This window comes from Hyperoodon ampullatus (assembly GCF_949752795.1).
Source record: "Hyperoodon ampullatus genome assembly, chromosome: 3".
In the NCBI taxonomy this organism is placed as follows: Eukaryota; Metazoa; Chordata; class Mammalia; order Artiodactyla; family Ziphiidae; genus Hyperoodon; species Hyperoodon ampullatus.
In genome coordinates, this window is record NC_136916.1 from 136,904,264 (window position 1) to 137,159,835 (window position 255,572).

At 41.1% G+C, this 255,572-nt stretch overlaps 1 protein-coding gene across 1 annotated transcript; it reads right to left on the reverse strand.

Annotated features, from left to right (window-relative positions):
* Positions 1-88,060: 88,060 nt before the first annotated feature.
* ARMH4 (armadillo like helical domain containing 4) lies at positions 88,061-209,237 on the reverse strand (the record flags this gene model as incomplete). Its single annotated transcript, XM_079701239.1, has 7 exons — positions 207,845-209,237; positions 198,958-199,212; positions 196,683-196,895; positions 171,935-172,165; positions 95,545-95,576; positions 88,373-88,507; positions 88,061-88,129 (listed from the first exon to the last, which is right to left on the reverse strand). The coding sequence occupies exons 1-7, from the start codon at positions 209,178-209,180 to the stop codon at positions 88,061-88,063; spliced, it is 2,271 nt and encodes a 756-aa protein (XP_079557365.1). The 5' UTR covers positions 209,181-209,237.
* Between the last annotated feature and the right edge of the window lie 46,335 nt (positions 209,238-255,572).

Sequence of the window (255,572 nt, forward strand, 5' to 3'; positions counted from 1 at the left end):
CACACCTCAAGTCTAACAGTGCCTGTCAAGACCATAAAGAAAGGAAGAGTAGCAGAACCGGAAGGATGCCTCCTCCAGGGAAACTCTGAAATGGTAATTAAGAGAAAAAAATTAGAATAAAAAATTGAATGTGAAGTCAAGAAAAATGTTTTTGTGATTTTTCACTTTGTAAGAAAATGAAGGATCAAAATCATAATGTTAGACCTGAAGGAAACCCTAGAAATTGTGGAGGAAGAATGTTGCCTGCCACATCAGTAAACAAAGGATGTTGTGGTCATCAAGCCATCAGCCATCGCACCTTCCCCTGATTGTGCACCCTGAGGGGATTCAGGATGGAAAAAAAGATCTAGGATATTGCCCCTAGATAGTTAAGATGCATATCAAGGAAATGATTTCAATGAGCTCTGACTCATGCATCTTCCCATACATAGAAAAGTGCTAAATTCACTAACTTGAGATGTCTGGTTTTTCTTTAAATCACAGTAATCTTTTGATTACTTGGTTTTTGTTGCAAAAACTCCTGTATATCCTTGCTTCTCCCTTACCTCTTCTGAACAGTCCATCAGAGCTATCGGAGAGGCTGTCTCCCAGGCTTACGTCCTCAGTATGTCCACTAAATAAAACATAATTCTCACCTTTTAGATGGTGCATTTTTTTCAGTTGACAAAATCAACTGTTTCTACCCCTCTGTACAGAGAAGGAAACTGAATCCAGAGGCTTGCTCAAGATTACACCATGAATCAGTGTCAGAATCAAAATCAGAATCAGAATTTAGACTTGACTGCAAGTCCAGTGCTTCTTTTAGTACACCTCATTAGCGGTGTCGAGTTTCACAGACTAGATACCCAGAGATGAGAAAAATAACTTTCTGATGCTTTTCTCCATACTTCTTACATCATCATACTTGAATTTTGAATTTGTCACATTTCAATTCAACCCTTTCTATTTATAGAGTTAAAAGAGGACCTCTAATCAATGTCCACAAAATTATTGCCTGACAAAGATCAAACTAAAAGGAAAGACACAGGACTAGGCAGATTCTCTACAAGGCATGTGCAGATGTGCCAGCCAGCTGGCTTGGTAATGTGAATTTGGAAAATAGTCTGTTAGAAATGAGAAACTATAAGTTCAAGTCACATAAAAAATGAAATTAGTCCTTTCCATGTAGCTGGGGGGAAAATAACAATCTGCTGCATCAAACAGAGATTGGTGATACCCCGTCCTCCCCTTTGAACATTACGTCGCTTTGTCCTGACTGTGAAAGCTCCAATTGCTGGAGGTCTGTGGCTCCTCCACCCTCTGGTAACCAATTATCTCACAGCTGCTTCTCTACCAAACAAAACACCCCAAGTCCCAAACTGACTTTACATCAAATGAAGCACAAAGCACAACAGAAAACCAAAAATGCCCTAAAGAAATTGCTTGAGTTTGGGATAACAAAGCCAGTATTAATCTTCCCAAACTCCACCCCAACCCCAATGTGTACAAAGTTCGGTACGTGAAGGGCAAGGAGTAAACTATCATCTGCAGGGTAGACTTAAAGTTACATAGGAGTAGAATCAGGAAAAGCCCTACATCTACACATTTTCTCTTGTCAGTCCCCTGTGTCCTTGAAGGAGATCTTCATTCATTCTCTGGTGCATCTCACTGCCTTGCTGACACTGTTAAAATATTCGTATCTTTTATGGGGTATGTGTCCTCCTTTAACATTTTCCCCCAGTTTTCCATTCATATAACTCAAAGACAAGAATTGTAGTGTCAGCCCCTTGCCTTCAGGGAAGGCAAGATTTGAGATTCGTTCTACTGCTCCTCGCTGGACTGCCTTGCGAGTAAACCCTCTATTCGCTGCAAACCTCAGTATCTCAGGACTTTGACTGGACAGCCGTGTGTCTGACAGGGTCTTGGTGTTCCAGGTGGGTGTCAGGCCTGAGCATCTGGGGTGGGAGAGCCGAGTTCAGGACATTGGACCACCAGAGACCTCCCAGCCCCACATAACATCAATCAGTTAGAGCTCTCCCAGAGATCTCCATCTCAATGCTAAGACCCAGCTCCACTCAACAACCAGCAAGCTCCAGTGCTGGACACCCCCATGCCAAACAACTAGCAAGACAGGAACACAACGCCACCCATTAGCAGAGAGGCTGCTTAAAATCATAGTAAGTTTACAGACACCCCAAAACACACCACCAGAATCAGTCCTGCCCACCAGAAAGACAATATCCAGCCTCATCCACCAGAACACAGGCACCAGTCCCCTCCACCAGGAAGCCTACACAACCCACTGAATCAACCTTACCCACTGGGGACAAACACCAAAAACAACGGGAACTATGAACCTGCAACCTGTGAAAAGGAGACCCAAAACACAGTAAGTTAAGCAAAATGAGAAGACAGAGAAATAAGCAGGAGATAAAGGAGCAAACTAAAAACCCACCAGACCTAACAAATGAAGAGGAAATAGGCAGTCTACCTGAAAAAGAATTCAGAGTAATGATAGTAAAGATGATCCAAAATCTTGGAAATAGAACAGAGAAAATATAAGAAACGTTTAACAAGGACCTAGAAGAACTAAAGAGCAAACAAACAATGATGAACAACACAATAAATGAAATTAAAAATTCTCCAGATGGATTCAATAGCAGAATAATTGAGGCAGAAGAACAGAAGTGACCTGGAATATAAAATAGTGGCAATAACTACTGCAGACTAGAATAAAGAATGAAAAGAATTGAGGACAGTCTCAGAGACATCTGGGACAACATTAAACTCACCAACATTCGAATTATAGGGGTCCCAGAAGAAGAAGAGAAAAAGATAGGGACTGAGAAAATATTTGAAGAGATTATAGTTGAAAACTTCCCTAATATAGGAAAGGAAATAGTCAGTCGAGTACAGAAAGCACAGAGAGTCCCATACAGGACAAATCCAAGGATAAACATCCCAAGACACATATTAATCAAACTATCAAAAATTAAATACAAAGAAAAAATATTAAAAGCAGCAAGGGAAAAGCAACAAATAACATACAAGGGAATCCCCATAAGCTTAACAGCTGATGTTTCAGCAGAAACTCTGCAAGCCAGAAGGGAGTGGCAGGACATATTTACAGTGATGAAAGGGAAAAATTTATGACCAAGATTACTCTACCCAGCAAGGACCCCATTAATATTCAACAGAGAAAATAAAACATTTACAGACAAGCAAAAGCTAAGAGAATTCAGCACCACCAAACCAGCTTTACAACAAATGTGGTTTTTTTTTTGTTTTTTTTTTAATTTATTTTTTTTATTAGTTTCTGCTTTATAACAAAGTGAATCAGTCATACATACACATCTGTTCCCACATCCCTTCCCTATTGCGTCTCCCTCCCTCCCACCCTCCCTATCCCACCCCTCCAGGCGGTCACAAAGCACCGAGCTGATCTCCCTGTGCTCTGCGGCTGCTTCCCACTATCTATCTACCTTACGTTTGGTAGTGTATATATGTCCATGCCTCTCTTTCGCTTTGTCACAGCTTACCCTTCCCCCTCCCCATATCCTCAAGTCCGTTCTCAAGTAGGTCTGTGTCTTTATTCCCGTTTTACCCCTAGGTTCTTCATGACATTTTTTTTTTTTAAATTCCATATATATGTGTTAGCATACGGTATTTGTCTTTCTCTTTCTGACTTACTTCACTCTGTATGACAGACTCTAGGTCTATCCACCTCATTACAAATAGCTCAGTTTCGTTCCTTTTTATGGCTGAGTAATATTCCATTGTATATATGTGCCACATCTTCTTTATCCATTCATCCGATGATGGACACTTAGGTTGTTTCCAGCTCCGGGCTATTGTGAATAGAGCTGCAATGAACATTTTGGTACATGTCTCTTTTTGAATTATGGTTTTCTCAGGGTATATGCCTAGTAGTGGGATTGCTGGGTCATATGGTAGTTCTATTTTTAGTTTTTTAAGGAACCTCCACACTGTTCTCCATAGTGGCTGTACCAATTCACATTCCCACCAGCAGTGCAAGAGTGTTCCCTTTTCTCCACACCCTCTCCAGCATTTATTGTTTCTAGATTTCTTGATGATGGCCATTCTGACTGGTGTGAGATGATATCTCATTGTTGTTTTGATTTGCATTTCTCTAATGATTAATGATGTTGAGCATTCTTTCATGTGTTTGTTGGCAGTCTGTATATCTTCTTTGGAGAAATGCCTATTTAAGTCTTCTGCCCATTTTTGGATTGGGTTGTTTGTTTTTTTGCTATTGAGCTGCATGAGCTGTTTATAAATTTTGGAGATTAATCCTTTGTCAGTTGCTTCATTTGCAAATATTTTCTCCCATTCTGAGGGTTGTCTTTTGGTCTTGTTTATGGTTTCCTTTGCTGTGCAAAAGCTTTGAAGTTTCATTAGGTCCCATTTGTTTATCTTTGTTTTTAGTTCCATTTCTCTAGGAGGTGGGTCCAAAAGGATCTTGCTGTGATTTATGTCATAGAGTGTTCTACCTATGTTTTCCTCTAAGAGTTTGATAGTTTCTGGCCTTACATTTAGGTCTTTAATCCATTTTGAGCTTATTTTTGTGTATGGTGTTAGGGAATGATCTAATCTCATACTTTTACATGTCCCTGTCCAGTTTTCCCAGCACCACTTATTGAAGAGGCTGTCCTTTCTCCACTGTACATTCCTGCCTCCTTTATCAAAGATAAGTTGGCCATATGTGCGTGGGTTTATCTCTGGGCTTTCTATCCTGATCCACTGATCTATCTTTCTGTTTTTATGCCAGTACCACACTGTCTTAATTACTGTAGCTTTGTAGTATAGTCTGAAGTCAGGGAGCCTGATTCCTCCAGCTCCGTTTTTCGTTCTCAAGATTGCTTTGGCTATTCGGGGTCTTTTGTTTTTCCAAACAAATTTTGAAATTTTTTGTTCTACTTCTGTGAAAAATGCCAGTGGTAGTTTGATAGGGATTGCATTGAATCTGTAGTTTGCTTTGGGTAGTAGAGTCATTTTCACAATATTGATTCTTCCAATCCAGGAGCATGGTATATCTCTCCATCTATTTGTATCCTCTTTAATTTCTTTCATCAGTGTCTTATAATTTTCTGCATACAGGTCTTTTGTCTCCTTAGGTAGGTTTATTCCTAGATATTTTATTCTTTTTGTTGCAATGGTAAATGGGAGTGTTTTCTTGATTTCATTTTCAGATTTTTCATCATTAGTGTACAGGAATGCCAGAGATTTCTGTGCATTAATTTTGTATCCTGCTACTTTACCAAATTCATTGATTAGCTCTAGTAGTTTTTCGGTAGCATCTTTAGGATTCTCTATGTATAGTATCATGTCATCTGCAAACAGTGACAGCTTTACTTCTTCTTTTCCAATTTGGATTCCTTTTATTTCCTTTTCTTCTCTGATTGCTGTGGCTAAAACTTCCAAAACTAGGTTGAATAAGAGTGGTGAGAGTGGGCAGCCTTGTCTTGTTCCTGATCTTAGTGGAAATGGTTTCAGTTTTTCACCATTGAGGACAATGTTGGCTGTGGGTTTGTCATATATGGCCTTTATTATGTTGAGGAAAGTTCCCTCTATGCCTACTTTCTGCAGGGTTTTTATCATGAATGGGTGTTGAATTTTGTCGAAAGCTTTCTCTGCATCTATTGAGATGATCATATGGTTTTTCTCCTTCAACTTGTTAATATGGTGTATCACATTGATTGATTTGCGTATATTGAAGAATCCTTGCATTCCTGGAATAAACCCCACTTGATCATGGTGTATGATCCTTTTAATGTGCTGTTGGATTCTGTTTGCTAGTATTTTGTTGAGGATTTTTGCATCTATGTTCATCAGTGATATTGGCCTGTAGTTTTCTTTCTTTGTGACATCCTTGCCTGGTTTTGGTATCAAGGTGTTGGTGGCCTCGTAGAATGAGTTTGGGAGTGTTCCTTCCTCTGATATTGTTTGGAAGAGTTTGAGAAGGATGGGTGTTAGCTCTTCTCTAAATGTTTGATAGAATTCGCCTGTGAAGCCATCTGGTCCTGGGCTTTTGTTTGATGGAAGATTTTTAATCACAGTTTCAATTTCAGTGCTTGTGATTGGTCTATTCATATTTTCTATTTCTTCCTGAGTCAGTCTTGGTAGGTTGTGCATTTCTAAGAATTTGTCCATTTCTTCCAGGTTGTCCATTTTATTGGCATAGAGTTGCTTATAGTAATCTCTCATGATCTTTTGTATTTCTGCAGTGTCAGTTGTTACTTCTCCTTTTTCATTTCTAATTCTATTGATTTGAGTCTTCTCCCTTCTTTTCTTGATGAGTCTGGCTAATGGTTTGTCAATTTTGTTTATCTTCTCAAAGAACCAGCTTTTAGTTTGGTTGATCTTTGCTATTGTTTCCTTCATTTCTTTTTCATTTATTTCTGATCTGATCTTTATGATTTCTTTCCTTCTGCTAACTTTGGGGGTTTTTTATTCTTCTTTCTCTAATTGCTTTAGGTGCAGGGTCAGGTTGTTTACTCGAAATGTTTCCTGTTTCTTAAGGTGGGATTGTATTGCTATAAACTTCCCCCTTAGAACTGCTTTTGCTGCGTCCCATAGGTTTTGGGTCGTCGTGTCTCCATTGTCATTTGTTTCTAGGTATTTTTAAATTTCCTCTTTGATTTCTTCAGTGATCACTTCGTTATTGAGTAGTGTATTGTTTAGCCTCCATGTGTTTGTATTTTTTACAGATCTTTTCCTGTAATTGATGTCTAGTCTCATAGCATTGTGGTCGGAAAAGATACTTGATACAATTTCAATTTTCTTAAATTTACCAAGGCTTGATTTGTGACCCAAGATATGATCTATCCTGGAGAATGTTCCATGAGCACTTGAGAAAAATGTGTATTCTGTTGTTTTTGGATGGAATGTCCTATAAATATCAACTAAGTCCATCTTGTTTAATGTATCATTTAAAGCTTGTGTTTCCTTATTTATTTTCATTTTGGATGATCTGTCCATTGGTGAAAGTGGGGTGTTAAAGTCCCCTACTATGATTGTGTTACTGTCGATTTCCCCTTTTATGGCTGTTAGTATTTGCCTTATGTATTGAGGTGCTCCTATGTTGGGTGCATAAATATTTACAATTGTTATATCTTCTTCTTGGATCGATCCCTTTATCGTTATGTAGTGTCCTTCTTTGTCTCTTCTAATAGTCTTTATTTTAAAGTCTATTTTGTCTGATATAAGAATTGCTACTCCAGCTTTCTTTTGATTTCCATTTGCATGGAATATCTTTTTCCATCCCCTTACTTTCAATCTGTATGTGTCTCTAGGTCTGAAGTGGGTCTCTTGTAGACAGCATATATATGGGTCTTGTTTTTGTATCCATTCAGCCACTCTGTGTCTTTTGGTGGGAGCATTTAGTCCATTTACATTTAAGGTAATTATTGATATGTATGTTTCTATTCCCATTTCCTTAATTGCTTTGGGTTCGTTATTGTAGGTATAATCCTTCTGTTGTGTGTCTTGCCTAGAGAAGTTCCTTTAGCATTTGTTGTAAAGCTGGTTTGGTGGTGCTGAACTCTCTCAGCTTTTGCTTGTCTGTAAGGGTTTTAATTTCTCCATCAAATCTGAATGAGATCCTTGCTCGGTAGAGTAATCTTGGTTGCAGGTTTCTCTCCTTCATCAATTTAATTATGTCCTGCCACTCCCTTCTGGCTTGTAGAGTTTCTGCTGAGAGATCAGCTGTTAACCTGATGGGGATTCCCTTGTGTGTTATTTGTTGTTTTTCCCTTGCTGCTTTTAATATGATTTCTTTGTGTTTAATTTTTGACAGTTTGATTAATATGTGTCTTGGAGTATTTCTCCTTGGATTTATTCTGTATGGGACTCTCTGTGCCTCCTGGACTTGATTAACTATTTCCTTTCCCATATTAGGGAAGTTTTCAACTATAATCTCTTCAAATATTTTCTCAGTCCCTTTCTTTTTCTCTTCTTCTTCTGGAACCCCTATAATTCAAATGTTGGTGCGTTTAATGTTGTCCCAGAGGTCTCTGAGACTGTCCTCTGTTCTTTTCATTCTTTTTTCTTTATTTTTCTCTGCATCAGTTATTTCCACTATTTTATCTTCCACCTCACTTATCCGTTCTTCTGCCTCAGTTATTCTGCTATTGATCCCATCTAGAGTATTTTTCATTTCATTTATTGTGTTTTTAATCGATGCTTGATTCATCTTTAGTTCTTCTAGGTCCTTGTTAACTGTTTCTTGCATTTTGTCTATCCTATTTCCAAGATTTTGGATCATCTTTACTATCATTATTCTGAATTCTTTTTCAGGTAGACTGCCTATTACCTCTTCATTTGTTAGGTCTGGCAGGTTTTTATTTTGCTCCTTCACCTGCTGTGTGTTTTTCTGCTTTCTCATTTTGCTTATGTTACTGTGTTTGGGGTCTCCTTTTTGCAGGCTGCAGATTCGTAGTTCCCGTTGTTTTTGGTATCTGTCCCCCGTGGCTAAGGTTGTTTCAGTAGGTTGTGTAGGCTTCCTGGTGGGGGGGACTAATGCCTGTGTTCTGGTGGTTGAGGCTCGATCTTGTCTTTCTGGTGGACAGGTCCACGTCTGGTGGTGTGTTTTGGGGTGCCTGTGGCCTTATTATGTTTTTAGGTAGCCTCTCTGCTAATGGGTGGGGTTGTGTTCCTGCCTTGCTAGTTGCTTGGCATAGGGTGACCAGCACTGTAGCTTGCTGGTCGTTGACTGAAGCTGGGTGCTGGTGTTGAGATGGAGATCCCTGGGAGATTTTTGCTGCTTGATATTATGTGGAGCTGGGAGGTCTCTTGTGGACCCGTGTCCTGAGGTTGGCTCTCCCACTTCAGAGGCACAGCACTGACTCCTGGCTGCAGCACCAAGAGCCTTTCATCCACCCGGCTTAGAATAACAGTGAGAAAAAGTAGAAAGAAAGAATTAGTAGAAGAAAGAAAGAGAGAGGGAAAGAAAGGAAGAAGGGAAGAAAGGAAGGAAGGAAGAAAGAAAGAAAGGAGGGAGGGAGGGAGGAAGGATGGAAAGAAAGAAGGAAAGAAAGGAGGGAGGGAGGGAGGAATGAAAGCAAAAGGAAGAGTGAATGGAAGAAGGGAGGGAGGGAGGAAGGAAAGAAAGAAAGAAAGAAAGACAGGAGGGAGGGAGGGAGGAAGGAAAGAAAAAGGAAGAAGGAAAGGAGGAGCAGAGGGAGGGAGGGAGGAAGGGAAGGTAGGAAAAAAAGAAAGAGCAGGTAAAGTAAAATAGAATAAAGTATGAAATATAGTAGCGTTATTAAAATTAAAAAGTAATTATTGAAAAAAAAAAACACGGACCGATAGAACCCTGGGACATATGGTGGAAGCAAAGCTATACAGAGAGAATCTTACACAGAAGATTACACATACACATTCACAAAAAGAGAGCAGGGGGAAAAATCAAAAATCTTGCTCTCCAAGTCCACCTCCTCGATTTGGGATAATTCGTTGTAAAAAGAGGAAAAGGGCGAGAAGTCTGAAATCTTACTAAGTCCACCTCCTTAATTTGGGATAATTCGTTGTAAAAAGAGGGGAAAGTCTTAAATCTTGTCCTCAAAGTCCACTTCCTCAATTTGGGATGATTCGCTGTCCATTCATACACTCCACAGACGCAGGGCACATCAAATGGACCGTGGAGCTTTAATCCACTGCCTCCGAGGCTACACAGAGAGATTTCCCTGTCTCTGCTCTCACAACTCCCGGGTCTCAGCCTTGGACCTGGCCCCGCCTCTGCGCGTAGGTCGCCGGAGGGCGTCCGTTCTTCGCTCAGACAGGACGGGTTTAAAGGAGCCGCTGATTCGGGGGCTCTGGCTCACTCAGGCAGAGGGGAGGGAGGGGAATGCCCTCTCCTCGCGCACCAGGCAACAAAAGGGAAAAAAGTCTCTTGCCTCTCCGGTAGCTCCAGACCCTTTCCCCGGACTCCCTCCAGGCTAGCACTAACCCCTTCAGGCTCTCTTCCTGCCGCCAGCCCCAGTCCTCTCCCTGCGCTCCGACCGAAAGCCGACACTCGAGCCCCAGCTCCCAGCCCCGCCCGCCCCGGCGGCGAGCAGACAAGCCTCTCGGGCTGGTGCGTGCCCGAGGGCACCGATCCTCTGTGCCAAAATCTCTCCGCCTTGCCCTCTGCACCCCCGTCGCTGCGCTCTCCTCCACCACTCCGAAGCCTTCCCCCTCCGCCACCCGCAGTCTCCACCCGCGAAGGGGCTTGCAGTGTGTAGAAACCTTCCCTCCTTCACGGCTCCCCCCCACCGGCGCAGGTCCCGTCCATATCCTATTGTCTCTGTTTATTCCCTTCTTCTTTTGACCCACCCAGGTATGTGGGGAGTCTCCCGCCTTCTGGGGGGTCCGAGGTCCTCTGTCAGCGCTCAGCAGGTGTTCTGCTGGAGCTGCTCCACGCGTAGATGAATCCCCGATGTATCTGTGGGGAGGAAGGCGATCTCCGCGTCCCACTCTTCCGCCATCTTCCTCCCCAGAGATCTACAACAAATGTTAAAGGAACTTCTCTAGGCAGGAAACACAAGAGAAGGAAAAGACCTACAATAACAAACTCAAAACAATTAAGAAAATGGTAATATGAACGTACATATCGATAATTACCTTAAATGTAAATGGATTAAATGCTCCAACCAAAAGACATGGACTGGCCAAATGAATACAAAAACAAAACCCATATATATGCTATCTGCAAGAGACCCACTTCAGACCTCAGAATGCATACAGGCTGAAAGTGAGGGGATGGAAAAATATATTCCATACAAATGGAAATAAAAAGAAAGTTGGAGTAGCAATTCTCATATCAGACAAAATAGACTTTAAAATAAAGACTATTACAAGAGACAAAGAAGGACACTCTATAATGATCAAGGGATCAATCCAAGAAGATATAAAAATTGTAAATATTTATGCACCCAATATAGGAGCACCTCAATACATAAGCAAATGCTAACAGCCATAAAAGGGGAAAGCGATAGTAACACAATCATAGTAGGGGACGTTAACACCTGACTTTCACCAATTGACAGATCATCCAATATGAAAATAAATAAGGAAACACAAGCTTTAAATGACACATTAAACAAGATGGACTTAATTGACATTTATAGGACATTCCATCCAAAAACAACAGAATACACTTTCCTCTCAAGTGCTCATGGAACATTCTCCAGGATAGATCATATCTTGGGTCACAAATCAAGCCTTGGTAGATTTAAGAAGACTGAAATCATATCAAGTATCTTTTCCTACCACAACACGATGAGACTACATATCAATTACAGGAAAAATCTGTAAAAAATACAAACACATGGAGGCTAAACAATACACTACTAAATAACCAAGAGATCACTGAAGAAATCAAAGAGGAAATCAAAAAGTACCATGAAAAAAATGACAATGAAAACACGACAACCCAAAACCTATGGGATGCAGCAAAGGCAGTTCTAAGAAGGAAGTTTCTAGCAATACAATCCTACCTCAAGAAACAAGAAATATCTCAAATAAACAACCTAACCTTACACCTAAAGCAAATAGAGAAAGAAGAACAGAAAAATCCAAAGTTTTCAGAAGGAAAGAAATCATAAAGATCAGATCAGAAATAAATGAAAAAGGAATGAAGGAAACAGTAGCAAAGATCAATAAAACTAAAAGCTGGTTCTTTGAGAAGATAAACAAAATTGATAAACCGTTAGCCAGACTCATCAAGAAAAAAAAGGCAGAAGACTCAAATCAACAGAATTAGAAATGAAAAAGGAGAAGTAACTGACACTGCAGAAATACAAAGGATCATGAACGATTACTACAAGCAACTGTATGCCAATAAAATGGACAACCTGGAACAAACGGACAAATTCTTAGAAAAACAAACCTTCCGAGACTAAACCAGGAAGAAATAGAAAATATGAACAGACCAATCACAAGCACTGAAATTGAAACTATGATTAAAAATCTTCCAACAAACAGAAGCCCAGGACCAGATGGCTTCACAGGCAAATTCTATCAAACATTTAGAGAAGAGCTAACACCTATCCTTCTCAAACTCTTCCAAAATATAGCAGAGGGAGGAACACTCCCAAACTCATTCTACGAGGCCACCATCACCCTGACACCAAAACAAGACAAAAATGTCACAAAAAAATAAAACTACAGACCAATATCACTGATGAACATAGATGCAAAAATCCTCAACAAAATACTAGCAAACAGAATCCAACAGCACATTAAAAGGATCATACACCATGATCAAGTGGGGTTTATCACAGGATTGCAAGAATTCTTCAGTATAGGCAAAGCAGTCAATGTGATACACCATATTAACAAATTGAAGGAGAAAACCATATGATCTTCTCAATAGGTGCAGAAAAATCTTTCAACAAAATTCAGTACCCATTTATGGTAAAAACTCTCCAGAAAGTAGGCATAGAGGAAACTTACCTCAACATAATAAAGGCTATATATGACAAACACATAGCCAACATCATTCTCAACAGTGAAAAACTGAAACCATTTCCACTAAGATTAGGAAAAAGACAAGGTTGCCCACTCTCACCACTCTTATTCAACTTAGTTTTGGAAGTTTTAGCCACAGCAATCAGAGAAGAAAAAGAAATAAAAGGAATCAAAATCAGAAAAGAAATAAAACTCTCACTGTTTGCAGATGACATGATACTATACATAGAGAATCCTAAAGATACTACCAGAAAATAACTAGAGATAATCAATGAATTTGATAAAGTAGCAGGATACAAAATTAAGGCACAGAAATTTCTTGCATTCCTATAAACTAATGATGAAAAATCTGAAAGAGAAGTCAAGGAAACACTCCCATTTACCATTTCAACAAAAAGAATAAAATACCTAGGAATAAACTTACCTAAGGAGACAAAAGACCTGTATGCAGAAAACTATATGACACTGATGAAAGAAATTAAAGATCATACAAATAGGTGGAGAGATACACCATGTTCTTAGATTGGAAGAATCAACATTGTGAAAATGACCCTACTACCCAAAGCAATCTACAGATTCAATGCAATCCCTATCAAACTACCACTGGCATTTTTCACAGAACTAGAACAAAAAAATTTCACAATTTATATGGAAACACAAAAGACCCCGAATAGCCAAAGCAATCTTGGGAAAGAAAAACAGAGCTGGAGGAATCAGGCTCCCTGACTTCAGACAATAATACAAAGCTACAGTAATCAAGACAGTATGGTACTGGCACAAAAACAGAAATACAGATTAATGGAACAGGATAGAAGCCCAGAGATAAACCCATGCACATGTGGTCAACTTATCTTTGATAAAGGAGACAAGAATATACAATGGAGAAAAGACAGCCTCTTCAATAAGTAGTGCTGGGAAAACTGGACAGCTACATGTAAAAGAATGAAATTAGAACACTCCCTAACACTATACACAAAAATAAACTCAAAATGGATTAAAGACCTAAATGTAAGGCCAAACACTATAAAACTCTTAGAGGAAAACACAGGCAGAACACTCTATGACATAAATCACAGCAAGCTCCTTTTTGACCAACCTCCTAGAGAAATGGAAATAAAAACAAAAATAAACAAATGGGACCTAATGAAACTTAAAAGCTTTTGCACAGCCAAGGAAACCATAAACAAGACAAAAAGACAACCCTCAGAATGGGAGAAAATATTTGAAAATGAAGCAACTGACAAAGGATTAATCTCCAAAATATACAAGCAGCTCATGCAGCTCAATATCAAAAAAAAACAACCCAATCCAAAAACGGGCAGAAGACCGAAACAGACATTTCTCCAGAGAAGATATACGGTTTGCCAACAAGCACATGAAAGAATGCTCAATGTCATTAATCATTGGAGAAATGCAAATCAAAACTACAATGAGATATCATCTCACACCAGTCAGAATGGCCATCATCAAAAAATCTACAAACAGTAAATGCTGGAGAGGGTGTGGAGAAAAGGGAACCATCTTGCACTGTTGGTGGGAATGTAAATTGATACAGCCACTATGGAGAACAGTATGGAAGTTCCTTAAAAATCTACAAATAGAACTACCACAGGACCCAGCAATCCCACTACTGGGCATGTACCCCAAGAAAACCATAATTCAAAAGTGTCATGTACCAAAATATTCACTGAAGCTCTATTTACAATAGCCAGGACATGGAAGCAACCTAAGTGTCCATCAACAGATGAATGGATAAAGAAGATGTTGCACATATATACAATGGAATATTACTCAGCCATAAAAAGAAATGAAACTGAGTTATTTGTAGTGAGGTGGATGGATCTAGAGTCTGTCATACAGAGTGAAGTAAGTCACAAAGAGAAAAACAAATACTGTATGCTAACACATATATATGGAATCTAAAAAAAGAAAAGAAAAGAAAAAAACAATGGTCATGAAGAACCTAGGGGCAAGATGGGGATAGAGACACAGACCTACTAGAGAATGGACTTGAGGGCATGGGGAGGGGGAAGGGTAAGCTGGGACAAAGTGAGAGAGTGGCATGGACATATACACACTACCAAATGTAAAATAGATAGCTAGTGGGAAGCACCAGCATAGCAGAGGGAGACTAGCTCGGTGCTTTGTGACCACCTAGAGGAGTAGGATAGGGAATGTGGGAGGGAGGGAGATGCAAGAGGGAAGAGATATGGGGATATATGTATATGTATAACTGATTCACTTTGTTATAAAGCAGAAACTAACACACCATTGTAAAGCAATTATACTCCAATAAAGATGTTAAAAAAAAAAGTGTCATGTACCACAATGTTCATTGCAGCTCTATTTACAATAGCCAGGACATGGAAGCAACCTACGTGTCCATCAACAGATGAATGGATAAAGAAGATGTAGCACATATACACGATGGAATATTACTCAGCCATAAAAAGAAACGAAATTGAGTCATTTGTAGTGAGGTGGATGGACCTAGAGTCTGTCATACAGAGTGAAGTAAGTCAGAAAGAGAAAAACAGATACCATATGCTAACACATATGTATGGAATCTTAAAAAAAAAAAAGGTTCTGAAGAACCTAGGGGTAGGACAGGAATAAAGATGCAGACATAGAGAATGGACTTGAGGACGTGGGGAGTGGGAAGGGTAAGCTGTGACAAAGTGAGAGAGTGGCATGGACATATATACACTACCAAATGTAAATAGATAGCTAGCAGGGAGCAGCCGCATAGCACAGGGAGATCAGCTCGGTGCTTTGTGACCACCTAGAGGGGTGGGATAGGGAGGGTGAGAGGGAGATGCAGGAGGGAGGGGATATGAGGATATATGTATACATATAGCTGATTCACTTTGTTATACGGCAGAAACTAACACAACATTGTAAAGCAATTATACTCCAATAAAGATGTTAAAAAAATGATTAGAAAGTAAAATAATAATAATAGTAAAAATAAAATACACAATAGAAGTAAAAAAAAATTGTAATGTCCACTTGCTAGAGTTTGGCAGTGTTAGTTGTTTGTTTAGCCAAAGCTTTATACGGTTTTTATGATAAGAATATCTCTGGTTCTTGTTCTCTGATGAACTCCTCCACCTCTTTATTCCTTCTCAAAACATTGCATTTTTCAGACAAACTAAGAGATTGACTTCAAACCATGATCTGTAGATAGTGGGACCAAACACCCTGAACATGTTCAGTTCATACCTGTTGTCCCATCGGATTAATAATAGCACTCCCAGTCACTCAACAAGTGTCTCTGGATAAGGCATACAGTCATCCTGCATATATATTTATATACGTGAATACGGAAAGATGTCAAAACTATGATTGGGGAAAAAATCAAGTCACCTGATAGTGTGTAAAGTATAATCCCATTTGTGTAAAAAAATACAAATATGTGTGCTTAAAAATATGTATGTAGACCAACGCTCTGTGGTGATCTAAATGGGAAGGAAATCCAAAAAAGAGGGGATATATGTATACGTAGAGCTGATTCACTTTCCTGTACAGCAGAAAGAAGCTAACAAAACATTGTAAAGCAACTATACTCCAATAAAAATTAATTTTTTAAAAAAGTTGAAGGTGTTCATTGCCGATGTATGTAGAAAATTGATGAAAGAAACTTTGCAATGAATACTTTGAAGAAATGAGAATTTACGGTGGGAGATGGTGAAGGGTTTTTTTTTTAATGTCGGTCTGTCTATTTGGTCTCTTACAATTAGCATGAATTTATTTTATAATAATAAAAAAGAATGATCAAGGGACTGAGGTTTAGAATTCCTGTGATGCAAAGGGGTGCTAAGGTTTCTTACCAAGGTTAGAATTTCATCAACTTATTTACCTGCCCCAAATGGTGATGACCGAAGAGTATGTAGCAGCAGTCAGTACCATGAAATATATGATTGAGAACTACCTCTGCTGACCCCAGCCCCCATATTCTGTCCTTTTTCTCTCCTCTTTCATGGGTAAGAGAGAAAAAAAATAAGGTACATAAAGGAAGAAGAATAAAATTCACTGGTAAATCTAAAGAATGGTGACATGATGGGCTTGAACCCATCTGGGGTAGGTCTTCTGCCGTGCAGTTCACATGACTAGCCTTCATTTCTCTCTCCCTTCCTGCCTACTTCTCCCCTCAAGACACACATGCAGTTTGACTTTTCTCTGGCTACAATTATGGACAGCATATAATAAAATGTGTCGCACTCACAGCTGAATAGAAATCATGGATGTAGATTAAACAGAAGCTCTGCATTTCTGATGCAATACGGATATCATCCTCTCTACCATGGGAAAATGACATTCCCCCATTTCCCTGCTGGTATCAACCTCAGAAGGTCAATGAAGCAAAGTTCTTTCCTATTACGTTTGGAGTTTAGTAAAGCAAGTTTGGCATCTCATTCAAAGACCCCACAAATTGTTAGGTTCCCTACAGCACAGAGCCCCTAAGCTGTGGGGTGAATAAAGCTAGTTACTTGGTCTCCTTTTTTAATCAATGAGATACCTTTCCCTCTTGTATGCTGCTTCTTCTCTTACTGAAAATAAGAGAACAACTCTGATGCCAGTCGGTTGAGTGGCTAAGTCAGCCAAGAATGGTTTGACAGAAGATTCCTTTCTGCTCTGGCATGTTGCCATTTATTTGAAAAGGTAGCTGGATAGCATCTCTTCATTGAAATCAATGCAGATTGCTTAACACAGATATTGACAAAATGAAATAAAACCTAATGGGAAAAAAAACTTAGGGGATTTTAGACCTAGATAATCAATCTACATACATATTTTTAAGCACACACATTTGAATTTTTTTACACAAATGCTAAAACCTTCCTTTTAAAATTGCATTAAGGACAAAGCACAACATGAATCAGGAAGAAATTGCAGCTATTATCTCTCATTCAGTGCACCTGAAGCAAGAAATAAAGTCTTGGCATGAAAATATAATTAAAACACCTTAACAATTTGAGCAGAATAGGTTTGTTTAAAGAACATGATATTTTGCCCCACTCACTAGGGGTTTACCCTCACTCTTCATCTATATTATTTTTTTATTTCTATAAATTTAAATCAAAGTCCACTTGCATGAATTATGAGGGTCACTGATTCATTCTGACAAAAAAATCAACAAAGAAGATGAATTTAATGGGTGGGAGCCTTCATGGTCAAGTCCCAAGTGAGCCAGGCTCCATGCTTTGAGGCTTTAGGGTGCCCTTATTAACCAATTTTCAGTGAGGCTCAAGCCTACAAAAAAAACCTTACTCCCTTCCTGCTTTTCCCTTAGGAAGGCCTTTTCTTTTTCCCACCCAAGACACACAGTAGTCTTGACCCCCAACTTCACAGGCCGGTCCATCTGCCAGAATGCAAACATTCACCTGAGCAAGATTTTCCTAACAGGGACATCCATCCTCCATCTGCTTTCACTGCCCCGCCAGGGTTACACTCATACACTTCATGAAGAATCTTGGCACACAATGACACTTGAAATGAGAAGATTCCCGAGACATGGAAATTATTATCATATCATCTCTTACCAGACACTGCAGTGACGCTTTTCTTTGCTTAAATCACCACGTCTGCACAGAAACTGAGCTGGATCCTCCCAGGATCTCTGTTGCCCCCTAGTTAGTTGTTAGGTGTATTTGATCACTGCAAGCAACTCTTAAGCAATGAAAATGCGGTTCAAGCACCGCAGCAGGAAAACACAAGCTGGTCTCAATTTTCTCTTGGGTTCAATATCTTTCAGGTGGGCTTTTCCCAGTTTCAGCCCTCCTTCCATAGATTGTTGTGGAGTTCTGGGGAAGAAAAGGTCGCTACAACTCCCCTAACTCCTGCCTCTGCCACAGGGGTGTGAGGAAGATTGTATCAGTGGCAGGCTGGCCTCTAGATCCTGAGGCAACAGGTGGGGATATTTCCCCTGCCTTTCTCTCCCTCACTCACTCTGAAGTCACACTGGCCTCCTTTCTGTTCCTCAGACACCCAAAGCTCATTCCCACCCCATGGCCTTTGGAAAGCTCTGTCCCCAGCTGGTCTCATGATTGGCTTCTTCTGGTTACTTGGATCTCGGCTCAGATGGCATCTCCTCAGGGAGGCCTTCCTTGCTCACCCATCTAAACAAGCAATCCCCACTTCTTGGGTTAAGTATCCCAGAAGCAAACCCTGAGACGCGAGTTCACATACAGGTGATTTGTTAGGGATGCACCACCTGGGGAAACCAGTGAGGGAAGGGCAGGGACACAGGATGAGACTTCACATACAGGTGATTTGTTAGGGATGCACCACCTGGGGAAACCAGTGAGGGAAGGGCAGGGATGAGACGTCAGAACAAGCCAGCCGAGGGTGTGAATTGAGGCAGAGTCCCAGCCTCAGCCTGATCCCACAGGAGCTCTGGTGTCAATTAGGCCTGAGAGTTTGCCTGGACTCATTGCAAGGGAGCTGGGCTTGCACACCCCTGCACCAGTCAGTCACTGGGTAAAGCTGGCTGGAGAAGAGTCATGTGAACAGAAACGCCCAGCACTCCTAGCTCTTGCGCCTGCCTATGAAGTGGCTCCAGAAACACAAAGGCAGACCTTTGAAGAGAGTCCCGGGTGCAGACTGTGTGAGGGCAAATGCTCAGAAGCAGGGCAAGGGCACACAGACCCAGCAAATGTACCGACGGCATGCACTCTCCTTCCAACCCCACCATTCTCAAATACACAGCCTTGCTTTATTTTCTTAAGTGCCCTTAGCGCTATCTGAGATTCTCTTGTTTATAAACATGTTTACTTACTGTCTGTCTTCCCAGCTAGAAAACAGTCTCCATGAGAACAAAGATCCATCTGTCTTGTTCACTGCCCACCCCCAGGGGTAGAACCAGTGCCTGGAACACAGAGGATGCTCAACAAATATTTGTTGAATAAATGAATGAACCAGGCTGACACACTCTGACATGCTACACAACAGCCTGGGACCCAGAGGAGGCACTAACCCTTGGACTCTGTCCTGGAAGTCAGAGGGAAACTGTGATAGAGTGAAATAAGCACAGGATCTGGAGTCCATAAACTTGGCTTTAATAGCCATGTGAACTCAGGCAAGTGAGGTCACTATGCCTCCTTGGCCCCAGTTTTCTCAGGTGTATAGTAAAGGCGAGTGTCTACAGACTTAACTACAAGGATGTTTGTCACACTGTTGTTTATTACAGCTAATCACTGGAAAGAGCCTGAACATTCAACGCTGGGAGATTAATCATACCCACACAATAAAATACAAAAGGAACCACAGAAATGATGCCATGAAAATACTATTTAACGACATGCAAAGATTTCCAAAATATATTATTAGGTGACAAAACAGTGGCCTCCAAAACAGTATATACAGTACAACTCTATCTTAATGTATTTTATGTGTTTGTTTCAATATACATTAAAAAACTAGAAGAATATACATTCAAATATTTATAGCGGAGTGAGTGGAGAGATTATGGGTTATTTTTACTTCCTCCTTTTATCTTGTCTATGTTTTCTAAACTTTTCAAAGTGAAGTATATTACTTTTGTAAGTGGAGAAAGTTATGTTTTAATTGCTTTTTTACAATACCGAAATAATCTCCAAGCACCGTTCCAACATTGTTTATTCTTAGGAGAACAGTTTGTGATGCTGTGGAAAGAACATGAGACAGGTTCTAGTTCACCCTCTGATCCCTGTTAACCAAGTTGCAGGGGGAAGGGTGATGGGGAGGGTGGACAGTGGTTAGGAAACTTTGAAACATTCATCTCTCTGGGTTCAGCTTCCTCATCTGTAAAATCAGCAAGCCTAGTAGATGTTGCCTTCAGAACACGAAGATGTGCATTGCATAAAAGAGCAAGCAGTACACATGTTACGTCCCACAGTTCATTCTCCCGACATAGAGGGATTACTGGCTCTTTGGATTTGAACTTAGTCATTCTGGCTGACTCTGTTACACTAAGTACATAGTAAGAACTCCTGGCCAGAAGGACCCCATGGGATGAGGCATTCTAAGCACCTGTCACCTGCTTGAACACAGCAGTAAAATGTTTGTTGTCCCCTAATGGGGCCAGGTCCTCCCTAAAAGCTCCCTCATGGGTAACCAATAGCAGAGCTGTTGCTCTTACTTGATAAATTTGTGACTGAGAGTTGAGTGCAGAAAGTCTGAACCTGATAATTAATCACCTCTTTTTCTTCTCTGACTTCTGAACCAACTAAGAAAGAGACAGAAAAATAATGGAGGATCAACATGTCAGTCTGATTACTCACCAGCTTGATTACTGATATGGAGAAGAGAACATGGGTCTGGAGTCACAAATGGGCTTTGAATCCTTTTCCCTGAGCATTGAATTACCAACCCCTAACTATAGAGACACAGTGTCCAAAGGGGAGCAGTTTACAGGAAGGAGCAGCAAGATGTGCTTCCGAAAGAGAAAAGGGAGACTTGGCCCATGATTCACACCCACTTCCCAGTCTCAACAACCAGATAGGATTGGGGAGGAGTGAGTGAGGGTGATAGAGAGAAGGTTAGAACTTACCTTTCCATTATTTTCCTTCTTGGAGTCAGATGTTCCTTCTTGAAATAGAATGTAATCTCCCCAAGGATGTCTCTATTTTGTTCACTGCTGAGTCCCAAGTCTATAGATCTCAGTAAATACCCACTGAAGAATGAATGAATAGAAACATGAGAACTAGGGAATAGGGTTTTCCCTAACAGTAAGTTCTTTGAAATTATTTCTACAGCTCAACGAGCTATCCATTTGTTCAATTGAAAGTACTAGATATAAAAGAGCAGCATTGTCTGTCCTTGTTGAAGGGGGGCTTGGTGGCTTAAAAGAGTGGTCAAAGCACACAGTACACACACTGAGGGGTCTTAGAGAGACTGTAGGAAGAAGCTCATTTCACCCCATCCCATTAAACTGGGTTCTACTTCAGGATTAGGCAAAAGATAACAAGTTATCAAATCTTCCGGACCCCACTTTTCTCATTCACAAAATGGCCCCTACTAGTCTTACCTTTCTTAGAGTCTAGATAACAAAGACTAAGAATGGGTATTCGTAGAGTGGTGTACCTATCCAATCAGTTCTAGGGTTCATATCCTTACAGTTCAGGCAATGTCCTATTTATTGTTATTACTAATACTTTACCATGTCCATATATACTGTTTCTTCCAGGGATTTAAACCAACTGAATTTCTGTACAATCATAATAATTACTAATTCATTCCTGTATTCCAAATGCTTTGTGCTAGTTTCATGAAGAAAAAAAATCCAATCTAAAATTAGGATTTTGATTTTGAAAGTAATGATATTAAAGCCAATTCTTTTTTTTACTTTTTTTTTTTTCTTTTTTTTTTGCAGTATGCGGACCTCTCACTGTTGTGGCCTCTCCCATTGTGGAGCACAGGCTCTGGACGCACAGGCTCAGCAGCCATGGCTCACGGGCCCAGCCTCTCCACGGCATGTGGGATCTTCAAGGACCGGGGCATGAACCCGTGTCCCCTGCATCGGCAGGCGGACTCTCAACCACTGCACCACCAGGGAAGCCCTAAAGCCAATTATTAATATCAAAAACTGATTTAGAAATAAGTTTGAATTAAATCAGCAGTATGTGTACTTGGAAAAAATGTGGAGAACTATGAAAGCATCTCTGCAAAGATCTGTATATTAAGTTTCAATTTTGTTCTTTACTGTATCTCTGAATTACAGACATGCTGAATGCAGACCTCAATTTCAAAGGACCATTTTTAAGCTTAAAGAACATGACAGTTGGGGCTTCCCTGGTGGCACAGTGGTTGAGAGTCTGCCTGCCGATGCAGGGGACACGGGTTCGTGCCCCGGTCCGGGAAGATCCCACATGCCGCGGAGCGGCTGGGCCCGTGAGCCATGGCCGCTGAGCCTGCGTGTCCGGAGCCTGTGCTCCGCAATGCGAGAGGCCACAGCAGTGAGAGGCCCGCGTACCGCAAAAAAAAAAAAAAAAAAGAACATGACGATGAAACTACCAGCTAGAAGTAGGCATGGATCAGATGTATTTTTCTTTATAAAGGCTGCTACAGCCAGACAACAGGGATGAGCCTACAGAGGCAGAGTTTAAAGCTCTTAGAGAATATAGCCATATTTATAATGGTGTCCTCCAAGTCAATATTCTAAATCAGTTGGAAAACATCCTGCAATGTGACTTTTATGTCCCAGAAAATAACTCCCATCTCTAACCCTTCTGCAAATACTGACAGCTCCACTGGTTCAGATCTTCTTTCATTACATTAGACCAGTGTCTCTCAGTTAGGGGGGGATTTTGAGTCTCCCCTTCCCCAGGGGACATTTGGCAATGTCTAGGATATTTTTTGGTTTTTAGAAATAGGGGAGGGTGTGCTCCTGGCATCTGGAATAGAGGCCAGGGATGCTGCTAAGCATCCTACAATGCACAGGACAGTCCCCTACAACAAAGAATTATCTTTCCCAACATGTCAATAATGCCATGATTGGGAAACTCTGCACTAGACTCTTTTTTTTTCTTTTTTTAAATAATTTTTTTAAATTAATTAGATTATTTATTTATTTATTTTTGGCTGCATTGGGTCTCCGTTGCTGTGCGTGGGCTTTCTCTAGTTGAGGCAAGCTGGAGCTACTCTTCTTTGCAGTGCATGGGCTTTTCACTGAGGTGGCTTCTCTGTTGTGGAGCACGGGCTCTAGGTGCATGGGCTTCAGTAGTTGTGGCACTCAGGCTCAGTAGTTGTGGCTCACGGGCTTAGTTTCTCCATGGCATGTGGTATCTTCCTGGACCAGGGCTCAAACCCATGTTCCCTGAATTGGCAGGTGGATTCTTAACCACTGCGCCACCAGGGAAGCCCTGCACTAGACTCTTAATATTGAGCAATCTTCTGGATCTCTGCTATGGAATGACTATGGGGAGATCCATGGAAGAAATACGTCTTCTGTTGAGCCTTAAAAAGATGGGCGTGATTTGGGTAAGTGGAGGGCCATTCCAGGAGGAAATTTCAATGGAGAAAAGGGGTTCCATAAGCAGGCACATACTCGAAATGTTGAAGGAGCACTGTTCAAGCCAGCCTATCTTAAACGGAGAGCCCATATTGAGATAGGATAAGACATGACACAGTGATGCTGGATTTGGGAAGACCTTAAGTGTATAACATTAAAGAATTGAGCTCTACCCTTATATTTAGTAGTGCAAAATTGACAACTCTAAAGCAGGAAATGAATATATATTTTACCCACTTTTGAAATGCAGCTGCCCTGAACCAGGTCCAGGAATTTCAGAAAGTATAGTCCAGTTTAGATTTGAAAAGACAGAAGACAGAAAGATCACTTACTAGTTTATCATAAATAACCAAATATATGAGCCCAAATGATAGTAGTGATGGCAGAATTGAAAGAAAGGGACAAGAAAAAAAGGAGATATCACAAAGAATGAAAGATTTGGCTCTTCCTCTGGGAGTTTGGTGATGATAGTAAATGAAGGAATTCGGAGGTGGGAAGCTGGGACTCTGAGAACCAGGAATATACTGAAGCTGAAGGTCTGGGCAGGAGAGGGATCAACAACCAGACATGTGATAAAGGGTAAAGAAGTGCATCTGAGTCAGAAATCAGAGAAATGCATCATCACGTCAGATCCTAGCTAGGCAGACAGCAATAAATTATCGTCTCCCCAACATCACATGAACATTCTTTCTTCGGAACCTTTTCCCATTAAATTCTCATCTGTAACGCTCTCTCCCCTCTCTCTCCACTTCCCAATAAGACCCACCTTGGAGGCCAGCTAAAGAAAGACGCATCTTGGGGTTTCCCTGGTGGCGCAGTGGTTGAGAGTCCGCCTGCCGATGCAGGGGACACGGGTTTGTGCCCCGGTCCGGGAAGATCCCACGTGCCGTGGAGCGGCTGGGCCCGTGAGCCATGGCCGCTGAGCCTGCGCGTCTGGAGCCTGTGCTCCGCAACGGGAGAGGCCACAACAGTGAGAGACCCGTGTACCGCAAAAAAAAAAAAAAAAAAAAAAAGAGAGAAAGACACATCTTTTGTATTGATACTCTCCTTGTCACCGCAGAGCAAGAATACAGAAGATGGTCCAATATTCAATCTTGCATGGTACAAAAAGACATGAGCCTAAGGAGACATGAATATTTACAGATGAGAGATACAGCCTAGAACACTGTAGAGCAGGCAGGGGCAGAAATCCAGCAGCCAAACAGTTCAATACTAAGAAAACCCAGATGCCAAAGACAAGCAGCCAGGGAACTCTCAAGCTGGCAGAGGGGAAAACAAAAGGGTACAATAGGAGGTCATGTTTAGTGACAAAGAGGGGAAAAAATGTTAAGAAGAGTGTGGTGAACAGTCCAGTGGGATGCTGTGGCCTGCTTGAGAACATGAGCTGCAGAGTCAGACAGACGAGGCTCAGAGTCGGCTCCCTGGTCCACTTACTGTGAGATCACCAGCACTTAACTTTCCAGAGCCTGTTTGATGCACTGTAAAATGCAGAAAAATATGTCCGCCTCACGGGACTGTTGTGGTTACATAAGATGACTGATGAGATGAGATGTGACTAAATGAAATCAAATGATACATATGTAGCTGGAAAAATGTTTCAAACTTATTAAGGTGATTTTCTCTTTTGCCTTTGATGACACAGCCTTTGTCCTAGTCCACTGCTTCTCAAATTTTGATGTTCACACTTACCACCTGAAGATTTTGTTAAAGTGCAGATTCTGGTTCAGTGGAACTGGGTAGAGTCTACGTCACACACTCCTGACAAACTCCACTAGAGATGCTGCTGCTGCATAGATCACACTTTAGCAGCAAGACTGCAGGGTGCCCAAGGCATTCGACTGATGGGGATTTGTTGCAGGTGAAGGTTTGTGACAGAAGGGATGTAAAAGTCTGAGATAATATTCAACTTCTGTTCTTCAAAACTAGGATTCTGCAATAAGACCGTAGATGTGTAAGCAGGTTCAGGACTAGACCCTAGTTTTATGTAAATGGTGTCCAGATTAGAAGAGGAAGGGGAGACAGCCAACTTCATTCCAGGCCCAGAGGATTGTGGGAAGAGGAAGCTGGAGGGGAGTAGCAGAGCCAAGTGGGGAGATGCATGCTTCAGGACTCCTCTCTCTGGGCTTTACCCCAGAGAGGGAGAGGTGCATCCAATGAATGAGGGTAGTACTGAGGGAAAGATTTAGCTTTCCCAAGCTGCTCTGGAATTCCATGTTGCTTTGGTAGGTTTCTACGACAGCTGAGATTCTGCCTTGGAAGCTACCCAGGGAGGATCTCCATGACAGTGGTGAAAGACTCCAAAGCAGACCTCCCGAGCTGGGACCAAATGGGGGTTACAGCAGATCTCAAAGGAGTTTCTCGATCAGCTAGACTGGAGGGAGACTAAGCCAGCCAGGGAAAAGGGCCACAGGCTGCCCAGGGCAAGAGAGAACAGCCACAGACTTTAGCCACCTATGTCACCAGATCAAGCAGCACCCAGGTGGACAAGGGACATTGGCCAGGAGATCAGAAGAGAAAAGGACATCCCCCATAAGGAACCTGGTTCTTCCATGTTGCCCTGGGGTTATGGAAAGCTGCCCCTCCTTGCATATCCCTAGAAAAGGAGCAGCAGAGGGAGAGAGGTTCTCTGAGAAGCTGAGCATTTTAATCCAACAAGGACTCCATGCTACCTAAGGGAACTATTTAATTGGACTAAGTCTGAGATTGATTTGGACAGTTAAATCATTTGAGTTGGGGCTTGAAAAGAAGGCCAAGCTTCTTAGAGATAAAATAAAGATATTACATTTTTCTCTAAACAACCAAGTTATACAGTGAGTTAAGTTTACAACCACACTACAAATATATAAAGTACTTAGCAACGTGTCTGCTATATAGAAAGCGATCGATAAATGGTAACTCGTTTAAACAGGTTAAGTAAGAACTAAGAAAAGGCCACTGGATCTGGCAGTTAAGAAGCTTATCATTCCCTTTTGAGAGAGCAGTTTCAGCAAATGATGGGGATGAAAAGTAGCCACAGAGGATGTTCATTCTGACCATGAAAGCCATATGGCCAACATTCTACAACACTCAGCACAGCTTTCATTTTATGTAGAGACCAGAAGGGGTGTGAATTGAGTAAAGATGAAGTCTGACCTTCCCAGGTCAAGGCTCAGGATTATCATCCACTGAGTGGAAGTAACCCTTAAGGGAGTTTAAATCCTATTTCCGGAAATTGGCTCCAAAGCAATTTTCTTGATGAAATGGGTTTTTTGCTAAGTGTGAGATGGCAGATAAATATGAAAAAATGTTACATATTCCAAAGTGATAGCCAAGAATTCTACCTTTAAAAACAATCCTTAAAAGATTAGCTCATTCTACTTACCCCAAAATTGTGGTTTTAAAGATGAGGCTTGAACCACCCCCCAGTCTTGATTTTCTCAAAGGTCTCTCATCTTTCTTATCTCAGATAAAGGCTGCTTTCGCTCATGCTCCCAGGCATAGAGGTTTTCTGATGACCAGTCCATAGTTCTGCTACCTCTCCCTGAGCAGTGCAGGTCATTTATTCATCAGCAGAGTAGTCACTCCTAGAGAAATTGTGAAATAGGGAGGCTGGTCCTACCACCACACTTATCTCTCTGGGATCATGCAAGCTCATTTTGCCATCTTTCCAGCCTCACCAATACACAAAGCCCTCAGAGTCCATCCCATGATTGCCTGGGTGTCTCCTCTCCCAAATTCTCTTACACAACTGCTCCCCGTCCCCAAACTCAAACCGTGCCCAAGCCTGCCCTTAGCTTTCTTTTCTTTCTCCTCCTCTCAAAATTGACGAGTCCTTTGTTCTGTGATCTCAGGTCCCACTCCCTTCCAGGGACAAGCTGATAATGTCTTTCAGATGACCTGGCATCATTATTCATTAGTAGCTTTGGTTACCTTGTAAAAATACATAATATCACATGAAAAGATGCTGAGTATGATTATTCATTAGGAAAATGCAAATCAAAACCACATTGAGATACCACCTCATACCTACTAAGATGATTATAATCAAAAATGTGGAAAATAACAAGGATAACAAGTGGTGGTGAAGATGTAGGGACTGGAACCCTTGTACGTTGCTGCTGGAATCTAAAATGATGCAGCTGCTGTGCAAAAGTTTGGCGGCTCTTCAAAAATTTAAACATAGAATTACAATATGACTCAGCAATTCCACTCCTAAATATATAACCAAAAGAACTGAAAATAGGTACTCAAACTAGTACTTGTACACAAATATTCAAAGAAACAATATTTACAATAGCTGAAAGGTGGAAACTCCCAAATGTCCACCAACAAATGAATGGATAAACAAATTGTGTTATATCCATACACTAGAATACTGTTCAGCTGTTAAAAAAAAACAAACAAAAAAAAAACGTGAAGTACTGATACAGGCTACAACAATGTGGATGAACCTTGGAAATATTACACTAATTCAAAGAAGCCAGACACAAAACTCACATATTGTATGATTTCATTGGTATGAAATATTCAGAATAGGTAAATAGAGTCAGACAGCAGAGGGGGGTCTGGGGGAAAAGCAGGGTAAGGAGTAACTGCTTAATGAGACGAGGTTTTACTTTGGAGTGACAAAAGTGTTTTGGAACTTGATAGAGGTAATGGTTACACATTACCTGAAGACTTCGGCAAAGAGCAGTGGGATTCTCACTCTATTCCTGATGTGATTTTTAATTTCCCGCTATTCTCCAATCTCCTTTCATTAAGTCCATTCCTCCCATGCACCAGTTTGTACCCTTTCCAAAAGGAGAGACCTGACGTCATGTGCTGTGATATCTATGATTTTTCTTGCTCCTGGATTTCTTTCTTTCTCTTTTGTAGTTAATAGCTTCACCACATGGTGCTTCAGCCTGGCAAACAGCAGTGCCCATTCCAGCGAGCTTCCTCTCTGCCCCACTCACGCTGCCCTGGGTTACTGCAGTTTGCCATGACGCAGCAGGATTCTTGCCCATCCCGCCACTTCCCCGGCTCCTCATCTTTCCCCACTGCCTCTGCACATCCCAGAGTTGGGTGTCCCAGCCCCAGTGTCTGTATGGACCATAGACAGACCCAGATGAGCTTCTTCCCTAACATTAACTACCAATGCTGGTTTTGATTCTTAAATCTTGGGAAAGTGCCAGATTTGCTGAAGGATATTGGGGACATGAATATCCCCAGTGGTTCTTCCTGTCATGGAGTCCTTGGTAGCAGCTCCCTTCTTCCTTCCCTCTGGGCCTTCCTTCCCTTCTGGGAGGGAACTGACGATAGGTTCATAAACACTTGGTTTCTTTCTACTCTCCTGGACACACCGATGGGCAAGTCAACAGGCAGCTACCACACTCACGATGGCTCCAGCACACGACTCAGCACATTTCCTCTAATCCACAGCTCACCCCCTCCCCAGATGAGCTCAAGGTACATTGTCCTCCGCACAGACATCCCCCAAGCTCCTCACCAGTTTCTGTCTCACTCTAGTGGTGGCTGCAAAGTCAACCCTGTTCTTGTTCCTCCAGAGTCATCCCTGTGTCGCCAAGTACCAGGCTACCAACACCCGTTCTTCTACCTCTACTGATCCAAGTATTCTATTTCTACCAAGAAAACATGAACACAAATATTCCCAGATATCCATAACCACAAACAGAGCCTCTTATCAGTGACCTTTCACAGGCATACATATGAGTTAACCCAGTAATTTCTCCCACGTTGAAAATATAACTTTTCTTCCTGAATAGTCCTATCAAGCTCTCCCATTCCTGACAAACTTTTACGTATTTCTTGTTTCCTAATAAAAAGTATCCAAACTTTTCCCCACCCCCACTGCTTGCATTTCCCTCACTCCTCTCTTCTTGATCAGGGCTGCCTACCTTCTCATCTCACATTCATTATTTACTCTCCAAAACTGTGCTTTTTGAGGCTTTTACAACACACCACCCAGCTAAGGTGGCCACTTGCTGAAAGCCATGCATCTACAAATAGGTCATGAGTTCATGAATTTCCAGAGAGAACAGAGTCCAGAGCCCATAAAACTACTATTTCTGCCTTGAGCGAAGCAGAAAAAGAAGCTGCTGCCCTAGTGGAAATGAATTCCCACTGTGACACAAAAGGATGATTAAGAGGCAGCTGTTGTCATCAAGGTCCCTTTAGTAGGTGAGAAAACTGGGGTTCAGAAAAATGAAGTGCATTGTCCAGATGTTCAGAGCTGATAAATGGCAGACTGGACCGCAACCCCCAGGCTGTGGACATAACCATGATGCCAACCTGCCATTATAGCCAAGTTTTCCTGCCCCAATTGCAGCCTCACCAACAAGGCTGTCGCTAGTAATTTGGCTTCCTTTCTGGCTTTCCTCAAGGTTTAGAATCTACTAAGAAGCCAAAAAGAATATTGGACTACATTTGACCACTACATTTCTCTCTCTGAATTAACAAACTGGCATCTTCTAAATTAAAGGAACAGAAAGTCGATTTATCCTAATCTTTAAAACTTTTCCAAAGTATTTCTGCCCATTGACATCCAAGACAAATGAGTTTTGCTTCAAAGTCTCTTTTTAAAAATTTTATTTAATTAATTTTTTTATATAGCAGGTTCTTATTAGTTATCCAGTTTATACATTAGTGTATATATGTCAAAGTCTCACCATATTCCAAAGCTCTTTTTATATGTGTTCTAGTAATTCCTTGTTGCAGTATGGTATTTAGTCATTCCGCGTTACACTGCTGTATCCATTGGAGTAATGAACGCTGGGTACCACCGCAGCTCTGAATTACAAAGGCTTATTTCTCTCACATAGGATGGTATGATGCAGAGCCCACCTGCTCTCCATTCTGTAGCTCTACATCTGGAATTTGTGACCTTCGAGCTCACCACATGCATATATTTAAGGACCAGTCCTCAGAGTAGATTGAATCATTTCCAACAATATCCCATTGGCCAGAACCTAATCACCTGACCCCCAAACATACAAGCAAGGCAGGAAAATATACAGAAGCACATAGATATTTGAGTACAGACTCTGCTATAACACTTCATTTATGTTGAGCACAGAAAATTGAAAGATACAAGGAAAGAATAAAAAAGAAAAAATCTCTAATCTTAAATCTCATTCACTGAGATTGTTAAATTTTCCAGGCATTTGTATATTTATATATAGATGCATATATATAAAGGATAGAGAGAGAGAAAGAGAGATGGTATCACATCAAACACAAGTTCTTTTTTTTTAAACATCTTTATTGGAATATAATTGCTTTACAGTGGTGTGTTAGTTTCTGCTTTATAACAAAGTGAATCAGCTATACACATACATATATACCCATATCTCCTCCCTCTTGCGTCTCCCTCCCACCCTCCCAATCCCACCCCTCTAGGTGGTCACCAAGCACCGAGCTGATCTCCCTGTGCTATGCGGCTGCTTCCCACTAGCTATCTATTTTACATTTGGTAGTATATATTAATTAGCCCATACCACTCTCTCACTTCATCCCAGCTTACCCTTCCCCCTCCCCGTGTCCTCAAGTCCATTCTCTACATCTGCATCTTTATTCCTGTCCTGCCCCTAGGTTCTTCAGAACCTTTTTTTTTTTTTTTTAGATTCCTTGTATATGTGTTAGCATATGGTATTTGTTTCTCTCTTTCTGACTTACTTCACTCTGTATGACAGACTCTAGGTCCATCCACCTCACTACAAATAACTCAATTTCGTTTCTTTTTATGGCTGAGTATATTCCATTGTATATATGTACCACATCTTCTTTATGCATTCATCTGTCAATGGACACTTAGGTTGCATCCATGTCCTGGCTATTGTAAATAGAGCTACAATGAATATTGTGGCACATGACTCTTTCTGAATTATGGCTTTCTCAGGGTATATGCCCAGTAGTGGGATTGCTGGGTTGTATGGTAATTCTATTTTTAGTTTTTTAAGGAAACTCCATACTGTTCTCCATAGTGGCTGTATCAATTTACATTCCCACCAGCAGTGCAAGAGTGTTCCCTTTTCTCCACACCCTCTCCAGCATTTATTATTTCTAGATTTTTTGATGATGGCCATTCTGGCTGGTGTGAGATGATATCTCATTGTAGCTTTGATTTGCATTTCTCTAATGATTAATGATGTTGAGCATTCTTTCATGTGTTTGTTGGCAATCTGTGTATCTTCTTTGGAGAAATGTCTATTTAGGTCTTCTGCCCATTTTTGGATTGGGTTGTTTGTTTTTTTGATATTGAGCTGCATGAGCTGCTTGTAAATTTTGGAGATTAATCCTTTGTCAGTTGCTTCATTTGCAAATATTTTCTCCCATTCTGAGGGTTGTCTTTTTGTCTTGTTTATGGTTTCCTTTGCTGTGCAAAAACTTTGAAGTTTCATTAGGTCCCATTTGTTTATTTTTGTTTTTATCTCCATTTCTCTAGGAGGTGGGTCAAAAAGGATCTTGCTATGATTTATGTCATAGAGAAACACACGCTTTTGGACAGTTTGATATTATCCCACAGGTCTGTGAGGCTTTGTTCAATGGAGCAATGTATATACTGGTATGAGAGATGTTTTGTTAAAAAAAACAGGCTATGTTTATATATATATATATATATATATGTATATATCCATATGGGATATTGATAAAATAGGCTGTTTTTTACCAAAACATCTCCCATATCAACGTATACATCAACATCACTCCGTCAAAATTCTTTTTTTAATAAATAAATTTATTTATTTATTTATTTTTGGCTGCATTGGGTCTTCGTTGCTGCACACGGGCTTTCTCCAGTTGTGGTGAGCGGGGGCTACTCTTTGTTGTGGTGCGTGGGCTTCTCATTGCAGTGGCTTCTCTTTTGGCAGATCACAGGCTCTAGGTACACAGGCTTCAGTAGTTGTGGCACACTGGCTTAGTTGCTCCACGGCATGTGGGATCTTCCCAGACCAGGGCTTGAACCCATGTCCCCTGCATTAGGCAGGCAGATTCTTAACCACTGTGCCACCAGGGAAACCCTAAAATTCTTAATTACCATATAAGCTTCCATTTTATAGTTATCCCATAATTTGTGTAAGCATTTCCCTGTTATTTCCCATTTAAATTTTTGCCAATTTTTTTTTACTGTTATGGATGATACTGTATAAGCATCCTTATAAATACACACACCTTTGGGAACTTGTTACATTAGGTTAAACCCCTAGAAATAGAATTGCTTGGCCAAAATATATTTAGGTTTAGATGCTTATTATACATATTGCTGAACAACCCCAAACAAAAGTTATACTGATTTACACTCCTTTATAACTTTTAAATCATTTCAACCTGTTATGGTCCTATGCTCTATGAATGTTTTGTGACTTTGTGACAATGGCTTCTGTTTTGTTATTATTCAACACCGTAATGTTAAAATGTTACTGACAGCATCCTTCAGTCAAACACTCATGGATGGCTGCAATGGAATAGCCCTGCTACAGCCTACCTCTCTCACTGATTACAACTCAACACTGGATGATTACAGGAAACTATTACCTGGGAACTCTGGAAAGCAAACCAGAGCAGGCATATTGGGGAGGGAAGTCAAAATTTAAAGAATGATCAGTATAGTGGTGAGTTTCCTAGTTTTGGGGTTTTTTTTTTCTCCTTTATCTCCTGGTTTTGACCTGAAGTCAGGCTGAATTGGGGAATCGAGGAGTAGGCACAGACAGCAAAAATCCTGAGAGGAACCCATTTTCCTGGTCAGAGGATCGAGAAATGGGTCCTGTGAGAGGTACAGAATGTGAGGGAATCCCTATCTCTTGAACTTGTTTTTTCTCTTCCAACCCTGACAAGACCAGCCTACTGCAGGGATGGTGGTGGCCTCAGTGCAGCACCTAAAATCTCTAAGGAAAACCTGACTCTGTGGAGAGTAAAATCAGCAAACAGGGCATCTGCGTGCAAGGAGTGTGAGTGGGATCCTCCTTGCTATTTTTTCTCTCTTTTACTTCTGCACATCACCTGCAAAGGTGGGCCATGTCATACAGAAGTGCATAACAGCATGGGAGACTCAGACTCTGAGAGAACCCCTCCTCTGGCCATAGGAATTGGGAAAAGAGATGTCAGAAGCCAGAGAGGAGAGAGCTGAAGAACGGGATGCCCTGCTTCTGTTTATAGACCAGCACAAAGCACTGGCTCACCACCATGCAACACGTGTGAGGGACACTCATAAAGAAGCAGAGTACAGACTCTAAGAACTAAACTACGATATAAACCACCACCCAAGTCCCAGACTAACCCCTGAGTGGCCCAAGCAAGAGGCAGACTCAAACAGCATAGTTAAGATTTTGAAAACTAAACTGACATTACTCCAAATATAAAGAGCAAAGGAAATATGAACAATTATCTAAGGAAAAGATAATCAGCAGATGTCATCCTGAGCAACTATTATAACTCTTTTCCATGAGGTAGAGGTAAACACTATTGAACTGAATGTGAAGATAGATTTCTCAGCAGAGATATGGAAATGATTTCTTAATGGAAAATTTCAAACCAAAAATACGCTATCAGAAGAAAAAAACGCAGAGTGGATTTTTAAGTGACAGAGGAAATGACAGAGGGAAAAGTCAGTAAACTTAAAGATGGATCGATTGAAATTATCTTATTGGGAGAAGAGAGAAGAAAAAATTGAGGAAAAAAAAAAAAGAAAACATTAACAAAGCCTCATGGACCTGTGGAATGATATCAAATGGTCCAGTATGCCTATCGTACTCCCTGAAGGAGAGAAGAAAGACACTGATGCAGAAAAATGTTTGAAGTAGTAATGTCTAAAAATTCCCCAATTTTGGCAAAAGCATATATTAAAACCACAGTGATATACAATTGATTTTCATTACTCATAGATTCTGTATGTGCAAATTTACCTACTCACTAAAATTTATTTGTAACCCCAAAACCAAAATTCACGACGCTTTCATGGTCATTCGTGGACGTGCGCAGAAGAGCGAAAATTCTGAGCCTCCTGCAGTGCTCATCGCCAGCTGAGATCAAACTCTTAGAGGAAAACATAGGCAGAACACTCTATGACATAAATCACAGCAAGATCCTTTTTGACCCACCTCCTAGAGAAATAGAAATAAAAACAAAAATAAACAAATGGGACCTAATGAAACTTCAAAGCTTTTGCACAGCAAAGGAAACCATAAACAAGACAAAAAGACAACCCTCAGAATGGGAGAAAATATTTGCAAATGAAGCAACTGACAAAGGATTAATCTCCAAAATTTACAAGCAGCTCATGCAGCTCAATAACAAAAAAACAAACAACCCAATCCAAAAATGGGCAGAAGACCTAAATAGACATTTCTCCAAAGAAGATATACAGATCACCAACAAACACATGAAAGAATGCTCAACATCATTAATCATTAGAGAAATGCAAATCAAAACTACAATGAGATATCATCTCACACTGGTCAGAATGGCCATCTTCAAAAAATCTAGAAACAATGAATGCTGGAGAGGGTGTGGAGAAAAGGGAACACTCTTGCACTGCTGGTGGGAATGTGAATTGGTACAGCCACTATGGAGAACAGTATGGAGGTTCCTTAAAAAACTACAAATAGAACTACCATACGACCCAGCAATCCCACTACTGGGCATATACCCTGAGAAAACTATAATTCATAAAGATTCATGTACCAAAATGTTCATTGCAGCTCTATTTACAATAGCCAGGACAGGGAAGCAACCTAAGTGTCCATCAACAGATGAATGGATAAAGAAGATGTTGCACATATATACAATGGAATATTACTCAGCCATAAAAAGAAATGAAATTGAGATATTTGTAGTGAGGTGGATGGACCTAGAGTCTGTCATACAGAGTGAAGTAAGTCAGAAAGAGAAAAACAAATACCGTATGCTAATGCATATATATGGAATCTAAGAAAAAAAAAAGGTCATGAAGAACCTAGGGGTAAGACAGGAATAAAGACACAGATCTACTAGAGAATGGACTTGAGGATATGGGGAGGGTAAAGGGTAAGCTGTGACAAAGTGAGAGAGTGGCATGGATATATATACACTATGAAACATAAAATAGATAGCTAGTGGGAAGCAGCCCCATAGCACAGGGAGATCAGCTCGGTGGTTTGTGACCACCTAGAGGGGTGGGATAGGGAGGGTGGGAGGGAGGGAGACATAAGAGTGAAAAGATACGGGAACATATGTATATGTATAACTGATTCACTTTGTTATAAAGCAGAAAATAACACACACACCAATTGCTTTTGTAAAGCAATTATACTACAATAAAGATGTTTAAAAAAAAGGAATAATATTCATAAATAAGTAAATAAATAAAAGAAAATGTGACTCTGTATATGCTCATTTCAAGCCTCATGCAGAAGTGGCCAGAGGACTAGCCAGTTGCGGGCAGCGCAATATACAGCAGGAAGTTCTGGCTCTGGGGCCAGCTGGACGGGGTTTGTATCCCAACCTAGCCTGTACCTGTTACTGAGGTAGCCTCAAGGAAGTTACTTAACACCCCTGAATCTCCCATTCCCTTTTGTAAAAAAGGGAGAGAGGGAGAATCTACCAGGATGAGTTATTTTTCAGATTTAAGATTAAAACCGGGGCTTCCCTGGTGGCGCAGTGGTTGAGAGTCCGACTGCTGATGCAGGGGACACGGGTTCATGTCCCGGTCCAGGAAGATCCCACATGCCACGGAGCGGCTGGGCCTGTGGGCCATGGCCACTGAGCCTGCGTGTCCGGAGCCTGTGCTCTGCAACGGGAGAGGCCACAACAGTGAGAGGTCCGCGTACCGCAAAAAAAAAAAAAAAAAAAAAAAAAAAAAAGATTAAAACCTATGTAATATATATGTACATATTTCTCCTAGGACCAACGGTTCAATATCTGCTAATTCATTATTTGCAGTGACTTCATAGAATTTAACTACTGTGAATAAGGAGAATCAACTGTATTAGTCAGAAAAAGGAATGAAGCATATGTTACAATGTGGATGAAACTTGAAAACATTATGCTCAGTGAAAAGAGCCAGTCAAAATGTATATATGATTCTATTTATATGAAATGTCTAAAATAGGCAGACTCACGAAGACAGCAAGTAGATTAGTGGTTTCCAGGGCCTGTAGGTAGAGGGGAGTAGGAAGTGACTAATAGGTATGGGGTTTCTTTCTGGGGTGATGAAAATGTTCTAGAACTAGATAAAGGTGATGGTTTCTTACTTTTGAATAAAAACCACTGAATTCTACACTTTAAAATGATGTTTTGTGGTATGTGAATTATATCTAAATTTTTAAAAACACAATGGTATTCCTCTACACAGCTATTAGAATACCTAAAATTTAAAAATTAAAAAAAAGGAAATGCCAAGTGTTGACAAGGATGTGGAGGAATTGGAACTCTCATATACTACTGGTGGGAATGTAAAATGGTGCGACCAATTTGGAAAATAGCTTGGTAGTTTTCTGTAAAGTTAAACATACACCTAACATACAACTAAGCAGTCCCACTCCTAGGTTCTTCAAAGTGAAACTAAAAGCTATGTTCACACAAAAACCTATATGTGAATGTTTATGGCAGCTTTATTTGTAATCACAATAATCTGGAAACATTTCAAGTGGCCCTCAACTGGGAAATGGATAAAAAAAAATTGTGGTATACAGAGCTAGAACAAATAATCTTAAATTTTATATGGAACCACAGAAGACCCAGAATTGCCAAAGCAATCCTGAGGAAAAAGAACAAAGCTGGAGGCATAACCCTCCCAAACTTCAGACAATACTGCAAAGCTATAGTAATCAAAACAGGGTGGTATTGGCACAAAAACAGATACGTAGATCAATGGGATGGAGTAGAAATCCCAGAAACAAACCCACACACCTACAGTCACCTAATCTTTGACAAAGGAGGCAAGAATATACAATGGAGAAAAGACAGTCCCTTCAGCAAGTGGTGCTGGGATAGCTGAACAGCCACATGTAAATCAATGAAGTTAGAACACTCCCTCACACCATACACAAAAATAAACTCAAAATGACTTAAAGACTTAAATATATGACATAACACCATAAAACTTCTCAAAAAGAACATATGCAAAACATTCTCTGATGTAAATAGCAATATTTTCTTAGATCAGTCTCCCAAGGTGAAAGAAATAAAAGCAAAACTAAACAAATGAGACCTAATCAAATTTATAAGCTTTTGCACAGCAAAGGAAGCCATAAACAAAGCAAAGAGACAACTTACGGAATGGGAGAAAATATTTGCAAACAATGCAACTGACAAGGATTAATATCCAAAATATACAAACAGCTCATACAATTCAAAAGAAAAAAAACCAACCCAATCCAGGGCTTCCCTGGTGGCGCAGTGGTTGAGAGTCCGCCTGCCGATGCAGGGGACGCGGGTTCGTGCCCCGGTCCGGGAAGATCCCACATGCCGCGGAGCGGCTGGGCCCGTGAGCCATGGCCGATGAGCCTGCGCGTCCGGAGCCTGCGCATCCGGAGCCTGTGCTCCGCAACGGGAGAGGCCACAACAGTGAGAGGCCCGTGTACCGCAAAAAAAAAAAAAACCAACCCAATCCAAAAAAAGGATGAGAAGAAAGGAGATGGGCAGGAGGAGAATAGCTACCGTTTAATGACCACCTACTCTGTGCTGAGCTCTGACCTATGCACTTTATAAACAATATTTTAGTATTTTCTATGGCATATGTACTGCTGGTTGTAACCCTGGGTCATTTTAAAGATACAGAAAAAAACTGTTTTACTTTAAGAATTATGAATTTTTAGTTAGAGTATACTTATGGCTTTTCATTCATGGTGGTAATATAGTTTCCTTTTAAAAATATTTATTTTTCTTTAAGTCAACCTATGGCAAATCTTAACTAGTAAAAATCATAAAGGCATGAAATTTAGGAAATCCAGTATTATCTCTTTTGATCTCAAAATCACCCAGCGTGAGGAAGGTAGAATTAGACCCAGGTTACAGAAGAGGAAACTGAGGTTCCAAGAGGTCAAGTAACACTCTCAAATCACGGAACTACCGAGAGAGTCAGAATTTAATACGAGCTCTGTCTGACTACAAAATATATGGCCCTGTCAGGTGACCTCATCACCCAAGGCCTCCCCCAGCCATGACAGATGTGATCACTTTTGTGGTAGAAAGCCATGGGCTACACTGTGTGAAGATTTAAACCACTGACTTGAGTCAGTCTTTACCACCCACCAGTCCCATGACCTTGGACAGGTAACATACCTTCCCTAAGCTTCATTTTCCTTACCTGAAAGTGGGGTTGCTAATACCTGCCTCGTACATCTGTGATGAGGATTTGTTATTAAGAGCTTATAAAGTGCCTGGTACATACAAAGTGCTCCATAAATGTTACTTACGACTGCTATTGTTACTAACATTAATAAGACTATTCCAGGCTATTAGATGGAGGCTATGGACATTCCTGGTCAGGCCAGGCTTAGAAAATGAGCTGGGCTGAGGCTCCATCTTGGAAGAGGACCTCAGGGACTCCTGCTGAGAGCAGCTGGGAAAAGCCGGATCTGACCAGGAGTCCTTCAAGCACTACCCAGAGACAGGAGAGTATGGACAGGGCTCTGGAGCCAGTCTGCCTGGGATGAGTTATTTAACTTTTTTGTGCCTCAGTTTCCTCATCTGTGAAATGGGAGTAATAACGACACAGTTGACCCTTAAACAACATGGTTCCAACTGCACAGCTCCACTTATGCTCGGATTTTTTTCACTAAATACGTACTATGGTATGGCACAATCCACAGGTGGATGAACCTGCAGGTGCAGAACCACAGATATGGAGGAACCCCGAACACAAAGAGCTGTAAATTACCCTCAGACTCTAAGTTATACACAGACTTGCAGCTGTGGCAGGTGGGAGGATCAGCACCTCTAACTCCCGCATTGTTCAAAGGTCAACTGTAGTTACCTCATGAGATTATATATATTAACTGTGCTGACCCAAATAAAGAGGTAAACTGAAGCAAGCTCAAAAAGATAAGTTTATTCAGGAATAGCAGAGGAATTGCAACTTGGGACAAGCAAACTGTGGCAAGCTGCAAGCAAGTCCATTGAGGGTTTGGGGCAAGTTGTATTGATGGGCAGGGGATGTGAAGAGGGAAGAGTTCAGTTAGAGTCAGTTAAAATCAAAAACAAAGCAGACCAGCCTTGAAAACTTCCCACACAGACAAAATCGATGCAGTCACACAAAACTCAGTTCAGCCCACATTGTGAGACCAGCCCAACCTGGGTTACTTCCTGTTCAGGCGTCTGGTAAAACTCCCCAAGGTGGATATGAGACAACTTCTGATCAACCCCTCCCCCATCATCCAAGAAAATTCTGACACTATCAGTTTTCTGTAAATCAGGCATTTATGGGAAATCAGTCACTTAGTCCTTAAGTGTTATATTCCCAAGGGCACATGCGTGAGATTCTCCACTTAATATCCCCGGTTCTATTTTAGACTGAAATTCTTTCACAACTGCAAGTTAATAGGCGGCACATGGTAAGAGTTATGTGTTAGCTATTTTTACCAGGTCCTCTTTTCTCTCTGCGGAAGCTGGCGGTTTGCGCAGTGGTGTCTGCTCAGAGGACCCTGGTGCTGGACCAAGACCTCAGTGCCCAAAGATCCCCTTGATATCCATTGCAGACATAGCTGATCCTGGTCAGCTGTAATAACACTGCCACAAGAAGCACCAACAGCCTTAGGGCTCAGTGAGATGCCACCAGACAAAGGGCTCTGCATCCGGCCATCATGTCCAGAAAGACATTTCTTCCGTCTCCTTTGGTTCCCTCCCCTTTTCAGGAGACCCACCTTCTGAAAAACGTTTGACCCCAAACATTCCTTAATTACTCCAAGTCTCTTTTTTTTCCCCCTATCATTCTGACGATATCTATCCAGGAATACTTAAGAATGTTCAAATATGAGAAACAATGAACACAAACAGAATCAAAAAACCTTGAGTAGTCCTACCAGCCACCCGAAACAGGAAGTAAGAAAAGGATCAAAGACCCTGGCAGGAGAAGTAACTTTATTTAGGGTGGCCTGATTCCTAGAGGGAACTGGGAGATTTACCCTCTTTTAATTCTAGCAGTTCTCCCGGTTGGTAAGCCGATGATCTACAATAGAAGAAATCAAGGAACACCTGGGTTGGAGATAGGGCATGGTGGGAAGAATTAGGTCGACCATCAAGGAGATGGTCCAGGGTCGCCCACAGCTCCTGACGTGAGCTCAGTCTCACCTCCGCCCTCCTGGTCCTCTGCCGTGAACAAGTATATAAATGAACTGGGGTCCCTGGAGATATACTGCAGGCCTTTCTGTAGGACCCTGGGCAAACGTGAAGAGTGGGTCTTCCTTCCAGCTGGCAACTAGTGGGGGTGGAGGCGACGTGGGGCTGCAGTCCCGACACAGACTCGGCCGTGAGACGCCTTGAGCAGATGAGTCAGCTGCATCTGTCTCCCATTTGGAAACAGACACTCGATTTTCTGGCTGCTGGCACTTGGGCTGGGCCCTGGGCCCCATACTTAGTGAGTTGTGGATACCAGTCTGGTTTCTCTGTAACTCATAAAAATCTGCATCAAGACTAAATACCATCTCTAGGAAAGCAAATTATGTTTAATAATTCATTGGCTTACTGGTGGGGCACTGAGTCCCAGAAGAACACCGAGGACATCCAGAGGAGAAAGAGGAAATTCCTGGCAGGCTGCGTTGTAGAGAACAGAGCAGAGCCACAGAGTAAACAAGTCCCAAGGAGAGAGTCCTGAAATTAACTGGCTGTTCCGTGACACCTCGGGGCAACTGACACTCCTTGGGACTTTTCCTCTCTCCATCAATTCTTCTCCCCACTATAGTCTGGCCTCCTCATGTCAGCCAGAGACATGGTTTAAACACTAAAACTAGATTTGATCATGGCCCTTAGCTACTTAAACCTCTCAGGGCTCTTGGATAAGAGTACAAGGTTCTTACCATGTCTATCAGCCCCAATCTCAAGCCTCGGCTTCCAGTGTGCTCCTCTTGCCTGTCACTCTTTGTCTAACCACACTGGCCTTCTCCCACAGAAGGTGCTGCCCCAGGATCTTTGCGTGTACATGCTGCTCTCTCCAGTTGGAATGCTTCCGCATGTTTGTCAGGTTAATTCCTTTGCCTTCTTCCTATCTCAGTTCTCCCTGCCTCACATTCTCCTGTTATAATACCCTCATCGCTCCCTGTGGGTTTCTTTCTCAGCTCTTACCGGTGTTGTACATAATTATCAGTGTATCTGTTTAACATCCGCCTTCCTCCAGGGCCCTGTAAGTTCCATTAGAGCAGAGACTTGAACACAGATGCCTGAACAGCAGATGCCCAGCACAGGTAGATGCTCAAGAAATATTTCTGAGGAAGTAACTAATAAAGGAATGAATGGATTGACCGATCCATCAAAAGAGATTGCAGGACTTGTTTCTGGTTGTACAGCTGGAATCCAAACTCAGTCCTGTTTAAGCCAAAGCTCATGCCCTGAACAACTATATTTTTTACTAGCAGTTTAAAAATTCTTTGAATTTATGACTTTGTCCTCACATCCAAGGTTCTCCAATAAGAAGAAAAATTATATCATAGAGTTAGTAGAAAAGCATCAAGTGGGCCAAGAGTCCAGGGTTACAAGAGGCTGGAGGTCTGGGTGGCCTGTTGGGATGACAAGGAAAGGAGGAGAACCAAATGGAGACCACTTCCTGAGGATGTGGCCTGACTTAGGGCTCTGGGGGTGGCTCTAAGACCAGGTCAGTCCATGTGGAAGGCCCTGTGGGGCTCTGGTCAGCACAGGAGTGGCTGGGGCCCAGACTCCCAGCCCTGCCCCGTCTATAGGAAAGGGAGCCCATTCCTGCCACCTGACAAAACTGTCTAACCCTCTCTGACTCCTGGATGCCTGTGATGTACTGGGCATTCCCTGGAGGAAAGCAAAATGTACACAGTCCTAGGCAGCAGCCCCAAGGGACTAGAGAGTCATTAGATCAGTTGTTGATTAAAAGCAAAAGGAAACTTGGGAATCACCTAGCAGTGCTTCTCTGTAAAAAGAAAACTTCTGTGCTGGTCTGTCTCCCAGGAGAAATTTTAGAAAAAGCTCCACCCATCCCTTCTAGATACACACCTCCCTACCCTCCCTCTGCTGCTGCAACCTGTGTAAAATCTCAGTTTCGACTGCTCTTCTGTTCTTGTTTATATGTGTCAATCCTGCAGCAGGCTACATGCCGGAGGCTGAGGGAGCAGAAACACACGGGGCCATCTTTTTTGCCTGCTAAGTAGGAAGGAAAAGCGAAAGAAGGCATATACTTCCCAGTGCTGTGTGGGCTGCTGGATGCTGCCGGGTGATCCAAGCTGCACGCATCCCAAAGGAGAGCAGGAGGGAGTTGCTCTGAGTCCACTCCTTGCTCTGGACCTTCTCACTTGGGTGACTGATGTTTTGCAGAAGCCCTGCCATCTTTCCAAGTTAAAACTCAGGATTAACTCCTAGCCTTGTTTGCTTTGGGCGTTATGGATTCTTCCAGCCCCTCCATGGGGATGGTGGCTGCTGGACAAGGGAGCCAGTCCAGCCTACAGCTGGTCAGCTGTTCAACTCTTCTCTTGCTCCCCGACACGTGGCTTGCTGGCCTCTGACACTAGTTTACCCGGGGCAAGATTGGCCAACGCGGATGGAGCACGGATGGAGCCTTGAGCGCCAGTACAGGGCAGGGGGCGTGCCCTCCTCTGGAGCCTTTTGCTCACAGCTCCTCCGCTCAGTGGTCCAGCAGCATCTTCTTGAGAGCAGCCCCTGAGGCTGGAGACTCACTGGACAAAGGGAATGAAGGGACACAGGCTCAGCAGCGGGTCCCTCAGTGCTGCTTCCTCGAAGGCAGAAAAGAGCAAGCTGTCACCAAACAGAAATGAGCCATCTGACTTCTACCAAGAGAGTCAGGCTGTCAGTAGTCAGCGTTCACAGAGGGCTCACAGCAGACACACAACCCCTGGGCACTTGGTAATAGATAGGCGGCCCATGGTCCACCTTGAGGGTAGTGGGCTGCCCACACGCCCAACCCCCAGAATTTTCATTCTAGCTCCTCCTTAATAAACAGCATTGTTGTGCAGGAGCCGTTGTACTTAAGCATTTACTAGGACAGGCAGATTTGGGGGGAGATCTGTTCTCCTCACTTGGAAGAGTTGAATCACTTACTTGGTATATGTAAATCTCGGAGACAGAGCCTTGGGAGGAGAGAGGAAGTGAAAGGGTCCCGGTGGGTGGATGGGTCCCACTTTTAACAATCTACTAACCTCCCACAGCCATCAGTGTATCCAGCTTCTCTGCAAGAGTAACGAAGAGGAGAAGAGCAGAGGGGCACAGAGGCGAGCAAAAGATGCACCTTGATTGTGGCTTGAATCTCTCCCCCAGGAAGAGAGATTCTAGAACTTTGGGAAAATCAAAGAAAAATGAAGTAGAAAACAAACTAGAAGAGCAAAACTTTGTACAAACATATTCATCAAAAATGGCAATGAAGGGCTTCCCTGGTGGCACAGTGGTTAAGAATCTGTCTGCCAGTGCAGGGAACACGGGTTCGAGCCCTCGTCCGGGAAGATCCCACATGCCACGGAGCAACTAAGCCCGTGCACCACAACTACTGAGCCTGTGCTCCAGAGCCCGCAAGCCACAACTACTGAGCCCGCTTGCCACAACTACTGAAACTTGCGAGCCTATAGCCTGTGCTCCACTACAAGAGAAGCCACCGCAATGAGAAGCCCGCGCACCGCAACGAAGAGTAGCCCCCACTCTCTGCAACTAGAGGAAGCCCGCCCGCAGCAACAAAGACCCAACACAGCCAAAAATAAATAAAATATTTTTTTTTTTTAAATGGCAATGAAAATGCAAGACCCCAGTTTAGGAAAAATGAGTTACTGCTATAAGCACAGTGAAGGATTTGAATATGTTTCTCATACTGTGACTATCTCTCATTCCATCTGAACAAATATATTCTTTATATTTGACAGATGATGTTTTCCTATAATTAGTTTTTTCACTGACCATCAACAAGTCAAACAAATTTAGACTGTTTCAAAGGTATCATGTTGGTCAGATGTAGATCGTGATAGAGTTTGAATATTAGATATTTGATCACAATGCTATTAACTGTTTTTCTTAAAATAAGTGAATAAATCCATTAACAATTTATTAATAAAAAATCAAAGCTCTTGCAGAAAAACTAGAACCTATACTTTTAATGGATCTTTATTGGAATATAATTGCTTCACAATACTGTGTTAGTTTCTGTTGTACAACAAAGTGAATCAGCCATATGTATACATATGTCGCCATATCCCCTCCCTCTTGAGTCTCCCTCCCACCTTCCCTATCCCACCCCTCTAGGCCATGGCAAAGCACCGAGCTGATCCCCCTGTACTATGCTGCTGCTTCCCATTAGCTAGCTATTTTACATTTGGTGGAGGACCTATACTTCTACACATGTGAAAACAACTTTTCTAGGTAGCCTAATCATTAAGCAAACACCAAACTTGGAAGTTTGTCATGGAGTCAAGAAGGTTAAAATGGTGATTTTCAAGTTCTTTTCTTCCTATATCTGACCTCACTATACCTAGCCTACCATTTTCCTAGGGGAAAGGAGCCTTCTCTATTCTCGCTGTAGGAAGCACTTGTACAGAATTCCACATGTTGGTGCAGAAACACAGCACTGGATGCGTGTGAAATGTTGCTGGGTTGGGAAGGCTGAGGGGCCTAGAATCACAGGCAACCACAGAAATGAAATTACAGGCCAGGGAGCAGGTCAGGGTTACTGCCGTTGGAGAGGGGTCTTTGTATAGACATTCTCAGCAGGTATGTTGGGATATGAGGGAGACACCAGGCTTCCATGTGCCTCCAGGAATCTCTTAAACTTGTCTTCCATAATGAATAATGTTTCCTGGGAAAAAAATCACTATTTTAGATTAAGGTGCTATGGCCCCAAGAGGCCTCATCTAGTGCATTAGTTTCCTTTTGCTGCTGTAACAAATTATCACAAACCCAGTGGCTTATACCAATATAAACTTATTATTTTACAGTTCTATGTGTCAGGAATTTGACAAGGATCTCACTGGATTAAAATCAAGATGTCAGCAGAGTTGCATTCCCATCTGGAGGCGCCAGGAGAGAATCCATTTCCTTGCTTTTTCCAGCTTCTAGAAGCTGCCCACGCTCCTTGGTTAGTGGTCCCCTCCCTCCATCTTCAAAGCCAGCAATGGCAGTTTGAGTCCTTCTTACATTGCATCACTCTGATCTCCTCTTCCACCTCACTTTTCTACTTTTAAGGACCCTTGTGATTACACTGGGGCCACATGGAAATCCAGGATAATCTCCCTGTCTTGAGGTTGGTTGATTAGCAACCTTAATTCCCCCCACAACCTTAATTCCCACTTGCCATGAAACATAACAGGTTTTAGAGATTGAGACATGGGTGTCTTTGGCAGGAAGGAGGGCATTATTCTGGCGACCACACCTAGCATACAGATTTGTTACCTAGGATAGATAATAATAAATTAAATTACAAAATAAGTTAGCTGTCACCCAGAAGAATGCATGAACTTGAGCTCCTGAAGATGAAGCCAGGTACATTTTAATGAAAAAGTTCATCTTATTGAGTACATAAAGGGCTGCAAGTTCTAATGGGGACCTTATGCTTAGTGTGAGGATGTGAGAAATAAAACAGAGTCAGTCTATAGACCTACTTGCCCTGTTCCTTATTTCATTTTTTAAGGATGCACAAAGATTCTTAACCTGGAGACACTTGAACCACCCACTCCAAAGGCTCTCAGTACCTTGGCAGACTGGTTTCCTTCCCCCCAGCATGGTATCCTTTTACTTCCTAATCTCTGGGCAGATGAAGAAGAAAAATGATATAGGACCAGGGCAGGCCCTGAAACTAACATTTGGCAACAGCAAATGTTGTTTGCTGTATGAGCAAACAACATTTGATACAGCAAATGTATCTATGGGGCTCCAGCAATGCTTCTCAATGTATAGCCCATAATCTACCTGCATCAGAATCCTCTGACCCTCGGTCTGGGAATGGGATCCAGGAATCTGCAGTTTATTTATTTTTTTCATGGCAAGGCATTTTATTTTAGATATAGCAGCGTGTATATGTCAATCCAAAACTCCTAATCTATCCCTCCCCCCCCACCCTTCCCCTATGGTAACCTTAAATTCATTTTCTAAGTCTGTGAGTCTGTTTCTGTTTTGTAAATAAGTTCATTTGTATCATAGGAATCTACATTTTAAAGAGACCTTTGGAGGTTCTGATGCAAACTAAAGCTTGACAGCCACTATTTTAAAAGTTCCCAGATCTATGTGTAACCTCTCCCAAACTCTTAGCAGCATCCATAAATTATTTGCCTAATCAATGTTCTATCCCTACTGTGATTCTCAGACATATATTTTCATCAGTTTGTTCTCCTGCCTGGAGAGAAAAGCAGAGAGAGCATAATATTTCAGCGCGGGTCTATGGTCTATAACTGAGAACTTGCCAATATATCTTAAATATTAACCAAGAGGAAAACTGATTGATGCATAATTCATTAGTGGAACTAGCAGACCAAAATGCTTTTCATAATTTAACAAATGACATATACTATTAAAAATTGTAAAAGAGACAGTGTTGATTTATGCAGATTGATCCTGGCTGTGAATAAATACAGTACAAAAGGAAAATAATATTATATCTCTCTGCCAAACTACTAATAACAAGCAACTTATCTGGGGAATGGAAAACACACTTCCTCAAAATTGAAAAAATTTTAAACAGTTCTAAAGGGGAAAACAAAGCAGAAGTCTGAGAGCAAACTTCAGATTGGTGTTTTTCATTAACAATTAAAATAAATAAATGTTAACAGCAGTCTGAATTATTACCCTAAATTAAAAAGAAGAAAATTTCAGTTTTATTAAGATAATACTTTCATATGTAACAATCCTTTCCTTTCTTCACTTTGAATTTAAAATGTGAATTATTTTTGTAATCCATAATCAACCCACTAGGTAACTTTCTCTGGAAGAAGACAAATAGGTTGTCTTAGTAATTTTTAACTATGTAAGTATTACCAAGTAAATCTATCATGTAAAAATTAAAATAACATTACTACCCACCTCCTAGAGTAATGGAAATAAAAACAAAAATAAACAAATGGGACCTAACGAAACTTAAAAGCTTTTGCATAGCAAAGGAAACCATAAACAAGACGAAAAGACAACCCTCAGAATGGGAGAAAATATTTGCAAATGAATCAATGGATAAAGGACTAATCTCCAAAATATATAAACAGCTCATGCAGCTCAATATTAAAAAGACAAAAAACCTAATCAAAAAATGGGCAGAAGAACTAAATAGACATTTCTCCAAAGAAGACATACAGATGGCCAAGAGGCACATGAAAAGCTGCTCAACATCACTAATTATTAGAGAAATGCAAATCAGAACTACAATGAAGTAACACCTCACACTAGTTAGAATGGGCATCATCAGAAAATCTACAAACAACAAATGCTGGAGAGGGTGTGGGGAAAAGGGAACCCTCTTGCACTGTTGGTAGGAATGTAAATTGATACAGCCACTATGGAGAACAGTATGGAGGTTCCTTAAAAAACTACAAATAGAACTACCATATGACCCAGCAATCCCACTACTGGGCATATACCCAGAGAAAACCATAATTCAAAAAGATATATGCACCCCAATGTTCATTGCAGCACTATTTACAATAGCCAGGTCATGGAAGCAACCTATATGTCCATCAACAGACGAATGGATAAAGAGGATGTGGTAAGTATATACAATGGAATATATCTCAGCCATAAAAAGGAATGAAATTGGGTCATTTGTAGAGATGTGGATGGACCTAGAGACTGTCATACAGAGTGAAGTAAGTCAGAAAGAGAAAAATAAATATCGTATATTAACGCATGTATGTGGAATCTAGAAAAATGGTACAGATGAACCGGTTTGCAAGGCAGACACAGAGACACAGATGTAGAGAACAAACGTATGGACACCAAGGGGGGAAAGGGGGGGAGGGTGGCAGGGGGGGAGGGTAGGATGAACTGGGAGATTGGGATGGACATGTATACACTGATGTGTATAAAATAGATAACTAATAAGAACCTGCTGTATAAAAAAATAGATAAAATTAAAAAAAATAATATTAGTGAAAAAGCTAAAGTCCCCTTTGACCACATCCCCAGGTAATCCAGTTCCTCCCTCCTCTCTCCAGAGATGAGCACTGATATCAGTTTGCAATATATTCTTCCAGATCTTGTTCTTTGTGTTTACATGCATGTACATGGACCCATGAAAAGCATTCAGAATAGTTTGAGCATTTTTATATAAATAGTATCATACTGGATACATTCTTCTACATGTTGATTTTTTTCACCAGCTGTGCCTTAGAGCACTCTTCCCATGTTTAATAGTAGCAGCTTTGTGCCAATTGTTGTTCCAAATACTGATACATATTCTCTAATTTAATCCTCACAGCAATCCCTTGAAGTGGGTACTATTATCATCATCTCACAAACTGAAGCACAGAGGTGAAGAAACAAGCTTCCACAGTCACACAGCTTGTAGTTGATGTAGAGTTAAAAAGTATAGCCCTAAATATTTTACATTACTCTTGACCAAAATTAAGTTGAGACAAGAAGACACCAGCTTCTCAACATTACTAATTATTAGAGAAATGCAAATCAAAACTACAATGAGGTATCACCACACACAAGTCAGAATGGCCGTCATCAAAAAGTCTACAAATAATAAATGCTGGAGAGGGTGTGGAGAAAAGGGAACCCTCTTGCACTGTTGGTGGGAATGTTATCTGATACAGCCACTATGAAGAACAGTATGGAGGTTCCTTAAGAAACTAAAAATAGAACTACCAGATGACCCAGCAATCCCCCTACTGGGCATACATCTGTAGAAAACCACACTTCGAAAAGATACTTGTACCCCAATGTTCATTGCAGTATTATTTACGATAGCCAAGACATAGAAGCAACCTAAATGTCCATCCACAGATGAGTGGATAAAGAAGATGTGGTACATATATACAATGGAATATTACTCAGCCATAGAAAAGAATGAAATAATGCCATTTGCATCAACATGGGCGGACTTAGAGATTATCATACTAACTAAAGTAAGCCAGACAAAGACAAATATTATATGATATCACTTATATGTGGAATCTAAAAAAATGATGCAAATGAACTTATTTACAAAACAGAAGCAGAGTCACAGACTTAGAAAACAAACCTGTGGTTACCAAAGGGAAAAGTTGGGGGAGGCGGATAAATTAGGATGTTGGGATTAACATATACACACTCTATATATAAAACAGATAATCAACAAGGACCTACTGTATAGCACAGGGAACTATACTCAATACTCTGTAATAACCTATATGGGAAAAGAATCTGAAAAAGAATAGAAATATGAATATGTATAACTATATCACTTTGCTGTACACGAGAAACTAACACAATATTGTAAATCAACTATACTCCAGTATAAAATAAAAAAATTTTAAAAAAAGACGACATCAGCTTCAATAGCAGGAGCCTTCAGATGAAAGTGCTTTCTGAATATAATGCAATGAATTAACAATTAGCCTTTTTTTTTTGATAGGTAGGAAGGAAGGTTAGTAAATATTTAAATTCCAGTAATCATAAAGGTGAAATAAATCTATAATTATTTTCAATATTGACAGCATGCATTTTAAATTGTTAGTCTGCTTGTTATAAAAGGCAAAGAGCTTTAATAAAGCCAAGGACTTTGACTTATAACCTTGAGATCATGAATGCTTATTAAATATAAAAATACACATTTGTCAGAACATTTATTATAGAAACTGTCACCCTGACCTCATGATGATTTTCCCACTGACCCTGACGTCATTGATCTGGTTCTAATGAACTCAACAAGTGCAGACCCACTTTAAATTAGGAGTATAGCTACAGGCATCCTTCCATTTAAAAATTGATTTTATGAGTAAAATAAAATGATTCCAACATATTAAATTAACATCATAATGCAGAGTCTTCATTGCCTTCAACGTTGAAGAGCTGTTTCCAAACACAGACAATCTGACTCCAGAGCTAAAACTCTTTGGTTTTTTTAACATCTTTATTGGAGTATAATTGCTTTACAATGGTGTGTTATTTTCTGCTTTATAACAAAGTGAATCAGTTATACATATACATATGTTCCCATATCTCTTCCCTCTTGCATCTCCCTCCCTCCCACCCTCCCTATCCCACTCCTCTAGGTGTTCACAAAGCACCGAGCTAAAATTCTTAACCACTGCACAATGACACAATGATATCTACCTCACTCTTTTTACTTGCTATGTAATATACCACGGAATGAATTACCAGTTTATTTGACCACTCACCTACTAGTAGTCAGTGAAGTGGTTTCTAATACTTTGTAATTCATAATAGTGCTGGAAGTACAGTGTGCCCTTTTTTTTTCTTTTTTTTCTTTTTTTGTGGTACGTGGACTTCTCACTGCTGCGGCCTCTCCTGCTGCAGAGCACAGGCTCCGGACGCGCAGGCCCAGCGGCCATGGCTCACGGACACAGCCACTGAGCGGCATGTGGGATCTTCCCGGACCGGGGCACGAACCCGTGTCCCCTGCATTGGCAGGCAGACTCTCAACCACTGCGCCACCAGAGAAGCCCCAGTGTGCTCATTTTTCTACATGCCTCCTTGTGCTGCTATGCACGTATTTCTCCAGAGCAGTGGTCCTCCAAATGTGGTCCCCAGACCAGTGTAATTGCCATCAGCAGGAATTTATTAGAACTGCAGTCTCAGGTCTGACCCCATGCAATCTGAATCAGAAACTCTGGGGCTGAAGCCTGGCAATATGTGTTTTACACTTAAAATTGAGAATCATCTCACTAGAGATACAGATAGTACAACTGCTGGAACAGGAAACCCCTTATTTGAATGTCAAAAATTAAACCTCCCCAAAGAAGCAAATGTAAAGATGAAATGTCAAAAACATTAGGATTTTAATCTGACTTTTTGGGAATCTCTTCCCAGAGTTAAGACTCCATTAAACTCATCTTATAAAAAAAATCAAGACTGAGGCTTCCCTGGTGGAGCAGTGGTTGGGAGTCTGCCTGCCAATGCAGGGGACACGGGTTCAAGCCCTGGTTCAGGAAGATCCCACATGCCATGGAGCAACTAAGCCCGTACACCACAACTACTGAGCCTGCATGCTACAACTACTGAAGCCCGCGCCCCTAGAGCCCGTGCTTCGCAGCAAGAGAGGCCACCACAATGAGAAGCCCACACACCACAGCAAAGAGTAGCCCCCAGTCACCACAACTGGAGAAAGCCCAAGCACAGCAACGAAGACCCAAAACAGCCCAAAATTAATTAATTAATTAATTTTACAAAAATAAATAAATGTAGCATGGTATCCTGGATGGAATCCTGGAACAGAAAAAGGACATTAGGTAAAAACTAAGGAAACCTGAATGAACGAGTGGAGTTTAGTTAATAGTACAGTACCTGTGTTGGTTCCTTAGTTGTGAAAAGCATATTGTGGAAATGTCAGACGTGAAAAATAGGAGAAACTGGGTCAGGGGCACATGGCAACTCTGTACTACCTTCACAGCTTCTCTGTAAATTTAAAACTATTCTAAAATAAAAGATTATATTTAAAAATAAAAATTTTTAAAAATCAAGACTAATTTCAGAACTCAAATATGTTATCTAACAAAGCATGGAATTAGAAAAGTACATTTGAAATTAAAATTTATATTCAAAAATTCATATAATGATAAGAAGATCTAGAAAGATCATATTCTGAGAAGGTCTGACACATGAAGAGACCTAGCCCACAAAAGTTAAACATCTTTTTCAAGTTCACTGAACTGGTTAGAAGCACAGTGATGGTGAGAGCTTTGAACCTTAGCCCTAGACCAGCAAGCCAGACATTGTGTCACTCAGTACTATGCTTTAATCAAAGAGACTCCTTAAGAAAGATTTTACCACAAACTTAGAAAAATTTAATATGTAGATTATCCTGAAAATAATTTAGAAAGGAATAAAAACTGGTGCTTATTCTAGAAGAATGACACCAAAACCAAATGATTCCCATATAAGGAAGATATTACCCAAAAAGTACCCAAGTAAAGCTAATCATGAACCTCCTCAATGAGATTCTCGCTGTCTTATAATTTTGACAGTTTTTATTGCAAAATTAAATGTTTATTGATGTGTAATATTATAAATGAAAGGAAAATTCTAAAATGTACCTACATCTCTAATACACTTTCTTTGCATTTCTGTGCAATCTATCTATTCCCTATACATATACATTTATTTTTATCAAGTTGCGATTCAGGGCACACAAGTGTTCTACATTTTTTTATCTTAAAATATTTGGTAAGCATTCTTCCATATGTCAATGTTACTACATAATATTCATAGTTGATTTATAGCTGTCCAATAGCCTATGAGATATGCCATAATTTACTTGGACATGTTTTTGGACCTGTAAATGGTCTCATATTTGTTTTATATTGTAAACAATGCTACAATAAAGTTCTTACATATATTTTCCTTTCCACTTTTGAATTACTTCCTTTGGCTAAATTCCAAAGAGCAGACTATAGAGCTCTGAGCATGGATATATTTATGGTTCTTGGACTGAAATACCAAACCAACTCTTCAACGTTCCAGCAGAATTTTCACTGGAACCCCAACAAAACTTTCACACCAAGTACTCATTCCAGGGGTTGGGGGGGAATTAAATCAGGTTAGTGTTATGGGTCTAATTTAAATGGGCTAATATTCATAATTTTCCTTATTTGAAGCCTGGTTTCTTTTAAACTAAAAGAAACTTTTAGACTAAAATGCCAGGTAATATTATAATTTTAGACTAAAAGAAACCAGACTTCAAATAAGGAAAATTACAACTATTAGCCCATTTAAACTAAGCCCCAAACACTAACTTAGATTCACACTCTTAATTATTTACATTTCACTGGAGCTCAATACCAAGACTCCTTCTTAGCAATGTAAGAAAATATAAATATAAAATGGATACACAATCCCTGACTTCAAGAGCTTACAAACTAGTATAAAATTTGATTAATTTACTTAGAAAACCTTCATTTCTCAATTTTTCCACCTGCTAAATGGAAGGAAACATATTTACCTATCTTGGAGAGGGAATGTAACTACAAATGAGATGAGATTGGTGAGTAAATACTCTTACTTTATTAAAATGCAGATATTACTTTTAAGAAGTTCAAGTCTAATTTCTATATAGAAGACATACAGATGGCCAATAGGCACATGAAAAGATGCTCAACATCAAATTATTAGAGAAATGCATATCAAAACTACAATGAGATATCACCTCACTCTGGTCAGAATGGCCATCATTAAAAAGTCTACAAATAATAAATGCTGGAGAGGATGTGGAGAAAAGGGAACCCTCCTACACTGTTGGTGGGAATGTAAATTGGTACAACCACTATGGAGAATAGTATGGAGGTTCCTCAAAGAACTAAAAATAAAACTACCATATGACCCAGCAATCCCACTCCCAGGCATATATCCTGAGAAAACTCTAGTTCGAAAAGATACACACACCCCAATATTCATAGCAGCACTATTTACAATAGTCAAGACCTAGAAGCAACCTAATGTCCACTAACAGATGAATTGATAAAGATGTGGTATATATATATATATATATATATATATATATATATATATATATATATACACACACACACACAATGGAATACTACTCAGCCATAAAAAAGAATGAAATAATGCAATTTGCAGCAACATGGATGGACCTAGAGATTATCATACTGAGTGAAGTAAGTCAGACGGAGAAAGACAAATATCATATGATATCACTTAAATGCAGAATCTAAAATATGATACAAATGAACTTATTTACAAAACAGAAACAGACTCACAGACATAGAAAACAAATTTATGGTTACCAAACGGGAAAGGCAGGGACAGATAAATTAGGAGTTTGGGATTGACAGATACACACCACTATATATAAAATAGATAAACAACAAGGGACTATTGTATAGCGCAGGGAACTCTATTCAATATCTTGTAATAACCTATAATGGAAAAGAATATATATATATATAACTGAATCACTTTGCTATACACCAGAAACTAACACAACATAGTAAATCAACTATACTTCAATAGGGACTTCCTTGGTTGTCCAGTGGTAAAGAATCCACCTTACAATGCAGGGAATATGGGTTCGATCCCTGGTCAGGGAACTAAGATCCCACATGCCACGGGGCAACTTAAGCCCACGAGTAGCAACTACTGAGCTCACACACCTCAACTAGAGCCCGCGTGCTGCAAACTACAGAGCCCATGTGCTCTGGAGCCCATGCACCACAACTTGAAAGAGAAAACCCGCATGCCACAACTAGGGAGAAGCCCACGACCCACAAAAGAACATCCCACATGCTGCAATTAAGACCCGACGCAGCCTAAAATTAAAAAACGAAGATCAAGTATAACCGGAAGCCATGGAATTGCCATCAGTGACAGGATGGTGATCATGTTCTGAGGTCAGGTTGCTTTTTTTTTTTTTTCCCACAGGAAAAGCCCATTTTTATTACAGAATAACATAAATTTAATGCATATCCAATTTTATAGGGGCTCCTGGTCAGTCAAAATCTTTCATCTGAGAAGAAAGATATGTTTTATACTATGACTCTTGCTTTCTCTTCAAGGATCCCCCAAAATATGTTGTTCAGCTTGCGCAAATACTGAAATAAGTCCTGAACTGACTTAAGGAACCATTGCATAAAATATATTCTGTATCTTACATCATTGCCTCCATGTTCAAAGCTTAAAAGATGGACTCTTACAACGGACTCACAGACATAGAGAACAGACTTGTGGTTCCCAAGGGAGGCCTATATGGGAGGAATGGAGTGGGAGGTCGGGGCCAGCAGATGCAAACTAGTGTATAAAGAATGGATAAACAGCAAGGTCCTACTGTATTGCACAGGGAACTGTATTCAATATACTAGGATAAATCATATGGAAAAGAATATTTTTTAAAAACGAATGTATATACATATATGTATAACTGCATCACTTTGCTGTACACGTGAAACTAACACAACATTGTAAAATCAACTACACTTCAATAAGAATTAGAAAATGTAAAATTAAAGAAGAGGGAATCCTAGGGAAGCTAAGGCTTACGCCCCTGGGAGTTAAGACACCCCGTTTTGCTCTCTTGCTGCAGCTCCTGTCCCCACTGTCCTGAGCAGCCAGTTTGGACAGCGTCTGGTAGTGATGGCAGGGGTGCTGATGGTCAGCGCGGGCATGGTGATAACCTTCTTCTCACAGAAGGTCTACCACGTGTACGTCGCCATCAGTATCATCTCTGGTAAGTGTTTCTCCTGGGCTCACACGTTCTCCAGAGACTTAGTTTCTAGAACAACGGAGGGGAAGGAGGGAATCAACTCCAAAGTGTATTTCTTTCTCCCTTTCTCTTTTTTCTTTAAAATTAATAATGTCCCAGATCAGCGGTTAGGTCGTTTCTTTTTAAAATAGCTGAAGCTGGTTCATATTATTTGCAATCTAAAGAGTCCTAAGTTAGAAAAGGTCTAAATGTAGAAGACTATCATTAGGGATCATAAAACTATTCTGGCAGTTCTCACAGGCTGCAAGGCCAGGAAATGAGAATGGTCCAGCTGGCTGTCAAAAGCTGGGACTTCAAATAGCCAACAGGTGTTACAAATTGAAATGCTGACCTAGACCAAGTTCAGGCCTCCCTCAGAAACAATCTTCCAGAAACAGAAAGGGCCTGGGTTCAGGCTGACAGTCATATATTCTGAAGGGATTTATCTGCAGAGTGAAGTTCATCATTTATTTATTCAACAAATCTTTTTTTATGTACCCTGTATGAATCAGACCCTGTGTTAGGTGCTGGTAGTAAAATGGTGAACAAGAGAGAAAAACAGCCTCTGTGTTCATGGAGCCTGTATTCTAGTGAAGGAAACAAAAAAAAATAAGTAGTTGGGTGGGATAAATTGGGAGATTGGGATTGACATATACACACTATATATATAAAATAGATAACTAATATATATAAAATACTATACATAAAATAGATAACTATTTTATATACTACTATATATAAAATATAACTACTATATATAAAATAGATAACTAATAAGGACCTACTGTATAGCACAGGGAACTCTACTCAATACTCGGTAGTGGCCTATATGGGAAAGAAGAGTAGATATATGTACATGTAAAACTGAATCACTTCACTGTACACCTGAGACTAACACAACATTGTAAATCAACTACACTCCAATAAAAATTTTTAAAAATAAGGAAACAAATAAAGGAAGTAAAATTGTGGTTAAGTGCTAAGAAAAAATAAACAAGAAGCTAAGATGGAAAAACAATGGGAGAATCTGTTTTAACTATGATGGTTAGGGAGGCCCTGGCTGAGAAGGTGGAAGTTAAACTGAGAACTGAAGGTTATGAAGGGACAATTCTGTGGAGGTCAGCAAGGAACCTTTCAGGCAAAGGGAAGAGCATGAGGTAGAAAAGAGCTCGATGTGTTCCAGAAACTGGTGCAAGGCCCTGGTTGGATTATAATGCAAGAGGGGGTCAAGGTGCATCAGACATAACGAAATAGGCAGAAGCCAGATCATGTAGCAGTTTGTAGATCATGGAAGGAATTTATATTTTATTCTAAATATAAAGAAAGGATATTGAGGGTGTTTAGCTAGAGTGTGACCTTTTTAAGCAGATTGGTGTTACATGGAAAGAGATTGGAAGGAAATAGAAACAGGGAGTTCCGTTAGGAGGCTATAGCAGTGGTCCAGATAGGAGATAATGGTTTGGACAAAGAATGTGGCAGCAGAGATGGAAAGACGTGGAGAGATTCAAGTCAAATTTTGGAGACAAACTATAAGAATATTCTGTAATTAAACAGTAAGTAGCTCTAAAAGCGTGGAGAAGAGAGGACGACCTCAAAGCACTGTGTTGAAGTAGAAAGGAGGCTTAACACCTTCTCATTTTACAGAAAAGGAACAGAGGCCCAAAGGGTTGCAATGATTGGTTCCCAGGTACTTGGCTGATCAACAGCAGAGCCAGGATCCAATCACAGTGTCGTGGCCTCCAGACTAGTGGTCTCATTTCCCTCCCTTCTCCCAGAGCAGCCAAAGCACCCTCAGGGCCCCAAGCAGGGGAGTCAGAGTAGGGTGCTTGCAGAATGCCACATTCACGGCATGTATCATCCTCTCCATCCTCATACCTCTGGATGCCCTGGTTGTGGGGAGGCCTAATGGGTCCCTGCCCACCACTGTAGACAAAATCAGATCACTCAGTTTTTGACATGGACATGGAATACAATGATGATGGTGATGACCAACTTTAGTTCCTTTAACTTAACGCTTTGCACATACCAGGTCATTTAAATGCTTACAACCACAATTTGAGATAGATACTATGATTACACTTACTCCCACATCAGTAAAACACGACACAAAGAAGCTAAATGAGCTGTTCCCTAAGCCACAAGCAGATCACGCATTGTCCCTCGGGCTGTCCAGCTCCCACACCCAGCCCTGAGCTGGGGAGGGTTCAGGTTCCTTGTTGCTCTCACAGCATCTGTTCTGTTTTACTCATATTACCTGCTGTGTAGTGGTGATATTTTCCTTTTTAGCTACATGCCAGGAAGTTTTCAGTGGGTGATTATATGGGAATAATTAGTCTTTATGTAAGCACTGTCTTGCAGGATATGAAAGACATAACTTTCAGGTAGCCAGAGAACCCAGGAGGATGCTTGTAATCACCAGGTTTCATTCTCTCCAGGAGTCATTATGGATTTCAACCACAAATCACTACTTCAATAGGGTTTACACACCTTAGCTTCTTCCCAAAATTATACTAGCGATTTTCCAGAGAAAGATTATGGACGAAGGGGCAGACATCCTGTGGTTCTTTTTCCGTGCTGGAGGCTTCTCATCAGGAGTGGAAGGCAGATGCCATTTCCTGGGAAATCAATGTCGTGGTCTAGCCAGAGCCCTCAGAGCCACAGGACACTGGGGCTGGGAGGGACCTTACAGAGTCTTAATTTCTTAATTCGGGCTCTTTTGTTTATGTATAACAGGAGCTGACTTCAAACCACCTAAAGCAGAAAAGGAGATTGCGGTATTTCATGGCCCCAAGAAAGGAAGTGCAAGCAGGCCTCAAGTAGGACTAATGCCTAGAAATGAAAGTTATCATCATTCTCTCCTCTTGTTCACCAGAAGCTCAGTGGTGAACGTAATTACAAAGGTAACAGCAAATCTTCAACATATGTGTGCACAAACTTCCCTAAAACCCACACTACCTCACCATCCCCCACTATCACCTCTGCCACTCTTCAAGACTGGAGAGTGCTCTGGTTGCCTACCACTGTGTAACAACTACTCCCAAAAGTTAGTGGCTTAAAACATCAATCATCTTATTAAATTTCATGACTTCATGGGTTGGGAGTCCAGGCAGGACTCAGATGAGTAATTCTTCCTTTCCATGTGGTTTCAGTGGAGGTCACTTGGTGGTAGCCAGCCAGCAGGTGGGCTTGTGTAGGGGCCCGAGTCAGCTCCACTCAAAGGTCTGGCATCTTGGTGGGGTTGGCTGGAAGGCTGACCTCAGCTGAGACTCTCAGCTGAGCACCTACCCATGGCCTCTCCAGCATGGTAAGCTTGGAGTAGTCAAATTTCTTACATGGCAGCTCAGGGCTCCCCAGAAACCCAGGTGAAAGCTGCAAGGCTTCTTTTGATCCAGTCTCAGAAGTCTCAGAACAACACTGCTACCACATTGTATAGTGAAACAAGCCAGCTCGAATTCAAGAAGAAGCGAATTAGACTCCACCTCTCGATAGGATTATTAATTAATTTGTGGCCTTCTTTAATCTCCCACAGGTTGCTAGACAAGCATCCACAATACTTAAGTAGTTACTGCTTGCTTAGATCCAAGGGGTAAGATGAATGAGAAATGGAAACAAACATCTGATCAGTGGTTTAGGGGTACTCAGCAGATGTGCTGTGATGTGTCTTCTCCTCTAGGTGGCTCAGGTGAGAGACCTGGCGCCCATCAATCCTGCTCATTTCACCAGTGGGAAGCAGGTTTGAAGAAATGATGAGGAGGGGCTTCCCTGGTGGCGCAGTGATTAAGAATCCTCCTGCCAATGCAGGGGACACATGTTCAAACCCTGGTCCAGGAAGATCCCACATGCCACAGAGCAACTAAGCCCGTGCGCCACAACTACTGAGCCTGTGCTCTAGAGCCCATGAGCCACAACTACTGAGCCCACATGCTACAACTACTGAAGCCTGCGTGCCTAGAGCCCGTGCTCTGCAACAAGAGAAGCCACCACAATGAGAAGCCCACACACCGCAACGAAGAGTAGCCCCCGCTTGCCACAGCTAGAGAAAGCCTGTGCACAGCAACGAAGACCCCATGCAGCCAAAAATAAATAAATAAAATAAATTGTAAAAACAGAAGTGATGGGGCTTCCCTGGTGGTGCAGTGGTTGAGAGTCCGCCTGCCGATGCAGGGGACACAGGTTCGTGCCCCGGTCCGGGAAGATCCCACATGCCGCAGAGCGGCTGGGCCCGTGGGCCATGACCGCTGAGCCTGTGTGTCCGGAGCCTGTGCTCCGCAATGGGAGAGGCCACAACAGTGAGAGGCCCATGTACCGCAAAAAAAAAAAAAAAAAAAAGACCACTGGTGTGAAAAAGCTTGTATAGTACTTTTATGTAACTCAGGGTACACTGATCTGGCAGGACACCTGGAGCTGAGTCTAGTGTGCTACTAGGATGGTTCCTTGAAGCTTGGACAGAATAATGACCTCCAGAAAATGAGGAAATGCCTTGGCACAGTGCTGATAGGATCAGAAGGCTCAGGAAAGTGGGGAACAATATATTACATGAGACCTGAAAACCCACCAATTGACTATAACCCAGGACAGCCCAGAGACACTCCCTTCATTAAGACAACAAAGAATGCATTGCTGAGAGGGACACTGAAATATTTGAAAAGCTTGGTTTAGCTGTCCTCTGAAGGTCACTATTAAAAATGGGAGAATCTGCCATTGAGCTGGACTCCATAGAGTAAGTAAAACTATGAGGATTATGGAATGGCAAATGGCGGTGCTTAATTATCAGAGGCAAGACGGGTGTAATTATAATACTGGTCAGCAAGACTTGGAGTGGCAATCGGGATGCCTTGAACACCAGGTATCTGTAGCAATCATAGTGTTACAAGGAGTGCTGATAAATGGAGAGCAGATCAGAGACTACTTAACTTCCATAACCAATAAAATGAAAGAACCAGAGAGCAGAAACCTGTGTAAGTTGCAATAAGGCAAAACCATAGTCCCTCACCTATTTTCTAAATCTAAATCAGTATAGAAGCCCAGGACCCATGAATTTAAGAGAAGTCTAGGTCCAGCTGAGGAAGGTATCAACAGCAACACTGTGAGTATAGAAAATATTTCCCCAAACCTACCCTCAAAGGTGCATGTGTCCATTTGCTAGGGTAACTATATACTGGGTAAAGAGGAATATCTAGGTCTGTGCTACCTGAAATGCAATCACATTCCTATAGATAGAGCAGGGATAGAGGGTATATGGAGGCCAGAAGATAGATAGAATTTTATTTGTAATGTATAATTGGGATTGATATTCTTAATAGCTGGCAGAACTTCACATTGATTCCCTGACCTGTGGAATAAGAGCCAGAATGATAGGAAGAGTTATATGGGTGCTTATTCCTACACCTAGCCAAGATAATAAACCAGAAGCAATGTCACATCTCAGGTGGAACTGCAGAACTTAGAACCATCGCCAAAGACTTAAAGCATGTAGGCGTGTCAATCCCCATCAAGTCACCTGACTGTCCCCAGCAAAAACCAGGTAGGTCATGACAGAGGACAGCATACTACCACAAACTTAATGGGGTGATGACCCAAAGTTCATCTGCTGTGTCAGATATAGTATCTTCACTAGAACAGATCAACACAGCCTCTGGCATTTGGTATATGGCCATTGATCTGGCAAGTACATTCTTCTCAATCGTTATCAGGAAGGAAGATCAAAAGAGGTTCACTTTTTTTTTTTTTTACATCTTTTTTGGAGTATAATTGCTTTACAATGGTGTGTTAGTTTCTGCTTTATAACAAAGTGAATCAGCTATACGTATACATATATCCCCATATCTCCTCCCTTTTGCGTCTCCCTCCCACTCTCCCTATCCCACCCCTCTAGGTGGTCACAAAGCACGGAGCTGATCGCCCTGTGCTATGCGGCTGCTTCCCACTAGCTATCTATTTTGCATTTGATAGCGTACATATGTCCATCCCACTCTCTCACTTTGTCACAGCTTACCCTAACATGAGAAGGAAGAGCAGTACACATTCACTCTTTCTTACCCCTAAGGGCTCTCTTCTGCAGACTCTTCAATGGTCCTGATATTCTGCAGACACCACATTTGCCCACCATATTGATAATATCAATCCAATTTTACCTGGGGAGCAAGAAATCAACTAGATGCCCTAGTAAGAAACATGTTTGCCAGGAGGTAGGAGAAAACTTCCACAAAGATTAAGGAGCCTGCCACACCAATGAAATTTTTAAAGGTGCAATAATCTAGGATATGCTGGCAAATCCTCCTTAAGGTAAGGAAAAACTGTAGTGCCTTGTAATCTCTACCACTAAGAAAAAGATTTTTTTGGATTTTAGGGGCAACGGATATGGCTCTTGGAAATAATGTTCCAATTCATATATCAAGTGATTAAGAAGCTGCAAATTTTGAGTGGCGCCCTGAGTAAAAGAAGACTCTGCCCAAATCAAGAGTGTGGTGTAGGCTGCCCTGCCACATGGGCCATTTGACCCAATGGGTACAATGGACTGGGGATATCCTTAGAAGATAAGGATGGTGTCTGGAGTCTGACAAGACCCAGTAGGAGAATCTAGGGTTCTGGAGCAATGCTATTCCTTCTGTGACACAGAAATATTTATCTTTTGAGAAAAAAACAACAATGACAACAACTCCTGGAGAGCTACTGGGCACTGGTAGAAAGTGAGTCAGAATGTGACCAGAGTTGCCCCTAATGAACTGGGTGTGATTAGATCCACCAAATCATAAGGTCAGCAACACAGCAACAATCCACTGCTATAGAAACTATACATTCAGGATTGTAGACTCTGAAGGCAAAAATAAATTACATTACAGTTGACCCAGACTCTCATGGCACCTAACCTTTGTTTTACTGACATCTCTCCCTAATCCACACCAATAGAAGAGGAAGATTCTCAGGCCCTGCTCAGTATATGCGGACAAGCTGTAAATGGGCTTCTTCTGCCCTAAACCAACCCCTTGAGGAGCGGCCCTGCAAGACAGTGGTGAAAGGAAATCCTCTTGACTGGCAGAATTAGGAATCCAACTTTTGGTGGGTCCCTGTGTGTGGAGGAAGAAGTGGTCTGATGTAGGCATGTTATCTGATATACTTGTGCTTTTGAACAGTGGCAAATAACTTGGCCAGTTGTTCAGAAACTAGGAAGGGGTAAGAATGAGAGATTAGAGACAAGCAAGTCCAGAGAAAAGGCATGTGGATAAACCTATGGAAGTGTACAGATCTTTGTATTTCTCACTAATGCCCATTGGAGAGCACCATTTCTGGAGATACATGCTCCATGCTGGCAGGCATGAGTTCTCTGTGGGGTCAAAAAGACAGCTTCCCTCACCAAGGCTGGTCTGCTATTCACCATTAGAAGCTGACCTGCTAGAAAAATGCCTGACATTGAGCCCTCTATAAAGCACCATCCACTTAGGAGACTTGAGAGCCCCTTGGTTGCATGGGACCACTTCTACCGTAAAAGTAGCTGTGATTTTCCCATAGTAGAATTGACACATACTCTGGATAGGGGTTTGCCCTGCTACCCACAGTGCCTTTGCTAACCCTACCAACCAAATACTTAACAGTATGTCTGATCTATCTGCATGGTATCCTGCACAACATTGCCTCAGATCAAGAGCCCCAAACTTATGATAAAGAAGTCAGGCTGGGACTTCCCTGGTGGTGCAGTGGTTAAGAATCCACCTGCCAATGCAGGGGACACATGTTCGGTCCCTGGCCTGGTAAGATCCCACATGCCGCAGAGCAACTAAGCCCGTGTACCATAACTACTGAGCCTGTGCTCTAGAGCCCGCGAGCCACAACTACTGAAGCCCGTGCACCTAGAGCCCGTGCTCCACAGCAAGAGAAGCCACAAAAATTAGAAGCCCGCGCACCGCAACGAAGAATAGCCCCCGCTCACCGCAACTAGAGAAAGCCCATGCACAACAATGAACACCCAATGCAGCCATAAATAAATAAATAAGTAAATAAGTAAATAAGTAAAATTAAAAAAAAAAAGGAAGTCAGGCTAATATGTACACGGCCATGGGATCTTCTGGTCTTACCACCACCTATTACAATGATATAATGGCTTGTTTGAGCTGAGCTAAGGAATCAGCTCAGGGGCACTCTCCTGTGGGGTTGGAGCAATGTCTTCCAAAATGCTGCTTATGTGTCAAACCAATGGTTGACATAATAGCTAGAATACACAGGTAGAGGAATTAGGAAATAGAAATCGTGTGGCCTCTTTTACCACATTTGTAACCGAGCAGGACCCTATGAGGCCTTCCCAGAATAGACCCTCACCCATGTCCTCCGCTAGCCTTTTGTCAGTGGAAAAACTTTAGCCAAAGAATAAATTTTATCAGAGAAGTGAAAAATGCAGGAAGAAAGGAAAACAGTCAAGCAAGACAAAAGAATAATACTTTAGCCATTAAACAAAGTCAAGGACCTTTAGTTCTTCCTCAGGGACTATAGATAATATTCTGAGCCATGTTCTTTGAGCTGATTTGCAGATACTGAAATCCCCACCACGTGGAAGAAGTTAACTGTATGCTGCCCACAAGCACCCAGACCCCAGATGGGTTGAAACAGAGGTTGATGAAGCTGATTCCCACTAACCTCACCCCCAGCCCACCAGAAGAATGTCCTTGAGCTGATCACACCCTGCTCCTTGAACACTGTAAGACCCCTCACTACCCCCTCCAGGCTGGGACACACAGTTTTGAGGGCATTAGCCCGCTGTGGCCCCCTTTGCCTGGCAAAGCAATAACATTCTTCTTTTCTACTTCACCCAAAACTCTCTCTCTCCATGATTCTATTGGCACTGGTGAACAGAGGCTGAGTTTCGTCAACATATTCACAGTGACCCATTTATAGAATTTGTATTTCCTCACCCTGTAAACCTAGGCTCTTCTAAAATGCACATCCTGATTCCCTGGGTTGGAAATGAGGAGACACAGTCAAGTTCCTCTGACTTTGAACCTGAGACTACCTCTTGGTCATTTTAGGCTCCTCCTGCCTGTGGATTAACAGGCGAAGAAAGGAGATACTGCACTGGTGGAGATAATTAACCCTGATTACTGTGAAGAGCAAGGATTTCTACCATACTATGGGAGCATGTAGGAGTATGTCTGGAATCTAGAAGATTCACCAGAGAATCTCCTGTAGCGTTAATCAACTATGATATTGTGAATGGACAATTACAAAAACCATGGCTGGACAAGGGTAAATCAGATAAGAGCTCAGTTCCTCAGGGATGAATGTCTGGGTTATCCCACCAGGTAAGTAACCTATACCAAAAAAAAAAATGATACAAATGAACTTATATACAAAACAGAAATAGACACACAGACATAGAAAACAAAGTTATGGTTACCAAAGAGGAAAGCAGGGTAAGGGATAAATTAGGAGTTTGGGATTAACATATATACACTACAATATATAAAGTAGATAACCAACAAGGGCCTACTGTATAGCACAGGGACTATACTCAATATTTTATAATAATCTATCAGAGAAAAGAATCTGAAAAAAATAGGTATATATGTATGTATAACCGAATCAATTTGCTATACACCTGAAACTAACACAACATTGGAAATCAACTATACTTCAATTAAAAAATAAAATAAAATAGAAAAAAAAAGAAAATAGTAAATGTCACAAGTCAGGGTTGTAGTTGTTTTTCCAGAGAGCTGGCTGATAAATGTTTATCAACACACTAATGCTTTCTTTCTGTCCTTCTTCACTCCCTCTGTGCCTTACATCTGCTTCCTCCAATTCCATTACCAAATAATCTACTTGCACATGAGCCTTTGTATCAGGCTCTGCTTTCACAAGCGTCTCGGCTAAGACAAATATCTACCTCATAGTGTTGTTAGGAGGTTTAAATAGGATCGTATTATAATAATATGACGGTGGCCAAGACTGAACAGTCTAGACCTAGAAAAATGTGCCCACCTTAGATGGTTTTACTTTTCTTATTGTCTCTTAAGGACCATGAGACAAAAATACTTGGAAATTCAACTGCCAGGCAGACTGAGGCAGGACAGGTGGGTGTTAGGATAGAAGCAAGAAGGGCTTTCTCCAGTCTGGTGCCTGGACAGGGTGACTTGGAGAGTTTGAGAGACAAATGTTCTGGCAGTGTCCTACAGAGGAAGGCTGGGCTTGCAGCATCGCTGGGCTGTTAGACTGTTCTATCGTTCTGGCTCCTCTGTTAAGTACTATGAAGCTTGAACTCCACCCCAACCAAGGAGTGGCACAAAGAACCTGAGCCGATTCTTTGGTCCTGATAGAGGGCTAATTTTCAGGCATAGCATGTGATTGACTTTGAAACCCCTTCTGACATTCTCCCCCTATTATGTAGGCATATGCCTCGAGAAAATGGCTAGATGCGTATGTGTATATGTATGTGTTCTTAGGCTGAGTAAGCTGTATCCCTAAAGTTGCATTGTCCAAAATGGTAGCCACTAGCCACATGTGACTATTTAAATTTAAATTAATTAAAATGAAATAAAACGTTAAATTCAGTTCCATAGTCAACTAGCCACATTTTAAGGGCTCAATAGGAAGTAATTACAGGAGAATGACATCGAATCATCAAAATGGTGAAGATGATGTGAGTTGCTGGATACTTTAACAATCCTTATTAAACCTAGCAGTAATCATTTTTGATATATATGTGTATCAAATCATAACATTGCACACCTTAAATTCACAAAATGTTGTACATCAATTATCTCTCAAAGCCGGGGAGAAAAAGAAAAAGAAGTAATCAAGTGCTCAATAACCACACAGAGAGAGAATACTTCCATTATCACAAAATTATCTTGTACGGTGCTGTGAAAGAGCTGTAGCACTTGGAACCCAGGTGTAGGGCATCAGGGAACAAACAACGCTGAATGTATCAATGGGGAAGCGATCTCTCCTCTATTCCCTGCACTTGGAACGCTGTTAACCAACCTCTGAACTCCCTTCTCCCACTGGAGCCAGGGAGAACTGCCCTGGCCCTTGGGACCACCAGCGACACCTTGTGGCAGCAAAAGCAACAACCGTTAAAAGATACCCTCTCCCTGGGGACCTGAATTGAGTTTCTGGTTTTCTGTCCTCTGAGCACATGTAACCAGAACCAGCCTATTGTGCCTGAGAGAGATTATACATGTATTATCACTTCCCATGAGTAGTGACTATGCTAAATTTTTCACATGTATCTTCCCGTCTAATCAGAACAAGAACCTTATGAGGTGAATGTTTTTGGTATTATTCCCATTTTAGAGATGAGGTAGCTGAGGCTCAGGGAGACTGATTAATCTGAAGTCATTAGTGGTGGGACTGGGAAGAAGGCTGCTCTTGTGCTAGTCGATTGGGTTTTCTAGTCATGTAATTTGAGTACTAAAAGGAATTTGAAGGAACAAAAAATGTGACCATTTTTATCCCCAAAATGGTGCCATTGGATGTAGCGTGTACAAATACAGGGCACAGGAGGGATATTGCACGTGTTAATTTTCTTTCTCCAAGCCTTTGTCTTCTGGGGGGTTTGCTTTGTCATTAAACTTTTATTATCCTCAGTGGTAAATCAGTCTTCCCTGTTCACAGATTCCTATCCCCAAATGAATACATTCAAAGACTATATTTCAGCAAGACTGTACATTATAGAAAATAAATTCCATTAAATTTGAAATCATAAATTTGCTACCAAGTTATATTACACCCTATTTATGAGAGTCAAAGCATATCAGTGCTAGGTTCATATGGCAGCCATTTCAGAGACTTTTTTTTTTTTTTTTTTTTTTTTTTAACGGTACGCAGGCCTCTCACTGTTGTGGCCTCTCCTGTTGCGGAGCACAGGCTCCAGATGCACAGGCTCAGCGGCCATGGCTCATGGGCCCAGCCGCTCCGCGGCATGTGGGATCTTCCTGGCCCGGGGCACGAACTCGTGTCCTCTGCATCGGCAGGCAGACTCTCAACCACTGCGCCACCAGGGAAGCCCAGGGAAGCCCTCAGAGCCTTTTTATAAATGTATAACAAAGGAACAAAATTATAGTATTACCTGCAAAGGTTTTTCAAGGTCTCCAACTGCCAATTTTTTTTTTTTTTTTTTTTTGCAACTCAGACATTGACTTCTGTTGCATGTCAAGTGTGCTTTTTGTGAGCTTCCACCACCTGTCAATCACTGAGTCTTTAATTAGGGCTCTTCCAAGGAGACTCTGACATCCCAGAGAGTGATGCTTCCACATGGCTCCTTGCCCTCTTTCCCAAATCAAACACCGTGTCAGCAGACACGGTCAAAAGAGAAGCTTGCTACTTCTTGGGAGATATTTTAAAGGGCAGATTTTTTAAGTGAGGGCGGGGGAAGTGGAGTGTGTGCTGGGAATGTTGAGTCGTCGGAAGCAGGGCAGGAGAAGCACGCTGCGCCTGAGAAAATGGCTTCCAGAGCCCCACTCCAGCCAGCAGCCACTAAATGTTGTTCTGATGATTTTGTGAGGGTAAAAAAATGATAGGTGTTGCCTCCTGGGAAGTTGATACTCAGCAAAAACAGAGCCGGACACTGCTGAAAGGGCTTCCAGGCACCAGCTGGGTCTACAGCTGCTCAGCTTCCCAACTTCCCTGACGAACCAGCATTTTTGTTTTGGGCAAGGACTGTTCCAAGTAGCCTCTGACTCAGAAAAGCCAATGAGGGCCAAGGGGAGGGATGTGAACAGAAGCAGAGGGCAGGTGGAGCTAGCCAGATCGTGAGAGAGAATTGTCTGTAGCGGGAAGGACGTGGTGCTAGGACTCAGAAGATGCAGCCTGCTTTCTTATTTGAATGATTCCCTTGTTTCTGGAGGACACAATGGTTACTGAAAAGTCAAAGCAGTGGGTACCACCCCAGAGATGGGTGATCCTCACCCCAACAAGTCTTGTTAGAACGTTAACTCAACCAGCCCCTTCTCCCTCTCTCCATTTGTGGGAAATAGATGAGTGCCAACCTTCATCCCAGCGCTGTTCAACAACTCCATTTCCTGCATTGCTGTGGCCCTGCTGCTCCCAGGATTGGGAGGGGAGGGACAGGAGTCTTCCTGTCTCGGCATCACTGTGGCTACCACCTCTTTGCCACTGCCTCTGATCTTCAGGCTCACAGATATTTCTCCCCTTGACAGGCTTTTCCCCACCAAATGTGACAATTCTCTCAGTCAATTTTAGATGTCCTAGAATCTTATTGGGGTCCTCAAAAACTAGGGTGACCATATCATTTGTACCAAATTATTTATGCTTTTGAGGGTGAAGGGGCACTATTAATTAGTATGCCAGGGCAACAGGCATAAACTGGGAATGTCTCAGACAAACCGACATACATTCATCCTTGACTAAAAAAGTCACTTTGAAGTGTGAGGTTTATAACCACCTCTGTGGGGACGCTAGGAGAGACAATGGTATGGGACACCACTTTGGGGTGCACAATTTGTCTGCTTTGGTGAGCTTCATTCTGAGCCCAGAAGCTTAGCCTGGTTCATCCGGCTGGCAGCGTGATTCCCTACCTTCCTGGAACTGTCTCCCTCTCCTTCGAGGAAATAGGAGGCCTTCGCCTTCCTGCCTTTGTCCAAGAGCCTATCCCTATCTGGGACCTTTCACCCCAGGGTCCCCTCTCCTTTCTCAGGGGGCCCAGCATCCCCCAGGCAGGTAGCTCTCTGGTGGGCACAATTTCTACTACTAGAACCACTGCCCCAGCTGCAGGGTGGCCCTAATTTCCAGATCCAGAAGGGGGCTACAAGATTTGTCACTTCTTGGTGGGAGAGTCAGGCTGGGAGACACAGTATGAGAGAGTGGATTTCCAGGAGAGCTTGATGTTTTACAGAGATGACAGGATCTGAATTTTTAAAACTTATTTTACTGAAGTATAGTTATTTGCAATTTAATTAAATTTCCTAATTTCTGCTCTACAGCAAAGTGATTCAGTTATACATATATATTCTTTTTCATATTCTTTTCCATTATGGTTTATCACAGGATATTGAATGTAGTTCCCTGTGTTATACCATAGGACCTTGTTGTTTATCCAAGGATCTGATATTTAGATCAGAAGCTTCTGGGTCCTATTTCTGGGAAAGGCAAAGAGCAAGAAGACTGAGTAGAAGAGAGTAAAATTAAAGTTTATATATAAAACAAAACAGCCATTTCTAAAATGAGGGAAATGCCAATCAGTGAAGCATCTGTCCCTAGAAATATACAGGTTTCTTTTCAACTTTTCTGATAATGGAGATGGGTGAGTGTGGTGGTGGAGAGAGGGTGGGGGTCTAGCAGAGGACTTACCAATTTTTCTTGACATGGGGAATTAAAAGTCTACAAGCGTTATTTCTAAAACCTAATGAAGCAAGAATTCAAAATGGAATTTCTTGCCATGGTTTCAGCTATATAAAAACCATCTAGTCATAGGAGCAAGAACCAGAAGGGAACAAGAAAACTGAACTATTCAGATTATAGGAGTGAGGGGAAGGTGAAGGTGGCTTTCTCTATTTCCTTTCTTCCTATTATAGCAGCTATAACATTAAGAATAATTCAACTGAATGCAGCGGTCACAGACCTTACAGCAGACAATCCTGGCTCCTCCTGGGTAGGAGCTCAGCTGCAGGAGCATATTTCCCATCCAAGTGAGAGCCAGAGGGTAGGGCTGGGTCTTGGGGAGACACCCTGGCAGTGTGATAGGAACACAACCAGAGCATCCCCAGTATGTGACCAGACACAGACCCACCCACTCCTGCCCACCAAAGCCGAACCAGCTTCCTGTCTCTCTCGGGCCATCACACCAGCCGGGAAGGACTGAACCCTCAATGAACTATTTCCTTCCAGGACCCAGGCAGAACCAGAGTGACTTCATCTTACATTGGGAGACAAGGTTGATCAGTCAAAGCCTTCTCTGGCTGAATCTTACTGACGTTGACAAATCTATTTCTTGATTCATGCTACATCTTGAGTCAAACTCTAGTCACTATCCAAACGCTGGCCTTGATTCTATTTTGAGGGTGAAGACATTAGCTGAAATTTCGGTGACCTTTTCCATGTAAACCCAAGTAGAATTTGTGGGCTCGGAAAGGTTTTGTGCACTTCATAGACATCTATGTACTTTAGGTTCTTCAAAAATAGAGATAATAAGTAATAGCTAACATTTTTAAGTACTTACTATGTACCAGGGACCATGCTAAGCAATTCCTTACATGGTCTTATTTACTGGCTCCCTAGGATGTCATGCCCTCCCTGCTTCATCTGCTCCAGCTCCTACACAACTACCAACTGATGAGCTCTGGGGAGAAGGGACAATAATTATCCTCACTTTGCAGATGAGGAAAGAGAAGCTTAGATTAAGAAATCTGCCCAGGGTCACATTCAATACTGGGAACCTGGCCTTTGGACTCCAAAACCTGCACTCATAACCAACATACTTATATGCCTTGAGGGAAATAAATGACCTGCGGTCAATCACCGACATGTTTAAAGTTTTATTTTTTAGTTGTTTATTCTAAATCTGAAAGGAACCAAGAGATGATTGTTGTACATCTCCTTTCTTTAAAGAGAAAACTGTTAGAACTTCTCTGGTGGTCTAGTGGGTAAGAATCCATGCTCCCAATGCAGGGGGCCTGGGTTCGATCCCTGGTTGGGGAGCTAGATCCCACATGCATGCCACAACTAAGAGCCCGCATGCTGCAACTAAGACCCAGTGCAGCCTAAATAAATAAATATTAAAAAAAAAAAAACTTGGAAACTGTCATCTCTGGGTCCCTGAATCAGTTCAGGACCAAAAGAATAAGGCATTGTGAGTGGACGGGCGAGGTTCTGGGTCTGCTGGTGGCGGGGGTGGAGGAAGATTCCACAGACCCGCAGTTTGTCTTATGTTTGTCCATAAGACAAACGTGCTGGGCAGCCCCAAGCCACAGTCACCTGAACCTGCAGTTTTGGCCAGTCCCAGACTCTCCATGGACACACCACTTCATCCTTCCTTGGGGAAGGAAAGTGATTGTCTATCCCCACCCCTGGGACTGCTCACCCCAGAGAGCTTGAGTCTATAAATAAAGCTGGTCAACTCCACCAGACAGGCTAAGCCTTCATCTAGCTTGACATACTGAATGTCAGCAAGGCTGAAAGAAGGGTGAGGAAGAAGAGAGGGCTGCTGCCACTCCTCTGACTCAGCACATTACTCACCAACAGTGACTGAGCGGCTACCTGTGCTCTGACAGAAGCCTACCTAGATTATTCTGCAACCAGGAGCCTTCTTGACCTAGAGGGTGGAGCCTCTTGGAATGAGGATTACAGTCCCCAAAAGCAGTGTCCCTTCCTTGCAGCCTAAGTGGTTACCTTTTTTTTTTTTTTTTTTTTTTTTTTGCAGTACGCGAGCCTCTCACTGTTGTGGCCTCTCCCATTGTGGAGCACAGGCTCCGGACACGCAGGCTCAGCGGCCATGGCTCACGGGCCCAGCTGCTCTGCGGCAGGTGGGATCTTCCCGGACCGGGGCACGAACCCGTGTCCCCTGCATCGGCAGGCGGACTCTCAACCACTGAGTCACCAGGGAAGCCCTAAGTGGTTACCTTTAATGGAATAATAACAATAGCTAACAACAATGGAGCGTGTGCTGTGGGCCAGACACCATGCTCCGAGTTTAACCAAGCAGGACCTTATGGGACCTTCCTGGGACAGATCCCACCCCCGTATCCTCTGCTGTAGCTCCTCTCTGAAGTACATAGATAAGAGTATCTCATGCATATTTCCTGAGTTTTTCAGATGCTAAAAAAACACCACCAAATGGAAGAAATTAACTACTTGATGATCATGAGCATGTAGCCCCTGGACCTTCTGGGGCCTAAGGATGGATAACATGAACCACCCTGTTACCTCAACACCAGCCAATCAGAGAATTGTGCACATGCTGATCACATACCCTGCGACCTCCTTCCCTCACCTCGTCTTTAAAAATGCTTTGCTGAAACCCTTCGAAGAGTTTGGGGTTTTGGGGGGGCATGAGCCACCCGTTCTCCTTGCATGGCCCTGTAATAAACCTTTCTCTGCTCCAAACTCCAATGTTTCAGTATTTTTTGGCCTCATGTGCACCAGGCACATGAATTTGTGTTCAGTAACACAAGCCCTACATGTACCATCTCATGTAATATTTACAATGACCCTGTGAGGTAAGTGCCCTTACTATTAGCATCCCCATTCTACAGATGAGAACATTAAGGCTTACTGAAGCTGAACCAGTAATACTGTTTGACTCTCCATGCCTGTTCTGCTCCCTGCTCTGCACTGATTTGTCTGGCCTCTGTGACTGCATCAACAGGGCCTTTTTCCCCTGTGGTTCCAGTTGAGTTGGACCAATGGCAGGCACTGAATTGAGACAGGAAACCAGCAGAAGGGAGGTATGGGCATTTATCCCCCCTCCTCATTCCTGCTGGACTAGCTTTGGCAGTGGCCCCTGGACCACAGCTCTGGTCCGGTACTGTGGGCCCCACCCTACTATGGCCCCCACCCCCCGGTTCAGGTAACTCTGTTCCTTCCTCTTCTCCCTTCTGGCAGGAAGTTGACCATGGCTCCCCCTGCTGTTAGCCCCTGGGGGCTTCACCATCCATCCCTGGTTACCTGAACCTTCCTCAACCTGGGGTTGGTGGAGGGGCAGAGGGGAGGGTGACTCTCTTCGTTAAACTCTCTTCAGTTCAGTTCTTTGAGTGTACCAGCTCCTTCCTGCCAGGACCCTAGCTGAGGCAGACACTGAATTTCTTGCTCAAGTTAGCACAGCTCAATATGGTAAAGCTGGGATTAGGAATCCTGGCAGTCTGACTCCAGAATCCACATGGTAAATCACTATCTACATTGGTTAAAGCACCAAATAAGGTTACCAATGACAGGAGAAAGAGAGTCCAGATCCTGATTTCAAATCCTTTGTCCTTTGCCAGATGCTGCCATTTAGACAAATATGGTTCATAGTCAGAGCTATGTACTGGGCCTTGCTTTTTCTCCAGACTATCAAGGTCACCCCAATTTCTCAGAATGGTCAGGGCCACTGAGAATGACCTGTCCAGAGGCCTAAGAACAGGGGAAGCCTTTCTCTCACCCAGACCAGGCCCATCCTCCCACGTGTCACCCAACCACTAGCCAAACTCGATCACCCCTGTGGGATCCGGATGAGTTACAGCATACCACCTGCCCCTCTGCAGTCCTCCCCCTATTGCACACCCTGTGGAAGTCAAGTCCAAATCACCTCCAAGGCTCTGGTGAGTCCCATTGTCTCCCTTGCTCTGAACTCTGCCTGCAGCTGAAATAACTCACTTTATGCCTCCACGCTCCATCATAGAGCCCAGTTGGTGTTCTGGGTCACGCTAACCTAAACATGAAACTTGTTAGAGCTAAAACTGGCCAGACCAGCTAGGTCTCCAGCCCCTTGTGCTTCACTTGCACGTCTTCTTTCCATGTGTTTTTCTTTTCTTTCATTAATGATTCCTTTGCACCTTATTGCTTAAAGTAAATCACTTGTTAGTTAAAGCTATGTCAGGCACCTGGTGTTTTTCCCCTTTGAATCACTCCCTAACACTCCTTTTCTTTGTAAGCACTGTTCATTCCACAGAGAAGATCACAGTACGATAACCCCGGAGACCACCAGAGCCCATCTCTGGAACTCCTGACACCAGCCTTGATGGTTTTGAAATGTTCCAGGAGCACAGAAGAATGTAGACCCCACCCCTGCCCCGATCCTCATCAAGAACCCTGTTTTGAGCTTGTAACACTATAAGTTTTACTCACTGAACCCTTTCAGGAAGGACACAGTCTTGAGGGCACTAGCCTGCTGTGGCCTCCTTTGCTTGTCAAAGAGATAAAGCCACTCTTGTCTCCATGATTTTGGTTTGGTGCCATTGTACAGGGTCCGAGATATCGGTAGCAAACTTAGTCGTGGGTTTGATTTTCACAAACACTTCAAAAGGCATGTGTATATTTAATAGACTTCCCACTGAAGTAACAAACAACTGCAACTAAGCGTTAAACATCCTTGTCTTTAAAAGAGCTTTGGACACTCTCCCGCCATGGATTTGTCACTGGCTGCTTCTCCCCACACGAAACCCAACTGTCTACTGTCTTGCCCTCTTCTCACTGCTTTTTCCTCGTCTTTTCAAGAATAAAAAGCAGGGCAGTTTGATTTTCTTCTTTGCTGCTTTGGCTCCTGCACCCGCTTCAACAGAGAGTAGATTTTCAACGCATTTCCTTTAACAAAGCTCTCTCTCCCTGCATAAGAAAAATTCTGGGAACAGCTGCTAACTCAATAGTCACTGTGTCACACATCAAGGTAGATGGTCACCTCCATAATGCAGCTAGAAGCTGCCTCACCTGCACTGTGCAGACAAGAAGTCTGGGGGAAAGATACATATGGTTTCACTTCCAGCAAAGAGAGTCAATTGTGAAACATCTAAAGGCACAAAGCACCGTAGGAGGTAAAGAGCTCAGAATTCAGCCTAAAGACTTTTTGGGAGCCTCTCTTTTCCACTAACTGAGTGTAATCAGGCCAGTGATGTCATGTTTCTGAGCTTTCATTCCTACTAAATTTGAGAACCATCTACTAAAGCAGTGGTCCTCAGAGTGAGGTTCCTAGACCAGCAGCATCACCTGGAAACCTGTTAGACATGCAAATACTCAGACCCCACCCAGACCTACTGAATGAGAAACTCTGGGGGTGGCGCCCCCTGTGCTTTAAGAAGTCCCCCAGTGATTCTGATACAGGCTCAAGTTTGAGAACTCTTGTGTTAAATCAACTTTCTACCATCTGATGTAAAAGCAGATGTAAAAGCATTTTTCTGGACCATAGATTCCTAGCCCTGGATGCACTGTAGAATCTTCAAGAAAGTATTAAAGATACTGGTGGACAGCACCTAACCCAGACCAATTAAAGCAGAACCTCCGAGGATAGGGCTGGGGCGGGTTAGCTCTAAAAGCTCCAACGTCCAGCCAAGTTTAGAAGCACAATGCTAGACTCCAGGTAGCTATTCAAATATGAAGTGTTGTTATTGTGATGTTTTTCTCCCAAGCCTGTGGCCTTTACAGTTAATGGCCTTGTCTTCTAGTCAGGAAGAGGGTCGGGGGGGAGGGGAACAGTCATGTTTGAAAGTGATGGAATACTTTACAGTATCTGAAACTGATCCATGACCACTTCTAAGGCATGTGCCTTAGGCATGAAATAGCGGTTGGCATTTTCTATACAATAATTTTAAAGAAACATGGAGAGGTCTAAAATCAGCTGAGTCAAGCATCTACTTACCTCAGCATTGTGTTCTTGATTAATAAATCTGGAGGAAAAGAAGTTCCTTTGAAATGCACCATATTGAAAGAAATATCCTTATAAAGTGCGCCAAGGTGAGCTCCGGCTTGCCTGTCGTCAGAACCATGTCAACATTGCTGAGTGCAACTTCTGTCTGTCCCCTCCCACTGCAAGCAAACAAGACGTGTGTTTGAGAACTATCTCAAAGTTTCCACTCTCTCGCCCTCTTCTCTCTTCTCTCCGCTGCCTTTTCTCTCTGGTCACCCACTGGCTGGGGGACTCAGGCTAGCCACGCCATCTTTCTGAGCTTTCACGTCTTCATCTACTAAATCAGTGAGTCTCAGACTGCAGGCCCCAGGCCAACAGAATCAGCATCACCTGGGAACTTGTTAGAAGGGCAAAGGCTCAGGCCCCAGCAGACCTACTGAATCTGAAACTCAGGGGGTGGGACTCAGCTGTCTGTGATTTAAGAAGCCCTCAGGTGATTCTCAAGCATAGATTAAGAACTATTTTTACCTAACTTCCAGTTATAAGTCCTGCCGATAGCTTGTACTGACTAGACTTAACAATACTACATTGTGTACTTGAAAGTTGCTAAGAGAGTAGATCTGAAAAGTTCTTATCACAAGAAAAAATTGTAACTATGTGTGGTGATGGTTATTAACCAAACTTACTGTGGTGATCATTTTACAATATGTACATATTGCAAACCATTACGTTGTACAGCTAAAACTAACACAATGTTATCTGTCAATTATATAAAAAAAAGAACTATTGTTCTCGACTGGTGGTTGCCAAGGGGGAGGGCGTTGGTGGAGGGGTGGAGTGGTAGGTTGGAGTTAGCAGATGTAAGCTTTTATATATGGAATAGATAAACAACAAGGTCCTACTGTAGAGCACAGAGAACTATATTCAGTATCCTATGATAAACCATAATGAAAAAGAATATTTAAAAAAGAATGTGTATATATATATATATAACTGAATCACTTTGCTGTACAGCAGTAATTAACATTGTAAATCAACTATAGTTCAATTTAAAATTTTTTAACTTTTTAAAAAATAAAAAAATAAACTATTGCTCTTAAATATTGTTATGACACTCTTCTCTCACAAACACCCTTGTGTGATATCATTTGATGGCCAGTTTTCTTGCCAGACATCCAAAGCCCTCACACTCTCTTTACTCCCCTTCCCTGAAATAGGCGAAGTTCTTAAGATGTTTGCACCTCTTCCCTCTGCCTTGATTGCTCTTCCCAGTGGCTTCTTCACATCTCTCAGGTGACAGCACTCTACAAAATAAGGGCATTATTACCATATATTATTATTTTATTTGACTATTTTAATCTCTCTCTTCCCTAAAGTGGGAGCTCATGAAGTAGGGGACCATATCTATTCAATTTGCTGTATCCCCAGAACTTATATTACTGTGCCCAGCATGGCCAGAACTGTCCAATAGAACATTCTGTGATGATGGAAATGATCTACATCCACTCTGGCCAATACGGTAGCCACTAGATACATGTGGCTACTTGGGCACTTGAATAAGGCTAGTATGCCTGAAAAACTGAATTTTAATATTTAATTTAATTTTTATTAATTTAAATTTAAATAGCCATGTGTGGCTCCTCCTGAGCATAGTAAACAGCACAGTTCTAGGCACTCAAAAAAGTGAAAATGTATTTCTTTTTTTTCTTTTTCTTTTTTTTTTTTTTTGCGGTATGCGGGCCTCTCGCTGTTGTGGCCTCTCCCATTGCGGAGCACAGGCTCCGGACGCACAGGCTCAGCGGCCATGGCTCATGGGCCCAGCCACTCCGCGGCACGTGGGATCTTCCTGGACCGGGGCACGAACCTGTGTCCCCTGCATCGGCAGGCAGACTCTTAACCACTGTGCCACCAGGGAAGCCCATGTATTTCATTTTTGAATGAATGAATGAAAATGTATTTCATTCATTCATGGATGAATGAATCCCATAACAAAAGCACTAAGAATGCTATTTTTTTTTAATTTGCCACTATTGGTAAAAATATATTCATTGACTTTGACTCATACAACTACCTTGCCTGCCAAAAACTTGCATTTTACTCTAGGTAGGAACTATCCTTTCCATTCCAATGAAATTATTCTCAAGTTATCACCAGCGATCTAGTAAAAAGTTTTAGCTGGGAATGGGAAGAAAAAGGTAGAAACTAGGCATGTTAAATTGGCCTTGAATGTAAAATTGAATTATTCCTTTCATAGGCGCTTTGGGGTGTAGAGACCAAAAGAAATAATCAGTGGTCTCTTCCTACCTCTGATGGACTCTGCTTAGAGCCCTCACAAGGCTGCCTATAAACTCTAGAACAGCTGAGGACAGAGGAAACTGGGTCTGTGCTCTGTCAGAGGAGATATGAATGAAAAGAATACAAGCAAAAGTATTTGTATTACAACTCATCTTACAAAGTCACTTAACCTCTCTGAGCCTCAGCTTCCTGCTCTATAAAATGGAGATAATAATGCCCAACTCACATGACTATGTCAAACACTTGGCATGCAGAATGCATTAGTTCCCTTCTTTCATGGCCAAAACTTTAACAAGTCCAAGAGAGCTCTCTCTACTGGAAAGGTTTGTTCTCTCTCAAATATCCCCGCCTTCTGTACTTTTTGAACATGGCCTTCAATGAAGCTTATCCTGACCCTGTTTTTACTGTTCCTTTGTCTTCAAGACTCTTAGGTACATAATTTTACACTTTGGGGAATATTCATCATTATTTTGGTTAGTACTGGATGGTTTGACATACTGTAAAATCCCCTTTATCAGATGTACTGGAATATACCCACAGCCTAAACTTCCTTTTCTTTAAAATAAAGGAGTTAAGCTAAAAATGAGATTCAAGGACTCTTCCAGCTCTAAAATCACTATATCCTCTGGTTACAGTTTCTGACAAGGATGCATGTGGCCTAAATATGTCATCTTCATTATTAGAGATATCATAATACTAAATTGGGTTCTGATGTCCTGAAATACTCCTGCAGTTTAATACCAGGTCACAGTGTGTTTTCTTGCTTTGTACCCCCAACTCGTCTACTCTCTCTCTCACTGTCTTTTTTTTAAATAAATTTAATTAATTAATTAATTAATTAATTTTGGCTGCTTTAGGTCTTTGTTGCTGCAGGCAGGCTTTCTCTAGTTGTGGTGAGCGGGGGCTACTCTTCATTGTGGTCGCGGACTTCTCATTGTGGTGGCTTCTCTTGTTGTGGAGCACGGGCTCTAGGGCGCATGGGCTTCAGTAGTTGTGGCATGCAGGCTCAGTAGTTGTGGCACACGGTCTTAGTTGCTTAGTTGCTCCGCGGCATGTGGGATCTTCCTGGACCAGGGCTCGAACCCGTGTCTCCTGCATTGGCAGGCAGATTCTTAACTACTGGGCCATCAGGGAAGTCCCTCTCTCTCACTGTCTTAGTCTGGGTTTTCCCCAAAACAGAAAATGAGACAAAGGCCTCGATGAAGTAGTTAGTTTGAAAATGTGATCTCAGGGAACAGGAGTATAGGTGGAGGATAGAAGAGGGAAGGAGGGAAAGGATTAGCCAGGATGCATCATCAGGTTGGCCACTGTTATGGATGACTAGCTCCCACTCTCACCAGATTTCTGAGGATCCTTATAAATTGCAACTCCAAACTGTCTGCCTGTGAGAGGAAAAGGAAAGCATTTTTCCATCCATCCCCATTCGACTGGCCAAGGGTGGCCTCACACATGTCAACTCCCTCCTACCTGTGAGTTGCACATGCCTGAGCACTGATCTGGTTCCCATGGTGTGGTGTCAGGACACTCTGGTATGAGATAAATGAGAGGCTCACAGCACGAGGCTGGTCTCTGTCAGGCTGCACCCACACAAAGCTGCCTGAAGCCTGCACAGAACTGGTGACCACAGTAGTGGCATGAGCAAAAGGATTTGGAGCGTTGCCCAGGAGGTGTCTGATGCCATCCATTTCTTGCACTTTGTTGTGCCCCCCTCCTTTTATATTCCCTGTGTCATAGATAGTCCCCTTCAAGCTGGCTGCCAGCCACAATCTCTGCAAAAACATTGCCGCTGTTGCATCTGATCCCAAGAGCATAATAATCTTCTTCATCTTCCCCCTCCATCACCCATTCAGACTTCTCTCACCCTTGGCTAGCATCTTGGTGGGTCTAGGTTGCTTGCTTGGAGGGTGACCTTGAGTATCAGAATTTCAGCACAATACACAGGTGAGACTCCTGAAACACTCCCATAGAGGCATCTCTTAATCTTTCACAACATTCCCTGTGTTGATAATGGACTGACCTGAGCCTGTCATTTTCTTCATTTTCTTTTTCTAAAGCTTCCAAAGTAGTCTAAAATCCCAGCCACCTCAATTCTTAAAGTTACCAGAGCTCCCATACTGCTTAAGGACCACAACTACCACACAACCCAATACTTTGCCTCTGCCTTCACCCCATCCCAATCCACCATGGGTCTTAATAATTGAGATGCTGCTGGCCAGGTATCACCACTCCACCTCCCACCAACAATGGGGTCCTTATTACCTCCGACCAGTGAGCCCGCTTCAAAATTCCTGTCCCAACTATGGCAGCCTGGGTTCCCCGAAAGAGCCTGAGACAAAGTATTGTGTGCAGATCAAGTGAAACAGGGAAGGAAGAAAACCAATACAAGGATGAGTTTTCAAGGTGCACTGCAATGGACAACGGGGGATCCCTCCTAAGGAACATTCTGAGGAGTTTCATGAAATGAACCTGAGAACCTGCCACATGAACAACAAATGGTGAGAGCATTATCCATTGGCTTCCATCCCCATTGGTTAAGACCTACCAGGTTAGCCCTCCTGCATTTCCAGGCTATACATGTGTGAATGCCAAGCAAGGCCCCAGAGTAATCCATTCCATGACATCAGAGCAAACCTGAGGTGCTGGCAGGTTGTACCTGCTCACACTGGTGGACATCTCTGCAGAACTGATGCTGCTGCAGTGGCTGGAATAAGAGCTGGGATTTGGAGTGGTACCACAGGTGTCTGATACACTCTCTCCAGGATGTCCTTAGGTCCCAGTTTGCCCAGGACCAGCCCAGTTCATGTCTGTTGTCCCATCATAACTATTAATAGTTTCCCCTTTCAGTCTCATGTGTCCCAGTTTAGACATAATGATATGCTCACTTAGAGCTCCCTCCCTCCTCTCTCTCCCTCCCTCTTTCTCTCTCTCTCTCTCTCTCTCTCTCTCTCACACACACACACACACACACACACACACACTTTGAGAAACCCAAGGAAACAATTTCCACTATAATAATAATTGACATAAAAATACTAATTAAATTCAAAAGACTTGACCTGAATGAGCCTTTAATCAATAAGTGTGATTCACTTAAATCAATGAACTTGATTGAATCAACTTGATTCAACTTGATTGAATCAATCAAATCAAACTTAAATCAGTAAGTTTAATCAATATTTTTCCCAATATTTCTCACAGTACTACGTATTATCTACACTCACAGTCTTACTGTCTAATTATAAAAGCTTACAATTCTGCTTCAGTGGCAAAGGCAAAGAGAGAAAAGCCTTCTCTAATCCCTCTGGGCACAAGAATATGACATTTGCCCACCAGCATTTGTTTATGGAGATTTTTCTTCTTTCAACGATGTTTTCATTTATATCATATGGAAGTGTCTTGAGGTAACTGGGCAGTCATTGACAATGACATTCCAAATAAATGTTAATGAGAAAAAGAAACAGCTTGTTCCTTCAAATACAGCTGGAGGATTTTCACGAGCTCTTTTCTTTGTCTTTAGTCCTTTTAGAACAACCGTGAGAAATTGTAGCTATAGGGAGGCAACAAGATAGCATGTAAATTATAAAAATAAAAGCATGTCTATATAACATATCATAACTACATATAAAAAATATTGGAAAAATATAGACTAAAATGTTAACAATGGTTATCTCTGGTGGTGAGACTGAAGTGATAATTATTTTCTTCTTATGCTTTTCTGCATTTCCTCAATTCTACATTGTTGCCTTGAGCCCTCCAGAACCGAGCCTTGTGTTAATATTGCAACCGTGAAAAACTTGCTTTATTTTTCCTATGCTAAAGAAGATATACTACTTGATGATCATCCATGACAACTGTCAAAAGTCACAGAAACACTCAGCAAGGGACATGGAACCTGCATTGTTCATGAGATTCTTCAGGCTGCGTATCCAAATCTGAACATCATCTTCACATGGTCCAGCCTTGAGAGAAGCTTCTTGGTTTTGTTTTCAAGAAAAACAAGATCCTAGGGGAGCAGGGCAGGGGCGGGTGGGGAATTGGATAAAGGTGGTGGAAAGGTACAAACTTCAGTTATAAGATAAATACTGGAGATGTATTGTATAATATAACTATAGTTAACCCTGCTGTGTGGTATATGTGAAAGTTGCTGAGAGTAGATCCCAAAATTTCTCATCCCAAGGAAAAAAAAATTTTGTAACTATATGAGGAAATGGACGTTAACCAAAATTTTGCAGTATATGTATGTCAAGTCATTATACTGTACACCTTAAACATATACAGAGCTGTATGTCAACTATATGTCAATAAAACTGGAAAAAAAGATTAGAAAGCAGTTCCATAAGTGTATAAAATTAGTTCTTATGAATAATAAATGATTTCATTTCCTAAAAAAAAGAGAGGGGCTTCCCTGGTGGCGCAGTGGTTGAGAGTCCTCCTGCCGATGCAGGGGACGCGGGTTCGTGCCTGGGAGGATCCCACATGCCACGGAGCGGCTGGGCCCGTGAGCCATGGCCGCTGAGCCTGCGTGTCCGGAGCCTGTGCTCCGCAACGGGAGAGGCCACAACAGTGAGAGGCCCGCATACCGCAAAAAAAAAAAAAGAGAGAGAGAGACAAACAAGATCCTGAGTTTTGGTCTTCATATCAAAGAATAAGAAACTCTCGTTAGTCTTTACAAGGCAAGGGAGTCAGTCAGATCCTAGATAATAACCATATCTGGGGCACACCCAAAGTAACGTAATCACCTAAAGGGATTTGGAGCGTTTTCCCAAATGTTTAATTTAAGTTTTATTAAATTCGAAGTTCTTTCCTTGGAACCTACTATTAAAAGTTACAAAGAATGACCACATATGTACACACATTTTGTAGAAAGTTAAAGCTGCCTACACATTTTTTGCAGACTTGTAGGTTATTTTTCTCAGGCTGCATCTGCTGGGATAACACAGGGTCCGTCTCTCTGGAAGGTGGGACACTGGACTCCAGGATATCTACAGGGCCTCAGAAATGCCAGGAGTATGAGTTGTTTCTTTGTTCTTTTGCTGCTGTTGACTGGGGAAATTTCTTTCTTCCTTCCTTTCTTCTTTCTTCCTTCCTCCCTTCCTCTCTTATCCTACACACACATAATAGAAAGTTGAGCTAATTAATATAGGGAGTTAGATACCCAAAATAGGATAATGCCAATGCATTTATACAGCTAACAGTGGCTTACACAATAAATGCCGATGATTCTTTCCGCATGTAGAATTTAAGCCACAGAATTATGTCTCCAGCTATGCTGACTGCCAAAGTTGATAATTATCAAAGCAAATAATTAGATGTCTCTCCTCGGTCCATCCCCAGCTTATCAGTCTAATGGCTGCCTCCCCAAAAGAGGTATGTATATTATGGGAGGTGCTAAGTGTACAAATAAGGGGCTTTTAGTAAAAGTCAACACTATTATTTTGTTTTCAAATTATTTCCTATTCCTAGAAATTCATAGTCAGCCATTCAAACTTTGCATAATTAAGAAAGATACTTAACTGAGCTTAAGCTTATTTAAAGTAACCAAGCTCCTTTCATCTCTCTGATCTTGGATTTCAATTCCCTCCCATCCATGTCCGCTCAACCTAGGGCATGTAGAGGATGGAGACCTATAGATTCATGTAGATTTAGGGCCCTTTCCCCTGCTAATGGTCTACCTCATTTGCATTCTTCTCCTCACTTGTCTTTATCATTTTTCCAAGCAACGGTGCATTCAGAACTTCAGCCTCCTCTAGCACTTTCTAATGTTTTGTGCCATTTTTATATCTGCTTTGTATTATGATTTTTCTTCCATCTTCTTCTTCCCATAGTTATTCACTTGTTACTGTACCTTCACATACCCTAAAAAGCAGAGTGGTTTGGTTTCTTTTTTTTGGCCGTGCCGCACAGCTTATGGGATCTTAGGTCCCCATCTAGGGATAAAACTCATGCCCCCAGCAGTGGAAGAGCAGAGTCCTAACCACTGGACCCCCGGGGAACTCCTGAGATTTTTTTCCTTCAGTTTTAAACCTATATTTTCAGATTTCCTTGCAGTCAGGACAAAGCCTATCTTGCCAAAAGGCCACAGAGCTGAAACCTTGTGCCAAATAATATATCTTGTTCCCAAAAGCTGCTTTTTGGCATCTGGTAGAAACATTATTATTTATAGCCACAGACATCACGATGCCTGTGGATGATTTGAGGCTTCTCCCCCAACTCGTGGATGTGACCTCACTAAGGGGTTTCTTTTGGGCTCCACGTGAAGAAGATATCTTCATGGAGAGAAGCACCCGGCATCTCTCTATGACATTTTGACTTTGAAGCCTTAGCCTTTTTAAAAAAAAATAAATAATGAAATAACCAGAGTTTCAGTTTAGGAAGGTGAAAAATTCAGGAGATAGATGATGGTGAGAGTTGCACAACAATGTGAATGTACTTAGTGCCACTGAACTGTACAGTTAAATAGGGTTAAAATAGCATGTTTTATATTATGTGACTTTTACCACAACAAAATAATTTTTTTAAAAAAAGAAACAGCTTTGATTGACCGTGCTAAAACTACTTTCAATATGTTCTAAAACTGTGCTTTAAAAAATTTCCCCATATTTTTGACCCGTGTAAGAGATACAGGTACTTTAAGAAAATGTTTCTGCAAGACTGCATCTGAGGCAGTTTATGAGCTGAAGCCAAGGCTAAAGCACTGCTAAGGGAATCTGTTTCCCTGGGATACTAATTAACTCCAAATACTGCATATAAATTAAGCTAGCAGCTACTGAAAGAAGCAACTTACAGGAGAGGAAAAACTGAAGAGGCTTAAAAGAAAGGTACTGTCTTCTGATTAGAGAAAGACATCAGGGGCACAAGAGGAACCCTTCTCTAGCTGTCCCAGCATTCCACCCTTTCTCTAGAAGCTTCTGCCATTTTCTCTTTCATCTTGTTTTCCTTTCTCCACTATGGCAGCTGTGATTGATTGGATAGCTGACTAGGAAAAGGGTCTCTCCCCAGGGGCCTGCTCTCCCTGTCTCCCTAAATAAGGAAAAGCTGTTCTCTGCATAGAGCTCTCCTAGCTGTGTTCTCAAACTTGCCTGGACAGGAGAATCCCAAGCTCCTGCCCTGGAGATTCTGATTCTGTGGGTCTGAGAAGGGGCCTTGGAATATGTATGCTAACAAGTATCCCAGGCAATGCTTTGGGGCCACAGAGTTTGGGAACTACTGCCTACCCCCCTGAGAATAAGACACAGACCCTGCCCCTGCAGTGGAACACCTGCCGTTCTGATGGGATCCATTCAGTTCAGAGAGGAAGGTGTTAGCAATTGAAGCTGCAGCTATCAGCACCGCCAGCTTAAATATTTAAGGTTAGTTGTTAGAATAGAGTTGACTATGTCTGTCATCGGTGACTTTATTATACTATAGTTTGAAGGTTCAACCTATTAACCATGGTCTAGTTAAAACTACAGACTAAGAGTAGCCCGAGGTGTTAGTGGCCATCAGTATCATCCACATGATGCAGCATGAAGCGGCCTATTGTGTTTTCCCTACAAACAGCTTGTCAAGAACACAAAGGCAGTAATGCTACATTGTGCTCACCTCCTCCTAACCTTAGAAACACTTACAGCAAGGGGCTGCTCTTGGAAAGGGCAAACGTACCCTATGCAGTATCAGGATGTCTCTACTCATGAAATTACACATTTCTGGAGAGTCATGATTCTGAGTTCTATTTTTAAAACCTGACTCTGAGCTTGTGTGTCGATTGCTAATGTCTATTTGACTGTACAGAGCTTTTCATTTCTCTTGATCAATTTCACCCATTTGCTCATATCTCTTGGCAAAAAGAATTAAAATTATTTGATGAAAACATTCCTGTAAGCCAGCTATCCTTCAAGAATGAATTCAAGAAAGAGTTCTCTATTAGTTCCCTAGAGGTGATACTTAAATTTATGTGATTATAAGGAAACAGCTGATGTGGGAAAGGAAAACGATTTGTGTGCATAAGAGAGAAATTAGTAAGACATCGTTCATTTACCAAAGACAGAAACTTGTATGACATGTTCCTGGACCAAGAGGCTATTTCCTTAGAACCCTGGTTTTAAAGAAAGACTCTGAAATGTTACTGGTTCCTCCAAAGTATGTGGAAAGGGCATTGAGCTGAAGATAGGGGTGCGTGGTTTTGAGTCCATGGGTTCTAGTCCTCATTCTTCCTGGGTATAATTTTGGATAATCATTTCACTTCTCTGCTTCAGCTCTGTCTTCAGTCAAATGGGAGAACAAAAACATACCTCCTACGTCACACAGTGGCTATTAGAAATAACTGTGCAGCTTGCCTTGAACACAGCAGAGCAGGTTCCAATAAATGGGAACAAGTTCTCCATAGTGTAAAGCACCATGGACAGTATTATTACTAACTTTTATTCTTCCACGAGCCAAGTCTTTACCCAAAAACTCTACTTCCTGAAAGTCCCAAATACCTAGATGCAAAAGACAGGGCAAGAAATTACATTCCAAGGGAAATGAGAAATGATCTAACACAGTCCAGCATCACCCAAAGTGAGATGCCCTGAGACAGGCTGGTTTTTCATAAGTTCCGTCATGTGCCAGGACTCTAGCCCCCAAGTCTACTCCTTCCACAGAAAGTGTTTTTCTAATAAAGCCAAACGAGGACCAGTGGCAGCCCAATCATTGCATGGCCAAGACCACAGATGCAGAAAAGCAACATTTTGAATAATTCAGAATGGTAGCCACACAAGCACAGAGCCAAATGGCAGAGATAAATGCTCTGGGAGATTATCTATCCTCCTTTTCCTCTTGATTTCTTCCTCATTTCTTCTGGACAAAGTGAATGATACACAAAAAGGACATCTCTTAATGATAAACATGTAAGAATCTATTGATAGGTCTTTTGGACTCAATTACACTATTTAAGAAAGCAAGCTACATTAAGACCGAGAGTCAATTTAATGCATTATTTCTAGTGCATTTTTTCTTTGCCAAGAATAAGAATAAAGGGAAGGGGAAAAATAATAAAAACCAGGAGACAAGTACATAATGTAAGGTACAGACAAATCTATATATATCCTAATGTGCTGAGAGATCTTCTTGATGAAAAAGATTTCACTCTGAGTTGCTGCTAGTTTTGATGCAAATGTAGTATGTGCCATGGCCCACAAGCCTAGGGATTCAAGTAGGTAGAGCAGTCATCACAAGTTCTTCTTTGTTAAGATTTCTATTTCAGAGTCAAGTGTGCCTTGGCAGCAATACTTGTTATACTTCAGCACACGTAATCCAAACCAAGGACAAGACAATGTCGAAAAATACAAAATATTTACCTAACCTAGCAACTCCTACTGAACAACATGTATGCTGCATATTTACGAGTTGTAGCCCATGGTTGTGGAAAATTCACTACAGGATAAAAACAAATACTGCATATTAAGGTTCATATACAGCATGCCTTTTCTGCTCAGTACACGAAAAATCTACTACCCAGCAGATAATGAAACTGATGGCCTGACAGCCCCAGCATGGCAGAATGTTGTTCTCTTTTTTTTGCCCCCAAATAAAAAATAAAATAATAAGATCGTTGACTCTTCCAATTAAATTCCAGTCCAATTCAAAATTCATCTTCAGAGCTGTCAGCTAAGAGCATTACTCGATCTTGCATGCTGTTGAATTCTCTCTGCTGGGGAAAGAAAACGGAAAAGCATTAAACTCCTTCTGCCGCAGAGCAAAGCTGAGGAACAGGCCCCCTTTAAAAGACACGTGAACAAACCAAGCCGAGGCAGCAGCTGCAGCAGCTAATCAGAACCACTGGGCACATCAGTACCATTCATGCATCATTAAGCCCCGTGTGCTTTATTAAGCAAATTAGAAAAGCGAAGAATGTTCGGAAACTGATTAGGTTTTGCTGTTGTTGATTCCATACCTTTCTTTTATGCCTTTTGAAGCCATTTCTCCTTCGGCGATTCATAACCTTAATGCTGTAGAGTGCTCCCAAGATGAACAAGGCTCCAGCTATCCCAACCCCTACGGGCACCAGCATCCCAGACATATAGCCAGCCTGCACAGGAAAAGAAACACACATTAGGATGCTAAACAGACTGCTGCCCTGGGTTTCTCAGTTCTGCTGGAGGGCAGCAGGTTTTAGACACCTTGAAATCTCCTGTCTGCTTTGTTATAAAATAGCACCTGGAATAAAGTTACTTTTTAGACAGAAGGCAACAGAGAGAGAGATGTGACTGTTTTTGGATATTTCAAATATGTAGAAGAAGTACTGAATCAATCAGCCAGACCTAGTGGCACCTCCAGCCACTTGCTTATGCACATTTGTCAACACCAGGTTTTGGTGACAGAAATATAATTTGTATTAAAGATGGATGAAGTAAGCCTCTGAGAATGCCAGGACTATTAAAATGTTATAATTTGGAAATAGCAGCCTGAGTCAAGCTCCAGGGGGAGTTGAAGTGCCCAATGGAATATTGTGCTTCTTAGAGGGCAGAAGGAGGGCCTTGACTTTGGTAGGTCCTCTCTCACGATCTTAGCTGCGTCACAGTAAGAAAGGAAGAGGAATGTGCTTGTATGCGAGTGAGAAGTGAGAGTTTCTGGAGACAGCAGGGAAGAGAAGGACCTGCAAAGGAAAGGGTGTTGTCAGGTGTTGGAGTCCAGGCCAAAAAGACAAGGATGAGGAGACAGTTGCACATAATGTGGATGGATTCATTTATATGAAAGAAAATATCTGCCCAGTGGACAAGGCCAAAGTTGAAGGTTGGGAGGGAATTCTGAGTGTCCCCAGCCCCAAAGAAAGAAAGTGGCAGAGAGGGGCACAAAGATCACTGCTAACAACACTGGTACTTCCAAAAGAGCCTGGAGGTTTCAAACGCATGTGGGTCTCCAACATCCCCAAGGTGTTACTATGGATACTTCAGTCCTAAGAGAGCAGCGTGATCTCCACACATCCCTGGGCTTGAGTAAGTAGCTCAGGACCAACCCAAGTTCAAGGTAAGGCCATCACCCTAAGGGTGCTCCCTGCATCTTGGCCAATACGACACCTAAGGGATAGAGGTGGATGAATAACCAGAGCCTTTCATAGAGGAACATGACACTGGTTTACCTTCCACGATGGCCCCTTCTAGAAGCCTACCCAGAAAAAACCATAAACAATTAACAATTTTAAAAGTGCTGTAATAAGTACTTTTGATAGACATTATTTTATGGGGGAAAAACCATGAGTCTGTTCACTTATTTGACTATTTCTAAAAATTTTAATATAGCAAAAACTATTTCCAGTATCTTTCAGAATGAGCCCCAAACAGAGAAGGACAAAAAATAAAAGTTTTCTAACAAGTGCTGAAGTAAGCAGGCTATGATGCTTTCCCAACATTTCTAGAATTAATCAAAGGGACAAGCCCTTACAAAACTGCAGCATCCTCTTGTACACAGCCAGCTCATTCACTGGTTTTGTTTTCCAGAATCTTGAGTTAGAGCAGAATGTGGAATTTTTTCCATTAATTTGAGAACATAGCATTGTTCCTCAGCATACTAAGTGTTTTTCCCCAAGAAACAAAGCTCAGTTATTTTCCAACAAATTAATATGCTTTACAGAAACCCAAACTTTCTTCTAGATCTACGAAAGGCTTATAAAAGTCTATAATTTTCCATTGCTCTCACCAGAACTATGAATTTCTTTTTACATCACAATTCCCAGTGCATGGAAATATACATATATGTTGATGTATGATAATTTTAAGCACAGTAGATTAGATTTTACAGAGCTATACATTCAAAGGATGATATTTGAACTTTTGGAAGCTCAACTTGATCAACCTCTGAGTGGGTCTCCTCACACTACGTAACTCAACCCCACACCAAAAATATGAATACTACAAAATGTGTCACTCTTTGCATGTTTCTTATTTACACATTGAGGCTTCTCGTTTCTAGAGCTTTAAATCATGTAGACTTCACAAAAATGCAATTAATCTCTCTCCTCTTTTTATTCCCTCGTGTGTGTGTGTGTGTGTGTGTGTGTGTGTGATCTGCCTGTGCTTTGAAATTACAAGTAAATTACAAGATGGGAATAAAGCAACCTACCCTCTTCAAATATAATTTAACCATCCCTTATACATAACTGACTAATTGAAAATAAACTCTGTTTTTAGAATTGCCCATGACTTGTTTCCTGTAGAAATGAAAACAAGTAAGACACGTGCATATGAAGTTATAAATTCTGCCTAGCACCTTTTCTCTGTTCAGAATTATTAGATGTGCACATTCCTCCACACGTAACTTGCCTAGAAGAACACAACTGCATCTGTGCATATTCCAACCGAGAATGCATAACCTGAATCTAATCATGAGGAAATGTCCAATAAACCTAAACTGAATATTCTATTTTTTTAAAGCACTGTATTCTTAAAAAAATATCAGAGTCATGAAAGACAAAAGATGGTTATGCAAGTGGTCCACATTAAAGAAAACTAAAGAATCCTGACAACTAAATGTGTTACATGACCCTAGACTAGATCCTGTAATGGAGGAGAAAAATGAATTTATAAAGGAGATTTTGGGTCTGTTAACCAAAAGACTGAAATCCAGGTGCCAGAACAGATAAAAGTATGATATCAATGTTAAATGTACTCAAGCTGATAACTGTATTATGGTTTGCTAACAGAATATTCCTATTCATAGGAAATACACACTGAAGTATTTGGTGTAAAAGGACCATGATGTATGCGGCTTTCCCTCAAATGGCTCAGAAAAAAGGAGCAGAGATAGAAATGGGGTAACGTAGGAAGAATAAGTGCATCTGAAGAAAAGGAACAGGGGTATTCTTTGTACTATCCTTATTCTTGTATCTTTTCTGTAAATTTGAAATTATTTCCAAATAAACAGTTCGAAAATTTAAAAATTTATTGTTAAGATAAAATTTACTAGATATAGCTGGGTTTTTTTTTTTGGTTGGTTGGTTTTGGTTTGTTTGTTTTGTTTTATATTTATGAGAAAGGTATCCTTCCTTCTCAGGATACTGTATTTGTTCAGAAACACTGGTTTTCAAGAAAACAATAAGAAAACCATATGATACACTGTACTGCCTAAAGTCTGCTGAATTCAGTACCCTTATGATGTCTATTCAACAGTGGTTCTCAAACTTGAACATGCATCAGAATCACCTTCAAGACTTGTCAAAACACAGATTGTTCGATTCCTTTCCCCGAGTTTCTGATTCAGTAGGTCTAGTGAGGGACCTGAGATTTTGTATTTCTAACAAGCTCCCAGGTGATGCAATGCTACTGGTGCAGACTATACATGAGAATCGCTGTTATGGAGTATAGGCTGGATCATCCATTTTCTGGATTATTTCCTAAAGCTAGAAGAAATAGAACGATCTTGGTGATATAACAACAGGGCTGGCCTGTATTATACAACTAAAATTTTGATGCATCTTCAATTTTGAGAAAAAATACAGATGTTGAAAAAATACATCAATAGGTAGCCAGGTAAGGATTTGTCAAACAAGCATCACTAACTTGGACATTTAAACAGGAAGAAGGTTAATGATGGAATGAGTATAGGGACTGTCCCTCGATAGCCATTCGCCCCCTTCTTCTAGAGCAATAGAACCTTCCATCTGGGCTGGGCACAGAATAACGATTACTTCTCCCTGCCTTCTATGCAGCTGGATGTGACCATGTGATAAGCCTCACTAAGGAGACGATACATTAGTGACACGTGCAACTTCCAGAGCATGCTCTTCAAGAGGGGAGCAGAGCCTTTACTCACCCCCCCTTTAAGAATGGTAGAGTGGGGCTTCCCTGGTGGCACAGTGGTTGAGAGTCCGCCTGCCGATGCAGGGGACACAGGTTCGTGCCCCGGTCCGGGAAGATCCCACATACCGCGGAGCGGCTGGGCCCATGAGCCATGGCCGCTGAGCCTGTGCGTCCGGAGCCTGTGCTCCGCAAGGGGAGAGGCCACAACAGTGAGAGGCCCACATAACGCAAAAAAAAAAAAAAAAAAAAGAATGGCAGAGTGCCTTTATCTTCCCTTTTAAAGGGGGAGGGATATCTTAGCCTCCCTTTTTCTTCCTTCCTTCTGGCTAGAGTATAGACTTAATTGTCATCCAGGACCACGAGATGACCTTGAGAATAAAGGTCACAAATCATGGAGCATCAAACAGAAGGAGCCTGAGCCTTCAATGTCGCTCCTCACTAACCCCTGATTGCTACCTCCAGACTCACAAACGAGAGGCAAACAAAGTTCTCTCCTGGTTAAGCCATTGTCATTGGGGGTTGTCTGTCACTCGTAGCTGATCTTAATCCTAACTAATATAGGAAGACTAAACAATAACAACAAAGAGAATAATTCAGAACTTTTTAGAACACCTACCACCCTTTCTAGAGTCCAGCTAACTAACAGGGAAACCAATACCAGGACCAAATAAATGAATCTAAACTGAGAAGATGTTCTGGGTTGACTGAAGAGCCAGTTAAATATGTAGTTTAGCTTTCAGTTCTAAGGGACTCTGTGACTGTCAACAAAACGACAATAGTTTCACTCTCAAAGAGTTTCTGAAGATAATGACTCACGAGACTTTTATAGATGATTGCTAGCTAGCTAGACATATGAAGAGAAGGAGGGAGAGGGGGAAGAGAGGAAGAGAAAGGAAGGAGGGAGAGAGAGAGGAAGATATGTACACATATATTTTATATATATATACATATATGTGTGTACACATATGATTGTATGTATCAAGTAAGTGTATAATATTTCACTCCCAGAGGGAGGGGACTGATTAGACTGAGTCCCTCCAAGAAAAAATCAAAATATGAAGGCAAGTACAGCAACATGGATGGACCTAGAGATTATCATATTAAGTGAAGTAAGTCAGAGAAAGACGAATAACATATGATATCACTTATATGTGGAATCTAAAAAAAATGATACAAATGAACTTATGTACAAAACAGAAATAGACTCACAGACATAGAAAACAAATTTATAGTTACCAAAGGAGGTAGCGGGGGGAGGGGGAAGGATAAATGAGGAGTTTGGGATTAACATATACACACTACTATATATAAAATAGATAATCAACAAGAACCTACTGTATAGCACAAGGAACTCTACTCAGCATTCTGTAATAACCTATATGGGAAAAGAATCTGAAAAAGAATAGAAATCTATATATATGTATAACTGAATCACTTTGCTGTATACCTGAAACTAATACAATATTGGAAATTAACTACAATTTAAAAAATGGTTAAATTAAAAAAAAAATGAAGACAAGGCATAAAGCAAGTCAACCCGGTGGGAGTTTGAACTATTTTTCTTCCAATTTTTTAAAACTAAGACATAACTGAAAAAATACTACAGAATAAAATGAAAAGAGGGCTGGAAAAACTTTAAAATAGTCCAGAAAACTGAGGCCATAAATAAAATTATTTCTCTTGGTGAAATGGAGCAGGGAGAGCGTACCAGACCTTTGAGACAAGAAGGAATGGTCCACAAGAAGAGAAAATACAGCCTTTCTCCAAAGCTACACAGATTTCTAAATGGAGTAGTGAAGCTATATATACATACAGGTAAGAAACTTTGCAACAGCCAACTTCTAAACAGTCTACATGCCAACATTTGTTTTCTTAAGTCTATTTTTTGTCCATTTTTGTAATTCAGAAGGATATTTTCTATAGAAACAATGATATACGGACTCCTAGATTAAACGACCAGAGCCTGTTTACTTTTCATTGCATTATATTTTCCCCTGAAAAATAACAAGAAGCACTATCAATATAAATATATTCAGTTCTAAACTTTTGCACTTCTCTTACCCCAAATCTTGCTCAGTCCTCTGATTACACTTCCCTTAGACAACTGGACCCAGTACAGATACCAAAATGGCCTCCACTGATGTCAACAGGCTTAAAATTCTTCAATGTCACTTTTAATATATATGAACATAAAATAATCTCATTCTCAAAAACTATATATGCTAAATTTTACTGAGAAGCAGAAAAATAATAGTGAGAAGAATTAATATAATTATACAATTTTAATTGCAGTTGAATGTTTTCTTTTATCCTTTAACATTAAACTGTAGCAAAATAAATATTAATCATTCAAATATGGGGGAAATTGACCTCAAATAATAAAAAAAGATATGAGATACCATCAACAGATGTATATTCTAAGACAAGCGAATTGGAAGTTAACTCCTATCTGGCAGTTGAAACGATTTCCATTTAACTAAACCCCCAGTGAAATCTGAGCTGGTTTATAGTAATTGGATCTGACACAGACTACAGCAAGGAGTTCAGAATTCCACCAATATTTTTATGAGTAATTCCAGTTTGAAATTACAAGGTACCAAAAATGAAACCTTAGAGAGTATTGAAAATTAAAAGAAAATGAAAAATATAAACCTGAAAGGAAGTTAATATTGTCAGTCACAAATGTTGATGGCAGAATTAATGTAAGAGAGGAAAATATTTCTCTATAGTTGGCCATTCCAGATAGGTCAGCTCATCACTCAGCAGTGGCACTATGATAGACCACATAAAAGTGGGCCTAAGGAGAGTGCTTAGGTGTTCAGGTGTTTTTAATCCCACCTCCCACTATGGTTTAAGGATGCCCTTTCCATCACAAAGTTTTATTCTTAAATCAAGTCCATCAATTTATGTCCTTGGGTCACAAAAATCAATGCCTTCCAAAATCCAAGGTATTTCTTCCTCATATAGGAAGATCAGGTTTAAAAGATCCTTGCACTGGGACATGAAATGCGCACTAGAATGGGATTACACTCCTGCAATTCCCTAAAAGGAACTCCACCTTGATATGTAAAGGGTGTTACTCAGTTGTACATACCAGGAATTACATTCCATAAGTATGAATGGCACTCCAAAGAATAAGGCATCCCTTGTATTATACAGACCTTAAAGGGAAGACCTCCTTTCTTGCTGGGCACCTGGAAGTGGCCCTGTATCTTTGCATAGATTACCATAATCAGAATAATGAAATAAAGCTCCATGGCTCTCAAGATCTTTTACTTGACAAAGCCATGCCCTCTAAGATAAATCCAAAGGAAGAAAATACTTCTCTTACCTTGTCTTTTAGTTTTTCCATCCAGCTTCTCACTACAGAAAATAAGAAAAGAAAATGTAAATAGCCATCTTTTTACTTATAGTTCATTGTGTTAAATTCATTTGGTAACTTACTTATATTTCATATATTAAGTTAATTTGATACAATGAAGGTATTATTGTATGAAATACAGTGAATGTGTCAACAGTATTAACATAATGACAGCAATAGTCTTATTTTTATTCTCATTCATTTAAAAATACAAAAAAAAAAAAAAAGAGCACAAACATATCCCTCACATATCATTAAAGGAATAGAGAATATTTTTGTTTGCTAAATGTATTTTCTATTATTTGGGGGGAGGTCTGGGAGAAGAGAGAGGAAAACACCTTCAGAGTATCAAGTTTACTTCTAACCTGACATTTTCTCCTTTTTTAAAAAAAAAATTTTTTTTTTGACCCCCTGGGCCCTTGGCAGTGAAAGCGCAGAGTCCTAACCAGTGGACCGCCAGGGAATTCACATTTTTCTCCTTACCTTTATTTCTCATCTTTCTCAGTTTTTAAGCTCAGTGGGAATTCTGCACTTAAATCAGTGTCAGAGAGCAAAGGTAGGAATGTGCACTGGGCAGGCCAGGGCTACTCAGCTCTTACTAAAAGTAGTCAATATTTTAGGCTCTGAAGGCTGTACAATCTCTGTCACAACTACTCAACTCTGCTGTTGCACTGAGAAAGCAGCCATAAACAGTAGCACATAAGTAAGTGGGTTTGGCTCTGTTCCAATACACTTTATGTATGGACACCAACATTTGAACTTCATGTGACTTTTTATGTCACAAATATTTTTCTTTTGATTTTTTTCAGCCAAACAAAAAATTGGAAAACTTTCCAATGGGCCGTATAAGAACAGGCAGCAGGCCAGATTTGGTCACAGCCTGTTGACCCCAGGCATAGACATATTTTACTCAAGAAGCTGGTGTCTCCATTTACTATCTGACTTTAGTAATAACATACCTGACAACAGTGATGACAGCTAACGTGTGTACAGCTTTACCCCTTACAAAGCATGTTCGTATGTACTGCATCATTTGATAGGCAAACCAATGACAAACACGGGAGTCAGGTAAGATGATGCTCAGGGCAAAGAAGAGGAAACTGAGACTCAGAAAAACTAATAGCATTGCCATGGTTAACCAGGGAGGAAAGAGCCACTGGAACTCCAACCACCATCCGATTAACAACCTACAGGAATAAGACTTCCCAATTACCCATTTCTTTTGGTGATACCACTGCTGTTCTGCTCTCTCAGGTTGAAGATGTGGAGATACCTTTGGCTCTTCTATCTCCTTCAGTCCCCAGCCTCAATCTCTCATGTCAAGACCTTGGCAAGACCTCTCAGATTTGTCCTCCCCTCATCGCTCCTTCTGTCTCAACTGGGATTCAGGCAAAGACGGTGGTGCTCAATCAGAATAAAATAAGAGTCAAGGGAAGGGCAAAGTAAGAAAGTGCAGGCACCTCAAGAACTAAGCCATGGATCAGTGATTCTGGGAGTGGTTCCATGGAGAAGTGAGGTCAACCACTGATTCACTGAGTGACTTTGGAGAAATTAGCAAACCTCTTGGATGCTCAGTTTCCTCATATATGAAATGAAGATGGTAATACTTGTCTTACGAGATGGCTGTGAAGATTAGAAATAACATGTGCAAAGTGTCTACTACAGAACTTAGTGTAGAAAGCCAAAATAAGAAATCTGGGATATGAAGGGGAAAAGAAAGACACGTGAAATATGAGTATTGTCTTAACATGGCTCAACTAAGCCCAAGATATAAAGTTAAAGTCAAGCAAGAGAATGCTTCCAATTCATTCATTCGTTCAACAATATTTACAATGTACAGTGTGTTGGCCAGTCATTGTGCTCAACACTGTATCAGTAGAAGATATGGGGACCTAATTCCAGTGAGAAAAGGTTAGGACATCAGGTCTATGAGACACGGATGACAAGCAGCAACATGGGGACTGAGAAAGTGAGGGACAGAGCAGGAGAGCCAGTTACTGGGGCACACAGCAGAATGCCAACCTCGGAAGCAAGATGTCTGGAATCAGGGAATCAGCTGGATGTTACGTAAAGAGCAAAGCAAAAGAGAGGTGGGAGCAGGAATGCTGGTGTGAGGACATCGTGGAGGAGGTGAGCAGGGGCCAGCTGACTACCTGTCGATGGCAGCCCAGGGGTAGCTTGGAGAAGAGGGAAAGGAGGCACAGATGGCACCAAGGTCTGAGGCACTGATAGGCCTTCCAACTGTAGAAAATTCATTGCCAAGAGAAACGTTTTAACTTGAGCTTTATCGAGCCAGATCTCATTGACAATCTGTCCAGATCTTAGGTGCTTAAAGTAAATTTCCAAGTCCTGCTTTGGGTGATTCTTAAGGCAGTCATTCTTCACTGGGGGAGGGAAGGCATATTAGCATGGGATGTGCATATGTGCACAGGTAATCTGAAAGAGCACATTCAATGGATCTAGTTCTGTAGTTTATAATAGGAACTACAGAAAGAAAGCTGGGTAAACTCTACTTGGCTAGTGAGAGGAGTGATACACTAGACATAGTGAGACAGTGTTTGGGGGGACATGGGTCTAAACAAGGTTGAGAAAAAACTGCTCTTCAGAGTATGTGAACTTGGCTGTGTTTCTCCAATTAAGAACATGTGACCCCTAAGGATCACACCTTGTGCTTCTCAGGCATCCACCAGGGTTCTTGACATGGTATTAGGCAATAAATATTTTTTCCTTCTTTCAGCAAATATATATTGCTTTTAAATGAGTTCACAACTTTTGAGTAAACACAATTTTCTTTCATGAAGATTCTATAAACTGTTTTCAGCAAAATGTTCAAGGCGGTGTAAAAATAAATCTAACACAATGATGGTTTTGAAACTTAATAGAAATCAATAAGGGAATACAAAAGCTAGAAGAGAGAATATTGAAAAGATATTTAATAAAAAGAAAAGATGATTCTTTATGAAGAGGAGAACCAAAAACTGCAGTTTTTTTTTTAATAGAGAGACATCACACTGATGAAAGGGGTATGAATTGACACAACTTTTTGGAACTGCATGGAGAATTTGCAATTGATATTAAAGCTTTTTAAAAAGTTCAAATTTTTTATCAAAAGTTCCAGTTGTAGAAGCAATGTACCTTAAACAATTAATCATGGATATGCATAAAAATTTTTATTTAAATGCTGTTCACTGAATGGAACAGCAGGAATGGTTTAAACACTTTCAAAAGGAAACAAAACCTTAGGCTATGCCTACAGAGTGAAATATTATACAAAAATTTAAATTATTTAAAGAAAAATAATGACATGGTGTTCGCATTACATATTACAAATGAAAAAAACATAAAGTATGTATAATGTGAATCCATTTGTGGATAAAAATGTTATATGTGTAATTGAAATGATGTACTTCAAAATGTTAACTGAAGTCATCAATGGGTTGTAGAATTATGGATGACTTTTATTCCCTATACAGTACTTTTAGGATTTTCCAAATTATTTCTAATTTTTAGTACTTTTAAAATTTAAAAAACATATCTTACCCCCCAAAACTCCTACAAAATTCTGTAAACATTTGCAACTGGAGGTTAATGGTAGATTGCAATAGTGGGGAACATGAGAAGGTAAGGCCCTTCCACTTGGTTAATTCCTCAGCCCACAGATACAGATTTATTCTAATCCTACTGGCTCTGGTTTGTTTTCTTTCTTGAAATTTTACTGATGCAAGTCTGAAAGTGTAGCAATATAATTATGCCTGTGGTCTCCTTCTGTACAGAGAGAGGTAGATGTGGGCAAAAAAGTAGACAGGGATTATTAAAAGCAAAAAACAGTAGAGAAGGATCATTAAAAACAAGTTCTCCATTATGCTCACCAGTGTCCTCTTGTGTACAGGAGTTCCAGGAGCAGCAATTTGCCCTCTCCTAGCTTATCTACTAGAAAACAGGGAGGAGGGGGAGAGTAAAAAAGAAATTGCAGATAAAAGAACATTTCCATGTATCTTGTCAATTATAAGTATGGTTGGTTTTCAAATAGATTATGGCTGAAAAGTCTCCTAAACTGCTAATTTAGAAGGGTATTCTTAATTTTCCTTTATTTCCAATAATAAAGTTTTATTAGCTATATTTATCCCAGACACATATAAATTCCCTTTCACGAAAGGGGGAAGGTGTTCACCAGACACGGTCCTGCCCACCAGAAAGACAAGATCAACCCTCACCCACCAGAACACAGGCACCAGTCCCCTCCACCAGGAAGCCTACACAACCCACTGAACCAACCTTAGCCACTGGCGGCAGACACCAAAACCAACAGGAACCTGCAGCCTGTTAGTATTTTGTTGAGGATTTTTGCATCTATGTTCATACTCATTCTATGAGGCCACCATCACCCTGATACCAAAACCAGACAAAGATGTCACAAAGAAAGAAAACTACAGGCCGATATCACTAATACTAGCAAAATACTAGCAAACAGAATCCAACAGCACATTAAAAGGATCATAGGGCTTCCCTGGTGGCGCAGTGGTTGAGAGTCCGTCTGCCGATGCAGGGGACACGGGTTTGTGCCCCAGTCCGGAAAGATCCCACATGCCACAGAGCGGCTGGGCCCATGAGCCATGGCCGCTGAGCCGGCACATCTGGAGCCTGTGCTCCGCAACGAGAGAGGCCACAACAGTGAGAGGCCCGCGTACAGCAAAAGAAAAAAAAAAAAGGATCATACACCATGATCAAGTGGGGTTTATCCCAGGAATACAAGGTTCTTCAATATACGCAAATCAATCAATGTGATACACCATATTAACTAATTGAAAGAGAAAAACCATATGATCATCTCAATAGGTGCAAAAAAGCTTTCGACAAAATTCAGCACTGATTTATGATAAAAACCCTCCAGAAAGTAGGCATAGAGGGAACTTACCTCAACATAATAAAGGTCATATATGACAAACTCACAGCCAACATCGTTCTCAATGGTGAAAAACTGAAACCATTTTCACTAAGATCAGGAACAAGACAAGGTTGTCCACTCTCACCACTATTATTCAACATAGTTTTGGAAGTTTTCACCATAGCAATCAGAGAAGAAAAAGAAATAAAAGGAATTCAAATCAGAAAAGAAGAAGTAAAGCTGTCACTGTTTGCAGATGACATGATACTATACATGGAGAATCCCAAAGATGTTACCAGAAAACTACTAGAGCTAATCGATGAATTTGGTAAAGTAGCAGGATACAAAATTAATGCACAGAAATCTCTTGCATTCCTATACACTAATGATGAAAAATCTGAAAGAGAAATTAAGGCAACACTCCCATTTACCATTGCAACAAAAAGAATAAACCTACCTAAGGAGACAAAAGACCTGTATGCAGAAAACTATAAGACACTGATGAAAGAAATTAAAAATGATACAAACAGATGGAGAGATATGCCATGTTCTTGGATTGGAAGAATCAACATTGTGAAAATGACTATACTACCCAAAGCAATCTACAGATTCAATGCAATCCTTATCAAACTACCAATGGCATTTTTCACAGAACTAGCATGAAAAATTTCACAATTTGTATGGAAACACAAAAGATCCCGAATAGCCAAAGCACTCTTGAGAAAGAAAAACAGAGCTGGAGGAATCAGGCTCCTGCCATCAAACTATACTACAAAGCTACAGTAATCAAGACAGTATGGTACTGGCAAAAAACAGAAATACAGATCAATGGAACAGGATAGAAAGCCCAGAAATAAACCCATGCACATATGATCACCTTATCTTTGATAAAGGAGGCAAGAATATACAATGGAGAAAAGACAGCCTCTTTGTGACCATCTAGAGGGGTGGGACAGGGAGGATGGGAGGGAGACTCAAGAGGGAGGAGATATGGAGATGTATGTATATGTATAGCTGATTCACTTTATTGTACAGCAGAAACTAACACAACATTGTAAAGCAATATTACTCCAATAAAGATGTTAAAAAAGAAAAAAAACGTTTAAAAAAAATGGGGGGGGAGGTGTATAAAAAAATAAAATTCAGAAAAAAAGGGGGGAATGGATGGGAGCCAGAAGATATCAGGATTTGGCAGAGCTAATAATTATTGAGCATCTGACAAAAAAGCTTGCAAGGTAGGTATTATTATCCCCATTTTACAGATGAAGAAAATGAAGCTTAAGTAAAGTGCTGAAAGCCATGTAGCTAAAAAGTGGCTGAGCTGGAATTTGAACCCAGGCCCTATGGCTCTAAAGCATATACCTGTTCAGCAGGCCAGTGGGTCACTTTGGGGAGGGGTGTGGGCATGTGGGCCAGGGTGACCATAACAGCACAGAGTAGGGCTTTTTCAAGTTCTGGGGCACAGTGTGTATCTGCTCACCTCTGTTAGTCCGGCTCCTTCTTTCTCTACATTCTCCTCCCTGTCTGACAAATGTTCTCTCTCTGCCTCTACATGGGTCTCCCACTACCTCTCACTCTATGCCTCTTTATATCACATTGTAGTTTGTATCTCTCTTTGTTTTCCTCCCTTTTTTCCCCTCTTTGTCAGACTCTGTCTGTCTGCCTATCTGTATGGCTCTGTTGCTTTCTGTATGTATCTGTCTTTTTCTCTCCCTCAACCTGCCCAGTGTGTTTGTGTTTGTCTGTGTGTCTTTGTATGAGGATAAACTAGATCTCCTAGTTCCTTCTTAGCCGTAGGATTTTTCCAACTCAGTCCTGTGTGCCAGGGTTGCTCTCCATTGGGGAACAACAGAGCTAAATGGCAGAAATCCTGAAAGTTTAAAACTCAGAATGAGCAATGCTGATGATACTGACTATGGGATCAGAGTACATGGTGACGTAATGGAAAAAGACAGAATAGAGAAAGCAGGAGCAGATTCCTAGGGGGATGATAATGAGTTTCACTCTGAATATGTGGAGTTTAAAGTATCTATACAATATCCATGGGGATGTTTCTGTTGGCAGTTTAAAATTGGGATATGGAGAAACCCAGGGCTGAAAACCAAGGTTTGGGATTGACCAGCCTATTGATAGAAGCTGAAGTCAAGAGCAGAGAAAATCCCCCTGGAGTATGGAGTGTATATTAGGGTTCTCCAGAAAAACAAAACCAATACAAGATATATATATATATATATATATATATATATATATATATATATATATATATATATATATATATATATATATATAAGGGATTTATCATAAGGAATTGGCTCATGCAATTATGGAAGCTGACAAGTCCAAGATCTGCAGGGTGAGTTGGCACCTAGAGACTCAAGAAAGCTGATGTTTCAGTTCAAGTCCAAATGCAGGGAAAAATCCAGTGGCCCAGCTCGAAGGCAGTCAGGCAGGAGGAATTCTCCCTTGCTCAGGGGAGGGTCAACCTTTTTATGCTAGTCAGGTCTTCACCCGACTGGATGAGGGCCGTTCACATTAGGGAAGGCAATACGCTCTACTCTGTCTACCAAGTCAAGTGTTCATCTCATCCAAAAACACTCTTACAAGCACACCCAGAAAAATGACCAAGTGTCTGGACAGCACATGGCCCAGTCAAGTTGACACATAAAATTAACCATCACAGAGGAAGACTGGACAAGACCAAGGGCATAATGCCTAGGAACCCCAACATTTAATGGTCACGCAGAAGAGCATGGGCCAGGAGAAGAGACAGCAAAGGAATGGTCAGAGGGGCTCAGAAACCTGGGCTGTTCGTATGAAACAACCCAACAGACCTAGTTCCAAGTGGTTATGAGGTCGTTTACACATTCCGTTGATCAAATCCTTTGTCCAGGTACAGCCAAGGCCACTGGTGCCCCGGCCCACTGCAGAGGTGCCCTGCAGACCACTCCCATCCTGTGCAGGCTGAGGGTGTCTCTGCCTGAGGGCGTCCATCCGTCATAGGAGCCTGCATGGGGGTGGCTAGAAGCACCAAGGAGGGACTTCCCTGGTGGTGCAGTGGTTAAGAATACGCCTGCCGCAGTGGTTAAGAATCCACCTGCCAATGCAGGGGACTCGGGTTCGAGCCCTGCTCTGGGAAGATCCCACATGCCGTGGAGCAACTAAGCCCATGCGCCACAACGACTGAGCCTGTGCTCTAGAGCCCTCGAGTCACAACTACTGAGCCCGCGTGGCACAACTACTGAAGCCCGCACACCTAGAGCCCGTGCTCCACAATAAGAGAAGCCACCGCAATGAGAAGCCCACGCACCGCATCGAAGAGCAGCCCCCGCTCGCCGCAACTAGAGAAAGCCCGCTCAGCAATGAAGACATGACACAGCCAAAAATAAATAAATAAAATAAATAAATTTAGAAGCACCAAGGAAATATTGTCCTAGAGGCCATCCTCAATCAATGAGGCCTGTGAGTTGGTGGATATATTAGTTTCCTATTGCTGCTATCCCAAATTTAATGGCTTAAAACAACACAGATTTCTGATCTCATATTTCTGGAGGTGAGAAGTCCAAAATCAGTCTCATGGGCTAAAGTCAAGATGTCTGCAGGGCCGGTTCCTTCTGGAAGTTCTAGAGGAGAATATGTTTCCTTGCCTCTTCCAGCTCCTGGAGACTGTGGCCCCTTGGCTCATGGCTCCTTCATCTATCTTCAAAGCCAACAGCATAGCCCCTCAAATCTCTCTCTGAGTTCTGCTTCCTTTGTCGTATTTTCGTCTCTGGCTCTGACCCTGCTACTTCTCTCTTATAAGGAAAAGTATCCCTTATAAGAAGATTATTATGATAATCTCCCTCTTTCTAGGTCCTTAACTCATTCACATTGGCAAAGGTCTCTTTGTACAGTAACATATTCAAGGGTTCCACGGATTAGGATGTGGACCTCTTTGGAAGAACCATTACTCTGCCTACCACATCAGGTAAATCCCTTCGCTTTCCTCACCCCCGAGGTGTGTTCCACACAGCTTCTCAGAGAATCCCCAGCAGCAAGGAGACCCTGCAACAATCCACTCATGAGCACCACCCCCTTCACTGGCCCCCCACCCTCCCTGTCTCACTTCCTACTCCCTCGCCGCGCTTCCTGAAGTCACCGTCTTACTCTTAGGGAGAATGCAAACTAAGACACTAGTCTAATTCTGCCAACCATATAGGCAGGCCTGCACTTTGGCATATCAATTTTACTCGTTTTGTACATTAAAACAAACTCTTGGAATAAACAGAAGTAAAAAAGCAAGGAAGACAGGCGAGCTGGCCAAGTTCAAGGAAGAAGCCATCTCCATTCATGTAAATTCATTCTAATCGAAGGACTTCAGGCTACCTGAATTTTAAAAATGTACCCCTTCCATATAGCATTGTGCAAGGTGTAGTTTATGGCTAGTTCCACTTACATTCAATTTTGAAAGGCTTATAAACACAGTCTCTGTAATAATCAAATTTTCAGCATCATTTACATCTTTCAGTAAAGTGGGAAACCTGATTTTTATCTTAATCAATGAAAAGAGAGAGGTATGTTCCACCTATAAAAAATGAAACATCAGTACATAGTCCTTTGTTCAAAGCATATGTGACTAAATTTCAATTATGGTGTTTCTACAGTGTCAAGAAATAAATGGAGGGGACTTCCCTGGTGGTCCAGTGGTGAAGGATCCACCTTCCAATACAGGGGACACGGGTTCGATCCCTGGTCAGGGAACTAAGATCCCACATGCCGTGGGGCAACCAGGCCCGCGCACACAACGAAAGATCCCGCATGCCGCAAATAAGACCTGATGCAGCCAAATAAATAAATAAATAAATATTTTTAAAAAGGAAGAAAGAAATGGAGACCAGTTCTTTTTCTTCCTTGATATTTAATCATAAGTGCCTCTTGCGGCCCAACAAACAAAGATTTTTTCCAACTTACATAACACATTTGAGAATAATAAAACTTACCAAGGTTTAAATGTTGTTTGCATGTTTTTTAAAGAAACTTGAGTTTTTCCAGCTATAGATTATGCTCTAATGATGCTATATTTACCTGCTTTAAAATTACACAGAAACCATATCTATAATTATTTGCTCCTCATATAATTACAGAACAGCAAGATTCTGATGAATAGAATGACCTACTTCTTTGCATAGGGCTAAGTGAGCAGTAATGGTGCATCTAAGAAGCAATTAATTCTGAAGGCTCTGCCCGATACTTACAGAGAAGGGTGCAAAGAGCCCAGATACCGTAATCTCTACTTTCAAGTAATATTAAGGATGTCTTTAGTTGACAGCAAACTTAAGAATGACACTAGATACCTACTGGAGAGCTGCAAAGAAAACATCTTGTAATCAACTGTACATCTTCTTGGGGTCATTTATTAATGATAACCATACTGACAAACCATAAACTGCATGTATCAACTGTATGATGAGAAGGCTGTCATGAACTTCAACCACATGAAGTACATGGTGCATTAATGAAGAAGAAACAATCCCTCCATGTGTGCTTCTTTCTCTTCCCAAAAAAGGCAAGCATGATATACAACATTGCTCACAAAGGGAAAATACAACTTGTCTAGGCCCCTCCTCTACACCCAACTGCGAGGGATAAAAAACAAAAACACTGCACTTTGCCTAAGACACCCTTGAAAATTCTCCTGAGCACTGAGGTTTCTGATCTATGGTTTAACTACTTGGCAGCAAGAAGGCCACACTCAGGGGACCTCAAATTCTCCCCAGCTCACTCTTACAGCTCTCTCTTCACATCTGCACTATCCAATGCTCAATCCCTTGGTGAAAAAGAAGAGTTTGGTCTTCATACTTTTTTTTTTTTTTGTCCGCGTCTCACGGCACGTGGGATCTTAGCTCCCCGACCAGACATCGAACTCTTGCCCCCTGCACTGGAAGCACAGAGTCTTAACCACTAAACTGCCAGGGAAGTCCCCATACTTTATTTTTAATAAAAACTTTACTGCTTCCCAAAGTACAGCATCATCCGGCTTCCAGCGCAAAGTCAAGTCTGTGTGTGTTGCTGGCCAGATGCACTGAAACTAACATTTGCCATCTCAAGGTGTAGGTGAGGCTGTCACAACCATGAAGTCCATCAGGCCTGCATCTGCAGTCCTATCTATTCTCAATGTGATGTAAAGTGACAGACTGCTTCTGCTTCAAGACAAGATCCCCAGGCACTCCTCCTCTTTATATAATTTTTGGGACTTCCACTGATAAAAGCCATGGCTTGATCATAGGATGAGGCAAAGGGAAGGTTGGCTTAGTGACCAGGTAACTCTGAAGTCTCACGTTTGCTGATGACCCTTATGTAAACTTTCTGACATGATTCTACTTAATCACCAAGAAGCTCACTGATTTCCTAGTGTCGTGGCTCAGCCAACAGATCAAATCAATTAGAAGTGGAGCGCTGAATGAGTACTAAAGTGGTTTTCAAGGTAGCTTTGGGGTTTGTTTCCAAAAGTTCCATTTACCAGTTCATAATGCAACACACCTCACAGTGATGGGCAAATACGAAGGTGCACTCTCAAGAAGAATGAAGGCAAATCTTTGGCTAAGAGCACCTGAGTATCGCAGTTAATATAAAAGTTTCCCTGAGCTCTTGATCCTCAGGAAAAAACCTAAAGGCCTCGCCAGACCACTATAAGACGGCAGGAGAACGACCTCCGTCCCCACCTTTCCCCTTTTAAATCCCTTATGCAAACTTTGCACACACTCCCTGGGAGCAGCTGTTCAACCTTTTATTAAATGGGGAAACATTTTATTAAAACAGTGGAGTCAATCTCAGTGTCCTTATTCTTTAATCATTTCAAACATACTTCTATTTTGCCAAGTTCTTGAGATGCTAACCGTCCTGTCTGTTATGTCTACTTACTTTCCTTCATGCTGGGATGTTTCCTTGTGTGATCTGTAGTTTCTCACGGGGATGGATTTTTCAGTGGACACTGTTTTCCCCTAGGAGTCTTGGGCAACCCACATTGCAGAAGTGTCACTACAGATGAGAAGTTCCTGTTTGCTTGTGCTGAACACCCGGAGGCTCACCCACCTGGAACAGTGCTGTGCGTTCATTTCTGAGTTGTGGGTTCTTGCATGATGAAGGTAGGCCTGGGGCTCTCATGTTTCTCTCCCACCAGAGCCCCTTTCGGTTTCCCTGACTTGAGGCGGGTATTCTTCTATACCCCTTTTCACCAAGGAGGCAGCTTTCCCAGAATGTCTTCTTACCCAGGGGTTTTAGTTCCTGCCCCCTGCCCTACCCCAGCCCAAGGTCATGTCTCTTGGCCCAACATTGGTGTTAAACTCCACCCCTCAACCCAGCATCTATATAGGTGGTCTAGTCCCCCCTTAGACGCCACAGCCTCAGCTCAGGAGGCTACTGCTCCAGCCTTAAGCTGCCGCCCCTGACAACAACAGCTTTCCCTTCAAGCCCAGTTGCACATTTTACATTTTTGTTTTGCTTTAGGCAGAATTTCTCAGTTTGCAACAGGAGGTGGAAATCTACACTCAGTCCACCATGCTGCTGGAACTGGAAGTCGAGACTCAACTTCTAACCAGGCATTTTTGCTTTTCTATTTATTGAGGTGGAACTCACAAAACCTACAAATGACCATTTTAAAGTGTACAATTCAGTGACATTTAGCACATTCCCAATGCTTCATAACCATCACCTCTATCTCATCCCAAAATGTGTTTTATCAACCCAAAAGGAAACCCCATGCCCATTAAGCAGTCACTCTCCATTCTCCCCTCCCCCAGCCTCTGGCAACTACTAATCTACTTCCTGTGTTTATGGATTTACCTATTTTAGATATGTCATGTAAATGAAATCATACCATATGTGACCTCTTGTGTCTGGCTTCTTTCACTTAGCATAATGTTTTCAAGGTTGTAGCATGTATACTAATGGCCAAGAAGCAACATGAAAAGATGCGGAACGTCATTAGTCATTAGGGAAATGCAAATCGAAGTCACAGTGAGACGCCACTTCACACCACTAGGAAGGCATACTGAAAACAAAACAAAAATTAAAAGAGAGAATAACAGTGTTGGCAAGAATGTGGAGAAATTGAAACCTCACACACTGCTGGTGGAAGTGGAGAGTACGCAGCCACTGGGTAAAACAATTCATCAGTTCCTCAAAAAATTAACCATAAAATTACCATATGACTCAGTAGTTGCACTCATATATAAATTTCCAAAAGAATTGAAAACAGGCCCTCAAACAAATATTTGTCCACTAATGTTCATAACAGCACTATTCACAATAGCCGAAAGTCGGAAACCATCCAAATGTCCATCAGCTGATAAATGCATAAACAAAGTGTGGTATATACATGCAGTGGAATATTACTCAGCCATAAACATAAATGAAATACTGATACTTGCTACAACACAGATGAACTCTGAAAACATTGTGCTGAGTGAAAGAAGATGGACACACTAAGTGATGGAAGATGAGGTAAAGAAGCTATGTGGGTCCTCTTGGAAGCCGGATAGATGTCACAGAGAAAGGAAAAGGTAGAACTTATATTCCATCCACACATACTCAACTCATCATGCCTCAGACCCCACATGATAACCACCGGCTACACTCCCTACTGGAGCAAACGCCCAACATTACGCTCAAGCCAGCCTACCTAAATGACTAGAAAACAGCAGTCTCCTCTCAAAACAACTTCCCACTTAAATTATTTACTTCTCTGGAGTAATCACAAAATGTACCAAGTCAACTGCTAGGCAAGAAACACAGGAATCAGAAGCAAAGTCTTGGGTAGATTTTTTATTTGATATGTTTTCTTTCAATTAGAAGAAGAAGCCAACATTTACTGAGTATCTAATAGGTACCAGGTACTTTGTCAGAAAACATCTATAAAGCCTTGTATATTTATGAATTACTGCAGTTATGTTTAAAAGGGAGGAAGAGAAATTGCACTGTATTTTTTCAACAGACGTAATTAAATCCCAAAGCTCTGAGCATCAGTTAGACACTAGAAATAAAATCTGATTATCTCGGAGACTTGTTTCCATACAAACACTTTTATGAGTTGCCTAAATACACATGGCCCTGAATTAGCCATCAACCAAAATGGATTTGTTTTTACCTAGTAACAAACAAACCTGGAACCCATTTACAAGTTTCTTATGAAGAAGCAGCCAGAAACCTTTCGTTTAATAGGCAATATAAGCATCTACATTATTAATGATGTTTATTTTCTTCTTACTGTAGAAGTCTAAAGGCCATCAACGCTGCAGCAAGTAACAAATGTGCAGTAAGAGAACCTAACCAAACAACCCACTTTCTCCATGGTCCAACATTATAGGGAAATAGTTTTCCAAGATTTGTGTGAGGTTTTATGTTCACACAAAGGCATCTGCAATAGACTTTGGAGAGAACTGTAGCTACTATGAACATCTTAACTCTAAGAAAAATGTTTCCACAATTGTAATGCAGTCTGTGATAGATTAACAAATAGAGATTCAAGACCCACTCATTCACACAGAGCCAAAAAGAAATCAAACAAGAATAACTTGATTGTCTTACTTGACGTTGTTTTCTCCCACCATGTACTTCCTAGGAGGCTGCCATCTTTTTTCATCTTAGTGCCACAAGAGCCCCCCTTGTTTCTTTCCAAGTAACATTCTTGAAAGGAAACTGATCACATCACTCCCTGTTTAAAACCCCCTCAAAGCTTCCTCTTGCCTTTGGGGAAAAGTCTAAACGTCTTCACATGGCTTACAAGGTCTGTGTGATTTCAGCTCTTACGAGTTAAGTGTGTCTCACTGTCAAATCTTCACACTTTAACCTCTGTCTCCACCTCCTCTTTTCCCAACTCACTCCTCTCATTCCTCAGGCTCAGCTTAAAGGGCACTTTTCAGGGAGATCTGTTCTGACTCCTACACAGGTCCCTCTCCTGGGGCAGCCAGAGCATCCTGTGGCTCCCATACTGTTACCATCACATGGCACACGGTAATATAACCATAACTGTTCTTGCTTAATGGCTGTCCTTCCTGTTAGTCGATTAAACTCTCTGAGGGAGGGGGTGCCTGTGTTGCTCACTGCTGGAGCTTCAGCACCACACAGCACCTGGCACGTGAGGGACAGTGTTGAATTAATAAATCATCTTCCACAGTAACATATTCTCATGAGGACTGGGGCTACTGATCTCATACACTTGGAGCGAGGTAAAAGATAATTGGGATAATACAATTAAAATGGTTCTACTGGTACTTCCCTGGTGGTCCAGTGGATAAGACTCCGTGCTCCCAATGCAGGGGGCCTGGGTTCAATCCCTGGTCGGGGAACTAGATCCCACACGCTGCAACTAAGAAGTCCACACGCCACAACTAAGACCCGGTGCAGCCAAAATAAATAAATAGATAAGTAAACAAATGTTTTAAAAAATAAAATAAAAGGGTTCTACTGAATACTATCTGCAGGAGGGGTTCTTAACCATTTCTGTGCAATGGACTCCTTTGTCTGTCAGAGAAGACTATAGACCCCTTCTTGGAATCATGTTTGTAAATGCATAAAATAAGATGTATAAAACTCGCAAGAAACAATTATATTTAAATCCCATTATCAAATTAGTTTTTAAATTCGTGACACAACAGTAAATATGACTTTTTACTCTCTCATTCAATAAGAAGATCAAGGGATGGGTCTAATAACCACCATACTTTCAAAGTAATGATGAGCATAAATGACATATTAAGATATCTGTGAGAACCATAATGTTGATATAAAACTATCTGTAATATTTATTGGTGAGAAAGACACAGTTACTGCTAATACTACTATGGCTACTGGCTCCACTCATGATTAGACAAAATACTAAAATTCAGTTAGTGAAAATAAGGGTGTAATTTTTACCGTCCAAGTTCATGGACCCCTAGAGATCCTCGTGAAAGCCATGGAATTGCATGCTTAGCTCTCCTGCTGCAGGGAAGTATGGGTCACCCGCCCCCCCACTTCTGGATCCACCACCACAGTGTGCAGTGTGCATGTGTCCCCTGGGCTGCTCTCCGACATTGGCTGGGCATGAGGTGGGTATTGGTGCAGGCCCAGGCCTGTGGGGCAGAGGGGTCCTCTAATGGGCAACTTGGGCTCAAGAACTCACAATCAGCCTGGCCAAAACATTCTCAGAACTGAGCTGTCATCTGCATCCTTTCCTACCAGTCCTCCTTCCTTCCACCTCTCCCTTCACAGAAGTTAGATCTGCACTGCAATCTGAAAGCTCTCCCAGCCCACCCCTGCTCCCTTCCCTTTATCCTTCCCAGGTGGACTCCCAGTAAATCTCTTGTACACATAACCCCATCTTGACTCTGCTTCTCAGAGGACCTGAACTAACCATCCCTTTTAATCTAAGAGAAAAAGAAAAGCCCATTTAACTGATTTTATTCAGATCTGATTATTCTGAAGATATTTGGACACATTGCTTTTATAACACTTCACCAATATCTACTACCTGATTTCAGAAAAGGACTTTATAGAAAAATTTTAAACTATTTCCCATAAACTCTTCAGCCTCTAAAGGAAGGGCCATATCAGGTTAAGGCCAAGGACTAGCCTCCCTGAACAGATGACAACAAATCATTAAGAAGCCTGGAACAGGAGGAAGAGGGCTGAGACCTGCAGCCAGCACAAAGACTTTTTTAAACAATATAATTTGAAGTAAACACAATGTCAACCCATCAGAATATGCTACTTCTCACTTTTGAGAGTCCCTCTGACTCAATACAATGGAACGCACCAGAACTCCACATACACAATAGAGAAGTTCATGTACTGCACGGCTAGGTATAGTTAGAATTGCAGAGAAGATGCTGAGAAAACAGGATTGTGAAAAGCAAATTTTAATGCAGAAGTGAGAAAAAGACTTTATAGCACAGAGCATTTCTCTTCCCCATGCTCCACTCCTTCCACAAAGGATTTCAGGTATGATAATGACGTTAAAGGTAATATCAGAACCAAAATAGAGAATAACACACCAAAAAAAGAGAAATGTAAATAAGCACAGAAAAATCAAGATGAGAGAAATAAACCTAAAAATGAAGTTTCTAAGAGCTTATGGGGAGAAATAGGTTCTTAGCACCCAACGTTGAAACCTGGAACACATTTTCTCACTGAAACCTTTTCTGGTGCATTGGTTAGATTCTGTAGGACCCTTAGAAGAAATTCTGCTTCCAGTACGTTGTGAGCTAAATCTGCAGTTATGGTTGCCCCAAGGACCTCACCACGACATATAACATGGTTTCTAAGGGGTAATGCCCTCTGCGTTTCAAATCAATTTGGGGAAAAGAATTCACTGAGAAATATCTCGTGTTAGCCTATGTAAACAGAAAAATGATGCTATGGGTTAAATTGTGTCCCCTGCAAAAAATATGTTGATGTCCTTACTTCCAGTATCTCAGAATGTGACTTAATTGTAAATAGGATGCTTGCAGATATAATTAGTTAAATTAAAATAAGTCATACTAGAGCAGGATGGGCCCTTAATCCAATATGACTGGTGTCCCTATAAGAAGAAGAGAGAGACACAGAGAGAGGAGAATGCCATGGGAAAACACAGAGACCCACAGGGAAAAGTTAGCCATGTAATGATGAAGGCAGTGACTGGAGTGAGCATCTCCAAGTCAAGGAACACCAAGGATCCCCCAGAACACCAGAAGCTAGGAGAGAAGCATGGAACAGACTCTTCCTTACAGTCTCAAGAAGGAACCAACCCTGCTGACACTGATTTCAACTTCTAGTCCCCAGAACTGTGTGCATTTCTCTTGTTTTATGCCACCCAGTGTATGGTTCTTTGTTATGGCAGCCCAAGGAAATTAGACCTCCCTGTCCAGCCTGCCTGCCTCTGTCACCACCAACTTCCTGATCTGTATATCTCACAGTAATGTACCAGGTTCCATAGGGCTTGATTCCATGCCAAAGGTGGACCAACGCTTTTGGAAACTGGAACCCTGGTGGCAAACTCAGCCTGTTGATGCTCTCTATAGACCCGAGTCGCCTCTTTGTTCCTAGGGAACGATTTGCATGTTGAGATGATCTAGTTCAATTCTGGCCTCAATACATACACTTAAATTGTACTTTTCTTCCAGAATACTTATGAAAATTGCCTCATGACTTCTCCCTACTCCCTTGTGCAGTAAGAAAGGAACAAGGAGCATTATCTCAATTTTGAAGATGAAGACACTGAATCCACTGAATCCTAAGAGCAATCCTTATGAATGCTCTTCATAAGACTATGAAGAGTATTGAGAGGTCATCGGTTCCAAAGAGGCCCAAACCTGTTGCTTAGCAGAATCACCTGAGCAACTCAGCAAAGATAGATCCACACGCCCAGCTCAGCAGCTCCAGGACACAGCCCAAGAGTAGTCTGTACTTTTCTTTCTTTTGGCCATACCACGCGGCTTGTGGAGTCTTAGTTCCCTGACCAGGGATTGAGCCCATGCCCTCGGCAGTGAGAGCTCAGAGTCCTAACTACTGGACCACCAGAGAATTCCCCAAGAGTCTGTATTTCTAACAAGTTCCCCAAGGAATTTTTTTTTTAATAACCTGACTAGCACGATTTGTGAACTGGCATTTGGGACTCACAGACTGGTCTTGTCTTTCTCAGGTTTGAGGAATATATGGCAGCTCTAACAAATTATTTTTATTCTAATGTTACTTAAATAACCTCAACCCCAAGACTAGATATAAACCTCTAATCCTGATAGCTCTTTTATATGACTGTAAGACCAAAACAAATTCATAAAGTAAACAGAATCCCAATAAAAATCCAAATCGACACCACCAGTCGCTCTATGGCTACTGCACTGACTGCTGCAGGACTGGTCCCTGACAGCATAGCAGGCTCAGGCCACACATGCTGTAGGAGACTCCATCCCCTTCCCTCTTCTCTCCAAGAACCGTGGCCAGGTTTGCCTGCCTGCCTCAATGTCGTGGACTTCACTGCATGAGAATGTCATCATAAACACAATGTAATCACACGGCACACTCAGCTCTAAGGAATCATCCAAATAATCCAAAATATGCTTATCTTAATGGATTCACATTCTCATCCAAATGCAAGCACAAGATATAAAGTTTCTCGTAGTAAACTTGTGGACTTCCCTTTGATAAACACTGATCTAATCCATCTGCCCTCCTTCCGGCAGAGTCAGAAGTCAGTGGATGTGGGTTTCAATTTCTTATTTATTTATTTATTAGTTTCTGCTTTATAACAAAGTGAATCAGTCATACATATACATCTGTTCCCACATCCCTTCCCTCCTGCGTCTCCCTCCCTCCCACCCGCCCCGTCCCACCCCTCCAGGCGGTCACAAAGCACCGAGCTGATCTCCCTGTGCTCTGCGGCTGCTTCCCACTATCTATCTACCTTACGTTTGGTAGTGTATATATGTCCATGCCTCTCTTTCGCTTTGTCACAGCTTACCCTTCCCCCTCCCCATATCCTCAAGTCCATTCTCAAGTAGGTCTGTGTCTTTATTCCTGTTTGGGTTTCAATTTCTTAGTAACAGTTAACACTATATTGTGCTCACTCTATAGCAGGCACACTGTTCTAAGCCATTTACATGAACTAACTTGTTTACTCCTCATATCAACCATGTAAGGCGGGTACAACCATTACCACCACTGCGCAGATGAGAGAACTGGGCAAGAAAGAGTAAGTAATTTGCTCAAGATCACCCAGCTCGTAAGGGCCAGACCTGGGATTTAAACCCAGGAGGTCTGGCTCCAGAGCCTGTGCTCTCTACCACTACTTATATATACTTTCAAGTAAGGTATTCATATTCCAAGATTAATAGTAGAGTCTGACTTCTCTCTACTCCCAGCAAGTAGGAACCTGAGGCATTGGTTCCAGGTTGGCATGAGTTGCACTGACTAGGAACTTGGGCGAGAGGTGGGAGGTTGCACTGCATAGAGATAGAAACAAAGGGGCCTCAGGGATTCACTAGGTCAAAAAGCCAAGCAAATCCCCCCAGACAGGCGTCCATCCAGAAAAGCTGGCTAAAGTAGGAAAATCTGGGTGAATAACAATAGGACGGAAACCAAGGAAACCAGATGAGTGAGCAGGTCTGAAGCAGAAGGAAATGGAACTTAGAAATATTCTCTAAGCAGAAAAGGGAAACGCCTGCAGCCTTGAGTGGGACAGGAAGATGTTAAAGTTGCCAATTTAGCTGCAGTAGACTCCTGCAAAAAAGAACCCCAGTCAGCTGAGTATGAACTTATACATGTTGCCCAGGAGGACCCCTCACAAGAGAGGTAAAGGTGACACTGGGATCTCTGGAGAGTTGTCATGAAAGCTCACAGCAGGAAAAGCCCAAGGCTCCCTCCTCAGAGCAATTGCATCTTTTATCTTGTCATCTGCCAGGTGTTTAAATGAGCTTTGCTAACTAATACTTATTTCTCACATTCTAAAAATATAAAGACATCAGGCTATATCAAGTTGCTACCGACTCAATGACAGATGAAGCAAGAAAATTAAATAGCATGCTTTTCAAAAAACTTATTTGGACATAATTAATAGGAGGCTGCCTTAAAGGAAAACTGGGTTTGTGTGGTGATGACAAAAGATATCCTTGTCATACTGACCAATATGGCTTTTTCCTGCCCTTCAAATTATCTGAAAGTTCACCTTGGCAGTCAGCATTTTATGCCTGTCTGCTCCTGGAGAGATCTTGGCGCTTCTTCTAATAGAAGGGCACAACAACAAAAAGAATCACAAGGAAAATGTTGGAAATGAGAAGAACTGAAAGAAAGTAAAAAGAATGTGAAAGCCTAATAAGCAAGAGGAGAAACAGTAGAGAGACATATGACGTATGAATGCTAGAGAAGGGAGAGCAAAGTAGCCTTTTTAAGTGACTGATTGACATTGAGTAAGAAGAAAGAAAGTCATTCAAATGCAATTTGGAAATGCTTTGTGCCCATAATTAAACCTTTTACTTCATAAATAAGAAAATCAACCCACTGGACTTTAGAATAGCATTAATAAGCCTCACTGATGAGAGAGAAAGAAACTTAAGGAAAATCAAAGAAAAACTGTGCCACAGAGAATAGATGATCTTTTACTGCTGCAACATATACGTACTTGTTTCTGAACTACAAAAAATGTCATAATCATAGATACTCACATTTCACATTTTTTTCAAAGAGCCTCTCTCCCCGTCTGTGTCAGCAGTAAGTTTTAGGTATGATGGTTTCACATCCAAAGTAACATTTATTTTATGGTACAAAGTAGAAGCAAAGGTGTAGACCCAGAAGAACCAAATGTTTTTAATCTGATAAGCCTACATAGATTCTCTGTTTTGACTCCATTTAACAATTTATTAAGATTTTTCTGTGACCAGGCACTTACTGGAGGATGAATAAAAAGATAAGTAAGACACAGTCCCTGCCTTCAGAGAGCTTATATCTCACAGGGACGACCTCGTGAGGATGAATAACACAAGTGGTTAAGCCCCCATGGTGGCAAAAATGGCTGTCACAAATATGAGTGAAGGCATTAATTAAGGAGTGTTTTTATTACTGCAGAAGCTCAGGGAGAGAGCTCAGTTCCCGCTGAGGATTTTCAAGGATGATGACTTAGTAACATGAGGTGCCACAGAGTAAGCTCACCCTTCCAACAGCATAAGCACCTTCACTGTAGCTCTAAAGTAGAAGAACGACACTTATTTTAAGTCTCAACCCTGATCCTGAATCTGAACCTGATCCCCTTATGATTCAAAGTTCCCATGGCTTAGAGAGTGAATGATTCTACCCAGAGGTATTTCTGGTAAAGGCTTTTGTATCCATCTAGGTTCTCACATAGAGCATCAAAACAACCAATTCGAACCTGGATTTCGCAGTAATTTGTCTACATCTCAGGTCCCACAGCATGACATTCACCTTCTAACTGCTGGCTTCAAGTGCAGCATTTTCCAGATGGTTTTCCTCTCTGTTTTGATTTTTCAAGTGGTAAAGTAACTGCCATTAGTATAACACTGTCCAACCCTGCAGATGAAGTAACATGGGGAGGAGGGAGACAAAACAGACCCTTCTCCGAAGTCTGTGGAGGCTGAAATACAGCTCTTGGCTGCTTTACTTGCATTCAGTTCAGTCTAAGCAAGTCCAAGAAGGGCCATATTCCTCAAAGCCCTGTCTTATAGTACTCAAACCTGTGCCTTCCTCTCTCTCTCTCTCTCTCTCTCTCTCCCCGCATTGGATCTGGGTTGAGCCAGTGGCAAACAAATCAACCATGTGAGTGCACTCTCCCACAGTGAGCAACTGATCAAGGGAATAACATAAGGAGACCAGGCACAGACACTGAGACCTGCGGTTACTCCTGGGCAACAGTCCTGGGGGCGAGGGAACAAGCTGCCCAGCTGAGTAACCAGAGAAAGAAGAGCCCAGCTGTTTCCCTGGTCTTGCTTTGTGTTGAGTTTGCTTCTTTCTTTTGTTTTTGTTTCTCTGTTGCTTTTTTAAAATTGTGATTAAAAACACACACACACACACAAAACATAAAACTTACCACCTTAACCTTTTTTAAAATTACAGTTCAATCGTGTTACACATATCCAGATTGTTGTGCAATGGATCTCCAGAACTTTTTCATCTTCCAAAACTGAAATCTATATCCATTAAACAACTCCCCATTTTCCTCTCCCTCAGCTCCTGGCATCCACCTGCTCTTGTTTTTTAATTAGAAGGTAAGTTTACTTAGAAGGAGGGACCAGAGCTGGGTAGAGTGGCATTAAGCTCCTCCACTTCATAATAATATCAACATTATGTGACATCATGTCACGAACAGCAATGAAATAGGAATAAAGGACATAATTAAGGATAATTTTACAAAAAAAGAAAAGATTCCTGATTTGTTGTTCTGTGTATACCATGAAGTCAGGCAGCATCTCTTTCAGGAATGCAGCTTTGGCTAATCAGACACCCATAAAGGATCCAAGGTTCTTGAATCTAATAATATTTATTCCTATGCTCCTGCCAATGATCTACAGCAATGCAAAATCTGTGACAGCTCAGCAAATAAATAATGCAGTTTGAAGATCAGCACTAAAAGATGATGCTAAAACTAACCAAATCCATGTCTAGAGCCAATCGATAACTTCAGAAAACATCAAATTAATCAAACAGCCCCTCCACGGTAAAAAAAAAAAAAAAAGAGAGAGAGAGAGAGAGAGAGAAAGAAAAAAAGAAAGTCATATATTCTGAGCAGCTTCAGGCTCCCTGGGATAGGCCTGGCCAGGAAGGTGACAGATGCCACAAAACTTTGACATAGAACCACCCTTACAAGAGGGCTGCATTCATTCTACTGTCCACACATCCTAGCATGCCACTGGTCCAGGCCAAGACTACTGAGTGTTCAATTGATGCCAACATCCAGCTCAGCTAAGATTATAAAGTTAACAGTTCTGCCAAAGAAAACAAATAACTAGACTTTCATTGCCAAAGTATTCATATAGATAACATTTATGGAATAGAGAAAACTCTTTAGCCTCTCCACAACTTTTGATAAAATGGGTCATCATTTGTTACAGCAAATAATCCATGTCCTTTTCAGTCCAGGGCATCACCACTCTGGATTTAAATGCTCTTTCTCTGAATTCAAAAGGTCTATATGCAACTGATGGGAACATACTGTATAGCACAGGGAACTCTACCTAATGCACTGTGGTAACCTAAATGGGAAGGAAATCCAAAAGGGAGGGGATATCTGTATGTGTATGGCTGATTCATTTTGTTGTGTAGTGGAGGCTAACACAACATTGTAAAGCAACCATACTCCAATGAAAATCAATTAAAAAAAAGAAAAGAAAAAAAAAAGGTCTATATGAACTTCCTCCTTTGGCCTCTGGAGGTCCTTCTGGGCTCCACCATTGGCCTTCAGCCTTCCTTCACTCTACATCAGGAGACAAGGTGACACTGGCCAATTGCGTCCACCTGAGTTTCATAGAGCATTCTTTAAAAGACATCCTAGGCTTGACTACATAGTTAACAACTCAAAATTAAACACACTGGGGCTTCCCTGGTGGCACAGTGGTTGAGAATCTGCCTGCTAATGCAGGGGACACGGGTTCGAGCCCTGGTCTGGGAGGATCCCACATGCCGCGGAGTGGCTGGGCCCGTGAGCCACAACTACTGAGCCTGCACGTCTGGAGCCTGTGCTCCACAACAAGAGAGGCCACCATAGTGAGAGGCCCGTGCACTGTGATGAAGAGTGGCCCCCGCTTGCCACAACTAGAGAAAGCCCTCACACAGAAACGAAGACGCAACACAGCAAAAATAAACGAATTAATTAATAAACTCCTACCCCCAACATTTAAAAAAAAAAATTAAACACACTAAAAGAAAGAGAAAATTCTAGCATATTCGAAGCCTGAATGTTCAAAACTATTTTCAACTTCTCTATTTTAGTCCAGCCCACTATCAAAGTTCTGATACACTATCTAAAAGTTGTCTGCTCCCACAGCTGCCCTGACCTTATCCCAGGCCTTGGTCATCTCCCACTCAGATTATTCCCAGCATCCAAGGCTCTCCTTCATTTGGACCCACCTGCACTTTTCCATCCTCCCAGATACAAACCAAGCTCCAGCCAGACCAGGCCCTATATCATCTACAACCCTGTCCCCAGCTTCTCTAACTCTCATTTCCTCCATAACACTTTTGGTCATTCTTATACCAACTAACACCTACTGTATGCTTACTGGTTTCCAGCCCTGTGCTAAATATTTTGCACATATGCCATGCAATTCTCAAAACAACTCTACTGCCATGCCCATTTCACAAAGGAGGGAGCTAAGGAAGTGCTAGGTTCCTGGGGGCATTCTACAAATACTTAATGTGAACTGTCTCTTGATTTCAGAGCTCTGCATCCAAGCATTTTCAGACCTGTTGTTGGTTGGTTCACCTGCCTCTCAGCTGCATTTTCGCAGCCAACCACTCCTCTATCTTGAAACAGTCCTTTCCTTTGGCTTCTATGACACCAAGCTTCCCCTCGCCTTTCAGTTTACTCCTCCTTAGCCTCCTTTGGGGGTTTGACCTACTCTATCTCATCTCTGAATTACTAAAGCTTTGCCAGGTCCCATTCCAGGTCACCATCCTTCTCCCTCTAAACTTGCTCCCTAGGCAATATCATCTACTCCCATGGCATCAGTTACCATCCAATACTACAAAATGGACAGCTCCAGCTCAGCTTCTCCTCTAAGCTCCAGACATATCTCTCCTTCAAGTGCTTTTCATGTACCTGAAATTTAACCAGTAATCTCTCCCTCTCCCCACACTTACTCTGCCCCTAACTCGGGTCATACCCTGGTCTTCCCCATCTCAGTAATGACACCACTATCCACCCAACTGCATCAGCCAGAAACATATGGGTCACCCTTACACTTTCCATCCTCCCTCCCAAGATCCAATCACCATGAAGACCTTTTGATTCTACCTCTTAACTCACTCTGAATCCATCCATTTTCCTCCATGTCCCAGCAAAAGCCAGCTTTCCTCTTGCCCAGTCGACTGCAACAAGCTACTCATTGGCTTCCCTCATCTGTTCTTCCTCCCTCTCTATTACATTGTCATTCTCTACATAGCATCCCCTAGCCATCCTGCAGCCAGAGCGACACCTTTAGAATTCAAATAGCACATTAGAACCCTTCCACAGCATCCCACTGCTCACAGGATAAAATCCCACATCCTTACCCTGGGAAGCAAGGTCTTGCAGTTTGGTCCCTATTAGGTTCACTAGCCTCCCTGTACTTCCTCTTAACTCCAGGCACACCTGCTTTCTTTCAGGTCCTCAAATACTTCTTCCTGCCTCCAGCCATTACAATTCAGTTCCCTTTGCCTGAAATGCTCCTTTCTCAGCCCCTGCTCCCCCTTTCCTATGCACCTGAATTCACAAATACATTGCCCCAGGAAGCCTTCTCTGATCCCCCTCAGGTCAGGACCCCTGCTATAAGATCTCTGGCTACCTAATCTCCTTTATGGTATTAATCATAATAGTAATTTAAAGACTGGTGATTGCTTGATTAATGTCTGTTCCCTTCCCCGCACTGAAATGTAGGTGTCATGAGGGCAGTCACTGTGTCTGGGAGCATGCTATGTTGTCTCTATAGCACTGCAGGATTCTTACCTAAGTTTCCATAACTTTGGTTAGTTAAGAATGTTGACATGTTTCACAGGTCACATCAGTCACCATCCTGATGTGACAACCATGCATCTTCATGTAATGGTTTTCATTTTTCTATGCGTACACTGTTATAAATATGTTATCATATCCTAGACTGTAAGCTCTAGAGAGTCATAAAGGTTTAGCTTCTTAGAGCTGGGATGCTGAGAAATTAATACCGAGAATTAATGCTCTCGGTACTTCTCAAAGAATGTTGATCCTACTATCCCCATTTTACAGGTAAGGAAACCGAGACATTAAAAAGCAAAATACCTCAGACGAGGACACTCAGTAACTTTTGTTGCGTTGCGTGGGCTATTCGCTGTGGTGCATGGCCTTCTCTCTAGTTGTAGCGTGCGGGTTTTCTCTTTCTAGTTGTGATGCTTGGGCTCTAGAGCAGGTAGACTCTGTACTTTGAGGCACACGGGCTCTCTAGTTGAGGCTAGTGGGCTTAGTTGCCCCGTGGCATGTGGGATGTTAGTTCCCCAGCCAGGGATCAAACCCACGTCCCCTGCATTGGAAGGCGGATTCTTTACCACTGGACCACCAGGGATTCTACTATCCCCATTTTACAGTTAAGGAAACCAAGACATAAAAAAGCAAAATACCTCAGATGAGGACACTCAGTAAGTGGTGGAGCCAGGAATCAAACCCTGATCTGTCGGCCCAGAGCTCATGGTCTGGCAGAGCACATGAGTGATGGCAAAGCTAGGCTGTGACTCTACCTGTAAAGTGGAGGATGGAGCCAAGCAGGTTTGGTGTGAATGATTACATAACCCACTTCACTTCTCACATGGAGACTGGCGGCACATAGATTCTACAGCATTATCAAGGCCAGTTTCCCCTCCTCTCAGTGTCTATGTTGGCCAACTGAGTGATGAAAAAGGCTTTGAAACCATACTGAAATATGCAATGAGGAGTCAGCTACCTACCAGGTTAATATCTATATGGCTTCCCGACGACATACCATCCAAAGACATTCTTTTTCTTAAAAAAAAAGAATTTGGGAATGTCACTTGCCAGTCAAGCTACCAAGGCCTGCAGTATTACATACGGTGTGTTTGTGATGGCTTGAACACAAAAGTACCACACTGAAAATTTAGATAAAAATATAATTATTCATGCCTCACCACTTACGTCCTTTGATTTCATTTGGGTTTTGTTCAGGACAACCAAACACACTCATTACTTCCCATCTGTCCTGGGTCAGTCCATGGAGGCACCCTCTCCCTTGGACCTGGATTTCAAGAAATGCACAGACCACGCTGCCACTGCTAAATGGAAAAAGTGATGGAGGCCTGCGTGACTTCAATCAAAATGGTGGCTGTGTCTTCCTGGAGCCCTGAGGATGCTCAGGCCATGTGCTAATGCATACATCAATGGAAAAGAAAATAAATAAAGCACTATGAAAAACTATTTCCAGTGTGATCCTCCATGGGGCCATGTTTCCTCTCATATATTAATTCTGATAGAGAAAGCAACAAAATATGTCCCAGGTCAAAGAGATATACTTACTACTTGGAACAAAACAAGCATCCAGTTAAACCTGTCAATCACTCATTTAAAAAATAGTTTAAGGACTTATGAAATACATGATAGTGTGCTAAATTCATAGGAGAAAGTGAGGTGAAATAAATAGGGCTCTTCCCAGGGTTTCAGGATCTTATCATCTTAAAGGGATCATATATGCAAATAACTTGACTATGAGGCAACATAATTACCTTATATTTAATTAACTAGTAGCAGAGCATCTTTAAAGTTCCATGATAATAGGAAATATTCCTTACATCCTTGCTCAAAGCTTGAGCCACGGACCAGCATCACAGCATCCTGTGGGAGCTTGTCAAAAATGCAGAACCTTAGGAGCCACCGCACAACTACTGCATCAGAATCTGCACTTTTTTTTTAACATCTTTATTGGAATATAAGAATCTGCACTTTAATCAGATCCCCGATGATTCAAATGCTCCATAAAGTTTGGAGAAGCACTGCTTTACATTATTTGGCATTCAGTCACTGTCCACTGGTAACAACTTGATGGTAGCCGACTTCAAAACAGGGACTCAGATTTTTATAGAATAAATGCTTAACTCACTATTTTTAAAGTGAATCTCTGAGGGCTTTGTTCTAGAATTTAAATGTACAAAATGTGATTCAAAAGCTTAGCAAACTGTATGGCCCTGCATTTTAATATCCTGTGAGTACTCAGACCCTTGCCTGAAACACTAAAGGATTTTAAAATATAGCTCTATTCAGAGAGGTGAGAATATTTTCTTTTAAAGCTTCATATGTATGACGTTGACCTTGCAGAAGCCACTGGAGGAGATGGAAACTTTTGTCCAGATATTCAACCTGATGATAAAAAAACTTTTAGAGGGAATGTCACTGGAGGGAACTGAGATGGGATTCCTCCCAACATCAGAGCTGCTGAGTCACAGAATCATAAACTGTGAGCACAGAAAAAAAAAAACAAACAACCTTAGAGGTTATTCTCTCAGCTCTGCTTCATTCCCAGAGAAAATCAGTCTGCAGTACTTCATATCTACAGTTTCTTTTTCCAATGAGCTCCCAGTGATTTACATTTGTCAACCAACCAAACAGCCAACCCATAAATATTTTTTGATCTTCTGATACCTGTAAAGTGCTGTAGGGATAGAAAGATATACTTGTTCCCTTACAAAGCTCATAGCTTCATGAGATGGAATAAAAGCTCCTAACAAAGTTGCAGGAGTTGTGTGCCATGAGATGCACAGTGAAGAGATGCTTAGAGGAGAAAGAGATCCCTTAAGATAGGGGTCAGGGAGGGCTTCACAGCACTGGAAGGAACCCCATCAATCCCAGGTCTTTCTTCCTACTAAGGAAACTGAAGTGCAAGGGGTTAGGTGCTTTAGCCAAAGTCATGATGCAAGTCTCTAGAAGAAGTAGAGTGAGAAGCCCAGGCTCCTGACCAACAACTCCTTCCACTGTGCCACACAGCCCCTCGGCACTGTTGGCTCCCTAGAATCAAGCTCAAAGGCAAAGTCTGCTGGCTGTCCACCAAAATCCATCCTCCCCTTCTTCTATAGCCACAGAACCGTATCTGGCATGTGCTGGCCAGCTGCCCTAATTTTCCATTCTTTTGCAGTTAGAGCTGGCCCTGTGACTAAGTTGTTGCCAGTGAAATGTCAGTGAAAGTGACATGTGTGACTTTGGGGCCCTGAAGTGCCTCCTTCACACTCTCCTTCTCCTTCCCACCAACTGCATCCCCAACACTGACAGCACCCTAGTGGATATCAGTAGCAACTTAAAAAGGAACCTGCATCCCTGAATCATCCATGGAGGAGAACAGCCTGCCAACCTGGAATGCTCACTTTGGACTCCATGTGAAAAAGAAATAAACTTCTCTCTTTTTTAAGCCACTGAATTATTTGGGGATGTTTTTGCTATAACATTCAGACTTACCCTAAGCAATATAGCCTATAACTGATATAATATAACCTATAACTGATATAATATAACCAAAGCAGGGTTCAATGAAATGGTATAAAAGCTGTAATAAGAAGTCTGATACTTTCCTACTTTAATAAGAAGTTTCTTATGGTTACCAAGGGGGAATGGGGTTGAGGGGGGGATAAATTGGGAGCTTGGGATTAGCAGATACAAACTACTGTATATTAAATAGATGAACAACTAGGACCTGCTGCATAGCACAGGGAATTATATTCAATGTCCTGCAATAAACCATAATGGAAAAGAATATATACATATGTGTATGTGTGTGTGTGTGTGTGTGTGTGTGTGTGTGTGTGTGTATATATATATATATATATATATATGAATCGCTTTGCTATACACCAGAAACTAACACAACACTGTAAATCAGCTATACTTCAATAAAAAATTTTAAAAACAAAAAAGAAGTATTGCTTTGCATTAGCTCAGTTCCTGGTATACATGGATGGAGATACAGAAAGAGATTTTATTGGGCAGACAGACATGTTATTGGGCACTTACCAGGTACCAGACAATTTGTTAAACAACTTACATCCACAATAGATTAATCTTCACTACAACCCTCTGAGCTTGGTACTCTTATTATCTTCAAGTTACACATGAGAAAAAAATGTGGCTTCAACTTTTTCCTGAGCTATATCACATTCACTCTTTTACTCGTCTGCCTACACTGAAAAGACTGAGTAATTCATCTCTAGAGCCTCCTAAACAGGGTAGTAAAAGCAGCATTGATGAGTCAGCTTTGCAGTTATTTCCTCATAACTCTTTGTCACTAATAGGGAATAGCTTGTTCTTGGCTTTGTACCCCACCCCTGCACAAATTTGCCCCTTTATTTTAACTCCATCAAACTCGTGGAAGGCAATTGGGTCCTAATTCTAACAGAAAAATTGACTGCCATCAGCAAAGACTGGTGAAGGTCTGGTAGAGGTATAAAGCTTTTGAAAATATCTTTTCCTTTTAATAACTAATAGTCCTCCAAAACTGTGGTTTTATCACTAGAAACTGCAGCATTTGTGAGCCTTAGATCCAGATATTGCCAACAAGGAATAACTGGACAACCATGACATTGATCTTGTAGATTATCCCTATAGAACTGTGTCTGGTAAATCTGTATTAAGAGATGTGAAATAAGGCAACCACACGGAGCATTTCTGAGTCAGAATATCACTTTCAAAATACCTTTGTGGGGCTTCCCTGGTGGCGCAGTGGTTGAGAGTCCGCCTGCTGATGCAGGGGACACGGGTTCGTGTCCCGGTCCGGGAAGATCCCACATGCCGCAGAGCGGCTAGGCCCGTGGGCCATGGCCGCTGAGCCTGCGTGTCCAGAGCCTGTACTCCGCAACGGGAGAGGCCACAACAGTGAGAGGCCCGTGTACCGCAAAAAAAACCAACAACAAAACCTTTCTGGCAGAAAAAGGTGACTGCTCTTCAGCGCAGTGAAGACCAGGGAGAAAGGTATCTCTAGGGCACTTGGGGCTGTCAAGGGACTTTTCACAGAGCACATACAGCAAATGTACAAAGGGAAGATGTTTTCAGAGTTCCCAGATTGCCGGACTTCCTCCGTGTGTTTTTCTAATGGTCACAAGCAATAATGGACATGCATCTGTTAGATTTATTTTCCCTGGCTCTCCCTCTCCAGGTCTTCCCAGCTGGGACCACTGTTGCAGCCTTGGCCTACCTCAGTTCCCAAGGTAATTGTGGCAGAGACAGCCTGCACCAAGAGCCCATGCTTGAGCCCCTCCGCCCTATTTGATGAGGCTTAGAATTAATTTACATTCCAAATTCCAGGCTGTACTCCCACCCGGAGAGGTTCCTCCATGACTAGCCTGGCCCAGGGCAGGCTTAGAGAAGAATCTAGCTCATCCCTCTCAGCCCTCACTCCCTAGCCCTGTGCTGGCTCAGTCCAGAGGATCCAAATTCTCAATTCTGATTGATTGACCAATCTAGGACCAGAGACCTTCCCCAAGCCCCAGCTCACCGGCCAGGCCCTAAAATCCTGCCTGGTTTATGTCAGTTCCTCCTCCAAGGCTCGTTCCTGACATCCTACCTCCCAGAATCCAATTCTCATACCTGTAGCCCACCTTTCTATGTAACACCACACATGAACCACTTCTGGATTCCCCATACTGGCTGCCTTAGAATCAATCATTTCTGAAATCAGGCTGAAACTGTTGATTTCCATCAGACATCATGTCTGGTTCCCCTGCTATCCCCTCCAGAGCCAGAGTCTGGTTTCTTCAAAAGGAGAATGCTTCTAAGAGATGTAGAAGAAAGCAAAGCCACGGTACCTGGTAACCACTGAATGTAGAGGCTAGTGAGATTAAAACGGCAAATATGACCAGTTTCAATATGGTAGGACTTTTCCCACCCTCTTAAGAATATTCCACAGATCTATCTCTACATCAAAAGTTGGAGGGTGGATGGGGGCAGGGCTGCTGCATTCCATTTTTACTTCAAGTACGTGACTCCCCTTGGGGCTGTGGAGGGCCCCAACTGCAGGGCCTTACATGGCAGCTTTAAACTAGGGGGGTCAGAGGATGACCCAGAGGTGGAGGTCCAAGTCAGAAGAATCCAGCTTACACTGGGCCCTCTGCTTATATTATCTCAGTTACTCCTCACAAATGCCCAGTGAGGTCAGACTAGCCACATTTTATTTAAAAAAAAAACAAAACATTAGGGCTCAGAAAGGTTAATCTGTCCAAAGTCACTCACTTTAATAAGTACAAAGCTGAGCATTGAGCCCAGATCTGTTAGATTCTAACCCTTGGGCTCTACCCACCAGCTACAGTGTCTTCCTAGAAGAAGCTCAGCCAGAGGCAGGGAGGATGACCAGAAGGCAATGGAAGACAGAGTCAAGAGGAGAAAGAGGCCAGTAGAGCCCAGTGTTTCAGAAAGGCAGTGTAAGATCTGAAAAGGGACGACATACGTGGCAAATGGTATCAATGGAAATAAATGCACATTAAGTGATAGTTATGTGCTAGGAACTATGCTAAATGCTTTGGCTGTATTAACTCTTTTAAGCCTTACAACAGCCCCCAGGATAGGCTCATTTTATTGATAAACACAAACTAAGACACAGAAAGTTTAAATAATTTGCCCAAGTTCATACAGCTAGAAGGGAGTGGAGTTTGGACTTGAACCCAGTCAAGTGGGCTCCAGGGTCTGTAGGCTTACCCCTCCTGGGAGGTTCCTGAAGACATCAGCAAGAACAATTGTGGGAGGGGTTGCAATCCAGCCAATATGCAACTTGGCTATTAAGGGAAGGAGGCAAAGAAAGTAGGAGCTCAAGGGGGAATGTGTTCATTTCCTAGGGCTGCCACAACAAAGTACCGCAAACCAAGTGGCTTAAAACAACAGAGATTTATCTCCCCATTCTGGAGGCTACAAATCCAAAATCATGGTGTTGATAGGACCATATTCCCTCCAGAGCCTCAAGGGGAGGATCTTTCCTTGCCTCTGCCAGTTTCTGGTAGACCTAGCTGTTCCTCGGCTTGTGGTAGCATCACTCCAATCTCTGCCTCAGTCTTCGCATGGCTCCTCCCCCGTATATCTGTGGCTCTGTGTCTCCACATGGCATCCTTGTGTGGCTGTAGCTGTGCCCAAATTTCCCTCTTCTTACAGAGACATCAGTCACATTGGATTAAGATCCCTCCCAATGACCTCATCTTAACTTGATTAAACCTGTGAAGACCCTATTTCCAAATAAGGTCATGTTCACAGGTGCTGGGGGTTAGGACTTCAACATATCTCTTTTTTTAGGGGGGAGGATGCAATTCAACCCATAACAAGAGCCATGGGTCCAAGGGGAGGATTTTTAAAGATAAAGATGGGAAAGATGATGTATGTGCTCTTTCAAAATAACATTTTATTAAAGATCAGTAGGTAGGTCATGGCTCTTTCCAAACGAGCAGAAAATCTGATTATCTGCATCCCAAGAAAGGCTTGCCATGCCTGGCATATCATTTTTAGTATTCTGCTTTAATTTAATGAGTTGGAGAAGGACACAGCCTCATAGCTTTTGCCAGGAACATTCTGGTACAAGCCATCTATCACAACCTCCCCAGCTCACGTCTCCCCTGATCAATATGAAAGCAGAATTGATGTCCATGTCAAGCTGCACGGTTAACTCTCAGTCACACAGACTGACAGAGGCAAGCAGTTGTATAAACACTAAACTAACGAACAGAAACCTTCCACCTGGCTGGAATTTGGTCGGTTTTTTAATTGACATTTTTCTTAGGCAATTTAAAAAATTAGTTCATAATCCCTCAGTGTATATCAAATGGAAGTAGAAGTCCAAGGAAGTAGCCTGGAAATAGCTAGATTAGCAAAAGGAGCTCAATCTGGGAGCAAATGGTCCGTGTAGATAATCCATACACTTTTAACCAGAGATTAGCTATACTTACAATGGCAATCGTAGGTTGGTCCAATCATCACAATATTGGCATCAAAATTTTGCTTTAAACAATTCCAGAACAGGATTAGTAATCTATAAAGAAATTGCCACTCATAACATTTATGCATTCATTAACTTTTCCCAAAACGTTTGTTTAATTATTACTCACTCCTCCCTGACTAGTTTAGCATAATATCCTAAGCATGAAAATTTAGCTAAACTCTAATTAAAAACACCTACAAAGAATAAGCAGGTAGTAGCTGTCAAAGGGTTTATAATACCAAAAGACACCTCTGATTCTCACTATCTTTGCCCTTTAAATTCACAACCACTGTATTCACTACAGTACTGGAAGCAAAGAACGATGAATCCGGGCTTCCCTCGTGGCACAGTGGTTAAGAATCCACCTGCCAATGCAGGGTACACGGGTTCAAGACCTGGTCCGGGAAGATCCCACATGCCATGGAGCTACTGAGCCTGCGCTCTGGAGCCCGCGAACCACAACTACTGAGCCCGTGCGCTACAACTACTGAAGCCCACGCACCTACAGCCCTGTGCTCCGCAACAAGAGAAGCCACTGCAATGAGAAGCCCCCACCACAACGAAGAGTAGCCCCCGCTCGCTGCAACTAGAGAAAGCCTGCTCACAGCAACAAAGACCCAACACAGCCATAAATGAATAAATAAAATAAATTAATTTAAAAAAAAAAGAATGATGACTCCCAACTGAGGAAGCAGACATCAACATTATCAAAGGGCAAGAGCGCTCTTAAAACAGACACATGACTATTAATACACATGGATACTGCTCTATTCAAATAAGCAACTCAAAGGCTACCATTTCTTCCAATAATACCAATTATTACTCAAAATTACTTTTTGAGAGAATCCTTTCCTATGATTACCACCAGAGTATGTAAAATATTCTTTTGACTTCATTTATTAATTTTGAAAATTCTTACACAGTGCCTGCCATGTATGTGATACTGTGCTAGGCATCATAGATTTTGAAAGACTCAGGAGCAATTCAGAGAAAAATCAGACAAACGATACTGTTGATCAATCAGGGTCATGTCATTTGGGATCCAAATATGTTTCACAAAAAGTATGTTGCTAGCCAGAGTATAGTCCACTCTTTATGCATCCAGTAGAACCCCTCAATGGTTCAGGAATTTCTTCAGACTAAGTCTGGCTGACACTGGACCTTGGAGGATGAATTTTTAACAAACAATGCCACTGATTTAAGAGAATCTATCTGCATTGCCTTATTTGTGATTGCAGCCATTCTGTTCCCTCAAGGCTCCAGGAGACACCTGCAATCAAGCATTTAGGTTGAGCCCATCAGGCAGCATCACCATTTAGTATCTTCCTCAAAGACTGTCATTTTTCCCAGTTTCCCTTGAGAGATCAAACCAAATGGCAAGTTGCTGTGGTTTCTAGGCAGCACTGCAAGTATTCAGCATACTCTGCACAGAAGTTGTCCTCATACCCCCTCTGTCCTTCAGAATGAGCCTGTTTCTTTACCTAATTTACTCTTCAATGAAGGATGGAAATGAACTAGCTCTAGAGAAATGCAAATCAAAACTACAATGAGGTATCACCTCACATGGGTCAGAAGGGCCATCATCAAAAAATCTACAAACAATAAATGCTGGAGAGGGTGTGAAGAAAAGGAAACCCTCCTACACTGTTGGTGGGAATGTAAATTGGCACAGCCACTATGGAGAACAGTACAGAGGTTCCTTAAAAAACGAAAAATACAGCTACCATATGATCCAGCAATCCCACTCCTGGGCATATATCCGGAGAAAACCACAACTCGAAAGGATACATGCACCCCAATGTTCATTGCAGCACTATTTACAGTAGCCAGGACATGAAAGCTACCTAAATATCCATCAACAGAGGAATGGATAAGGAAGATGAGGTACATATATACAATGGAATATTACTCAGCCATAAAAAAGAACAAAATAATGCCATTTGCAGCTATATGGATGGACCTAGAGATTGTTATACTGAATGAAGTAAGTCAGACACAGAAAGACAAATATCATATACCACTTATATGTGGAATCTTAAAAAATGATACAAATGAACTTATTTACAAAACAGAAACAGACTCATAGACTTAGGAAACAAACTTATGGTTACCAGGGGATAAGGGGGGTGGGGGGAGGGATAAATTGGGAGACTGGATTGACATATACACACTACTACGTATAAAACAGAGAACTAGTAAGAACCTACTGTATAGCACAGGGAACTGGACTCAATACTCTGTAATGGCCTATATGGGAAAAGAGTCTAAAAAAACAGTAGATACATGTATATGTATAACTGATTCACTTTGCTGTACACCTGAAACTAACACAACATTGTAAATCAACTATACTCCAATAAAAATATATATAAAAAAAGAAATGAATCACTCTGCCAGATCTGAGTGACTGGATGACCCATTTATATAGCAATATGGTTCCATGTTACCCCCACCTCCTAACACTCGTGTCCTTGAGTGTCCTGATACTCCTCTTGAGCACGGGCAGAACCTGTGATTTGCTTCTAACCAAGAATATGGTAACGGTGATGGATGTCACATCTGTGACTATGTTACATAAAACTGTCATGTATGTCTTGCCCAAAGACCTTCTCCCTTGTTGGCTTCAATGAAGCAAGCTGCTAGGCTGTGAGCTATGGCGAGACCCATGTGGCAAGGAACTGAGGGCATTCCCCAAGCCAATAGCCAACAAAAACCTGAAGCCCTCAATCATACCACCCACAAGAAATTGAAATCTGCCAACAACCATGTGACCTTGGAGGCAGACCTTCTCCAGCTGAGCCTTGAGATGAGACCACAGCCTCAGCTGCTACCTTAAAGCTAAGATCCTGAAGCAGAAGACTTGAGCCATGCCTTGCTCTTAACATTACTTCATCTCCACAAGCTTTCTCACCATGTTAGTAGTCTTGCTTGTTCACTGACTTCACATAAAATGACCAGTAATTTGTAAACATTCCCAGGACAGTTCTACAACTGCCAACAGCATATATGTTTAGTGGCCAATCCTGATACTGGTGTCTTAGCACATATAAACATGTTATAATATGCCACAGCCAGGCCTGTGCATTCTCTGCCTTCACAGGTCAGGTGAGAAGGCCTGTCCTTCAGAGTTACCTTCAGGAATAAACAGAGAATCCAAAAAAGGTAAATCCATAGAGACAGAAAACTATCTAGTGGTTTCCAGGGCTAGGGGAAAAGAGGAATGGGGAGTGACTGCTTAATGGGTCTTCTTCTGGGGTGATTAAAATGTCTTGGAACTAAATAGAGGTAATGGTTGCACAACATTGTGAATGTATTAAATGCCACTGAATTGGATGCTTTAAAGTGGTTAATGGTTATTTTATGTTATGTGAACTTTACCACAATAAAAATATGTTTATGTAAAAAACAAAAGTAAACAGGGAGAAGTAGGGACCAAGAAGGCTATGAAAGGTTCAGAGAAATATTTTTTGAAGTGTAAAGGCAGGTCAGTCCAGGGACTTTGCTGGTGGCACAGTGGATAAGAATCCTTGCTCCCAATGCAGGGGACCTGGGTTCGATCCCCGGTCAGAGAACTATACCCCACATGCATGCAGCAACTAAGAGTTTGCATGCCACCACTAAGGAGCCCACGTGCTGCAACTCAGGAGCTGGCGAGCCACAACTAAGGACGCCGCCTGCCACAACTAAGATCTGGTGCAACCAAATAAGTAAGCAAGTAAATAAATAAATAATAAAAATGAAAACAAAGGCAGGTCAGTCCGGTCACTTTTCCATGAGGAAAAAAATCAAAAGCAACTGTATACTATTTCCAAATACTATACTCATGGACTCTAAGAGGTAATTGATGATAAGATTTACCACCGACATTAAAAATACACAATCAGGGCTTCCCTGGTGGTTCAGTGGTTAAGAATCCATCTGCCAATGCAGGGGACACGGGTTCGAGCCCTGGTCTGGGAAGATCCCACGTGCCGCGGAGCAACTAAGTCCGTGCACCACAACTACTGAGCCTGTGCTCTAGAGCCCTAGAGCCACAACTACTGAGCCCACATGCCACAATTACTGAAGCCTGCACGCCTAGAGCCTGTGCTCCGCAACAAGAGAAGCCACCACAATAAGAAGGCTGTGCCCCGCAAAAAAGAGTGGCCCCCGCTCACCTCAACTAGAGAAAGCCCACATGCAGTAACAAAGACCCAACGCAGCCAAAAATAAATAAATAAATTTATTTTTTTAAAAAATACACATTGACTGCAAGACTTATCCATGATTTTAGAAGCATTAAAATGCAAAAATCATTGCTATTAGAATCAAAGGAAAATACTATCACAAATAAATTAAACATGGTTGCTACTAATCTAAGCAGATACATTTTACTGGACCAATTTGCAATGTAATTTAGAATACACTGATAAAAAATTTTTTTAACTATAATATCAACTATGGAAAAAAAATGCATAGAAAAAAAGACTGGAAGATAATAGGTCATTTGTTTCCTCTGAGTAGAGGGATTGTAGATGAGTTTTCCCATCTTCTTCAAACACTTCTGAAATGCGGCAAGATAGGGTTTCTTTTCCTTTCATCGTCTTTGTGCCTTCCCATCTTCCCCTGGTAGGAAGAGGGCCTTCTAGTCTCAGGGACCAACGTTATGCACTGAGCAGGGAAAGTGATGGCAATAGAGAGGGTGGTTTATCTAGGTCAATATTTTCCTCTGAAAACTTCATTTAGTCAACAAAAATATATCGAGGGTCTATTACATGGTAGGCATTATTCTAGACACCAGGGAGATAACTGTGAATACAAAAAGCCGCTTGACTATGGAACTTCCAACCACGACAATAGGGTACAGCTGGAGCCCCAGCAGGAGAGTGATAAAGAGGAAGGGGTAGGAGACCAAAAAAGAGGGACTTCTGACCACTCATGTGAGGAGTGTCAGCACTGCCTGAATGGCAACCCAAAGGAAATGGTAGCAAAATGTTTGCACCGTTCTCTGGCCTCCAATTATTTTGTGGTCTGCTCTAAATAAAGGTTCTTTGGTGTACAGAGCCAGAAGCCTGCCCAGCTGTTCCTGGGCATAATGCCAGGATTGTATATTTTATCCAAAATTTTTGCTTTGAGCATATACTGCTTCACAATCACGGTGAACAAACAAAAATGAATGAAATGGACTACCATTAACCCCTACGTTACTCCTTTTAACCAACCAAGCAGGTGGTTTTAGAAGGGGTCAGGTCATTATCTGCAAAAATCACCACCTTATGAAAATTTCTTACTTTCTTATAAAATAAAATATCCCAAGAGAAGCTGAAATTTAACCTCAAGTAAAGAAACGAGAGAGAAAGAATAAGTGAAAGAGAGTGTCACATTTCTCTTTGGAAAGTGCTGGCTTTTTCTGAATGCTAATGGATAGTGTGTCATTGAAACATCATTTAAGTGGTCTGAATTATTTTTGTTTTCAGGATGATAATGGATGTGGCATAGGGGCTAGAGGACTAAAAGGAAGCAAGACTGTAAGACAAGCAGATACTGAAAAAAGATCTTGTGAAAGCTTTTAGTTCTTTTTATTATTCACATATCTGAAAATGGATATGTCTGCAAGTTCATTATAAAAATCAACTTTCCACATTTGGAAACGACGTGGTGGATTATCAGTTTACTCCTTCCCCTCCAAGAAAACCTTCAGCTGCTGGTGTTTTTGCATTCAAGGATGGATTAATGTTTCTACCTTAAGCTTTGCATATTGATCACTACTCACTGACTGTAGTAATTGCCTACACGGAGGTAGGCAGTAGTCTTGAAAGATGTTCACTTCTCGGAACATCACATCACCATGCCTGTCATGATTAGATAGCATCATATTTGCCTTGCTCAGCTGAAACTAAGACATTTCACCAGTTTTAATGATGCCTACCTGACAACCAATTCATTTGGGAATGAGCCTAATGATCTGTCATTGACGACACAGAAGTAGATTTCAGAGAACCAAGGTAAGAGGCAATGACAAGTTGTGTTGAGCAAACTACCTTTGCTTCTCAGCCAGCTGGTAAAAGTGTTACAAGGCAAGTGTTCCAACTCTTGGATTTGAAGTCATACAGCCCAAATAAAGTTATCAACTCTTACAGCTTAAGGAGACTCTAAAGAACTAGTCCAAAGATTCCCCGGCCATCAGGTCAGGATCTACCTGCAGATGTCAAAGCCTTCCCCAGAAGATCAAGCCAGTTGTAACTTCCAAGTTTCTTTTTTCCACAGTTACTGACATTTCCACTGAGATGAGAAATACTGTAGTTACCACTTCTATCCATGCATGTATGCACGTACATTCATCCATTTATTTCAGTCAATCAAGAACCACTTACTGAGCTGCTAAAATGTGCTATATACTATGATAGGTCTAAGGAATTCAAAGATGAATGAGGCAAGATTCCTTGCCTTCAACGAGTTCACAATCCTATAAGGAAGACAGACATTAACAAATACAATATAACACTATCAGCAAAGAGAAGTACAAGTATAAACAAGGAAGTAATCAACTCATGATAATTCTCCCAAATAAGATGATATCTGCATCAGGTATTGCAGAATGAGTAAGCATTCCACAGACCAAAAGAGGAGAAGGGGAGAAAGGAATTCCAGACAGAGAGGCCTGGATATGCAAAATCTTAGACACATGACAGGCCACAGCACGCTAAGGTTAAGAAGCGTTCAGTGTGGCAGGGATGTGAAGTACACAAGGCAGGAGCAGAGGTAGCAGAAGGTAAGGTTATAGGATGGCAGGTTTGAGGCCAAAATGTGCACAGCCTTAAAGGCCATGCAAAAGAGACTCATATTATCTCATAAGTAAATAAGGTAGCCAACACAAGGCTTTAATTTCAATGGGACTATGCTGTCTTATTCAAGTTGACTGTCTCTCAGAACCTGGCCTAACACCCTCTCAGGATATAAGTATCTGTTCAGTGGGGTTGCTGCTGCTACAGCAGACATAATCGGTCTTGTGTTTTAGAAGGATTTCACTGAAAACAGTGTAGAGGTGGACTAGAAGTGGAAGAGACTGCAAGGAAGGAGATCAGTAAAGAGGCTCCTGCAATGGTCTGGGCGAGAGAGGATGGCAGCCTAACAAAGGCTGGATGGCAAGAAAGGATGTGTCCAATAGCCACTTAGGAGAAAGAATTAATGGGACTTTGCTACCAACTGATGTGGGAATTGAGTGAACAGAGAGGAATCAGAGATGACACCCTGATTTCCAACTTATACAATGAGTGTTCCCAAATGGCTTGTTACCCCTATCAGCTCAAAGAGGAGGAGGAAGTCAACAGGATCCAGATCACAGGTGGAAGGGTTAGACTTGAACAGGGGGTGAGTCACCTCTTCCTTTGAGTCAAAAAGGAAGGCAGACCCGCTACACTGGAAGTGAGGACAGAGGAAAATTAAAGGGGCTGGCCTTCCCTGGTGGTCCAGTGGTTAAGACTCCACTCTCCCAGTGCAGGGGGCCTGGGTTCGATCCCTGCTCAGGGTACTAGATCCTGTATGCTGCAACTAAGACACAGCACAGCCAAATAAATATTAAAATATATATATATATTAAAGGGGCTTCTAGGTAGTGACCTCAGATCCATTCAAAGCCCCTTTAGGTAGATGAAAAAACTGAAGCTCAGAGCAATTAAAAGACACCCAAGACCACACCATACTTTAGAAGCAAAGCCAGAGCAATATAAGAAGTTTCCCCAGGGCTCCTCCCATGATATTACAATGTTTCCTTTCACAAATTAACATAATATCAAACACTTTAACTTCCTGAGTATGGAAATGGCAGAGGGCACATGTAAGTAAATTAAGAGAACTTGTGTACAGCTATGCCTTTCACTGTTCTGCTCAGCTCTTGGCAATCTGTTTTATGAACTGTACACTGGAACATTTGTTTTCTTTATTCCAAGGAAAATAGTTGGAAGGATCAATAGATATAGTCATACTAGCCTTGAGGCCATGGTTTTTCTAATATGACAAATAAATGTTTTTTGAATGAATTAAATACAGATGAGTGCAGACCACAGAGTTAAGTTTAAAAAAAAAAAAAAAGCTTAGTTTTGCAATTTCTTAACTGAAAACAAGGCAAGAAAAGTTATTACTGATTCACCAGAACACATTTCTGCTGTCTTTGCAATACAAATTTTTGAGTCTCTTTAAAAGGAGGCATTCAGATTTACTCACTTGTTTTTATTCATTACCTGGGATTCTTAATAAATTGAATTTAGAGTTTCAAAATGTAATTCATGAGTCACTGGAGACACAGCAAATATTGAACGGAGTAACTTCATGTTCCTTGTCAATATTTCTTTCTTTATTATCTGCTTAAAATGTTCAAGATCGAATGCATGCTCAGTGCTTCCCTCCAGCCAGGCCACGTAACTGTTACCAAAGTAGCTCCCAGTTGTGCTTTAGGCTGACTTCAAACCCTAATGCAATGTGAAGCTTTTCATTTAATCCATACACCCCAGTGTGGAGTGAATGTAGAAACAAGGGAAAGACCCACTTCAACATTCAGTTTTACCTGCCAAGTATCACACACCAATAAAATAATCAAGAGTATCTGTCAAAGTATCTGACATATAAAAGGTACAAAGTCGGGCTTCCCTGGTGGCACAGTGGTTGAGAGTCCTCCTGCCGATGCAGGGGACACGGGTTCGTGCCCCGGTCCGGGAGGATCCCACATGCCGCGGAGCGGCTGGGCCCGTGAGCCATGGCCGCTGAGCCTGCGCGTCCCGAGACTGTGCTCCGCAACGGGAGAGACCACAGCAGTGAAAGGCCCGCGTACCGCAAAAAAAAAAAAAAAAGGCACAAAGTTTTCAATATCTCAAGGGAGAGGTAATGACATTAATTAATTAATTTAAAAAAATTAATTAATTATAAAAATTTAATTTTTAGATCTGTCAAATTATCTAAGTACCATAAAATCAGGAAGGAAGACATTTTTCTATGTATTTCAGATGGTACTGATAACAAAGGAGATAAAATAAACCACAAGAACCCGTGAGAATCTTAGAGTGAAGGAATCCAGGTGCTGGCTTTCTAATTTGTACCTTGATGTATAATATGGGCACCTTCTGAAACACCATTTTATCTCAGAGACCATCCCTGACCCCTCCACTCAGTCAGGTCCCCTTGTCGTCTACTTCTTTTCATCTAGTAGTTGCCCTGTGATTACACTAATCTCTCTATACTTCTTTTTTTTTTTTTTTTGGTATTGCCTTTTTAATTGCCTGTCTTTCCCACCCGACAGGAAGCCAGACTGTCTGTACTGTTCATCATGGTAAGTCCAGAGCCTTGCAAGTACCTCAAACACCATAGGCACCTAGTATTTCTTGAATGAATGAATTGGTAAACAAAAGAAAAATGGAATGGAATGGTTTGCTGAATCAACTTTTTTTCTGAAAAGATTTGCCCATAGCTGGACACATGTTATTAAAAATAATAAACAGTAATATACTGTAAAGGATTTGAGTTTCAGGTGGAGAAGAAAGCTACATGCTCAGTTATTTTAAAAGCTACTAGTACTCCTTTCCTTTTTCCGCTAATAGAATCCTTTTGGCCAGCACTTTCCTGGAGCTTTAGTTGACTGCAGTGACATCTACTGACAAGTCAGAGGAAGAACCATCTTTTCACCTGCTGGTCGCAGGTGGTGCCTGAGACTAGACCCCAGGGCATTCACTCAGGTGTCACCCTGTCGTCCTGCATAATGATTCTTACAGAATGTTATCTCCATTTTACAGATAGAAGACTTGAGTGCATATTTCATTCACATATCCCACAGCAAGCCAGGGACAGAGCCCTCAATAACGACTCCTGGCTACAACGCCCCTCAATGCAGCCTTGCTGAATGAGGAGGGGGACGACTGTCACACAAATGCCTCCCTAGAGGAAATGAACCGCTAGCGTACCTCCTCTGTATCTGAAAACTACCTCTCTGTCTATATTTGTCTTCAAGAAATTCCCACCCTTTTGAGAATTTGCCCCATAAATTTTTGGCAAGTCCAAACTAAATGAATGGTGAGGAAAAAAATCAGGAAACCTAGAATAGTAAAAGGAAACATCTTTATGCCATTTTGCAAAACTAATATAACCCTGTTATTATTCTAGTGCCTCTTGTTCACTTAAGAAGTCACTCTGGGGACTTCCCTGGTGGTCCAGTGGGTAAGATTCCACATTCCCAATGCAGGGGGCCTGGGTTTGATCCCTGGTCGGGGAACTAGATCTCGCATGCATGCCACAACTAAGAGTCCTCATGCTGCAACTAAGAGTCTGCATGCCACAACTAAGATCCCACTGCCACAACTAAGACCCAGAGCAGTCTAAACAAATAAATAAATATTTTTTAAAAAAGGAAGTCACTCTGTGTTAGCTCATCACTAAAGCCAATCTGCTGCTTATGCTATATAAAGAAGAAAAAAAATACTAGAGACAGCATTGCTTGTGATTACAGCCAAACATATCCCAAGTTATACACTCATATGCTTACAAAATTCCAAATCTTACACGGGACTATGTTGTCTAAAATAAAGTAAAAAGTCAAACACCACCCACCCCGAGCTGCTGTCTCCTCATCAGGTCATTCTGTCCTCTGATGCTCACTCTGGTATGTGCACATTCATGCTCAATGCCTTTGAGCTCTAAAGCAAGTATTATCCTAGCAAGCAATCCACTGTTGCTTCCTCTTAGCCTCCTTGCTTGATCTCAGAAAGGATGAACTTATTGACTTAACCAGAAAAAAAATCATCTTTCTAAAGCTGCAATCTACCTTTAAACAGACTTTTTTCTTCAACCTGTGCTTAGAAGATGTAAGATAATGTGACGAATACTATGTGGGATTTTCTGTTTCAGCAGATCAAAGGTAAAGGACATTGGAGATAGAGAAAGTGACCTGGAAACCCCAGATCTAGCTTCTATGCCAACTAGCTCTGCACTTGGAACAAGTTATGAACTACACTGAGCAACAGTTTTCTCAGCAGTAAAGTGGGGATATTAATGACTCTCTGTTTATATCATTGTTAGGACGAAGTGTGTTAAAACGTTTAGTAGGCGCTTCCCTGGTGGCGCAGTGGTTGAGAGTCCGCCTGCCGATGCAGGGGACACGGGTTTGTGCCCCGGTCTGGGAAGATCCCACATGCCACGGAGCAGCTGGGCCCGTGCGTGAGCCATGGCCACTGAGCCTGCGCGTCCGGAGCCTGTGCGCCACAACGGGAGAGGCCACGGCAGTGAGAGGCCCACGTACCGCAAAAAAAAAAAAAAAAAAAAAAAGTTTAGTAAACTCTAAGAGGGCCATACAAATTTAAGGAAGTGTTATCTCTTAAACGTCCAAATTGAATGATTGAGGAGGTTCTATTATACTTTCATATACCTTGATAAACAAGAGGACTGAAGAATTTAAGATTGCAGAGGACTCTGAAATTGACCTTAATTCAAACTTTTGCTTAAGATGAAATAACTGAGGGGATAACTCATAAGGACAACCTCCTGCAGGGCAGTAACCCAGGCCTCCTAACCGCCAGCTCATTCTCCTTCCAGGCACCGTCCTCGGCGGTCCCCAGCGAGGCAGGTCTCCCATCCCACCCAGCATGGATTGTCTCCTCTCTAGAATATTGTCATGTGTCCTGTTCTGCACCCCTCACGTAAAGAAAGGTTCCTACCTGATTCCAGACCACTCAGAGGAAACTTGGAAAATAAAATCTATAGGGAAAGATCAATAAATCACACATTATTCCACCTAGAGAAGAGAAAGCTGTGGAAGAATTCCATAAGTAGCATGGTTGCAAATGCTCTTCATTTCCACTGAGGACCAAACGAATGGGGATGGCAGTGATATACTGGTAAATGCTTAACTACCAATTCTCCTGAGAAAAGGGGAGTGTGTGTGTGTGTGTGTGTGTGTGTGTGTGTGTGTGTGTTTATAAACTTTACTGATATAAAGCATGTGTAGCACACAATGTACAAATAGCCATAAGAGACATAATATTCTTTTTGTAAATCTTATACAGCCAATTGATCCTTACAGAATGCTTTCATTAGTTTTTTTTAACATCTTTATTGGAGTATAATTGCTTTACAATGGTGTGTTAGTTTCTGCTTTATATAACAAGTGAATCAGCTATACATATACATATATCCCCATATCTCTTCCCTCTTGCGTCTCCCTCCCACCCTCCCTATCCCATCCCTCTAGGGGGTCACAAAGCACCAAGCTGATCTCCCTGTGCTATGCGGCTGCTTCCCACTAGTCATCTATTTTACAATGGTAGTATATATATGTCCATGCCACTCTCTCACTTCGTCCCAGCTTACCCTTCCCCCTCCCCATGTCCTCAAGTCCATTCTCTATGTTTAAGTCTTTATGCCTGCCCTGTCCCTAGGTTCTTCAGAACCATTATTTTTTTAGATTCCATATATATGTGTTAGAATACGGTATTTGTTTTTCTCTTTCTGACTTACTTCATTCTGTATGACAGCCTCTAGGTCCATCCACCTCACTACAAATAACTCAATTTCGTTTATTTTTATGGCTGAGTAATATTCCATTGTATATATGTGCCACATCTACTTTATCCATTCATCTGTCGATGGACACTTAGGTTGCTTCCATGTCCTGGCTATTGTAAATACAGCTGCAATGAACATTTGTGGTACATGACTCGTTTTGAATTATGGTTTTCTCAGGGTATATGCCCACTAGTGGGATTGCTGGGTCGTATGGTAGTTCTATTTTTAGTTTTTTAAGGAACCTCCATACTGTTCTCCATAGTGGCTGTATCAATTAACATTCCCACCAACAGTGCAAGAGGGTTCCCCTTTCTCCACACCCTCTCCAGCATTTATTGTTTGTAGATTTTTTGATGATGGCCATTCTGACCGGTGTGAAGTGATACCTCATTGTAGTTTTGATTTGCCTTTCTCTAATGATTAGTGATGTTGCACATCCTTTCATGTGTTTGTTGGCAATCTGTATATCTTCTTTGGAGAAATGTCTGTTTAGGTCTTCCACCCATTTTTGGATTGGGTCGGGTTTTTTCTGATATTGAGCTGCATGAGCTGCTTGTATATTTTGGAGATTAATCCTTTGTCAGTTGCTTCATTTGTAAATATTTTATCCCATTCTGAGGTTGTCTTTTTGTCTTGTTTATGTTTTCCTTTGCTATGAAAAAGCTTTTAAATTTCATTAGGTCCCATTTGTTTATTTTTCTTTTTATTTCCATTTCTCTAGCAGGTGGGTCAAAAAGGATCTTGTGATTTATCTCATAGAGTGTTCTGCCTATGTTTTCCTCTAAGAATTTTATAGTGTCTGGCCTTACATTTAGGTCATTAATCCATTTTGAATTTATTTTTGTGTATGGTGTTAGGGAGTGTTCTCATTTCATTCTTTTACATGTAGCTGTCCAGTTTTCCCAGCACCACTTATTGAAGAGACTGTCTTTTCTCCATTGTATATCCTTGCCTCCTTTATCAAAGATAAGGTGACCATATGTGCGTGGGTTTACCTCTGGGCTTTCTATCCTGTTCCATTGATCTGTATTTCTGTATTTGTGCCAGTACCATACTGTCTCGATTACTGTAGCTTTGTAGTTTAGCTTGAAATCTGGGAGCCTGATTCCTCCAACTCTGCTTTTCCTTCTCAAGATTGCTTTGGCTATTCAGGGTCTTTCGTGTTTCCATATAAATTGTGAAATTTTTTTGTTCTAGTTCTCTGAAAAATGCCATTGGTAGTTTGATAGGGATTGCATTGAATTTGTAGATTGCTTTGGGTAGTATAGTCATTTTCACAATATTGATTCTTCCAATCTTAGAACATGGTATATCTCTCCATCTGTTTGTATCATCTTTAATTTCTTTCATCAGTGTCTTATAGTTTTCTGCATACAGGTCTTTTGTCTCCTTAGGTAGGTTTATTCCTAGGTATTTTATTCTTTCTGTTGCAATGGTAAATGGGAGTGTTTCCTTGACTTCTCTTTCAGATTTTTCATCATTAGTGTATAGGAATGCAAGAGATTTCTGTGCATTAATTTTGTATCCTGCTACTTTGCCAAATTCATTGATTAGCTCTAGTAGTTTTCTGGTAGCTTCTTTAGGATTCTCTATATATATATCATGTCATCTGCAAAGAGTGACAGCTTTACTTCTTCTTTTCCGATTTGGATTCCTTTTATTTCCTTTTCTTCTCTGATTGCTGTGGCTAAAACTTCCAAAACTATGTTGAATAATAGTGGTGAGAGTGGACAACCTTGTCTTGTTCCTGATCTTAGTGAAAATGGTTTCAATTTTTCACCATTGAGAATGATGTTGGCTGTGGGTTTGTCATATATGGCCTTTATTATGTTGAGGTAAGTTCCCTCTATGCCTACTGTCTGGAAGGTTTTTATCATAAGTGGGTGTTGAATTTTGTTGAAAGCTTTTTCTGCATCTATTGAGATGATCATATGGTTTTTCCCCTTCAGTTTGTTAATATGGTTTATCACATTGATTAATTTGCCTATATTGAAGAATTCTTGCATTCCTGGGATAAACCCCACTTGATCATGGTGTATGATCCTTTTAATGTGCTGCTGGATTCTGTTAGCTAGTATTTTGTTGAGGATTTTTGCATCTATGTTCATCAGTGATATTAGCCTGTAGTTTTCTTTCTTTGTGACATCTTTGTCTGGTTTTGGTATCAGGGTGATGGTGGCCTCGTAGAATGAGTTTGGGAGTGTTCCTCCCTCTGCTATATTTTGGAAGAGTTTGAGAAGGATAGGTGTTAGCTCTTCTCTAAATGTTTGATAGAATTCTCCTGTGAAGCCATCTGGTCCTTGGCTTTTGTTTGTTGGAAGATTTTTTTTTTTTAAAGATTTTTCTTTTTAATTAATTTATTTATTTTTGGCTGTGTTGGGGCTTCGTTTCTGTGCGAGGGCTTTCTCTAGTTGCGGCAAGCGGGGACCACTCTTCATTGCGGTGCGCGGGCCTCTCACTGTGGCGGCCTCTCTTGTTGCGGAGCACAGGCTCCAGACGCGCAGGCTCAGTAGCTATGGTGCACGGGCTTAGCTGCTCCGCAGCATGTGGGATCTTCCCAGACCAGGGCTCGAACCCGTGTCCCCTGCATTGGCAGGCAGATTCTCAACCACTGCGCCACCAGGGAAGCCCCTGGAAGATTTTTAATCACAGTCTCAATTTCAGTGCTTGTGATTGGTCTGTTTATATTTTCTATTTCTTCCTGGTTCAGTCTCGGAAGGTTGTGTTTTTCTAAGAATTTGTCCATTTCTTCCAGGTTGTCCACTTTATTGGCATATAGTTGCTTGTAGTAATCTCTCATGATCCTTTATATTTCTGCAGTGTCAGCTGTTACTTCTCCTTTTTCATTTCTAATTCTATTTATCTGAGTCTTCTCCCTTTTTATCCTGAGGAGTCTGGCCAATGGTTTATCAATTTTGTTTATCTTCTCAAAGAACCGGCTTTTAGTTTTGTTGATCTTTGCTACAGTTTCCTTCATTTCTTTTTCGTTTATTTCTGATCTGATCTTTACAATTTCTTTCCTTCTGCTAGCTTTGGGGTTTTTTTGTTCTTTATTCTCTAATTGCCATAGGTGTAAGGTTAGGTTGTTTGAGATGCTTCTTGTTTCTTGAGGTAGGAATGTATTGTTATAAACTTTCCTCTTAGAACTGCTTTTGCTGCATCCCATAGGTTTTGGGTCATTGTGTTTTCATTGTCATTTGTTTCTAGGTATTTTTTGATTTCCTCTTTGATTTCTTCAGTGATCACTTCGTTATTAAGTAGTGTATTGTTTAGCCTCCATGTGTTTGTATTTTTTACAGATCTTTTCCTGTAATTGATATCTAGTCTCATAGCATTGTGGTCAGAAAAGATACTTGATATGATTTCAATTTTCTCAAAATTACCAAGGCTTGATCCGTGACCCAAGATATGATGTATCCTGGAAAATGTTCCATGAGCACTTGAGAAGAAAGTGTATTCTGTTGTTTTTGGATGGAATGTCCTATAAATATCAATTAAGTCCATCTTGTTTAATGGATCATTTAAAGCTTGTGTTTCCTTATTTATTTTCATTTTGGGTGATCTGTCCATTGGTGAAAATGGGGTGTTAACGTCCCCTACTATGATTGTGTTACTGTTGATGTCCTCTTTTATGGCTGTTAGCATTTGCCTTATTATTGAGCTGCTCCCATGTTGGGTGCATAAAGATTTACAATTGTTATTACTTCTTCTTGGATTGATCACTTAATCATTTTGTAGTGTCCTTCTTTGTCTCTTGTAATAGTCTTTATTTTAAAGTCTATTTTGTATGATACGAGAATTGTTACTCCAACTTTCCTTTGATTTCCCTTTGCATGGAATATCATTTTCCATCCCCTCACTTTCAGTCTGTATGTGTCCCTAGGTCTGAAGTGGGTCTCTTGTAGACAGCATATATACGGGTCTTGTTTTTGTATCCATTCAGCAAGCCTGTGTCTTTTGGTTGGAGCATTTAATCTATTTACATTTAAGATAATTATCAATATGTATGTTCCTATTACCATTTTCTTAATTGTTTTGGGTTTGTTATTGTAGGTCTTTTCATTCTCTAGTGTTTCGTGCCTAGAGAAGTTCCTTTAGAATTTGTTGTAAAGCTGGTTTGGTGGTGCTGAATTCTCTTAACTTTTGCTTGTCTGTAAAGGTTTTAATTTCTCCATCAAATCTGAATGAGATCCTTGCTGGGTAGAGTAATCTTGGTTGTAGGTTTTTCCCTTTCATCACTTTAAATATGTCCTGCCACTCCATTCTGGCTTGCAAAGTTTCTGCTGAAAGATCAGCTGTTAAGCTTATGGGGATTCCCTTGTAGGTTATTTGTTGTTTTCCCTTGCTGCTTTTAATATTTTTTCTTTGTATTTAATTTTTGATAGTTTGATTAATATGTGTCTTGGCGTGTTTCTCCTTGGATATATGCTGTATGGGATTCTCTGTGCTTCCTGGACTTGATTGACTATTTCCTTTCCCATATTAGGGAAGTTTTCAACTATAATCTCTTCAAATATCTTCTCAGTCCCTTTCTTTTTCTCTTCTTCTCCTGGGACCCGTATAATTTGAATGTTGGTACGTTTAATGTTGTCCCAGGGGTCTCTAAGACTGTCTTCAATTCTTTTCATTCTTTTTTCTTTTTTGTTTTAAATTTATTTATTTATTTATTTATTTATTTATTTATTTATTTATTTATTTATTTTTGGCTGCATTGGGTCTTCATTGCTGTGCTCGGGCTTTCTCTAGTTGAGGCGAGTGGGGGCTACTCTTTGCTGTGGTGAGCAGGCTTCTCATTGCAGCTGCCTCTCCCATTGCAGAGCACAGGCTGTAGACACACAGGCTCAGTAGTTGTAGCGCACAGGCTCAGCCACTCCAAGGCATGTGGGATCCTCCCAGCCCAGGGATCAAACCCATGTCCCCTGCATTGGCAGGCAGATTCTTTAACCACTGCACCACCAGGGAAGTCCCCATTCTTTTTTCTTTATTCTGCTCTGCAGTAGTTATTTCCACTATTTTATCTTCCATGTCACTTATCTGTTCTTCTGCCTCAGTCATTCTGCTATTGATTCCTTCTGGAGAATTTTTAATTTCATTTATCGTGTTGTTCCTCATTTTTTGTTTGCTCTTTAGTTCTTCTAGGTCCTTGTTAAATGTCTCTTGTATTTTCTCCATTTTAGTTCCAAGATTTTGGATCATCTTCATTATCATTACTCTGAATTCCTTTTCAGGTAGACTGCCTATTTCCTCTTCATTTGTTTGGTCTGGTGGGTTTTTACCTTGCTCCTTCATCTGCTGTGTGTTTCTCTGTCTTCTCTTCTTGCTTAATGTACTGTGTTTGGGGTCTCCTTTTCACAGGCTGCAGGTTTGTAGCTCCCGTTGTTTTTCGTGTCTGCCCCCAGTGGCTAAGGTTGGTTCTGTGGGCTGTGTAGGCTTCCTGGTGGAGGGGACTGGTGCCTGTGCTCTGGTGAATGAGGCTGGATCTTGTCTTTCTGGTGGGCAGGACTGAGTCCGGTGGTATGTTTTGGGGTGTGTAATCTTATTATGATTTTAGGCAGCCTCTCTGCTAATGGGTGGGGTTGTGTTCCTGTCTTGCTAGTTGTTTAGCATGGGGGTGTCCAGCACTGTAGCTTGCTGGTTGTTGAGTGGAGCTGGGTCTTAGCATTGAGATGGAGATCTCTGGGAGAGCTTTTGCCATTTGATATTACATGGAGCCGGGAGGTCTCTGGTGGACCAGTGTCCTGAACTCGGCTCTCCCACCTCAGAGGCACAGGCCTGACACCCAGCTGGAGCACCAAAACCCTGTCAGCCACACAGCTCAACTTGGTACGAGGGATGCTTGCCAGTGAATTAAGGTGCAAAAAAGACACAAGGCATAAATACCAAAGGTGTTGTGTGCAGTGCCAACTCTCTGGTTCCACCCTTTCATTAGTTTCTGCCAAACTTTTTTAGCTGTAAGTAGCCTATGGTTGCAATTCATCTATGATTTGACAAGTGGAGTTGCACCCCATCCCACTAACTGTTTTCTCAATACATTTACTGTCATTAACTGTGATGTGTAATCTACTGTTCAGCTATTCCTCATCCTGATACAAATTATATTCATTAAACTGAAGCCACTCTCAGCTTTGGCAGTAGACACAACACACTTTTTATCTGCATTATTAAGGGTTTTCTCCATCACTTAATTCTAGACAATCAACAGAACAGTAAATCAAGCCCTGATTTGTAGCATTTGCCCATTTCTGTGGTATAATTATTCCCACCATAGCCAGTTCTAAGCTATCAATATGACATCACTGAATGCAGAGTTGGGAAAAGAGACACAACAGCCCACCATTATATAGCACTTCCAGCATACAGACACAATAGATGTAAATAACCTCAAGAGCACAGGGAGAACTAAAATGTAGTAGAATAATTAGGAAATGAAAAGTTTTGAGTATGTTTACTTCTATTTTTAATATAATTTATTTAAGTTTAATTTTACCTTATTAACTAAATTAAATTTATTTAAATGTAAGTTTAATTTATAAAATAATAATTTGATTTTTAATAATGGCTGGATTTAACAATTGGCTTACAAAATTCCTGAAACTTTAACAATTGGCTCTTGCAATTCAGTAAGTGCTAGCTCCAGCATGGGGCTCCCAAAACTGTGAGAGGGATTTGGGTTCATACATTAAGAGCAGCATTTTCATAGAGCAACCATATGATCCAGCAATCCCACTCCTGGGCATATATCCAAAAAAGACAAAAACTCTATTTCAAAAAGATACATGTACCCCAATGTTCATAGCTGCACTATTTATAATAGCCAAGACATGGAAGCAACCCAAATGCCCATCAACAGATGACTGGTTTAAGAAGGTGGGATATATATATATACAATGGAATACTATTCAGCCATAAAAAAGAATGAAATATTGCCATTTGCAGCAACATGGATGGATCCAGAGAATATCATACTAAGTAAAGCCAGTCAGACAAAGACAAATATTATATGATATCACTTATATGTGGAATCTAAAAAATTATACAAATGGATCTATGTACAAAACAGAAACAGACTCACAGACACAGAAGACAAGCTCATGGTTACCAAGAAGGGGAGTGGGGGTGGGCGGGGGGGTTGGATAAGCTAGCAGTATAGGACTAACAGCTACAAACTACTATATATGAAATAAACAAAAAGGATTTACTGTAAAACACAGGGAACTATATTCAGTACCTTATAAAAACCTATAATGGAAAATAATCTGAAAAATACATATATATCTGAATCACTTTGCTGTATACCTGAAACTAACACAATATTGTAAATCAACTATAATTCAATTTTTAAAAAGAGCAGCATTTTCACAACCAAATACAGATGTGGGTTTAATTCTTGGCTCTGCCACTTGTTGAATGTATGAACTTGATCTTAAATTTCTTCATAGTTAAAATGGAGAAAACATTACTATCTCTTAGGGTTACTAGGAGGATTAAATCAGGTTCTCTGTAAAACAATGAAATTAGAGCATTTTCTCAGGCCATATACAAAAATAAATTCAAAATGGATTAAAGACCTAAATGTAAGATTGCATACCATAAAACTCCTAGAAGGAAATACAGGCAGAACACTCTTTGACAGAAATTGTAGCAAAATATTTTTGGATTTGTCTCCTAACACAAAGGAAACAAAAGTAAAAATAAACAAATGGTACCTAATTAAACTTAAAAGCTTTGCACAGCAAAGGAAACCACTGACAAAACAAAAAAAACAACCTACTGAATGGGAGAAAATATTTGCAAATTATATGACCAATAAGGAGACAATGTCCAAAATATATAAACAGCTCATACAACATTCAAAAAAATAAACAACCCAGTTAAAAAATGGGCAGGAGACCTGAATAGACATTTTTCCAAGGAAGCCGTACAGATGGCCAATAAACACATGAAAAGATGCTCAACATCACTAATCATCAGAGATATGCAAATCAAAACCATGAGATATCACCTCACACCTGTCAGAATGGCTATCATCAAAAAGTCTACAACTAACAAACGTTGGTGAGGATAAGGAGAAAAAGGAACTCTTGTACATTATTGGTGGGAATGTAAATTGGTTCAGCCACTGTAGAAAACAGTATGGAGAGTCCTCAGAAAACTAAAAATAGAGCTACCATGTGATCCAGCAATTCCACTCCTGAGTATATACAAAGAAAATGAAAACACGCACCCCAGTGTTCATAGCAGCATTATTTACAATAGCCAAGATATGGAAGCAACCTAAATGCCCATCAACAGATGAATGGATAAAGAAGAAGTGGTATATATTGATATATAATAATGGGATATTATTCAGTCATAAAAAAGAATGAAAGTCTGTTTGCAACAACATGCTTAGACCTAGAGGGTAGTAGGCTTAGCGAAATAAGTCAGACACAGAAAGACAAATACCATATGTTATTACTTATAAGTGATATCTAAAAAATAAAACAAATGAATGAATATAACAAAACAGAAACATACAGATAGAGAACAAACTAGTGGTTACTACTGAGGAGAGGGAAGGGAGAGGGGCAAGATAGGGGTAGGGGATTAAGAGGTACAAACTAGTATGTGTAAAATAAATAAGCTACAGGGATATATTGTAGAGCACAGGGAAACATAGCCATTATTTTATAATAACGTTAAATGGAGTATAATCTATAAAAATACTAAATCACTATGTTGTACACCTGAAATATAATATTGTAAATCAACTATACGTCAATTAAAAATAATAAATGAATAAAATCAATTTTTCTATGTTAGCATCATAGCCAATACCTGGTACGTATGAAACATGCAAGAGTGTATGTTATTTTTGTTGTTGAAGAATTTTCTCATCATTAAGCAATGTAATCAGTTTCCAGGGAAGAAGATCAAATCCTCTTCTCTGAAAGTTTATGGAAATGGAAGAGATATCCATACGGAAATCACTGTGGGAATGAGGCCAGGGATGAGTGACCCCCTAAGTCTTCAAATCATTATAATTTCTTTTCCTAAGAACCACTGCTATCTAGTGTTATTGAAAGAAAAGAGAAAGAGAAAGAAAGAAAGAAAGAAAGAAAGAGAGAAAGAGAAAGAAAGAAAGAAAGAAAGGGAAGGAAGGAAGGAAGAAAGAAAGAAAGAAGGAAAGAGGAGGGAGGGAGGAGGAAGAGAGGAAATAAGGAAGGAAGAGAAAGAGAGAGAGAGAAAGAAAGAAACAAAGAAAGAAAAGAAGTCCAATCTTTTCTTCCCTATGCAAGTAGCTCAGTGGTATTAAAGGACTAAGGTTATTTTCACTTCAACCCAGATATTTATTTCTTTGGAAAGAAAGAGAGAACAAAGCTTTGGAAAATGGAAGAGGGATAAAAATGGGTATAGGAGCTAATAAAGCAAGAGAAGCTGGAAAGGAGGAGAGTTAACAAGTGAGACCTGGAACACTCATACACTGTTGGCGGGAATGGAAATTGGTGCAACTGCTATGGAACACAGTATGGATATTCCTCAAAAAATTAAGAATAGAACTACCATATGATCCAGGTATCCCACTTCTGCATATTTATCCAAAGAATACAAAAACACTAATTTGAAAGCTATATTGCATTATTTATAATAGCCAAGATAGGGAAACAACCTAAGTGTCCACCAACACATGAATGGATAAAAAAGATGTGATGTATAGATATACAATGGAATATTAGACATAAAAAAGATGAAATCTTGCCATTTGTGACAACATGGTTGGACCTTGAGGGTATTATCCTAAGTGAAATAAGTCAGATGGAGAAAGACAAATACTGTTTGATTTCACTCATATGAGGAATATAAAAAGCAAACAAACAGGGCTTCCCTGGTGGCGTAGTGGCTAAGAATCCGCCTGCCAATGCAGGGGACACGGGTTTGAGCCCTGGTCCAAGAAGATCCCACATGCCGCGAAGCAGCTAAGTTCATGCTCCACAGCTACTGAGCCTGTGCTCTAGAGCCCACAAGCCACAACTACTGAAGCCCACATACCTAAAACCCGTGCTCCTCAACAAGAGAAGCCACTGCAATGAGAAGCCTGTACACCTCAATGAAGAGTAGCCCCCACTTGCCGTAACTAGAGAAAGCCCGCACACAGCAACAAAGACCCAACACAGCCAAAATTAAATAAATTAATTTAAAAAAAATTCTCTTTAAAAGCAAAAACAAACAAAATAAATGAACAAATCAAATAAAAACAGACAAGTAGATATAGAGAACAGAGTAGTGGTTACCAGAGGGGAAAGAGTTGGGGGGAAGGCAAAGTGGGTAAAGAGGATGAACTGTATAGTGATGCATGGAAACTAAATTTCTGATTGTGAGCATGCTGTAGGATGTACAGAAGTATAAATACAATGTTGTACACATGCAACTTATGTAATCTTATAAACCAATGTTACTTGGATTAAAAACGAAAAGAAAAAATATGCTACCCAGGAGGATTGAAAGTTGGTCCTAGGGAAGCTGACCAAGAGGGCAAGAGAGCCACCACCTGATAAGAGGAGACTTGGGAAAGGGGAACTTGAAAGAGCATCACCTGAGTGCCCAGGAGTCACGTGAGAGCGACTGCCGCCTGCCTGCAGACCAGCTGCCCTGCCAAGAACACACTGCTGAACCCAGGCTTGAGCTGCTTGATCCTCCTGTCAGGGCCACCTACCAGGACTTTGTTTTGTCTGCACCAAGGCCTCAGCCTGACTGGCCAGCAGCAGTGATGTCTGTCCATGCCTTAACCTTGCTTAGTCTCCTCTGAATGCCCTGTGAGCTCTCCACACCATGGCCAATGCCCCAGACCATTCTTAAGCCCCATGAGGGGCCCACAGAGCACGTGGTAGTGTGTATTTGGTAGGCACACAGAGCAGGGGGTGGGGAGGCTGAAGGAAACAACCTAATGGCCCCTGAGCTAACCCACTCTTAGCCATTAATGACACACTAGTTATAAAAGGTTTTGTTCCCTATAAGGATAAGTAAGATCCAAAGATTTTCAAGAGTGACAACTGATGCAACAATGTCTCAAAGTGAAAAAAATGAGGTCAAGAGCAAGACTGGATACACTGGCCTCCAAGAATACTCTGTAAGGGTAAAAATTATATCCTAACTTACAAATGGAGAAACTGAGGCTGAGAGAGGTCAAATAATGCTCTCAAGTTCGGGGAGTTAGTAAGTGATACAACCAGGATTTGAATCCACATTTTTTTAACACCTTTATTGGAGTATAATTGTTTTACAATGGTGTGTTAGTTTCTGCTGTATAACAAAGTGAATCAGCTATACATATACATATCTCCATATCTCCTCTTTATGACTCCACTGCTCACATACACACATCTTCTGAAATCCAAATTCCTCTTGAAACCACGTTGGCCTTTAAAATTCCACCCTTTTCTTCTTCATCAGGTTCATTTTTAGTTGTACTATCATTTTAGTTAACAGAAATTTTTAGGAACTACTACCAATCATACCAATCTTGAGTTGTGTACCATTTAGAGTTAATGAACAGAGACAAGACTACTTTCTTAGCTTCCTGACACTTGCTTTGCTGAAGTCCAGAGTCCAGTTAAATAAGCCCAGCAATCCCTCCTACCGTAAGATGAAATGGACATTGCCTCTTACATTTCAGCTATCAGTTCTGCCTTGCTTGGATTTGCAGTTCCTCTCGTCTCCCTCATCTTCACATTAAAACCATCACCAGGGCAAGACAAAAGCTTAGGAGCTGCTCTGTTCCCTGTCACAACTTCATGTGACCACTGGGAACTACATGGGACCTGGCACTTGTTTAGTGGTCTGAATTTTTTTTTTTTTTTTTTTGGCCACACTGCTGGCTTGTGGGATCTTAGTTCCCTGACCAGGGATCAAACCCAGGCCCATAGCAGTGAGAGCACTGAGTCCTAATCACTGGACCACCAGGGAATTCCCAGTGGTCTGAATTTTGAAAGGATTGTTCACATCTTCCACACGCCAAGACCTAGGAGACATCACTTCTGCTTCTTTCTATTTTTATTCCCATTTAATACTCTATACCTAGCCTCAACCTAGGACCCTGTACTGTCACTGAGGTTACAGCTACCTTCCTACACAAATGTCCTTCAAAGCACATCTGCTTCATTGGAAGAAAGATGCCCTTCTGTAGCAGTCATTGCTGGTGGCCTATCCAACAGCCACTCACTCCTTCTTTGTTGATAGAACCCCAATTCTATCCAAATATCCCCTCCTTGGTGCAGGATGTGGATTCTGACTCATCTAAGCCAATAATAAGCAAACCTTTTCTGTAAAGCGCCAGACAATAAATATTTTTGGCTTTGCAGGCCATAAGGTCTCTGTTGCAACTACTCAACTCAGATGTTGTAGGGCAGCAGTCCCCAACCTTTTTGGCACCAGGGATCGGTTTCGTGGAAGATGATTTTTCCATGGATGGGGGTGGGGAGAGCAGGGGATGGTTCAGGCAGTAATGTCAGCAATGGGGAACGGCAAATGAAGCTTCACTCGCTCGCCCGCCACTCACCTCCTGCTGTGTGGCCCAGTTCCTAACAGGCCGGACTGGTACCGGTCTGCAGCCCAGGGGTTGGGGACCCCTGTTGTAGGGTGAAAGCAACCATAGGCCATAGGTTAAAAAAAATGGGTGGGGCTGTGTTCTAATAAAACTTTATTTAAAGAACAGGCATCAGGATGAATTTGAGGTGTACTCCCTTGACCCCTAGACTAATGCAATGGGACCACTGTAGTTCTATTTCTTTTGCTAGTGATTGGTTTAGACATGAGCATATGATATAACTACAGACAATGAGAGATGAAGGAAGATCTTTGAGCAGCTTTTAGGAGTCTTCCTTCTTTTAAAAGATAGTAAGGAAGAGATGATCCCTCTTTTCTGCTGGCCATTATCACATCAGGATGTGATACCTGGAAATGTCACAGCCATTTTGAGACCATGGAAATTTGGGAGCCACTCTGACCTGTGGGACACACAGATGTTCCCCTAAGTGTGAACAGGGAACAGTGATATCTACCTATGAAAGCTAAATGATGCAAAGTAAATCAAGTGCTTTGCAATATGAGTACAGAGCAAGCACCCAGCAACAACTGGTAATTTTACTCTACATTTATGTGCCCATAAAAATGCTATGTAAAAGGTAGGTGTTCAATAAAAACTTTGAAGAAGTGTGTACTTTGAAGTTTTTTCTCCCAAGAGAAAGGCTGGATTTGCCCTGTTCTAATCTGCTCTGACTGGGACTCTACCGTGATAAATGGCACATTCACGTGGCTCTTTTTTAGGATTCAGCCTGTGATCCTTACCTGAAGGGAGCTGGGGGGTGGCTTCCTTGGCACTTTGCTCTTACGAGCCACAGGGAAGTCATAAAATTCCAAACTTCTTATAAGCACAAATAATAACCACGGAAATGATCTGAGCAGCTGGATTCACGGTAAGAAGATCTGTCAGTAAGATTACACACACTAGCCAAGAGAGGCAGGGGCCATCCTCATTCCTCCTCTGCAGTAGGTAACAGCCAGGTGGTTTTACTTTTGAGGATACTAAGGCACAGAGAGATGAAATGCCCTTGTCGCTATCATTAAGAGTAAAAAAATAATAATAATAAATTAAATAAGTAAAAACTTTAAAGCAGAGCCAAAACTAACTAGTCTAAGGATCTAGAGAATTCTGTCTTTAATGGAGGACAGAGAGGACCAACCAACTGCAGCTTTAATAAAAGCAGATAATAGAAAATTCTAACTCCTTTTTTTTTTTTGCGGTACGCGGGCCTCTCACTGTTGTGGCCTCTCCCGTTGCGGAGCACAGGCTCCGGACGCGCAGGCTCAGCGGCCATGGCTCACGGGCCCAGCCGCTCGTGGCATGTGGGATCTTCCCGGACCGGGGCACGAACCCATGTCCCCTGCATCGGCAGGCGGACTCTCAACCACTGCGCCACCAGGGAAGCCCTTAACTCCTTTTTAAAAAGACCTCTAGACCTCTTAATCTCCCAAGTAAGGCTTCCTCAACTTCCCATATAAAAGGTATGCCCAGGGCTTCCCTGGTGGCACAGTGGTTGAGAGTCCATCTGCCAATGCAGGGGACATGGGTTCGTGCCCCGGTCCGGGAAGATCCCACATGCCGCGGAGCAGCTGGGCCCGTGAGCCATGGCCGCTGAGCCTGCGCGTCCGGAGTCTGTGCTCCACAACGGGAGAGGCCACAACAGTGAGAGGCCCGCGTACCGCAAAAAAAAAAACAAAAAAAAAACTGAATGGTTAATGGACTGTTGGGTGGACCACTGGGTCATGCTGGAAAAAAAAAAAAAGAATGAATCAGCAAAAGCCACTAGAAATCCTTGTCAGATTTTTAAATAATTCAACTATTGCACTCTCAAGAGCATCTAGGTCTTCAAATTTGTGCTGGGCAGTGGATTCCCTCTTCTTACATATAGTCTTACTGGGAACTCCCAATGTATACAACCTCCTTGAGAAAATACGGAGGAAAGGACAGAACCCAGGAGTCTTCCTTACCAGGTCCCTTGCCTTCTCTGCCTGTTGAAGTCGACCTAACCTTCAAAATCTCATATAAATGAGCTTCTGCTTCACTTTGCATGTATATACCTACACATGTAAAGTTACAACAACCCTATGAGCTAACAGTTATGATGTCCTTTTTTAGAGTTAGGAAAACCAAGGCTCAGAGAAGTAAAAGATTTGTCCAGGGTCAATGGCGGCAAAGAGAAGACTTGAATTCAGGATGTCCTGACTCCAAATTCTAGGCTTTCAACTGCCTCCCTGCATGTTGTCTCTAATGCTTTCCATGGTTCCCCTTGGTTGAAACTATTTCAGGGCTTCCCTGGTGGCGCAGTGGTTAAGAATCCGCCTGCCAATGCAGGGGACATGGGTTTGAGCCCTGGTCCGGGAAGATCCCAGATGCCCCGGAGCAACAAAGTCCATGTGTCACAACTACTGAGCCTGCGCTCTAGACCCCCGCAAGCCACAACTACTTAGCCTGTGAGCCACAACTACTGAAGCCCACGTGCCTAGAGCCCGTGCTCCGCAACAATAGAAGCCACCGCAATGAGAAGCCCACGCACCACAACAAAGGGTAGCCCCCGCTCGTCACAACTAGAGAAAGTCCACATCCAGCAATGAAAACCCAATGAAGCCTAAATAAATAAATAAATAAATAAATAAATAAATAAATTTACTATTTCACCCTTCTGTACTTTCAGAGCATTTTTTTCCACAGCATATGTCACTTCCTGCCTCACATTATAGAGTTTTCGTCCCCATGACTCATATGCTCCTGGAGAGCAGACACTGTGTTCTGCTCATCACTAAGGATCTAGTAATAATTTATAAATAGAAAACTGGGTTTTCCTCAGTTCTCTGGGGTTTGCCTTCCTAGAGGAAGTGTCCCTGGAAGCATACCCCTGAAAATGCAAGTGGTCACCAAGCTGGTTTTGCTTCAGCTAAGCTGCAATAACCACCATGACCACCACCACCACCATCTGCCCCACCTTCATCCGGGTGGGGTCACATGACTAGTTTTCACCAATAGAATCTGAGTGGAAGGAAAATGAGTCCATTCCAGGCTGAGGAATTACAAGCAGGCTTCCCTAAGTTCTCTCTTTTTCCTGCCTCCTGGCTGGATGCAGAGGATTCACTGAGGTCGCATAGGCCTAAGAAGATAGTGGAGACACTTGTTAGAAGTGTAACTAGTGACAGTGGAACTGTGAAGAGGGGAAGTAATAAATCTACTGTGTTAAGCCACTGAGACTGGAATTGTTTGTTACAGCAACTGACCTTCCCTGACAGATACATCCCCATTTATCCAAAGTCTACCATTCAGTTCTTTTAGTTAACATGTATTCTTTTACAATACAAATGCTTCCAAACAAATTAGGGCTACAAGGTATTCTTTGAGATAAGGAAGACATTACTGAATATTCTTTTAATGGAGTGTTGGAGCCCCTGAGAATTATCTGATTCCCTTTAGGGCTCTGAATCGCCTTTGGACTCTTTCACAACTCCTTAAATTGCAGATAACTGATAGCCATACAAATAATTCTTCTCTAGACGAGAAAATTAATTGTCCAGTGGAGAAACAGTCCTCATCCCTCGGAAAAAGTCTGTCATGTATCCACTTGTAAATTCACTTTAACAGTCTGTTTTTTGTTGTTGTTGTTGTTTAAAAGTTAGAGTTTATTTGACAATACACAAGTGATTTGAAAATTTTATGGTTTAGTTGGAGCCAAATTTGAAACAGTCCTTGACTCCATGTAAATTTGTGATTCTTTGATCTTTCCTTTGAACAAGTTGTGGCATCCACCTGGTTCCTTTATTAATTAATGAGCTTTTAAAAATCTTTGACACATTCAATTTATATCAAGAATCATAATTATATCTTCTTTAAAAATATTTTTGGGGGGCTTCCCTGGTGGCGCAGTGGTTAAGAATCCGCCTGCCAATGCAGGGGACATGGATTTGATCCCTGGTCTGGGAAGATCCCATATGCCGCGGAGCAGCTAAGCTCACGCACCACAACTACTGAGCCTGCGCTCTAGAGCCCGCAAGCCACAGCTACTGAGTCCGTGCACCTACAGCCTGTGCTCCGCAACAAGAGAAGCCACCGCAATGAGAAGCCTGCGCACCGCAACAAAGAGTAGCCCCCGCTTGCTCCAACTAAAGAAAGCCCACGCAAAGCAACAAAGACCCAACGCAGCCAAAAATAAAATAAATAAATAATAAATTTATTTTTAAATAAATAAATAAATAAAAATAAATCTTTTAACAACTATGAATTATTGACGGTCCCTCAAAGTCTTTAAACCATGTTCTTAAAGAAAGAGTGTTCTGATATAGTGAAAGGGATTAAGAGAAGACTGAAGCCTCTTTGGATCCCAGGGAAGTCCTGGGTGGCCACTACCAGTGCTGAAAGGAAGGGTGGAAAGCGAGGATGATAAGGATGATGACCAGGGAGAAGGAGGAAGAAAATAGAACACAACAAACTTCCCCCTCATCATGATTTTTCCCATGGTTTTCCCCTACCTCCTTTTCATTAGTGGATTAAGTAAATGAGTTGTTTTTAGAACTATCTGTGGTTTCTGTGGCTCAGCCCTGAATAGTAAGGCCTACCTAGCAACAGCTCTTCACTTTAGCTCTGTGTACATGGCCTCCATCACCCACCTGCTTCCCACATGGCAGGGCTCAGAAGCCCAAGGCCGTGGTCTTGCAGGATGTGCAATACTTTATCAAGCTTGTGATAAACAAACCTAGGTGGTAGTTCCCCTGGTGCCTGTGGCCGATTTCATATCAAACCTTATGCTGCTGGAAGCTGCTGACATTACTTGGAGCATTCATCCCCAAGGATTCATCAAAGCCATCCTGTTCCAAACAGTTGCTGTCCTCTTTCAAGAGGAGCAGCTTGAAATTCAAATCCCATTATTTCAGAAAGATTTCAGCCCTGAAGGAAGACTTAGAGGTGGAAAGCGTAAATCACAATTCCCTCAGCTGTAAACATTCCTCTGTTTCAAATTCCTTTCCTGGGTCTTGATAATCTGGATGTTTGTAAAGTTTATTTTAAAGATTCTTCACATGAATTGAAACTAGGCATTCCTTGTTGGACACATATCTATATTTTGTGCCAGATTCTGTGGAAATATCTTTCTGTCCAACAGAAAATCAGAAAAGTTCTTAGTTGGAAAATCAGAACCCCGTGGTTATTAATTCTCAAATGCTGAAATGAAATGAACTGGCTGACTTCAACCTCACCTGATCACTAAGCTAAGCTTTGAGGATTTAGCATCTTCTTTTTATGATCTCAGTAGAGAGAGGGGGAAATTACTGAAATGCTCTTTTTTCTGAAATGCAAAAGTTAAGTGCATTCTTTCTCTGATCCAAATTAAGGAAGACAAATAAAACTGGGGAGACTACAAATATTCCAGATTCTTAACACAGCAGACCTATAACATTTGATTAATTCACCTTAATTTAGCATCATGTAACTTCAAATCAAGAGATAAGGACACTGTTTTCACTACTTTCTCAATTTTGTTTTAACATAATTGGAAGCTTTTTAACATCATCTTTGTTTCCTCTGTATTTTTCAAAGAGGACAATTTATACTCAGTTTCTTCATTTCCGAAATTTTTTTCAGTCCTCTCTGTATTTCTTGTTTAATTCCCAGAAGAGCCTACTAGATGTTTTCATATGTTAATAATTCCCCAACTGAGCCTATGAGTGTATTGTGATTACAAAGAAATTAGTTCAAAGTACTCTCCTCAGATATAATGTGCCCTATTAATGTTTTTATTAACTGTAACTGATGAAGAGATTATTTTCTGGCTTAGTTCCAAGAATCCTTTTTTAGCTCTCCAAAGGAAAAGTGACTGCTGAATTTTCACATAAGAAATTCATTCCTAATGAATGAAATGTGATTTTTTTTCCAATTCTCTAATTCAATATAGTTTAATCATGAAAATACAGATAAGGGCTTCAACTTCTGGAAAGCATTAAGTCTATTATCTCACACAGATCATTAACAGAAATAAAGATGAATAATGTGAAGCTGAGATATTTGGCTTTAGTTCCAGAAGGCTCTTCTAAATCAACAAGTCCAAATTTACTTTTTTTAAACCTTTGATACAAGAACCTATTATCCAGGGCCTTTTAAAGGGCCTTAAAGACATGAAAAGAGAAAAATTTTGTTCAAACCAGAACCCTAAAACATTTAAAATACTATATTATAATTATAAGTTTGTTCTAGTCAGAAGTGAGATACAAAAAGACAACTCAATTCTCTGACTTGGAGAAGCAATGATCCAGTGGCAAAGCAAATCAGGTTTAATAAATTTCTCACTTCCATGTAGGTGATGCTATGGCTCTTTTTATTCTTTGGTAGAAGCTATCAAAGGCCTTATCGCTATTAAGCCACCTAATTAGCTATTTGGAAATTTTTTAAATGATTGATCACTATGAGAATGCAATCATTTGATTCTCATCTGATTCAGATTCTAAGGTAATGAAGGTAGCTGGCCCAGCATTTTCAAGGTCTGATCATTAAACGGTGTAGAATCACTCCAAGCTCATTCTAAAAAACCATTCTAAAATGTTAGATTGCTGCCCACAAAAAAGAAAAGGTAGTTACTCAACACAGTGCAGGTGTTAGCTAATGCTATGATGGTAATCATTTTGCACTATATAAGTGTATCAAATAAACACGTTGCACACAATGTTATGTTAATCATATCTCAATACAGCTGGAAAAAATAAAACATTAGATTATGTTCCGGAAAAAAATCTGGCCTCAAAATGTTATCTATGGTTGATGACCTGAAGGCATGCTATAATTAGTTCATTACTAAGGGCTTTGTAAATGTAAAAACTATTTTGAAGTAAGTAGAGAGAACCAGAGAAAGTTAAGATCACATGAAGTCCTACCTGTCATGTGATATTTAAGCTTCACCTCAGTTATAAGCATTATGGAGAGCCCTCAGTACCTGATCAGTTACCATTTTTTCCCACAAATCCAACTAACTCCGTTTAACATGCCCCCTCCTGTCCCCTACACTGCTATCCAGGATAGTTAAATAAGGGACTACTGTTTAGTTGTCAGAGCGCAATAAAACATCCCCATCCCTCCTCCCAACTGTGCTGGACAGTTTCAGGTCCAGCATGGCTACCAGCTGGAAGAGAACCCCCTTTTAATCAATCAACAGTACTCAATGCTGAGTACTAGATATTGTGCACTTCCAAAAAACTCCTAAGCAAAATGAGATAGTGGGGTGGAAATGAGCCCTACTGCCAAGAACGGCTGGGGGAGTTTCACAGGGGAGGACTGAGTGGGAGTTAGGGTTGCCTGGAAAGGCTTCAGCGAGAGCCGGGGTGTGGGGCAGACAGACAGAAAATGGAGAAGACCATCCCAGGAAAAAAGAATAATGGTGGAAAAAAAATGCCGGGTCCGGAAATGTCTGATGCATGTTCTGGTGACAGTGATTACAGCCCGATGAAGGCAGAGGTCTTGGACAAAGCAGTTGAGAGAAACAAGGAGGGAAGATAGACCCCAGACAGATCCTGGAGGTCCTTGAATATATCAGGGGTGTATAAAAGAGACAAATACACTTATAAGAAATGCTTCCTACCCATGAACTGTTGAATCCCTGAGTTACCTTATGGAAATCTCTGATTCCTTGATTTTATATTCAATCTCTCCTTCATTTCTGCTGTGGTGTATTTTTAATTCGCACCACCAATCCTCTGAATTTCAAAAATAGCTCTGGCTTCCTGAGGCCAGTTTGAGAGGTTGGTAGTTCTTTGAGATCACACAGAACCTACTACTACAGTACTGGAGAGACCCAGCTGCACAAAGATCAATGTTTTAACAACCAAGACTGATTTCCCTTCCTCCACACAGGAACATCCCCAGGGAAGCTTTATGCATAGGGGAGTTGGCTGCAGACGGGGCTGTGGCTGCCACTGTGCTCTCCACTAACTCTATTCTACGAGTTTCCCTCATTAGCGTTTGAGACTTAGAGTTGACTCCTCACTAGTTTTTTCAAAAGAAATCTTTGGAGGAGAATAAGGGAATTTGCAGTGTCCCACAGCTGACTTGGGCAAAGGGAACTCTGTGTGTGTGTGTGTGTGTGTGTGTGTGTGTGTGTGTGTGTGTGTGAATGATCTGAGTTCTACCACTCTTGGAATTAATGAATTTCAAAGCCTCAATTCCAGTCTGCCTGAAATTCTTGGTGCAAAAGTCCTACATATAGCTGAGAAAAATCATTAACTGTCAGTCCTAAAAAGAAAATTTAACACAACCCACAAAATCATCCATGCCATCAATCCTTTCCTCCTTCCAAATGACTTAACATTTCCTATGTTGAAGGAACATAAAAGTTTGACTGTAGCCATTATACATAACTGCTCATCAGAAGTGTCACGAACACCAAAATGAAAGAAAAAAGCCCAGAATACATTACATTCTTTTTAGGCCAGAACCTGGTTTCGTTTAGCCTTGGCCAGCTATCTTTTTGATTTTTGGTTCAAGACGGGTGTCCTCAGAACATACCTGCGAGCACGGTTGGAAGTGGGCAGCAGGAAGGAAGTCTATTCACTTTTATGTATTTAACCTACTTATAACCTACCCCAGGCTAAAAAGAGGATTTATGGCTTCTAACAAAAATACCTACAATATAACAAGTTAAAAATAAATAAATGGAAAACTCAGGAAATAAATGCATTTAAAACCTAAAATCCTGAGTTTGTCAGATTTTTCACCACAGGCATGGGGATTTTCTCCCCTAGAAATTTCTCCCCTAGAAATCCCCAACTAATGCTAATCTGCAAGTAACCAACAGCTCAAATAGAAAGATCTATGAAGAAATGATTTATTGGACTTGGAAGGCATCCTGCTCTGCAGACCTAACATCCCTTAAGCACTCATTCTCCTGAGGTGGGGAGAGGCAGGGATCACAATCTCTAATTTAAACTTTGGCACCAGTGTGTCCTGCCTAATGTGGAAAAAGGAGGTCTACACCCAAGTTCTGCTCCTCTTGTCTCAGAAAAATAATTCAGTTCTTTCCAAAGAAAGAGTGAATGGCATTACTCTTAAATCCAGAAACCCTGGGTACCATCTGAGGACAGGAAGGAACTCCAAGTAACTGGCAGGTGCCTACTCAAGGAAACTCACATCTGGAGATGCTCACTCATTCCAGATGCAGAAGTCAGGGTACAGACCTCCATGGTACAGATTTAGAAGTCTGTCATGTTGAGGCAGGAGGCAGACGGGCCCCAGGTAAGACATTTACAGCTGGCCTCCTGTTTATAGTTCATGAAGCAGGAAAAAGTGGGCTTCAGTCCAGACACTCACAACTAGCCTCCTGTTTACATTTCCTGAGATAGGAGATAGGTGGGCTCCAGGTTAGGCATTTACAGTCAGCCTCCTGTTTGCACTCCAAAATGGAAGTAACAACTGAAACAGGGTAAAAAGCCAGGCTTTGTCTCCTGTGGACACCTTAAGATAACAGTTGTGGCAGGAGCAGAGAGGAGCTAGACCTTGTTTGACTAAAGGATCAAGAGGCCATATACTTCCCATCCTTGGGGCAAGGGAGACACTACACATGTGCAGAAAGGCTCCCTGCAGGTCAAAAGTCAGGGGACAATGCCAGGCCACAGTGAGCCTTGCTTCTCCCAGACGCCTTCACATCAAGATCCAACTTGGCTGAAAGGTGCATGCGCACCTAAGGGGAGGGTCCTGAGACAAATTAGCCAGGGGGGACAAAACAAGATGATTGGCCAGAAGGAAGACAAAGACCTGGAAAACTGCCCTTTTATAAAGAATTTAAGTATTTCCCAAAGGCGGGACTCTCTCTGAGTTCGCCCGTGCATCTTTCCACATGTACTTTGCTTTTCCAATAAACTTTTTACTTTTCTCTTTACCTTTTGCCTCCTCACCTGAATTCATTCTTGACAAGGCAGGCAAGAACTAGGGATCCAGGCCCTAGCCACTGCCCCCTGTGGTCTAGTGGTTAGGACTCCTGGTCCGGGAACTAAGATCTTGCTTCCAGCTACCGCTCGTGCTGCATGCTGCAAGCTGCCACTTACTGCTACGTGCATCCGAAATCAATGTGACCATGGACTTTCTGGGAAAACTAAACCATGGATATTGACTTTAATCTCAATGTGACTGTAAAAAGCTGGGTTTTTTTTTAAGGCACACTAATCCAAGACACAAAAGATCATTACAAGCAATGTAAATCTTTACTAATGGAGTTTCAATTCATAGAGCACAGAATACTTCTGACAATCCTATTTCTCCAGCCCCTTCACAAACAGAAGCTGCCTCACCCCAAGGGAACAACCAGCAGACCCAGTCTAGGACAGCTGTGATCCGTGGGTGGGACCCAGGTATCAGTATCTTGTGTCGCTCTCCAGGGAGTTCCAGCCAAGAGTGAGAACCACTGGTGCGGGGGATTTAGCCAATCTGCCACTCACATCGCGCTGGTTACGTTGGATTAAGGTTTCTTTCCTTCTCCTTCCTTACACATATTTAACCACGTTAGCCCAGCAACTTCCTGAGCAACCTCATAATACACAGCTTAACACGTTATATGCCAAAATACACTGACATTTGTTGCAGTGAAGAGTTGTTTGAAATCTCACACTTCCCACTGTCTTTTACGGAGAATCTTTTTCTTGCTGTCACAGCCCGTGTTGCACTATATTTAAGTGTTCAGTCTTAGCTACATGTTAAGTGTTCTAAAAGAACAAGAAGGATGATGGGGAGAAGAAAGAGAAGAGTTGACACGTTTGAGGACGAAGGCTCTGACTTTCTCACAGACCAATGCTCAGTTTCTCTAAGGCCGAACCCCCTCACCTTTGCCTGCAGTTCATTCTACCTTTCTATCAATTCAAAATACATTCTCTTTCTTTCATATTAAAATCATCCTAAATCACCAGGTAATGAACCTGATAAATAATAATAAATCCATGATAACATCTTATGGGTTATCCTATCCAGACAGCAGATGTGCATTTTTGTAAGGCCTTCTCAAGATATATTATTGCAATCCAAAGGAAGGCTCTTAATATTGAAGAGTAAGAACCATGTTAAAATGGGGAGGGGGATATAAATTAGAGATCACACAAGCACTCCCGAAGTCACACCCCACAGATGGCTGCCCACTCAAAGAAACCCCCGGTTGTAAATGATGATTCAATTCCCCACTGTGTGCTCAGCCACTGGCCTCACATCTATAGAACCATTCTCTGCCCCATGGTAATTTATCTCTTTACAGGTCAACCCCTCACTCTTTCCACAACATATAGCACACACTTAGTAGGTGCTCTATGAATGTCTGGTGAAAAACTAGAAACATGAATGCTCTTCATTCTTCTGCTCTCCACAAACATCTCTATACTGTTAATTGAATATTTATCATGTTTTTTAAAGACCTCCAGAGAAAAATATTCCACTTCCTAAATCAGGAGCCCATCCCAATGTCAGATGCAGCCTTTTCAAAAAAATGTGAAGACAGCTATAGTAATTCTGCACTTAACTAATTGATGGCTTTTGGAAGCCTTATCTATTCAGAACATCAATCAAACCATAAAGTGGCCAAAACATGGTCTCTTCTTGGAACAATACCACCACCCTTAGGCCCTCATCCAGAACTCATGAATTCAAAACATATTTAAGATAAATATATTAGTTTAACAAGATTAGTCACAGGATTCTTGGAAGATAAAAGAAACATGGATGGGCTTCCCTGGTGGCGCAGTGGTTGAGAGTCCGCCTGCCGATGCAGGGGACACGGGTTCGTGCCCCGGTCTGGGAAGATCCCACATGCCGCAGAGCGGCTGGGCCCGTGAGCCATGGCCACTGAGCCTGTGCTCCGGAGCTTGTGCTCCGCAAGGGGAGAGGCCACAACAGTGAGAGGCCCGCCTACCGCAAAAAAAAAAAAAAAAAAAAAAAAAAGAAACATGGATAAGAACCACCCACAAGAGAAATAAACAGAAAAACACAGAAATCATAGATAGGTATAGTGATTGACACACGCCCCCATCCGTTCCACCAGTCATGTGATCACATTCCCCTTGCCAATGATTGTTTAGAAATGAGCATGTGACCTAATCCCAGCCAATCAGTGGTGAGAATTCTACTGGGGGATTCTTGGAAAGTCTTCCTCTCTCCTGAGGAAGAAACACAATAAAAAGGCAGTCCTCTTCTTTGAACAATGTCTTGTCTAGGTGTGACATCTGAAACTGCTTCAGCCACTGCAACTGGACAGAGGCCAGCCTGGGCCCAAAGTGAACATCCCAAGGAGGACAGTGCAGCAAGGTGGAAAAACATGAGTCACCGATGACAGCTGAGCTACTGAGTCAACTGACCCAGGAGCTCCATCTCTGGACTTCTTGTTTTCAGAGAAAATATATTTCTTTACTCTTTAAGTCAATTTAAGGTTTCTGCTACGTGTAGCTAAAGGCATCCTAGCAGATACAGAATGCACAGAGGAAAGAATCACCAGACATTAATTACATTGCAAATGTTTAAACATTAAAATGGATATGTTGGGCTTCCCTGGTGTTGCAGTGGTTGAGAGTCCGCCTGCCGATGCAGGGGACACGGGTTCGTGCCCCGGTCCAGGAAGATCCCACATGCCACAGAGCGGCTGGGCCCGTGGGCCATGGCCGCTGAGCCTGCGCGTCGGAGCCTGTGCTCTGCAATGGGAGAGGCCACAACAGTGAGAGGCCCACATACTGCAACAACAACAAAGAAAGGATATGTTGACTCAACTCTGTCCATATTGATTTTATACTTTTAAAAGAATAATCGTGTGATTTATTATAGTGAAAGGATAAGAAGTAGTGTGGGGGGTCACAGTATCTGCTCTCTGTACAGGTTCTTGCTAATAAATTTGAAAATAAACTTGTTAGATCAGAAAAGAAATTGATTCTGCATACGTAAATAAAGAGCTTCCTATATGCTACTAGCATTTTACCAATCAACGCACCTCAGTCATAACATGGAACTTTCACTCCTGATTCTCTGTCCTCTATAGTTCAGTCCACAATCACACCTCCCAACAGCAAGATCAAGAAATTGGGCTCTCTCTCTCCAAAGCTTTACAGGCAATGTGTATGTGACAATACAGAAAACAGAAGTGCACAAAATTAAGCCATGGATCTACTGCTTTGCCTCAGAAAGTCATCTGAGTTTTCTGCTCTTGTTACTTCACAGAAAATGAAACGATAATCTATTCAAAGAGTATGTATTATTTTTAGCCAATCCCAGCTACCCACTTCAATCTGTTCATTTTTAAAGGTTTCTATGGGTTTTAGCATTTGCTTTGGAATACCATTCATATTGTAAAATAGGATGTGATAGTATATAAATAAAAATAACCCACTTAAAAATAGGAATGAATAAGATGGCCAATTAAAGTATAATTATATTAAATTGGATTACTTTTTTTTTTTTTTTTTTTTTTTTTTTTTTTTTTTTTTTTTTTTTTTTGGCATTACGTGGGCTTCTCACTGCTGTGGCCTCTCCCGTTGTGGAGCACAGGCTCTGGACGCGCAGGCCCAGCAGCCATGGCTCACGGGCCTAGCCGCTCCGCGGCATGTGGGATCTTCCCGGACCGGGGCACGAACCCGTGTCCCCTGCATCGGCAGGCGGACTCTCAACCACTGCGCCACCAGGGAAGCCCTGGATTACTTTTTAAAGGTCTCAATCTTTGCATTTTTAGTGATTCATTAAGAAAAAACTATAGTTAAGTTTACAACACTCACACTCAGACTACAGCTGCCACGCAAGCTCTACTTCTAAAATGAAGCTGCTCATGAAATACTTATTGAAATCTGTATTAGTTTCCTATTTCTGCTGTAACAAATTAGCACAAACTTAGGGGCTCAAAACAACACAAATTTATTACCTTACATTTCTGGACGTTAAAAGTCTAAAATGGGTCTTAAGGGACTAAAAATCAAGGTGTCAGCTGGGTTGTGTTCCTTCTAGAGGCTCAAGAGGAGAATCCATCTCCTTGCCTTTTCCAGCTTCTGGAAGCTGCCAGAATTCCTTGCTCATGGCCACATCACTCTGACCTCTGCTTCTGTCATCACATCTCCTTCTCTGACTCTGACTTGATACTTCTCGCTTATAAGGACACTCGTGATCACACTGAGCCTTTGCAGAAAATCCAGGATAACCTCTCCCTCTCAAGATCCTGAACCTAGGGCTTCCCTGGTGGCGCAGTGGTTGAGAATCTGCCTGCTAATGCAGGGGACACGGGTTCGAGCCCTGGTCTGGGAGGATCCCACATGCCGCGGAGCAACTAGGCCCATGAGTCACAACTACTGAGCCTGCGCGTCTGCAGCCTGTGCTCCGCAACAAGAGAGGCCGCGATAGTGAGAGGCCTGCGCACCGCGATGAAGAGTGGCCCCTGCTTGCCACAACTAGAGATAGCCCTCGCACAGAAACGTAGACCCAACACAGCAAAAATAAATTAATAAACTCCTACCCCCAACATCTTCTTAAAAAAAAAAAAAGATCCTGAACCTAATCACATCAGCAAAGTCCTTTTGCCATGTAAGATAACATAGTCACAGGTTCCAAAGATTAGGATGTCAGCATCTTTGGGGAGCTGTTATTCTTGGTACCACAAAATCCATCACAAATAGGGGAGGTTTCCCTCTATTTCACGTGACCTGAGAACATTTAGGAAACTGTATCAATTAACATTGATCCAGAAGTTGTCACTCATTTTGAGTTATTAGGAAATACTCCTGTCCCTCCAAGAAAAAGTTGGTGAGCTAATAAAATCCTAGACCCAGACACTACTACTCCAACCCAGTCTTCCCACAGTGGAAAAAAAGGAAGGGCTTGAAAGATTTGTTCCTTATTTTGGTTCCCATGAAAACTACAATGCTAAAAATATGTTGGCAAACTGAAGATATCAGGAAAAGAAGTGGCAGTAAAAGGTAGGAGACAACCAGGAAAATGGTAAATTTTATTAAAAGGAAAAACCTGATATGAAATAAAAATTCAGGACTTGGGGAAATCACTTTTAAAAGCATAGCAAATCACTAAATTGGTATCACTAATTTAAGAAACCTTAGCCATGCATGGAGGCTGGAATCAGGAGGCAGGACAGGGGGACAATAGGGCTATTTGTCCTGTGCCTCATACCCTACACACCTTAAAATGTAACTGCTATTAGCCAAAAACTGGGGAAAACCCAAATGTTCATCAACAGGTGACTAGATAAACAAAATGTGGTATATCCATACTATTGAATACTACCCAGCATAAAAAGGGAATAAATTACTGATACAGACCACAACATGGTTGAATCTCAAAATCATTATGCTAAGTGAGAGAAGCCAGGTACATAAAGGTATGTATTATATGATTCTGCTTATATAAAATTCTAGAAAATGCACTCTAATCTGTAGTAATATAAGTAGAGCGGTAGTTACTGGGATTGGGGACGGAGAGAGAGACAGACTGCAAAGGGCATGAGGAATCATTGGGGGGACAACAGGGAAGTGATGGAAATACTCTGCATTTTCAGTGAGATGGAGCCCACATGAGTGTAGCCTCCATCTTGACAACTGTCAAGACTCGTTGAATTGCATACACTGAGTGCAGTTTATCGTATATAATTTATACCTCAATAAAGTCAATTTTTTAAAAATTTGACTCTTCTTCAATGGTAAATTTGTGTTGAAAAAGGCTAGAGCCCAAATGATCATGTTACCCTTGAATTGTAACTGATACAGATTTTTCTAAGATTTATAGCCTCTCCAATTGCTTATAATTATCATAAACGGTAAGTCAACTTCCTAAGTGGGGAAAATTGGCTTCCTGGACCACAATCCAGGAATAGATGCCATATGGCCTCCATAGAGTACCTCTGTACAAAATCAACCCTCTCTCTCAGGCTTCCCTGGTGGCGCAGTGGTTGAGAGTCTGCCGGCCGATGCAGGGGACACGGGTTCGTGCCCCGGTCTGGGAAGATCCCACATGCCGCGGAGCGGCTGGGCCCGTGAGCCATGGCCACTGAGCCTGCGCGTCCGGAGCCTGTGCTCCGCAATGGGAGAGACCACAACAGTGAGAGGCCCGCGTACCGCAAAAAAAAAAGATCCTTATGCATGTTTCCCTAGTTTTAGAGATTATGAAAAGGATTCCCCCTTTGACTGCAAACCTTTACAGGTTTACCAACTTCAGTCTGAGCTTTGAAAAACGCGAGAGAGCTTGTTTTAAACTACACAATCGTGTGATAAACAGATGATGCAACTTTCCCACTCCATACTCATTTTAATGCACTTACCCTTCCTCATCATTGATCTGAAAGAGTTTTCATGGGAGGAGAGGAGAACAATCTTTAAGAAATCATATGTAATAAGATTCTGAATTGGAAGTTTCAACCGAGGCACCAGGATACAGTAGTATGATATTCCAGAGCGAAGTCCAAGACCAACATCCAAATTTTCAATGAAATACTCCAAACGCTGGTTATATGACTCTTAAATCTAACCTCTGCTGTACTTAAGGTATAAAAGGGCCTTTTAAAGACTAAAAGAGTTTCAGGGAGGAGATTTCTTTGGAGAAGAGGTCACTTCCCCTCAGGTCAAGAGAGTGAGGCCTCAAAGAATCACCCAGAGCTTAATAGCATCTCTCCAGAAAAAGGTAAGAGGAGACAGACAGAGGAACGTCCCTGCTGACAGGAAGAGAGTGTCAGAGTTGGGGTCAGCCTGCATCCGCGGAGACTCTCACCGAAAATCCAGGCCAGGCACAAGAGAGAGTAAGCTTGGAGTTGTCTGGACACTAACTGCTGAAACAAGATTGTATTTGATGATGAAATGCAACCACGAGAATGAGCAGAAAAGTCATGGGACGGCTGCAAGCTCACCCAGAAGTGAAGGAAGAATTTCCCCAGGGAGGAAATTCTAAAAGAACAGAGGACGACAAAATACATTTGTTTTCCGACTCCAGTCCATTCACGCTGCTTGTGCAGCTGACTGGTTACACACAATTCCTCTCCATTTGGAAGTCCTCCCAAAGCCGACAGCTGTCCTCCAGCTGGGAAGGAAAGATGGAATTCCTTCCAAAAATTAGGTAATTTTCGTGGTGCTCTTCGTGGGCAGATGGAGACTGTTTGGAGCCTGACTATTGAAGAGCATAAATATAAACATAGTGAAGAAAGAACTGAGAACTTTTTCCCAGCTGAAACACCCGTAAACAGAAGATCCATTTTGTTCCATCATCTATGCCAGTGAAGGAAAGCTGTCACCTAAGAAAACTAAAATGAGGGGAGAGAGGAGGGAAGGAAACACACATGACTCTTACCCAGGCCCTGACTCTGCTGTTCCCACTCGATGGTGTCCGGCCCCTGGTAGGTGGCTCCCTCCAAAGAGACCATGTTTCCCTGCTCTAAGCCAGGTTCCTGAGACGTGATGCCAGGGAGAGTAAACCCAGGCAGCTCGGTGTCATCACCCAAGGTTTCATCCAGGGAGTCTGCATCTTTCTCCTCCTCATCTTCCTCCTCCTCATCTTCTTCATCCTCATCCTCTTCTCCCTCTAGGCAAGAAGAAAGCAAAGGGGACATGAAGAAATGCAGTGAGTGCATACAAATGAATCTTCTGAAATGACCCAAATGCTACAAAACAATCATGATTGGCCTTTTAAAACAAATTTTATAGCTAAAGTTGAGCAATATGAGCTTTGCGGGATTACATGCCCACCGTATACTCACATTTTAAACTTTCAAAACCACAGCTATGTCAGATGATTATCACGCATGTTTATTGGGAGTCAAAGTTCAGGTAATACGGATTTTTGTTAAAGCCATATTTATACTTACAAGGGTAGGAAACATCCTCTTCCTGTTTTCTGGAGCTCATTAAAGATTTATCTGTTAGAAAGCACACTGAAATACTAACAGAATTTAAAAGGAGTGTTCCAATCTCTTTCTATCTCATAATACTAAACAAGAGAATTCATTATGTTGGCACAGTTTTCTTTCTGTTCTTCTTCCACATTAGTGAGTAGAACTCACAACAGTGTTAAGTGAGAGGTCCATAAATCCACTCCTGTATCTGTGTTCCTTACAGAGGAGTGACCCAAGAGACGGGAAACCATTACATCAACGTTCTCCATACAATTCTAAAGGGGATTGGGAAGTGAAATATTGATCAAGGACAGTCAGAAAAGCAACACATGAAAAAAACCATTATCATTACCATCATCGTAAGAGTTAAATTCACAGCGTGTCATCTGTGATGCTTCAAAAAGTGTTGGATTAGGAAACATAAGGCCCCCAATTTCATTTTACTGCATTAATTTTCATTTTCGAGGAATATTTTGAGCCCCCACCCACATCCTGAAGGCACCTCTGAAGCCCCGGACAAGGGCCCACAAAATCCACTGAGGGCCTTTTCCTTGGTCTTCCCCTTGGCTCTGAACACAGTGGTGACTGCAACAGGGAACGCTCTTTAGATGGTAAAGAGGAGAGGGAGGTGTAAAGCCACCCAAGAATTCTAAGACTTTCCTTTTCCTCTTCCAGACAATTTTCTCCACATATATCCCTTTTCATCTATCATTTACAGGTTTTCTTAACTTAAAAAAATATTACCTCTAATCTTTCTCATTCTTATATATCCTTTAACTTTGTGGGCCTTAATACCTGTCACTGTTCCCAAAATTCAACAAATATTTATCAAACACCTAGTTCCAGGCACTAGGGATAGAGCAATGATGTCTCTGCCTTCATGGAGCTGATATGTCCCTCAGGAGATGTACAGCAAACAAAGAGACATACAAATAGATATACAATACATTACACTCTGATTAAAACCAGCAAGAAGATAGAAAATGCCTGGTACTACTATTATAGATGGAGAGATCAAGGAAAGTTTTTCTGATAAGGTAAAGTTTGAACAGAGATCATACCAAAATAATGAATTCTCTTGTTTCATTTAGGTCATTAAAGATTCCAAGCAGAGGAGAACAGAGGGAACAGCAAGACCAAAACCTTGAGGCAGATGTCTGCTTGCTGTGTTCTAAGAATGGCAAAGAAGACTGGGCTGGGGGGGCAGGAGGGACAGAGAGAATACAGCAAATGAGGGGGAAGGGGTAGGCAGGGGCCACATCTAACATATATTTACAAAGAATGACTCTGCTGCAGGGCAGAGTATAGGCTATATCAGAGCAAGAGACAAAGCAGGGAGACCCAATAGGAGGCTATTTCAAAACCCAGGGGAAAGGGAGAGCAGTGGTCAAATCTGGGATGTAATTTGAAGGTAGAGCCTTGCTGATAATTACAACGTGCGATGTGGGAGGAAGACCCCACTTTACTGAAAATGGGAACTAAAGAATAAAGAGCAAAATCAAGAATTTTATTTGAGATATATTAATTGTGTGGTGGCTTGTGCCTATGACATACAAATGGAAATGTTGGAAGTCTAAGGAAGGTCAAAGCTAGAAATAAAAACCTAGGAATCATCGACTTATAAATTATATTTAAAGCCTTGAGACTGGCTGAGATCACCAAGAGAATGAGAGTGGATGAAAGCGAAGTGGTCCAGCCCAAGCCCTGGACAATCGAACATTTAGAGGTTGGCCAGCAGAGGGAGATCCAGCAAAGGAGACAGAAAAAGGACCACAGGTGGGAGAAAAACTAAGACTGAAGGACTGAGTAGCAAACTGAGACTCTGGCTTTGACATCTGGGAAGTCATTAGTGACCTTGACAAAACTTGTTTCCCTGGAATGGTAGGGACAAAAGTCAGACTGAAGTGCTTCCAAAGAAAATTAGGAAAATGGAAGTAGACACAGCAAATAGAGAAAACACGAGAAATTTGAAAAAGAGAACAGGGACATTAGGGGGTAGCTGGAAGGAGATATGGGGTCAAGGGTAGGTTCTTCAAATAGGAGCTACTAGAATTTGCTTGTAATTGATGAGTAAGATCTGGTAGAGAGGGGGAAACTGATGACGCAGGAGAGAGGGGAGAGTGGCTGGAGGAATGTCCCAAGAGATGAGGTATAATGGAGAGGTTACACACATGGACCCTGGAGCCAAACAAACTTATTATGGCTGCGTGATTTTGGACAAGTTACTGAATTCTGGTGCGCCTCAGCTTTCTCACTGTAAGACTGGTATGAGTCCTACCTCACAGGGCTGTTGTAAGGATTACATTAGTTAATATATCAGGTACTTAGAACTAAGCCTGGCACGTAGTGGCCACCATATAAGGTTGGCTTCTTTGCTATTACAGAGAGGGGAGGGGGCCCGGTGCATGGCCTGCTCAACTACATCCTCTGCCGTAGCAGGCACGTGCCGGCAGGCGGGTAGATTTGGTGGTGGGAATACGTGAAAGTTATATTTCTTTTCTTAGTCAAATAAAAAACTGGAAAGGAGAAGAGAAATGGTGGTGGTTTGAGGCAACAGGAAAAAGTGTGAAATAGTCATCTTGAAGGATGTGTGAGTGAATTCTTGAGGAAAATGAGGTAGCGCTGCCAGGCAACCCTATGAGTCCACATGAGATGTGATGTCATAAATTTAAAGTAAGGCGTGTTAAGATGATTGTGGTTTTTCTTCAGCCACATTCAGCTGCTTGGATGCAGGAATGGGTGGAGGGGTAGAGTAGGCAGAGACATTTAACCAGGGCCAAGTTTTGCTAGGAGAGCTCAACCGGGGAGGGGGGGAGGAAAAAGCAGTTGATTGTGTCTGGGCATCTAATGTACAGCATGGTGACTATGATTAACAACACAGTATCATATACTTGAAAGTTATTAAGACAGGAGATCTTAAATGTTATCACCATACCAAAAAAAAATGGTAATTATGTGAGGGGATGGAACTGTTAACTAACCTTACCGTGGTAAACATTTTGCAATATATATATATATATATATATATATATATATAGCAAAGTGCAGTGTATATATATATATATATATATATATATCAAAATGATTATCGTGTGTATGTGTATGTATCAAATCATCACCTTAAACTTACATATGTTATATGTCAATAAAATCTCCATAAAGCTGGGGGGCGGGTAAAAAAGATGGACCAGGGACTCTAGCTAAAGAGAAGTTGAGAAGGATGCTGGATAGAGAAAAAGTAACAGGGTCAGATTATGGAGAAAACTATCAGGGATCATCAAGACTATTTGACAATTTTGCTGACCTTCCTCCTACAGACAGAAATGTGCCATAGGCTAAAAAGAACACTATTATTTTTAAAATGTTATAAAATCACTTTTAGTTATGCTTCCTCTCCACAAACCTAAGAGGGTTGTACTAGATGGAATAATTGTGACAATATGATACTGATCCCCTAAGAACCTCAAAGGCGAAGCCAGAGCTCTGAGCCATGGATTTCCAGCTCTCATCATTGAACCATTGTCCTCTGACCCAGTGGTCCCCAACCTTTTTGGCACCAGGGACCGCTTTCGTGGAAGACAATATTTCCACAGACCGCAGGGGTTGAGGGGGGATGGTTCAGGCAGTAATGCGAGCGATGGGGAGCGATGGGGAGCAATGGGGAGTGGCAGATGAAGTTTGGCTTGCTTGCCCGCTGCTCACCTCCTGCTCTGCAGCCCGGTTCCTAACAGGCCACGGACCTGGGGTTGGGGACCCTTGCTCTGACCACCACCAACCACCAAGGACAACTTCTATTTGGTCCTCAATGTGTTCAGTTAGTTCCTCCTCTTTAAAATATAGAGCTAACTACATGATCCAGCAATCCCACTTCTGAGTATATATCTAAAGGAAATGAAATCATTGCCCTGAAGGAACATCTGCAGCCCCACATTCACAGCAGCAGCATTCACAATAGCCAAGGTATGGAAACAACCTAAGTGGCCATCAATGGATGAATGGATAAAGGTGTGGTATATACTTATAAATATTTATATGTATTATTCATATTATATAATTTATATTTTACCCATAAATAGGTGTAATATAAGTATATTATAACATAAATGGAATATTATTCAGCCTTTAAAAAAAAAGAAATCCTGTCATTTGCAACATGGATGAACCTGGAGGGCATTATGCTAAGTGAAATAAATCAGACAGAGAAAGACAAATACTACATGGTATCACTTATATGTGGAATCAAAAAAAAAAGTCTAACTCACAGAAACAAAGAATAGAAAAGTGATTGCCAGGGTCTGCCGTTACAGGTGGAAATAGGGAGAAGTTGGCAAAAGGATACAAACTTTCAGTTATAAGATGAATAAAGTTTGAGGATCTAATGTATAACATGGTGACTACAGCTGAAAACACCATATTGTACAATTGAAATTTGCTGTGAGAATAGAACTTAAATGTTCTCACCAAAAATAAAAAAGGTAAATATGTGAGATGATGAATGTGTTAATCTGATGGTGGAAATCCTTTCACAATGTATGTGTATATCAACTCACCAGCGTACACGTTAAATATCTTACAATTTAATTTGTCAGTTATACCTCAGTAAAGCTGAGGGGAGGAATACAGAGCTATAAAAATAATGAAAGGGACCTCAAAATTCATCTTCCTCCATCCTTTTGCATCCTGAGGAGAAGGCAGCATCTATGCAAGTCTACGCAAACAAAATGTTTGCTGCCTTCACAATGGGATTTGGAGGACCTTGCTCAGGTCAACGTGTCTCATGTCTCACAGTTTCTCCCACACTCATCCCCCATGGTAAAGCCTTCCTTCTCCTCCCTGCCCTGAAATGCCCGATATGAGATGTCTAACTCCAAGTCAGACAATAAAACTGAGGAATACTCTCTCCAGAAACACATGATTGAGTAATATACAATTATTCAATTGTATATTGAGAAAGGGAAAGGAAGGACCCTGTCTGACGTGTGGGGTGAAAGACGAAAGTCTTCTCCTTGTCCCAGCAACACTGACCTTCAACACAAAGAACTGTATAAGGTTTACTAGTTGTCACTTTTAATACCTGAGCAAGCCTGGGGAGACAGCTATAGAAAAAGGAAGTTTCAGAAACTGTGCAGAGAAAATAGGAGGGAGACAAGCCTTACAGGAGTGAGAGTTCTCCTTTAGTCTAGCTTTATTCCCTCATTATCTTTTTCTGCCAGGGAATTTTCTTATTTTTTTAGGAGGCTACAACCATTTTGTAGCTGTTAAACATCTTTAGTAGAATGGCACCTGTACCCTGCTGCAATTTCCAGTGGAATGTTGACTACTATTACAGATCAGTAACAAAAACAGGTATGATAACCTTTCTAATATTAGCAAAACAACGTATTTTACAGCAGCTTGGCCCAGAAAGGTGAAAAACTATTGGATAAAGGAAGGACAATCTTGTCCTCTGCTGTATCACCAGTGACTAACCCAGTGCCTGGCAGTCTGCAGCACTCAGTATTTGTTGAATGAATGGATTGATGGAGGAATGCACAGTCAGTGAGCTAGATCCAGGTTTTTAACAACTGGATCTAAGGAAACACAGAATAGCATTTAATAAGCAATTAGTAACACATTCCGCTGAGTAATCTTGTGACAAGCACAAAGGCAACATATCAAATGGACAGGTACAAAACAACCTAGAGTTGTATGCATGCTTCTTCCACTAATAAAAACTAAAGAGAAAGCCATCTGTATTTAGCCAGTCTTTCCACAGTTGCATCTAAGAGAAATAATAATGTTATGAACACCTCTGAACAATCACATGAAATAATCATTCAGCAAATAAAACTGTGCCAAAAACAATAACAGGATCCCCGACTCAAAGACCTGAAACTAAACGAAGAACTCATTCAAATAACACTACCAGGTTATATGTTAAAGGCTATAGGGTAATGCTTTCTGAATTTTGTAATTTGGGGTTAAGATAAACCCAAATTTTATTTTCATTTATCTGAATCCCAAATAAGCATGTGGATCAACATAAAACACACACGCACAATTATTCCATACAAAGATAGCACGGAAAAAGAAAAAATGAACCTTTAAAAATGCTCTTGGTTTACCATTTATAACAGATACACCTCATATATCAACATCTGGTGACAGTGATCAGAGACTGAAGTTATATTTGTCCTGAGAATCCCTAAAGAACACTGCAACCCAGGAAGGGAAGGTTCAGAGTTCAGCCTAAGAAGTTTCTTATAGTCATGTCCCCTGGCATGGAAGGTGCATCCTCGTAACTGATGCTTCTTTTTCCCAGGTTGACTGGACACCGATTACTTCATAAAACCAAACAACAACGCTGATGCTAACAGCAATCAAAGGGGCAGTCATGATGGTTTCCGAGTAACCATCTCCCGTGAGAGGCAAAATCCTCCAACCACTTCGCACTGCTCTCACTCCCAAACACCTGACACGGGTTACATAAAATTCCCTGGTCACTCGTGCTGAACCAGCATCTGCTCAAGGCATCCCACTGAATTCAGGATGCACAGTCAGGCAATGACTAAAGCTACTTGCCGTGGAGCTAATGGATTTTTCCATAGTACTCTTACCAAGATCAAGTCACTGGCTAGCATGTCCAATGTCAAGAATTCTGACACCTAACAATAGTGAGAAAACCGACTTAGGTGTCAGCCAAAGCGCCTACACAGGTGTTTGGACATTAGGCAGCTCAGCCTGCAACAGGGTCTGGAACATGGTTTGATTTCTGATAGATGGGCTTGAGGTGAACTGAAAGTTAAAATTAAAACTGTAAAACATTAAATAGAGATGCCAGGTTACGTGCCACATGGCCAAGAGATGCTTGATCATATTAAGTAGTGTGGCAACAGCTCAAACAGAGAAATGGCCTGTTGCAAGCGGCAGGAAGAAAATAAAAATATGTCTAGACAGTACCATCTCTAAGCCAATTTCATGTGTCTGGCCACTCTCTGACAGAATCTCTTCGCAGCTGTTTCATAACCCATAACAGTACCTTGTACTTATATGGGGCTTTTCTTCTGAGGAAGTCAAATGCTTTGCAGGCCTATTCTCCAAATGTACACAGTTGGCTAAGGAGAGCAAGTTTTATAAGCTCTGTATTACTTACAGCCTACTTCGCTGGTGATATAACTGCCTCGGGTGCTCAAATATCACAGCAGAGCCTCAAATGGGTTTGTTAAACCCCAAATTTTGACTCTCTAGGTCAGGCCTGTTTTCTTTATTTACTGCAAACATTTCTGCCTAAGGTTACCAAAACCAAGAGTTTTCATTTTGTTCGGGACCAGGGCCATGATCTTCCCAACAAAATCAATAGACGATATGGGAGAAAGTTTGCCCTGTGGTCTGGGCCCGAGTAACCTGGTTCTGCTACAAAGTCCAGTTACCATTTAATAGGCAGTTCCCACCAAAGATGCTCAGTTTCTCTCAATCCATTTTTATCAGTTTAGACATTTTAAGATTTCCAGAAGATAGAGACATAGCTAGCATTCCCAGAGTATTGCTAATGAGTCCAAGGGGAACCCTTGGTTGAGAATATGTCATCCCAACAATAGGAGTAGGAAGGACCCCACCTGTAACACTTGTTCCCCAACATGACCTCTCTATCCTTGACTTATAGGAAGAATAGGCTCCTGCCTTTACTTTCTGTCTCTTTAGAATAGCAATGATTAATTTGAATCCTTGTCTTTTGCCTATTTATTCATTAGGTTTCAGGGTCAAACCTCTCTTTTTCTTTCCTTTACAAAGTTTAAAATTAAATCTAAGGTACACAAATTAGGACACGTGAAGAAGAGGAAGGATACCATGAAAAGAAACAGGGTGAATTCTCTGGGAAGAGGCTAAGCATGAGTCTTTCTCCCATTTCCCCTGTAAATGGAATGGCTGTGACACATCCAAGTGGCAGACTTTTAAAAGAAGAAACACTTGTTGGCAAGTGTTTTCCTGGGAACCCCTATACAATATAATCAAGAGCCACTGTAGCAAAATGCTTTCCACACATAAAGAGCAACTGAAGTACTAGGGATGGTACTGCCTTAATTTTCAAGATTTATTTTTAACTTTGACTTCAAATGGGATGCAAAACTTAAAGGCCAGAGAAAAAAAAATTAAACTTGTTTTGAGGAGATGAAGCAATTCTCCAGCAGATGGCTCCCTGAGATTGAAAGGGATTGAGAAACCCCAGAAACTACTGAAATAATGAACACAAAATTCAGCAGCTCACAATGTTAAATTTCATTACATTTCTTAAATCTTAAATATTTCTGCCAACTAAGTGCTTCTACATTTATATCATGTAATATTAGATATATACAAGAGAATATGTATATAATATTTCTGTTATTAAGCATAATAATGAAATCACCTCCAGAGAACTCACCATTCAGCTAAAGAACTGGAATATTACTACTGTGGCATCTATTTGCATATTCCTCTATCATCTTAACCACCTACTTCCCCTGAACGCCATAAAAAATTACTGAATGATGAACCACTTTGCTGTACAGCTGAAACACTGTAAATCAACTATACTTCAATTAGAAGCGTGTAATGGGGAAAGAATTACTGAATGTTATATTCTGGGACTTTTTTTCCACTCAAAATTATGACTTTATGTTTCACACATCTAACAAAACACTGGTTTGTTAATTTCACCAATTTATGGTATTCCATTTTGCAAGCATGTCACAATTCATTTATTTAGCTTCATGTGAATAAACTTTTGGGTTATTTAGTTGTCGTCAATTTTTTTGCTGTTATGCATAGTACTGTTATGAACATTCATATATGATCTCTAGTGGATCTATTCACTGGTTTCTCTAAGGCATATTCCTAAAAGTGGACTCGCTTGGTCAAAAGGAATAGAGGTGTTTAACATGCTAAATGATGTCTAGATATATTTCCTAGCTCTACATCCTCACCAACCTTTGCTATTGTCAAACTTTTTCTTTTCAATCTAGTGTGTATAAAATGATGGGTCACTGTAGAGGTAATTTGCATTTCCCTAATTATTTATGGGGTTGTATATCTTATCATAAGTTTGTGTATCTCTGTGAAATGCCTATTCACATGTTTGCTCCTTTTTCTTTTAAGTTGTCTGTTATTTCCTATTGATTTTTTGGAGTTCTTTCTATTCTGGACACAATCCTTCATCAGTGATATGTATTACAAATACCTTCCCTAATTTTAGAAGTTGTACATTCACTGCCTTTCTAGTATATTTTTAGAAAAGTTTTCAGTTTTAATATAGCTGAATTTATCAATATTTTCCTTTGTGGTAAGCAATTTTTGTGTCAGGATTTTAAAAATCCTTCTGTATCCTTAGTTCAGAAAGATATTCTATAATTTTTCTCAGATTTTTGTTTCATCTTTTACATCTGTTTTTAAACCATATGGAATTGGGTTTTGTGTATCAGGGTACATTCAATCTGATTTAATTTTTTTCCAAACGGACAACCAATTGTCCCAAACTTTTATTGGGAAAAAAAAAAAATGCTTTCCCCACAACTCTGTAGTGCCACCTCTATCCTACATCAAGAACACCTACAGGAGTGTGTCTGTTTCAATGCTCTCTATTCTGTTCCACTAGTTATTTTAATTATCCCTGGCCATGACCACATTGTCTGAATATATAAAGATATAATAAGAGCTTTATAAGTCTTAATATCTGGTAGGGCAAGTGCCCCCCTCCTCCAATTTATTCCTCTTCTTCAGCAGTGCACTGGCAATTACTCCTTGGGCTTTTGTTCTTCCATACAAATTTTACAAAAAGTTAGTCAAACTGTCAAGGATTAACGAAACGGAAAATTGGAATAATGAAATCTTGTCTTTATTCCTTCATTCTTTCTATTTTCTTTGGGGTTCTTCTGTTTTTACAGCTTAAGGTGGAGGCTGCTTGGGTCATTAATTTTCAAACTTTCTTCTTTTCTAATAGAAGCTTTAAAGGCTAAATATTTCCTTTTAAATATTCATTTAACCTTCATCTTACAAGTTTTGATATAATATTTCACTATGATTCTGTTTTAATTATTCTTATTTTATACTATAATTTTTCTTTGATGCATAAGTTATTTAGAAGTGTGTTTTTTTAATTTTCAAAGGTACAGGACAATTTATCTTTTTATTTTAAATGTCTAACTAAATTGAACAAACATCAGGGAACTGGCCTGCATGGTACCAGTTCTCTGAAATCTGTCAAGATTGCTTTGTGGACTAGCATATGGTCAGTCTTTGTAAATATTTCATGTGTGCTTTAAGATAACGTGTATTCTCTAATAGTTTGGTACACTATTTTTATATGTCCATTAGTGCATTTTGTATTAAATTTTATTTTGTTTGAAAATTTTAGCAAACTGAAACCAACACATAAAAAAGATGATACAGTTGGGCTTATCCCCAAACTACAAAGTTGTCTTAGCATTCAAAAATCAATCAGTATAGTATAAAGCAACTATATGCCAACAATAAAAAAAAATCAATTAGTATAATTCACCATATTAACAGAAAAACCGTATCATCATCTCAATTCCGAAACACAGATTCGGAAAAACCATTTGACAAAATCCAATATCCATTAATGGCCAAAAAACAAAACAAAATGAAAAAGTTTCAGCGAACTAGAAAAAGGCAGAAACTTTCTCAACCTGAAAGATGACATCTATAAAAATCCCACAGCTAACACCATATTTGGTTCCCTTGTATTTACTGTCATTATTGATATATATGAATTTGTTCCTTTATTCGTTCCCACTTTTTCTATTCTTTTCCTTCTTGTTGTCTCACTTGCTGTCTCTTGGTGCTACACTCTCTATAATGTCTTCAAACTGATCTTCCTGTTCACTAACTCTCTCTTATTGCATATTTAACCATTTAATTATCAAAGGTTTTTCCCCAACAATTCTATCTTTATTTCTAAATGCTTTATTTGGTCCCTTTTTTTTTTTTTTCATTTTTGGCTGCATTGGGTCTTCGTTGCTGCCCACAGGCTTTCTCTAGTTGTGGTGAGAGGGGGCTACTCTTCGTTGCGGTGCGCGGGCTTCTCGTTGCTGTGGCTTCTCTCGTTGCGGAGCACGGGCTCTAGATGCGCGGGCTTCAGTAGTTGTGGCGCATGGGCTTAGTTGTTCCGCGGCATGTGGGATCTTCCCGGACCAGGGCTCAAACCCATGTGCCCTGCATTGGCAGGCAGATTCTTAACCACTGCGACCCCAGGGAAGCCCTATTTGGTTCTTTTAAAAAATCTGCTGGGTCATTTTTGTTAGTTTCTTATTACTTGCTCATTTTTGTGATTTCATCTTTTCTTTCCTTCAACCTTTTATGCCATGGTTATTTTATATTCTACTCTGATCATTTTAGTATCTAAGGTCCTGGATAAGGAGTATGCCAATCAACCGTTTGACTTTTCTGCTGACTCTCAATCACGGCTGTTTGTTTCCTTGTTAGTTTATTGACCTTTTATTATGAGACCATATTTGCCTGATTTTAATCTGTGGGTAAACTATGCATCTCAATTGGGCATGCTCTTTTCCAGAGAGCATTTACATCTGCTTTTGTAGGGAGTCAGGTTGTGATATAAACCTGGAACTACTTTATTCCCCTTTTAAAGATACAGACTTAATGTGGAAATTTCAATCTGGGTCCCTCTTCTTGCTACAAGTCCAAATGTAGACTCCTAATATTACTACTGTCCTAGAGTGCTTTTACCTTTCCAATTTGCTTTCTCCTTACAGCTCACTTGTTGGGTTTCAGCTCACTTTGGAATGGATTGAGCTAAAAAGTACAGTCTTTGGAGATTTTTTCTGACTGCTTGCAATTTCATTAATGTACTAAAGCATGTGTTTCACCCAAGATCTAGGCATTTCGCTATGGTTGGGTCTGTCAGAGTCTTCATCAGAAGCTGAAATCCAAACAATGAGCCTTCCAAAAGCATCCATATCATCTACATTTGTCCAATAGGTTGAGTGAGAGCGCTTATTGGCTTTTCAAACACCATTTTCAAATTCCAAATTTCAAACACTCATAAGAGCATCTGTAATCTGGGGTGCATTTTTAAATTAGATAAAATCTCAAATGTTATTGTTTATTAAATATTCTGCTTTAAACATTTGTTTCTTTAATTCTCTCTTTTCAAAATCTCCTCACAGTGATATTTTTAAAACCTCCTATATTAATCTATACAAATTTCTTGAAAACATTTTACTGAAGTTCAAACTTCCCAATAACTCTATAATAGTAAATATAATCATTAGAAACTTCCTCCATTCTATCCTTAACGATATTCAAAAGGTACATACGTGAGAAAATTTAAAAGCTTGAGACAAGATAATCTGCACACTTCGAACACCCCTTGAAAGATATTTTGGATTCAACCCACATTTCAGATAGATGTTTAAATTTTTTGTTTAATTTATTATCACTTTCTTTAAATTAGAGGATTCTGCTCTTGATAATGTAATCTCCTGTATCTTGTTAGCAAGCTAAAAATATCAGTCTACATAACTAACCTCACATTTACTGGTCATTACATAATCCCTTTTCAGCCTTGACCTCATATAATTGGTGTTCTCCATTATCTTCTATAAATCCTGCCCCAAATTAAATTGAGTTATCTTAATAGAGAGAGCCCTAGAGCAATAATTATAAGTTCTCAAGTCTAGCTCCTGTTCATTAAACAACTCACTTTGGATTCAGATGACAGACTCTTATGTATTTCCCTTTGGAAAATGAGACTACGGCAATATTGCTCTATTTCTCAAGGGTGCTGTAAAGAGAAACATAAAAGCTTTATTATTATTGTATCTATAAATTCTGAGCCATCTAGAATAAAGCCTTTGTCTGCAGTAAGTTAGTAGTCTTAAAGGAATATTTGCTTTAAGCAAACATAGGCAAAACTTATGTTTAAGAATCCACATACACTCAAAAGATAAACCATGGGTTGGTTAGGCTGATTACTGATTTTGCCAAAAATACCTATGAAAGTAGATATCCCCTTTAAAACATGACTCAAGTAATTCAAAATGAGGTTTATGTATTAATTAGCGGAAATGTGTTTGTTTTATCATACCTGTGTATATTTACCTTCTTGAAACCAGAGATCCTGTCTTATTCTTCTTTGTGCCCTACCCCGCTAGGATCAAGCATTGTGCTTTGCAAAAAATAAGCCCTCAATATATGGTGGTTGAACAGAAATAAACTGAACAGAACTTTAATTCATTATCTTCCTCCTCAAAATAAGTAGTAATGCCTTTATAGGACTCCAATATAATTTTTATTAATTTATATTATGTATTCACTTCAAATGAGTATAATATCAACTTTTTAAGGAAAATCCACCTACATGCTTTTGTCACCCTAGGGAGAGGGGTGGCCCACAGGGGGAAATGATCTTTGTACAAATTAACTCCAATAACATTTCTAGAGAAGGATCTCCCTCCTCCCCCCTTACCTGTTCTTCCTTCCCTCTCACTCTGGCTTCTCAAAGTGGGTTTAAAGAATAATTTAAGTTTACTGAGTTGCCTTACCTGACTAAGTACAGGTATCAGTATGGATTCCAATAAGAAGGAAATGAAATAATGTTCAACCCCACAGTGGGATGCAAGAAATCTAAGCAAATTCCTACTAGAAATAGATTTCTAGCAGAAGGTAGTTGGGAGAACCTGCTTTGTTCACATAAAAAGTGCTCAACTTCAGGCCCAAAATAAGCACTGGATTTAAAACAGTAACAAGTCGGGCGAGTCAAATCAAAACACATCAGTTAAATAAGATATGGTCCTGGGTTTCCCTGGTGGCACAGTGGTTGGGAGTCTGCCTGCCAATGCAGGGGACACGGGTTCGTGCCCCGGTCTGGGAAGATCCCACATGTCGCGGAGCCGCTGGGCCCGTGAGCCATGGCCGCTGAGCCTGAGTGTCCAGAGCCTGTGCTCCGCAATGGGAGAGGCCACAACGGTGAGAGGTCCGCATACCGCAAAAAAAAAAAAAAAAAAAAAAAGAAGATAATGGTCCTAAAACCATCCACTACATCGCTGATCATCATTTGCCCAACATCTGGTACCTACAGACACTAGGGACACAAGGGCAGAAAGCTCTGACCCTGCCCTTAAAGAGGTTTGGAGAATTCAGTTAAGAGCACAAACTGATGATCAATGGCTGGGAAGACAGATTCATTTTGGTTGTGATACTAATAAAAATGAAATAGGATAGGTAAACACTAGAACTGATTTCTGACACTTTAAAAAATCAGAATATTTCATATAAAAATGGGAATTTTCAGCTTACCTCGGAAGAAATCTGAGATCTAGCATCACTGAACTCACATTCTCCTCCTGGCAACCATATGAACAGAATCTGTCTGGATCAGAGGGAGTGTGTGCTCTCTACTGAAACACATTACTCCCTACTGTCTTAGGCACCTTCCTCTTTGCTCACTTACACTATCTGCCTGGCCCCTGACCCATTGGTTGCATGCAGAGGATGTGAATATTTCACTATAACAATTAAGACATAATAGTACTTGATCACAATACATAATTTTAATTGATAAATGATATTAAAAGTTCATATTTATTATGTATTTACTCTATGTCATGCATTATTTACTATACACAAGCTCTCATTTTACCTCATAATAGGAGACAGGAACACCAATATCTCTGCTTTACACAGATGGAAAAACTGAAGTCTAAAGAAATTAAATACTTTGGTCAATATCACAGTGCTTATTCATGATGAAGGTAACACTTAAACTCAGGCATGTCCATTTGAGGCCATAACCACAGCTATTTTTTTACTGTACTACTCATCAATGCAGGCTGGGTGGTCTGAGAAGCTTCATAAAGAACAGATATACAGAAGACCAAAAAGCACATGAAAAGATACTCAACGTCGCTACTTATTAGAGAAATGCAAATCCAAACTACAATGAGGTTTCACCTCACACCAGTCAGAATGGCCATCATCAAAAAGTCTACAAATAATAAACGCCGAAGAGGGTGTGAGAAAAGGGAACCCTCCTACACTGTTGGTGGGAATGTAAACTGGTACAGTCACTATGAAGAACAGTATGGAGGTTCCTTAAAAAACTAAAAATAGAGCTACTATATGATCCAGTTACCCCACTCCTGGGCATATATCCAGAGAAAACCATAATTCGGAAAGATACATGCACCTCAGTGTTCACTGCAGCACTATTTACAAGAGCCAAGACATGGAAGCAACCTAAATGTCCATAGACAGATGAATGGATAAAGAAGATGTGATATATATATATACAATGGAATATCACTCAGCCATAAAAAAGAATGAAATAATGCCATTTGCAGCAACATGGATGGACCTAGAGATTATCATACTAAGTGAAGTAAATCAGACAGAGAAAGACTAATATCATATGATATCACTTATATGCGGAATCTTTAAAAATGATACAAAAAAATGATACAAATGAACTTATTTACAAAACAGAAACAAACTCATAGACTTAGAAAACAAACTTATGCTTACCAAAGGGGAAAGGTGGGGGGGGGATAAACTAGGAGTTTGGGATTAACATCTACACACACTGTATATAAAATAGATAACCAACACGGACCTACTGTATAGCACAGAGAGCTCTACTCAGTACTCTGCAATAACCTATATGGGAAAAGAGTCTGAAAAAGAATGAATATATGTATATGTATAACTGAATCACTTTGCTGTACACCTGAAAGTAACACAACATTGTAAATCAACTATACTCCAATATAAAACAGAAAGAAAGAAGGAAGGAAGGAAGGAAGGAAGGAAAGAGAGAAAGAAAGAGAGAAAGAAAGAAGGAAGGAAGGAAGGAAGGAAAGAGAGAAAGAAAGAAAGAAAAGGAAAGAAAGATGACTTTGAGCTGAATGGTTTCTGTCTCTCCTTCCTGTCCTCTTTCAACTTTAACTTCATAGCCCTCTGTTTATAGAGTAGCATAGCACTGAGTATTATTTGCTATAGAATATGACAGAATGACTCTATACAGGTATATTTCTTGTATAGTGAGAACAATGTGATATTGCCCAGACGTGAATCATGACAGGCTTTTAACAGAGATGGGATTTCCTCTAAAGAGTGGGATGTACATGGTGTCAATCATGATGGTTATCTGGTTGTCAGTTGCCTAGGGATTGGAGGTGTGTCCTTCAACCTGGAAAGCAGGACAGACAATATGTAAGTGGAGTTGGGGATTCCCTACTTGGTGGTGGGCCCTAGAGGAAATTTACATCTTTGTCTTGGCTCTTCCACATGGGGGCAGGGATGGGAAGGAGAAAATAAGTTATCCTCAGAACAGGAAACAAGCCAAGAGTTGTGAAGCCAGAAAGCCTAGCAAGGTGCCTGAAAAACTGTTCCAGAGCTTTGGGTACCGAATATTAAAAACCTTCTCAGACCATGGAATGAGTCGAGGCCTGGGAGCCCTGGAAGCTCCCTAGCTAAGGTACGATCAGAGAGAAATGTGTACCTCATAAGCCTAATTCATTTTATGTTTCTTTTCTTTTCTTGGTTCATTTGCTTTGTGTTCCCTTAGGTTGGAGCCAAGTATTTTTTAAATTTCTACTAATTTTAGTTGAAACAAATGAGAGGGTTTTCATCTATGCTTGAGCTGGAGTTTTAACAGGAAGCAGGGCTCCTCAGAGAGCACGTGAGGCAGATACCTTGAGAAAACCCAGAGGGAGCAATGTTGGGCCCCCACTGCGCATCATGCAGGATCTTAGTTCCCCAAACTGTGTCCCCTGCTGTGGAAGCCCTGAGTCTTAACACTGGGCCGCCAGGGAAGTCCCTCCTTATACTGTTTTTATAGAAGTTTCCACAGAATATTTTGTCTGGAGATATCAAACAATTAGAAGGAGACTTCCCTGAGTGGCGCAGTGGTTAAGAATTCGCCTGCCAATGCAGGGGACATGGGTTTGATCCCTGGTCCAGGAAGACCCCAAATGCCAGGGAGCAACTAAGCCCGTGCGCCACAACTACTGAGCCTGTGCTCTACAACGCTCGAGCCACAACTAATGAGCCCAAGTGCCGCAACTACTGAAGCCCGCGTGCCTAGAGCCCATGCTCCGCAACAAGAGAAGCCACCGCGATGAGAAGCCCGCACACTGCAGCAAAGAGTAGCCCCCACTCACAACTAGAGAAAGCCCGCACGCAGCACCGAAGACCCAACACAGCCAAAATAAATAAACAAATAAATTTATTTTAAAAAAATAAGAAGAAGAAGAAGGAGGTAGAATGGCTAAAGAAGAAGAAACACAGGTAAATGTAGGTAGAATCAATGTAAATCTTTCAAGACAAATTTAGTATTTCCAAGTGTGAACATTTTTAAAATCTTGTAAGGCCATTCAAATTGATGCATTATATTTTTCTTCTAATCTTTTCCTTTGGGGATATGTATGCATTTTAATAATAAAAGGTAGTCTGATGCCAAAACAATTTCATGGTTATGAACACAGCCTGATAAAGTGCAGTTGGTAATATTCTTACATTATTTTATACATTGTTAAGGTTTTTAATTATTTGTACTCCGATGTAATAAAATTCTCAATGATTATACCAGTAAAAGGATAGTTATGTCTAGCCTCATATTGAAAAATCATGTTTGAAAAATCATGCTTTTAAAAATGCCTTGAGGGGCTTCTTTGGTGGTGCAGTGGTTAAGAATCCTCCTGCCAATGCAGGAGACACGGGTTCGAGCCCTGGTCCCGGAATATCCCACATGCCGCGGAGCAACTAAGCCCGTGCACCACAACTACTGAGCCCGCGTGCCACAACTTCTGAAGCCTGCACGCCTACAGCCCGTGCTCCACAACAAGAGAAGCCACAGCAATGAGAAGCCCATGCAAGGGAGAGTAGCCCCTGCTCACCACAACTAGAGAAAGCCTGCGCTCAGCAACAATGACCCAATGCAGCCAAAAATAAATAAATAAAATGAATAAATTTATTTTTTTTAAAATGCCTTGATTTTCTGCAAACATCTAAAATGTCTTTGAAATCTCCACATCCTATTGTGCAGTTGCAAGCTGCATGCTTGCTTTGACAACTGCAAAAACCACCACACATGGAAAGCCCTGCTTGGACCACTCCTCACAGGGATTGTCAGTCCTGGAGTATGAGCCCAGATGAAACACTCAGAACCAATCATTTTGCCTAGGATTCTGAACAATCCCCTCAAGAGAGACCTGGTACAGTTTCCTATAAATCATATATTTGTTTGGCCTGAGGCTGAGCACCTGGTTGCTGCATCTAAAAACTATTCTTAAGTAATAATTTACCTCAGTAATAATGTAGTGGGACTTCCCTGGCAGCACAGTGGTTAAGAATCTGCCTGCCAATGCAGGGGACACGGGTTTGATGCCTGGTCTGGGAAGATCCCACATGCCGCGGAGCGACTAAGCCCATGCACCACAACTACTGAGCCTGTGCTCTAGAGCCCGCAAGCCACAACTACTGAGCCCATGTGCCACAATTACTGAAGCCCACACACCTAGAGCCCGTGCTCCCCAACAAGAGAAGCCACCGCAATGAGAAGCCCGTGCACTGTAACGAAGAGTAGCCCCCGCTCGCCACAACTAGAGAAAGCCTGTGCACAGCAACGAAGACCCAACGCTGCCAAAAATAAATAAATAAATTTATAAAAAATAATAATAATAATGTAGTACCTTTGCATGGTGATGTACGGTAACTAGGCTTATCATGGTGATAATTCTGAAATGTATAGAAATATCAAATCCCTATGTTGTGCACTAGGAACTAACCTAGCTGGCCAAAACTTGTATCCATTCTTAACATACTCAGAGTAAAAATTAGAGTGAACATCCTTAACTTCATACTACAGTATCATAAGTAACAGTGGACAGTTCAAATTTACAACACTCTACTGGATCTTTAATATTATGTCCACATAGCAGCTCCCAAAGGTAAGTCACATAAACTTGGCTTCATAAACATGGACTTGAGATGAGACCTTTGACTACACTTTCTCATTCATCCATTCTAGCTGCCTTCTGAGCTGAAACATTATATGAGAATTGAGAAAATAACAAGAAAATATTCTCTGAAAAGGAGTGCATATTGGGAAGACCAAAAAAAATTGATTTTGTGAATTAAAGTGCAGTTGAAGAGCAAACACTTCTCTCATAAAAATTACATGGGCTCTTAAGAATCCTCAATGGAACTATTAAAGAAAAATATTTCTGCGGCTTCTCCGCAAAGCCACTTAAAGAATGCATTTCCCAATTCATTTCTGACTGACCAATAAAAGACAGAAACTAAGCACCTTTTTTTCAGTTCCAATTAGGAGATCACACAGCCAAAAAATATCACTCAGTCATCTGAACAAAGACATACTTTTCAAACACAGCTTTCTCCTGAAATCCCTATGCTATTGAAATTCCTGTTATTGTAGAGAGAATCCTAGAACAGAGACAGAACTGAGAATTCCAGATAAAAAAGGAGAGATAATATCACTGTCTTTCAGCAGAGGAAATTAAGAGAGGCTGAAAATGTATATAGGACATGCTCTCAGAGGACTGTGGAAAAGACATCCATGAAATTAAACACACAGATGTGCACACACACACACACACTCACGAAGGGAGGAAAATTGATGTCACTGAAATAGATTAAACAACAAATGACAGAAAAATGACAGCTTTCTGCCCCATGTGTGCTGCCTCACTGGGAAAAGATGTCAAAAATACAATCTTTCAAAACCTAAATATAAGGACATCCAAAATGGTCTTCGAAAAACAAGGAAAAAACGGTCAGAAAAGAGAAAATTGAAGTCAAATGATATATTTGGTCTTATTTTTTAAAAATCAACATATTAAAAAAATTAAACATGATTTTCCTGTTGAGTACTAAGAATTAAAAACCTCTTCACATGTTAAAAATGGTAATATGCTATATGTTTATATATAACGTGTCGTATGTAAAAAAAAAAAAAAAAAAAGGTAATTCCCCGGCATGTCAATAACCCTGTAATAAATAGGCACTTTGAAACAGATGAGGAAATGGGAGTTGTCTGGATAACAGCACGGGATTTTACAGCCCCACCACTCAGTCTATTATGCCTATAGAAACACATTAAATAGGACCAGTCAGATCGAGAATTCACATTCTCCAGACCAAAGACACTGGTGTTTCTTCTTCTCTTGCAGAAAAGCAGTACATTAACCCAGGCTCATCTTGAGAGAGTCCAAGCAAATTCACCCTGTTCCCAAGTCTGTCCCATCAGCACCAAGTGGTTTCCCACCTCTCACAGCTGGAAGGCCCGGCTATTGACTTCCAAACTTTAAGGGAGAAAGTGCTGGGGATGTGAAGAAGGATTACCAACACCTTAATCACAAGATCTGAAACACCTCCGTTTTTGTTCTCTTACCTCTCACACATTCTTAGAAACCTAGTACCTGGTACAAAGAGACCCACAGTAGATTTTTTTTCTGAGTATTGAACTGTTAAAGCCATAACCTTCCACCCTACAGAATTATTGCTACAGTTTTATAGCACAGATGAATTTCCATCTTCTGTGGAAATATAGGAAAGGCAGAAATAAGTCTGATTTGTTTAGAGTAAATAGATATCTTCATTTGGACTTCTAAAATTCAGAAAGCAGAATTACATTCAGTAAGAAATATTGAAGGCCTTAGTCCATTTGATATTAGTATTAAAATATTTTAAAGACAGTTAACCCAAATGAAAGAACTCCAAGTAAGTTTTCATAAGCAATCAGAAATTTTAAGTTGCTGTTTTGGAGCAGAGGAAGATATTACCATTCAACCAAAAAGGACATCAACCTAAACAAAGATCACATCCAAAAATAAGATTATGCAACACTGTTAATCAACTATACTCCAATAAAAATTAATTTTAAAAGAACAAAAATTAGTTTATGTACATATATATGTACCTGTATATATATACACATATATACATATACATGTACTTTGCCATTATCCAATTTTTGAATTAAAAGTTAGAACACTTTGTCATGTTTATATTTCAAAGATGATGAATACAGCCCTAGTAGAGTTATGCCTGAGATACGTATAATGCATTTTTTATCATCCTCAAAGCATTTATTCCCTAAAAAAAAAAATACAGACAAGTAAAGTGTATCAGGCAAGGTGACAGATAAACCATTATCCCTTCAAAAATTAAACTGCATTTTTGCTGACAAGGTAAAAGGCATACTGAAATAGGCACAAGGCAGTACGCACTTACAGAAGCAGGCTTTCTTCAATGCCTGAGGAATGTAAACCACACCAAACTTCTCCCACTCTACCAATGCACATCCCTCAAGTGGGCGTTCCAGATGCAGAGCAAGTCTGCCTTCAGAGCCAGCTGGAAAACTCCTCAGAAGCAGACCTCCTATTACGAGTTGAATTGTGTTCCCCCAGAAAATATGTTTAAGTCCTAAACCACAGAACTTGTGAATCTGACCTTATTTGGAAATAAAGTTCCAGCAGATGTAATCAAGCTCAGATGTAATTATCGGGGTGAGTCCTAATCCAATGGCTGATGTCCTCATAAGACAAGGGAAATTTGGGCACAGAGGCACAAAGAGGGAAGAGGTGAAGATGAAGGCAGAGACTGCAGTGATGCTGCCACAAGCCAAGGAACGCCTGAGGCACCAGAAGCTGGAAGAGGCAAGGGACGATCCTCACCCAGAGGCTTTGCAGGGAGCGCAGCCCTGCCTACAGCTTGATTTCAGACTTCTAGGCTCTAAAATTGCAAGAGAACAAATGTCTGCTGTTTTAAATCACCCAGTTTGTGAGACTTTGTTATGGCAGCCCTAGAAAACTAATACACTCCCTTAGTCATTATGTTGTAGAGACGTGAAGGAGAAGACAACAAGACAGGGTACCACGCAGATACAAATTTTAGGCTCATCTGGGACATTGACTATCCCTTAAAGAATAAACATTCAGAAATTTCCACAAAGGTTCTTGCTCCTTGGGTGTGTGGTGTCTAAAAGGGGCAGGTCTCTTGCCCATATTTCACTGAGACAAATACCCCATTCTCTGGAGAAGTGCCCCTGCCCCTGAGTGGGAAGGAAGATATTCAAATAACATATAGGGAGCTTAATAATATAATTAAATAAACACACACCTTAACTGGAGAACTGACATTTATCAACACATCAGACACAGAGATTCAAACTTGAAAGGTAGATAACTTGACATCACACAACCTCGTTCTAAGTAAGAATAAACTATCTTCCCCTGGGTCCAATGCTATGGAAGAATTAAAATGTTTCATCTGGTCAAAGCCTCAGGCTGCACTTATATTCCTGGACAAAGTGGAAAAACATGCACTGAAAATGGAGGCCTCCAATACATCCAGGAATCTATCAATTTATCGATTTAAATAAGTGTAGTCACTCCTGCTTTAAGAGGACTAGATAGACCAGCATAAAACTAATTGTGACATTATTAACATATGCTAATTAAATATAAATTGTACTCCCTGGTATTTAGGAGAAAAGGTGTGCTCATTCAAAATCTTGTCTTAAGCCCAACAACATAGCAGAAAGAATATTTTTAAACCAAAAATGTCTTTTCATAAGCCTCAACAAGGATCATAACTTAGATCAAAACTGACAAAATATATTCTCAAAAAGAAGCTGGAATTGAGCTGTGTAGAAGAAAAGCACTAAAACTCTAGGACATCTTAGGCAAGTTAAAATTCTCACACATCTCAATATAACTGCCATCATCTACTAAATTTAGAAAAGTATTGAGTCTCACAAGTATGGATTATTCACAAACACAATTTTTTTCCTCTGATTAAATAAGCCCTGCCGGGTAAAGCTGTCATCTCTAACTCAGGTTAATTTGGGGAAACCTGGTCTTTCCGGATGGCATCAAGGAGAGCAGACAGCTAATATGAGACTACATTCCAAGTTTTTATCTTAATGTGGAGAGCAAGAGCTGCTGGCCTCTGAGCTCGCTTTGATCCATTTCTTAAACCAGCACTCCATGGAATTCACAGTCCTCCTAAAATGTCACATTTCTCCACCAGAAAACTACCAGTATTACCCTGAAAGTCTGCAATACAGCCTGCTGCAAACCTGGCTGAACCACCTTCTCTGTTACAGAGTAGACAAAATATAAAATAACAGCACATCCTATGTCTTTACTGCATCCAACACATGGCTAATTTAGTGCCCAAAAGCTTACCTGTGCTCCAGTTTAGTTTAAAAAAACAGCACTACAAATCTCTGGGCATTTTGCAATCCAGCCAGGAGCTGTTCACCTGCCAAAATGCTGATTAATTAAACGACCTTTCATTATATTTCCCGACTTCTCATTTGTGGATGTGCAGCTGTGCTCCAAGCATCTTTTTTCATGCTCAACGCCAACGTCTTGGAAAGTAAAATTTGGCAAGAATTTCTCAGCCTTAACAGGTGAGGAGACTCTCTATCTCCAAAAAGTGGAACATCTAACCCAGAGACGTAATTAAGGGAGAATGACCCAGCATTAACAACCAGAGCAGTGTTACGAAAATACAATCCACATTAAAACTTCCACCCAAGAATATCTGGTGGGGAAACTCAAGTTTTCCATTAAACCAGTTTTCTCAATTCAGCCTGCACACTGAAATCATCTCAAGCAACTCTTGAAAAATATTGATGCCAGATTCCATCCCAACTGAATCAGAATCGCTGGGAGAAGGACTCAGTCATTAGGATCCTTTAAAAGCTCCCCAAGGTGATTCTAATGTTCAACTGTAATTGAGAACTACTGATGTAGAGCAGGGGTCAGCAAGCTTTTTCGGTAAAGGGCCATCTCATAAATATTTTAGGCTCTGTGGGCAGTTAGTCTCTGTCACAACTACTGAACTCTGCTGCTCTGGCACAAAAGGAGCCACAGACAATACACAAATGAACAAGTGTGGCTGTTAATTAGGAACACTGAAATTTGGATTTTATAAAAACTTCTACATGTCACGAAATACTATTCTTCTTTTGATATTTTTCAATCGTTTGAAAATGTAAAGACCAATTTTAGCTTGCCATACAAAAACAGACAGCAGGCCGGATTTGGCTGGGCCATGGTCTACTGACCCCTGATCTACACTACACACAGAATATACTTATCCTGGATCTTTTCTCAAAGACAACAGTTGCTCAGTGACTCACTGAATCTGTCCCAGAAAAGATCCCCTTCAAAGCATGGATACCTTCAGATTCGAGTTGGTCCAGACCATAGGAGGCAGCTGTATTAACATAGCTAATGGATGGAGCAGCAGTTCTTCTCTCGGAAGATGCCTCAGGATCAGCAAGCGCTGGGGAAGTGCTAGGTGCTTCCTCCATTATCCCAGGGGGCGTCACTGGAGAACCCACAATTGGTGTGAACAACTCCTCATTCGGCCCTGTGACTGTGTCCGTTAGGTCTGCCAAACACAAGAGACACGACCCAAAGATGATCAGTATGGGGAATATATACATATGCTTTTACTTAAACAAGAAATGACGAATGAAGCCAGTATCTTATGTACAGTAAGTTTGGCACTTAGACCAGCTCTTCTTTCTCACATTGCACCAATCCAGCCACCTGAGGCAAATACTTTATCTTCCAGGAAAATATATTATCTCAAATCAGAACTTTGTTTTCAAATGTTAATCTCCCGTTTATTCTATTAACAATATTATGGATTTTGTGGGATTTTATATAACCTATTACCAAAGGTAGAAAATTTAACAAAAATTTATTTAAATATACCCCAAGGATGACTTTTAAAAATCAAGTCAAAGAGTAAAAGCTTAGATTTGTGTCTGCAATATGCTCAATTTTAAAGCAGCCAAATTTAGCCCCAGATATTCCCAAATCTAGAAACTCTAGAATAGTAGTATTTTGCAAGCTTGGTGGATCATCAGAATCTCTTGAGGTAATTTTTTTAATGTCAGTTTTCATGCTTTCTACATATCCCAACATACCGAATCAGAACCTCCTTGGCGATGAAGCCTGAGAAACTATCTGTGAAAGTTCCCAGGATATGGATCCACAGATTCTCACATACATTGCTGTTTGCAGTATAAATGGAAGCAACCACTTTGGAAAGCAGTTAGGCATTGCCTCCTAAAGTCAAATATTCATATGCCCTATTGTCCAGCAATTCAGTTCCTAGGTATAAACCCAAGAGAATCTCCTACACACGTGCAATGGAGAATATGTAAAAGAATATTCATGGCAGCCGTGTTCACAATAGCCAAACCTGGAAATGACCCAAATGCAAATCACTAGAAAAGACTGGATGAAGATTGGGTGAATAAACTGTGATACATTTTCATGATGGAATATTGCAAGCAGTCAAAGCAAAAGAACTGCGGTAAGTAAATATAGGTCTTAGAATATTAAGTAAAAAAAAAAAAAAGTCCCAAAAAGGCTATCCACAGCACAATACTGTTTTGATAAAGTAAAAAAATCTAAAAGTTTTAAGTGTATAATATCAGGAGTACATACAGACACGATAAAACTAAAAGAAAAGGAAGTCAAGGAAATGATGAACCCAAGATTCAGGTTAATGGTTAACAGAGGAGAATGGGGTTTAGATGGGAAGGGTCATGGGGTTACCTGTAGGTTACTGACAAGATGCTAAGGGTTTTTTTTTGCAGGGGAGGCAGGCAGGCAGGATTAGAAGGTACTTATTACATTGTTAAAGATAACTCAGTTAATAAATAAAAGTAGGATTTACTTAGACCAACGATGAGACAGAGACATGAAGTCCAAAATTAATAACTAAATAATAATAATAATTTTTGTATTTTCAGGTGATTCTGATGATCACCCAGATTCGAAAACTTCACTGTCCTTAAGATATCAGAGCATCTGAGGGCTTCCTACATAGAAAGTACTTTTTATACATTATTCAAAATCCTTAAGATAACCCATAAGACAGGTAGGCATTATTTAAAGAGGAACAAACCAAGGCTTGGAGACATTAAGAAACTTTCTTGAAGCCACAGTGCTAGTGAGGGCCAAAGCTGGGATTCAAACCCAGGTCTTTGTTGGTTTCACCCCCAGGTCCTTGCTGGTTTCACCCCTCTGGCACCTAGCAGCTAGATGTGTCAAACTAGGAGAGAGTTCTCAGGAGGCTTAGCCTTCGTGGGCCTCAGACTTCGTGGGCCTCAGAGATGAGCCACCAGGAGATTTTACTTGGGAACTAACCCCTTGTCCTTTAGCTGTGCCACACCTCTCCAAACAAGAAAGAGTTCACCTACCTTTCCTGCTGAAAAAATATACTTCCAGGTGAGGTGTGTGTGTGTGTGTATGTGTGTATGTGTGTGTATTGTGTGTGTGTATGTGTGTGCATGTATGTGTGTGTATTGTGTGTGTATGCATGTGTATGTGTGTGTGTGCACCCTGGTGAAAGGGCCATCTGCCTCACTCATTCTATTCCTTATCATCTAAGATCTACCCTCAAAACACTGAGCACAATTCTCTCCCTTACAGACCTTCTACAGCGGGAGTAACTTCGAAAGACAGAGGGACGGGTGTCGTTGAAACCACAGTGGCCAGAGGCTCCCATCTTCTCGACAGCTGAGTAGCACCAGGAGCATCAGCTGTGGCAGAGGGCAACTCTTTCCCTCCCTCAGTCTCGACATCTCCTCTGGTAACCTCGAGGGTAGAAACCTGCTGCTCTTGCATCGCTGAAGATAAAGTGGCTTCTGCTTCTTGAACAGCTGTTGTCATCTCTTGAGTGATGATGTCTTAAAAGGGAGGAAACAACATTTTTAAATACACTAAACCCCTATACCTGAAAAAGTCACTATATAATTAATAATTTTTTTAAAAAAGCAGACAGCCATTTCAGGGAATGAGAAGGGAGAAAAACAAACTGCCAGTAAATAAATGTTTTCAGTGTTGTTGTTTTCAGGAGTCATGAATCAATCTAAGACAGAGATAAAGATGTTAATATAAAAAACAACAGAATAACATTTAAAACAAAACAGGAAAATCAACAGCTGAGTTCCCTTCTATGAATATCAACATAATCAATTTGTTCAGAAACAAATTATACAAAACTAAGTTCAAAAATGCTCAGAAGCAGGGACTTCCCTGGTGGCACAGTGGTTAAGAATCCACCTGCCAATGCAGGGGACATGGATTCGAGTCCTGGTCCGGGAAGATCCCACATGCTGCGGAGCAACTAAGCCCATGAGCCACAGCTACTGAGCCTGTGCTCTAGAGCCCGTGAGCCACAACTAATGAGCCTGCATGCCACAACTACTAAAGCCCACGCACCTAGAGCCCGTGCTCCACAACAGGAGAAGCCATCGCAATGAGAAGCCCATGCACCACAACGAAGAGTAGCCCCCTCTCACCACAACTAGAGAAAGCCTGTGCACAGCAACAAAGACCCAGTGCAGCCAAAAATAAATAAATAAATAAAAATAAATTTTAAAAAAATTCTCAGAAGCACTTGTATATATTAATTTTCACGTTTGCTTTCCTGAAGGGGAACAGGAAGTTGACATTTTGAATTAAAGGAATACTAATTACAATAACTAATGTTTACTGAGTTATTATGTGCCATACACACACTGCTAAGTGAATGATGGGCATTATCTTTTTTTTTTCATTTATTTCTGCTCTGATCTTTATTTCTTTCCTTCTGCTAACTTTGGGTTTTGTTTGTTCTTCTTTCTCTAGTTCCTTTAGGTGTAAGGTTAGATTGTTTGAGATTTTTCTTATTTCTTGAGGTAGGCTTGTATAGCTATAAACTTCCCTCTTAGAACTGCTTTTGCTGCATCCCATAGGTTTTGGATCATCGTGTATTCATTGTCATTTGTCTCTAGGTATTTTTTGATTTCCTCTTTGATTTCTTCAGTGATCTCTTGGTTATTTAGTAAAATATTGTTTAGCCTCCATGTGTTTGTGTTTTTTACGTATTCTTCCCTGTAACTCATTTCTAATCTCATAGCGTTGTGGTCAGAAAAGATGCTTGATATGATTTCAATTTTCTTAAATTTACTGAGGCTTGATTTGTGATCCAAGATGTGATCTATCCTGGAGAATGTTCCATGTGCACTTGAGAAGAAAGTGTAATCTGCTGTTTTTGGATGGAATGTCCTATAAATATCAATTAAGTCCATCTTGTTTAATGTATCATTTAAAGCTTGTGTTTCCTTATTTATTTTCATTTTGGATGATCTGTCCATTGGTGTAAGTGAGGTGTTAAAGTCCCCCACTATTATTGTGTTACTATCGATTTCCTCTTTTATAGCTGTTAGCAGTTGCCTTATGTATTGAGGTGCTCCTATGTTGGGTGTATATATATTTATAATTGTTATATCTTCTTCTTGGATTGATCCCTTGATCATTATGTATTGTCCTTCTTTGTCTCTTGTAACATTCTTTATTTTAAAGTCTATTTTATCTGATATAAGTATTGCTACTCCAGCTTTCTTTTGATTTCCATTGTCATGGAATATCTTTTTCCATCCCCTCACTTTCTGTCTGTATGTGTCCCTAGGTCTGAAGTGGGTCTCTTGTAGACAGCATATAGTTGGGTCTTGTTTTTGTATCCATTCAGCAAGCCTGTGTCTTTTGGTTGGAGCATTTAATCCATTCAAGTTTAAGGTAATTATCAATATGTATGTTCCTATGACCATTTTCTTAATTATTTTGGGTTTGTTTGTGTAGATCCTTTTCTCCTCTTGTGTTTCCCACTTAGAGAAGTTCCTTTAGCATTTGTGGTAGAGCTGGTTTGGTGGTGCTGAATTCTCTTAGCTTTTGCTTGTCTGTAAAGCTTTTGATTTCTCCATTGAATCTGAATGAGATCCTTGCCGGGTAGAGTAATCTTGGTTGTAGATTCTACCCTTTCATTGTTTTAAGTATATCATGCCACTCCCTTCTGGCTTGTAGAGTTTCTGCTGAGAAATCAGCTGTTAACCTTATGGGAGTTCCCTTGTATGTTATTTGTCATTTTTCCCTTGCTGCTTTCAATAATTTCTTTTTGTCTTTAATTTTTGCCAATTTGATTACTATGTGTCTCGGCGTGTTTCTCCTTGGGTTTATCTTGTATGGGACTCGCTGCACTTCCTGGACTTGGGTGGCTATTTCCATTCCCATGTTAGAGAAGTTTTTGACTATAATCTCTTCAAATATTTTCTCTGGTCCTTTCTCTCTCTCTTCTCCTTCTGGGACCCCTATAATGCGAATGCTGTTGTGTTTAATGTTGTCCCAGAGGTCTCTTAGGCTGTCTTCATTTCTTTTCATTCTTTTTTCTTTATTCTATTCTGCAGCAGTGAATTCCACCATTCTGTCTTCCAGGTCACTTATCCATTCTTCTGCCTCAGTTATTCTGCTATTGATTCCTTCTAGTGTAGTTTTCATTTCAGTTATTGTATTGTTCATCTCTGTTTGTTTGTTCTTTAATTCTTCTAGGTCTTTGTTAAACAGTTCTTGCATCCTCTCGATCTTTGCCTCTATTCTTTTTCCGAGGTCCTGGATCATCTTCACTATCATTATTCTGAATTCTTTTACTGGAAGGTTGCCTATCTCCACTTCATTTAGTTGTTTTTCTGGGGTTTTATCTTGTTCCTTCATCTGGTACATAGCCCTCTGCCTTTTCATCTTGTCTATCTTTCTGTGAATGTGGTTTTTGTTCCACAGGCTGCAGGATTGTAGCTCTTCTTGCTTCTCGGGCATTATCTTATTTTATCCTCCCATATGTACTAAGGGGAGGTAGGTACTAATATTCTATGGAAGCCATATATCATAGTGGCCAAGAACACAGGCTCTAGACCCAATTTGCCTGCGTCTCAATTCGGACTCAGCCACCTACTATCTGCATGACCTTGAACGAATTACTTTATTTCTCTGGGCCTTGAGCTTCCTCAGTGGTAAAATGGAAATAATAAGAGTATCTATCTCATAGCATTTTTACAAAGATTAAATTAGATAACACATGTAAAATAGTACATGCCCAGTGCTTCATAAGTATTCAATAAATATCAGCTATTATTACCTCATTTTACAAACAACTTAGGTGTAGAAAGGCTAAGGAACCTGACTAAGGTTACATAGTTAGGGCTCTTAACCACTGTGCTAACTGTGCTGATCCCATCAACAGATGAATGGATAAACACACAGACACACAGACATACACACATACACACACAGAGGAATATTATTCAGCCATGAGAAAGGAAATCCTGCCATTGTCTAAGGAACAACTTGGAGTAGCCTCTGTAGAAGATCTGCACTTGCTTTTAAATCATAAAACAGAATGAAACAGACCTGTGGTGTATGATGAATCTATCAGAGGTCCACTTTCTTTACAACATTATAATCCACTCAAATACATTATTAAAGACTATTTATAAGGGTTAATATTTGCCCCCCTCCTAGGGAGGGGCTATGCTGGAAATTTCAAATACTGAGCCACTGTGAAAACTTAATTTCTAGAAGACTCTTAACTCTCTTTTTTTAAATACTAATCCTAGATACTTAGCACATTACCAAGTCCGGTAAATTATGCAATGAGAAATAACATTCTAGAAATAGGTGAAAAGGTTTTCTCAAAGTTTTTATTAATGACTTCATTGTTCTTCCTATTACTAAAAATATTTTTTCTCAGAAACAATTTATTTGCTTTAAAATAGTGTTTTGACGTTTTTTGGTACAAGCAGTTCCATTTCTTGGTCTCCAAACAGTTTGGACTATTTTTTCTTTGAACTGGGTATTTTTACATTTGATGGATTGATATACCTGGTTATAAGACAACCTTACTTGTGCTTCATATTCATATTTGCTCTTTGTGCCATTGTTTAAGTTTTTTTCTGAAATAAGATCACACATCTCTTAAGAGATAGGATTCATTGCCCTTTTTGTATCTTTAGCACCTAAGACAATGCTATGTTTGCCATAAAAAGATAATATATAGTTTTATCATTTTAAGCAGTATGCATTCTCCATGTTGCCCTCATTTTTGAAAGCATAGTGAACACTTTTGAGAAAAAAATATGTCAAAATAGATGTTCACTCTATGCTCATAGTTTCATGAAACAGCAAGAAATATCAAAAGGGCATGGTATGGCCTTCCCTGGTGGGACAGTGGTTAAGAACCCTCCTGCCAATGCAGGCGAAATGGGTTTGAGCCTGGTTCGAGCCCTGGTCCGGGAAGATCCCACATGTCGCAGAGCAACTAAGCCCGTGCACCACAACTACTTAGCCTGCGCTCTAGAGCCCACGAGCCACAACTACTGAGCCTGTGAGCCACAACTACTGAAGGCTGCACATCTAGAGCCCGTGCTCCACAACAAGAGAAGCCACTGCAATGAGAAGCCCACGCACCGCAACGAAGAGTAGCCCCCACTCACCGCAACTAGAGAAAGCCTGTGCGCAGCAACAAAGACCCAATGCAGCCAAAAATAAATAAATAAATAAAATAAATTTTTTCAAAAATGGGCATGGTATAATACTTTGAATAAGTGACTGCTGTTACAGAAAGAAGAGTGAGAGCTAGAAATAGTAATGGGAATTTTTAAAATAACATTCAGAATTTCTCCACATCGCTCATTCTTCCCAATTCCTGTAGAGAAAAAATATATAATTATTATAGATTGCTTTTAAAACCTGATCTTCAAGTGAAACAGCTGAAGAACCAGCTGAATCAGAGAACTGACTATAATCTCAGGATCCTCATCTGTTCATAATACCCAAAAATGCCAAGAAATTATTGCATCCCCTGAAGAAGAGAATGTCTTAAGTAGTCCCTGGGCCCTAAAATGATTGGCATTTGAGGTGTTTACTTCTTTTCTTTTTTTTTTTGAAATTTAAGGCATTATAATGGAGTAAAAATTAAGAGTTAAAATTCAGGACACCCAGGGATAAAAGTCCATCTTCCAAGTATTGGAAGCCACCCCCAGTTCCTTGGCTGAATTTCCATCATCAGCTCTTCACACATACCCACCCCTATTCCCTCTTTTTTTTCCAATGATGAGTAAAACACACAACCTGCACCCCCATCACATTTACAGAATTCCTGTATAAAATTTCTCTAGAGCCTAACCTGCAGGAGTCAACAAATCTGAACACAGCCAGTAGGTTTGCTGAAAGTTGACTTCAAGAACGTGGTAGGATAATGCAATGGGTTGGTCATGACAGTTCATCAGTCACAGTTATCAGCCCTGCAGAGGGTGAGCCGAGACCTTAGACACCCCTCTTAGACAAATAAGGAAGGCCCTTAGATTTAATTTTGTCTTCCCCGTTTCCAGATGGAGAAACTGAGGCCAACAGATTGGAAAAATTTTAATCAAGCTCAGTTGTGAAACCAGCTGACCACATCAGTGTGACTAAACCTTCTCGATTGATTAAAATGTCTTAATGGGCAGAACAGTTCCAAAGTCCCTCTGACAATGCAACCAGGTGCCACTGGCTTCGTTCAGAAACTAATGACTCTTCAGTTTCTCCAGCTCCTTCAGAAGCTCCTGGGATAAGACACAATCCAGGATATTTCTGAAGCACTCTTTTGACAATGTCACTCTCTGGGTGGAGAAAAGGTGAAAGTTATTGCCCTCCTGGGGGCTCCACAGACTGTAGTTGTCCCATATCCCTCCCTCCTTGAGGTCACTAGGATCAGCATTTGTCCTGGGCAGGGGCTTTGAGGTCACTTAATGATCTTGAGAAGGAGACTCAAGGAGGAAATCCAAACCTGTTTTGCAAAAGTGACCTTTCTTAAAACTAGATTGTGTGGGATTGAGTGGTTTACTTCTCAGAAATACTTGTAATCACCAGAAAATGGGTAGAAAAGCTTTTTGGCTATTCTCTTACTACTGCTGTCAATAATCTCAATTTTTCACATTATTTTTAACTCTACAAAACAACAAAAAAAGTAAAGTTGAAGGGAATTATTTGACCGTTCCTCTCTCTACCAAGAATATTTAGAAGCTTTTTGATTAATTTGGACAATGCAGGCAGTCGGATTAGATAATTCTAGTCTGAATGGTTCTCTATCTTCATTTAGTCATTCAATGAACAGATATTTACTTAGCACCTACTATGTGCCATACATTGTGCTATGTGCTGGGAATTAAAAGAAGCTGCCTGTTAAAAGACTATAGTTAAGTGAGGCAATTATGACTAAGTAAGGAGCATATTCAATGATCAAAAAAAACAATCAATTACCAAATTCATTTTACTTTTTTAGGCTGTATTAATGGAAGCTAATGCAAGTCTCGTACATAAGAATCATGGATTCAACTGTACAGTGAATAATCTGGAACTACATGATTTAATGCTCCAGGAATATCTTAAAGTGTAATGGAGAACTGAAATAAACTTCTTGTTTGGTCATATTTAATATCTTCATGGTCATGTGGACCCAACTCTCTTAATAGAATTTAAAAACCAACTAACAAAACATTTTCTGGAAGCTTCTATGAAAACTTCCAGTATACTAAGTCTTACAGTCTTTAAAAAATGAATTCGACATGTAAAATTAAATCTTTTATCGTTTTAATTCAATCTCCATAACACTTTATAAAACATATTACTAATTTGATATTTTCCATTAGCTGGAGTAACAGCTGTACATACTCCAAATTGGAATGAGCATATGCACATTACACTAAGTCTTTCCCTCCCCATTCTGTTACCTGACCAACTACACACAATAAAGGAAAAACATCGTCCATCAGCAACAAATGCAAGGATTGTCAGCTCATAGCATTCACAGATGTAGAAGCCACGAGGAAGCAGAAAGTGCAGAATCAAGCCAGCAGAGAGGATTTATCTGTACTGGTATTTTTTCCCCCTTATTTCTAAAAGAATTTCTTTTTAGGAAAACAAAGTCAAAGAACTCATATGGTTAATACTATGAGATAAATATTTACCTAAGGCTTTTTGGTAAGAAATATCAGGAATGTGAGTACTTTTTACAACAATGTATAAATAAGTATCCAACATTGTTGATTATATCATTTAAACATATAGCTAATTTTTTCACATTTTCCTGTAAATATACACATTTTCATAATAAAAGATTTAAAAAATGTTAATCTATATCAGGGTTTCTCAGATATATATATATACACACATATATATATATATTTTGGCTCAGATATATCTTGGTTGCTGTGCACTGTACGATATTTAGCAGCATCTTGGCCTCTACCCCCTAGATGCTCTCTACTGTGATGACCAAAAATGTCTCAAGAAATAAGTAATGGAGATTAAGCGGTACAAACTTCCAGGTGTAAAATAAATGAGTCACAGGTATGAAATGTACAGTGTGGGGAATACAGTCAATAAACATGTAACATCTTTGTATGGTGACAGCTGGTAACTGGACTTATCATGGTGATCGTTTTGTAATGTACAGAAATACCGAATCACTATGTTGTGCAACTAACTAACTAGGAACTAACACAGTGTTTTAGGCCAATTATATTTCAAAAACAAACACAGTCATAGAAAAAGAGATCAGATTTGTGGTTACTAGAGGCAGGGGATAGGGGGAGGGGAAACTGGATGAAGGCAGTCAAAAGGTACAAACCTCCAGGTGTAAGATAAATAAGTACTAGTGATGTACAATATGATAAATATAATTAACACTGCCATATGTTATATATGAAAGTTAAGAGAGTAAATCCTAAGAGTTCTCATTACAAGAAAAAAAATGTTTTTCTATTTCTTTAATTTTGTATCTATATGAGTTGATGGAAGTTCACTAAATTTATTGTGATAATCATTTCATGATGTATATAGGTCAAATCATTATGCCACACAACTTAAACTTACACAGTGCCATATGTCAATTACATTTCAATAAAACTGGAAAAAATGTCTCCAAACATTGCTGAATGATTGGTGCAGAAGGCATGATGCAAATTATTCCCATTTGAATACCACAGGTCTATATGCAGGGGTTATATTTGGATGTAATTTTTATGAAAAATGCATTTTTTATTTATTTACTTTTGCTTTTCATTAAAACTTAGATAACTTACTTCTAAATTGTCACTTTAAAAAAAAAACATAAAACTTCTAAAACATTACAACGTTATGTGTCAGCTACATGTCAATTAAAAAATAATAAAACCAGGGCTTCCCTGGTGGCGCAGTGGTTGGGAGTCTGCCTGCCAATGCAGGGGACACGGGTTCGTGCCCCGGTTTGGGAGGATCCCACATGCCACGGAATGGCTGGGCCTGTGAGCCATGGCCGCTGAGCCTGCGCGTCTGGAACCTGTGCTCCACAACAGGAGAGGCCACAACAGTGAGAGGCCCACGTGTCGCAAAAAAAATAAAAATAAAAAATAAAAAAAAACAATAAAACCAAACAGAAACATTCCAAGTTAAACAAAGCTTATTTTTCTTTTTTTTTCTTTCTTTTACCTTTAAATGTATTTCCCAATGGCTGATATGCCTCAGACTCATATTCTGAGATGGAAACAGTGGTCTCTAAGAACAGCATGGCATTGTTCTCCTTGGTGGATTCCATGAAGTCTGCAGTATTTTGCACCAGGTTTTCCACAGAGACTTTCATACCTTCCACTGGACTTGTGGGAGTAAAGGAACTTTGATCGGTGAAGGCAGATGATCTCTCATCCCCACGTGCTATTAGCAGGGCTGTTCCCCTGTGTGCTTCCCCTTCAGGCAGCCTCAGAGTCACATCTGCAGCCTCTGTCAAAGTTTCGCCCCCTTCCATGCCTTCCATACCATTACTGGTTGCTTGGGTTGTCTGAGACGTTTCCATTCTCACCTGAGTCTCTGTATTGTCTCCAAGCTTTGGGGTCTTTATCTGGCTTACACTCTCTAATTTGGTGTCATCCCACTCAACACTTACGACGGAGACAGCTGGAACAGCTATGCTGACACTCACTGTGACTTCTGGGGCTCCCAGCAAGCTGTCAGTTTCTGGCTCAACACTCAGGGTGGACTCGGAGGTTGCGAGCCAGTGCTTGGTGGCAGTAGCCTGGGTATTATCAGCTGTCATCTGGGAAGGCTCAGCACCTGCTGTGGGCTCAGCACCAGGAAAAGAAGTTGTCTTATGCTCTGGGTTTGCTTCAAATTTCTCAGTCCTTGGACGGGTGGTTAGCATCTCTTTAGCACTCACATAGGATAAAGGTGAATGTCCCAGACTAACTCCTGCCTGATTTTCAGTTGCAAACAATTGATCATCCACGTAGTGCAGAAAACCTTGTGTTGCTTCGGTGGTCCCTTCCACAATGGGCTGAATGATGGTACTACGGGAGGATTCCTCCTTCTCATCAATATTCAGAGAAGCAGTTGGAGTGATAGGGTTGGTTAACATGGCCTTGGAAAGTCGGCTTTCAGGAGACATTCTCTCTGGCTGGCTGGAACCAAACACTTCTTCCCCTGCTGAGATCACTGGCTCAGTAGCAGTGTAAATGCCAGGGCTGTCAGGCTGCGTGAACCCAGCGCCTATAGGAGGGGTTTCTTTGTTACTAGGGAATACTTTATTTAATGACATTGTTGATGGTCCTGCTAACACTATCATTGGTTCTTCAGAGACCAGAGTGTACTTTGAAGTAATGGAGTTATTTTCTAGGTCATCTGTGTTCAGCCTCTCAGACTGCCCTTTTTCTTCATGAACGGGTGCTATCTCCCTTCTTTCCACGTTGGGGAAGGCCAGACATTGTGTGGCAAAGCTGAGAAGTAGAAGGCTACAGAAAGCCAGACAAATGTGCAATACAACTGGTCTGCTCATAGTGGAAGAGAAACGTGCACATAAATTGGTAGAGTTGACAATTCCAGTAATTGAGTCCTGCAGATAAATAAAGCATAACAAACTGTCATATAAATATATGTTGTAAATAAGCCCCTTTAAATTAAACCATAAGTAAAATAATCTCCTTGACTCCCAGCTCAGAGACAGTACATAGGAGAGGAATGTTCTATTTCTTTGTACCTTTGAGATGTGGATAACCCAGTTCATTTTTCCCTGCTGAATTTTCAGCTGATTTAACTTGAAGTTCTCTAGCAAAGGGTACACATAGTTACTAAGTTCATTGTTTTTTAAATACCTACTTGAAATAAACTACCCTTGAAGTCACATTTGTAATATTCTCCCCAATTCTTCTATTAATCATGGAGTCAAATGACTACAGAAATAGCAATACATCCAGGAAATAAAAAGTAAATTTTAACATTTATTTACATTACTTTCACAGAACCTTTTAAGTATGTTTTAAAACTTATTAAATATCATCATAAAATACTGAATACCAGTTTCATTCAAGAGTTTTAAAAGTATATAAATGACTTTCAATTAAAATTTATCTTTAAAATACTTAAATTGTTTTCTCTGCAACAACTATAAAAATTATAGGTAAAACCTTCATGTCTCAAAAAAAGATTAGAAAAGGTAAAATAGTTAAAATGTAAACAAGTGTGTTTTTTGAAAAAAACTTTTTTAAGAGAACCAAAACACATTTTAAATTAGCAGTCTTTACTGAATGCACATTATTGTAAGATTAAGATTTATTGTATTTTTTTACAAACTGCTCACACTCTCATGACAACTAAAATTATATCAAAACTGCTAATTTCCCCCCAAACTTAAAGGTTTTAGGTCTTATCTATCCCATCATCAGAAAGTTCTTAGATAATGTGGGTTTTCTAGACAATTAAACCTAGGAATGAAAATTCTAAATCTAAATATAAAGACCTTATCTTTATAAAGGTTATACATTTCCTTTCTTCCATGTCTGATCATTAAACTATCTGGGTTAAGCATGTGATGTGCACACATCAAGTATAAAAATTGACATTTTCGAGCTTCCCTGGTGGCGCAGTGGTTGAGAGTCCACCTGCCGATGCAGGGGACACAGGTTTGTGCCCCAGTCCGGGAAGATCCCACATGCCACGGAGCAGCTGGGCCCGTGAGCCATGGCCACTGAGTCTGCGCGTCCGGAGCCTGTGTTCCGCAACAGGAGAGGCCACAACAGTGAGAGGCCCGCGTACCGCAAAAAAAAAAAAAAAAGACTTTCCTTCTGTAATTAAGTGTCAGCCACCTGCTTTCTAAATCCAATTACGACAGAAAAAGTGGGGTGAATTGCAAGCCTATTCTATGCCTGAATATTGCAGCCATATGCTCCTTCTCCCCACTATTCAAAGTGACGCCTGAACTTTAAAAGAAGCAGAAAAGACAGCCTGTAGGAACGGCAGCAGGGAACACATCTGCAACTCAGATGAATTGGTAGATGACCTTCAAGTTCCAGGTCTTTCTCTGTCTTTCCAAGCACAGCGCAGGTTCACATAGGCACTCCCATGAGTTTGGTGTCCTTCGCTGGGAGTTGCATGATGTTGTAGAATAAATAAGGAAAGACTGACCCTTGGCAATTCAATGACAATATTTCAACCTAAACAACCATCTGCAATCACATTTTGAAGGCTCTAGGCCTTTTCTTTTTTCCTCAACATTGTCTCCTGTCCCTGGCAAAGTGCCTGGCACAGAGGAAATGTTTAGTAAATACTGGCTGATGTCTATAGCCCTGCTTTGCTGGAGGAGGGGGAGGGAGGGGAGATTTCATTGTTTATTAGAAATTGGGTCTTAATTATCTTAAATTAACTCAAATATCAGAATATTTAACAAACAAAACATTTCTCTAACTTCTCCTTTACACTGTGACTTTCGAGGCTCCTTTCTTTTCACTATATCCATCAGTGCAAATTAATTCAGATAAATGAACTCTCACCCAGTTGCTAACTGATAGTGGACATTAACTTCTAATAGCTTAAAAAGCATCTCTTTCTGAGCAAGTCATAGCACTATGTCATTCGCTATCAAGGTATCCTAATGGCTTGGCAGTTCTCTGAACAATTCACTGCATTTCTGCCACCAGTGAGCAGATAAGCTGTTCTGTCAAGCCTTATCTTCGACAATCTTAAATAGATACAGTCCAGAATCTGTTTCTTTGTCAAGTCTAGGCATATTCAAGTTTCAAAGACAAATGAAAGGCAACATAAAAAAAATATAGCCTTAGCCGTCTTGTTAGACTTAATAATCAGGTTTTTTCAAACACTTGGTCAATATTTTTCCAACTAAAATGTATGCTGCCATTGTTCAGTGTGTTACCAAAATGCAGACACAAAAGGGAAACAGTGTGTTCAATCATTCTCATCAGTGACAAAGCTGCTTTTTTCAAAGCAAGTTGAGTTTCATGTATAATATATAAGGAACATGAGCATTGCCCTAAGGGTACTCAAGACACAGGAGGCCTGTAGAGTATGCCAAAAAACTAGTGACAATCTGCCTGATATTTTCCTTTTGGGGGGATAAACACAAATACCTTAAACAGCTGATGTGGAGTTTTGGGAAGAAAGCTGCCTTAGATTTTCTTTGTCTACTGGATGGTACTTGGATGCCACCTCAAACACACCATCTTCATCTAAACTGCGGTGTCATCTTGAACTCTTCTCTCCTGTATATTCCAGATTCACAACTTCTGTGGATCTTTCCCTCATAATATCTCTTGGAATTGTCCCTTCTTGGGGACACTGGATTGTCATTATTTTAACTGCCTCTAACTGATGATCCTGATCAGACTCTCTCCTCTCCAATCCATTTTATACAGTCCAGATGGTTTACTCTTAAGAAAAAAAATGACAATAATCAATCAAAAATGGCTATTCAGGGGATGCCAAGTGTTTTAACTGTCTCATGTAAATTATGTTATTTAATCCTTTACAACAACCTAATGAGATAGGTACTACCATTATCCTTGTCTTTTTTTTTTTTTTTTGGTGAGAAAACTACCATCTCACAGAGGTTAATTAACTTGCCTGGGTGATCGTGTCTGTCAGACATCAAGTTTCCTGCCTTTGCCACTGCAGCCCTCTGCCTTCCCAAAACACATCATTTAATGACCCCAAACATACAATTGCCAATCTCCACACCTATAATGCAACCCCACACCACCAGTGCCTGGTACAAACACCATCACTAGTTGGGTATATTGCCCTCTTATGTGCCTTACTCACTTCAGCTTCCCAAATTTTGCTCATGCCACTGCACTAGCCAGAATGCTCCCTCCTTCTTCCCTACCCCAGGTATCCAAACCCTGGTCCCACAGGTCACGTCCTGTTTACTAATTGCTGTCACAAAACTGCCTGGCCCGTTCTCTTCCCACCCTTCTCCTAGCTTCTCCAGCACAAATCGTCATGTCTGTAAGCCTTATCACCTCAAATAAAATTATGTTCTTTGCATGCAAACACTAGTCTTTCAGCTTCCTTTGCCATATAATTGCTAATAATGGTAGACACATAGGAGAGGTGTTCGATAAATATTCAATGGTGTAAAGTGAATATAAATAACCATTTAAAAATGTGAAAAAGAATGTTCAGAATCTCTCTTTTATACTGTACATTGTTCAATGACATTTCACAGTCTATCCATGTCTAACTGTATGTTTTATTCATCACCTAGTCAATTTTGGCTACTTATCCAGTGTGTGATTTTAATAATAGTAATAATTTCTGTATTCTCATTTCTGCTATATTTTAGGTTTTCAGAGTGTATTTCATTTAAAAAAAAAAAAAGAGAGAGAGAGAGGTCACCAGGAACAAGGGACAAGTTTCAGAGCTTCAGGTTAACTTGCTTCCCAATTCCCCTTCACCTTTCAAAATCCAATTAGTAATTCTTTGATTGATAATGGGAAAAGAAAACTCTGCCTTCTTCGTTTGTGTCTTAATAATCTTTCCATTTTGTGTTTTTCCTGATTCTCAATGATAATTTCGTCACTGTCTTACCTTTTTTTTTTTTTTTTTTTTTTGTGGTACGCGGGCCTCTCACTGTTGTGGCCTCTCCCGTTGCGGAGCACAGGCTCCGGACGCGCAGGCTCAGCGGCCATGGCTCACGGGCCCAGCTGCTCCGCGGCATGTGGGATCCTCCCGGACCGGGGCACGAACCTGCGTCCCCTACATCGGCAGGAGGACTCTCAACCACTGCACCACCAGGGAAGCCCACCTTTTCTTTTTTTAATCTTTAAGGCTCTCATTGCCAAGCCTATTTCATTTGTCTGAAGCAGAACTTAGCAAGACTCTGACCCTATTAACCCAGCTGTGGCACACAGCATTAAGGTACCCCATTTGCAATTCACTACTATTCACTGCTATTGACTACTGTTAGTTGGCCTGATATATTGGCTTTAACATGATCTGACCCCAGTCATCCTTCACTATAAATTAAGTGGCTGGAATGACAGATGATCCTCAGTAGCATGTTCAACCACAGTGGAAGGAGGGAGAATAGAGTAACCACAAAGAAAAATCATTGTCCCACAGGAGAAAAGTGGCATCGTGCTGACAGGGAAGAGGATAAGTAGGCTGGGGTCAAGACGATTACTCTGGCAACTGCCAGCAAAGTGCTTTACCATTCCTGCAGACCACAACTAAATTCTACGTATCAAGCCCACAAGCTTTATTCTCTACAATTTAGTGATGGAGACAAATGAAGATATCTGTGTTTATCACTCCCAGTGGATAACCCTATCCCTGGTAAAAGAAGCTGGACTTGAAGCTTTAAAGCTGGCTTCGAGTTCCAACTCTACCTTGGGCAAATCACTGAAACTCAGTTTCTTCTTTGCAAAATGGAGATAATAATGCTCATTCTGTTTTCTTCAAAGGTGAAAGACCAACAAAAGTGATAATAGACATAAAAATGGTTTGAAGAAAAAATGTTTATCATACAATTTAAGACATATTATTGTGGTATTGCCATTCATTCCCCTCAAAATACAGAAATATGAGCAGTCTGAAACATCCATAACATCCTTTTTCTCCTAAGCTATTTCCATGGAGCTTCCCCTTTCAGCTTTTCATGTAGACCAAATGACCTGGGAATTGTCTGATGTTTGCAGAATTCCATCTTAATCAATCTTGGTCAACAAGCTCCTGTCCATCCATCATACAGTTCTTTTCAATGACCCAATGGGACACTTCATTTCTGTTCTCTGTAGTTCACAAACCTCATTTGCTTGACAAAATCTCTAAATACTAGCTGGCATTTAAGGAGAAAGTAATCCCCAGGTAGACATTTCACGGAATAAGCATAATCTCTAACATTTCAAGCTGAAACTTGATTCAGATACTTTTCTTATAATCACCAAGTAAACACAATATGAAAAAACAGGATTGACTACACATCTTAATTAGAGAGTGAGCTTTCATTCTACAGAGATTAAACTCAGGTTCTCTCTGAATAGCCAGCTTCCCTATGTGAGAATAAACAAATTCAATGAACAAAAATACAATTCGTTACACAAGTTTTCGGGCAAACACCCGCTGAATAAAAAGTGAAATACACCTTTAGTTGACGAGTAGAAATTTTCCATAGCAGGTAAGCCCATCGTCCACATTTTGATGCTATACTTATATTTATCATCAAACCATTTCCATAAAACCAAATTATGATATTGAAAGGTCTAGCAGGAAATGCTGAATATAATGTTAAGAAGCCTCCCATGAAAACAAAGACATCCACATCTCCCTAATTGGCTCTGCTGCTGTAGCTACCTTAGACTTGCTGAGTCTTGGGAGTTTTGTGAATAAATACAATCAATATCAAGTCTGCTGCATAAGGGCTTGGTTCATAATATGACAAATATAACAACTCTACCTTATTCATAAGAGTAAGTCAGACTACCCTTAAATCTACTGTGTGTAAATGTTCTGATTCTGTGAAATCTCACCCAGTTTTGAGTTTCTTTCAGTAGATGCTACAGTGGGATTCTGCTGGCAAGTGAGCAGAAAGTGGGTCAGTGACTGACTCTGTAGGTGTTTAAACAAGACTCCTTGGAGCCCAACAGCATCACCTGTGATGAAGGAAATTCACAAAAAGGAGGGGAGACATGCAAATTCTGGCCACACACTTTGCTCCCTAAGGAAAAAAAATCCTTCAGAGTTCTGTGGATGGTTTTGGGAGCCACTCTCTCTTCCCCTTAAGTTTCAAACTAAAACTTCCATAGAAAGAAAGCAGACTCTTTAAAACAGCCTCTCTCCTCTCCTCCACAGCAGCTCTACACTGAAATGAGGTGCCAAGAGCCTGGCAGATCCTCGGCATCAGCTTGGGAAGGCAAAGGTTTCTTATCTTTGAGAACTCCAAACTCTTGAAGGTCCTATATTTTGTGCACCTGGCCGATTTTTCGCCAGCCAGGCTCTGCATGTTGGGAATGTACACAGGTCGGGTTCTGTCAGTGACCAGGACGCACATGCGACATCTGGGCACCTCCAGGTATCACCTTGCAACCATTCTGGAGTCTAACCCGCAGGCCCTCTTTCCAATTAAGTGACCTTTCCAAGGAGCATGCTCCTGCCGTGTCGTGGGGGACCGGTCAGGGTCTGAGCAAGGAGGTTCCGTGACATCCTTGCGCTAAACACTCAACTGTTTGTTTTCTGCAAAGTAACACAACACATTCCGGTGGCCACCACAGCCCCCATTAGCTCCTCGGCTGCTCGCACTGACTGGCATCGGGGTCATTGCAATCGATGCTTTGAAAGGAGCAAATCTTAGTCTTCGGGAACTTCTCTACCACCGCTGTGAGACTGAGAGGGGAGGGAGAGAAGAAAGAAAAGCCCACACAAAAGCAGCCAGCCCTGCAAGCTCCGCCAGCACAAAAGGCCCGCTCGCTGGTGTGGAGCCGTGAGGCTGGGCTGGAGCGAGGAGAGAGGCCAGTCCTCCGAGGCCTGCGCGCCTCGCCCCACGCTCCCGGAGCTGCCCCCGCGCCCCCCGCGCCGGGGCACCGCGTTCTGGCGGGGCCGCAGGGCGCACACCTGGCGCGCCCCGGGCTGCCGCGCTCCCCGGTCTGCACAGCTACCGGGGCGGCCCCGAGCCGCCAGGGGCTCCGGCTCCGTCTCTGCCCGGGCGCACCGTCTGCAGCTGCGGTCGCCCGAGTGGCAGAAGCCTGGCCCGTCCTCACCTGTGCGCCTTCAGCCGCGCAGCGCGCAGAGGAGAGCTCTGGTGCCCGCGCTCGGCATCCCTGCTGCGGCCCCTGCATCGGTGGCGGCTCCCTCTGCTGTCTGGGACGCCAGGGGGAGGGCGCTTCGCTTTGTTGCTTATTCATGAGGCCGCGACTGAGGCTGGGGATTGGGCGGCGGGAAGATGTGCCCGCCCCGGCTCGGCGTGCACGGACAAGAGGGCCGTCGCCCGGAGCCCCTCAGCGCCCACTTCCCCGCCTCCGCTCCCGCGAGGGGGACGAGGCGTGGGGCCGCGCGGGTCCTACCAGCGTCCGGGCTCCCGCGACCCCTTCGGAGCCTCCCTGCCCTCCTGCCCCGCTTCGAAACCTGGGCTTCTGCGGCAGCTCTCCCTTAGTACCTATAGAGAAGAGACTAGGGCACCGTTTTCTCTAGAAGAGCCCTAATTTCTCTGGTCCGTGACTGGGGCGAGGGGCGTAAGTTGGAGGCCGCCGGTTGTTCCTTGTGAAAACTGTACGGCTTAGCCCTCAGCCGTGCCCCTAAGTAGGACCCACTAAAGTAGTCCTACACAAGTGTTCCCTTCTCAACCAGAGAAGTCGAAAATAAGGAGTAATAAGAAGGACTGTTTCTTGAGCCCTTACTCCTGCCGGGCACAATGCTAGGTGCTTCACTCATTACCTGCTTTTAATCTACTCAACAGCCCTCAAATATAGGTATTGGTAATCCGCTCAACTTAACAAAGGAGGAAGTTGAGGTTGAAGGCTGTGCAAGTTACCCAAGGTTTTATGGCTAAGGTGGCCACCGGGAATTCATGACCTCCGTTCTTGAGTTTCTCAAGGACTCAGTTTCCTTTATCTGATCCTCCTAATTTTGGATAGAATCTAAAGGCCCATTCTAGAAGAAGCCCACAGCACTTTCCATTTGCAATGCACTTTCCACATACATCATCTCTTGTACTTATTAACTCCCTTCTTTATAATAGCTTAGTCCGCTTTGTAGCTATTTGTAAACATCTTGAAGTCAGAGCAAGGTCTTGTTCACCTTCGACCTCCACATCTAACACAATGCACAACTAAGCACTATCTTTCCTACTCCACCTCTCTTTAAAATATATTATGTTTGTATTTCCAGAAAGGTAGTCAAATAGGTGTCAAATGCATGTGATTGAACTGAATCTGTGAGATCTGTTTTTGATGTGTATTCAGTGTAATACAATATAATACGCTGTACTGTAACCAGGCCTTCTACATGGATTCAAGACCCACCAGATGTATAAGCCACACATCCAGCCGAACCAAGATGTGTTTCAACATTTTATTTTCTGCTTCTGTGCCCCCCTCCCTGGGGGCTGGGAGGCCAGCGCTTGTGGTTCGGTGCAGAGCCTGGGGTCCCTCAGCCCCGCTGGCTGTTCCCTTTGCACAGGGTGCTGCAGAGCCTCCTCCACCCTCCTTACCTCCGCTGCCCACACTCCAGCTGGGCCAGGGCTGGAGGGGCCTTGTGATGAATCCCAGGAGTTGCCCTCATGCCTGGGAATGCAGGGACGTGGACCTGGTGGTCAGAAGTCTGAAGCTTCCCATCTACTTCTTAAGGCCACTGCAAGTGAAAGATGTAAAGTGTAATAACGTTTTCTGGCCATGAGACATGATTTTTGTTAAACAACAAGAAGGTGTATGTGGGTGTGGGTTCACGTTGAAAGATAGTAAATATTCTATATAATGAATATAGCAATAGATACATCCAGGATTTGGGCTTTTGGTTATTGATTGCCTGGTGGATTGTTTAGAAAACATTGTTTAAGAAAAATGGGCTAGCAGCTGTTGGATTTTCACTCAGAAGCATGTTCATTTACGTAGATGCCACTTTAAGCTTGATCAGAATTAAATATGAGATTTCTTATATAAAAAAAACATTTTATTTTCATGTCAGTTGTTTGAAATTCAGACCGTATCTCATAAAAATAATGTTATATAGTCTGGTGAGATTCCCAGCTAGACTGCAAAACTGATTCTATTTGACCCAAATGCAGTTAAATAATAGTACTAATAAAAAACAACAAAATCAATCAGGTGGACCAAAGGACCAAGCAGAATAGAAGCCAGCAGGAGAAAGGGATTATAGCTCTCCATGCATCTAGAGCCAGCCCTACACACAAACTTGAAATATTCAGTTTCTTTGACATCTTCCTGGCTCCCATTCTGCATCTCTCTCAAGCATCCTAGTGTTTTTCTTAGAGACCGTAATACTCTTAAGTCCCAGCTATAGAACTCCACTTCCCAGACTGCCTTATTCTCAAAGTTTTCCATTCTCCAAAATTACCTTTCTCCCATAGTAGAATTCCTATTTCCCTTTTCCTTGATACAAATTATTTCAGCTTGCAGTTAAAGTGATCTTATTGGAACTCATTTATACTAGTCCTTTATCCTTCCCCCAATGGTTTGTATTGCTTTAAACAACTCTGATTAATGCAATTTATCTCAACAGCTGCTGTTGGTACGTGGCAGTGATAATAAGATCCATTCTTCCACCCCAGCATACACACAAACTATAAATCGGGAAAAGTCACACTCTAATCAGTAAATCCACACACTATGAATGTTATTAGCCTTTTATGGGTAAAGCAAGAAATTGTATGTGTACATTAAGAGAATTTGGGAACACCCAAAATTCCAATCAATGTAACAAGGAAGGAAGCTCAGGAAGGCAGTTTTGGTGTTGCCAGATTTAGTAAATTAAAAGAGAATTTCTATTCAGTATTTGGGACATTCTTATGCTAAAAATTATTGTTTATCTGAAATTCGAATTTGACTGTATTTTATCTGATAACCTTTGCAGTATTAGGTCATTACCTGGTCCTGGTTGGTAAAAAGTTTTTGTCTGAAAGGTTTTGGCCACATGAAGAACTGGATAACCAGCCAAAGAGCCAGGAGTGGACAATATCCCTGAAAATACCACCCAGAAGAGAGAGTCTTGGTAATGAGGACCTGAGCATTGTGGTGTCCTTGGTAAGGCTATCACTAAATTGGGTAGAAATGCTCTACAGTACATCAACTAATTTTCTTTACCAAGTACCAAGTAATCTGTCTGACAGTTTGATTCCACATGTGTGTTGCCTATAAGGCACTGCTGAAATGAGTGTATGTGAGCTGGATTGTGTGTGTCTGTTTGCAACCAAGGTAACATCACCAGGTAAGTACCACTTAAGGGCTCACATTAAGGGCTCTTGAAAACAAGCTGGCAAGACTCCCCCAGACTCTGCACCGCTGTTTCCTGAGGATGTTTTTTGTTTGTTTGTTTTAGTTTGTTTTGTTTTGTTTTCGTTTGAAATTACACCAGCGACAAGCACGTGAGGCAATAGAACAAAATGAAGTGAAAGAGGCACACGAGAAAAAATTCTTCTTGGAAGGCCGAGTTTCCCTGGAATCTCCTCCAAACATTTCCCTCAACTTTCTGAAAGTTCCTTTCTTTCAGTGATTTTCCCTCCCTTTATTTTTGAACACTTTAAAACTCCTTCCTTGGATTTTGTTGTTCTTATAAGCTCCCAAGGCACCCAACAAAGAGGTCCAGCGGTGGAAGAAGGACAGGAGCTGCTAGAGTAGTGGTCATTTGCATATTGGATATTTTGGTTCTCACTACAGAAGACTGTCTTATTTTCCTGGCCTTCCTAAAAGTTTATGAACACGAGCTTTGCAGCATCTCCCAATATTCTCTGCCCAGGTGCTCCCTGACTCTAATTCTCTGTTGAGGACTTTCTGTTTGCTTTTAATTTTTTAAGTTGAAATTCCTAGAAGTAGACTTCAGTATAAAACAGTATTGCTAAGTATACTCTACTCACTCTGGGTATTCAATAAATATTTGATGGTTGTGGTGATGATGATGTAGTAAATAATGGTAATGATGTTAGAATAAGCTGTTTAAATTCTGATACATGTTTTCATTGCATTCAAAACCCTCAAACAGGAGACTTCCCTGGTGGCGCAGTGGTTAAGAATCCGCCTGCCAATGCAGGGAACACGGGTTCGAGTCCTGGTCTGGGAAGATCCCACATGCCTGTGTGCCACACGGGAGCAACTAAGCCCCTGTGCCACAACTACTGAGCCTGTGGTCTGGAGCCCGTGAGCCACAACTACTGAGCCCACGTGCCACAACTACTGAAGCCTGCATGCCTGGAGCCCGTGCTCTGCAACAAGAGAAGCCACCACAATGAGAAGCCTGCACACACTTGTCGCAACTAGAGAAAGCCCGCACGCAGCAATGAAGACCCAACACAGCCAAAAATAAATAAATATTAATTAATTAATTAAAAAAACAAAACAAAAAACCTTCAAACACTTGACAGGACTTATTTCAGTACTAATGAGCTTAGATTTTTACCTTATACTAAATTATGTATTCAGTATGTCGTTTACTGGGAAGACAAGTAGGTAGAATAAATCCAATAATAAAATGGTTTTCTTTAAGCAAACTTTTGGAACAGCAGAATTTTTTTTGAAGTATAGTTGATTTACAATGTTGTGTTAGTTTCTGGTGTACAGCAAAGTGATTCAGTTTTACATATTATATATATTCATATTCTTTTCCATTATGGTTTATTACAAGATAAGGAACATAGTTCCCTGTGCTATACAGTAGGACCTTGTTGTTTCTCTATTTTATATACAGTAGTTTGTATCTGCTGATCCCAGACTCCTAATTTATCCCTCTCCCACCCCCTTTCCCCTTTGGTAACCATAAGTTTGCTTTCTACGTCTGTCAGTCTGTTTCTGGAACAGCAAATTTGTATACACTGTAGTTGCTTTTAACTGTCAACACAAAGTCCACAATATTTACCTACCTTTATTATTTAACTCTTATTATGCAAACACCCGGATGAATCTTCTTGCTTCTCTTCTTTCCCCCAAGAAAACTACTATAATTGTGGAAGCAGAATATTATATGCTTTATAGTCCCTTCTTTTTAAAATCTGTTATTTTCTATATTCCCTTATTAAGTGTCAGGTTTCTTTAGGCCTTGAACTTTCTGATTCTGTTTTAACCAGTGGAATTTTGTCTGTTGCCTTGAAAAAGCAAGATAAGAGAGGAAAGAGCTACTGATGCAGGTACAAAAAGAAAATTTCTAACAGTACAGCCATGTAAAAAGAAACTTTTTAGATAAAGTCAAGGCTGAAAACATTTACAAGAAGGAAATCTTGTCTCTCTCTCTCTTTCTCAGCCATAAATCATGTCCTTGTGAGACTGTCGGTAAAAAAAAAATTTAAGAGATTTGAACATAAAAGGTATAATGTCTCCTGTGGAGTATACCCTTTAATCTTAAATGAATTGGTCATCATGAATAACTCTATTCAAAATGGCATCTATAATTCTAGAAAAGATATGAATTGATTTTTACAATGTCAGACAAAAGAGTTTAGCTCCATCCTTGTCTCTTTTTTTACACGCCTAATGATAAATAAATCGATGACGTTAATAGATTCCTAATATTAAATAATGAGCATGAGATATTTATTATTGACATATGGTGTATATACCTACTGCCTATGTTGCAAAGAAAAATTTACTCCTTTCCACCTCTACCAAGGACAGAATTAAAGAAAATGGCTTTACCGGGAACAGCAAAGCTCAGGTCCAAGTAACCACTCTTGTCAGAGAAAGTTCTTAGAGATGGGAATAGATTAGTGAAAGAGGTTATATATCCCCTTTTGTTCTGCCTGTGTCTAATAGAAGGAAGTAGAACTTGTTGCATAGGTCACCTGGGGATTTTTGGCCTTCTAGGATAAGAGAGCAAACAAGTGTTCTAGAATCTAAGAAGAAGTATTGCTTAGGAACCAAGAGTGTGCATTTAGCTTCAAAATAGGATAATAATAGTTTTGCTAGCCTAGGATTGCTGGATTAAATGAGATAGCGTAGAAAGTACTTAGCACAGTATCCTTAATGCCCATTACATGTTCAATAAATACTATTGTTTGAAACAGAGTGTAGACCTAGTTGATGAAGTATTGATTTTTAGGTATAAAAGGAGGTGTGTCCTGAGTTGATGGCTAATGGATTTTTTTTTCTTTTGAGGAACTTTCTGAGAGCAGAAGTAAACCCGTTGGGACTTTCCTGGTGGCACAGTGGTTAAGAATGTGCCTGCCAATGTAGGGGACACGGGTTCGAGCCCTGGTCCAGGAAGATCCCACATGCCGCGGAGCAGCTAAGCCCGTGCTCCACAACTACTGAGCTTGCACTCTAGAGCCCGCAAGCCACACCTACCGAGTCCACGTGCCACAACAACTGAAGCCCACGTGCCTAGAGCCCATGCTCCACAACAAAGACAAGCCACCACAATGAGAAGCCCATGCACCACAACAAAGAGTAGCCCCCTCTTGCTGCAACTAGGGAAAGCCTGCGCCCAGCAAGGAAGACCCAACGCAGCCAAAAGAACGAAGTAAACCTGTTGATACTCCCCTATTTAAATTTCAGGTTTTGGTGGAAGGAATAATTTTCTGGGTATAGATTTTAGAGTGATAGGTTTGGTATAATTCTGTAGCATTTTCTTGGAATTTCACCAAACAAATTAATAAAGTTCTCAAATTTAACTAAGGAATTTGGGCTATGTCCACCAGGGGCTCCCCATTAACACAACTTTTTTCCCCAAACAGAAATATTCTTAAATAGAGAGAAAACGCTTTTTAATTTGCTGAGGTTATGCTATTATTTTAAATGATTTGGCATTTTATGAAAATGCACTTAACTAGAACCAATTACATCGCTTACACAGCTGAAAATAGGTTGGAACTGTAATAGTTTCTGGCCTATTACAGACATTCAGTATATTTACCTTATTTAGGGCTCACAAAACACTTTATAGTTATGGAGGTATATTTCTGCTCCAAATTCCTTATTTATCAAATGAGACACTGAAACTGCAAGAGGTTGCCCGATACCAGGGGAAAGCCCATACAGGAATCCTTGCCTCTGGATTTGTAGCCCAGGGCTCTTCCTCTCCTATACAGGCTATCTTTAGTGTCATGGTCCTGTTTCAAAGTGGGAGAAACATGTTCAATGGCTTAATCGAAGATTTAGCTTTACAGTGAAGCATGATAATATATGTTGACACCTCTGTGCCTGGGCTCCTGTTCTTTCCTCTGACTTGAACACTTTTTCACCTTTCTTTTTTTTTTTTTTTTTTTTTGGTGGTACGCGGACCTCTCACTGTTGTGGCCTCTCCCGTTGCGGAGCACAGGCTCCGGACGCACAGGCTCAGCGGCCATGGCTCACGGGCCCAGCCGCTCCGCGGCATGTGGGATCTTCCCGGACCGGGGCACGAACCTGCGTCCCCTGCATCGGCAGGCGGACTCTCAACCACTGCGCCACCAGGGAAGCCCCACCTTTCTTCTTTGGCTGACTAAGGATGTTACTCTCCTTCAGGACTCAGCTGGAGCATTGCCTCCGGGAAGCTGTCTCTGATAACCCAGGCTGGGCTGAGTGCCCTTCTTCAGGCCCCCATCATACCTGGGCACACCTCTGTCGTAGCACTCAGGTTCAGAATAGCTACTTCTCAGGCACCCAGTCTCTGCATTGGTGCTGTGCAAAGTCTGCTTCCTGCATCCCACTCCAGCCTCTACCACTTTCCAGGTTGTATTCTCCCCTTACCCTGTATCATACCCTTGCCCATATTCCCCCTCAGTTTGTACCATTCCTCAACCTGTATGCCTCTCAGCTTTTGTCCTCCCAGCCTATATCCTTCCCAACCTACATACCCTCAACATATTCCCCTGCCAACTAGTAGTCATCCCAGCCTGTATCCCTCCCAGCTTGCATCCCCTCCCACCTAAATGTGCCTTAGCTTGCGTCTTTCCCCACCAGACTGTATCTTCTCACCATATCCCTCCAGCCTATATCCCCCTGTGAAAGGAAGAACTCTATCAATAAAACAGCTCCAAAGATGCCTGGTCCCTGATATGCACACACCTTCTCCCAGTTATTCAATCAAACTCTAATTTAGGTGCTGCTGTAAAGGGACTTTGCAAGTGTAATTAAGGTCCCAAATTAGTTGACTTTAAAATAGAGAGATTATCTGGGTAGGCCTGATCTAATCACATGAGCCCCTTAAACCTGAGTCTAAAGGTGGGAGACAGAGAAATGAGAGATGTGAAGCATGAGAGGGCATGTGGAGGGGGCCTGATGGTAAGGATCTACGGGTGCCTTCCAGTTGCTGAGAGTGGCCTCCACCAAGAGCCAGCAAGAATAGGGGGGTCTCTGTTCTACAGCCACAAGAAACTGAATTCTTCCAACAACCATGTGAGCTTGAAAGAGGCCCCTGAGCTCCAGAAAGGAATACGGCCCAGCTGACACCTTGATTTTAACCTTGTGATACCCTAAGTGGAGAACTCAGCCTCACCATGACTGGACTTCTAATAAATGGGTGTTGCTTTAAGCCACTAAATTTGTGATAATGTTACACAGCCGTAGAAAACTGACACAACCAAGCCCTGCCTCTATCTCCCCAGTGTGTATCCCCTCAGCCTATACCCCCCCAAGCCTGAATCTCCCCAGGATGTATCTCCCCAGCTTGAATCATTCTGCAGCCTGTTTTGCACCCCTGACCCAGCATGGATCCCCCTGGCCTGCATTACTCCCAGCTGGTACCATTCCCCAGCCTGAATGTTCCCCGCCCACATACACACAGCCTGTCACATGCAACGCCCTCATCAATGCAGACACACACACACACACAGAGTCCACAGTCCACATTACCATATAGAGATTTTGTCTCCTTTCCAAGACCAGTGAGCAGGGCTGGGCATCCCAAAAGCAAAACTGTAGTCTCTCCTCCTTTGCTCCCTTGAGTCGCAAGCCAGTCGTGAGTAGACTGCCGGCCCCACTTCCTAAGCTCTGAGCCCTGCACTAGTTTCTCCAGCACTCTAGAATCAGAGGGCCCCTACAGGTGGCCAAAGGTACTCCATTTCCAAAGGAAATGAACTGGGCCTCAAACCCACTGGCCAAAATCCTTTCATCACTCCTCTCTAAGGATCTGAAAATCCCTTTGTTTCAGGAGTATTGCTGACATTCCTTCTTTCCCTGCATTTCCTACCTCTGTTCCAGGGCCAAGCATTGTTTCCTCTGCTTCTGGACTTTTTTCCATTTGTGCTATCCCACAACTTACATTTGCAAGATGGTGCTTTTCTCACTCATGTATTCCTCCACAATATATCCTTGTACCTAAACCAGAACTCTCTCTGAGGTGGTTGGGATGAGTGGCATAAGTTTTTAATACTTACCTTCAAAAAGCAAACATTAGGTGAAGAAGATGGAATATCAGCATAAAAGGATAAATACTTTTATATATAATAACCCTACGAGGTACAGTTATACTCTTATTTCACAGATGAGGAAATTGAGGCTCAGAGAGGTTAAGTAAGTTGTCAAAGGTCACACGGCAAGCAAGCAGCAGAGCTGAGATACCAACTCAGGAAGTCTGGCTCCAGAGCCCATCCTCTTGCCTGCTCCACTGAACACTTACTAGGTGTCAGGATCACTGTGCTAAATAGAGTGTGTGCACGATTTATGTGACAAAGGAGAAGGAGAGAAAGCAGAGAGAACTGTGTGCTGAAGTGATAGGGAAATTTTCCACAGAGAAAGTGGGGCTTGAGCTAGCATGACAGGAAAATTAGGACTCAGGGTTACAAGGGTAGGGTGTTCAAGTCGGGGGAATGGGATGAACTAGGCATAGGAGTGAGAACATGCATTTTCTGGTACCATAATTTGCATAGGGAAATCATGGGAAATAAAGCTGGAGACAGGATTGTTGTTGCCTTGAATGTCAAGGCAAGGAATCTGGCCTTAGTTAGCTACAACGCAAAAGGGAAGGTTTCTAAGCAAGTGATTCCTGAGAAGGGAGGGGCAGCTGGATATAGTGACTGACTGGACTTGGGAGATGAAAAGAATTTAAAATTTTTTCCAAGGTTTAGTGCTTGGGTGTCTAGAATAATTTTAGTTTTAATAATAGAAATTGATTAAATTCTATTTGGAATTGAAATGTGCCTCCTTATAATAGTTACACATATGATTGGTCTTTAAATTCTGCTGGGATGGAAGTTGCATTTGCCCTCTCCATAAAGCAATCCAGGAAAATTTTGTATACGACCAGACAAATATGAGGAATTAACAGTATCATCAGAATCCTGTAGATGCTCCTTTCCTTATAGAAAAATTCAAAAACTCGAGCTACGCTATGGGCATTTTGGCAATGACCCAGTTGCCTTCCGGGGTAGTATCGCCTAAATAGAATGACTGAGGAATTCAGTTCTAGGGGTTTCTTTCTTGCTCTGTATGTATATCCAGCTGGAGAGAAGTGGGTTTCTGTTGACCATGAGATCAAAGCAGATCTAATTTGAGGGTATAGAAAATATTGCTGGTCAACAGGTACAGATTGCAGGTCATCACTCTATACTCTCCAGCTTTTTTAAGATACTTCGGTGTCGTACAGATGAACCAGTTTGCAGGGCAGAAGTTGAGACACAGATGTAGAGAACAAACTTATGGACACCAAGGGGGGAAAGCGGTGGGGGTGGGGATGGTGGTGTGCTGAATTGGGCGATTCGGATTGACATGTATACACTGATGCGTATAAAATTGATGACTAATAAGAACCTGAAGTATAAAAGAACAAACAAGCAAACAAACAAAACAACTAATACTAAACTTTCTTTGGGTTATTTGTATGGAAATCTGTTAATATAAATGTTTCAGACTTTACGTGAAATTTCTAAAAATCTTATATGTTCTGGTATAATGTTATAAGTCATAATTCTAGTTATTACTTTAAAATGTATATCTCAGAAATAACTAAATTTCCTTGTCAACTGCATTATTATGAACTTTCATCAAATCTTTAACTGTGGTCATTTTTAAGTCTTTTGTCATTTACAGAGAGTTCTGGGTGTACTCTGATGCTTTTGCAAATATGTTCCTATAAAAGGGTTTCATCTTCAAGGAATTCATGGAAAAGACTCTGACAAGTACAGGTTTCTGGTAACTGACTATACTGCTGAACTGAATGAATAAGCATTTTCAGAACTCTAATGGAAAACTGATGAACTCATAAAAGTGCTAACAAAAGATCAAGATGAAAAAAAATTAATTACATGGGACTGAGTGAACTGATGAGGATGATTATAATTTTTGTGACTTTCTGTTTGAATTAAAAAAAAAATCCCACAAGGACTCAGAGGCAAAAAATATACAAATCAATTTTCACTGCAAAGTAAAGTAGCTGTTACAGTGGAGGATTACTGAACTGAATGTCAATATTATGACATAGTATGAGTGTGAAAAAAAAAGTTTGTTGAACTTAACTCATCAAGGGACTAATAGGATTTTAGAATTTCTGAGAATGTCACACCACAGAAGTTTTCATATGTAATTTGAATATGTCCATTGAGGCAGATATGCATCCAGGTGCAGGGACTTATGTATTTGGAGTGGATCAGAGAATGGGTAGAAATGAGAAGGAGAGTGTAGGAGATGTACAAGCCCTGTACAAAGTAGCTCAATACCTCTTTTTTTTTTTTTTTTTAGCGGTACGCGGCCCTCTCACTGCTGTGGCCTTTCCCGTTGCGGAGCACAGGCTCCGGACGCGCAGGCTCAGCGGCCATGGCTCACGGGCCCAGCCACTCCGTGGCATGTGGGATCTTCCAGGACCGGGGCACGAACCCGTGTCTCTTGCATCAGCAGGCGGACTCTCAACCACTGCGCCACCAGGGAAGCCCTCAATACCTCTTTAAAAAGAAAACAGCTTGAGGAAATTCAATCTTAAGGAGATTTACATAAGGCATTTTGAAAAATAAGAAGGGTGTTTTTTGGGGGGGGAGGAGTTGGTGGTTTTTGTCTCATTATCTAATTCTATTTAGAGATTATATGCAGATAAAATGTTCAACTAAATTGAAATTTTCCCCACACCAAAATACATTTTTTATAATATAATAATAAACTAATTATGGAACATGGGAAAAAAAAGATACTTCAGTGTTTTTAGGAGTTTTTAGATACTTCACTGTTTTTAGGAGTTTAGTTGCAATGAACACGCAACTTAAAAGACATACGTTTTCATGCACAGAGTGAATTAGCAGTAAACAAGAACGGAAAGAACGTGAGAAAAAATACCTCTTGTTGGTGCTGGGACACAGTGTGAATACTCAACAAACCAGGAGAGGAGCCAGGTGTGCCCCAGTACTGCACAGGAGAGTGAACTGAGAGGAAAGGGAGCAGTGGAGACCTGCAGCTGTCATGCCTCTCCCCCCAGCAACCTGCAGGACAGTCCAGACCTGCAAGACAAAGCCAGAAAGCAGAAACTCTAGAGCCAGCTCAGCTGAATCCTAGTCTTGCCATCTACCCGCTGCATTTTCTGTGGGCAAGTTACCGTACCTCTCTGGGTCATATTCTTATCCCGCCCCTGAAAAAAAGTTAAAATAATGTGTTACATTAAATGCCATCTGCAAAATACCTCTTAGCAAAGCACCCAAAACATTGAAGAGGCCCATAACTATTAGTTCCTTTTCTCTTCCCCTCAGTGGGCAGCAGGAAGGAAGCAGTGGAGGTAATGGGATTTTCCACCAGGCATGTGGGCAGGGCCCAGGACCAGGGAATCCAAGACAAGGCAAGTCCTGGAGAATAAGGCTGGGGCTGGGTGCCAGTATGTTGGGGACACACCTCCACAGCTGGCATACAGCTTGCTGGGATCGACCTGCAGAGTCTGTTCACGGATGTGCATGGGAAGGTGAATGAAGTCAGAAGTGGGCCCCAGGGAAGGCACCAAACACCTGGAGATGGCGTGGAAAAGAAAGGGAATTTAAACAGAAAGTATGTGTGTGGAGGGAGGGAATGGGAGTGAGGAGGGATTGGGGAATAGAGTGGGGCTTACAAAGTGCTGAAGGTGAGTGTTTTCAATTAAAAAAACAAAAAACTAAAATCTGAGCCAAGGTAGGAAAACCTTTGTCCTGAGACCAAGATTCAGGGACATCCTCCCCTGAGAAAACTGGCGAGAAAAGGACAGGGGTTTGGTGACAGAACAAAGACCTGGTTATCAAACTGGGATAGAAAATGGGAGCAAGGTTAGAGCTGGGTTACAAGATCAGATCAGGAGGAACTGTTGAGACCTGGTGCTGAGTCACTGTGACCTCGTGCTGAGTCAGCAGAAGACGGACCCTCTGATTGGTCCCCAGGCTTGGGGGCACAGATGGGAGTCCAGAACCCTTGCTGTGAGCCGGGACAGACTGTGAGAGCAGGAACTTGAGCTTGGTACTAAAAGGGCAAAGATTCGATGGAATGTTGCAGTCAGGTTCTCTCCAGGCAATAGCAAACGCCAAATTCTTTTCACTGTTTTTGCCTCTCACTCACCTGGGGGGAACCTGTTAAAAATGCTGGTGGTCAGCCCTCCTCAGACTTAACGAATTAAGATCTTTATTGGTAGGGACAAATAAACTGGATCGGGTGAATCTGATGCACAATAAAGTTGGAAACCCAGATGTTTAGATTCTAAACTTTAGGAGGACAATCTTCCTTACCTTGAGTCTGAATTTTTGTATTTGTCTCTCCCCTCACTGTCTCTAGAAAGTAACCAGCTTCTAATAACTATATGTAGTTCAGACTGAGGTAGGTTCAAATAGGTTCTTTTTGGTGTGGTAAAATATATATAACATAAAATCTGCCAGTTTAACCATCTTTAAGTGTAAAATTCAATAGTATCAATTATGCTGTACAACCATCACCACTATTTATTTTCTTTTTCATCACTCCTAACAGAAACCCTGTACCCATTAAGCAATGACTCTCCATTTTCCCCTGCCCCCAACTCAGCTCTGGTGACTCTTATCCACTTTCTGCCTCCTCAGTTTTGCCTACTGTAGATATTTCATGTAAGTGGAATTATACAGTATTTGTATCTGGCTTCATTCATTTGGCATAATGTTTTCAAGGTTCATACGTGTTGTAATAGGTATCAGAATTTCATTTCTTTCTATGGCTGAATAATATTCCATTGTATAATATGTATATACCACATTTTGTTTACCCATTCATCTGTTGATGGACACCTGGGTTGTTTCCACCTTTTGGCTACTGTGAATAATTCTTTTTTTTTTTAAATTGTATTTTATTGAAGTATAGTTGATTTACAATGTTGTGTTAGTTTCTGCTGTACAGCAAAGTGATTCAGTTATACATATATATATGTACATTCTTTTTCATATTCTTTTCCATTATGGTTTATCACAGGATATTGAATATAGTTCCCTGTGTTATACAGTAGGACCTTGTTGTTTATCCATTCTGTATATAGTAGTTTGCATTTGCTAATCCCAAACTCACAATCCATCCCTCCCCCACTCCCCTCCCCCTTGGCAACCACAAGTCTGTTCTCTATGTCTGTGAGTCTGTTTCTGTTTCATAGATAAGTTCATTGGTGTCCTATTTTAGATTCTACATATAAGTGATGTCATATGGTATTTGTCTTTCTCTGACTTAATTCACTTAGTATGATCATCTCTAGGTCCACCCATGTTGCTGCGAATGGCATTATTTCATTCTTTTTTATGGCTGGATAATATTCCATTGTATATATATACACCACATCTTTATCCATTCATCTGTCGATGGGCATTTAGGTTGCTTCCATGTCTTGGCTATTGTAAATAGTGCTGCAATGAACATTGGGGTGTATGTATCTTTTTTTTTTTTAACATCTTTACTGGAGTACAATTGCTTTACAATGTTGTGTTAGTTTCTGCTGTATAACAAAGTGAATCAGCTATATGCATACGAATATCCCCATATCCCCTCCTTCTTGCATCTCCCTCCCACCTTCCCTATCCCACCCCTCTAGGTGGCGGCTACTGTGAATAACTCTTCAATGAACATTAACATGTAAGTATCTATTTGAGTCACTCTTTTCAGTAATTTTGAGTATATACCAAGGAGTAGAATTGCTGGGTTATATGCTAATTCTGTGTTTAAAGTTTTGAGGAACTGCCAAACTGTTTTCCACAGAAGCTGCACCATTTTACATTCCCACTAGCAATGTACTACGGTTCCGCTTTCTCCACATCCTCAATGACATTTGCTGTTTTCCATTTTTTAAATTATAATCATCATAGTAGATGTGCAGTTGTATCTCGTCGTAGTTTTTATTTGCATTTCCGCAGTGACTGATGATGTTGACATCTTTTCATGTGTTTACTAGCCATTTGTATACCTTCTCAGGAGAAATGTGTATGCAACTCCTTTGCCCATTTTTAAATTGGGATGTTTGTCATTTTGTTGTTGAGTTGTAGGAGTTGTTTATATATTCTGGATTTTAAACCCTTATCAGATATACGATTTGCAAATATTTTCTCAAATTCTGTAAGTTGTCTTTTTCACTTTCTTGATTTTATTTATTTATCTATTTATTTATTTATTTATTTTTGGCTGCACTGGGTCTTCGTTGCTCTGCGTGGGCTGTCTCCAGTTGCGGCGAGCGGGGGCCACTCTTCACTGCAGTGGTGGGCCTCTCATTGCGGTGGCTTCTCTTGTTGCGGAGCACAGGTTCCAGGCACATGGGCTTCAGTATTTGTGGCTCACGGGCTCTAGAGCACAGGCTCAGTAGTTGTGGCACACGGGCTCAGGTGGTACGCGGCATGTGGGATCTTCCTGGACCAGGGCTTGAACCCGTGTCTCCAGCATTGGCAGGCGGATTCTTAACCACTGCATCACCAGGGAAGTCCTCTTGATGTCTTTTGATGCACAAGGGTTTTCAATTTTGATGAAGAGCAATGTATCTACTTTTTATTGTTGTTGCTTGTGCTTTTGGTGTCAAATTAAGAATTCATTGCCAAATCCAAGGTCATGAAGGTTTATCTCTATGTTTTCTTCTAAGAGTTTTATAGGCTTTGCCCTTATATTTACGTTATTGATTCAATTTGCATTTATTTTTACATATGGTATGAGGTGGGGTGGTTCAACCTCATTCTTTTGCGTGTAGAAATCCAGCTGACCCAGAACCGTTTATTGAAGACACTATTCTTTCCCTATTGAATAGACTTGGCACATTTGTCAAAGATTTATTGGTCATATTATTACTGTTTAATGGGTATAGAGTTTCAGATTTGCTAGATGAAAAGAGTTCTGAAGATGGATGGTGGTGACAGTTGCCCAACAATGTGAATGTACTTAATGTCACTGAACTGAATACTTAAAATGGTTAAGATGATACATTTTATATTACATATATTTTACTACAATTTTTAAAAATCAATTGGCCATAGATGAATGGGTTTATTTCTGAACTCTCAATTCTGTCCCACTAGTCTATCTATCCTTATGCCAAGAGCACACTGTTTTGATTACTCTCACTTTTAATAAGCTTTGAAATTGGAACATGTGAACTACTCCAATTTTTTTCTTCTTTTTCAGAATTATTTTGGCTTTTTGGGTCCCTTGCAATTGCATATGAATCTAAGGACCGTCTTTTCCATTTCTGCAAACAACACTTTTGGAATTTTGATGGGGATTGTATTGAATCTGTAAATAGGGATATTATCATCTTAATGATATTAAGTTTTCTAATCCACGAATACAGAATGTCTTTCCATTTATTCAGGTCTTCTTCTTTCTTTCTACAGTCTTCTTCTTTCTTTCTACAATATTTTGTAGTTTTCAGTTTGGGTAGGTTCTTAAACTATAAAGTTTTTCTTCCGTTGCTTCAGTATGACACTCTTTAGATCAAATAAGAAAGGAATAAAACTTACAGGAAGGCAGTCAGTATTTCCTTCATTTTGTTTGCACCCACCCATGAGAAGAAAAGACTTATAGATCACTCAGTGTTAAACGAGCATTTATTGACAATTCTTTCTATTTTGAGCCCTCAACTAGGTGCTGGTTTCCATAAGTTTAAAATAGTATGAGTATCAGGTTGAAATCCAAACACTGATGGTAGAATGGGAGATACTATAAAGCAGCCTTGGACAGAAAGCTGAGGGAATATAAACGAAGCAGAACTATTGGTTCTGCAGAGGGGGGTTGAGTTAGGAGAGGTTTCAGATAGAGGCTTTGAATGTGAAGTGGAATTTTGCCAGCCAGAAAAGGGGAAGGAGGAGGACAACATTTGGGGAAGAGAATGTGAATCACAGCATGAGGCAAGGCAAGTTCAGGAAATGCTAAGCCTGGTTACTGAGGGTTGTGTGTGGCGGGAGAGGGGAAGAAACATGGGGCTAACAGGGAGGTAGACATGCCTCACTCACCTGTGGTTAGTCAACCAGCTTGCTCATTTGGACAAGTGTAAAAAGAGTCTTGAGGCACGTTATCTGTTGATGTATTCCTTTCAAAAAAAGATGATGCATTTTAAAAGTGAGACAGAATAAAAGCTGTTGAGTAGATAATAGTATTTTTATCAATGTTAATTTCCTGATTTTGATACTTGTACTATGTTAGGAGAGAGAATGTTCTTAGGAGGTACACACTGAAGTATTTAGGGGAAAGGGGGCACCATGAATACAACTTACTTTCAAATGGTTCAGAAAAAATAATATGTTTGTAAATAGATAGAGAGAAAATCATAAAGTAAAAGTGGTAAAATGCTAACAGGTGGAGAATCACAGTGAAGGGTGTAGAAGAGCTTTTGTACTACTCTTGCAACTCTCTTACAAGTCTGAAATTAATTAAAATAAAATCCCCCCAAAAGTAAAGATGTCTCTCTTCTCTATAATACAAACAGAGTTCTGAAAAAAAAGAACAATTTTTGTTTAAAATGTTTTTATACACATAAAAAATGTCTGAAAAGACAGCAAACTACCTATCAGTGACTACTACTAAAGAGTAGGAATGGGTTGAGAAAAGGAGGATTTAAATTTAGTTTATAACTTTCTGTATTGTTTGAATATTTTATCAAGACCATGTATTAATTTTATAATTAAAAATAAAACCACAGAAGACATCAAAAAAAACCCTGGGGGGGGGGTAATAGTTAATGACTGAGGGACTTCCCTGGTGGCGCAGTGGTTAAGAATCCGCCTGCCAGTGCAGGGGACATGGGTTCGAGCCCTGGTCCATGAAGGTCCCACATGCTGCAGAGCAAGTAAGACTGTGTGCCACAATTACTGAGCCTGTGCTCTAGAGCCCGCAAGCCACAACTACTGAAGCTCACGTGCACCTAGAGCCCGTGCTCCACAACAAGAGAAACCACCGCAATGAGAAGCCCGCGCACCACAACGAAGAGTAGCCAACGCTCTCTGCAACTAGAGAAAGCCCACGCGCAACAACGAAGACCCAACACAGCCAAAAATATTAAAAAAAAAAAAAAGTGAGTCATGTGAATGTTTAAAAAAAAAATCAATGACCGAGGAACACTTCTCCATTGTATGATAATAGGGAGGGGGTGGTAATAAAAGATATTTTTTAAATAAAGAAAAATATATATCTTACATAAATACATAAAAATCAACAAATAGATGTGAACATATAAACAACTGTTGGTACTTAATGAGAACGATTTTTATGTCCCTGCGAAGCTTTTCTTCAGAAACTGAGTGGTCAAAAATCTTACCATGTTGTTCTCCCTGTCCAATGCTCCATTGGCAAGGAAAATCAAAAAAACTCTCTTGATAATTTAAGCAAAAAGCCTACATTTTAATACTACTGCCTACAATTTGCCGAAGCCAAGGTTGTTCTTTTTTTTTTTTTTTTTTTGTGGTACACGGGCCTCTCACTGTTGTGGCCTCTCCCATTGTGGAGCACAGGCTCCGGACGCGCAGGCTCAGCGGCCATGGCTCACGGGCCCAGCCTCTCCGCGGCATGTGGGATCTTCCCAGACCGGGGCACGAACCCGCTTCCCCTGCATCGGCAGGCGGACTCTCAACCACTGCGCCACCAGGGAAGCCCCCAAGGTTGTTCTTGTTAAGGATGGGCTGACAAAGAAAAAAAAAATTACTGCCTGTTGTAGTTTCCTTAGCCCACCCACATGATCAAACTGAATTAAGCACTCATTAAAACGAGCACTTAAAAGAGAGAGGGACTTCCCTGGTGGCGCAGTTGTTGGGAGTCCGCCTGCTGGTGCAGGGAACACGGGTTCGAGCCCTGGTCCGGGAGGATCCCGCATGTCACGGAGCAGCCGGCCCGTGCGCCACAGCTGCTGAGCCTGCGTGCTGCGGCTGCTGGGGCCCGCGGGCCTGGAGCCCGTGCTCCGCAACAAAAAAAAAGGTCACTGCAATGGGAGGTTTGCGCCCAGCGACGAGGAGTGGCCCCCACTCGCTCCCTCTGCAACTAGGGAGGGCCTGCGCGCAGCAGCGAGGACCCAACACAGCCAAAAATAAATATTTTTTTTTAAAAAGAGAGAGAGAAGTTTTATTTAGGATACGTATAGATGAAAAGGGAAATATAAAAATGACACCAATAAAGTCAGTACTCAATTTCCTGCTTCTGGTCCCAGAATAGAAAGAGCACCAAGTCATGCTTTCCCCAGGGTTAGAAGTGGCTGAAAACAGAAGTGATGTTGATGAAGCGCCCTAAACCAAGGTATGGATTTGCCCCATCTCTCCAGTTCAAGAGAGGGCCAGAGGAGTCAGGTAAAGTCTTAGGTCATCATCTTATGAGGAATATCAAATGCCATGCTCAGAAGCTTCAGATGATCAGGGCTCAGACCTTTTATCTGCTTTTATACTGTTGTCTCCCAACTAATTTCTCCCACTGCTGTACACCATTGTCATGGTCCCTCAGCCTCAAGGGTATTGGTGCAAGAAGCAGAGTCTTATCTGTTAATACTATGGGTTGTTAATTCCCAAGACTCAGCAGAGGAGAGAGTGGCTTGACTGATCTATCTTACTTGTGATCCTTTTAAGAAATGAGGACATTCTTCTGACGGGGTTCTTTTGTATCCAAGTACAATGTTATCTTTTTTGACTCTTGATATATTTTGAACTAAACTATGCTCAGTGTATAAACTCTGGACATGAATGTGACCTAGGTTTTTCTTCTTCTTTAATAAAAGAAAAAATTATAGAAGAAAACCCCCAATCACAGGTTGAAAACTACCTCACTTTTTAAAATTCTAAATCCCAAATTTAATGATCACAAATTTACCTTTTAAGATATATACTCTACAGCTTGACATTCATCTATTTATTCAAAAATTATTTAGTATCACTATGGTGCTGAATAAAACATATTCCCTGCCTTTAAGAATCATATACTCTAATAAACAATTTTTTTATTTTTAAAAAGAGGACAAAAAGCAATCACCTAAATACATCATATCATCCTATCAGTTAGATAATAGATTATTTTGGGCAAGTTTGCTGAGTGACACACACACACACAAAATAATACAAACTGGCTCACAAAGAATTGTCTTGTATTGGTGGCAATAAATTCAACTTCATGTTGCACTACACTGCAGGTAGGCATCTAGCCATTTTGTATTTTATTCCCCCTTGAGATAACTTTATTTTAAAAGCCTTTATATTGTCTTAAGGTGTATTCTGTACCAGAATAAATATTGGATAAATAGTGTCCTCACTGAAATATTACAAAGCAACAGAAACCAGTTTTGAGTAATCGCAACAAAAGGAAGCTCATGTGTTTATCTTCCTTAAGTTAGCCAGCTAACCATTCTTTTAAAAATCTGGATCTCTCTATTCTTTCTTTTCAAAAATATATATCCCAGGTGGATCAGAAATTTAAACGTAAGTGTGTGACACCATAAATGTATTATGGGAGTATTTTCTAAATATTATAGTTGTTCCAGAAGCCATAAAAAATGATAAAATAGTTCATATAAAAATTACAATTCTTGGGCCTCCCTGGTGGCGCAGTGGTTGAGAGTCCGCCTGCCGATGCAGGGGATACGGGTTCGTGCCCCGGTCTGGGAGGATCCCATATGCCGCGGAGCGGCTGGGCCCGTGAGCCATGGCTGCTGAGCCTGCGCATCCGGAGCCTGTGCTCCGCAACGGGAGAGGCCACAACAGTGAGAGGCCCGCGTACCACAAAAAAAAAAAAAAAAAAAAAAAAAAAAATTACAATTCTTAAGGGTGAAAATTACTTTAGAGTTGAAAGAAAAACTAAGAAAAATATTTGCAGCAAACATAAAAAGGACTGATTTATTTAATAAACAAAGAGCTCTTATAAAAATAAAAGCAGTGATGAAATCAAGGAGGAACTGAGAAATGGGTAGGCTATTTCCATTACCTGTCCTATATTCTTTGATAAGGACAATTGACTTTTCTCAATCTTATGTAAAGTACTGTGCAATCACAATTGCAAGGCAAGGTCCTTAGCTTTAACCTTTCCAACAAGGTTGCTTAACTTAAGCTCCTCCTATATAGAAATTCCGGTGTTGCTACTAGTAAGAAGATATCGACTCAGTAGAATAATGGGCAAAGAACATAAATAGGCAATATAAAATAACCACATGAGAAGGTCTTCAATACCAATCACTGTTATAGAAAATTACATTAAAGTAATCATGTGATACCATTTTCCATCTATCAAATAGGCAAAGACTAAAAAGACAGATTATACCTTGTGCTTGAAAAGGTGAATGGGCAATCTTCTTTACAACTGGTGGGAGTGTAATTGGTACAACTTTTGGAGATGCATTACAGATACATAAAGGATATATCTATCTGTATAGACATATATTGATACGGACCTTGAGCAATTCCACTTATAGAAATTTATCCTATAGATATACTTGTCCATGTTCACAAACATTATATATTTATTTTCAAGGATGTTCATTGTAGCTTTTGATAATAATGGAAAACTAAAAATAACCTAAATGTCACCAAAAGGGCTCTGCAAAAAAAAAAAAAAAAAAAAAAAAATCCATGAAAAACTATTAAACTGTAGTTATTAAAAAGAGAGAGGTGAGAGTATATTACAGACTTAATTAGATTCCTAAGGTATATTACGTGAAAAATAAGTTTTAGAACCAATGATCACATTTGTATAAAACAATGTGTATATATCCACACATATGTGGGGGGAAAGGGCACATTTTGCTTGATATATTTCTGTACAATATGAATATTTGCCAAGAAAAAATGTTAATAAAAGATGTTTTTATCCTATGGACTTAAAGTGGTTGAATATTGTCAAAAACTACAAAGCATGTTTGTATTTTTCCAGAAGAATTGAATTACAATTGGGGCGGGGGGGCGGAAACAGTTGTTTATGTGTTTAAAGCAAAACATCTGCCAACTGTATTTAGTTTGACATTTTTTTCATGTCCTGCTTACCAAACTAGAAACAAACACTGAATCATAATTAAGATATAATTAGAAAGAAGTGCTACCCCAGAATGATATGCTTAATGATGTATTTGCACTGTGGTGTACGTTGATGTGCAAATGCAAAAGAAGACTACAGCCGGAAAGAAGTGTGTAGGGTTAAGCAACATGATACCCACTGAAATAACCCACTTCTAGTTAAGTTTTCTTCCCCACTGCCTTCTCTCATATGCAAGAGGGAATAATAATCCAAAAATCAAAGTATTTATCTCTGGGAAGTCTGAAACTAGTTGCTGATTGTGTTTATAAACCAGCTGGCAGCAGTCAGAACAAAGGTCAGAATGAAGAAAGGATCAAGAGAACTTGCTCCCTTAGAGTTTACTAGGATAAACCTCTTAGTAATTTCCTTCTTTGTAGGCATTTTACTGTGCAGGAGTAATTTAGAGCAACAAGTCTGGACCTCTCCTCTGAAGGTAAGTTGGCTTGCCTTCTTGAGCTATTATAAATGAAGGGAAAAATTACAGGCTCTGTTTTATTAATTCATTATATCCTTCATTCATTCATTGTTCTATGTATCATTGATTTATTTTTAAAAACATTTATCTAATACTTTGTATGTTCAGTTCTGGGAATACAAAGTTAAAAAGCCATTCCTGGGGAATTCCCTAGTGGTCCAGTGGTTAGTACTCCGCGCTTTCACTGCCAAGGGCCTGGGTTCAGTCCCTGGTTGGGGAACTAAGATCCTGCAAGCCACTTGGCACGGCCAAAAAAAAAAAACCATCCCTAGATTCAAAGTAGGTACTAAAGGTAGATAAAAAAGAAAAAGAGAAAATTAGAAAACAACATAATAAAAGGTTCATACAGAAATGGAACCTCAAGTAGGGGCACCTAAGACCCAGGGAAGACTTCCCAGCAAAAAGGATGTTTGAACTAGGTCCTGAAGGATGAAGACCATCCAGAGAAGAGGAAGCAGTGTACAGCCACAGCAGTGAATTGAAAAAAAACACAGCACATTTAGGGAAGTGCTCATAGTTCAGGGTGGTGATTAGAGTTCTAAGAGGGGAATGGTGGGAAGACAAGGCCAGGGATTGGTGAGCTGGGGTCAGGTCCTAAAGGGTTGTGTTCACCATATAAGAAATCTAGAATTTGTCCTAACGGTTATGGGTTTTAAGCAGGAGGATGACATGATCAGGGTTGGGTTTTAGGAAGATCTCTTGGGCAGCAGTGTGAGTAATGTGAAGGAGCAGGACAATGTTTAAGATAGAAAACTTGCAGTAACATAGGAAAGAGATGATGAGTGGTTTTGGTCTTTAAAGAACATACCAAATGACAGATGAGGGCACCAGTCCTCTGGTTGGACCCTGAGGCCCTGGGAAGAACTCTGGAGGACAGTGCTGAGGCAGTTTATGGAAGTGTTTGACAGTGATGGTCAGGCCTTTGGAGGTAAGGCCTAAGACAAGGAGTGGTACTTGTTATACCAGGTGGGCCACTCGTTTAAGGCCATGGAGGTTACGTCCCTGGAGGACATTTCTTCTTTCTGCCCACCAAAGAGTCTGAGATTTTTTTTTACTGCTTCCCAGGGAAATCCCTCAAGGTCCTGAAGATCTTGTCCATTCTGAAACAGACCCAGAGCAGTAAATGACTGAGGCTGAAGGAATTTGCGTCCATTGGGTTGATCTGGCAGTCCAAATGCCCCGAGAAAGCCAAACTGTCATCCATGGTGCCATCATTCTGACCAAGCCACCTTAATTCCTGTGGGATGAGGCAACTGAAGGGAGAACAAAATCAATAAGCACTTTGCTCTTGCCAGGTGACATTCTCCTTGCAAGGTGACAGGGTGCAGGGTCTCATTAGGGGCACATCTTGTTCTTGTTCCTAAAATAACTGACACTATCTCTCTGCTCTTGTGCCTAAAACACTGCTGCTAATGGCTGATGTGAATAACTGCTGTACCTCTGCTAAGAGCTGCTCTTCTATGGGCAACTTTGCTAAAGCCATCTTTGATGCCATCTCCAAGTCCTGCAGCTATCAGACCCTGAACTGTGCGAAGAGACCATATTCATCAAATTTACCTCTCAGAGATTTACTGATCATAAAGACTCAAGTGACAGTGCAAGGAACCCATAGAATCCTTCTGTGGCTACCATGTTCGGTTCTTATAGTACAAGCAAAAGTCAAGAAAGAGTGAGAGAGAAAGATGATGAAGATCTGATTAATCTGAATTATTACTAGTAGTAGTAGTAAGGATAGAGAGGAGGTAAGACTGAGATATACAAGAAGGAGAAATCAGAGGACTTCATGACTGATTGAAGGTGGGAAGTAAGAGGGAGGGAGACGTTGAGAATGACTACTTTGGGTTTTGGCTCCTGGAAGGTCTTTCAGAATGATAAGAAAAGTAGGATATGGGGCCACTTTTCAAGGGATTACAAATAGTTAAGTTTTTGGACATACAGAATTTAAGTCGGTTGAGGGACATCCACAAAGATCAGTAGGTAGTTGGATAATATAGCTTTTAAATTCAGGCAATAGAACTGGGCTGAAGGTACAGATTGTTAGAGAGTGGGTGGGGTGGGTGGACATGAGTATAAGATGGTAAATGAAGCTGTGGAGGAGAATGAGATGACTCAGGGAGAGTGTGTAGAGGTGAGAAGAGAAGTGAGCCAAACATAACGATTCTCTAGCCAAATGGTAGAGAATATGTATTAAGAGGTAGATAGAATAGCAGAAGACTCCAAAGAAATACCCATAAAATATGTTAAAAACCAAAACAGGGCATCATTGTAGAAGCTAAGAGAAGAGAAAATTCAAGAAGAATTGTTAGTTGTGCCTATGATTTATTTGAAGCTAAAGCTTTGAAGTACTAGGACCCCCGATTCTTTTTGTTTTTGTTTTTGTTTCTTGGACACTCCACTGGCTTGTGGGATCTTAGTTGTTCTCCGACCAGGGGTTGAACCTGGGCCCTCAGCAATGAAAGCACCGAGTTCTAACCACTGGACCACCATGGAACTCCCTAGGACCCCTGATTCTAATTTGTTTCTATGGAAAGCACCCTTGGCTTTATAATGATCCACGTTTTGATGCAGTTCCCAAGAATGTGTTCTGGGAAAAACAGGAGCCTACACAGACTCATTTTTTAAATTGATAAATTCTCTGTTTATTGATAAACTAATAAATTACACGTTTATATTTGTGCATTCTGTACACGTTTATATAAGTTATAAATGGAGGGAAATCTTAAGTCTTAAAAGTATTAACAGAATTTTGAATACACAATAAAATGCCAAAGTCAATTCCAAAAAAAACAAAAAACAAAAACAGTTTGAAAACTTGCAGAAAAGTTATGTATAATAGGTTAAAAATTGAGATGTGTCCATTGGATTTAGCAACCAAAGAAGTCACCGATGTGTTAAGCAATAGCAATCTTGGTCAAGTGGCAAAATCTAGAACGCAATGAGTTAAGAAAGGGAAGGGAAAAGAAGGTATAAGGTTGTTGCTAGAGAAGAAGATAGGTTGAGGGAGGGTTTTCTTTTTTGGAAAGATGCTGATGGGAAAGAGAAGGAGGCAGGTAACTGAGGATGCATGGCCACCGAATAGGTCAGGGAATGAGGTCTAGAGCCCAACTGCAGGGATTAGCTTTGGATAAAAGAAGGGAAGCCTCTTCCCTTGTGATAAGAAGAAAGCCCTGCAGATATATTTCTAAGAGACATCCACCACCCACCAAAATTTTTTGATACAAAGCTTTTTGGTGCTGGAGTTCCAAATCAGATGGAGAGTAGGCATTTACAATGTTGTAAGAGGTGACAAGCAAACCCTCTCCCTGGGTCACCCCATTCCACAGCTTTGATAACTGCCACATCTCACATGTTTAGTAATGTCAAAAGTAGAGTGAAAACCAAGTCCTTAGTGCTGTTTAGTTGAGGTATAATTTACATACCATAAAATTCACCAGTTTTAAGTGTACACTTAATGATTTTTAGTAAATTTACCAAATTATGCAAGCATCACTGTTACCAAACCAAACTTGGGTCTGCTTGCCCATGCACAGTAAAGCCAATCTACTGACACCGGGATTGTGGTGAAGGAAAGTGCCTTGTTTATTGCAAAGCCAACCAAGGAGTATGGACAGCTAATGCTCAAAAGACCCAAACTCTTCAATGGATTTGAGGGAAGTGTTTTTAAAGGCAAGGTGAGGGAGAGAGCTGCAGGATGCACAATCAACTCATGTACAATTCTCTGACTGGTTGATGGTGAGGTAACAGGGTGATGTCACAGGGATTAACATAATCATAGGCTCCAGCCAGTCTAGGGACTATGTGTTCGTGGTCATCAGGCAGTTAGCTTCTTCCATCCAGTGGGGGCTTTAGTATCTGTAAAACAACTCAGGAATGTGTGTCAGACACTGTTATCTATGTCCTTCAGGGAGGAGCTAAAGATTCTGTGACTCTACTGTATGGCTGATCTATTGTTCAAATTTTTACCAGTTCTTCTGGCCCAACTGCTATCTTTCATTACTACATGTTCACACTCTTCTAATCATTACTCTTGAGCCAGCCTTTTGTGACTCAGGGGAGGCCTGGGAAACTAAAGCTTTTCTACAAACAAGAGGCAGGCAGAGGACGGCGGGGGGAGGGGGGTCTGTCCTGGGAAGGCGCCATAGAATCCTGCTTGGTTACATCACCATAATCCAGTGTTATAATATTTCCATCACCCCAGTAAAATCCCTAATGCCCATTTTCAGCTAATCCCCATTCCCACCCCAGCCCTAGGCAACTACAAATCTATTTTTCATGTCTATATATTTGCCTTTTCCGGACATTTCATATAAATCATACAAAATGTGGTTCTTTGGCTGGCCTCTTTCACTCAGCATAATTGACTTTTAGGCTCACCCATGTTGTAGCATGTATCAGCAGTTCATTCCTTTTTATTGCTGAGTAGTATTCCTTTGTGTGGCCATACCACATTTTGTTTATCTGTTCACCAGCTGAACACTTGCTGCTTTGCTTTTGCTTCCTCCTTTGCCCCTGAATGACAGAGCATAGGCTGACAGTTTTCTCTTCGTTCTTTCAATATGCCTATTCACAATTTTAGAGAGTGTGGCATGTCAATTTTCCTAAGGGTGTGAAGCTAGGCTTTGCCAATTTTTTGGTGAAGGATAAAGCGATTTTTTGGGAATTGGTGAGGATAAAGACATTATGATTAGACCAATGCCTTACAAATATTTCCTAAACCACAGACAATTGTGACAGGATGTACACCTGCCACAATCCACAAGAGGATACCTCACACACTCCAAAACTGCTGCCATTACAATACAACAGCACAAAACAATAATGACAATAACAGTTTTGTCATTATTTTGTCATTATGGCCACCACAATAAAACCTCCCAAGAAATAATGGGAAGAATGATCCTATTTGGGGGGAATCCAACGAGAAAAATTACATCAGTTATGCCAAAATAGGAATAAAAATATTGTCCTATATGCACTGATGTCTGTGGACAATAAGCAACCTTCTCAGAACATACTTTAAGAGCTGTATGTACAGCCTAAATGGTGCACTTGAAGGTAAGAATTATCACTAAATGAATACATATCCCAAGAAGTGATTCAATCACTTTGTAGTTTTTAGGTTTTTTTTAACTTCTACTTTTTAATACATAAAAGTATACAAACCAGTATAAAAAAGCCCCCGAGTAGCTATCACCCAGGCCCAACAACCACCAAACCATGGCAAATCTGCTCCATCCACAAGTTAATTCTGCCCGCCCCATATTATTTTACAGCAAATTTCAGGCATCATATAATTTTATCCATAAATATTTCATCATGCAACTCTACAAGAGAATTTTTTTGGAATAACATAACCACAATACCATGATCACATCTAAAATATTATAATAATAATTGCTTAACATAAATTTTCCAGTCATTGTTCCTGTAATGTGAATTTATAACTTAAAGCAACAAGCCTAGATAGCAAAACAACCTCTATCAGATAAAGACTTGGAGAAGAGGGGCTCCATGAATGTCTTGATAGAATACACATGGTAACATTTCTTCACATTGCCAAGTAATCTTGTCGGGCTGGGTTTTAAAGGACAGGAGTGAATGCAAAAATAAGCTTGGAAAACGTATGCCATATGGACATTAAAGAATTACTCTCCTCTTTTGGGTATGAAATGACTAATTAACTATTTGCAGCTAAAATGTGTGGGCTCTTTTTCAGAAAATGGAATATCTTTCCCTCACTGAGCATATTGATTAGAGACATAATCTAGACTCTCTGGGAATAGTTTCTCTGTAGCAGAACAAATCACACCCTTTAATACACTGTTTAATTTTAGATATATCTTGACACATTTATTTAAATATTTTGGCTCTGGATTTTTTTTTCCTTTAAGCGTGCCTGATATCCACATTTATAATTTAGCTGTCATCTTTCTCAAAAGGTTGTGTGGGGCAATAGGAAAAGCAATTCCAATTTGTCACATATGAGCAGTATGATCTTATACAAGTTACTTAACCCCTTTGAGCAAGATTTTTTTTTCCATTTGTTAGCCAATAAGGATTTTTGAGGATTAAATGAGATAATGAATTTAGGATTATGCCTGCGTCAAGAAATCATAGCTATTGTTTAAAAAAGAGCAATTTTCTATAATAAAAATGTATAATTTATCAAAAGCTCCCCTATGATAGTTTTTCTTTAGCAGTATTATTTCTTACTGATTCTTCAACAAAACCATAATGTTACTATGCATGGATCAGATAGCCAAGAAATAATTTACATTGCCTCGAATGTTAACAAGAGCTTAGAGTAATAGAACTGTAGCTGATAGACACTCTCTTAAGTCATTCTATTTTGAATCTATTTTTTAAAATTAGGTCAATTCAACCATCTTTATCTATTCTATCCTCTCAGAATAAAATATCAAACTTTTCCATTTGAAACTAACACAAAAATAATGGGAAAGACCAAAAAAGTGTAATTCTCTCATCTTAGAGACAATATCAAAAAATCTACATCCTTAGGTTCTATTCCAAAGCTGACCCTGGCCTGAAGTATGCATGTGAGGAAACCAGAAAACTTCCATTTTTGTCCATTCATTTGTAGGCATAGAATGAAAATCATTTATAGTAGAATATTAATGAAATAGGTTGCTAGTTCAGCAAACAAATACTTCTATGCTCAATGTATGGTTTATGAAAATCTGTATTAAATGTTTAAGCCAATTTTCTCTGCTTTTACAGGTTTAAATATGCTGTGGGTGGGCTTCCCTGGTGGCGCAGTGGTTGAAAGTCCGCCTGCCGATGCAGGGGACACGGGTTCGTGCCCTGGTCCAGGAAGATCCCACGTGCTGCGGAGCGGCTGGGCCCATGAGCCATGGCCGCTGAGCCTGCACGTCCGGAGCCTGTGCTCCGCAATGGGAGAGGCCACAATAGTGAGAGGCCCGCATACCGCAAAAAAAAAAAAAAAATGCTGTGGGTAACTGATTCTGTGATTGATGGTTTAGGATCTTGCCATACCTCATAGTTAGCAATAAATCTTCATTATGTAGTTCCTCAGATATGAAGAGTGTAATAAATCAGCCCAAATGTGTCCTGACCTTAACACAGTTCCTGGTACTATTCTCTAGTGAATTACTTCCCTTTAGTAAAAGGGGACACAACACTGTAATTCCAGCTCATTGTAAGCTCTGATTCATTACTTGAAGTTTTATTACAATGTGTCATGAGCATTCACGAAATGTGGCATGAAATATTCTTTGAGAGGTCAGCTTCAAAAGCACTGTTGTGGTCAATCATGTAGATGGATAGCTACATACTGAGTCTAAAGCAGTTTTCTATTGTCATTTGCCAAACAGCTACAAGGTGAGCTGGGAGCAGTTCAGCTGGCCACTTTTCCATGTCACTGTCATCCATTTAAAAAATGAGTGAGTGCCTACTCCATAGTCAGTCCTATGCCAGGTGCTGGTCTACAGAGGCCCTGCTCTCCAGGTGAAGGCACAGTAAATAAGCAATCGCTTACAGTACTGTTAGTGACTTATCAAATATTTATCCAGAACCTACTATATGCCAGGTGCTCTGTTAGGCCACTAGGGAAACAACAGTAAACTAAGCAGACAAAAATATTTCAATGTGCTGTAATGTGCACAGGATGCCATGGAGACCCAGATAAGAGGATCTAAATAGACTAATAGCACAGGGGTCAGGGAAAACTTTTCGGAGGAGGTGATACTTCAGCAGAGTTTGGAAAGATAACAAGAAAAGACACTAGATAAAGAAGGCATTCTAGGCACATTATGGGAGGTGTGAAGTAGCAGGATACATTTGGGAAACCACTGGCAGGTTGATATAGCTGCTGCCTTATCTGAAAACAGCAGAATATCATTGAAAGACTAAGCAAAAAGTGTTATGATTGTATTTGCATGTGAGAGTGCTCACTCTGCCTGCAATACAGAAAATGGACTGTGGAGAGGATGGAGAGACCAATTAAGCAGCTGGTGTCATAATCCTGATTGCAGAGTAGGAATGGAGAAGACAAGGTTTATACTAAACTTCTAACAGGACTTTGCAACTGATTAGGATAGTAAAAAACTGAATGAGAGGGGCCTAGGATACTTCTAGGTTTCTGGCTATAAATGCAACTACTTGAGTCATTGGTGCTGATGAAAACTCTTATTCATCAACTAAAAATTGGAGAGCTTGTATAGTGCACTCAAGAAGCCTAAGGTTAGGTCACCTTCCCAGCCACTCTGGACCCAAAATTGGTTTCTGAGTTAAAGAAGGTGAGTTATTCCTGGAGACATAAGTGATTGTTAGTTTTGAGGAGGGCTTTGATGACTAAGAATGAACAGTTTGTTAACATGGGTTCAAGAGCTAGTTATCATTTTCATTTTGGTGACATAACCTGCAGAAGTAGTTGAAAAAGAGGTTAAAAATAAAGCTACAGGGACTTCCCTGGTGGTGCAGTGGTTGGGAATCCGCCTGCCAGTGCAGGGTACACAAGTTTGAGCCCTGGTCCGGGAAGATCCCACATGCCACGGAGCAACTAAGCCCGTGCGCCACAACTACTGAGCCTGCGCTCCAGAGCCCTTGAGCCACAATTACTGAAGCCCGCGCACCTAGAGCCCGTGCTCCGCAACAAGAGAAGCCACCGCAATGAGAAGCTCGCTCACCGCAACTAGAGAAAGCCCGTGTGCAGCAACGAAGACCCAACACAGCCAAAAATAAATAAATAAATAAATTTAGAAAAAAAATAAAGCTACATTATGAGAGCTGCAATTATGATTACATCTTGTACCTTAGAAAGGATTAATTAGGAGGCACTAATAAAATTGGAACTATAAAGCCTCTCTGACCATGTAACTTTAGTTGACTAAATCGGAGTATTATTTTTCTAGCACAGTGCTTGAGAAAACAGCTCTAAACTGTGATCAATGCCTTATTACAATTTTACTGTCATTAAATATAAAATTACATCTTTTCCCATATGGGTAACATTTTAAAGGTAATTTGTCACATATACATTATTATTCCCTAATTAACGGCCATCATTTCTCTCAAGGACTCTTGCAATAGCTTGCAAATTGGTTTCTCACCACAGGTCTCTGTCCCCTCCATTTCACCCTGGTCTATCCCACTTCAGAATAAGTGAACGCAAACTGATCAAACTGAACACAAACCTGACATTGTATTTCCCTTACATATTTTGAATGGCAACTAATAACTATAAAGCCCAAACTCCCCAGCATATTAGTAAAGGGCTTAATGATTTGGACCCATCATTTCTTGTCAATAGACAGCATATTACTACGCCTCACCGACTTTCTTAGACTCATGCCATGTGCAGTTATCTCAACCTGGAATGCCCTCCCTGTAGCTCTAGATTGGAAAACTGCCACTGAGCATCTAGAGAGTTCACGTATTATGTCCTCCATTATGTATGCCCATTCCCACCTCTCCTGAAAAAATTTCAAGTTGCTCCCTGGTCTCTGCCTCTAACATACCATGTTCATCCAAGCATTAGCTTTTATCAATAGTTTTAAAAGTTTGGTTTTTTGTCTGTAAATGTGACTATAAGCCCCTGAGGCTAGTAATTTTGTTTTACATTTGTACCTCCAGTGCCTAACAGAGCATCTGCTTGAATTCAAGAATGGATAAATGAACATCTCCTCCCTGAAGCTGCCCTTCACCATTCCCTAGGCAGTTAACTGGTCCCTTCCTCTGTCTTCCTTTAATACTTACCATATTATCGCCAGTATGGTACAGTACTTACTTTATATGTCTATCTCTCCAATACAGTCTATGAGCTGAGACCATTTTCTATTCTTATAGTTTCTGAACCTAGCATGTAATAGGCCCTCAGTAGGTATTTATTAAAAGAACGAAAACCTTGAAAGCATGCTCCTCAAACTTGTGGGTTGCACTATATTTAATATGTTTAATGCCAGACTCTTGATTCAAAAAGATCTGGATTGAGGGAAGACTGCTGCCATGTCTGCTGCAAACAGTGGGGTGTTGCTTCAGGACCTTGCTTCAGACATATGTCTTACATTTCATCCCTAGCCTGAGCAAAGGAAATCTCTTTGAGGACTGGGAAACAACAGTGGCCTCACTGCAAGATGAATCTAACTGTTGGGTCTACAGTGAGATGCTGTTGTCATCCTCCTCTGGACATCCATGGAAAATTGACCCAGGTAACGCGACCATGTGGGGATGACTGACAATGGGGGGAAAAGACAAACCACCTTCCTCTCCCACAAGCCAGTAAGTCAAAAGAACCCCCATTGGTAAACGTTACTGTACACATCACACACTTTGCCAAGGTTACTGCTCACAAGCCCCCCACCCCAGGCTATGTTGTGTGGAATGGAATAGGCTGGCTTTTGGACACACAAGTCCAACTAGCAGGATTAACTGTTTTTTGTTTGGAAAGTCATATAATTGGTCCACCCCTAATAGCACCCAAAATAACATGGGGTGCCAGACCTGTACTGTGACTGCTGACTTCTGGCTAGGCCACCAGAATGTTTCTTTTAAAGCTGGGCCTTCCCCTCTCCATGGAGGTGCCTCCGGGTTTGTGAAAACCCGCGGGGTGGGGGGGACTTACCTTCCTTATAACTGGACAGGACACTGCTGCCCTTGACTCTCCACTGACCTGGTAAGCAACTGGCTCCAAGATTTGCCTATATCCTGGCAAATGACTGTTCTTAACATACTGGGTATCTTACTCTTGATAGCCCTTGGCTGCTGCTGTCTGGATTCTATTTGTGGTATCTGGTTGCAGTGCTCCTCTATATACCTGACCCAGGGATATCTCGGAAGAGGGGTGGACCGAGACTGTAAGGGTTGTGCAGGGTATGTAAGGGTGGAGGGTATGGTCAGGCCCACCGAAATGGTTGCTCTCTTGCTCTCTGTACATCCCCCGCTGGACCAGTCCCTGCTTCACCTACACCCTACTCCCCTGACTGACCTTCCCTCTTAATCATAGAGCCTAATCAGTAAATGCCTATGTACTTGCCCCTAGCCCCAGCTAGTGATTGTTCTAATCTTTAGATCAGAACATCTCCACCAAGGTAACTTATCAAAGGGGTGGTGAGGGGCTGCTCCTCTGCTGGTTTCCCTGGTAACAGATGAGCCGACCTGATGTCAATTTCTCCTATAACTGGTAAACACCCCTTCCCCACCCCAGGGAGCAAAGACTGCTGCCATGTCTTGCATGTCCTGCCCATTGCAGTCTGCTGCACACGGTGGGGTGTTGCTCCAGTACCTTGCTTCAGACATGTAAGATTCCCCCCCCATCCATTAAACCATCGATGTCTCTGTTGCTGACTCGGGCTCTTTCTTCGGTCTTGAGGCTGGGTAAGTACAGGACCTGCAGGTCTGTGGAGTGCAGCCCAACAACAGTGAACTCAGGTGATCTGTCAATTAGTAGGCGTCAATCCCACTTGTGGAAAGTGAAAGTAAGAGTATGTGTGAGATGGAAAAGATTCAGAAAAGGATGAACGTGTTTATGGAGCACAAAAGAATAGTTACCAAGGTATAGTTGGATTGCCAGATATATTACAAAGTTACTGGGATTTGTGATTCTGTATTTAGATAAGGATCAATATTATAATAATGTGCTTCATCTGAAGCAGCCACTGAATAGGGAAGAATTTTGAGTCACTGGGATTGGTATATTGATCAGGAGATATGGTAAGAGGTCAGATAAACTTAAGAATCATTTGTCTTAGTAAAAATAGGTTTAAATGAGTATTAAATTAGGCAGTAAGAATGAGGAATGCTAGGGGCTGATGGATGGAAAGTGGGGACAATGGAATATCGGAGTCCCATGTGATAGGAGAGCTTATACCTGGGGAGTGATCCTGTGAATGAGCTGGAAGTAGACAATGTTGTGGTTACTGGATGTGGCCTCTGATTATTGATTTTATAGGTCACATTCATGGTAAAACCTAAGTGTGGTATGTATCCCATTTTTAGAAATGTTAAGTTGGAAAACAAAGCAAAATTTGTACTACATCTGTGGCATTGTCTAACCATGTAATTTTGTGATATCATTCCTTCCAAACCTTTGTTCACATTATTTGTTAAATAAACCAAATCAGCAAGTTTTTTTAATGAGGATTAATAACGCAAATATATGTAAAAAAACAAACTGGATTTAAAAAATATGATATGGAATGGCTGGAAAGATGAAACAAAACTTGCTAGATTAAATTTAACAGAAAGAGGGGACTTCCCTGGTGGTCCAGTGGTTAAGACTCCACACTTCCACTACAGGGGGCTCAAGTTCAATCCCTAGTTGGGGAACTGATATCCTGAATGGCGTGCGGCGCAGCCAAAGGGAAAAATACAATTTAACGGAAAGAGGTCTAAAGCTCCAAATTTAGGTAGACATTAGGTTTTCATTTGCCGGGTGAGAGAGAACTGAATCAACAGTATGATATGACTGAAAATAAAACAAAGAAACCTACTGCTACATATTAGTAGAGAATGCAGCTGGAGCAAGAGAGTTGAGCCCTATCATACCATGAGCTCTTCAGACATATCTTCAATATTGTGTAATTTATGGGCCCACACCAAAATAGAGAAACTCCAGAGGTAGGTAAATGGGCTCATAAGTGGCCTGAAAACCATGAAAATGAGGGATAGAGAGGAATAGGAATGACTTGCTTTGGGGGAAAAAAAGGTAGGAAGAGCAGGGGAGAATACTCAGTATTAGCCAAAGGGATGAAGATTCCAGTTCAACTTAGTTTAGGTTATTAGTGCTTATACATCTACCTCATTTTGCACGTGAGGAAGGCATTATGTTAAGTGCAATAAGTCAGACAGGAAAAGACAAATACTTTACGATCTCACTTATATGTGGAATGTAAGGAAAACAAAACAAAAACACCAAACTCAAAGAAAAAGAGGCAGAGTGGGGGGCGGGAGGGATTGGAGGAAGATGGTTAAAAGGTATAAACTTCCAGTTATAAGATACATAAGTACTAGGGATGTGATGTACAACATGATGACTGTAGTTAACACTGCTGTAAGATATACAGGAAAGTTGTAAAAGGGTAAATCCTGGGACTTCCCTGGTGGTGCAGTGGTTAAGAATCCGCCTGCCAATGCAGTGGACAGAGGTTCGGGCCCTGGTCTGGGAAGATCCCACGTGCCGCAGAGCAACTAAGCCCATGCGCCACAGCTACTGAGCCTGTGCTCTAGAGTCTGTGAGCCACAACTACTGAGCCCATGTGCCACAGCTACTGAAGCCCATGCGCCACAGCTACTGAAGCCCATGCGCCTAGAGCCCGTGCTCCACAACAAGAGAAGCCAGCACAAGCAGCCCATGCACCGCAACGAAGAGTGGCCCCCGCTCGCCACAAGTAGAGAAAGCCTGCACGCAGCAATGAAGACCCAATGCAGCCAAAAATAAATAAATTAAAATTAAATAAATTTTAAAAAAAAGAGTAAATCCTGAGAGTTCTCATCACAAGGAGAATTTTCTTTCTCTTCTTTCCTTTTTATTGTATCCATATGAAATGATGGATGTTAACTAAACCTATTGTGGTAATCTTTTCACAATATATGTAAGTCAATCCATCATGCTGCTTACCTTAAATTTATACAGTGATATGCATCAATTATTTCTCAATAAAACTGGAGAGGAAAAAAAGATTCAGGTTTCCTAAGGAACTTTGATAAATCTTGATACTAGTTACAATTATCTACTCAGGCTGACTGACGGTGAAGAAGTCATCATTCCATCCAAAGGAGAATCAGCAACCACCAGGGCACAAAAACAAACAAACAACAAACAAAGGAGGAAACTGAAGCCCAGAGTTTAATGGAGTTGCCTGAGGTCAGTAGGCTAACTGACAGACTTAGGACTTAAACTCAGGTTCATATACCAAGCTGCTGGAAGTTGGGTTTCTTTAAAGTGATTCTTATCCTTGGGACTTCCCTGGCGGTCCAGTGGTTAAGACTCCACCCTTCCAATGCAGGGGGCGAGGGTTCGAAAAGATCTGGGAACTAAGATCCCACATGCCGCACAGCGTGGCCAAAGGAAATAAAAAAGTGATTCTTATCCTTACGGCATTTTCTTATTTTCTTTTCTTTTTTTTTTAAACCTCTAAGTGTATTAGCAAATGCATTTTCAGTATCTTGTAGATCCCAACCAGTCATGAGTTCTCTGTTCATCCCTGGAACCATCTGAGGAGATAATTCTCATCAGAGGTGAACTGGAAAGTCTTGTATTAGGTTGGAATTTAGACGTGAAAAACTCATATCACTTCATATACTAGGATTGTAAAATTCTATGATAAGATATAATTACTTGAATTAATATATAACTACATTATAACCATGCAGTATAGTTTTGGTCCTGGAGTCAGACTGTCTGGGTTCGAATTCCTGCTCTGCCACCTACCCTTTTGAGAGGCTTTGGGCACATGATTTAACCTCTTTTGCCTTCAGTATCTTCATTTGTAAGATGGAGATAATAATACTTAGCTCATAAAGTTATTGTGAGAAATGAATGGGATTATACACAGCAAACAGCTAGCAAACAGAACTCAACAAATATTAGCTCTAGGTATATGCAAGGGAGTGAGATTATTAAAGGAGAGGGTATACAGTAAGAAGAGGTCTGAGGGCAGGGCTGTGGAGAACATTTAGCTGTTGTGCTGGGTTGCACAGTATTCCCCCCATTTCTTGTCCACTGGGAACCTTAAAATATGATCTTTTTTGGAAATAGAGTCTTTGTAGATATAATCAAGTTAAAATGAGATCATAGTGGATTAGGATTGGGGCCCTAATCCAATGACTGGTTTTCTTTTCTTTTCTTTTTTGGCCACATGGCCCAGCATGCGGAACTTCCCCAACCAGGGATTGAACCCACGCCCCCTGCAGTGGAAGACGGAGTCTTAACCACTGGACCACCAAGGAAGTCCTGGTTTTCTTATAAGAGGGAAATTTGGACACAGAGAGCTATGCAGAAAGAAAATGTTGTGAAAACGCTGGGAAGAGAATGTCGTATGAAGGCACAGAGACACAAGACCAGGTGACAACAGAGACAAGAGATTGGAGTGATGCATCTACAAACAAAGGAAGACCAAGGGTTGCCAGCAACCACCAGAAGCTAGAAAGAAGAAAGGAAGTATCCCCCTAGAGCCTTCACAGAGAGAATGACCTTGCTGGCACCTTAATCTCAAACATCTAGCCTCCACAACTATAAGAGGATACATTTCTATTGCTTTCAGCCACTCTGTTTGTGGTACTTGGTTATGGCATCCCTAGGAAACTAATATAGCTGGTGAGCAGTCAGGGAAAACACAAAATGGATAATAATACTTTATAGTTTCAAAATACAATGTAATTTGATCCTCACAACTACCTTGAGAAGTAGCAGGACAGTTTATAGATAAGTAAATGGATGATCAAAAGTATTAGAGACTTGACAGAAGGTGGCAGAAACAGAATTTGAGAGATGAGTCCTGTTCAAACACTCTGATCCTAGTTAGCAAAATGCTTCATCCTTTCTCAACCTTTTTGAAGTTTCCTTCCCCATTCACAACTCCAACATCATCCTCTTACCTCCGGCAACTCAATTTCAGGAAGACTACTGATCAGTGAATTCTACTAACGTCACATTTTCCAAGCTTATGCATTGTATAGCTTTAACTTTTATTACAGAAGGATCTTATCCTTCGGTGGGGAGGTTCAGGCACGTACAGTAGGTAAGAAAGACACACTGGGAAAAAAAAAAGGTCATTCCCCTTTCTACAGTCATAGAGTCAAGGCAGCAACCTACGCCACTGACTCCAGTTTTCACGGGCAATTTCAGCAGAAAGAAAATAGACCTAACCTAACTTTTCTCAGGTTACACAGTTCCTCAGTTTTAGAGTAAACAGGAACCCGAGTCAATGTTCCTTCCATTAAACCACCTAGATTGTTCCTCCACAGACAGATTTGTAGATGCTACTAACTGCTTTCTTTTAGATTAAAATTAACTTTCAGCAGAATGCCCACCAAATAAAAATTTGTCTGTACGTGTTCTTCTCTAAGGCATCAGTAGTACAGGCTTTGAGATCAGAAAGTCTTGGGGTCCAATCCTGGCTTAGCGGTGGGGCACTGGGAACATTACTTCGGTTCAAACACGTAAGGAGGTAACACCTACTTCCGATATTTCTTGCGAAGGATAAATGATAGGCAAAACACCTGGCACAGCAAATTTTTTCCGAAGACTGCAGGAATCAAAGCTTTTGGAGGTGTGTCTTCGCTCAGCGTCCTCTGCAATGGAGAGGTTCAGCGATTTAACCTCAGAATCTCTCGAAAGAACCCCAGCCCCTACGCCACTTGAGGGCGTGTCCGGAGGGAAGGACCCAGGGGTTGGCGCCGCCCCAACTCGGGGCACCCGGCGCGCCTGATCGCCTCGGTCCTCTGCGTCCCCCGCATCCAG